The 219,838-nt window shown below is 40.5% G+C and overlaps 1 protein-coding gene across 1 annotated transcript; it reads left to right on the forward strand.

Annotated features, from left to right (window-relative positions):
- Positions 1-75,999: 75,999 nt before the first annotated feature.
- Positions 76,000-196,292, forward strand: LOC126236317 (juvenile hormone esterase-like). Its single transcript, XM_049945531.1, has 10 exons — positions 76,000-76,281; positions 132,110-132,247; positions 135,486-135,642; positions 135,885-136,070; positions 137,960-138,159; positions 139,882-140,053; positions 157,729-157,901; positions 167,624-167,774; positions 177,539-177,671; positions 195,810-196,292. Exons 1-10 carry the CDS (start codon positions 76,069-76,071, stop codon positions 195,976-195,978), a joined length of 1,692 nt encoding a protein of 563 aa, XP_049801488.1. The 5' UTR covers positions 76,000-76,068; the 3' UTR covers positions 195,979-196,292.
- The last annotated feature ends 23,546 nt before the right edge of the window (positions 196,293-219,838 follow it).

Genomic DNA, 219,838 nt, shown 5'->3' on the forward strand with positions numbered 1-219,838 from the left:
CTCGGCCACCGCAGCCGGCAGCAAAATGACATTCGTTTCTGATTGTCGTGAGACTGGCGCAAGAGATGTTCAGTACGCTGTCCACCGTTTTCTCCCACAAGTTGAAATCGAGAAGCAGCATGTTCCACAACAGATCGAAGTGTCTCAGGGGTCAAGTTCAGAATGCGTTGCTCAATGCGCGGCTTCAGTTCAGCTAAGTTTCTAGTTGGAGCACTGAAGACAACACCTTTCAGATCACGTTACAGCCAGAAGTCACACGGATTAAAAGCAGGTGATCTGGAGGGCTAGGCTGTACGGAAATGATGGCTGGTAATTCCAGCATGTCCGAAATGCCTCTGCAGCAGCTACTTTACTGACTGTGCAGTGTGAGGAGGAGCGCCATCTTGCATGAAATTGATCCTACCCTCACACCAACGCTGTCGGAGGGTTGGAATGACATTGGTGCACAAAAGACTCTCACAGCGTTTACCACTGATGTTTCAGGTAACAGGGCTCGCAGGATCATTTCCTGGAAGAAATACGGCCCTACGACAAACGATGCCGTCAACCTGCACCACACAGCCACCTTTGTAGAATGATGTGGTATCGGTTGATGTGCCTGCGAATTTTTCGTTGCCCAAACTCTGCAGTTCTGCTTAACTGACATGTCCTGGAAATTGGCTTCACCTGTCCACAGAATGTCTATGGCCATTCACTCTCCTCTTCCAAGCCAGCAGGAAAATCCAAAGCAAACGTTTCTCTTGTTGGCAGGTCAGCAGGAAGCAATTCCTGAACAGGACTTTATGCACCGTGCCCGCAGGCATGTCCAGCGTTGGAGAAATTTCCCAAGCACTGCATGTTTGCACACCCCGCTCGATCCCTCCTGCAATGGCCACATCTTCGACAGACGTCAGATAAACTGCTTTCCTCCCTCTGGACATTGCACTTGAAAAGAACTTGTCTTTTCGAATTTTGTAACTATTTTCTCTACTCACTTAACAGACATGGGATCAATGCCTTTTTTTCATACTCTTGAGTGTCCGGAACACCTGCAGGGCTACTGGTGCACAGTCACCGTTCTTGTAAAAGAGGCTTACCAGTAAACTGAGGAACATCCATGCGCCGTGTATCGGGTTGGTGTGCATATTCTGACGCTTACAGCGTCATCTATTGGTCCAGTTTTCATAAATTTGTTTTTATTCCATGACATTTTATCCTGTATCAATAATATACTGTTCAAATTTAACGTCATTCTATGCAGTAATTCTCTTTCTACAGCGTTTTCAACTGTAACTTTAGTTAAGGACACCCTGTACATCTCTCCTCACGTCAACACGCAACTTATTGCAACGGAACAAGTTCCCACATTTCCTCATCTTCTTCGAACTCCTTCGAACCCACTTCATTAACTGTAGAATCAAGTGCTATAATATGAGTACAGTCTAAAATAAAAGTGTTCAGAAGTACCTGATTTCATAATACGCCTGGAACCTTTTCATGATTTGAAGAGAGCGTTTTGAAGTTTACGTGAGTAAGTTACAAGCACTCTACATGACAACGTACCTGAAGCCCAGAACAGAAAAACTTATCCATTTTCGATTAAACTTCTTAGAAACATGAAATTCCTAAGAAACTCGTGGTAAGTTCACTTCCAACCCTTGTCAAACTAGGCCTGTAAGTAAGTTAATGGCTCTATAAGTTAATAATTAAATTGTAATAGAATAATTTCTCCACTGTAATTGTAAAAGTGATCTATAGATGAATAAAGCTACTACTACTGCTACTACTACTATACGAACCATGAGTAATCTTTTAGGAAATTAGGCCGTGAAGGATATTACTTTCATAAATGGCCAAGTCAAGAGATAATTTTTTTGAAAAGTTAATAAGTATGACCTATTTTAAGTTATTTTCCCAAATGGGTTAAATTAAAACACAATCGTAAAAATTTAGCTACTGAAAATATTGTTATCTTGTAGTTTAATGCATGTGTACTCTCCTTACTTTTGTTCCCCTGTAAAAATTAGTGGATAACTTGACCATCTTTGAAACTTGTCAGCATAATCAGTTTGACATACACTCCTGGAAATTGAAATAAGAACACCGTGAATTCATTGTCCCAGGAAGGGGAAACTTTATTGACACATTCCTGGGGTCAGATACATCACATGATCACACTGACAGAACCAAAGGCACACAGACACAGGCAACAGAGCATGCACAATGTCGGCACTAGTACAGTGTATATCCACCTTTCGCAGCAATGCAGGCTGCTATTCTCCCATGGAGACGATCGTAGAGATGCTGGATGTAGTCCTGTGGAACGGCTTGCCATGCCATTTCCACCTGGCGCCTCAGTTGGACCAGCGTTCGTGCTGGACGTGCAGACCGCGTGAGACGACGCTTCATCCAGTCCCAAACATGCTCAATGGGGGACAGATCCGGAGATCTTGCTGGCCAGGGTAGTTGACTTACACCTTCTAGAGCACGTTGGGTGGCACGGGATACATGCGGACGTGCATTGTCCTGTTGGAACAGCAAGTTCCCTTGCCGGTCTAGGAATGGTAGAACGATGGGTTCGATGACGGTTTGGATGTACCGTGCACTATTCAGTGTCCCCTCGACGATCACCAGTGGTGTACGGCCAGTGTAGGAGATCGCTCCCCACACCATGATGCCGGGTGTTGGCCCTGTGTGCCTCGGTCGTATGCAGTCCTGATTGTGGCGCTCACCTGCACGGCGCCAAACACGCATACGACCATCATTGGCACCAAGGCAGAAGCGACTCTCATCGCTGAAGACGACACGTCTCCATTCGTCCCTCCATTCACGCCTGTCGCGACACCACTGGAGGCGGGCTGCACGATGTTGGGGCGTGAGCGGAAGACGGCCTAACGGTGTGCGGGACCGTAGCCCAGCTTCATGGAGACGGTTGTGAATGGTCCTCGCCGATACCCCAGGAGCAACAGTGTCCCTAATTTGCTGGGAAGTGGCGGTGCGGTCCCCTACGGCACTGCGTAGGATCCTACGGTCTTGGCGTGCATCCGTGCGTCGCTGCGGTCCGGTCCCAGGTCGACGGGCACGTGCACCTTCCGCCGACCACTGGCGACAACATCGATGTACTGTGGAGACCTCACGCCCCACGTGTTGAGCAATTCGGCGGTACGTCCACCCGGCCTCCCGCATGCCCACTATACGCCCTCGCTCAAAGTCCGTCAACTGCACATACGGTTCACGTCCACGCTGTCGCGGCGTGCTACCAGTGTTAAAGACTGCGATGGAGCTCCGTATGCCACGGCAAACTGGCCGACACTGACGGCGGCGGTGCACAAATGCTGCGCAGCTAGCGCCATTCGACGGCCAACACCGCGGTTCCTGGTGTGTCCGCTGTGCCGTGCGTGTGATCATTGCTTGTACAGCCCTCTCGCAGTGTCCGGAGCAAGTATGGTGGGTCTGACACACCGGTGTCAATGTGTTCTTTTTTCCATTTCCAGGAGTGTATTAATATTAACACTACGATAAACAAATCAAATTATGAGATTATTGCTATTATTATTATTATTTAAGGTGGCGTCGTGCTTACGCCGTTTGATACGGCCTGCTGCGATCCCCTCTCCTGCCCCATCCTCTTCATCTCAGAGGAGCACTGGCCCCCAACGTCTTCTGTTATTTGTTGGATACATTCCAGTATTTGTCTTCTCCCACAGCTTTTGCTGCCTAAGGGTCCATGTACGACCATGGAAATTATTCCCTGCTGTCTTAACACTTGTCCTATCGTCCTCTCCCTTCCTACAGTCGACGTTTTCTATTGACTCTCTCGAGAAGTTTGTCATTGCTTCACTTAGCAGTCCGCTTAACTTTCAACATATAGTAGTAGTTTTCGCGGGAAATGCCCTCTTGGCCTGTCCTGCTCTGCTTCTTATTTTCCTTGCTTCGTCCCTCATGCGTAATTTTCCTTCCGAAGTAACAAAATTCCTTCACTACACCTACACTGTGGATCCTATCCAGTATTATGTTCCACTTCTTACGCTTAATTTCGTTGTTGAATTAGGAAGTAGATGTGAGATATGCATATAACATTGCTATACCCCGTCGTTTTCATTCTTCTGGAGGCAGTTTCTACTTTTCAGGTATGAACGCTGTCATAAATATGATGAAAATTTGTTTTTGATTACGCGTGTGCCTTCCTCCACTTGAGTCTCTGCACTACTCACATGATTATTGTGTGGGTATGTGGTTTTAACTCTTGTTATGTTTACTCTTAAAATTGTAATAGCTGTACTTTTTATGATGCAAGTCAGTAACCGTCATGTTCTGAGACGCCAAATGTTATGTCTTCGCTGCTGATGATAAATGGATGGAAGGTGGCCAAAGGATCTATAGCCGTAGGAATCTGGACAGGCAAGCTCAAGATTAGTTCAGACAAGTGCACTTTAAATAAATATATTGTACTCAACATGTGTGTGAAGAAATGCTACACTTATCACTTATAGGAATGGGTGGTGTCTGTTCGTTTGGAGATGTCCATACAGAATCCGGGGGGGGGGGGGGGGGGGGAGAAAGGAAAGGAAGTGGAAGGAACTAATGATATCTGCTGCATCAGGGCTTCATATAATAAATTTTTCTCGACTGGCAATGAATCCATAATCTTCAGTGCAGATGTATGTTTACTTTTGACCTCCGTGCAAATCTAAAATTAGAGAGCACGAAGGACATGGACGGGCGCTGCAGATATGTGGGAGTGGGGGTCAGCCAGGGAGCGTACCGAGGTAGCCCGCGCGTTTGTGATTTACACTATGTCTGAGTGGCTCAGAGGTTAACGCAACTACCTAATAAACAGGAGCTCCTGTTTTCGAGTCCCCATCCAGCACACATTTTCGCTCCTCGACACTGATTCTGCATAAAGTCCCGATGCAGCTGATATCTGTAGTTCCTTCCTTTCACCCCTTCCCCTCTTCCCTCCACTTTCAGTTTACAAAAAATTTTACACTGTTGGCTACTTGTGGCAGACGCAGCACGCTATAAGCACGGGCCTCACACGGGCGTACTTGTAACAACTGATTGTTTTCCGGTGGGCTGTCAGTAACTTGGAGTGATGTTCAGCAGCGACTGGCACTTGCACTAGCAGACCGGGGCCCAGGCCTGGAGGTCTTCTTAGTCGGCGGCCTGGACGTTCTTCATTGGTGGTGATGCTCAAAGCGCTACTCGCAGCGTCCACGGACTCTTCACGGCACCGGCTCCGGCAATATCAATAGGCTACGATACCAAAGTGCCGACTATATTTCTCTTCATTATAAATCGTACAGACGATTGTGGCAGATTAGGGATTTTGCAATTCGCTGTGTATAATTCCCGATGTTTAGTTCTTAAGTTGCTTTTCTCAGTTTCACCACCACCACCACCACCATCACCACCACTGAACTTCCCCTGGCAACTGTTTAACCCGCGTGCCACGGTGTCCCTCCTGCCCCAGGCAGTGAAAAATGTTCGTTTGTATCTCTTCTGACGAAATTGTAAGTCATTTAGTGTCGCGACAAATACAAATTTGTAGCTGCGGTTGAGGTGATTTTTTTGTTAAACCATGTGTAGTGAAATGAACACTTTTTTCTCAAACTTTACTACTTATTTCTATTAGTGAGTGGAACCAAATTGGTGGCTCAGGTTTTTCGTAAATTTATTTCCAGAAACATTTAGTGGTCTGTTCGTTATTTTGGTCCTCTACATATTCTGGAAATCACTAGATAGTACCCTGCTGATTCTGCCCCAAGCCATATGTACTCCTTCTGCTGTGTAACTGTTTTCTTTTTCGTTTCATACATTGAGAACTGTGCTGACTACAATTACTCCGCACACCCATTATTATTCACTTACGTACATGGAAGTGTCAGAAGTTCGTGTCAAGATGTTCTGAGATACGGACACCCACAATGAGTCATTTTTTTAAGAAAAAGAATTTTAGACTTCGTGATTATACATTCTCCCAATGGGAATACAAAAGAGCGCGCCCAGGGAACAAAGGCCGACATCTATCCAGGCAAGGTGGTCACGGGAGACGTCGTTTTGTCGGAACGAAGTCCGAGAACAGCCAGGAGAGACAGAAGAGGGCGCACGTCACGCTAGACTGGAGACCAAAGAACGTCCTTAAGTGGTTCAACGCTCTGGATGCGCCCTGCAGCCGACACATGACTTCCCTTCCAAGCTCCTTAGCGGCTGTTAAAAAAGTGCTATGCAGGGGATTGTTGGTCAGCGTATTTTACGGGAACAACCGCCCTCTACTGAATGATGATTCTACTCGTCACACAGCCACAGTAGTTGGTACTTCAGTACTGTGTATGTACTAGATTTTCCATGATTTTATAAGTAATAATTCTGATGGATAAACAACTAGAAATCGTAGAGACTGTAAACAGAACACGTACATGCGTTAAAATCTAAACGAGATAATTTATTTCAAAGGATTACAGTTTTACAATTATCAGTGACTAAAAACACCTTAGAAAACTGTACAAGTAAGAATATCGAATTAATATCATCAATTATTAATGAACCAGAACCTATTGAACTGGAAAGGAAATTCCCTGTCAAAAAAACACACGATAAAGCTGAGGACCTTTTCAAGACTGACTATACGTCATCTATCATTACACTTACATGCGATAGGCCAACAACAGGTTACAATGAAAATTTAAAAAAAATCATAGAAAAGAGATACCACACAATAGTACTAATACAAATCAATAAAAGGAAAAAGAAGAAGTAGCAGCAGTTACAATGATTTCACTGCTGCATTAAGTAAGGGACTCAATCCCAAATTTCCAAAATTTACACCATCAGGGGATATATGTCATGTCTGATTTCTAAAATCTATCAGAGATATGCTTCCTGAATCGTAAACAGACTACAATAAAATAAAATTTGTGATAAGGCATATGATGGGTGAGATAGCAAAGTTGAGAGTGTTAAAATTTGAGGATTGTCAAACGCACAAATGTTTTTAAAGGTCCTTTAAATAAAAGTATTGGAGTGACAGGGCTCAAAAGAAGATATATCTAGAACTTATATGTTCCAAAATTACTGGAAGGGTTACAGAAAGTTCGTTGGGCGGCGAATCACTAAGGCAAAGCATTTAAACGATACCACAACAGAGAAACATTCGTTAGAAGTGATAATCAGACTTTTACCAGGGAGGATAAGAGACAAACTTCTAGAAAGACACTGGGGTAAAATTAATAACTGATTAATAAATTCACACCACTGAGAGACAATCTGAAAGTTGACAGGGTGGTAGGAACAGCAACGACGTGTGCAGCCATTGCAACAGAGGCAACAACGGTCACTAACACAGATTAGGACAAAGATTACAGTACCGAGAATAACAGCTTATAACATCAAAATAGGACTATCGAGAGCAATATTTTTAATTTAATTACATATGATAATGGAAAAAGTTTAAGAAAAGATGTATTACAGGAAAATATACGATCCATCACAGATTTTATACACCAAACGTGTTCCAAACCTTTCCTAGACTTTCAGTAACCAGATCAAGACTGTACGAATACCAGGAGCTGCAAGTAAACCAGTACGTGAAAACTATTAATTGCATTTGCGGTAAATAAATATAAATTTAAATACCTAATGTTTGTCGTAATAGGTTCAATAGATTGATTAACAGGACACCAGGTAACGTTGGATTCTCAAAATGCTGTAGTGAAATTTCCATATGGAGTAGATGAAAAAACTGTTACCTTACGTTTTGAATCATTATCTATACAAAAATTAGATGTAATTCCTACAGCAGAAGCTGAGCTAGTGAGTGCAATCAAAGATTTCAGGATTATGGCTTACAAATAACCCAAGATGACACACGTAGTAATATTAGTATATCAAATAACGTGAACACAAAAGGAAAGGGCGAGATCGTTACATTGTTAGATAAACACAGAGATGTTTTCTCAATGAAACCTGGAATAAATTAACGAGTTTGTTTGCACTCTAAAGATTATTGACTCCTTTAACAGTTATTACAACACTCCTCAAGTAGCAGTTAAGAAAACAGATGGATCGGTTAGAGTCATACTAGATGCAATAACTATTAATAAATTATTGAACCTGAGAGAGTGAAGCTACCTATAACAGAAGAAATGTTAACGCAATTTGCAGGGACAGAATACTTCAGTATAATCGATCTTATAACAGGATACTTTCAGACAGCTCTCCATAAGGATTCCTAAGAGAAAGCAACATTTCTATTCAAGGATAGGTCATACTAGTTCCTATTATTACCTTTTGGACTATATGTTTCAGTGTTAGTGTTCATAAGAGGTTTATACAGAGGCATAGGCACTGAGTTAAGAGATAAAGTCTTAATTTGTACTGATGACATAGTAGCTGTATCTACATCATGGAGTGAACACCTTCAAACTCTGAACTTATTTTTTTAATAGACTAAATTCCCAAGGCATCACAATTAAACTATCAAAACCGCACTACGGTAGAAATGAAGTAAAGTTTTGGGACTTAGAGAAAATACAATAGGAATCAGACATGACCCCTCCCACTTCAACTAAATGCTATTAAACTTTCATCAAATAAAAATCAACTAAGTCCTATTTAGGCATCGATGGTTTTTATAGAAAATTCCTTCCAGAATCAGTGCTCAACTTTATTAAAATTATTTAAACTAAACGTACCAGGGAGCTGGTATACACATTGCAAGAAGGAATTCAACAGAATAAAGTAACAGTTAATTCAGTCACAACTACTATTTCACTTCGATTTCACCCCACCATGTCCCTTAGCTATAGATGCTCGGATGCCAAATATTTCAGGAATATGCGATGGAGGGTACAGTACAAGACTGCCCTATAGCCTTTGCAAATAGGATGCTAACAAACCTGGAGCGGAATTACAGTATAACAGAAAACTAGACCTTATCCATAGTCCAGTCATCCAAAAAATTCAATAGGGATGCAACCAACCCAGGATATTTTTAAAAGATAAAAACATACGGAAAAGTAATTAGAAGACTATTAGAATTTAGGATGTGTACAACGAATAGGAGTTAATTTACATGTTAACATTCAACATTTTACAGCAAACCAAAACTGCTAACGGCGAAACTTGGAAACTACACAAAGGAATTTTATTTCATAAGAATTGTAAACTACATAAATGTTTACTGAGCATAGCAAAGACATCACATTACTAATGTGACATGTAAATAAATGTAATGCACACTTTGGAACGAAAAATGTCTTATCCACATGAAAGAGTATTGTTATTTTAAAAACATGAATACGCGCATAAAGAAAGTGTTGCGAGACATGACAAAAAAATGAAAGTACACACTTCAAGAACGCAAACGTTAATCTAATCCATTATTTCAGAACATCTGTGAGAGTTAGTGGCAGTGGATTTTTACGATCCACTGCGTATGCCCCAAAGAGGAGTGGGATACATCCTTTTAGTTTTAGATTGTTGATCGAAGTTGTTAAAACTAAATCCTCTAAAAAGAGCAAAGACAAATACGGTGGTTGTGAAGTTGCAAGATCATTGCTTCAGTAAGGTTGGTAAACCCTTGACCGTGCTATTGGATAATGGAATGCAATTTACAGCGAAACAGTTTAAGGAGGTTTTGGTCGGGGGAGTCGTAAACCGTATTTTAATTTCAAGATATCACCAACAAAGCAATCTGGCAGCGAGAGTCATGCTTGAGTTCGAAATGTGCAGAACAAGTGAGTCAGTTTGAAAAGGTCTTGAATGAATTGCCACACACTGTTACCGAGATTTCTCCAGTGGAGGTAGCAGGGCGGCAAATAGAAAGGGAAGCAATCCTGAAGTGGATCAATTGGTCAGAAGACAATGTTGCCTCTCAACCAGTGTTAATAGATAACATTAAGGAATCATTAACCAGAGGCAGAGAAGCGAAAAAGGAGATAGGAAAAAGATACCCTTGTACAGTTCGACGTAGGGAACCTAATTATAACTAAGAGCTATAAGAGAAGTGCAGAGAGTGAAACAGTAATTAGCAAATTCTATCCATTCTACGAGGGACCGTTTCTGATAATCGAAAAGCAACACGCAAGGTTGGTGGTATTGACCGACCCAGTGAGAGGAAGGGAAAATGTAAGTATAATGTACAAAATTTTTGAGCATTCCCAACTACTTAAAATGAAAAGAACCACTAGAATCATATTTTGTCGAAATTTATTGCACAAGGCCTCTTATTTAGCACTTAGTGATGAATCACATTTTGGCCAATTATAATTAAGCAGAACTGAAGTAACGAATTCTTGATCATAGTGGAAAAGTAAGGAAGGTAGTTACTAATGACATATTGTGCTATTAGTAAGGCCATGAGGAATCTAAAAGGAATTCCTTTCTGCAGGCAACACATGTTTGATAGATACGGGCTCTATATTACATCCTAGCAAAGCTACTGCGTCCAGCCTAAAGAACGGAATTTTTCCCTACATGCGTATGAAAGGAGAGCGTGAAACGCTTTCCCTGTCACTGTAAACAACTCGCTAGCAACTCAGTTAACAGTTTTAACGAACAGTGTACAGTCTGCTGCAGTTCGTTGATTAGACGAACAATCCCGCGCCTTACGATTTTTTCCATCGGAGGTGATCATATTAAATTGCTTATTTTTGTTACTATGGATTTCAACATTTAAGTATATGATGAATGTAACTGAATTAATGTGAGCAACCAGATTTTAACTGTGTACACAGACGTTCAGTTACGTGATACATCTGTACTATCATAGATAAGATGAATCAGATTTCTTGTTGTAATTACTATACTACAACTTTAGTGTTAACAGTTGTTGGGAAAGAGTGTGTGGGTGTGAATTCCTAAGGGAGACTTACACACTACTTAAACTAACTTAACCTAACTTATGTAAGAACAACACACACACACACACACACACACACACACATGCCATCGCTGTGGCTAGACAGCTGGACAGCTCGAGAGGCAGTCACAGTTATTTATCTGTAACACTCGTACGAATGGAATGAGAGCTAGCCTTGGGGAGATGTTACGAAATAGTATGTCCCTAAATAATGAAGGTAGCTTTACAAAAGGTATGGTTCCGCTAAAAATACGAGGGATGAATGTACACTCCTGGAAATTGAAATAAGAACACCGTGAATTCATTGTCCCAGGAAGGGGAAACTTTATTGACACATTCCTGGGGTCAGATACATCACATGATCACACTGACAGAACCACAGGCACATAGACACAGGCAACAGAGCTTGCACAATGTCGGCACTAGTACAGTGTATATCCACCTTTCGCAGCAATGCAGGCTGTTATTCTCCCATGGAGACGATCGTAGAGATGCTGGATGTAGTCCTGTGGAACGGCTTGCCATGCCATTTCCACCTGGCGCCTCAGTTGGACCAGCGTTCGTGCTGGACGTGCAGACCGCGTGAGACGACGCTTCATCCAGTCCCAAACATGCTCAATGGGGGACAGATCCGGAGATCTTTCTGGCCAGGGTAGTTAACTTACACCTTCTAGAGCACGTTGGGTGGCACGGGATACATGCGGACGTGCATTGTCCTGTTGGAACAGCAAGTTCCCTTGCCGGTCTAGGAATGGTAGAACGATGGGTTCGACGACGGTTTGGATGTAACGTGCACTATTCAGTGTCCCCTCGACGATCACCAGTGGTGTACGGCCAGTGTAGGAGATCGCTCCCCACACCATGATGCCGGGTGTTGGCCCTGTGTGCCTCGGTCGTATGCAGTCCTGATTGTGGCGCTCACCTGCACGGCGCCAAACACGCATACGACCATCATTGGCACCAAGGCAGAAGCGACTCTCATCGCTGAAGACGACACGTCTCCATTCGTCCCTCCATTCACGCCTGTCGCGACACCACTGGAGGCGGGCTGCACGATGTTGGGGCGTGAGCGGAAGACGGCCTAACGGTGTGCGGGACCGTAGCCCAGCTTCATGGAGACGGTTGCGAATGGTCCTCGCCGATACCCCAGGAGCAACAGTGTCCCTAATTTGCTGGGAAGTGGCGGTGCGGTCCCCTACGGCACTGCGTAGGATCCTACGGTCTTGGCGTGCATCCGTGCGTCGCTGCGGTCCGGTCCCAGGTCGACGGGCACGTGCACCTTCCGCCGACCACTGGCGACAACATCGATGTACTGTGGAGACCTCACGCCCCACGTGTTGAGCAATTCGGCGGTACGTCCACCCGGCCTCCCGCATGCCCACTATACGCCCTCGCTCAAAGGCCGTCAAGCACATACGGTTCACGTCCACGCTGTCGCGGCATGCTACCAGTGTTAAAGACTGCGCTGGAGCTCCGTATGCCACGGCAAACTGGCTGACACTGACGGCGGCGGTGCACAAATGCTGCGCAGCTAGCGCCATTCGACGTCCAACACCGCGGTTCCTGGTGTGTCCGCTGTGCCGTGCGTGTGATCATTGCTTGTACAGCCCTCTCGCAGTGTCCGGAGCAAGTATGGTGGGTCTGACACACCGGTGTCAATGTGTTCTTTTTTCCATTTCCAGGAGTGTAAGATTGTATTGACGTCGTCAACCAGTTGCCTAAATTATAGAAATTATTATAAATTCCAGAGTATAACGTTAGTTGAAATGACTCTACAGCTATGCAGTTTTTATGAAAAAACGAACATCTATCGTCATGGTTGATTCCTAAAATACCATTGCAAATTAACTCCAACATTCTAAGTGACAGTATTACATGTTAACACAATGATCACAAACTAGCTCATGGATTTTATCTAATAGTGTGAAGTCAATCACAGATCATTTAACAACAGTAAGTAAACCTAGGGTCACTGTTACAGCGAGCTTAGAGCTCTGGGTATAAGTAGATGTAGGCGGCGAGATTTGCTGCGGAACGAATCAAAAATCAGAAAAAATCTAACTTTCACGATCCAAAACTAAACCATTTTGTGGCTGCAAAAGTGGAAGAATTAACTGTAAAATATAAAAATGCAAAAAGTTGAGGTTAGCCGTCATAAGTACCACAAAGTGAGCGTAAAAAATTTTCATTAGCATTTCCAGAACGAATTTTCACTCTATAGCGGAATTTACGGTGATTTGAAACATCTTAGAACATTAAAACTGTGTGCCGAACCGGCTCTCCAAAGAGCGCATGCTCCACTGCAGATTTAAAATTCATTCTGGAACAATTCCCTACGCTGCGGCTAGGCCATGTCTACGCAGTATCGTTTCTTCCACCAAAGACAGCCCTGCAAAGTATAGAGGAGAACTTGTGTGAAATTCGGAAAGTAGTGATAAGGTATTGGCGGAAGAAAGCTGCAAGGGCGGGCTGTCAGTCATGCTTAGATAGCCCAGCCGGCGAACACTTCCCCACGAAAGGCTAAGGTCCCGGGTACAGCTTCCGGTCCGGTACTTAGTTTTAATCCGCTCGGGAGGACTGTTACTTTTCTAAGATATAGCAGCTTATTGAAACTATCGATCTAAGAAGAAATCATCCGCCGAGAATAAGTGACGCTTGTCCATCACGAATTATGTAAAATTAAAATGTGTGTGGCATAGGGCATCTTTGGCATGTATTTTGTATTGAAATACTCGCACTGTGAAAGCAATTATGGATGTCACACATATTGAAAACGTAATCTTTTAATAGCACTGCAGTTAAATTGATGCTATGGTTAACTGAAAACATAGATGCCTAAGTCCAAAGGAAGGAATTGTCTCATTAAAACAAAATAAGACAGTAACACAAAATGATATAATATTGTATAGTAAAAGTGAAATTAACGGGTACGTCAAATATTTGAATGTGTTACGTACTAAGTCAAAGTTTATGATTGTCGTTTCAGCATTATGGTAATCTATTCGTGATATGTACGCATGGAGTGAGGTTCAGGGAGAACCTCCTGTGGAGAATCGCAAAACCAATTGCAACATTCTTGATTGTAAAGAAATCTCGCAGTCGTTCCCAACATAAATTACGGGAAAGCCTTCACCAGCTCATGGTTGAGGAAATGGGTGCCCTTGAGTGTTAGTGCTGCCTCAGTGTGGGCCAGACATAGTTGTTCTTCAATGGACCACTTTGCCTTCGTCCTTTAGATGCTCATCTCGGAGTTGGCTACATCAGGATCGACTCTGCGACGATGGACACTAAGACCAGTCTTGTTGGTTAAGCTCCGATAGCACTCTGGGCAATGTACAACAGACACTGCAGCTCGACCCGGGCTGGCAGCGTCAGATGGTGACCCAACAGCTGGTGCAACACTCCCCATGGGAGGACTGCTACCTGTTTTCTTCCTTGTGTTGGGGCCAGCTAAAACAAGGGGCAGGGAGGCGGCTACCCAATGCCCCAAAAGATTGACCCTGCTCTGTCGGTTGGGAGATGTCAAAAGAGGAATGCCAGAAATAACTTCTGTTTTACTCGATGGCTTTGCATCAGTTAATATGAACTGTGACCCCTCTGAGAAGAAATCATGAATCCAGTCGCATAACTGGATTCCATAAGCATGCAATTTAATTACAAACTGCTCGTGACGTACAGTGTCAAAAGCCTTCTGGAAATCTAGAAATGCTGAATCAATTTGAAATCCCTTGTCGATAGCGTTCAGTACTTCATGTGAGTAAAGAGCTATTTGTGTTTCGTAACAATGATATTTTCTAAATCCATGTTGACTGGGTGTCGATAGACCGTTCGTTCCAAAATAATTCATAATGCTCTAACAATATACGTTCCAAAATCTTGCTGCATGTGGACGTTAATGATTCAGGCCTGAAAACCAAAAAATTGCACATTTGCTTAAAGTTCACATGCTTCGCTTAGAGCTGAAGTCAGTTCACAAAGGACGAATGGCTGTGGAGAATGGGGTTCACAGGTTACTGTAGAGAAAAATACATGAATGCAAAAACAGCACAACAGCTGCGGGATAGATTGCAGTAGAATGGTGTTTAGACGCTGAAACAGCCGTCGAGTGTCAGGTGACAACACGGTGACCCTCTCCTACCAGAAAATGAACAGAAACTAGTGCTGGGAGAACGCTAAGTGAAGGGCAGCATAATGCTTCAGTGTGAAATGATGGCAAGGACTGTGGATCTGATTTTGCTCGGAGCAGAAGACGAGAAAAATAGGATAGTGTCTATGATGTGCCAACAGGATAAGAAAATTGATTGGGAATAAAAAGGAAAAAAAGCATGACAGAAACCGACCACAACTCCTTAAAGGTGCTAAAAACGCTGAGTGTCAGAACAAACAGTTGTGTATCTTTCTCACACAGACAGTAGGTTAACAAATCACATGCAATGAGTGTACTGTTTCCCACTAATTCTGGACTTGCCGCAGGGGCAAAGAAACTCTTACTCTTCCATATTGCAGTGGTTGTCGGTGAAAAGAAAAGATGGCGTAGGATAGAGTAGAGCATAGCACGAAAACAATTACTATAATCGGCTGCAATTTACTGTGATCACAACCCCACGACTCGTAAGCTATGGGGCTCTGGAGGAAGTCATTGGATTCACCAACAGAATAGGATGACAATCTCAGTAAAACCAGTTTGAGAAGACAGAACTCAATTGCCGGCCACGGTGGCCGAGCGGTTCTAGGCGCTTCAGTCCGGAACCGCGCGACTGCTACGGTCGCAAGTTCGAATCGTGCCTCGGGCATGGATGTGTGTGATGTCCTTAAGTTAGTTAGGTTTAAGTAGTTCTAAGTTCTAGGGGACTGATGACCTCAGCTGTTAAGTCCCATAGTGCTCAGAGCCATTTGAACCATTTTGAACAGAACTCAATTTCTTGATTTTAATCCATAAAGGTAGTTGGAATGCAGAGCGTATCAATCGGATACCAAAAGTGCAAGCTTTTTACATTGTTTAATTCCTTTGGAAGTACCGGGTCTGGGTCTACGCAGATCAACTGAAATGGCAACTAGTGCCAATGTCACATCGCCAAGCACAGCTACTCCGGTGTCATAAAAGAGTCGACTGAAGACTGGAATGGCACTCTGCTGTATACAGTGACAAGAATAGGTTCTGCCTACATGCAACTGCTGGACGTTCACATGTGCAGCATAGGCTTGTTGAGTGGCCTATTCCAGAGGGGACCCATTCCCGTCACACAGTCTCCCCCTCATCCCTCCCATCCCTGCCCACCTGGCTTCATGGTGTGGGTGCCATCAGTTACAACTGCAGAGTAAAGTAACGAGTGCCTGCCATATTCACTTGTTATACCCAAGCTACTGCCATTTCTTCAGCAGGAAGATGATACTTTTTCAGCATGATAGTGCATGTCCATATACGGCTGCTGTAACACAGCATGGTATACAACAACTGTCCTGGCCAGCAATATCACCAGATCTCTCGCCAATTGCACCTGTCTGGGACATGATGATGTGGGAACTTACTCGTTTTACAGAGCCTGCAAGAACTATTGCTCCACTACAACAAATGGTGCAAGAGGCTTGGGACAGTCTATTGCACGATCCATTTGGCGCTTTACTGGCCGTTTGTATGCGAGAAAACGCACCTGTGTTGCTGTCAGAGGGTAGCAGACTGCATGTTGACACAACTGTTAGGGTACCCTTTACAGTGTTTCATATACTCATACAGTGATGAACTGCCCGTCACATCACATGTCAATAAAAATACCTCATACTGGAGGGTGTTGTAGTTTTTTCTGGAAGCATAATTTTAAGTCTTTTGGCTAGCCCACTAACATCACCTGAGTTAATGCCTGCAGCCAGATTTTCTAATTCAAAAGGGGAGTTTATTTACCACCAGTGCACAACCTCAAAGGATGTGCCCAATCGACTCATGGATTGGACTCTTATAGCCAGATAAAATGTACAGCAAGTGTTTATCCCATTCATTGTGAGTTTGTTGGTGCATTAAAGCATCTTAGTTATGGTTTTGAGTACACACAACATCTCTTCCATTTGCCTTTTGAAAAGGAGTTGTCCTACAGTTTTTAATGTGCACCAGTTTATAGACCTGAAAGAAAAAGGAGGCATGAAATTTGTCCCTGGAACTTTAAGTGTTCCACCAGTACTTTCACATGGCAGAACCTAATTCATAACAAAAGGTTTTGCTACCGCTTCTGCTGCAATATCAGCAAACTGCGATACAATTAGGTAGTCGTCAATAATCTATAATTTATAAATACTTATTTTCTCAATGCATTTGCATAAATGGTCATAACAGGTCCAAAACTACAATTTTAAAAGGGGGGGAGACATCAGGTAGCGTTGAAAGTGAAATTCTGGCCATAGCCAGTTGTGCTCGCTGTGTACAAGGGATGCAGGCATGGTTGTAATCTTCACTATCGCAGTATCGACCTTTCTATCAGTTCTCACTGCTACTTGATTGTTTGTTGCTTCTTTCCGCTATGGCAAGGTTGAATACTGTCTGACACTGTGTGATAAAACAGACTCCAGAAATTTTAAAGGGAAGACCAATAGTCAGGAGTACAAAAAAAAAAAAAACAAAGGAAAAATTAATTAGTAACACAAATCATTATCAGAACAAAGTAAAATCATGTGCCAAGTGCTTCATAATGAATGACAAGAAAGCATACCATAACAAAGATGCAAAATGTTCACAATTTCATAAAAAGGGGTCCAAGGCAGACGTATGCCTACAAAAACAACATATGAACATCATGCATAATACACATAAGGAAGACGCTGAAAGTGCTGATAAAGAATCAGGAAGTGATATATACAAATTAATATAGAGTGGTGCAAATCAGTGCAGGTAGAAGTCACAATAAATGAGATCAGTGTGAAATTACAAGTAAATATGGGTTCTTCAAAAACTATGATCAACTGTGTAGCTCATGAATTTATTGGATCATCGCAGAATCAAACTTAATGGTATACTGTGAAGTCATAGTGAGTAACAGATTAAAATGAAAGAACTCTGTACAGTAAATGCTCAGTATGAACAAGTAGCAGTACCAACAACACTGTCTCTGACAGCTGTCAACTTCATAGGAAAATGGCTCTGAGCACTATGGGACTCAACTGCTGAGGTCATTAGTCCCCTAGAACTTAGAACTAGTTAAACCTAACTAACCTAAGGACATCACAAACATCCATGCCCGAGGCAGGATTCGAACCTGCGACCGTAGCGGTCTTGCGGTTCCAGACTGCAGCGCCTTTAACCGCACGGCCACTTCGGCCGGCCAACTTCATAGGACTTGACCTCTTTGATAAACATAGGTTTGCTCTGTGGCATGTAGCATCTTTGTAGTGTGCCATTCCACTCTGAATCCAATTGTGTTGCTGATCGCTTTGTCAGGACTATCAAAGCACAGGTGAAGGACGTTAGCTAAGAATATACAGCAGAGGAACTAACGACAATGTTTCTTACTTCATAGACAAACATTCCTCCTAAGGACACGTTACCAGTTAGAGTGCTTCATGGAAAGAAGATTAGAACTCAAGTTTCCCTAACAGCGCTTTGTAGGTATGCAGTAACTGGTTTCAGAGAACATGGAAGTAGGAAAAGGAATTTCAAATTGACAATGAGATAACAGATTCAGAATGCAGTAAGGAAAGAAAGTATATATCTGGGGACTGTGATGCGATGTACATAATAATGATGATGATGACAGTTAATGGTGCCTGCTTTAAGAATTTGGACCAGCCCAGCAACGAGAAAATAATTTCTGAGTTCGACTTGTCAACACCGGAGGAAGGAGGAGGATTTTCAGAACTGAATCTGTCAACTAGTGTTGACACTCCACCGCAAATAGAACCTATGAAGCTGGAACACAACAGTAGCAGTGTAGATGTCAGCGGGGAGAATCGACCCCCAGCAGTAGCAGCAGAAAAAGGTGATATCACCGTGAGTTACAACTCCTAGTTGTTAGGCTTCCCTCTAGGAACGCATGGTGAACGGGACGCCTACACGCCCAGGTGTAGCTACTCCGCCAGCAAATTTACAGCAGCCTGCTCCAGCGATCGCTAACACCGCATTTCGTGGTACAAATAGTGAGGAGCCTCGTGTTGCTGCGCACTAGGACGTAAGATGCACCCTACAGCTTAACTGGCAGAGTTCTTGCAGAGCGTCTTATTTTGCAAGCGACATTGCAATAATGCAGTACTATTTCGTACCATGTGACGCAGACGCAATTTTTCCAAATGAGAAAACTATTTTGACAGACATAAAGCCCATCGTTTTTGAAAGATTTGGAATAATATTTAGTAATTTACCATAACAGACACAACTAAAGTCAGTTCAGAATTGGTTCAGAATTATTGTAACGCCAAACACACCTAACAAATTTTTAAATTCCTGTTTCTTCAGTCCCATTTGGTGTTGGTTTTAGGTGCAGCTTCCTTCATTTCAAGTGCATCTTAGTAAATTTTTCGTGTATATTTCCTTGTTTTATATATTTCTTATATTTTTGTTCATATTTTAATGCGTAAGTGCTTACATTTAACACGCAAAGCTAACCAGCGACCTAACCGGGCAGCATCATCGTCTGTTTACATTCTAAGAAAAGCTAGTACTTAATGAACTCCCGGTCCATTTGTACACAGGTTGAAGGAATCCTCAGTCCGTGAATTTCATCGAAATTGTTTGAGCTGCAGCTACACACTCAAACACACACACACATTCATATCAGTCATATATCATCATGAAAATCATACAAAATGTAAACAAAATACATACCAGAAAAAACGTGCGGGCTCCAAACTCAGACTTTGCAGAGGTCCCTAAAATTCCTTAAAACGGCCCTGCCTCAATTACCACGTTTCAGACAGCAAATTGGCTAGTATTGAATCTCTGAAGCAACATTCGAGCAATCACTATTAATCAATAGAAGGTTAACATCGAACTATTTTGACGTAGAAACAATACGAGGTGTGGCTAGAAAAAAACCGGACTAGTACTGGTGAAACAATAAAACGAATGCAATAAGGCTGAAAGTCGCGTGGCCTGTCACGTGACTCTCGCTCCGCCTACTGCTCGAGTTTCATCTGCCTCCTGCACTCAGTCTGCCCGTGGCGTCTGTTTTAAGTAGTTGACGTTTTGTCTGTGCGTCGGAAAATGTTGAGTGTACAGAAAGAACAGCGTGTTAACATCAAATTTTGTTTCAAACTAGGAAAATCTGCAAGTGAAACGTTTGTAAACTTGTTCGACAAGATCGCCGTTTAACAATCAGAGCAGTGTCTGAGTTAACAGGAGTTGACAAGGAAAGTGTCGAACAAGTTTACCGATTTTTTCAATGTTTGCATCAGTTTTTGCTGACAATGGTCTGCCAGTGCAAGTGTCATCACTGGTGTCTTCGCGGCCATCTTTAAATCGTTTAAACCACTCAAACACTTGTGTTCGCGATAAACAATCATCGCCGTACACTTGTTGTAACATCACAAACGTTTCACTTGCAGATTTTCCTAGTTTGAAACAAAATTTGATGTTAACACGCTGTTCTTTCTGTACACTCAACATTTTCCGACGCACAGACAAAACGTCAACCACTTAAAACAGACGCCACGGGCAACCTGAGTGCAGGAGGCAGATGAAACTCGAGCAGTAGGCGGAGCGAGAGTCACGTGACAGGCCACGCGACTTTCAGCCTTATTGCATTCGTTTTATTGTTTCACCAGTACTAGTCCGGTTTTTTTCTAGCCACACCTCGTAATTATCACCGGAAATGTGTATTCTCTGATAACAATGGACAAGTTTGAAGCAGTAGCTCAGCACCAGTAAAAACAGCCGTTAATGTCGAACTAATTTGCTGAGGAATATCACCAGTAACAGAAAACTTCCACTAATGAACAAAATTCTAAATAGTGACGTAATGATCAAAAACAGAAGCAGAAACATTTCTCTATCGCTACAAAGTTTCAGACAGTCCCAATTTTTGTCAGCATTAAAATTAGTTGTATAGGACTGATCGACAGTAGGATTCTGTTCGCATTTCCTCAACATTCACACCATATTGTCTGTACACCTCACGTCTAATTGGAGAAAACGTGTCTACGGGGAGTTATAATCATTACATTTCATTTCAAAGGTAACGAACCAAAAGGTGTGGAGCATATACCTTGAGGGCACGCACTTAACTATCAGACACTCGCTTCAGTGGTAGTTAAATTAATAAGTGTTGCAGAAAATGTCAGTAGCCATGTGTTTTAGCTGGTAGCTGTATTCGGCGTACAGCGTTTTTTGAGCCGTGGAAGACTAAAACCTTCATTTTACAAGTTTTCTATTGCTTTTACTTTTCATAGCATCTCTCCTGTAACGTAGTGAATGAAACATGTTTATTACTGTTGATATACATTTAATTAGGAGAAGATGGATGCTAATTAACAAAGCTGATTTACGGAAGTAGAATGCTACACACAAACGACTTTCCAAAAAGGAAAAGGGCCACTCAAAAATTATGTTCTCTTATGAAACAAGCATTCTGATGATAAGAGAAAACTCAACCACGCCATATATAGTCCGGAAGAAAGTTGATCAGGTTCACAATTGGTTCAAATGATCAAAGTCTCTCATACGCAAATTACAACAAATAAAAATGACCTTATGATACCAGTAATAAAGGTCATACGCTAATAGGAAACCCTGTATGTAAAATTCTTTAGTCTACAGTAAACTGAAATGACATGAATACATAAATACTACTTCTCACTCTTTTTATTTGTAGCCAAGATTTCTAGCTTATATATGATTGCTGTCTAGAGCAACGCGCATGTCGTAAGTATACGTGTAGCATAAGCCAACAGTTGTGTAAAGTAGAAAACGGCACTTCTCGCAGTTCCCTCTTCCAAGAGCCTTAACTCTTTAATTAGCTTTGTAGCACATTTATCCCTAAATCGTATTACGGTTAATGATGAGGAAACACCTTTTACTGAATTTACAGTTACTCGCCCATAATTCCTCGAAAACAACTTTGTGAACTTGAGCTTCATGCTAAAAATTTATTTATTTCAGTCGTATTCCACGTTTCACGTCTTTAAAACGAGCGTCATCTGAAAAGCAAAATGGAAACTCTCGCACGGGGATGCCATTACTATTATGTGCATTCTTATGAACAACTACCCCTATTCACGGTTAATAGCAATTGACGCGTAATCACGTTAAAAAAATTTGCAAAAAATACGGTCATGTCGGATATCTAGCAAAATTCGTGACTAAATTTAGGCTTTATTAGTAGTAGGCCGCAGCACTTTTTGTTTTATGGATAGTGATCGACAGAAAGCGAAGTAACTTCAGGCGTGCACCAGGGAAATGTGTTCGGACCCTTGTGCTACTTGAAAATATTTGTGCAAATATCTAGTTAGATATCGATAAGATTTCAACGTTGTGTGAAGATTGGCAACTTAGTTTAAATGAACAGAAGTGTAAAATCGCGCACTTCACAAAATGCTGAAACGCAGCATTTAATGACTACAGTATCAATGACTGTCAGTTGGAAGTTAGACAATAATACAGAAGAAGCCTGGGTATACCAGTATCCGTAGATCTGGAATGGAAAGGTCTCACAGACTCAGAAGCAGGTGAAGCAGGCGACAGCCTTCAGCTGATCGGCAGGACAGATCGCAGGGGCATTCAACCTATAGAGGTGACTCGCAGAAGTACTTGCGTGGCTCGTCTTACAATACTTCTCAAGTGTGTACGGCCCAAACCACATACGACTCACCTGGGGTGCTGAATGTTTTTAAAGAAGGAAAACGCGAATGGTAATAGGCCTGTGGATCTTCGTGTTATACTTAGAAGGAGAGACAGCATTGGTCGTATTTTTTTTGTTTTATTAACCGCAAAATCGATTTTCGGTCACTTAGTGACCATCCTCAGTGCTAGAAGTTAAAAATTTTCACATAACGATCAGAGAGTATAAAACAGAAAATCACAACTATATCTGCATATGAACATAACAGTTGGTAGGAACATACCTGTAATATACAATTTAAATTGGTAGGCACTGGAGTCAACAAGCTTAGAGCGATCACATAAACTGAGGCCGCTGTTTACACGCACTTGTTCAGCAGACCTCGGTGCGACAGGGCTTGGAACGCCCTCTATGTGACATGTGTCACGTGAAGACTTAATATTACTGGTTTTGCGAGATATTAACACTAAATAACTCTTGTGCATTTGTGAATCATAAAGTAATTCAAATTTAAAATGTACGTAAAACACATAGCAGACGAAGGGGGAAGGAAACATCTAAAATACATTGGCGTATTGTTTTTAAAAAGAAAAGCTATTAAAGAACGAGGTAGAAAAAGCAAATAACCAAAACAGGAGGGATCATTTGACAGTAAAAAGCTTGAATAATAAATTACAAGAAAGTAATGCAATTGTCACAAAGGCAGACAAAGGGAATTGTGTTATTATTGTTACAAAAGAAATGTATATAGCAAAAACTTTACAATTTTTTCAAGAGAACGGTATTAGATCAATTGCGAGAGACCCAACGAATGAGATTCAAAGAAAGTTAAATGAGAAACTTAAATCACTTTCAAATGTAATAGCCCGACGTGAGATACAGTATCTCAAGGTAATGAATCCAAAAATTCCTAGGCTACGACCACAATTCAAGGTTCATAAGGAGTCTAACCCCATTAGGACTGCAGTTGATGGGAGAGGGAGCCCGTTGGTGAATGTTGCGAAAAAATGCCTAACTATTTTCAATAAGCATTATAAATTTGAGCAACAGTTCTCGATTAAAAATAGGGCACAATTAGTAGAGAAAATAAAAGATATACCTATTACAGACACTATGACGTTTCTTTCGCTAGACATTGTCAATTTATATACGAATATCCCGATTGAGGAAACAATTCAAATTATTGACGCTAATCTCAGGAACCACAGTAATATGTCCAGCGTGGAAATCAATGACTTCATAGAACTGTTATCATTCTGCTTAAAGTATAACTACTTCACATTTAATGACAAAATTTATGTCCAAAAGGACGGACTCAGCATGGCAAACTCTGTGTCAGGGATTATGGCAGACATCTTTATTAACTATCTTGAACTAAAATTACTAAAAGATTTTCCCACATTAGCTGAAAAGATCGTATACTACTATAGATATGTGGACGACACGCTATTGCTAATTAATGGCAGTCAATTTGATATTGACAAAGTCGTCAATACATTTTATGGTTTACACAACAAAATTACTTTCACAGTTGAAAAAGAACAGAATGGAGTCATTAATTTTTAGACCTAACCATTAGTAGGGAAAATGGAAAACATACATTTGACATTTACAGAAAATCAACATTCACAGATATCATCTTAGATTATGGTTCGCAACACCCTGACCAACACAAAAAAGCGTTTTTCCATTTTGCATTTCATCGTATGTTCCGATTACAATTATCTAATGAAAACCATGAGAAAGAGTTAAACATAGTCAAACAAATTGCAATAAATAATAATTACCCGTTGAAATACGTCATGGACATTTATGAGATGGTATCCAAAAAATATAGTAAAGATAATTTAAATCAGAATGAGACAAGCGAAACTAAAAATCAAAAATATATCACTTTGCCTTTCTATGGTCCCATTAGCAATAAAATTGCCAGAGTATTCAAGAAGAGGAATATTAATGTAGGTTTCTCGACGACGAACAGACTAGGCGTGCTTTTAAGGAATAACATTCATGTACGCAATGTCTTACATGAATCAGGTGTTTATAAACTTATGTGTGCCACGTGTAACGCAGGTTACATAGGGCAAACCGGAAGAAAATTAGAAACAAGGTTCCGTGAGCACGTTGCACTTGAGAGGAAAGATATTGCGGAAAAATCGAATTTCGCAGCCCATCTTGTAGCTACTGGTCATACAACTCCAGATTTGACATCGCAATTGAAGTTGTTGCACAAGGGTAAAAAAGGACGCTTTCTCGACCTTATGGAAGAGATGGAGATCTTTTGCCATCATAAATCTCCAGATATCGCGCTACTTAACGAGCAAACGATATTGAGAAGCACACATTTTTGGGAATGCTTCTCCGATTTCCCATGTAAAAAGTCAACAACTTGTTGCTAATTATCACAATTAGCAATTCGTATTCAGTTTCTTGTTATCCCTTATATACAACGCCTCAGTCATAGTTGCTACGAGAACACTTACAATGGCCGCTATTCCAACTATCCCAACACATAGACACACATGTTTCGGTTTGTTCTAATAACATCACTAATTTCGGTTTTTAAAAAGTATGCTCCCTTTTGTTCCGTAATTTTCAGAACTTATGGACGCCTACTGAACATAATTTTACTACAGTCGACATCTCTTAGGCGTTGACACAAAGTAACATGAACCGGTTATCACTTTACGTAATTATTTTTAATGTATGTTAACAATTCCTTTTCTGTTTGAATAAGTGCTGGATATCGTGCATACCCTATGTTTAATTTCTCTAAAGTACGATGTATATTTCTGATACAAGTGGCACTATTACTTGCCCTTCCTCATGATGGTTTCTCGATGTTTGATACATACTACTTGTTCGCACCTTATATTTTTAAATTTATTTCAATAACACAATTAAAATTATAGGTACTTCTTAAGTCTGCTTTTATTTCATATAGGTCCCACTGCTACTATAAGCTATGTAAAATCAAATTATTTTATTAATATTTAAAACCAGTTGCTTGGCAGTTTTATGACTGTTTTATCAATCTGTGAATCTACGTATGGGTTCTGACCCAGTGCTTATGCGGAAGCGTACAACCAGTGATGGGACGAATGATATGTACATTATCACGCCGTTAAATATGATAACAAAATTGTTACTCTACACCCTGAAACCTTTTTTGTTGTTGTAATGAATATTTTTAATGGCATTTGAGTTGTTACTTAATGGCATTTTCGTACTATTACTATTTTTTATATTTTTTATATATTTGACTTCTCAGTTTTAACGTAATATTTACGTAAGTCAAGAACGATATACTTCTAACTTCCCACGTCCAATGGTGGGTGCTATGTTTTACAGTAAGCAACCGTGTATATTTGATGTCATGTATGTATGAGTTCTGACCCAGTGCTTATGCGGAAGCCTATAACCACTGTTATAACAATGCTAGCTTGTCCAAAGGGACAAACGAGACGTACATCAGCATGTCGGTTAAATATGATAACAAAATTGTTTATCCGCACCTACAAACTTTTTTGTAATGAACATTGTGTTTCACGGCATTTTAATTATTACGTAATGGCAGTTTCGTACTATTACTGTTTTTTATATATTTGACTCCTTAGTCTTAACGTAACATTTTACGCAAATCACGAACGTTGTACTTCTAACTTCCCACGCCAGATGGTGGGTATTATGTTTTTTAAAAACCTGTGTTATACCTCATTTCATGTTATTCATATATTATTCTTTTTTATTATCTTTTTCTCTTTTGCCTGTCCTGCACTCTGACAACTTATTATCGATCTGTTTTATGTTTTATAAGTTTGTTTTTTAAAAACAATAAGCCAATGTATTTTAGATGTTTCCTTCCCCCTTCGTCTGCTATGTGTTTTACGTACATTTTAAATTTGAATTACTTTATGATTCACAAATGCACAAGAGTTATTTAGTGTTAATATCTCGCAAAACCAGTAATATTAAGTCTTCACGTGACACATGTCACATAGAGGGCGTTCCAAGCCCTGTCGCACCGAGGTCTGCTGAACAAGTGCATGTAAACAGCGGCCTCAGTTTATGTGATCGCTCTAAGCTTGTTGACTCCAGTGCCTACCAATTTAAATTGTATATTACAGGTATGTTCCTACCAACTGTTATGCTCATATGCAGATATAGTTGTGATTTTCTGTTTTATACTCTCTGATCGTTATGTGAAAATTTTTAACTTCTAGCACTGAGGATGGTCACTAAGTGACCGAAAATCGATTTTGCGGTTAATAAAACAAAAAAATACAACCAATGCTGTCTTTCCTTCTAAGTATATCCATTATCTGGTCGTGGTGCACAGGACACTCCATGGAGTCGCCAATAAATAAGATCTTCATGTTGTCACAACGAATTAACTGATCGCTAAATTTACGGGAATTCACCCAGAACCATATTTCCATTCCACTGATAATATTTTTCGGTAGTAAACCATTCACCCATCTTACGGACGATTCGGACAAACTGTCTACACCTACATCTACATCTATACTCCGCAAGCCACCTGATGCTGTTTGTTGGAGGGTACTTTTGGTACCACTAACTGACCCCTTAACACCCCCCCCCCCCACCTCCCTCCCCATCTGCTCCCGTAAACCTCTGTATTAGCTCTAATTTCTCAAAACTTCTCGTTAAGATCGTTTCGTGCGAGATGTACGAGGGTTGGAACTATATTAGTGGCAACTATTTATTTACAACTCGTACTGACCTTCAAAGTAGTCACCAGCATTGTGTACAACCCGTTGCCAGCGATGTGGAAGTCGTAGGAAACTCTTAGCAGTGCCAGTTGTGTTGACAGTTCGAACGGCGCGGTCTATTGCCGACGAATTTGTAGCAGTTCTGAAGCGAATCTGTGAAGTGTTTCCTTCGGTATGGAAAACGAGTTGAACTTACGAAGGCTTAAGTCAGGTGAGTGCTGTAAGTAGGTGGTAGCACTTAGCAGCCCTATCAGTCAAACAGATCAGTAACATCTTGCACTGTACGTGCTTAAGCATTGTCCTGCAAAATGATGGTCAGGTCCTGCAGAAAGTGTCATCACTTCTGTCTCTAGGCTGGCGTAGGTTGTGTTCCAAAAATGAACAGCATAGACAGAAGTGATGACACTTTCTGCATTTACTTACCTTCATTTTGCAGGACGAGGCTCAAGCACGTACAGTGCGAGCTGTTATTGATTTGTTTGATTGATGGGGCTGCTAAGTGCTATACCACGTACTGCACTCCCCTGACTTAAGCCCTCGTGAGTTCAACTTTATTTCTAAACTGAAGTAAACGCTTCACGACATTCGTTTCAGAACTGCTACAAATTCGTCGGGCAACAGACCGCGACGCTCGAATTGTCAACACAACTGGCACTGCTAAGAGTATTGTACGAATTCCACATAGCTGACAACAGGTTATACACAATGCTGGTGACTAAACTTTGAAACACGTATCTGTTTTGTACGAAGTGTAAGTAAATAGTTGCCGCTATTAAAGTTCCAACCCTCGTTTGTAGAAGTAAGCAGGGCAGGTTCGAGAACATTTTTCTAACCAAGCGAATTTTCATTTGGCGCACCTGCCCCCCTCCCCCCACCCCCTCCCCCTCTCTCACTGTACACTCTTACCCACATCAATTTTCGCTACTAATTGTGACAGGCACGGTATACAAATATTGCACTTGGGTGCCGCTGGTGCCACACTAAGCTTGGTGCTCCAAGCTGCCCCTACTAATTGCGATACGTCCTGTGCAGAAGCATTACAGCAGTGACGCCCGTGATGCCCTTCTAAGCTTGGCGCCCTCAACCACAGCTGATGCAGCTTTGCACTTAAACCGACCTTGGGAGTAAGTTATCCGATTCTTCCCAGAACGTACTCTCTAGAAATTTCAATAACGAACTTCTCCGTGATGAATAACGCCTCTCTTGTAGGGCCTGCCGCTGGAGTTCACTGAGCACTTCCATAACGCTCTCGCGTCGACTAAACGATCCAGTGACGAAACATTCCGCTCTTCATTGGACGTTGTCTCTCTCATCTACTAATCCAAATTCGTTATGGTCTCATACTGATGAGCAATACTCAACAATCTGTCGAACAAGTGTGTTTTTAGCCACTTCTTTCGTTGATGAATTACCTTTCCTTGAGATTCTTGCTATGAATGTCAGTCGGGCATGTGCTTTTCCTATTATTTGTTTTATGTGGTCATTCCACTTAAGATCGCACTGGGTAGTTGCTCCTACCAATCTTTTACATTTACTTACCGACGGACAAACTACCAGAATCTGCAACTGTCGGCAGTTTCATGTAGAACATTCAGCAAGTCGATAATGTCATCTGGCGTTGCAACCTCCTTGCAGACAACGGCGTCAACTGGAAACACGTTTGAGAAACTTCCGACGCTTTCTACTAGATTATTTACTTACATTGTAAACACTAGCAGTCCTATCACACTTCCTTAGGGTATTCCTGAAATTACGTTTACATCTGTCGATTTTATTCCATTAAATGCGACGTGTAGAGTTCTATCTGCAAAGAAGTCTCGAATCCCGTCGCAAATCTGGTAAGATACTCGGTAAGCTCTTATTCATTTCGGCAAACGGCTACGCGGGACAGCTTCAAATGCCTGCCCGAAGTCAAGGAGCACGGCATATACCTGAGCGCCGTTGTCTACAATGCTTTGGATATAAAGCAGCAACAGAACGAGCTGAGTTTCGAAAGACCTCTGTTCCAGGAATCCATGTCTTTTATACCGATAATTTCCATTCTCCAAAAAGTCATAATATATGAGTATAAAACATGTTCCCTGTTTCTACAACAGATTGATGTCAACGATGTAGGCCTTTAATCGTATGTATCTGCCCAGCGACACATCCTTAAAACGGGAATAGCTTGCGCTTTTTCTCCAGTCGCTAGGTACGCTTCGTTGCTTTAGCGACTAACGATAAATTGCTGCTAGAAGGCTATAACACCAACGTATATCACTCTAACGTGAAACACTCTAATGTTACCCTTTGAAACGATTTCGAAGATTGACCGCGTGTGTGTCTAATGGACAAAGGTATCGGACTATAATTTTGAATTTGGTGAAATTAACAGAAAAACCAAACAGACTTTAACCTTGGGAGTTAATGAAAGTGATAAAATCATAACAGAATGAAAAAAAATGAACGGTCGCCAGCCCAATTAGGCACATAAATTTGGAAATATATGTTTAAGAAAACTGAATATTAGTTATTGAAGTTACTTTCGTTGATATTTCCCTTTGAATAGCAAACAGGATACGAACTGACACAGTGCACTCTGAACTGTGTGTAGCAGCAGTTACCAATTACGCTCACATCAGTAAATTATATGAAGTAATTTTGCACCGAGCTCATACTAATGACAGTTACATTCAAGAGCATTACTTAATCAAATACTGAAATGTTACTGCATGACGTGCAGAACTTAATATTGACATGAGAGGCTATTATCTTGACTGACAATAAAAAACACAAATAAATATGAATAATATCATACATACACTGTTTAAAAGTCCTCTACATATATCAGTTTTCCTCAGCAACACTAATAGTTCTATTTTTTCCTAATAGGTGAAGACTGTGATAGAGACCCATAAACCAGTATAGTTTCACTAGTCAATGCTCTTTGATTATTACAGTAGAAAAGACTAATTCAAAAAGCTAATCATTCACTTCATTTGGAGTAGTTCATAATTTACTTTGCAAGACAATAAAATACAGCACTGGGCTTAGTTAACTTCAAAAAAGGAACCATTCATGATAGAAATCAAAACCTCACTATTTTTGAAAATGAGCATAACTTATTTGCCTTTTTGTCGCCTGTGAAGCAGGTATTCTGTACAATAATATTTACCCAATCTTGCACTGTAATGCTACAAAACTATATCTTGTAATAAACTAAGGAAACTTTGGCAAATACCTACCCAACTTCACTTTTGTGGTTTTAGCCTTAGCTTTTAGTACTCCATTTACATCAGACAAAAAGAATACTTTTAAACACTTGAATGCAAGAATTGTTTATTTAAATCAGGATACTCGGTTTTAGTAGCACTTAGGTCAGGACTCTGTATAGGATCGTGACCAGGATAGAAAATATGGTTCCGAACACGAATTTATGTTTTTGTGATTATTATTAAAACAACACACAAATTAGCTGGTCCATGCCCATATGCATTACTGAATGTATGAAGTTAGTGAAACAGTGGCGAAGATTGGTGGCAAGCGACGTGGTGGCCAACTGTACTTAAGGCTCCTGATGTTCGAATGCTCCATAAAATCTCTTCTTGGCGTCTGATTTTCAACATACTAGAGCCATTCCTTTATGCCGAGAATACCTAATAATAGCCAGATCCAAATCCGAGGCAAATCTTGTAATGCAACTTCCAATTTCCTCTCTAAGCCTCGTCGAAGTGTACCGTGCTACGGCTAGCCACATATTGCGTGCTGTTCACACATAGGGGCCGTTCAGATCGACCGCCAAAACCACCTTTTACATCGCGCCATGCCACTTCCGTTGCGGGGGGACTTCCTTACAGCTTTTACATGTTACAAAAAATTCATGTGTCCTAAGCATGAACCAGCTTTCAATAAATATTTTATTTTTATAAACATACACATATTATAATAATTTATCATTTTAACATATCCTTTTGCTTTTTCCATTAATTTTCTAGCCACAGATCAAGGAGTTTAAATAACACAAGATACCGACTTCATAATTGCAGATACGCAGTTACATAATATAAACCTACTTATAATCGACATAAAAGACGAAACAAGTTCTTTCGCATAATCTCTGTAGAACCGTACAGGTATCTTATCCTGTCCAGATGCCTTCCTACTACTGAGCGATTATAGTTGCTTTTCTATTATGCGAACTCTTATCTTAATATTTGCCATTTCAGTGTTCATACGATGTTTGAAAGAAGGGGCCATATTACAGTATTTCGCAGTGAAACACTTTCGGAAGAGCGAATTCAGTATCTCGGTCTTCTCTCTGTCATCTTCCGTTTTGGTGCCAGCATGGTCACTGTGTGATTGAATAGATGGTTTCGAAACGTTTACAGGTTTAACATTGAACCAAAACTGTTGTATTCTCCAACAGTTTATTGAACGTAACTTCTTCTACAATACAGTAACTGGCTGTACAATAGATGTAGACGTCCGTCGATCTAGCCGGAGATGTGGTCCCTCTCGGTCGGCTGGTACTTCGATCATCAGTGCAGTACAGTGTCTTCGGTGATATCTTCTCGGAGACTCTGCTATAGCGGTTGCCATTAGCAGCGGACGAAGACTGGTCTGCCTTCGACCGGCCGGGCCTATATAGCGAGCTGGAGCCAATAGAAACCCGGCGTAGGAATCCGTGGCCGGATATGTCGCGGCGACCTCTGCAAGGAAAGGTTCCTATTAATCGACTGGAATCTTCGGCGTGTTTACCTTATGTCTTCACCTGTTTGGCTGTTGGTTTGTTTCCCTCATAGCGTGGCTGTTATGCGGTGCTGCCTGCCATTTAGGGGAACCCGATGGCAGACAGTACAAAAACCAATTAGTTTCTACTCAGATCGACTAGCCAAATTTTACTTTCTGAGTCGTTTCTCTCCTCACTCTCGGTTTCGCATCGTTCAGCTTTTGTTTGTCTGTTAGGTTTTGACTCCTCTTAAATCTGCTATGAAGCTGTCTTTCTTTACGTTACAGTTTTCGAAAGCGGTTATGAAACTACACTCCTGGAAATGGAAAAAAGAACACATTGACACCGGTGTGTCAGACCCACCATACTTGCTCCGGACACTGCGAGAGGGCTGTACAAGCAATGATCACACGCACGGCACAGCGGACACACCAGGAACCGCGGTGTTGGCCGTCGAATGGCGCTAGCTGCGCAGCATTTGTGCACCGCCGCCGTCAGTGTCAGCCAGTTTGCCGTGGCATACGGAGCTCCATCGCAGTCTTTAACACTGGTAGCATGCCGCGACAGCGTGGACGTGAACCGTATGTGCAGTTGACGGACTTTGAGCGAGGGCGTATAGTGGGCATGCGGGAGGCCGGGTGGACGTACCGCCGAATTGTTCAACACGGGGGGCGTGAGGTCTCCACAGTACATCGATGTTGTCGCCAGTGGTCGGTGGAAGGTGCACGTGCCCGTCGACCTGGGACCGGACCGCAGCGACGCACGGATGCACGCCAAGACCGTAGGATCCTACGCAGTGCCGTAGGGGACCGCACCGCCACTTCCCAGCAAATTAGGGACACTGTTGCTCCTGGGGTATCGGCGAGGACCATTCGCAACCGTCTCCATGAAGCTGGGCTACGGTCCCGCACACCGTTAGGCCGTCTTCCGCTCACGCCCCAACATCGTGCAGCCCGCCTCCAGTGGTGTCGCGACAGGCGTGAATGGAGGGACGAATGGAGACGTGTCGTCTTCAGCGATGAGAGTCGCTTCTGCCTTGGTGCCAATGATGGTCGTATGCGTGTTTGGCGCCGTGCAGGTGAGCGCCACAATCAGGACTGCATACGACCGAGGCACACAGGGCCAACACCCGGCATCATGGTGTGGGGAGCGATCTCCTACACTGGCCGTACACCACTGGTGATCGTCGAGGGGACACTGAATAGTGCACGGTACATCCAAACCGTCATCGAACCCATCGTTCTACCATTCCTAGACCGGCAAGGGAACTTGCTGTTCCAACAGGACAATGCACGTCCGCATGTATCCCGTGCCACCCAACGTGCTCTAGAAGGTGTAAGTCAACTACCCTGGCCAGCAAGATCTCCGGATCTGTCCCCCATTGAGCACAGTGTTCTTATTTCAATTTCCAGGAGTGTATTATACGTCTTTCCCATCCCTTAAAACATACGACACGTATGTACTGAACAGTGCTTTTGAATTTTATCCCTTTATGCTCCACATCTTCGTCCTCAGCACTAAATATTTGATGTTGGCTGCACAGATACTCAGCAGTTCGTATACCGTCACTCCTGCCTAGTAAATGTGACTTATAATAACCGTAGTCATAGATGCTATCACAGTCTTATAATCGCTAATGCCCTCCGCTACATTAGCTGATTCGAAAAAGTTCAGTTTGCTGCTGGGAGGACTAAGGAGATACCCTCATAAGTTGGTTCTCTATCTATTGGAAATAATTTTCGGACAAGACGTTCAGAATAATGTCACACAAGTGTCTCTGGCACCAGTTTTGATGGCCATAAGAATTACTAATAAATATTCTGCAAATTTTCTGTGAAGCGCCCCACCACAACAGCTCCTGACAAAGGCGACCTATTAAAGCATCTGATTACCATTTTTGATCTACCTCCGATGCTTAACCTCACCCACATTAATTCACATTCGGAATCTGTGACAACCTCTCTAGATACCGAATTCTTTACTGCAATAAATGCACCGCCACCATTGGCGATTAACCTATCCTTACGATAACTGTTCCAATCAGAAATTAGGATTTAGTTTCTGTTCACTTCCGATTTCAACCAATTTTGTGTTCCTAATAATATTTCGGCATTATTAACTTTAATAAGAGACACGAATTGCGGACATTACCATAGTTTCTCCTGCAGTTTATTTATATCTTATGAATCTTTTCTGTTTCCGATCTGCGAGGTCGAGCATTCTTTGAGAATGATGTGGCTGATGTTTCTTAGATTTCGGCAGGCAGTCCATAACTCTCCCTCTTACCTAAAAACCCGCCGTGTACACGCTACACAATTCCCCATCCGATAGAGGAGGTCGAGAAAATAGCATCCGATACCGTCACAGAATTGTCTGAGCCTCTGGTTTATAACTTCCACTTTGCTCCAAACCAGAGGACCACGTTCAAACTTGGATACGATGCTATAGACAGCTTAACCTGCACTCGACGTGCGATGTCACTTGCCTTCATCAAATCAGGAATCCGCCGAAAGGAACAGAGAATGGCCTCAGAAACTAAGCGGCAGACGTTATTTGTGCCGATATGAATCACTATTTGCAGCCGGTTGCAGTCAATGCACTCGATAGCCGGCGGTAGGGCCTCCTCCACTTCACGGATTAGACGCCTCCCCCCACAGACTGACATTCTTTCCCGACCTGCATGTTGTTTCGCTGAGGAGCTCCATTGCCCGTCCAATGTTGGAGTTGCCAATGACTATCAAACCTGTCTCAGTATCTTGTCCAGATTGGGCAGTTAATGAGCAGTTGGACAAACAGGAGAGGCATCCCATGCTTGCTCAGAATTTTATCACCCTAGGTATAACTTCGTACCTGCGGCTCAAGAATAATGAGCCAGCTCTGCGGCCAGCGGCCGTTTGCCACTTCCTCTTTGCCCAGTCCGTCAGGAATGCAAAACTCAGGTATGCCCACTCGCTGAGACTTTCACAGATTTGCCGTACTGTGAAAAAATCTACGAGGCCTAGGAATAAGCAAACCCAAATCCGCTGCCGACCCTCAGCTTCCTAGTGAAGACCTAAATGAGTATTTCGCAACGCCGACATCTATACTTGACCAACAAATAAGGACACAAACCATCGAGTCTCTTAATGCGTCAGTGGTTTGTGGATACAGGAAACTTTCTCTGCAGACTGTAAGCCCTAACACGGTCAGGAAATCAATTACGCGGATCCGGGTTCCGCAGCTGCAGAACAGGATAATATTACAGTGCCAATGATCAGTTTTCTCGTCGGTCAAAGGCTGCCCATAACAACGGACATTTTTAACAATCCTTTAACCTCTTGCACCTTCCCATCCGACTGGAAGCAGGGACTCATAAAACCATTAACAAAGAACTTATCTGCCAAAGAACCCTTTGACTACAGACCCAATTGCATTCTACCAGAATGTATAGTTCATGGACAGCTCACTAATTACGTAACATCACATAAACTTTTAAATGAATACCAGTTTGGTTTCGGGCAAAATCGCAGCACAACGACTGCTCTTATAAAAGTGACTGACGATTTAAAAGGAGCCATGGACAAATAGCAGGCGACTATTATGTATTTTTTAGATTTCAGCAAAGCATTCGACACTGTGGACTTCGACATTTTACTTCCTAAACTCAAAATCCTAAACTTTTCTTCAAGTGCCGTAGGATGGTTCCACTCATACCTTACATGGCGCCAGCAATGTGTAACGATTGGGACAAAAAGGTCACAACGGAGGAATGTAGTATCGGGAGTCCCTCACGGATCAGTATTGGGCCTGCTACTGTTCTCATTACATATTAATGTCGTCTCATCTGTTCTCTCTCACTGTAAATATCACTTATACGCTGATGGTCTCCAGCTATATCTAAGTGAAAACCCAACAAACTTGTGCACAGCCATCCAGCATGTAAATACTGATTTATTTGCCTTGTCAGACTGTGTGCAGAAATTAGGATTGAAACTTGACCCACCTGAAACACCAGCAATCTGAGTCACTCATAAAAGACTCATTACTCCTCAATACAGATAATCTCTTCCTCGATTAATCCTAAACAGCATAGAAATAATCTTTACTTCTTCTGTAAAGAACTTGGGAATAAGTCTGGATCATCACCTAGACTGGACTGAAAACGTAATTGCAGTCTGTAAGAAGGTGTCAGCGTCATTTCACTTACTACAGAAATATAAAAAAAGTGTTTCTTTTCGAGCTTAAAAATAGTCACATATACTCCCTATACTCGACTATGGTAATGCTATTTATCAAGGAGTTTCATACGAAAACTCATGCAGGATGGAACTGGCATTGAAAGCTTGTGCACGATACGTTCGTGACATTCGCTTTTTCGGCCCTATCACTCCTGCCTACAAACTATTATTATGACTACGAGCCAATAAGCGTAGAGACTATCATACCCTATGGTTGCTCTACCGTCTTCTCAATCACTGCATTCCCTCTTATTTACAATCAACTTTTACTCCACTATCCGAACAGCACAGCTGGCCGGGGTGGCCAAGCGGTTAAAGGCGCTACAGTCTGGAACCGCGCGACCGCTACGGTCGCAGGTTCGAATCCTGCCTCCGGCATGGATGTGTGTGATGTCCTTAGGTTAGTTAGGTTTAAGTAGTTCTAAGTTCTAGGGGACTGATGACCTTAGAAGTTAAGTCCCATAGTGCTCAGAGCCATTTTTTGAACCGAACAGCACAGCAGAAACACCCGCTCTCGACACAGTAAAATCCTCTCTCTATCAGCATATACACTATGTGACCAAAAGCATCCGGACACCTGACTGAAAATTACTTACAAGTTCGTGGCGCCGTCCATCGCTAATGCTGGAATTCAATATGGTGTTGACCCACCCTTAGTCTTGAGGACAGCTTCCACTCTCGCAGGCATACGTTCAGTTAGGTACTGGAAGGTTTCTTGGGGAATGGCAGCCCATTCTTCATGTCGGTCGGTGAGGCCTGGCACTAAGTCGGCGTTCCAAAACATCCCAAAGGTGTTCTATGGGATTCAGGTCAGGCCTCTGTCCAGGCCAATCCATAACAGGGATGTTATTGTCGTGTAACCACTCCATCACAAGCCGTGCAGTATGAACAGATGCTCGATCGTGTTGAAAGATGCAGTCGCCATCCCCCAATTGCTCTTCAACAGTGGGAAGGCAGAAGATGCTTAAAGTATCAATGTAGGCCTGTGCTGTGATAGTGCCACGCAAAACAACAAGACGTGCAATCCACGTCCATGAAAAACACGAGCACACCATAATACCACCGCCTCCGAATTTTACTATTGGTACTACACACGTTGGCAGATGACGTTCACCGGGCATTCGCCATACCCGCACCCTGCCATCGGATGGCCACATTGTGTACCGTGATTCGTCACTCCATAATGTTCAGTCGTCCAATGTTTACGCTCCTTACACCAAGCGAGGCGTCGTTTGGCATTTACCGGCGTGATGTGTGGCTTACGAGCAGCCACTCGACCATGAAATCCAAGTTTTCTCACCTCCCGCCTAACTGTCATAGTACTTGCAGTGGATCCTGATGCACTTTTGAGTTCCTGTGTGATAATCTGGATAGATGTTTGCCTATTACACATTACGACCCTCTTCAAGTGTCGGCAGTCTCTGTCGGTCAACAGACGAGGTCGGCCTGTACGCTTTTGTACTGTACGTGTCCCTTCACGTTTCCACTTCACTCTCACATCAGCAACAGTGGACCTAGGGATGTTTAGGAGTGTGGAAATCTCACGTACGGACGTATGATACAAGTGACACCCAATCACCTGACCACGTTCGAAATCCGTGAGTGAGTGAGCACCCATTCTGCTCTATCACGATGTCTAATGTGTACTGAGGTCGCTGATAAGGTGTACCTGGCAGTAGGCGGCAGCACGATGTACCTAATATGAGAAACGTATGTTTTGGAGTTGTCCGTATACTTTTGATCACATATTGTAACACGGACATTTTCTCTAAATCATTCTCCGTATCAGGAACCCGGCTCTGGAACAATCAATCAGGGAAACCAAATCCCTTCCAAGCTTCAAAAGACAGCTAGATATCGGCCCACCTACCGCAACAGCCATTACTCTGTTTGTTTGTTGTAATTTATTGTTTCCTACCTTCTACTGTCTCTGTCATTTAAATCTTCTCGATCTATGTTCTTTTCATTCCTGATAACTCTAATGATAGACTCAAATGTACTAAATTATTTATATAACTCCTTATCCCATTCACTATAATTATTATCATTGTTATCGTTATTATTATTATTAGTGTCAACAATTACTATTATCATTAACATTACCATGACTACTATTACTGTGAATTATTTTTAAATCTTTGGTATGTGTTGTTCCTGTTCAGATGTAAGAGAGGGCCTTAAGGCCAGGCTAAGTAAATTATAAATAAATAAACTAAGCGAACCCACCACTGTCCGTCACTCACTTAAATGTAAACGGACCAGTCAGATGTGAATTGGAGATGGAACGACAACTAGGTTACTGGTGGAGTCCTTTGGTACCAAAGGTATTGCATGTTCTCTGGAGCTTTGAGCAGTGGCCAGAATCTTGTCGACTGTGGCCAACGCAGCTTTCAGCTGTTTACGGACAGCAGCCAATTCTCCTTGTGTCCGCTCACAACAAGCACAATCGCTTTCCATGCCGTATTGTGTAAAAAAAAGTAAAAAATAGAAACAAAGCAGTCAGGACTAACTGACGAAGGACAAATAGATCTTAGCACGAGGGAAAGTTACCCGACTTGGCGCTACTGAAGCTGGGAAGTACCTATACAAAATGTAAACGAGTGGAGTAATCAGACGCTGAAATCTGCTATGCAAAGTTCGCAGTTTACCAAGGGTCACAAAATCCACTAACTCTTAAAGAAGAAATAAATTGTACTAGTGAAGACAAATGTAGCAACAGTTACTTTACACTAGAAACTTAGCTCACACAAAAGATAACGCACGAAATAAATACATAAGGTCTCAATGTAAACAATCGTTAATCAGAAGAAAAGACAAATAATATTGAGTTCTTGGCAGAAACTTCTGAGAAAACCACAAATCTAAACTAAACGCTGTGTACTAACGCAAACTGCTGTCGCTGCTGGTATTGCCTGGTCTTCTCTCTTGGTTAGCTCGACCTAGATTGACTGACCAACTACTGTCTGCAAAGGTAACAAACAGCACTGCTTATGGTGCCGTGAAGCAACGCTACAAACTCAGGGCACATAAAAGCTAATACACGAAATAAACATGCACGTTCTAAATGAAAATAATCGCTAATGACTCAGATAAAAATACAAATAATATCCACTTTTTATCGGAAACTCTTAAGAAAAACTAAGCTAAGCTCAACACAGTGTACTAAAGCACTCTGCTTCGACTGCTCCTATTGTCTTGTCCACTCGTGTGGCCAGTCAGACCTATCCGACTCGGTTCGATGATGGCTGAACGAATTACAGCCAAAGTGTTAACTACAGAGAAAATATGGCTACGGCTGAATTCTAGTAATTTTATGGATGACAGAATTGTTTGACGTACAGGAGAGCGTCACCGCAATGCTGAAAAACTTAAGATGGCAGACGCGTGAAGAGAGACGCAGTTGATTCTACGAAAGTTTGACTGCAAAGATTCAAGAACCAGTATTAAGTGAAAATCTAGAAATATGCTTCAGCCCCCTTTCTTTCTGTAAAAATTCTCCGCTCCCCCAAAGACAATATTAGACTAGTTACGGCAATTAAGCAGTCATTCTTTCTACGATCCATAAACAATTGCAACGGCAAGAAATCGCAACTCGTGGTACAGTCTTAAGTACTCCTGCCACGCACTTCACAGTGCTTCGCGGAATATGTGTGTAGATGGGAAAATCTTTGTGCTTACGCAGAATGGTAGTGCGTTCTAGTGTTGTCAGCATTCATTAATGATATACTGAAAGTGTGACTGTACGACTTCCTGGCAAACATTAGAAGAGCCGTGGAGACCAAAATTTTTCGCATTTCGAGTGGAGAACACAACAACAGAACTCCTGAGAAATTTTCTTGGGTTTCTACGTACAAGGAATAGCATAAGAAGCAAGAAGAGTTACCCACTGGAAGTTCAGCAGCGCCACAGCGGCCCTCGACTGCAACGGCCGCCAATCAGCGAGGAGCGGTGACTGCTACTGGCGGACGCTGCAACGCCGGCATCCTCTGACTAAAGACCAATTCACACCGGCCGTCACGTCACGTAACGTCCCGTCCAGTCACAACATTCTGCAATTCATTTGAAATGGCGGCGTCCACACTTGGCGTCCCGTCCCGTTACGTCTGTCACGCCACGACATAGTCAAGGTTTCTCGGCAAGTAAGTTTTGACAGCTGACGTCATCCGTCCATTGTTGATCACGTGACCCCATGCTCAATTACTCCCGTTGTTCGGCTATGCGAAGATATCCATACTTCGTTTAGTTGAGGTTTTAGTGGTTAATATCAGCTCTTTTTTGATCGTTATTTGTTGTAAAACTGTTCCGTTTCTCTATTTATTTTGTTAAAATTTATAATAAATGACGAAATAGTAATTGAAGCAGGAAGGCAGCAGTCTGAATCGTGTGACGAGCGTACTAAACTGCGTGTCCTCTACTACATGTATAAAGTAGGGTTTTTATACATACCGATAGAGTATTTAATAGTTTTCAATGAAATCCGTGCCATATGGCTGCAACTTAAAGTGAGAAAAGTAGGCCTACTGTCGATAGAATCAGATTGTAGGTGGAATTTATTTGTATATTGTCAGGCATTTGTAGCGTTTCGTAAAGAAATAGTCTGAAACCTTCAGATATTGCAAGTTGCTTTTTAAATATGTGTTTGTGGCAGGTTTATTTAACCTTAAGAAGCTCTCTGGATTGCTTGTGAATCAGTTTTGCAGGCCTCAGTGGTCAGTATTTATGTGGTTTCACGAGCTAACCCCAATACAAATAAGGCACTTGAGCTATTAAAAGCCAAATACAAGAAGCAAAGAAAACCTATAAATCTTGAAGGAAAGGGTATTGTGGGAGATATGACTATTGCACAAAAATTTGCACTGGGCTAACAACGAAACTTACCCTAAACAGACCAGTTTTTCACGGGAAGTGATGGCAGCTAGCAACACTGCGTTTCTTTTAGTAATTCTGGCCGCAATTTGACGTAACAAATAAAAAAACTGGTACTTCGACTTTCTAAAACATAAAATGAAGATTCCTCTTCCTCGAGCTCCTTGTATAGCGTGTGAAATACCCTTTCTGTACCACGTGATGATATTTTTCGGATGCACATGCTTTTTTTGTTGTTTTGCACTCTTGTGTTCCTTCTCTAATACACAAGCAAGTTCCAAACCATTTAAGTTTCATTTTAGTACAAATGTGGACTCAAATACCCATGTACATAACTACCATGCTGTGTATGTGCACTTCACGCATAAAAGCTGAAAATCATCTTGCGGAAGATCGCAATTCCCACGAAAAATCAGTTGAGGATAGCCATTCAAGCTGAGATCACGTGACTTGAGCTGACTTGACGTGCCGTGACGTGACGGACAGTGTGAATACGCCTTGACGTGAAGGCGGCGTGACGTGACGGTGCCGTGACGGAAAGTGTGAACTTGCCTTAACACAGCCAACGCACAAAGCCAGGCGGACGTGTGATCTCGTTACTCACAGAAACAACAACGTTCACTGGCTGTACCTGAGGAATCAGATCTCCGAGAATGCACAGAGAGAGTCCACAATATAGGAAGGATGCAACATGTTATCTTGGATGGAGAGTCATCGATAGGAGTAGAAGTAATTATAAGTGTGCACCAGGTAAGCATGTTGGGACCATTACTTTTCATTTCCTGTATTTATGATCTGGCGGACAATACTACTAGTAATCTCAGATTTTTTGCAGACTGCTGTAATGAAGTACTATCTGAAGGAAACAGCACAAATACCCTGTCAATTTTTTTAAAGTGGTTTGAAAGAGCTGCGAAGACTAACAACTTGTTTTAAAAGTTCAGAGATTTCAGAGAACGGATCAGTTGTCTAATAAAAATACCAGGGTATAACAATTCGTGCGGCTATGCAATGTAAGGGTAAACTGAAATTTAAGGAAATCGTCTGGAAGAACCAACGTGGAACGAAGTGGCATACTGAAGTACTGAGGAATCATGAGATGCAATCTAAGTTCGCTAAAGGTGTAGATACTGTGATAAGAAATACCACAGTGGGCAGCTCAATTGGAGAGGAGTAGACATCTCTAGAAAGAGTAATAAGATAACTCCGAAGAAACCTTGTGTAACATGAGAAATGCTTCAGTTGGTCGCAGAAAGAAGGAGGTACAAAAATATCGAGGGAAATACAGGACTACACAAACATAAATCACTTAGCGAGGGAAGGCAAGGTGAAACGGCTGCAGGAAAAATGTGAAGTATTCGAAAAAGAAATGATTGTCGGAAGAACTAATTGAGCACATAGAAAACCGAGGGTGGCAACGTTATGAGTGCAATGGGAAATGCATTGTTAAAAGCAGAGAGCAGATAGTTGGAAAGAATACAGTGATGGCCTGCATGAGAGGAAGAATTGGCCGATGGCATTATAGAACGAACTGGAGTTTATTTGAAAGAAATACTGGATCCAATCTTAAAGTCAGAACTGAAAGGACCTGTGGAAGACTTCAGACCAAATAATGCAGAAGGGATAGATAGCCGTCCATCCGAAATTCTAAAATCATTGGAGGGATTGGCAACCAAACAACTATTCAGACTGGTGTACAGAATGTATGAAACTGGCTACGTTCCGTCATCCATTCAGTTCCGGAGACAGCAAGAGGAGATCAGTGGCTGAACTATCGCACAGACAGCCTAACATCGCTTGCATCAAAGTAGATGACAAGAATTATACACAGAAGAATGGAAAAGAAAATTGAGAATCTGTTGGATGACGATCGGTTTAGCTTGATGAAAGATAAAGGCTCCAGAGGGGCGGTAGTGACATTCAGCTTGATAAGGGAAGCAACACTGAAAAAAAAAAAAAAAACCAAGACATGCTCATAGGATTTGTCGATCTGCTCAAAGCGTTCAACAGTGTCAAATGGCGCAAGATGTTCGAGATTATGGGTAAAATAGGAGTAAGCTATAGCGAAAGACGCGTAATATACGTTATGTACCGGAGCCAAGAGAGAAAATGAGACTGGAAGAACAGGAACGAAACGCTCGCATTGAAAAGGGTCTGAGGCAAGTACACAGTTTTTCACCTCTACTGTTCAATCCATATATAGAGGAATCAATGCCGGAAATAAAAGAAAGATTCAATAGTGCTATTACAATTCAGGATATAAGGATATCATTGATAAGATTTGCTGATAACATTACTGTCCTGAGTAAAGGTGAAGAAGAATTACATAATTCGTTGAATGGAATGAATAGTCTAATGAGTAGAGAATATGGATTGAGAACAAAAGTCTTCAATTTTTTTATGTTAATAAATAAATTAATTTTGTGATCGGTAGATTTCGAGATGGGTAACCATGAAGCAGCGTTTCATAACCACTTCTCTATCCAGTCAATCTGAAAGCCCAGAGAATATAAACTGATTATGAACTCTGAGAGTACCCGGCAATAAAAGGAAACTGGACCTTGTGCAAGTTCAACTGATGAAACTACAGAGAATATTGGAGGGTTCACGACGTCATTTTTCCCATATCTCCTGTGTGTACATAGAGAAACAATTAAATTCCTATTCTCGTTATCCGTTGCGCTTCAGAAGTGGATCTGTTATCTATCACTTTCTTGTACCGATTGCGTTGTGTGGTAAGTACTACATCCGATCGGCATACAAGGTAATGAACATGGGGTGTTTTAGCGAGACGTAACTACGACAGACGGGTATAGAAGTTCAAAATAAATTCAAAGAGCGGAGAGTCAGCTCCCAACATGACTATGATAAATAAGTTACAAGTGCAGAGTTATAATGCTGTAAATTATAATTCAGCGTTGTGTTCGTAGATGATGGTGCAGACCAATCTAGCCCAGTGTTAAAGCAATTGTTCAATACCACGTGAGCTATGCCGCGCTTCTTTTGCAGTCTTCTTGTTGTGGATAACTCCTGTAAATTTCTTAATCAGGCCGTTTTTCTACACACTGGTGATAGAATGTATTTGTTACAAAAATGTTCCGTGACCTGATCAACTTGCCCGAGATAAATATATAGTAACCGTTGATTCTTTGGAAAAGCAAGTGGTAATACAGAGACGTATAATCTTTGCTAACAATGTAGCTATTGATGGCTGTCGCAGAAATGAAATTTGGAACAACAAGTGCCTTACGATGTGTCGGTGCTATTTATGTGTAATGTAATGCATTTTGAACAGTATATACAGTGTTGTGAACTGATTTGGAATTTCAAAAGTTCATAAATTGATTATTAATAAGCTTGATACGATAAAATTATTGGCAATCATAAGCACATTTACGAATTATTTGTGATTTGGTTTATTTATCTACTTCAGGAAGAAAGGAATATTAGTGTTTAATGTCCCGTCGACTGCTAGGTCATTAGAGACGGAGCACAAGCTCGTATTAATGAATGTTGGGAACGGAAATCCGCCACGCCTTTTTCGAAAGAACCATTCCGGCATTTACTTTAAGGGGTTTAGGGAAATCATCGATACCTTACATCTGGATCTGCGGAGGGGGCTTGAATTGTCTTTCTTATGAATGAGAGTCCAGTCTGCTAACCACTGCTCCACTTCAGTAAATATATTGTATCTACTGCAGAACCGAGCGTAAAGACGTTGATTGGTTTACTGGCTTCAGGTGGTTTATACATTATTTTTGCTGATGTGTGACACAGATAAGCTCAGATACCAATGACGGATAAGTTAAACAGTGAAGTAATAAAGTTAAAACTGCGATATTTTTTTGTTTGTACAGTCTCGTAGGTATCATCCGACAAATTTATGAATTTCTTCTCTGTAGCTAACACAAATACATTTTAAATTTTTTTTGGCACCGCCAAAGTTATTAAACAGCCACTTGTAGCTTCTAGTAAGGGCAGTTACACTTATCTGATCCCACACTAGTAATAACTATACGAATAATCAGAGTGTTATAAAATGATTTGGAAATGATGAAATCACATGGATTTAAAAAGCATGCCACTTGTAGCCACTGGCAGATCAGTCAATTTAAACAGCCACAACTGATCCAGGATCTTCCATTTTTCCCTCTTTGGCCCTCTCAATGGAGCGAATCAGTCTAAAATCGTTAACAAGGAGAATTCTAATAGTGCGTCAAAAGTAGATTGAATGACAGGAAACATATCGTTTGTTCCGTGGCTGCAGAATTTCCAGGTACGAAAGGACCGCGCTGTCCGCCAAATAAGATATACTTTGCAAGTTTAAGCATTAATTTGTTAAAAGGTGATACGAAAGATAACGACATATACCATTCACAGGGAGATAAATGTTGGCCTTGACTGTTCAACTGTATCAGGTGTACAATCAGAAACTACAGAAGAAAAGTGTAAGAAGAATGATATCTCGATGAAAACCAGGACTGGACGCTGCCGCCAGATATGTCTCTACTGCTGGCGATCTAAACGCACAGCCAGCTGCTGCTCACTCGAGCCCTCGCAACCGAGACTAAGAGTAGCGCGCGCCTGATCACCAACAGTCAGTCGGCATTGAGTGGCTGCTGTTGGGGCATTTAGTGCGAAGATGCGTTTGACACAGCTCTCCGCGTTTGTCTGTTTAGGTCTCTTCATCTCTGCGCATCTGCTGCTACGTGCACCAATTAGAAGTTGCTTACTGTGGTCAGGCCTTCGTGTTCCTCTTCAATTTTTACCCCCCACTACTATTTTCCTAAACAAATTGGTCCACAGCGCTGGCTGCAGCGGCAGTGCAACGATCTGCATCAGCACTTCGATACCATCTGGCGTATGTTTGCTGCGGCATATACCACTGACTGAGCTTCCATTCTCCGTAGCTCACAGACACCTCAGCTTGTGGTAGGTGACTGAAGACCATCCCTGTCACCTGAGTGGTATAATAAATTTTCTCAAGAGACCTCTTCAACATGTACTATCATGACGGCTTCCTGTGACAATAACTGCAGTCACAGGGTGCATTGTTCGGTGGCATGGCAGACAAACACCAAGTGTCATTTCTGTGGTAACAGTAGATACAACGTGTCATATCAGCTCCTGAGAATTCAAAGCAATTTGAGCAGCAAGCGGTACTTCTGGGAAGTTTTTGAGCTCGCTGTACGTTTTCTTCTTCCATCATCTCGACATGTCATATTTCAGCACGGCAATGTCAAAGAGCCATATTTCAGCACGACCATGTCCACTGAAGAACGATGCGTAAAGCTCACGCAAAAGAATGTGGTCCCCGGCGCACAGACGCGTTCTCCTCATAGCTTCTGGGCGAGTCCATCCGTTTTGTTCTGCAAAGGTGGTCTGTTCAGCTACATGTCGCCTGCCGTGCTGTGCACTTTGCCTGCTGCAGACGGCTGCCTGTCGACCCACGTGCTTCTCGCTTTTTCTTACCTATCTCTGTTTTACACAGCCTGGCATCACATTTTCCGTGTAGTGTAGGTGCAGGAAAGTTCGTTAATAGTAAGGCACAGGAAACTGTGTGCAACACCACAAAATTAAAGTTGTAAAAAGCAGACGAGGCAGTAAATATCACACGAAAATTGTGCTAGAGAGAACGGCGGAAATGACTGGTGTTTCCCATCATACAATAAAAAGAATACAGAGGAAATGGAAAAATGCAATTGCAGGTACCTCACGAGGCTTCATCAGGAAAGATGGAGAAGATGAAGAAAATTTTACATCTACCCAAGTTTTATTAACACATTGATAGAAGACTAACACATAATTTCCAGATGAGACATAAACAACGCCAACATTAAAGGCACTAGTTCCATTAAACTGACAAACTATGTCGTTTAAGGGAATAACTCTTTTCTTATTTCTATCCTTACTATAAAAGTTAGGCTTATGGTACAGCCGGAACATTATGACCACCTACGTACTAGACGTTATGTCCACCTTTGGCACGGATAACAGCGGTGACGCGTCGTGGCATGGACTTGCAATTCATCTGATTCTCGTAAATTTCAGGGAGAGGCGATGAGCTCTGACGTCACATTCCATAACGTCCCTGGTTCGATCAGATTCAGATGCGGCGAGTCGGGGGGCCAGCACAACTGGAACTCACCATTGTGTTCCTCGAACCACTCCATCACTCCTCTGGCCTTGTAACATGGCGAATTATCTTGATGAAATGTGCCACAGCCGTCAGGAAACATGGTCATCACGAATGGGACTACATGGTCTGCAACCAGAGTACAATACTCCTTTGCCATCGTGGTATCTTGCACGAGCCCAATTGGACCGAAGGATGCCCACGTGAATTTTGCCCAGAGCATATTGAAGCCTCCAACAGCTTGCCTCCGAGCTGCAGCACAGGTGCCGAGGATCTCTTTTTTCCCCGTCGGTGTGATGAAGAAGGATTCATCAGACCACGCAACGGTCTGCCATTGCGCCAACGTCCAGTGCCGACGGTCACGTGCCAATTTCAGTAGTAGTTGCCATGTCGTGTTAACATTGGCACCTGATGGGTCGTTGGCTGGTCGTATCGATAGCAGGCCGATGGTTATAATGTTCTGGCTGGTCGGTGTAATTTGCATTGCATCTCATTCATTAGGTGCAGAAGTTCATCAGTTAGTAGGAAGTTGCTAGCTGATCGTTTAGGTATATAAAGTACTGAATTTTCGAATAACGTGAGAAATAACCGCAAAGAGGGCAGATACATCATATACGAGGGGTGTTCAATAACAGATGCAACACTTTTATCCCTTGGCCAATTTCGGTTTATAAAAGTGCGGAATTCGTTGTTGGACATCGTGGAATATTTCCGCTTCAGCTGTCATAGATTCAAGTTCCGACAGTGGCGGCGCTGTACACAGCCCTCAGAAAGGTGACTCAAGCGAAGTTGTGTCTTAAGCAGAGAGCTGTCATTTAGTATCTTTTGGCAGAAAATCAGTTTCGTAGGTGCTTGCAGAACGTCGACGGAGACCTGGCAGTGAACAAAAGTACTATGAGTCATTGGGAGAGTCCGTCATAATCGCGACAAAGTCGCGCAATCCTGTCCGATCTTCTGCGTGCCATCCGACCACACACAGCTGTGATTACTGGAATATTGGAACGTGCGGCCACTCTCATTCGAGGTGATCGATGGATCACAATCAAACACCTTGCTGCGCAACTGGACGTCTTTGTTGGTGGTGCTGAGACATTCATCCAGCAGGCCGTTGTGGCCGAGCGGTTCTAGGCGCTTCAGTCTGGAACCGCGAAGCTGCTACGGTCGCAGGTTCCTGCTCTGGAACCGCGCTGCTGCTACGGTCGCCGGTTCCTGCCTCTGGCATGGATATGTGTGATGTCCATAGGTCAGTTAGGTTTAAGCAGTTCTAAGTTCTAGGGGACTGATGACCTCATATTTTAAGTCTCATAGTGCTGAGAGCCATTTGAACCATTTTGAACTACGCAATACTGTTTTTCAACATAACAATCCTTCAATGTGGGGCCTTAGGCCACTTCACTGGGAGGGCCTTTATACCTGCATGGTACCACTATACTGGTCGACGTCAGAGCCAATGTCTTGCTGCAGCAGTAACCTTCCGATCATCCACTTACTACTTCCCTTGTAATGTATCCTCTATTGGGCCAGAAAGATGGAAGACGGAAGGTGCGAGATTCGGATGTAGGGTAGTCGAAGAAGAACAGTCCAATGAAATTTTTGAGCTCCTTTCGGGTGCGCAGACTTGTGGGAAGTCTTGCGTTGTCTTGGAGAAGGAGATGTTCGTTTGCATTTTTGTAGCGACGATGACGCCGAACTCATTTCTTCAATTTCCTGGTGGTAGCGCAATACACTTCAGGGTTGATCGTTGCACTATTATGGAGGACAAACAGAATGACCTCATCAGAGTCCTAGAAGACCGTCGCCATGACTTTACCGGCTGACGTTGTGGCTCTGAACCTTTTCTTCGGAGGAGAGGTGGTGTGGCGCCACTCTATGGATTGCTGTTTCGTTTCCGGTTCGAACTGATAAACCCATGTTTCATCGCCTGTGACAATGTTCAACAAAAAATAGTCACGATCAGCCTCGTAGTGCGCAAGCAATTCTGCACATATGGTCCTTCGTTGCTCTTTATTGTTTTCTGTTAGGCTGCGAGGAACGTAGCAGGCACATACGTACCTTTGAGTGTCCCAACAGGTAGATGAGTGTTCAAAATGGTTCAAATGGCTCTGACCACTATGGGACTTTAACATCTGAGGTCATCAGTCCTCTAGACTTAGATCTACTTAAACCCAACTAACCTAAGGACGTCACACACATCCATGCCCGAGGCAGGATTAGAACCTGCGACCGTAGCGGTCGCGCGGTTGCAGACTGAAGCGCCTAGAACTGCTCGGCCACTCCGGCCGGCGATTTTGTAGACAAAAGAGTGAGGAATAATATGGGGTATGGGAATCATGAAAAACTAACCTGCTTGCAGAAAACAAATGTATTGCATTACATACTGAATGCTTTTCCAATGTCAGTGAAACATATATTCGTAGTTCTCACACTAGACGCAACGAATGGATCAAGGGAAAGAATAAAAGTCGCCGTTTCAAAGGACAAATTCCTAGTGTAGCACATGCAGGTGAAAAAACATACCAGGTGAATGCATAGTTATGCAGAATGTAAGAACCTTATAAGGGGCGATCAGAAAGTTACCGTTCGAAGGCCTTGGACTTACACTCTAGAATGGGTACGGCGATCAGGCAAAATGGCCGTGAGCACTGGGGCAACCATCCCACCGTCGCAGCAGGTTGAAGATATCCGTTTGGTGTAACGCAATATATTGTTATGTGAAGAAGTCCATAACTGCCTGCTGCACATCCTCGCCCGACTGGAATCGTCGAACCTTCAGGGCCTTTTCTAAGGGACCGAAGGCGCGACAATCACGTGGAGAGAGATCATTACTATAACGTAGGTGCTGGAGTGTCTCCCACTTGAGTTAGCTTTACGATATTTGCGATATTGGGACGTGTGCTATCATGAAGCAGCAGCACTCCTTGGCGCGCCATTCCATAACGGTAGTTTTCGACAGATATCATGCCCCACACACATTCTTCATTCTGTGATGGATACCTACCAGTGTTTGTTCTTCGACAACCAAGAAAAGAATAACAGCACGCTGAACTTTTTAGGACGCATTTGATAATAGTTCACGTTTCCGCATTTACCGCATGCATGTCGGAAAGACACGAATGACACACAAGCCTCTATACAGATGCTCATATGACCACCTCAGTGTCGAGCTACACGGCAGTAACGTCATCAAAAGCAAACTTTTTGGTAGCCTCTTATATTTATCTTTTGAAAATAACTAAATGGTTCCTCCTAAAGCAGAAAAATGGGATTTTGTTCCCGATGCGCTTTTAACATTCAATGGGAGATTATAAAGAAGAGATGATTTGAGTTAACTGTTTGGCCATTACTATTCAGTTCAAATGTCTGCATAAAGCGGTAATGCAGTTCGACTGAATTACTGTCTCGTTGAATCAAATGCTTGTAACAGAAATAAATACCCATGCTGTCAAGTAGCCGGCCGCTGTGGCATAGCGGTTTTAGGCGCTTCAGTCCGGAACCGCGCTGCTGCTACGCTTGCAGGTTCGAATCCTGCCTCGGGCATGGATGTATGTGATGTCCTTAGATTAGTTAGGTTTAAGTAGTTCTACGTCTAGGGGACTGATGACCTCAGATGTTAAGTCCCATAGTGCTTAGAGCCATTTGAACCACTTTGTTGTCAAGTAACTCCGTTGTTGTGCTTGACAGTGCAATTCTGAATTTTTCTATTTGTCGAATTTTTTACCGTACTGTCATAACCTATTCCTACCACGCTGTCTGCGCAGGTAAGAGGCCAACAAATTTTGTGCGCACTCTCGCATACTTGGGACACATCTGAATAAATTCCTTTGTAATATAAGGTGTGTCCCCACCCTCTCCCCTCTTTTAAACCAACCAACCATCTGAGATAGAAACTTGGAGCTAATTTCAATTTGTTTTAAGTTCCCGATTTCTGTGTTTGCTAGGCTCTGCTAGGTTCCTCGAAGAGGGCGTCATCGCCACACTGGCACCTGAGTCAAGCATTGTCATGAACACAGTCTGACTCAGCTCAGCGACGGATCGGCCGCTGGGTGGTTACGGAAATCGCCCTGCACCACGAGCCTTCAATGTCGCTTGATCTCATGACATATAACGTTTTTTGTGGGTGTTCGCTAAATACAAGTCTATGCGCGTATCCTTCAAAAAACTTTAGGCAACCTGCGACGCCGCGAAGCAACAGCAGTAAATGCAGCAACTGTAGGCTACTCGCTGAAGTAAGTGACCAATCTGAATAGTCTGCATATTTCTCGTGCGTCGAGTGAAGAGTACAAAGGTAAAGGACACCTTTGATTCTAAACTTAAATTTGTATGCACACTGCATATAAACTCACGTTTTATAGAGCTCATTGCCTTACACACAGCTGGTTTGACTCACACTTAACAAAGAGAATGAAAAGAATTATGCTAAATAACCCAGACAGTGCTAGAAAGGTAGAAAATTTTAGTGACTGGTAGAATTAAAGACGCATAGGGAGTCCCACAGGGTTCAATTTTTGGTCCATGCCTTTTCCATATATATGTTAATCACGTCCTACTTAACATTCAACTAGAAAAACCGGTACGTTTTGAGGAGGATACTAGCGCAATAATAAATCCCATTAGAGATAAAGCAACAGTAGAGTTTGTAAAGGATATTATCCAAAGAATTATTTAGTGGTTCTCTGAAAATGGACTCTTCCTAAATTTTGGAAAAACATACTACGGTATATTCAGTTCTGTACAACAAATAGTCATACCAACATGTGATGTAGCACATGCGCATGAGTCAGTAAATAGAATAGAATGTTGCAAATTTTTGGGTCTACATACTGACGACAATTTGAAACGAAAGAAGCGAATTACTAAGCTTCTCAATTGAGCTCATCTACTTTTGCTCTCCGTACAGTTGTTAATCCTGGAAACAAACTTATCAACCTCCTGGCATATTTTGCATATTTCCACTCAATAATGTCGTACGGAACTATTTTCTGGGGTAGCTCGTCGCTTAGAAAGAATGTGTTGATTGCACAAAAGCAAGCAGTAAGAATAGTATGTGGTACTCATACACAAACGTCATGTAGATGCCTCTTCAAGGAGCTAGGCATTTTAACTGCGCCGTCACAGTACATACACTCCTGGAAATGGAAAAAAGAACACATTGACACCGGTGTGTCAGACCCACCATACTTGCTCCAGACACTGCGAGAGGGCTGTACAAGCAATGATCACACGCACGGCACAGCGGACACACCAGGAACCGCGGTGTTGGCCGTCGAATGGCGCTAGCTGCGCAGCATTTGTGCACCGCCGCCGTCAGTGTCAGCCAGTTTGCCGTGGCATACGGAGCTCCATCGCAGTCTTTAACACTGGTAGCATGCCGCGACAGCGTGGACGTGAACCGTATGTGCAGTTGACGGACTTTGAGCGAGGGCGTATAGTGGGCATGCGGGAGGCCGGGTGGACGTACCGCCGAATTGCTCAACACGTGGGGCGTGAGGTCTCCACAGTACATCGATGTTGTCGCCAGTGGTCGGCGGAAGTTGCACGTGCCCGTCGACCTGGGACCGGACCGCAGCGACGCACGGATGCACGCCAAGACCGTAGGATCCTACGCAGTGCCGTAGGGGACCGCACCGCCACTTCCCAGCAAATTAGGGACACTGTTGCTCCTGGGGTATCGGCGAGGACCATTCGCAACCGTCTCCATGAAGCTGGGCTACGGTCCCGCACACCGTTAGGCCGTCTTCCGCTCACGCCCCAACATCGTGCAGCCCGCCTCCAGTGGTGTCGCGACAGGCGTGAATGGAGGGACGAATGGAGACGTGTCGTCTTCAGCGATGAGAGTCGCTTCTGCCTTGGTGCCAATGATGGTCGTATGCGTGTTTGGCGCCGTGCAGGTGAGCGCCACAATCAGGACTGCATACGACCGAGGCACACAGGGCCAACACCCGGCATCATGGTGTGGGGAGCGATCTCCTACACTGGCCGTACACCACTGGTGATCGTCGAGGGGACACTGAATAGTGCACGGTACATCCAAACCGTCATCGAATCCATCGTTCTACCATTCCTAGACCGGCAAGGGAACTTGCTGTTCCAACAGGACAATGCACGTCCGCATGTATCCCGTGCCACCCAACGTGCTCTAGAAGGTGTAAGTCAACTACCCTGGCCAGCAAGATCTCCGGATCTGTCCCCCATTGAGCATGTTTGGGACTGGATGAAGCGTCGTCTCACGCGGTCTGCACGTCCAGCACGAACGCTGGTCCAACTGAGGCACCAGGTGGAAATGGCATGGCAAGCCGTTCCACAGGACTACATCCAGCATCTCTACGATCGTCTCCATGGGAGAATAGCAGCCTGCATTGCTGCGAAAGGTGGATATACACTGTACTAGTGCCGACATTGTGCATGCTCTGTTGCCTGTGTCTATGTGCCTGTGGTTCTGTCAGTGTGATCATGTGATGTATCTGACCCCAGGAATGTGTCAATAAAGTTTCCCCTTCCTGGGACAATGAATTCACGGTGTTCTTATTTCAATTTCCAGGAGTGTATATTCGCTAAGGAAATTCCTTATAGATAATCCATCACAATTTGAGAAGAACAGTGATTTGCATAATTAGAACACTATAGGGAAAAATAACCTTTTTTACCCATTGTTGGAGCCGTAATTGGCTCATAAACGAGTTCAATATGCAGCAATAATTTTTTTCATAATTTGCCCAGTAACATGAAATGTCTGAAAGGTAGCGAAGCAAGTTTTAGATGTAATTTAAAATAATTTCTCCTGGACAACTCTTTCTATTCCATTAATGAATTTCTACGTAAAAACGGGTAGCCAGTGGAAAAAAAATTTACTGTAATTGCTTGAGCAGGACTAAAGTGTTAATGAATGTTAACATTAATCATGTACACATATCCTGTAAACTGACTCGTTCCACTGCATGATACTTGCTCTATGCAAAGCCTTGGCAGGCATCCTCAATTTGAAAATGACACCTGTCTTTTGTGGAAGACGCCTACGACCGTTTGTGTGAGCCAACATCACTACATAAAATATCTGCTTGTTGATTAACTTTAAGTTGAAAATTTGAATAACTTAATCGGAGTGGTAACCGAAATATGGCGTAGCTGTGAGAAACAAAGTTACAAATTTTCTATAACAACAACATTTATTTCCTACAATTCATGAAAATACTTCTTAATCACTCACTTTACTTAATAGTACTATTATATGGAATCATCCGTAATACAAAACCGAAATAGCAATTTTATCCAACCTGACTATCTCTCCTGACTAAGATGGCTGTAGGAGCCATCAGGCAGAGCGTCCGTTCACACAAGAGTCTCAGCAGGGTATGCCTAACCGTCTCCCCTCATCCGGGGTCCACACTCGGTGGCCGGAAGGGCTCAGAGAGTCTGCACAGCGGCTATTTGCCAACCTAACCGGACCTGCTAACGAGCGGGTAACTTACGTCTCTCTGGTCCATTGCAGTCGCACTTTACTTAATACAATGGTTGGCTAAACTGCATCTCCACATTCACAGAAACCACAGCAGACAGCCCACGCATACATCAGCAGACGACCCGCATTCACATTTGCCCCCTATACTAAGAGTGATAATATAACATAATTCCAGATAAAAATTTCCTGAGTGTCGGAAGGGCACCCAGGTGTGTTTTGAGCATGTGACGTATCAAGCCGTGTAGTGGCTCACATGGAGCCGTTACACCACGTCATTTCGATAAAAGAATCTTTCAAATGATGTACGGGACAAGTAACTAACTAAAAATTATACCCGCGTAAAATCGGATACTTCCTTCGAAAATAAACGTTTTCGTCGCATATGTAAGTTAAAATGTACCCCAGGTTCATCATTCACGTGGAGCATACAACCTTGTAGAATCGGTTAAGGCTTTGTCAACTTCTTCGTCCGGTCTTCCAGCAACAACAGTTAATGTTTTGTGGTTGCCTACAGAAACCCCGTGGAAGGAGATTCCCTGTGACAATATGCAGGCCTTTCTCTGATGCCATGTTACAGATTCGGGAGCACTGGGGCTTCCTACCACAATGACTTCTCAGGCTTAGACCTCTCTCCCAGTTTTGTAATCCTGATCATTGGTGCGTGCCTCGTCATGTCATCTGTGGTATTATGTTCATTTCGGCCACGTGTGTCTTTCTTGATGCTGCAATTTTCATAAACATTAGTGTAAATTTTTATGTTTAGGGTTTATCTTTAAAGATGAGAAAAGAAAGTGGTGTACAAATGCTACTCATCAGACTGTGTGATACTACCTATAATCCGTCTTTCGTGTGTGCGCAATAAGCTTAGCAATTCATTTGTTGCTCTTCGAGAGAAGTGGTCTGTATTCTATCACTGGATGTCAGTCCTTCCTTCCTTCGGCGTCACTAACTCAGCATGCCGGCCACGGTGGCCGTGCGGTTCTAGGCGCTGCAGTCCGGAACCGTGGGAGTGCTACGGTCGCAGGTTCGAATCCTGCCTCGTGCATGGATGTGTGTGATGTCCTTAGGTTAGTTAGGTTTAAGTAGTTCTAAGTTCTAGGGGACTGATGACCTAAGATGTTAAGTCCCATAGTGCTCAGAGCCATTTGAACCATTTGAACTAACTCAGCAATTTACATACACTCACCACTGTACTTTGCACCATGTCCACCCTCGAACACAACGCAAACATTGCGAAGTAACTGTGACGTTGTGTGTGAAGCATTAGCTCCAACCACCTAGGCGACAGGAGACTGCAGATTTCTTCAGGGTTCCAAGTCAACAATGGTACCCTTATTTTTACATGAGTCTGTAATTTTGGAAAGAAATACTAGCGCAGAAAAAGTTTGGTTGTTAGAAATTTTCTGAACATCAGTTCCAGATTGTCTTTCAGGCTGCCAGTGTTATACTACAGTCGTCATGACGTGAATTTCTGACTCTACATAAGACACATTTGTAGGGGTAGTATCTTTTCTTTCTTTTCCGACCTTTTTCTGGTTCTTTAGGGACGCATCAAGGATAAGGAAAATTAGAAAGGAAGATTCTAGTTTAAAGTTCCGTCGACGACAAGGTCATTAGGAACTGAGCAGGCAAGGAAGTCGACCGTATTGTATGATGGAACCATCCCAGCTTCATAGCTTACTTAGTAAATTCACAGAAGCTCTAAAACTGGGTGGCGGGACCGGGATTTGAATCCCAGTCCTTCCGGATGAGATTTCATTGATGAATCTCGCACTGCTCTCTGAGGGACGGGTATACTGAATTACCTCGACAGTTTTTTTTTTAATCCTTTCGCAATCGTGACTTTAGTTTTCTTGTCAACATCTAACTGGTAAGGTTTTCTGCCCTATGTTACTTAACAAACCATAGCATGGTCCGAAACTCTCCAGGACACGTGATTTCGATGTCTGCTCATTACTATGCTTTTTGGTGTAAGATATTGTATCAGTCCACCAAATAGGACGTCTAGTGTTCACCTGATAACCTGTAAAATTATCATATTTTGAATTCATCAAGTTAATAAGGTGCACAAACCACACAGAATTTGGAGACTCATTTTCTCTTTCCACTTTAAAGATGTAACACCCAGTGAGTTAGCAAACCTTTTCCGTTTCCATTAAAACATCAGTACGGGCTGCGCAAAGGTAATATGGCCCGATTCGCTTGCATTTACATAAATTTCGCTTTCAAAGATGGAAGACACACTGCACACATTCCGCTTTTGTCAAATTTAATATATTATCTTAAGCAATGTGTCTTCTGTCTCGCCGAGAGATCACCAGTAATTCACATTGCTGATGACGAAAGCCTTCTGTGGTGATATTTTAGATTTTATTGTAAAATCTACTAAAGTTTGAAACACAGGTACGTTACAATTTAACAGCCGGCCGAAGTGGCCGTGCCCGTTCTGGGCGCTGCAGTCTGGAACCGTGAGACCGCTACGGTCGCAGGTTCGAATCCTGCCTAGGGCATGGATGTGTGTGATGTCCTTAGGTTAGTTAGGTTTAACTAGTTCTAAGTTCTAGGGGACTAATGACCGCAGAAGTTGAGTCCCATAGTGCTCAGAGCCATTTGAACCATTTGAACAATTTAACAAATTTGTATCACTGCTATGTTTAAGTAATTCGTATTCCAGAATAACATTACTGTCTTCTAGCGCAATGCTGTACAAACAAAAGCAATACTATAAATTAACCTAGAGCGATCTCTTTTGGCGTCGACCTTCTCAGTATGATTCATCACACGATGCCTGATCTTTAGACTTCGCACTCATTTAATGAGGCTCAGCTTTCTGTATACTCCCTACTTATCGCAAATTTTCTGATGAAGCAATAGCCACGTGTTGTCAAGCAATTTACTAGACGCAGAAGTGATATGGTGCTGTTTGGGTCACTACAAAAGGAACTAACTTTGATGGATTGCACTGGATTGTTATCAGTTTAAGAGGACTGCACATGATATTATACTGGTATAAGCTTCTGCGTCATGTAAGACGTCCAAAGTACAAACTAGCCTTCAGCTACACGTTGAAGATATAAAGCAATAGATACGAGATTATGCAGTTGTATGTGGACTTCAATCTTGCCGTTCAGTTCCCGCGTTCTGACCTTCGGACTTCGTCTACCTCTCCTTTCGGGTCAGAGTTTTATTGCAAGGGGTTTGACATGCCAGGTGAATCTGGAATTGTACCTACAAACTAAATAAGTTCGCGTAAGTCTCTGAATTCTTCTGTGGATCCATCGCCCTGTTGTTGGTGCCCAGTAAATGTGGCGACTCCCTGTTGCGGGATGTCCCATTGCGTCCCATTGCTCTAATTTGTATGCTGATAGAGGCACAGTGATTCATCCCCACGCAACTTATTAGCCACAACACGTTTTGCAAGTTCCCAAATACATTGAATCCATTTTAACAGAATCATTTGCCGGCCTAAAGAATGTGAGTAAATAATCATTATTGTAATATTATCACTAGTCATTTGACATCAGCTGCTGACAAAGGCTTCCTCAAGAATTTTCCATGCATTACAGTCTTCAAGTATACACTTCCGGGTTGTTCATGCTTGTTCCTATTCTGACAACCATCGGTTAGGTCGTCATTTGTCTTTTCGTATATCTTGGAATTCTGCTAAGAACTTCCTCAGTTAATCTTTTGTTCGTTCAACTAGCTACATACCACCCATAACACCCTCCTTCCTCTCCGGGTGGTAGACTAATTAAAGAACTACCGTGCTGCTAAGGCATCGAATCCGATGTGAAAGTATTACCTGGAAGAAGTACTGTGCGATTTACTTCGCGAAATAACGATCAGCAAAAATAAAAAATGTACAAAATAATACGGAAACTAGCTAGCGAAATCTTGATCCGAAATGATGAATTAATTTAGATTCTGTCTGGAAATCACTGTAAATGAACGGTCGCCAGCTCACTAAGTTTGAGCGAAATCAATTAAAACTCTTGACTATGGAATTAAATGGCGTTACTATTGTAGCGTGTTGGCAAGCGTGTATAGTCGCAAAGGCACTGACTCGCGCTAATTATCAAAACACCATTGTCACTCAGAAAAATTTCAGTCATGGACAAAATCAAACCTGCACTACTTCATGAAATTAATTATTAGTTCTTTACAGTACAAGTTACGTAACAACTGAACTGCGTTTGTCATTGTAATGGTAACTGCTATTAAACTGCTTTGCAAAAGGTAAACTATTCGAAAAAAATAATTTTAGTATTTAGATTGACTGTTCTACAATAGTAATTGGTTTTTAAAATGATTACAGAGTTCGTTACTTTGACTTATTGTTACATAAATTGTTACTCACACAAAATTGTCTGAACATGAAATACAGGCTGTCCATAAAGTCCCTTTACAATTTCAAAATTTTATTACAGCAGCAGTTGTTGATATATTTTAACAAAATTTCTTTTATTGTAATCACTGTTTACTAAAGTTTTTATATGTACTAAAATTTGGTGTTTCAGGTACTCTGTTGATGGAAGGTTCTCCAAAAGAACTTATGGTTGTACGCTTACAAAGTGCAACTGTCACAGACACTTGAGCCAAATGACAAGCCAAAACTGACAGACTTTGCACTCAGCATGCCGGAACGCCTTTCGGAGCATGAAGCATTCCTCAAGCAAGTTTGTTTCAGTGACGAGGCAACTTTTCAAGTTTCTGGGACATTAAACAGACACAGTGTGTGAATCTGGGGATCTGAACACCCCCATGTGACTAGGGAGCTTTACCGGGATAGTCCAAAAGTGAATGTGTGGTGTGGAAACATGTGCAACCGAATAATTGATCCATTTTCACCAATAACTGCAGATGTTTACGTCGACCTTCTGACTGAATATGTAGCACCACAATTGATTGATTTGCAACCAACTATCATTTTCCAGCAAGATGGTGCACCACCACATTGGGGACTGCATGTTCGTCGGTTCCTCAATGAAACATTTCCAGACAGATGGATTGGGAGGGACGGTCCAATTCCTAGGCCACCGCGTCCGCCAGATATCATTCCCTTGGACTTTTTTTATGGGAGTATGTAAAAGATATCGTGTATCAAACACAGGTACGGGACATTGCTGACTTGAAGCAAAGGATTCGTAATGCCATTGCCACCATTGATGACGCTATGCTACAGCGAACATGGCCATAAATCGAGTACCGTCTTGATGTGCTTCTTGCAACTAAAGGTCTATTAAGCACTGTCAAAAAAGCTTTTATAAACACTGATTACAATAAAATAAATGTTGTTAAAATATTTCAACAACTGCCGTTGTAATAAAGTTTTGAAGTTGTAAAGCGACTTTATGGACACCCTCTATTGTTAACTATACATCTTTGTCAAGTTATTTGTCAATAATCAGCATTTAATTAGCAAATCCAAAAAATCTAACTTTTTTGTTCACTTTCATTTACATTATTAATCAGTTCGATAAACTTCACTCTTCTTGTCACTTGCTTTCAGTTCATGAATGACACTCGGATAATCACGGATATGGAAAGGGTCCTGTCAGATAGTTGTTACTGAGGATTACTCATCTTAACACACGTAAGTTGCTGAAGTATTTGTTATTGGACGATCTGCCACTAACACTGGCAAGGCTTTTGCGATTCTGAATGATAAACTGGTCGGTTCTTACTTCATAGCGGTGTGGTCGGTGCTGCGAGATCCATTATACCACGACCATGTACGGCCACAGACTCTTCCACAATTAACTTTGGACCCCTAGCACTCTTCTTAAGCACTGGTTAACCATGATGCTTTGCTTTGTCCCCATTTACTTCTGCACATTATGCCTGGCCGTACCGTAAGTGGAATCTTGCAGTGAAACAAGTCTTGCGTCCTCTAGCAGCAGAATTCCTCCTTTGCGTCCGACCCGTTTACTCGCCACTAACCGACTCTCTCCCTGCCACCTAACAGACACCTCCCGACTGCGCCGCGTCCCTGCCCCCGGCGACAGTGCAATAGTAATGACCTCTTTGGTTTACATAACTATATTCCATGCCTTGACTAGCGCGTCTACTACAGTTCTTTACATTCTCTTTCACTGGTTATTTTGCCCACGGGAAATTACTAAAACATATATACATCACAATAATATACACAACGTACTTAACACTCTTCATTTAAATGTACATAGTTAATAAAACAGCCAACGGCCTTGCTGCAGTGGTAACACCGGTTCCCGTCAGATCACAGAAGTTAAGCGCTGTCGGGCTGGGCTAGCACTTGGATGGGTGACCATCCGATCCACCGAGCTATGTTGGCAAGCGGGGTGCACTCAGTCCTTGTGAGGCAAACTGAGGAGCTACTTGATTGAGAAATAGCGGCTCCGGTCTCGGATACTGACATACGGCCGGGCGAGCGCTGTGCTGACCACATGCCCCTCCATATCCGCATCCAGTGACGCCTGAAAATGAGGATGACACGGCGGCCGGTCGGTACTTTGGGGCTTTAATGACCTGTTCGGGGGGAGTTTAATTTTAGTTTTAGTTAGTAAAACAGGGCAAAATTTATACTTGGGGACTGTGTTGTTGTGTTACACATAATTATTTCCTATTCATTGCAGTCATATACACTTCTTCCATTCCGGTCCTTTTTTTTCATTTTATTACTTCCGATTCCCTCCTCTGAAGGAAGAGGGCGGGCTGTTCGAGAACTTCTTCATGGTTTTTTCAGCCATGAGATTTACTTACTGTAAATATATAAAACTACAACCAGATACTTTTTTGAAATAAATATTTATTCCTCCCATAAATCGATTTTCGAACCTTTTCAGGCTCATCTTCAGAAAAGGTTCGAAAATTAGTTCATGGAATGAATAAATAATTATTTAAAAAAAGTGACGTTGCATTTTTAAGTATTTGCATTGAATAAACAGTCACGGGCTCTGAAACATCCGTAACGGATAGGCTTAAACATAAGATTTACATTTCTTTATTACAATTAACTTTTATTTTTCATGAAATGTAAGTTTCATCAGTTTGCCTTCTGTTACAACGAAATCACTTAAACATTAACGTTTATTCGTTTTATGCAGTTGTTTGATTTAATTATTTTTACTATTTCCAACATTGATACAATTACAATGAAATGACTTATACACTAATTGCACATATGTTTACAGCGTTTTTACAGTTGATTGTTTAACAATTGTTATGATTTTCTACACAAACAAATACTGTTATATGCTAAATTCTCTTTTATTTTTGTAGATGTTTGGTTTGGTTTGTTTCCTTGCTTTGAAACATTATATGTAACATTTCCATTTTGTTTTGCTTTGCATCTGTTTGCTGCATGCTATGATATTTGTTTCTTAGCGTAATATGTCTTAATGGGACTAATTTTGTTATGATTTTGATGTTTTTCACGTCCTTTTCTAGTTAACTGTTGTTTAAAATTTTTATAACATTTACTCTAGGGTGTATTTACTGTGATCTTTCGTCGACGTGTGGAATGTCTAAATTCATAACACTTCATAATATTTACGTATTTAACTATTGTTAAAAATCTCAACAATTTTTACTCTTCTTGTACTTATGCTACAACTCATGTTTTGTGATCTGTCAACAAGGTGTGGGGAGGTAGTTTCGTCTTGTGAGTGGGAGCATACTTACGGCGAGGTCTGAGAAGATTTATTGTTGTTTTGGGCGACTGATCTGGCTGGTACTACACATTTTTTTTTTGTAGTTTCCTTGTCGTTAAGTGTCTCGTTTTTACTTTTTAATTCCATATTCAGCATGTTGCAATGAGTGTGTTTCCCATATATTGGTCTCAAGTTTAATAGCCTAGTCTGAAGGGACACTTTCTTGTTAGGGAATGTACTTCATCGCCGGTTGTCCTATGTGACAGGATTGTAAAACGTCTCAGTAGGCCTCTGTGTTGCGAATAATTTGTTTGCTAAAGTCTCGGTCATGGCTCTCTTGGCATGACCAAGTCTTGCACTGGCCTGATAAAGGATTTGTAGGTGTGTTGCGTCGTTCTATCGTTCTATCCTTGTAATCAGCTCTGGACGTTTCTTATCATGCTTGTCTTTATGGGGTTTTTTCATTAGGAATTTTAGGTAAGTTTTCCAGCTTAGCTTTTTATCCAAGTAGATTCCTAGATATAGAGCTGTGTCGTCGAGGGTTAATGGGCTTTTCCAGGGTGAGAGTTGGATGTTGCTGTTCTCTGGTGTTACTTCATAGCCATGAGTGTCGGATCAGGACCATTTGTGTGGGAATAATGTATTTTTTATTTCATTTGGTTTCGGTTTGACTCTTCAGTTGGTTTTCTAGCTTTATCTCCTGGCCATTCTTGAATTGCTGTGGTACGCTTTCTTGACCTAATCGCCGACCTGTACTCTGGATTTTTTCCACACAGCTGTGATTTCATTATTCTTATCAGCTTCTTTGGGAATGCTTAGATTTGCCTGTTTATGTATAAGGCCATTACGCCAAATCTTGTCGAAAACTTGTTCGATATCAAAGAACATTATTAGTATGCAGCAGTTTTTGTTGAATCCGTTCGTTACGTCTGTGATCAGTTTTAGCAGTTTAGTTTTTTCAGTTTTTTAGCAGTCTAGTAATTTACTTTCACAGCTGGTAGTATGATTTTTCTTTTCTAAATCCTGCTTGTATTACTGGTGTTTTTGTCGTTCTGCTAGCTTTTACAGGCGATCTGTGGGTACCCTGTCGTACGTTTTTCCTACGACGTTCATGAGAGATACCGGTCTATTGGAATTCTGATCTGTTCTTGGTTTATCTCGTTTTGGATTCATGATGAACCTGAAACAACTCCTGGTTTCTGAGATGTTTCCAGCTTTGACACAGAAGCTGAATATTGCGAGCATGTATGGAATGATTGTTTCTGGTGGGGTCTTTGTTACATAGAAGAGTATGTATTATCCCTTGGTGCACTATTTTTTGTCATGGCAGCGTTTGTTATTTTATTTCGTTTGTTATGTCTCTACCTTATTCTGTTTTCTCTATGACTTCAGTGAGTGTCTTAGTTCTTGTTCCTATTCGACTCGGAAATTTTCTCTGAATCTTCGAGAAGGAGTGCATATTTTCTAGCGTGGGCATTTTCTAGCTTCAGCTATTTCTTTCGCGTCTGTTGGTGAATCGTTGTTGATAATTAGATTTTGTTCTGTTCTTTACTTTTGGTCCCATCAGAGTTCTAATTTTTTCCAGGTTTTGCCCCAGCCTTTATTGTTTACTTCATTGCAAGTGGCTTGCCATTTTCTTTGATTGTGTTGGAAGATAATCCTTTCAATTCTGGCATTGACCCTGTTCCACATTAATTCATGTGTGAGACTTAGTTCTCATCTCCCTGAACAATCTTTTCTTTTCTCTTATGAGGGAAGGACTTTTTGTGGGCCGGCCGCTGTGGCCGCAAGGCGCTTCAGTCGGGAACCGAGCTGCTGCTATGGCGGCAGGTTCGAATCCTGCCTCGGGCTTGGATGTGTGTGATGTCGTTAGGTTTAAGTAGTTCTAAGTCTAGGGAACTGATGACCTCAGATGTTAAGTCCCATAGTTCTTAGAGCCATTTTTGACATTTTGTGGGATGGGTGCTTCCCTGTTTCCCATTATTTTCTTGGAGATGGACTCACCTATACCTAGCTGTACTGTTGATTCGAGTTTGTTCTATTCTGTTTGAAGATCATTTTTATCTGTGATCGCGACTGAAAATGGCAGTTTTCACAAACTGTTTACTGATATTTCTTCCTAAAGGAGGTGGCGTAATGTTAAATTTGTAGCGTGTTTCATCTGATTGAAGAAGAAAAAGGAGGGTGGGTGGGTGTAGTTACATTTGTTGAGAACTTTATCGATAAGTGATCGCTAGTTATGCTATTTCCCACAACATATCCTGTGACGGTTTTGCTCAGTACTGTGTGTTCACTTAGGGTGTTGCCTTATAATCTAAATGTAGTGGCTGGCTCGGGACAAATGATATACAGAGTGTTCGGAAATTACCGTTACATGCTTCTAGAACTTCTAGAGGGGAGCGAGTTCATAATGTTTTGAATAGGAACCGATGTCCGGAAATGTACTGTTTCCGTTCTACGATGGTTTCAGTTCAGGTGTTGTAATGGTAGTTGAATTACGTAACCATTACGGCACCTCACCTCAACCTCTCGATACCAGTAATATTCTACAGTGTTTCTGTAAAATAGTTAACATATTTCTGTGACAACATTCAGATTTGATTTCATTAATGTAGAGGTACTTCGATACATCGATATGTAGTATATATTGCAATGATATTATTCTTATGTGTATTCTTTCTTTTGTCACTATGATCATTGACGTATTTGTAACTCTGATTTTTGGGCGCGTAAGCGGTTATTGGAGAGTCAAGCTTTGGTCGTCATGTTAAAAAGACGCAAATTGTAGCCAGTTTATGAAATGTGAACTTTAACAGTGAGGAAGATATTTTCAAGTATGTTTTATATTGTGAAGTGATGTTTTGGAACGAGTTACGTGATATTGCAACAAAAGTAATAAAAAAGAAGTGTAACTTAAATTCGGAGTGCTGATTACTTTTTGACATCACTATTGTCCTAACTTGCAAAAGTTTAATCTTCAAGAGTGGTTTATGAAACACATCTATAAAACTTTTGAATATCGCAGAATAACACCTAGGCCTTTTTGCATCCGAGCTTGAAATCATCACTGCCTAGATTTTCGACGATTGAGTAATGAGTTTACAACGAGACCAGCGTGGGAAACACGAAAAGATGAGTGCCCAGTTTATCCATTATTTCAAGAAATGACTTTATTAACTGTGCTCTTATGACACCTGCCACATAATATAACTTTGTTGTTGCCAGAAAATGCCATATTTAGCAGCGTGAGCAACACTACAGTCATAATTAATTTTTGCCCTTTTTTGTGGTAGGGTTGTTAGAGTGTGTAACGTGGCCACGTTTGGTGAGGAAAGTCTCAGAACTGCTTGCCCTGCCACGCAGTAGGTTATAGAGAATGTCGGACGGTCACCTGATGTCTCTTAACGTTTGCTTAGCTGCGAGACCTAGTCAATGCCTGTGCGTCTCTGATACAGTAAACAGGGTTTGGTTCAAATGGTTCAAATGGCTCTGAGCACTATGGTACTCAACTGCTGAGGTCATTAGTCCCCTAGAACTTAGAACTAGTTAAACCTAACTAACCTAAGGACATCACAAACATCCATGCCCGAGGCAGGATTCGAACCTGCGACCGTAGCGGTCTTGCGGTTCCAGACTGCAGCGCCTTTAACCGCACGGCCACTTCAGCCCAGGGTTTGGTACGCGTTTTCGGAATGCACACATAAGCTCATTGCGTATGGTGAAGCTCGACCTAACGGAAGAGCTACTAGTCGGCTGTATCAAGAAAGTTTTCCGCAACGTAGCACGCCATGGCGCAAACGTTCTGCCCAACTTACACAGTAGCTCCGAGAAACAGGTGCTCCACGGCAACGCCGCACGCCCAAATTAGAACAAAATGTTAGGTAGGAAGGTGGTAAGTTCCCATGGTACCGAACTGCTGAGGGCATCGGTCCCTAGGCTTACACACTGTTTAATCTAACTTAAACTGACTTACTCTAAGGACAACACACACACCAACGCCCGAGGGACCGAGGGAGGACTCGAATTCCCGACGGGGAGGGTGGGGAGGGGGGGGGGGAGGAGCCACGCGAACCGTTTCAAGGCGACTTAGACCGCGCGGGGTAGTACTGCATCGCGTTGAAGAGAACCCGTCAACGAGTATTCAGAAAACTGCGTGCAGTGGATGCAAGTCACAGTATCGTCTGGGATGTTCTGCGTGAGCAACAATTACATCCGTACCATTTACAAAAGGTACACGCTATGTGTCCAGCCGATTTTCCACAACGCGTTGCCTACTGCACGTGATTCCTTCACCGTTGCATCGACACACTCATGTTTCCTAGTTGAGTTGTGTTGTCACATGAATGTAAGTACACTAGGGATTGTGTTCTGAATTCGGGAAACAGTCATGTCTGGGCAGACGAAAGCTTCGTGGCTCACATGTTCAGGGATTTCAGCGCCAGTTTGTTATTAACATGTGGGCAGGTATTCTGAACGGCAATGTGACTGGGCCATACCACCTTCCACTCAAGCTAACTGGTCCTGCATACTTGATCATCCTACAAAACGTATTGGACCCGTTCATGGAAGTCAGGAAATGAGGGTTCAGTATGATGGTGCACCAACTCACTTTTCACGTGCGATTCGGGGACATCTCAACAGAGGATAAGGTGGAAGATGGATAGGCCGATGTAGTCCAACTGCGTGGCCGCCGCGAAATTTAACTCCTATGGATTACTAGTCGTGGGGTCGTGCGCAAAGTTTGATTTACGAGACTCCTACAGAGACAGAGGAAGATCTGCTGGCAGGGGTCTGGCCGCTGCTATATAAACTGAAGAGACACCCTGTATAGCTGCAGCAGTTAGCTAGCTAGAAGAGAAGTTGTCCGTTGCTGTTGTCTGGTGTGTCTCCCAACAGGTGATGTCTTGCGTTAAAATAGCGTGTTCTAAGTAATTACGTGTCGCAGGACATCAATTGGGAGCACCGAGCGAGGTGGCGCAGTGGTTAGCACAGCGGACTCGCATTCTGGAGCACGACGGTTCAAAACCGCGTTCGGCCACCCAGGTTTACGTTTTCCATGATTTCCCTAAATCGCTTCAGGCAAACGCCGGGGTGGCTCCTTTGAAGGGCACAGCAGATTTTCCTCCCAATACCTGACACAATCCGAGCTTGTACTCCAACTCTAATAACCTCAGTGTCAACGGAACATTAAATCCAATCTTCCTTCCTTCCTTCAATTGGGAGTGGTACCCTGGGGAGTTGTATAGGTACGCTACAAGTATTCTCTGCCTTCTCCTTAATGGTATTTGGGTGGATAGGATAATGCGGAGACATGGCTTAGCCACAGCATAGGGGACGTTTCTAGGATGAAATTTTCACTCTACAGCGGAGTGTGCGCTGATATGAAACTTCCTGGCTGTGGCTAAGCCATGTCTCCGCATTATCCTTTCTTCCAGGAGTGCTAGTTCTGCAAGGTTCGCAGGAGAGCTTCTGTGAAGTTTGGAAGGTAGGAGACGAGATACTGGCGGAATTAAAGTTGTGAGGACGGGGCGTGAGTCGTGCTTGGGTAGCTAAGTCGATAGAGCACTTGCCCGCGAAAGGCAAAGGTCCCGAGTTCGAGTCTCGGTCCGGCATAGAGTTTTAATCTGCCAGGAAGTTTCAACATTCCATTAGAACTACTGACAGCCTTGGGAGAGCCAATCCTGACAAAACTCTACCATCTGGTGAGCAAGATGTATGATACAGACGAAATACCCTCAGACTTCAAGAATAATGTAATAATTCCAATCCCAAGGAAATTAGGTGTTGACAGATGTGAAAGTTACCGAACTATCAGTTTCATAAGTCACGGCTGCAAAATACTAACGCGAATTCTTTACAGACGAATGGAAAAACTAGTAGAAGCCGACCTCGGGGAAGATCAGTTTGGATACCGTAGGAATATTGGAACACGTGAGGCAATACTGACCTTACGACTCACCTTAGATAAAGATTAATGAAAGGCAAACCTACGTTCCTAGCATTTGTAGACTTAGAGAAAGCTTTTGACAATGTTGACTGGAATACTCTCTTTCAAATTCTAAAAGTGGTAGGGGTAAAATACAGGGAGCGAAAGGCTATTTACAATTTGTACAGAAACCAGATGGCAGTTATAAGAGTCGAGGGGCATGATAGTTAAGCAGTGGTTGGGAAGGGAGTGAGCCAGGGTTGTAGTCTCTCCCCAATATTATTCAATCTATATATTGAGCAAGCAGTAAAGGAAACAAAAGAAAAATTCGGAGTAGGTATTAAAATCCATGGAAAAGAAAGAAAAAACTTTGAGGTTCTCCGATGACATTCTAATTCTGTCAGAGACAGCAAAGGACTTGGAAGAGCAGTTGAACGGAATGGACAGCGTCTTGAACGGAGGATATAAGATTAACATCAACAAAAGCAAAACGAGGATAATGGAATGTAGTCGAATTAAGTCGGGTGATACTGAGGGAATTAGATTAGGAAATGAGACACTTAAAGTAGTAAAGGAGTTTTGATATTTTGGGAACAAAATAACTGATGATGGTCGAAGTAGAGAGGATATAAAATGTAGACTGGCAATGGCAAGGAAAGCGTTTCTCAAGAAGAGGAATTTGTTAACATCGAGTATAGACTTAAGTGTCAGAAAGTCGTTTCTGAAAATAATTCGTATGGAGTGTAGCCACGTATGGAAGTGAAACGTGGACGGTAAATATTTTGGACAAGAAGAGAATAGAAGCTTTCGAAATGTGGTGCTACAGAAGAATGCTGAAGATTAGATGGGTAGATCACATAACTAATGAGGAGGTATTGAATAGGATTGGGGAGAAGAGGAGTTCGTGGCACCACTTGACTAGAAGAAGGGATCGGCAGGTAGGACATGTTCTGAGGCATCAAGGGATCACCATTTTAGTACTGGAGGGCAGCGTGGAGGGTAAAAATTGTGGAGGGAGACCAGGAGATGAATATACTAAGCAGATTCAGAACTGGAGGGCAGCGTGGAGGGTAAAAATTGTAGAGGGAGACCAGGAGATGAATATAATAAGCAGATTCAGAAGGATGTAGGTTGCAGTAGGTACTGGGAGATTTAGCAGCTTGCACAGGATAGAGTAGCATGCAGAGCTGCATCAAACCAGTCTCAGGACTGAAGACCACAACAACAACACGCCGGTTAGTAGTAATATGGTTTTTGAATGTAGACTCATCGGGTCGTTTCCATTTGCTGAGGTGCCAATTCAAAAACACTTCCCAGTTATGCAAACTGGCGCCATGAAGTTCTTGACGTAGTGACACGTGGTACGGACGATACTTATGACAATGCAGTATTGTGACAATACGACCAACAGATATACCGTAATCGCGGTGTAATTGCCGGGCGCTTATTCATAGGTTGCGGTGTACTGGCTCTAGTACAGCTATTTCATTAGCTTCTCCTGTAACTCTTTTGCTTTGATTCCTTTTGCCGGTCTGTAAGCGGTCCTCAGACTTAAAGGTGTTCACAGCCTTGTAAAAGTACGAACGATAGCGAGCTTTTTCTGGAAAACGCTCGGCACTCGGCATACTAGGCAACAGCAGCCTCAACACTTCCCCTACATTCTTCGTTAATCAGGATCATTTCAATTTTTTCTTCTGTGATTGCGATATTCGCCAGCCACTTGCACATTTGTTTTCCAATTCATAGGTAAGTGTGCAGGCAATAAACACCGCGCAAGTACAGTGATGTTTATAGTCGCTGTATGTTCTCCTGCACGATACATAAACACCGGTCGAATGGGGTTTCCAATTAGATGTTATGAAATTTGGCCTGTCCTACTGTGGCGTCATGGAGGTGAGGTCGCATGTGTCATTGGATATTCAAGGACCATTGAGTAACATGTCGTAAATAACGAGAGTGTACCCATTTCTAATCCTTCGATTACAGCGCCATCTGTGGCGAAATGTAGAAAATGCTTCTGACAAAACGTATATAGATTGCGCCATAGAATCGTAATCTGCAATATGGAGTTCCCACTGAAGATTTCGAAAATGCCCTCCGCCACTCAAGCACGGGATGGGGAGGCGGGTCGAGAGTGGCATCGTCTCTTCGAGACAAACAAATTGGAATTGTAACTTCTTTTGATCTGTCGTATAGTTCTCGAGATCTTTCAATGTCTTCAGTTAAAATTAACACTCTATATAGATCACTCCCGAATTAGTTCTGGAATATCATCATTTTCTTTATAAACTTACGAATTTACGTTCCGGTCTTGACCTGTATTAACTATTAAGCAAATCTTAAAATTCTAGTAAAATTATCTCTATGGCGTCTCCCATCTTAACTAATGAAATATCGTGTTTGCCCTGCATGAGTTTGTATTATGTTCTCTGTACGCGTTGTGAACAGAAAGAATATACGGGCATCCTTAGTTCATAAACGTAACTATGGGTAATGTATGTTCTGCAACGCTATGAATACCAGTGATAAACAGTTAACGTAAATGTTTTGTGAACAAGTTTTTCGATATTCTTGTAGAGGAACATGATGGCAGTGTTTTGTCACCATTTCTTGTCCTTCTTTACATGGATATTGTGAGATGAACCGCCAGACACGCGATGCACGAGCTCTGCTTTACGCTGAGGCTGTCGTACTGTCCGATCTATATTATCTGAGATACTGACAAAGTACTTCGTAACATGAAGAGAAAGAACTACTGTGGTAATTTACTCAGTAACGGTTATGTTTGCATACGTCGCGATTACGTGTTTTTCGTATCTTTCGTATGCTGTAAGATGAATGTCGGTTGTTTGGGACACGAAGCTACTAAACAAATGTGAAAAATAACGAACATTGTATGTAATTGCAGAAATTTGGTTTGAACTCAAATGAAACGAATACGTGTTTCAACAGCACTAGAATCAGAAGAAAACTTCTCAAAATAAAATTTAAGCAACGTCGTACCGAAACTGGAGGCAAAATTGTTGCTGATCGAGTTCGAGCTGCTAAAGCCACATGTCCTCGTTACACTGCATACCGAATCACCCTTTATGAGATCACGACTGTGGCTGCCAGAGGGCACATCACTTCCGACTACTTTCAGTAGCTTAATTACACAGACATCTTATGCGATAGTTAGTTATATGTTCCACAGATCATCTGAACGATTCTTTTATCCAAATGATGTGGAACGAGTCATTTACAGAATTTGTACACATGATTAGTGATGACATTAACTAACACGTTATTAATTTTAGCTTTACTCATGCAAATACAACCTTTTCTTCTGTCAGAGGTTTCTAATTAGAAATTGCCAATAGAGCAGAACGAGTTGTCCAGGAGAAGCGGCATTGAATTAGATCTAAAATTTGTTTCACTGCCTGACAGACATTTTATGTTTTCGGCAAATTATAAAAAAAATGTTGTTGCATACTGACCGTCTTTCTGAGTCACTGACATTTTTAATAATGGGTAATAAAGGTAATTTTTCCCTCCGCTGTTGTAGGTATGGACATCATTGTTCTCAAAATATGATTGATTATTTGTGACGAATTTCATTAGCGAATATATGCATTCTACCGGCGCAGCTAAAATGCCTAGCTCCTTGAAGAGATACCTACATGAAGTTCGTGGGTGAAAATCACTTGTTATTTGCATCAGTACTATCTTTCTACGTGACGAGTTACCCCAGAAAATTATTCCGTAAATCATTATTGAGTGTAAACGTGCAAAATATGTAAAAGGCTGATACGGTTCTTTCCAAGATAAGCAAATATATGAAGAGCGAAAGCAGCTGAACTTTATAGTTTGAGAAGCTCGGTAACATGCTATTTACAGTTCAAGTTTTCATCAATACTCCGTTAACCACATTTAACACCAGCTGCACTTTATGAGACAGCGTTGGCGAGAGAGTAGGTTGCAGCGTTGCCGTAGAGCGCTATCGACGCTGCTCTGATGTTATCAGCTCGAGAGACACGTTCCTGCTGGTATGACGTTGGTTAGAGCTAAAGAGGAATCAGTTTTGACCTTTACACTTGAACTCAGTAAAGAAGATTGGGTCATCGAGGAACATCGCATGGATGTTGTTGTTGTTGTGGTATTCAGTCCTGAGACTGGTTTGATGCAGCTCTCCATGCTACTCTATCCTGTGCAAGCTTCTTCATCTCCCAGTACCTACTGCAACCTACACCCTTCTGAATCTGCTTAATGTATTCATCTCTTCGTCTCCCTCTGCGATTTTTACCCTCCACACTGCGCTCCAATACTAAACTGGTGATTCCTTGATGCCTCAGAACATGTCCTATCAACCGATCCCTTCTTCTAGTCAAGTTGTGCCACAAACTTCTCTTCTCCCCAGTCCTATTCAACACTTCCTCATTAGTTATGTGATCTACCCATCTAATCTTCAGCATTCTTCTGTAGCACCACATTTCGAAAGATTCTATTCTCTTCTTGTCCAAAATATTTATCGTCCACATTTCGAAAGATTCTATTCTCTTCTTGTCCAAAATATTTATCGTCCATGTTTCACTTCCATGCATGGCTACACTACATGCAAATACTTTCAGAAACGACTTCCTGACACTTAAATCTATACTCAATGTTAACAAATTTCTCTTCGTCAGAAACGCTTTCCTTGCCATTGCAAGTCTACATTTCTCGTATATCCTCTCTACTTCGACCATCATCAGTTATTTTGCTCCCCAAATAGCAAAACTCCTTTACCACTTTAAGTGTCTCATTTCCTAATCTAATTCCCTCAGCATCACCTGACTTAATTCGACTACATTCCATTATCCTCGTTTTGCTTTTGTTGATATTCATCTAATATCCTCCTTTCAAGACACTATCCATTCCGTTCAACTGCTCTTCCAAGTCCTTTGCTGTCTCTGACAGAATTACAATGTCATCGGCGAACCTCAAAGTTTTGATTTCTTCTCCATGGATTTTAATACCTACTCCGAATTTTTCTTTTGTTTCCTTTACTGCTTCCTCAATATACAGATTGAATAACATCGGGGAGAGGCTACAACCCTGTCTCACTCCCTTCCCGACCAATGCTTCCCTTTTATGTCCCTCGACTCTTGTAACTGCCATCTGGTTTCTGTGCAAATTGTAAATAGGTTTTCGCTCCCTGTATTTTACCCCTGCTACCTTCAGAATTTGAAAGAGAGTATTCCAGTTAACATTGTCAAAAGCTTTCTCTAAGTCTACAAATGCTAGAAACGTAGGTTTGCCTTTCCTTAATCTAGCTTCTAAGATAATTCGTAGGGTCAGTATTGCCTCACGTGTTCCGATATTTCTACGGAATCCAAACTGATCTTCCCCGAGGTCGGCTTCTACTAGTTTTTCCATTCGTCTGTAAAGAATTCGCGTTAGTATTTTGCAGCCGTGACCTATTAAACTGATAGTTCGGTAATTTTCACATCTGTCAACACCTGCTTTCTTTGGGATTGGAATTATTATATTCTTCTTGAAGTCTGAGGGTATTTCGCCTGTCTCATACATCTTGCTCACCAGATGGTAGAGTTTTGTCAGGACTGGCTCTCCCAAGGCTGTCAGTATTTCTAATGGAATGTTGTCTACTCCCGGGGCTTTGTTTCGACTATCGCATGGATAGTTAAGGAAAACATGAAACTCACTGGAATTATTCCATCCGACGCAACACATCGCATAAGGGGAGGGCATAGTTCAAGGCCTGACGTGCAGGACTGGCGACTTGAGGATCTAGACGAAAATGCCATTTTGTCAACACCCGACAAGAAGAAAATGTTTTACTGCTCTCTCTGTCTCTCTCCCCCCCCCCCCCTCCCTCTCTCTCTCTCTCTCCCTCTCTCTCTCTCTCTCTCTCTGTGGGTGCGTGAGTGCGTCCGCGCGCGCGCGCGCGCGCGCGCGTGTGTGTGTGTATGTGTGTGTGTGTGTGTGTGTGTGTGTGTTTCATCTGAGATATTTTGTACAACAGTAGTGTTATTTATGTAGGGCAATAAGCAGAAGGAAGTAAAGCGGAAGAGCATGTTATCCTGTCGTTATCTCTTTCCTTTGGTAGGTAATAATAAGGTGACCATCCGTCACGTTTTTTTCGGGACAGTCCCGATTTTAGTGTGTCTGTCCCGAATGTTTTCAAAGGTAATTCGGGACACCTGTTTGTCCCGAAATTAACAATCATGACCCAATTTGTCCCGAATTAGACATTCATTTCACCTGTATCGGTATATTTTATTATTAGTTTTAGTTATGGTGGGAAATTGTTTGACAATAGAGTACGACAAATTGTCGAAACTGTTATCAAACTGTTTCTACTGCGCAAACACGTCTTGGCCGCAGCTCGAACAGCTAATGGCCAGTGAGAGGCCACGGCGACTGGAAAAAAGTCGCACTTGAACGCATTCGCGCAGTCGAAACGGTTCTAACGATAACTCGAACAGAAGAAGGAAGAAATCTGCATATTTTCTGATAGCCATGGAAGAGACAGAGGAGGTTTTATGGCAAACCTGCAGACGAAATACAAAGTAACTCGAACAGACGAACAGTAATATACGCTCTCGTTGACTTTGGCGTCGCCAACGCAGTGTATGCTGGTCTCTAGAATACTATCATTTGTCGTCTGTGTGCGCCATATTATATCAGATTAAATTTTGTGTTAGGTCGTGTTATGGTAAAAAAAAAAGTTTCCAGAACTTGGACTGCTACAGCTGGGTTACCTTGAATCAAATACCTGTATGGGATGACATTGAAAGAAATTCTTCTCTAGTTAGCGAAACCGTGCCATATGTTCAGTTTGCGGAAAATGTAATGTATGATGAGTATGTCAGTGTCAAACAGTTTGTGACCACTGAGAAAATCATTGAATGGACTGCTAACAACACTGTTCCAGGTCAAAGATGCGTTGAGATGATTTCTCATTTCAGCCAGAATCATGTGCCGTACTCAAACTAGTGGAGTTCCTTTTCTGCCTTCCTGGCACTAATGCTGCTACTGAAAGGGTATTTTCCCACATGAACAATATATGGACAAGTGACAAAACACAGTTGGCTGTAGAAACCATGAAAGCAATGTTAGTAAGTAGAATGAATAATGATGAAACTTGTGTCGAGTTTTTTTTTCATATGTTGTTGAAAAATACAGACTTGATAAAGAAAATTCACAGCACTAATAAATACAGTTGCCCTGATCACACTCATTCATCTTAGAAGGTATTAATAAAATTTAAATGTGCTTTTCTTTGTAACAAATTTAACTGAAATTTGTATTTATTACATTTAATCGAAACCTGCTTCTCATATAATAAATAAATGAATAAATATAGCCTATTTTGCAAAATTTTTAATGTGTCCCGGATTTGGGCCTAGGATATATGTTAATGTCCCGAATTTGAGTCTAGAAAATATGGTCACCTTATGTAAGCAATTACATAAATACAACAGTGTGAATTCCTGCCACTGCAGATTTGACCTTAAGCCATTGCATTAGGTCTTTTAAAATCATTAGCGCGAAAGGTGTGTGTAAAGGCATGGGACGCCGACAATGATCGGCGTCGTAGCTAAGGTGAGACGTGCAGCTGTGAGCGCCGCAGCGGCTAGTTCTAAGAAGTGCCGCTAGATGTAGCACCTTACATCGCCTGCCAATGGTGTCATCTGTGATGAAATCTTTACTTATCCTACGGCCACTCGATATATATCTGGCGTGAGAGCAGCAACGGCAGTAGGTTTGTGTGCCTGTGGTAGCGATAACGCTTAAGAGTGCGCAATAAACCAGCGTTGACCATGTGGGTGGGAAGCAAGACGCTCGGCCGAAGTGCGTGGCGTTGCACGTCGGGCGTGCGGCAGGCCAGCGCGAAGGCTGGCGCGCCGGTGACTCTGCGCATACCGCAAGGCTCTCTGCGCGGCAAGACGCAGCTGACGCCGGCCGGCAAGGTGTTCCGCAGCTTCCTGCGCATCCCCTACGCGAAGCCTCCCGTCGGGAAGCTCAGGTTCCAGGTCAGTTCCCGCTCAACACCACACTGCGGTAAACTGCTGGCTCCTCAGCTTATAAGGCGACCGTACGAACTTCCCCTCACCGATTTGACTCACATTGACAGGATGTGCAGGGCGCGACTACGACTTGAGCATATGTAAACAGTAAGATGCCACTCTCAGCCGTTTCCCAGAACATCGCTTTGGAACGCGGCTGCAAGCCCGAAATTTGTTTGAACCGCGTATTTACATATTTTGTATGGTCGGTAGTACTCGAAAAAACCGCAGCCGACCGTGTTGTTAGCTTCAGTTCACTGCCTGCAGATTTTTTTCTTCTTGTTGTCAAATAATTGTAATGCCTGTGCAAACTGTCATTACTGAATGATTCATTTATTATTTTCATAATCTTTATCCTGGGAGAAAAAAGAAAAAGAATTCGTAATGAAATTGGAAAAGAATGGCTACATAACAATCAGTACAGTCGTTTTATTTATATTATTTTATCTACATATCTACTCCGCAATCCACCATACGGTGCGTGGCGGAGGGTACCTCGCACCACAACTAGCATCTTCTCTCCCTGTTCCACTCCCAAACCGAACGAGGGAAAAATGACTGCCTATATGCCTCTGTACGAGCCCTTATCTCTCCTATATTATCTTTGTAGTCTTTCCGTGAAATATAAGTTGGCGGCAGTAAAGTTGTACTGAAGTCAGCCTCAAATGCTGGTTCTCTAAATTTCCTCAGTAGCGATTTACGAAAAGAACGCCTCCTTGCCTCCAGAGACACCCACCCGAGTTCCTGAAGCATTTCCGTAACACTCGCGTGATGATCAAACCTACCAGTAACAAATCTAGCAGCCCGCCTCTGAATTGCTTCTATGTCCTCCCGCAATCCGACCTGATAGGGATCCCAAACGCTCGAGCAGTACTCAAGAATTAGGTCGTATTATTGTTTTATAAGCGGTCTCCTTTACAGATGAACCACATCTTCCCAAAATTCTACCAATGAACCGAAGACGACTATCCGCCTTCCCCACAACTGCCATTACATGCTTGTCCCACTTCATATCGCTCTGCAATCTTACGCCCAAATATTTAAACGACGTGACTGTGTCAAGCGCTACACTACTAATGTAGTATTCAAACATTACGGGATTATTTTTCCTATTCATCTGCATTAATTGACATTTACCTATATTTAGAGTTAGCTGCCATTACATCTACATGTGTTGCAAGTATAATGTGTGACTTATGGAGCACTGCAGGAATAAGGCCGTCTCTACCCTTAAGGAAGGCTAGGCGGTCGCCTAGGACGGCAAAAGAGGGACAAAATTTATTTCGAATCAAACAGTGAAAAAATTGAGCAACTTTGAGAATAAATGGAAAAGAGAAAACTTACAATCGCGAACTGTTTCCAAAAGCATACCGAACAGTCACTTAATAAATCTTTAGTTACATTGATGAAGTGAATGCTGTAAAAGATGAGATTTATTGCCCATTCTAAAAGTATGTCTACAAAAATAGAAACGAAATAACACCTCGTTTATCCAGATGACCTTTGTTTGATGCATCGGCGTGTCTCCGATAAGGACAGCATAATATCTAAATTCAAAGAAAAATTTATTCGCACCAGAAAATATTTCCACATCTTTCGTAGTTGATTTTCTTGCAATCAAATAAAATAAGTAATTGGTGCCAAATTTGGTTGCACTGGTATATTCCGTTGAGTTCTAGTTTAAAATATTCAGCACATTCGTCCTATTTCAGTTATTTTGGTAAATTTCAAAAATTGAGGACAAAAAATAAGGAACCGAGGACATTTGTTGTCCTCCAACAGGTTTAAAGGAATTGAAGACAAGGCACGAGAACTGAGGACTGTCCCCAGAAAATGAGGACGTGTGGTCACCTTAGTTTAATGTACAAAAATGTAATAGGAGATATGCACTGTTAATCCATTGGTGGTGGCGAAATTTCCTTTTTTTGGGGGGGGGGGGGGAGAGGGGGGAGGATATCGGGTAGACCATGGCAATAAAACAGAGGGGGCGTTAATTTTCAATCCTCGCCTACGGCGTCAAAACACATTTCCACCGCTCTGATCAGGATGGTATTGATCATACACATGGGAAACAGTAATTATTGCGACTTGTAATGAACGCCAAATCTTTGCATGCGCATGGGGTTTTCAATTTGTCTATTGCAAAACAAAACTGGGTTACATTCGTAAGCGTTCATCGGTCATCACGCAGTTTCGCAGCGTAACACGCATATTTTTTGTTAGAAATACGTGGGAATGAAATAAAGTATTGGAAGCGAGGTTTAATCTATAGACCTCGCGCACATGAAACTCAGCCCTTTCTCGGGCTGCGGAATCCTTCTTTGTTACTGACCATACGAAGTATGCAAGTACGCGTAAAATGTTCAAACTCGATTTTCTCGAAAACGGTTGAGAGTTGCACCTTGCTATTTAGATATGTTAATGTACTAGTCGTCTCCTGAACAGCCTGTCAATATGAATTAAGCCGATGAGGGAAGTTCATAAGGTCCCGTTGTTGCCTTGGCATCCCACCAAGTGAACGTTATTCTTTACTGTGCCCTCACACGTCTAAATCAACGCTAGGGGCCTTCTTAATTAGTTTTTCTGTACATATTATGCCTGTGCAGATATCATGAGATCTACCGAAGTAGAAGCACACTACCACACCAGAAGTCACAATCCACAATAGGAGATGAAAGTTTCGTCTAGTGAGGATGGAGTTACAGGCAAATGATGATAGGGACGGAGAAGGAAGACGATGATTTAGCGTCCCATCGACGACGAGGCCGAAACAGGCGGGGCATTTGCCTCAATCAATTTAGCGAGACCACAGGAGAATCTAAACCGCTGATTTCTACCTCGGTTAACAAAAATACAAGTCAGTGCCTTAACTACCTGACACATACTCATATAGAAACATTGTCGATGTAGATGGTGTTTGCATGTATAGACAGCTGGAGGTATAGTGATTGCATAAAAAATTACGGTAAGTCTTATTGCAAATGTGCCTTATAGGCGTTTGATTTGGCATCACAGTCTGATGACTGATCTCGCTTCCGAGCGACTGCAAATGTTTCATAATTGGCACTTTGGACAAATGTGCTTCGATACTGGATGAATGAAGCTCTTTGCCTTACTCGCTTAGATTATCGATAGCTCTCACCGTTCCTTTGCTGACGATGCCATTTTATTGTACCGTACATCTCGAAAGTTGTTTATTCCCGCCACATATAACACTGAAAGTTCAACATTTTATATTTCTTCTGCTAACACTACCAGCAGCGACGGCCAAGGCGAGGTTTAATTCATTGCGTCACGTTGTACAGGGTATATGAAACATTCTGAGTAGATACATTACTGAGATCGAACTGCGCGTCAGTCCATTGTCAATCGCGCCCGGCCTGTGGCTTAAGTTAGACATCTGACAGATGGCCGCCTGTCATGTGAAGATCAGAGTATCACAAAGCAATGATGATGCAGATCTGATGAAAACTGATTGGAAGACAGTTCCCTTAAGCGACCAGGAATTTGTCTGTAGACAGGCTAAAAAGTAATAGTCTTACCAAAGACCCTTAAGCGAAAATGTGTCAATACGACGTGAAATATTTTACTTACTACATATTTAACTATAAATTTTATCATCTCTTGCTCAAATATACTACTTTTTACAGGCAGTTCCGACGCGGTTGTAAACATGCATCTTCAATCTAATGGCGGGATATAATGCAAAGACTGTGGCGGATCTCCTATTAATGCCGGGACGGTAATCCAGTGTGTTCGGTCAGAGGGTTAGCTGCCCTCTAAAAATACTGAGTTAATGGATCAACGACGAACTGAAACGGGTGTCTTGCGACGTCCGCCCCGAGCAGATACAACGAACGAAAACGAACAAAATGATATTTAAAAAAAAAATTCATGAAACTCTCGCATATACTGGGGCTATCCACGGCGCTGCTTATCTTCAATAAGTTTCACGATGTAAAACCCACTTCACGGAGCTCCCATATAAAAAAGGGCTTGAATTAAATCCCCCAAGAAAGATCGCTATTTCTTTTTTTAATTTATTGGCTGTCGGTATGTGCCCATACATAAATCTCAATAGTCTAATGTCAATTTCGCCGATATGAACGTAAGGACAACACAACACTCAGTCCCCGAGAGGAGAAAATCTCGGATCTGGACGCGAAATTACCATTTATTAATCAATAAGCCCTTAAATTATCAGACTCTGGCTTCGCTCAGCAAGAGAAAAGTTCTTGATGACACTGATATTTTCAGAATTAAAGAACTCCAAGGAGTGTATATAAATTCCAAGGAGTAAATCACGTAGCTCGTACTCAAAACTTTTCTTCAATATTACTTAGGAAAACTCTTCAACGTAAACTGCAGCCAAATAGATACACTAATCATACATGTTAGCCACTTCGAACTAACAATGTAAACACCAATATCTTCTGTAACACAGCTTCGATTATATTCCATATATAATACATTCAATGCGCGCAGCTTTTCCCACAGTAGCTAGTGTTAACTACTACAAGATCCATAGACTATGACAAGAACCATAGACCATATACAACATAGACCGCGCATAGACCTCTGCCGTGTTAACGCTTGAAACCAACATCTAAGTAACGTGACTCGGGGCAGAAAGTTGAGTTCCTGTCATTACACGCTGTGTGAAGTGGAGTTGACAGTTATACACTCCTGGAAATTGAAATAAGAACACCGTGAATTCATTGTCCCAGGAAGGGGAAACTTTATTGACACATTCCTGGGGTCAGATACATCACATGATCACACTGACAGAACCACAGGCACATAGACACAGGCAACAGAGAATGCACAATGTCGGCACTAGTACAGTGTATATCCACCTTTCGCAGCAATGCAGGCTGCTATTCTCCCATGGAGACGATCGTAGAGATGCTGGATGTAGTCCTGTGGAACGGCTTGCCATGCCATTTCCACCTGGCGCCTCAGTTGGACCAGCGTTCGTGCTGGACGTGCAGACCGCGTGAGACGCCGATTCATCCAGTCCCAAACATGCTCAATGGGGGACAGATCCGGAGATCTTGCTGGCCAGGGTAGTTGACTTACACCTTCTAGAGCACGTTGGATGGCACGGGATACATGCGGACGTGCATTGTCCTGTTGGAACAGCAAGTTCCCTTGCCGGTCTAGGAATGGTAGAACGATGGGTTCGATGACGGTTTGGATGTACCGTGCACTATTCAGTGTCCCCTCGACGATCACCAGTGGTGTACGGCCAGTGTAGGAGATCGCTTCCCACACCATGATGCCGGGTGTTGGCCCCGTGTGCCACGGTCGTATGCAGTCCTGATTGTGGCGCTCACCTGCACGGCGCCAAACACGCATACGACCATCATTGGCACCAAGGCAGAAGCGACTCTCATCGCTGAAGACGACACGTCTCCATTCGTCCCTCCATTCACGCCTGTCGCGACACCACTGGAGGCGGGCTGCACGATGTTGGGGCGTGAGCGGAAGACGGCCTAACGGTGTGCGGGACCGTAGCCCAGCTTCATGGAGACGGTTGCGAATGGTCCTCGCCGATACCCCAGGAGCAATAGTGTCCCTAATTTGCTGGGAAGTGGTGGTGCGGTCCCCTACGGCACTGCGTAGGATCCTACGGTCTTGGCGTGCATCCGTGCGTCGCTGCGGTCCGGTCCCAGGTCGACGGGCACGTGCACCTTCCGCCGACCACTGGCGACAACATCGATGTACTGTGGAGACCTCACGCCCCACGTGTTGAGCAATTCGGCGGTACGTCCACCCGGCCTCCCGCATGCCCACTATACGCCCTCGCTCAAAGTCCGTCAACTGCACATACGGTTCACGTCCACGCTGTCGCGGCATGCTACAGTGTTAAAGACTGCGATGGAGCTCCATATGCCACGGCAAACAGGCTGACACTGACGGCGGCGGTGCACAAATGCTGCGCAGCTAGCGCCATTCGACGGCCAACACCGCGGTTCCTGGTGTGTCCGCTGTGCTGTGCGTGTGATCATTGCTTGTACAGCCCTCTCGCAGTGTCCGGAGCAAGTATGGTGGGTCTGACACACCGGTGTCAATGTGTTCTTTTTTCCATTTCCAGGAGTGTAGTTTCTCTCATTTATAGCTGAGATCAAGCACTGATTTTTACAATTCAACGAACTGTAGTACAACTCTTACACATGTGGTAGTGCAGTTTACCTAATTTCTCCGAAAGCTCTGATAATAAAGAAAGTTGTTATCGTTTCTACATGTGGTCAAGTTGAAACGTATTGACAGTTCTTATAACAAGCGACAGAATAACTGTTTTTAGTGAATACTTTATTTTTGCACTGTGAATTTTCTTGTAGTTCCCCGCTTCCACAGGAATGGAAGACAAAATAACAATTTCGAACGCAGCATTAATTTTCTAACGATTCAACAAGAATATATGTGAAACGTTTTAGTAAGCTTTTGTAAGAAAGAAAATGCGTTTACGTGCATAATACCAGATACACAAAACAAGCACGTACCTTTTCTGACTTGCTTAAGCCAGTACACATACCGAAACGATATCAAGAAAGGAAGCGTAATACATTACAAAATGTTGATTATACTGGTGTAGTGCGCTACGTATTAACGATATGTCCTGTCAAAAGCTTAATCATTCACAAAGTTTTACATCCCAGGACCAACATCCATCCTAAATTTCAGCCTATGGAAATACCTCTGGAAGTATTGTAAAATAACTCACTTACAAAACTGAGATTTTCGAAACTTTACCTAATCTGTAGGATACAGTAAGACTTATCTGAGAACTGTTGATATCGATTTTTGTTCTTCGAAAGGTTTAGCGAGTCGTGACGCTGTGCCTTTTAACTTCCTGTTAGCTCTATGTAGCAGAGGTTTAGGAACATGGCTTTTAGGGGATACAGATCTTACGGGTCTTCCGAAGGGTCAGTTTCTTCAGTCGAGGGTGTCCTACGAGTCTCCACATGGTTTTCACATTTCAAGTATAGAACGAAATTGAATTAGCAGAGTGGCTGAATCTCCACATCAAATCCCTGTCTGTATATCTCCATAATGCTCTGATTCAGCTTTAATCGACGTTTACTATTAATATTTTAGTAGTTTTGTAGACAGTTTTTCTTTTCCTTTTTGTTTCTGTCACTGGCAGTTCTATCCGCTTTAGGAAATGCATGCTAAGTTTATAAATGTCTCGCCAACTTGTCACCTTTAGTTGCTAAGGAATTGCCTTGATTGCTGAGGGTGTCCGCGGGGTAAACTACGTTACTAGCAAGTTTTTTTACTTGTTTTGGTGCACCCATCAGCGATATAGACATCGATCGAGAACAAAAACAGTGCACACTCAAACAAAGGTAAAGACGTAATTTCAATCGGGCAATGTAGCTTTATGGTAACTTGTGCAGCCATCGATGTTACATTCCCGACACTTGAGGGAAACAAACCGTACTAAAATGACGCGTTCTGGAGAAACCTTTTATTTGGTGTATCACTTAAACTGCGCTTCTTCTTGTAATACATAAGCATGAAACCGAAAAGCAATAAACACATAAATCAACATACGGTTTCTCGGTTTGCTTCTTTTCGGCAGTCGCAACACACGGTTTGCTTCTTTTCGGCAGTCGCAACACAGGACCCGTGACGTCACGGAACATCATTATTGCGCCGCTCAAGCTCATAAACACCAATGATTGAAAGCACACGAAAAACATTAAACGTGTCAAGCTTGGCACTGAAAATACGAAAAATATTAACCATGCAGTGAACCTAACATACATCGCATTAAATATATCTCTGAAACGGGTAATTTTTAGTACGGTTAGTTGTGATAGTCGGGGAACATGACGTTGGCGGCTAAATTTGCCGCCTATAGATCTTACCGTGTTGACTTTCGGTGTTGTTGAGTAGTTAATTACGAAACAGGCCGTAATTATTTTAGGGAGCCCTGGCACCGTAGTTCTAACCGGTAAATACCTCAGCCTTCCCCAATAATGGAAACCTCGAATCGCGCCTGTTTACTGACAGATAGAAAATGAAGCCAACGCACCTCATACCAGCCCCTTATCTTATTCTCCCAGCTCCACAATCTCTGTTTACTTTGATAATATCAGCACTTCTCATGCAACGAATCAGCTGTACCCCGTCAAGACCAATGAATAAAACCCGGGATGTTACGTGTTGCCACTTTCCTCTTTCAATCACCGAAAGAAACACTGATTGGGAAACATAATCGTAGCAACGTTTCCTAAAAGAAATTCGTGACTACATTAATTTTCCGTATTTTACTTAATGGTGAACCTGAACTCCAACGACAAAAGTTCGGAGGTTTTTCGGAAATATTTTCTGAATATTTTGACATAAAGGGCCTGATATCGAAGTTGGCTCTTTACAGGGTAATAGCATTTTGTATGATTTCTTACCCCTGTTTATCTTCGTATCTGTACTGCGGTTAAAATATATGCACAAAAGTGAAAAAGTAGATGGATCTGCTATGTGTCTTGTTTGGAAACAAACTTGTTCCATTCAGTCATTGTACTTGCTGTTGACAACATTAACGCCCACTTCACTGCTCGCCCTCTACTTGCGTTTTGTACTGCTCGGTCAATCTCCGGTTGAAGAAATGCGGAATTTTTTGTGGAACATTGTGGAATATATCCGCTTCAGCCTCTATAGCTTCATGAAGTTCCGACTGGTGTCGGCGCTATAAGTAGCCTTCAAAATGATGTTTGTGGGCCGGCCGGAGTGGCGAGCGGTTCTAGGCGCTTCAGTCTGGAACCGCGCGACCGCTACGGTCGCAGGTTCGAATCCTGCATCAGGCGTGGATGTGTGTGATGTCCTTAGGTTAGTTAGGTTCAAGTAGTTCTAAGTCCTAGGGGACTGATGACCTTAGAAGTTAATTCCCATAGTGCTCAGAGCCATTTTTGAACAGTCCTCTAGCATCTGTTGATGCAATACTAGTGTTTTATGTTGTATGTTTTGATGATTGCATGTACAAGCTTTCATAATGTGGTGACGGTGTGTTCAGTAAATATCCCTGAACAATCTCCGAAATTTTGTTGGTGGATTTCTGGTTCACCCTACTTGTACCCTAATCAAAATTTTAATGGTTCCAGTCCTACCATCCAGTTCCACTGACGGGTGGAGTTTAAAATAATCAGTAAGGGAGAACGAAGAACTAGCAAAATTCTTGTTTGGCTGTAATGTCCGTATTTGCTGTTTTGGGAAATGAGGAATGAAGGAGGAAGAAAAAGGAGTGAGGGGGAGAGTGAGAATATATGTAGAGTGGCTAGTAATGTTTAACAATCTGACTTAGGAGCGAAAATAGATGTAAGGCAAATTAAGAGTTGACAATTCCGTCGATATCGAAACATTGTGGATTCAGCCCTAAAGTAGTTTCGGCTGAATTGTGATAGTGAGGGTGAGAGTAGTCAGGTGTAGATTGGCTGAAGCAATTATCTGCGCATTTATGCGAGGTGTCTAAGGAAAACCTGATTTAGTATAACCATATATGTGGTGTCTGTTATTTCGAACGTGTCCGAAAATACAAAGACCACAGACATATATATATATCAGTAAGCGGCGACGACCAAAGATCCATTGCAGTTGTAGATCAAGCCCGAAACCAAATTGTCGGGTGAGGGGTTCATGGGATGGTGAACAGTTGTGTGGAACAGACTGGGAATTTGGGTCGAATGGAAAGCATGTTCGGATGGCAAAGGCGGTAAGGCGACATTTCGCGTTGAGCGGGTTCGAGTCCCGGCCCCGCAGAAATTTTCACCCGTTGTTCAAAATGGCTCTGAGCACTATGGGACTTAACATCTGAGGTCATCAGTCCCCTAGAACTACTTAAACCTAACTAACCTAAGGACATCACACACATCCATGCCCGAGGCAGGATTCGAACTTGCGACCGTAGCAGTCACGCGGTTCCGGACTGACGCGCCCAGAACCGCACGGTCACCGCGGCCGGCTCACCCGTTGTCATTGATTCATTTCAGTGCCTGTCCGCCCCTGGTAGCTGAGTGGTCAGCGCGACGGATTGTCATACCTAACGGCCGGGATTCGATTCCCGGCTGGGTCGGAGATTTTCTCCGCTCAGGGACTGGGTGTTGTGTTGTCCTTATCATCATTTCATCCCCATCGACACGCAAGTCGCCGAGGTGGCGTCAACTCGAAAGATTTGCACCAGGCGAAAGGTGTACCCGACGGGAAGTCTCTAGCCACACGGCATTTCCATTTCAGTGCCCACATGCGGCTAATGTCATGGAAAACCTTAGGTTAGTATAAACAGACTTGTATTTGATTCCAGATTCCCCCCCCCCTCCTCCCCCCTCCCCCATACGAGTCCAGTAATTTGACCCTTACAGCACACTTCACTTCGGGCGCACCTTGCTATTACGATTTATTCCACGTTTCCTAATTTTCAGGCTTCATCATGTTTGTAAGGGGGCAGTTTTCTTTTTGTCCCCTTTGCAGTACAATTCGTCAGATAATTATGGTGATCGGCTGTAAGCCAAGTTGGTCAAGTGATTTACCTGATGCAGAAGTCAGCTGCTTTCTGCTAATTGTTGGAGACAAGACAATAACTTTTCTGACATACTGTTAAAGATTGCCATCAAATGATGATGTTTCCACGTGTAATACCAGGGACAATGATAACGTTCTGTATCATGTATGAAGTCCAATGTCCAAAAATACTTAGTTTACTAATGAAACACTTGAACAATTTATTTAAGTCATAGACACATACAGACTAACGATGTTATGCAACAATATACGGACCTTTACCTTGCGATCAATCAACACTTTTTGACCATCAGACTTCTTTCTGTTTCTTTCAAGGCATAGATTATCTATCGCAAGTGAGCCCGGAAAATCGACCACCAGCTAAATATATTCGAGAGCACCGTGTGATGAGACCTGTCTGTCCTGGTTGAGATTGTGACTCACTGTTGCAGAGTGCACCGTTTCGTTTATCTATCGATTTGTTTGTGTGCAGGTGCGGTTCACGATGAGAACGATGCACTATCTCACTTTTGGCATGGGTGGAGTAGGTTTACGGGCATAAAAATGAAGGAAGTCTCTCAGTGTTCAGCCGAGGAGTTCGACGGAAAAAAAACATAGTCGAAATAGTGAAAGCTAATTGCAACTTAATCAGGCTCTTCCCAGTTATGAGATTTTTCAGATCCTATTTACTGCAAGTGTTTCTTCGGTCATAAGCTTGGAACGTAAAACGATAGTGTTGTTGTAATTACTGACTTTCAGCTCTAAGAAAGACCTAATTCTAGTTCTATATTTTAAAAAAATATATGTACCTTACATACTGGTTTTCAAATGAAAGATACTTTCAAAGAAATTCGAATAGTGCTGGTATTCGGTTAGTCGATCTATAATAACTTATCCTTATGAAAATAGAGCTCCAACATACGTTTAACAAAAGCGTACTGGGAGTATTAGCTCGGCAGCGCGATGGAGGGGCTGAGGGGCGGGGATTTCGAGACGGGTAGCTAAGTGTACGCTTACTACTGGTCAGTCTCCATGATAAAAGAAGACTGAGGAGGAACACCACATAATTTGTGATGTGACTCTACATGTGAAGATAAACCGAAAAAATCCTCTGCACATTTCCGATCGTTACTTAGCTAGAACAGGTTGAAGGCTACACACATCCATGAATGATTGTGAAGACAAGTGTGAATATTACTTACTGAAATTTTGTGTAGGCCGTTGGTAGATAGAATAATGGTGGGACAGATGACTGAACCACCCTACAAGAGGTGTTCAAAAAGTCCCCCGCCCATCTCGATGAGCTTGCCAACGCGTTGGAGGGTTTCTTATGTTGCATATCAAATATTACCTTGGCAGTCTTTAATTTGGCCACAAGCGCTGGTGATGGGAGCGACAAGTTCTTCATGTGTATTCACCTTCGTAGCGTTTGCATCGCCCTTCAATCAACCCCATAAACAGAAGTCTAATGGGGTTAGGTTGGGTGACCCGGCCAGTTAACGGGTCCAACACAGTCAATGTACTGTTGAGGAAACGTTTTATTCAGATACCGATATACATGTCTGGCACAGTGAATCGGTGATCCATCATGTTTCAGGTACATCTGCCATCGTTGCTCTGATGTCACGTCTTCCAAAAGTGCAAGTCAGTCTTCTGTTAGGATACGTGCATATGGTGATGCTGTCACGCAGTTGGGCGGAACGCAGGCCCCATCACCAGGTCATCAATTACACCACATCAGACGATCACTGAGAACCTAACTTGGAATCTTGTTTCCCTAGTGTCGTGTGGGTTCTCCAACGCCCATGTATGAGAATTGCGAGTGTCCATGATACCAGTGAATATAAATGTAGCCCCATCTGTAAATAAAGTGTATTGCATGATGTCTCTGTCTACAGCCAACCATTCACAAATTGTTGTCTGCCTACTGAGTCACCTGGATGCAGATGTTCAAATGGCTCTGAGCACTATGGGACTTAACATCTATGGTCATCAGTCCCCTAGAACTGAGAACTACTTAAACCTAACTAACCTAAAGACATCACACAACACCCAGTCATCACGAGGCAGAGAAAATCCCTGACCCCGCCGGGAATCGAACACGGGCGTGGGAAGATGCAGATGTTGCACAGGCTACAAACGGAATGAGGACAACCCCTTGGAATGTAACATATGCTGTAATCACATTTGTGGAATATCGAGGTGATGGCTAATGCGCCATGTACCGGTGGTGGGTCTCCATTGTACTATTACAATAATGTCTACTAACTGGACGACCTCACGTTCTGGTATGTGTACACTGGGTAGTGTTCCAGATTATTATCACATTGAAAAACCCTGTGTAATACCCTGGCACATGGGGTTCGTCTGTATGACAAATGTCCCTGGTATTCTGTCACAGCTGCAGCACGGGCATTACAGTACCTGTATGCAAACATGTCTGCATGGGTGAACGTATGTGGCAAGTTGGTGTTCACGGACACAATGGACTTGCTCAAGTAAACAATATTTAAGGACGACAAGCACTTGGCCTCACAGCTGCTCACTGATCCAGGCCATGTTGCACAGTGGTTAAGCTTGCAGATGTTGCCTCGGTGCGACGTCACAGTGCTGCCATCTGTTGGAGAAACCCCACACCAACTTTCAGGATGGATCGTCGTTTGTCCTACCATTATTTTGTCCACCACATCGCCCACACAGCATTTCAGTTAGTAATATTCACACTTTTCTTCGTATTCGTTCATGGACGTGTGTAGTCTTAAACACGCTCAAGTTCTGCACCGATCGAAAATCGGACACATGTTGATAGGATGTTTTCGGTTTATTTCCACATGTAGAATCACCTCACAAATTATATTACATTCTTCCTGAATCACTCTATATGTTGCAGCTTTCTTCCTCTGTTTCGTGAGGAAGGATGTGAGCTTGATTTGAGAGGATTTCCACGCTAAAAGCGTGTGTCCAGAAGCTATAAACTTCTGTGACTACTTGCTGAGGTGTTTGCATTAGAACAAAAACTTTCACAAAGTTACTTTTGCAAATCTCTTCTGCAAGATGATTTCACAAACTTACTGCAAGTATGGTATGATTATAATTAAACAGTCATTACTTGGCACAGTGTAGATGGGAAACTATTTACTGTCTGTGTATCCTACTTTAAAGGAACGACTTTTAGACTGCGCGCTGCAGGATTTGTGTTGTTAGTTGCGTAATAAGGCGACTTGCCATTGGGCACCGGTACTGGTGTGGCGACGTAGGGCTCAAAACACGAGCATCCATGAGCATTACACTGGCAGCTGTCAACATGGGTCTGGATAAGGGAGCAGGGCTTTACTGTCTTATAAGAACAGCTATAAAGGTGCAGCTCTTCACGCGCTGGACAGCAACACGTCAGTGACGCCACATGAGAATTCCTCCAACGATTTCACACGACATTGCACTCAGTGGATGTGGCGAGGCTTTCCCAACTCTTACCAGTTGAAAAAGGAATAAGACACCGTTTATTAGAATTGATTATCATTTCACTAAGTTTTCTGAATCGAACAGAAAAAGTATTTCGAGGTCTTAAAACAATCAGTGGAAACCACATTACACTTTGATGAGACGAACAATGTACCAGCAATGAAGATCTGGTTAGCCCCACCGACACACAACGAATACTGAGAATTATGGCTCACATGAGGCATTTTGCAGTAAATAAAAGATTACTCATTTTTCAGAATTATGGCAAATTCGACGACTGACGAGGCTGGCCAGGAACATTTAATCTCTGTGTACCTTGTGCCGACCCTGATACGGTCGCAGTGAAATAGCTTTTTTGGGTTTATACAGTCCGCCTGACGCCAGGGCACAAACGCTGGCAACAAATATGTCCTAATACTGTCGCTATGAACTGAGTTTGTATGCGCCCATTTTTCGAGGGTGCAATTACTATGTCTGTGCGGAGCAAAAGTGTGATGAAATCCTTCTTGAATACGAACCACAGACTTATTAGCGTTCACTGCAGTAGTCATTGTTTGGATAGTGCACTACAGGTAGTTTAAAGAAGTTGAGATCCATTATGTGATATTTTGGTAATTGTGAAATACTTCTCGAATCTGATAACGCACTCCACAAAAAGCTGAAGTGCTACTATATGGTGTCGCTAAGACGAATGAAAATCCAACAGTTCAGCTGCTGATATCAGAGTGTGCGACACCATGAGCTGCAATGGTAAAATATTTGAAACATTTCGCGGAACATTATGATATGGTCCAGAACAGTGAGCGAATTATTGAATACACAGAACTCAGGAAGAGATGAAAGATGGTCGGCCATGCGGGGATACGCGAAGTGACTCGAGAAGTTGGATACGGTTTTTGTATGACTGTTGTTACTGAAGTGTTTGAACTACGCGAAAAATTGACCAGATTTCAACAGAATTAAAATTTGAATGCAGACGGAGTGAAACGTTCTGTAGACGTTCTAAACACAGCTCTTCCAAATTTTAGGGTTACGGAACGCCTGATACGCAGTTACAGAAAGCCATGACCGTTCTAAGACCCTAAACATGAAAAACTCAGATATCTCATGGCCTTGAAAGATACCAGTGAGGTTCAAACAAGTCTATTTCTGAATTGTCTCATGAACGTTGATTTAAGAAAGATGTGTTTCAAGCTCTTGATCTCTTGCTGAATGAGGTTGTTTTTTAGGTTCAACTATGAGGTCTAAGGCAACCATCCCCTTCTTGAAGAGATACTTATTACGTCCTCCCACACAAACCCTCCATTTACATGACGCTTAGAAGAGCTGCTTGCAGTACACACCAGCAGACTTTAACTTGTACAGTCTTTACGCAGAGCTCGAAACGCAGCGAACCATGACGACAGGTGAATGACCATGTAATGTATCCTCTATTGGAAGACAACTTATTACTGAACGTCCTCTGATAGGTCATTCAGCGTCTTTCAACGACTTAAAACTTGCCTGAGATTAACCATGACTCAGTCGAGATTTACTCATCTACTACTTCTTCGTGTCCATCAAGACGAGGCTGGGAAAATTAATATTATGTATGCCATGAAATAATTTGTTTCCCGAGCAGTGGAAACAAAGTTATTTTCAGATATTGTATGTAAAATTTTTGGAATAAAAAAAAAGAAACAAAATAAACGTTGTCTTCTCGTTCACAGAAATGAAGATTTTCTTCTTTCCGTTAAGATGCGATGCAGTGTTTCTCAAACATCAACAACGACAATAATAATAATAATAATAATAATAATAATAATACATTTATCAATGGCAAACTGTTATTGCGGTCTACAGAAAATCTGGGCTACTCCTCTGAAGTGGTCTCAGAGAGAAACAGAACCACGATGGTCAGCCAGAAAGTAATGCCTGTATTTTTTTTTTTTCTTTTAGCGAGGAAAGAAGATACCGTATACATAGGACAACAGCTGCAACAGTGTCGGTCATCATCATTTTTGTATAGACTTTTTTCACCTTGAAAAAAGTACAAGTACACCTGTGAAGTAAAAATCATGGTCCTGCTTCCCCAGTCACTGCCGCAAAAAATTCTCACTGTCTCCGGATCTTCAAATTGATATCCCGATGATCTTCTTTGAGTGGGGCGAACAAACGGAAGTTCGATGGTGCAACAGCGGATGGTTTGGTCGACACCTTGGTTGTTGTGTGACGTCAAAGCAGTCGCTAGCCGGCCACTCTGCACTGCATCAGCCACCTGTTTGCCCTTCAGGTTCTCTACAGTGACGAACCCATCATCTAACGGCGCTGACGTCCACTGTAGCATATTGTCACAATCTACTACAAAGATTCGAATTTTGCATTTTGCTTAGAAACAGTTAAGTAAAGTTGGTTTTTGATGCGCAAAGCATGACGGAAGTGCACTCTAACCAAAAAATGTGCACTGATTTTAGATCAGTCTTCACTCTGTATTGCAACTTTTCACAAATACATCAGTTCTGACAAACATCTCTTACTGCATGCTAACACTGACCTGTTTCTACCAAATCCGTCCATACTAACTCATACGTACACGCTTGGGCTCAGGTGGAGGATCATTACAAACACCAATATATTTAAAAATTTAAAGATATTTAAAGATTTTATATGAAATTAATTGCTACAAATTAATGAATAAAACAATCAATACACACGGATTAATTACACGAATTGATGAAATACTTGATCGTTCAAACGGCTCTGAGCACTATGGCACTTAACATGTGAGGTCATCAGTCCCCTAGAACTTAGAACTACTTAAACCTAACTAACCTAAGGACATCACACACATCCATGCCCGAGGCAGGATTCGAACCTGCGACCGTAGCGGTCGCGCGGTTCCAGACTGAAGCGCCAGACTGAAGCGCCTAGAGCCCCTCGGCCACCACGGCCGGCGACCCAAAATTCCCAACTTATTGTGCCGCACTATATTGATAGTGCCCCTGCCCGTTATACTCATTACTAGCGGCTTTTTACCGATTCCCGCGCCGGCCGCGGTGGTCTCGCGGTTCTAGGCGCGCAGTCCGGAGCCGCGCGACTGCTACGGTCGCAGGTTCGAATCCTGCCTCGGGCATGGGTGTGTGTGATGTCCTTAGGTTAGTTAGGTTTAAGTAGTTCTAAGTTCTAGGGGACTTATGACCTAAGATGTTGAGTCCCATAGTGCTCAGAGCCATTTGAACCATTTGAACCGATTCCCGTAAGAGTTCGGGCACTGTGCATCCGCACGGATACCGGGTATGAGTCTCGGTCGGGGCACACATTTTCAACTGTCCCCGTTGACTTATATCAACGCCTGTATGCAGCTAGGGGTATTCCTTTCATTGTAATTTGGTAAAAATTATTATTGCGGATTACTTTTGAAGCACATATTACAATTATGTATTCAGTACATTCGATTTTAATCCTTATATTTTCGCTTAAACATTATCAGAACAGCAATAAACTATGGCATATTCATAATTCAACAAGGTATGCAAACTGGCAGGAACATAAAGTTTGGTGTTTGAAGCTAAAACAAAATGTAGAAAACTCAGTTTCCTACAGGATGCGGCGCAGGAACTTCCTTATTTGAAATGCAGGGCACGAAGCGGCTGTTACTCATCGTCGCGTGGGTTTTAGTGCAATCAAAAGTGTGAGACTTTAACTTTAAAAAAAATTGTTTAGTAACGATCATGCAGTGGGCAAGAGAGGAGCGCGCGTCCGCCGTTGCGGCCTACTTTTCGAATGGATGTTCGGTCATCAAAACCCAGCGTGCATTCAGGAAACAGTTCAACATCGCACCTGCAGGTCGTGTTCCTGCTGGGAAATCAACTGTTATGTGGATAGATACCTTTATCGATACTGGAAGCGTGCAGAAAAAGAAACCAGGACCTTCGGAAACCACCAGAACGCCTGGAAACGTCGAGAGGGTAAGGATGCCGATTTTGAATTCTCTCAAGCGATCTGCACGCAAACATGCAGCTGCTCTTGCAGTTTCGTAACGCGCAGTGAGAAGAATTCTTCAAGAAGAGTTGAAATTTCATCTGTCTAAGCTGTCAGTAGTGCACACACTTCATCCACATGATTTTGTTTCACGAAAAAATACTTGTGAAACCTTGATCGATGAGCTGCCTCATGACGCCTTAGAGTTCTTCAGCGACGGGGCTCATTTTCATTTGTATGGCTGCGTGATTAAACAAAATATGCGGTATTGGAGTGGCACGAACTTCATGAGCAGCCCCTGCATGCAAAACGTGTGATTGTTTGGTGTCCACTATCTAAAGTTAGCATTATTGGCCCGTGGTTTTTCGAAGAGAACGGTAAGGTAGTGACAGTCACTTCTCAGCGTTATGTTCAGATTACTGGACAGTTTTTTTCTTCCAGAACTTGAAGAAATGGATGTCCGTGATGTCTGCTTCCAACAAGATGGCGCCGCAGCTCACACGGCACGAACATCGATGACCATGTTGCGCGAACACTTCCCCGATCGTCTCATCTCCTTGAAGGGCGATCTCCAGTGGCCAGCACGCTCGCTAGATTTAGCGCCTTGCGACTTTTCCTTATGGGGCTATCTGAAATCCTTGGTGTACAACAGTCGTCCGCAGACCCTGGCTGAGCTGCAGAACAATGTTCGTGTTGCTATGGCCAACATCAACAGAAACATGTTGGAAAAAGTGGACCGAAACTTCCGATTTCGACTCTCCAAATGCACTGAGTAGAACGGAGGCCATCTTCAAGATATCATTTTCAAAACGTAGTGGAACAAAACTTCAGATGTTACTCTTCGTAAAGGAAAAATAATTAAATTTACGTCTCTAATACTTTCCGATTTATGATTTTTTTTTTTTTTTAAATAAGGAAGTTCCTGCGCCGCATCCTGTACTTCAGGCATTGATCTCTCAATTATGTGTCCTGGCCTGCCACGTTCCTGTCCGCATACACCTTCTTCAGTCTTTTGTGGGTGCGACTGGGGACTTCACTTCATGCAGTAAGGAATTCAGTTGCAGTCCATTCTCTCAGGGTGCGTTTACAGTGACATCGACAACGATGGTCGGTACTCGCCGTAACCGGAGGTCGCCCGATGACATCGGTCGACGGCGTGGTCAAAAGTGCATCCGATCTGTTCCATCAGTTTTTGGCAGTCAAGATGGTTACGTTAAGTTCGGTTACTATCTACTCTATATATGGAGGAGGTCAGATTTTAAGCTCGTAGGATGGGATTAGTATCACGACGCATCTATGCCTGGAGACGAGTGCTGCATTGCGGCTTTTGCTATTAAAAAGACGCCGAATGCATGTGAGTGAGCTATTCATGTCTCGAAAAGAACGTGGCAGTACAGTACATTCAGCCTCAGTTATCGGAATAACCAGACAAGTTTTACGAACATATGAGGTGACGAGAGAAACGTTCTGTTACACACTCGAGGTGATTCGCAGTGACCTTTGGAAAGCAAGATTACAACTACTCTGAGTGCCATGTCGCAGTTTGTCATTAGTAAGGCTCATTTGAAAGTGTGTTAGCTGCTAACAACTCACCATTTGCATAAGGAGGGCGACAAAAAATGAATCTCCGGGAGCTGCAGAGATCAACCTTCTATGGGATGTATATATTACACTTCCCAAAATGGACATCGTGAACATTTAAGAAATTATTAGCTTACACCATGATTGCCGAATAAAAAAATGGCGCGTCACAGTGATCACAAAGGTTTGCACCATCAAGATCGAAGGCGAACTCCTTGGGAGTTGCAAAACGTGCATACATTCAGCAGGTATCTACTCTTAAAGAACGCATATAGAATCATATTGGTGTAACGAGGTGATGAAAACTGTTCGAATGCGACGGCATGCAACCGACTGCTAAACAGTCTGTCGTGGAGCTTATCGCGAAACTGGCTGTCCTATAAGGCGAAGCTGCAGATAGTGCGATGTTTTTATAGGCACGAAAAAAAAAAAAAATCCAGAGACTGAATTTGTCCAGTGGTTCCAGGTGGTATGAACTACAACGTCGCCGGCCGGTGTGGCCGTGCGGTTCTAGGCGCTTCAGTCGGGAACCGCGTGACCGCTACGGTCGCAGGTTCGAATCCTGCCTCGGGCATGGATGTGTGTGATGTCAAAAAAATGGTTCAAATGGCTCTGAGCACTATGGGAGTCAACTGCTGAGGTCATTAGTCCCCTAGAACTTAGAACTAGTTAAACCTAACTAACCTAAGGACATCACAAACATCCATGCCCGAGGCAGGATTCGAACCTGCGCCCGTAGCGGTCTTGAGGTTCCAGACTGCAGCGCCTTTAACCGCACGGCCACTTCGGCCGGCGTGTGTGATGTCCTTAGGTTAATTCGGTTTAAGTAGTTCTAAGTTCTAGGGGACTGATGACCACAGATATTAAGTCCCATAGTGCTCAGAGCCATTTGAACCATCTTTTGAACTGCAACATCACACACTTTTCAGGAAGGATAGTTTGCTCTAAAGGAGTAAGATTTTGATACGCAGACCAAAAATCAAACTAAACCAAGTTATTTTGACAAGCAGTTGGCAGTACTCATACCATAGCCGTAATTCTCTTGCGACCATTTTCCCACTCGTCTTTGCTGGACGTAAATATTTCCTAGTGCCCTTTCAGGAAAACGGTTCAAATCGTCCTGAGCTCTATGTGACTTAACTTCTGAGGTCATCAGTAGCGTAGAACTTAGAACTAATTAAACCTAACTAACCTAAGTACATCACACCCATCCATGCCCGAGGCAGGATTCGAACCTGCGACTGTAGCGGTCACGCGGTTCCAGACTGAAGCGCCTAGAACCGCACGGCCACACCGGCCGGCCCCTTTCAGGATCACACAAGGAGAACGAACTGTAGCGGGATGAGCACTTGCAACTTCTCGCAGCACCATAAATAACTTTCGACCCATTTTTACCACCCAGATTAACAAATGGTTGAAATGGCTCTGAGCACTATGGGACTTAACTTCTGAGGTCATCAGTCCCCCTAGAACTTAGAACTACTTAAACCTAACTAACCTAAGGACATCACACACATCCACGCCGCCGGCCGCGGTGGTCTAGCGGTTCTGGCGCTGCAGTCCGGAACCGTGGGACTGCTACGGTCGCAGGTTCGAATCCTGCCTCGGGCATGGGTGTGTGTGATGTCCTTAGGTTAGTTAGGTTTAAGTAGTTCTAAGTTCTAGGGGCTTATGACCTAAGATGTTGAGTCCCATAGTGCTCAGAGCCATTTGAACATCCATGCCCGAGGCAGGATTCGAACCTGCGACCGTAGCGGTCGCGCGGTTCGAGACTGTAGCGCCTAGAAAGGCTCGGCCACCCCGGCCGGCTCCCAGATTAACAGTCGGAAAAATTGTATAAGAGTGCGTTAGGGCATTGAAGTGAGGTGATCTTGATACAACTTTCTTGGTACCTCTGATTTCCAGGGTTCCTTTGATATGCATTGCCTCTCCAAATTCCGCTTGGTCGGTGTTGAAAACGAATTCCTTACTGAACGATGGGATAAGCTTGCTATTCTCGTCTACAAATTTTAGGGCCGATTCTGCAGTTTCCTATGCATCGTCATGTTGACGCTTTGTCTTACATTTCGTTATCTTACGTCTTCGAATTCTGTAGTACTATTTGAAGTTATGCATTGTAATCTATGTAACGCGTAATTTTATGTGCACGAAATGCGCAAACACCAGTTTTTGTAAAAAGTGTGCCTTATCCTCCCTTGAATATCCGCTGTTTTTCTTATGCACTACACGGTCATATTGCTGCGGACTTATTTGAAATCTGTTCTCTTTTTTTCTTTCCTATGCAGGGGATGACCTTCCATGTACCCAATTATGTTTAGTATCTGCTTTTTGGATAATGATTGTCCTTTACTACTTATCACTGGAGACAGGATTTGTGGCCCCCTGTCCGACAACGATGCTCAACCTCATGGCTCGACAACCTGCTTCAGTATCACTTTCACCTGTTAAATACTTATCGTCATCATTGTAGGGCTCACGTACATTGTCCGCACAATGAAGTGTATACGACACCAAAATTTCCACTGGCTCATCTTGCAGAAAATCTGATCTTTCATCTGCCACTTGTTTCTCGCTCTGCAAAATTCCTTGAGTTACTTTCTCATAAAAGGTCAAGCTCGCAGATGTTCTAGATATAATACAATGTTTGCTCTGTTTATCATTGTGATGGCTCTGCCGTCCGGTGTGGCCTAGCGGTTCTACGCGCTACAGTCTGGAACCGAGCGACCGCTACGGTCGCAGGTTCGAATCCTGCCTCGGGCATGGATGTGTGTGATGTCCTTAGGTTAGTTAGGTTTAATTAGTTCTAAGTTCTAGGGGGACTGATGACCTCAGAAGTTAAGTCCCATAGTGCTCAGAGCCATTTCAACCATTTGACGGCTCTGCTTTGTAAAAAGAGCACTAGCACCGTAGCATTGTTGCGAGTTACTCGTCGACTAAACAGTTAAATTACTCTCCCTAGCCTCATGCTGAGCTGACCATTGCATACCTCCAGTTCCGTCCCCTGTTGCTATTAGTACCCACTATCGTGGCTGCATGGTAGGAAACACGTGGGGCGTCGAATGCTGTAAACATCATCGGCATTTTGCGACCTTGCACTCGAGGGATTCCTTGCAAAACACTGAAAAGCGGAAATATATACCGTATACCAAATTTGCCGACCACTCCCTAAAACAGAATCACTACCCTTCTGACATAAAAACGGCAGTAAGCAGTAATAATAATTTGTAGACAGCTAAAGTCAATCAACCACAACCCAAAAAAGATGTTTTACAGCAGCTGTAAGGAAAGGATACGCCACACTTTTCATTCGAATAAATTATTTCTTCAGGAAATAATCTACGTCTGAAATTTCCGGTGAACATTTTGCCTACTTACGGTTTCCAATAAAAGTGCAATTTCAGTCCACAGGTTCCGAACTATATTCCGATTATGATATTTTCATCCTCAGGATACTGCGAACTCATTCCTTCTTTTGAAATTAGAATTGCATTAATACCTTCAGCTGCTAACGGGCGTCGACATATATCAATCGGGACAGGTGAAAATGTGTGCCCCGACCTGGACTCGGACCCGGGATCTCCTGCTTACATTGGCAGGTGCCCTATGCAACTGAGCCACCGAGAGCACAGAGGATAGCACGACTGCAGGGACTGTCTCGTTCTAGATGGCTGCAGGTCATCAATGGTGTCTGTTCTTTCGGACATGTCCGAAAGAACAGACACCATATCCATATAAGTATATCGTTACTTCTTAGACTAAACTTATCAGTTTCTTAAACACCATATTTCGTTTGTGAGAACGTCTCTCGATTTGAGAGAAGAAAACAGTGATCTGAATTTCAGCTATTATCGTTCGAAATCTGCACACTTGGCCGGTGAGATCAATTATGGTGTGATCGCGAACGTAGTCGCTTGCTGATTGCATGAGGTCGGCCGTCTTTGACCTATGTCGGTCGTCGGTGGAACCCACCGATATCAGTGCTACTGCGACCACGGGCTCATACATACGTCAATGTCGGTCAGTTTCTGGAATAATACAGTGCTGCCATCTGTTGATGTAGGACGCTGTTACTGGAGTAGGCTGTAGAAGAAAGTTTTGCGAAAGTGTGCCAAATTCTTGATCACTACATTACCAACTGAATGAAGGAGGAAGAAAAAAAAAGCCATTACTTTCTGGTTGGCCCTCGTAAAGTCTTCCCAGGTATATGATGTATTTTTACAAATTAAAGGAACGATTTTGTTTCCAAGAAGCAGGTCTTGTTAAACTGAGCCCAACTTCACGACTTTTAGTATTGGTGTAGTGTTTCTCCTAGTTGAAGAACACAGCACTGACTGCCTAACAACTTCCCACGCTATAGATGTATCTGTTTTATTTAACTTACTGATTTATTTAACCTGGCGTGATTAAGGTCATGAGGCTCTCTCTCACACTTAACGAAGCCTTCTACATACTTGACATAGCATTTACTACAGTATTCGTGTTATATACATTTAGAAAATAAAAATTACGAGAGTACAGATACAAAAAAACACACAGTTTGTACTCGTACGTGATAACTATAACAACAATTAGAAGGTAGGTTTTTAATTATGAGCATTAGCACGAGTGTACATTGAAAAAAGGTGGAGGCAGGAAGGACTCGACTAATGTCTGAAGTAGTGCCAGAGGGAACTGACACCATGGAATCCTAAGGCTGTCCATAAACCCGTAAGAGTACGAGGGGGTGGATATCTCTTCTGAACAGCACGTTACAAGGCATCCCAGATATGATCAATAATGTTCATGTCTGCGGGGTTTGGTGGCCAACATAAGTCTTTAAGCTCAGAAGAGTGATCCTGGAGCCACTCTCCAGAAATTCTGGACGTGTGGGGAGTCGTACTGTCGTGCTTTAATTGCCCAAGTCCGTCGTATGCACGATGGACACGAATGGATACAGGTGATCAGACAGGATTGTTACGTACGTGTCACTCGTCAGAGTCGTAGCTGGACGTATCAGGGGTCCCATATCACTCCAACTGCACACGCCCCACACCATTACAGAGCCCCCAACAGCTTGAAAAGTTGCCTGATGACATGCAGGGTCTATGGATTCATGAGATTGTCTCCATACCCGTACACTTGCATCCACTCAATACAATTTGAAACAAGACTCGTCCGACCAGGCAACATGTTTCCATTCATCAACAGTCCACTGTCGGTGCTGACGAGTCCAGGCGAGGCGTAAAGCTTCGTGTCGTGCAGTCATCAAGGGTACACGATGGACCTTCGGCTCCGAAAGCCCATATCGATGATGTTTCTTTGAATGGTTCACACGCTGACACTTGCTGATGGCCCAGCATTGAAATATGTAGCAATTTGAAGAAGGATTGCACTTTTGTCAGTTGAACGACGCTCTTCAGTCGTCAGTCGTCATTGGTCTCGTTCTTGCAGGATCTTTTTCTGGCCGCAACGATGTCAGAGATTTGATGTTTCACCGGATTACTGATATCACGGTCCACTAGTGAAGTGGTCGTACGGGAAAATCCCCACTTCATCGCTACCTCGGAGACGCCATCTCTGCCGGCAGGGGTGGCCGAGCGGTTCTAGGCGCTACAGCCTGGAACCGTGCTACGGTAGCAGGTTCGAATCCTGCCTCGGGCATGGATGTGAGTGATGTCCTTAGGTTAGTTACGTTTAAGTAGTTCTAAGTTCTAGGGGACTGATGACCTCAGAAGTTAAGTCCCATAGTGCTCAGAGCCTTTTGAACCATTTGAACGCTATGTCTCATCGTTCGTGCGCCGACTGTAATACCATGTTGAAACTCACTTAAATCTTTATAACCTGCCATTGTAGCAGCAGGAACCGATCTAACAACTACGCCAGACACTTGTATTACATAGTCGTTGCAGACCGCAGCACCGTATTCTGTCTGTTTACATATCTCTGCATTTGAATACACATGCCTGTACCAGTTTTTTTGGCGCTTCAGTGTAGATGCAAAACATGCAGTCAGAACCGCTAAAACCAACCCTCCGCCCGCAGCATGTTTTGGAGGCACACTATACAGTTTTGTACTAGCGTTCTTTGGAATTCTGAAGGTAGAAGTGATAAAACATAAGGAGTGAAAGATTATCTACAACTTGTGCCGAAAACATACTGCAGTTATAACAGTCGAAGGGCATGAAAGGAGAGTGGTTGTTGAGAAGGGATGGAGACGGCGTTCTACACTCGCTAACGAAGATATGAAAAAAAAATCCTGGAGAAATTTGGAAAGAGATTAAATTAAAATTTGAGTGTAATAGACAGTGTCATGTGAGGAGGTTATTAGATGAACTTCATATTTTTCGATAAGAAGAGCAATCGAATGTAGTCGAATTAAACCAGGCGATGCTGAGAAAGATACAGTACTCTGTTGGACATGTCAGATCAAGTGGTATGACAGATGTATTACATGTTAGGACCAAATAAATGATAATTAAAATGAAAAATAACTCGTGCTGGCGATTACTGCGGCTCATAGCTTCTTTTTGAAGGTAGCCCTAGAAGTTCGTTTCTCAAATCTCGTTCATAATGCTCAGGCCGAAAACTAACTGAATACTCACATGCAGTTTTCATTTTCACTTTGTTCTTGTGTTTGCATCGAACTGTCCGTTCACACTGCTAGGCTCATCTTTGGGAAAACCACGATAAATAACATTTGTTGTATTTCGAGGAATATTAATGCATTGTGCCACAGGGTAATTACAGTGACAGTTGCTCATGACTGATTGTTGTTGTTGTGGTCTTCAGTCCTGAGACTGGTTTGATGCAGCTCTCCATGCTACTCTATCCTGTGCAAGCTTCTTCATCTCCCAGTACCTACTGCAACCTACATCCTTCTGAATCTGCTTAGTGTATTCATCTCTTGGTCTCCCCCTACGATTTTTACCCTCCACGCTGCCCTCCAATACTAAATTGGTGATCCCTTGATGCCTCAGAACATGCCCTACCAACCGATCCCTTCTTCTGGTCAAGTTGTGCCACAAACTCCTCTTCTCCCCAATCATATTCAGTACCTCCTCATTAGTTATGTGATCTACCCATCTAATCTTCAGCATTCTTCTGTAGCACCACATTTCGAAAGCTTCAATTCTCTTCTTGTCCAAACTATTTACCGTCCATGTTTCACTTCCATACATGGCTACACTCCATACAAATACTTTCAGAAGTGACTTCCTGACACTTAAATCTATACTCGATGTTAACAAATTTCTCTTCTTCAGAAACGCTTTCCTTGCCATTGCCAGTCTACATTTTATATCCTCTCTACTTCGACCATCATCGGTTATTTTGATCCCCAAATAGCAAAACTCCTTTACTACTTTAAGTGTCTCATTTCCTAATCTAATACCCTCAACATCACCCGACTTAATTCGACTACATTCCATTATCCTCGTTTTGCTTTTGTTGATGTTCATCTTATATCCTCCCTTCAAGACACCATCCATTCCGTTCAACTGCTCTTCCAAGTCCTTTGCTGTCTCTGACAGAATTACAATGTCATCGGCGAACCTCAAAGTTTTTATTTCTTCTCCATGGATTTTAATACCTACTCCGAATTTTTCTTTTGTTTCCTTTACTGCTTGCTCAATATACAGATTGAATAACATCGGGGAGAGGCTACAACCCTGTCTCACTACCTTCCCAACCACAGCTTCCCTTTCATGTCCCTCGACTCTTATAACTGCCATCTGGTTTCTGTACAAATTGTAAATAGGCTTTCGCTCCCTGTATTTGACCCCTGCCACCTTTAGAATTTGAAAGAGACTATTCCAGTCAACTTTGTCAAAAGCTTTCTCTATGTCTACAAATGCTACAAACGTAGGTTTGCCTTTTCTTAATCTTTCTTCTAAGATAAGTCGTAAGGTCAGTATTGCCTCACGTGTTCCAGTATTTCTACGGAATCCAAACTGATCTTCCCCGAGGTCGGCTTCTACTAGTTTTTCCATTCGTCTGTAAAGAATTCGTGTTAGTATTTTGCAGCTGTGGCTTATTAAGCTGATAGTTCGGTAATTCTCACATCTGTCAACACCTGCTTTCTTTGGGATTGGAATTATTATATTATTCTTGAAGTCTGAGGGTATTTCGCCTTTTTCATACATCTTGCTCACCAGATGGTAGAGTTTTGTCAGGATTGGCTCTCCCAAGGCCGTCAGTAGTTCCGATGGAATGTTGTCTATTCCGGGGGCCTTGTTTCGACTCAGGTCTTTCAGTGCTCTGTCAAACTCTTCACGCAGTATCGTATCTCCCATTTCATCTTCATCTACATCCTCTTCCATTTCCATAATATTGTCCTTAAGTACATCGCCCTTGTATAGACCCTCTGTATACTCCTTCCACCTTTCTGCTTTCCCTTCTTTGCTTAGAACTGGGTTTCCATCTGAGCTCTTGATGTTCATACAAGTGGTTCTCTTATCTCCAAAAGTCTCCTTAATTTTCCTGTGGGCAGTATCTATCTTACCCCTAGTGAGATAAGCCTCTACATCCTTACATTTGTCCTCTAGCCATCCCTGCTTAGCCATTTTGCACTTCCTGTCGATCTCATTTTTGAGACGTTTGTATTCCTTTTTGCCTGCTTCATTTACTCAAAGCTACCCATTCTTCTTCTACTGTATTTCTTTCCCCCATTCCTGTCAATTGTTCCCTTATGCTCTGCCTGAAACTCTGTACAACCTCTGGTTCTTTCAGTTTATCCAGGTCCCATCTCCTTAAATTCCCAACTTTTTGCAGTTTCTTCAGTTTTAATCTACAGGTCATAACCAACAGATTGTGGTCCGAATCCACATCTGCCCCTGGAAATGTCTTACAATTTAAAACCTGGTTCCTGAATCTCTGTCTTACCATTACATAATCTATCTGATACCTTTTAGTATCTCCAGGGTTCTTCCATGTATACAACCTTCTATCATGATTCTTAAACCACGTGTTAGCTATGATTAAGTTGTGCTCTGTGCAAAATTCTACCAGGCGGCTTCCTCTTTCATTTCTTAGCCCCAATCCATATTCACCTACTACGTTTCCTTCTCTCCCTTTTCCTACACTCGAATTCCAGTCATCCATGACTATTAAATTTTCGTCTCCCTTCACTATCTGAATAATTTCTTTTATTTCATCATACATTTCTTCAATTTCTTCGTCATCTGCAGAGCTAGTTGGCATATAAACTTGTACTACTGTAGTAGGTGTGGGCTTCGTATCTATCTTGGCCACAATAATGCGTTCACTATGCTGTTTGTAGTAGCTTACCCGCATTCCTATTTTCCTATTCATTATTGAACCTACTCCTGCATTACCCCTATTTGACTTTGTGTTTATAACCCTGTAGTCACCTGACCAGAAGTCTTGTTCCTCCTGCCACCGAACTTCACTAATTCCCAATATATCTAACTTTAACCTATCCATTTCCCTTTTCAAATTTTCTAACCTACCTGCCCGATTAAGAGATCTGACATTCCACGCTCCGATCCGTAGAACGCTAGTTTTCTTTCTCCTGATAACGACATCCTCTTGAGTAGTCCCCGCCCGGAGATCCGAATGGGGGACTATTTTACCTCCGGAATATTTTACCCAAGAGGACGCCATCATCATTTAATCATACAGTAAAGCTGCATGCCCTCGGGAAAAATTACTGCCGTAGTTTCCCCTTGCTTTCAGCCGTTCGCAGTACCAGCACAGCAAGGCCGTTTTGGTTATTGTTACAATGCCAGATCAGTCAATCATCCAGACTGTTGCCCTTGCAACTACTGAAAAGGTTGCTGCCCCTCTTCAGGAACCACACGTTTGTCTGGCCTCTCAACAGATACCCCTCCGTTGTGGTTGTACCTACGGTACGGCTATCTGTATCGCTGAGGCACGCAAGCCTCCCCACCAACGGCAAGGTCCATGGTTCATGGGGGAAGCATGACTGATACGAAAAGAGTTATTTGCTTTTGATGCACAGCGCGACTCTCGTGTTGTGGCAAATACACAGCCACGAGAGTCCTGAAAGTGAGGTCAAGGCGCGTAAGTGCGTCTGGGAATTTTTTGCTCGCCAGCTGCCTGGATGGCCTACCTTTCTTTTTCTATATACCTTGCGCACTAGTTCATTGCTGGACGTCGCTCATACCCTTCCACTCCTACTTGCCCATTATCACTCACTCATTCAACCCACCTGATTGTAATTACCTCTTTGCATCGATGTGTCACTGTCTCCTGCGTCACAGTTACAGTCTCCGTTATTCCGCCCTACTACTGCTGTCTCCTCTCACTCCCACTTCCTCTCTCTCACTGCTAGTCTTATTCATTGCTTTCTACTGCTGCTATCTCTTCTCACTGTCACTATTTCTCTCTCCCTTCCTGGTTGTCATTGTCACAGACTGCGTCTCTCGTTATCACTGGCTCTCATCCACTTCCACTTTCTCCTTCTCTTTATTCGTCTTCCACTGGCAGTGTCTCCTTCAGTCTGTTCCTAGCACTCTTCTGTCGCTATCGACTATGCTCCCTCCCGCCCCCCCCCCCCTCTCTCTCTCTCTCTCTCTTACACACACACACACACACACACACACACACACACACACACACACATTGCCATTGTGTCATCTGCTCTTTCTGTTTCGCAACCATGGTCTTCTAACTTCCAGTATTTATTCCTTTTTCGTCTGTTTCCCACTGGCATAATCTCCATCTATCTCAGTATGAAAAAGAGTTAATATGATTGCATACCAAATTTTTGGGAATATTTTTAAAGTTGCTTTTCAGTCAGTGTTTGAAACATGAGCATATTCGCCTTTTTTGAGCTCCGACAGGAGCATTTTTGCGCCCGTTCCCTTATTTTCCCTGCCACAGCAGGACATGTCATTGATATGGAAAGAACTTTGTGGGTCAGTAAACCTTTGATAGTTTATTTTGTGAAATTGCAATAACGCGAAACTAATTTTACACCTCACATCGGATTTTACGTGCACAAAAATTCGCCTAAAACATGGGATATCCAGAACCCTTGGATTTTACATGCGTATTTTATGTGTACAAATGGTGTAATTTTTATCCTCTGTATCTCGGAAACGGAAAAATATACCAATAAAATTTCCACGGTTGTTTGAGATCGGGATCTTATGAATATGTCGCAAAAATTTCAACGTTGGCTGTGCTTAGCCGTATTGGAATCCGCTGCTCAGCTTCGGTGCGAAAAAATGGTAAAAAAATGAACCAACCGATTTGCTCAGTTTGCCTAATCAGACAGAAGTTTATCACATTTATACTTTAACCCTGTACTGTGGAACAGTGACGCTGAGATGATCCCTCTGTTAGGTATACAAATGGCCCCTAGCACAAGGGCTATACAAAACACTTGACCCTTCCTTTCTATCGCCAGCAGAAACCGAGATAAGAGCCTTGAAGGAATCCTTGATTTTATGCGCAGCTTTTTGGAACATATTTGTTAGAGTACGCTTGCGTACCGGTTTGAGACTGACAAGGGACTGGTTCAATACGACATGTCGAAACCAGCCCCTGAATTTCTTTCACAGGAAGAAGATAACGAAAGAAACACACTATCAAAATTTTAGCTGCTAAGAGGCACTGCAAGTATTTAAAAAAAAAAAAAAAGCTGAAAATGCCAAATTCATAGGGCGCAAGGCGACGGTACAAATGTAACCGCTGGTACCGGCGGAGGTTCGAGTCCTCCCTCGGGCATGGGTGTGTGTGTGTTTGTCCTTAGGATAATTTAGGTTAAGTAGTGTGTAAGCTTAGGTACTGATGACCTTAGCAGTTAAGTCCCATAACATTTCACACACATTTGAACAAATGTAACCCCTACTAGCGCTGTAGCAACTGCGTATGAGCAACTAGTCACCCAGCCGAGGTCGGCGGTACATTTGTAAACAGGAAACACGACATAACCCGATCGTAATTTGTTCAAAAATGGCTCAAATGCCTCTGAGCACTATGGGACTTAACTACTGAGGTCATCAGTCCCCTAGAACTTAGAACTACTTAAACCTAACTAACCTACGAACATCACACACATCCATGCCCGAGGCAGGATTCGAACCTGCGACCGTAGCGGTCGCGCGGTTCCAGACTGTAGCGCCTAGAACCGCTCGGCCACACCAACCGCCGATCGTAATTTGTAAAGGACGTCTCAGGTCACCGTTCGTTGCTAGTTTCTCTGACACTACAGTACACAGTTACTATTGTCTCGAATTAGCCACTCAAGTAACATCTATTACAAATTATCAGTTGATTTTTCCATTATTGGCAATTATTGACAATACAGATAAAGCTGAATAAATATTTATTGCACTTTAGTAAGGCATGCCTGCTAGTAGTTCCTTTATTTTTCTTCCAGTTTCACATTAATGTGGAACCCAATTAACGTTATCAATTTAGCAATGATGAAATACGAAGAACGTGATTTCCAGTCGGAATCACCTACTTCTCCTGAGGACGTACATATGTGTCATTTGTAAGTTGATTTCCTTGACATTCATTAGAATGATACCGACATTTCTTTTGAAATTGTGGATACGTTAGAAGAAACAGAAAATAACTGTGGCGATTCCATGAATTATGGTTCGGACGACGTCAGTTGTGACAGTAACAGTTCTGCAGAATACCTTACATGTCTAAAAAAAACCACGTACTGGAACAGCTTTCAGCGACAAAGAAAAGGCAATTAAATATTGGTTAAACAAAGAACGGAAAAAACGCTTGAATTTACGCAGTGTGCAAAGGCATTTTCGTTTCGTAAAATCGGAGCGTGATCTGTACAAATGGAAGAATTAATTATGTGAGGTAAGAAACATGCGCCAAACGGAAACCCGAAATCATCTGAATGAAAAACTGTTCGAAAGATTTAGAACTGCTCGTGAGAGGCTATGCACCGTTACCCATGGTGACCTAAGAGACTGGGCCCTCCGAATTGCATCTGACATGAACACTGCTAATTTGCAGGCTTCCTCGACTTGGCTACGCAGGTTTAAGAAATCGTACAGAATAGTAAGCCGCAAAATTACCAAGTAAACGTGTAGAGCAACTGCCAGTGATAGAGAATGCTATAGAGAAATTGATAGCTCAGGTAAAGACGAAACTTGCTGTTATCCCCGCAACTGCTGTTCATAACACTTATCAGTCAGGTTTCGTATAAGAACTGCGTGCACACCGCACTTTATCATTTCGGGGTGAAAAGAGATGGAGTCCATCAACAAAAAATCAATGAATGCAATGACATATTCATATGCGATAATGCCAGTGATAAGTATGAGTAGTTTACTGTTTCCGCAGCTGTATATCTATCTTCAAGAACCGCAAGGCAAATTGGGACAGAAGATAAAAAATGGACTGTTTAGTTGCAAAAATCTAATAATCGATGTATTAAACTCGGGAAACATGGGAAAGAATAATTTTCATCATTTCGTTCGAAACGTATTCCTACCAGCTGTTGAAACCAATTCACTGCTTTTGCTGGATTCTTGGTCTGGACATAACGATGCCTCTGCTTTTGTGGAAGACGACGAAAAATCTGTAGATTTAATGTGGATTCCGCCTGCGGCTGCTAGTGCTATTCAACTTCTCGATAAAGAATTTTTTCGACAGTGGAAAGTACTTTTCGCCCTATTTGTCCAAGAAATTCACAGTGCCGTAGACACTGGCGAGCAGATTGATGCCGTATTCCTGGACTTCAGGAAGGCATTTGATACGGTTCCGCACTTACGTTTAGTGAAAAAAATACGAGCTTACGGAATATCGGATCAGGTTTGTGATTGGATTCAGGATTTCCTAGAAGAAAGAACACAACATGTCATTCTTAACGGTTCAAAATCTGCAGATGTAGAGGTAATTTCGGGAGTACCGCAAGGAAGCGTGATAGGACCTTTATTGTTTACAATATACATAAATGACTTAGTTGACAACATCGGTAGCTCCGTGAGGCTATTTGCAGATGACACGGTTGTCTACAAGAAAGTAGCAACATCAGAAGACTCGTACGTACTCCAGGAAGACCTGCAGAGGATTAATGAATGGTGCGACAGCTGGCAGCTTTCCCTAAACGTAGATAAATGTAATATAATGCGCATACATAGGGGCAGAAATCCATTCCAGTACGATTATGCCATAGGTGGTAAATCATTGGAAGCGGTAACGACCGTAAAATACTTAGGAGTTACTATCCGGAGCGATCTGAAGTGGAATGATCACATAAAACAAATAGTGGGAAAAGCAGGCGCCAGGTTGAGATTCATAGGAAGAATTCTAAGAAAATGTGACTCATCGACGAAAGAAGTAGCTTACAAAACGCTTGTTCGTCCGATTCTTGAGTATTGCTCATCAGTATGGGACCCTTACCAGGTTGGATTAATAGAAGAGATAGACATGATCCAGCGAAAAGCAGCGCGATTCGTCATGGGGACATTTAGTCAGCGCGAGAGCGTTACGGAGATGCTGAACAAGCTCCAGTGGCGGACACTTCAAGAAAGGCGTTACGCAATACGGAGAGGTTTATTATCGAAATTACGAGAGAGCACATTCCGGGAAGAGATGGGCAACATATTACTACCGCCCACATATATCTCGCGTAATGATCACAACGAAAAGATCCGAGAAATTAGAGCAAATACGGAGACTTACAAGCAGTCGTTCTTCCCACGCACAATTCGTGAATGGAACAGGGAAGGGGGGATCAGATAGTGGTACAATAAGTACCCTCCGCCACACACCGTAAGGTGGCTCGCGGAGTATAGATGTAGATGTAGATGTAGAAGATAATTTCCGATACCTCTCTCTCATTTCAGGTTTATCAGCGGATCAGTATTCTTAAGCTCCATTCATTTGTGCATTACCAGTTTTCTTCGCCATACTCGAATTTCATCATGCATACCTCGTACGTAGCGCAATAAGCAGAACGATGGCCCGGACAATTCTGACTCCATCCCAGTTCTGTCTAAATAAAACTAGTGGTTACTGCGAAGAACCTCCCTGCATCAATTTTTCCTTTGTATAGTGTGCCTGGTGTAAGAAAAATGTTTGTTTTTGTCATTCTGCAGATACTTCGCATTTTTGTGGCGACTACAGGGAATAAACAAAGAACTGTCACTGATAGTCAAATGTATAACATTCAAACGTTATTAAAAGGAATGGCCTAAAAGAATTATTATAAAATGTAGTACTGCAATACACATTTCGTTTCAACAAATTAAAAGTCCTCATTGGTGGAAGGCGTCTGTCACATCAAGCACTGCCATGATTTTATTTTCTCTGCTAATCACTTTTATCAGAATTACAGGTTCGAGAATTGAACTGTCGATTTGAAATTATTCAAAAAAATGTTTGTATAGTTTAAACTAGGTGTTTACCGGAGTAAACAAGCTAACAAGCACGAGCAAAAGAGACTTCTGGTCCTGTGTACGCAGTAGGCCTATCGCTGGTCTTTCAACTGGACGCCATTGGAGCTACTTACAGGTCCCTAACCTTACCGAGTTATATAATAAGAAAATGGAGACCTGCAATTTAACGTGGAATCCGAACCACATGTCTTCCGTGGCCACTCCAACATCTGTAAGAAGTGAATGCTCTGTTAAAAATCATAGTGAAAAAATTGTTGTCTGAACGAGATTTGATCCCGCGCTTTCTGGATCACGAAGCGCTCGCTTTGTCACTAGGCCATTTTTCTTTTAGAGAGGAAAAAAAGACAAAGAATATGGCCATTAGACCTTAACACGCGTAGTGGAAACGCTAACTGTGTCACCTCTTGAGATGATGTTCGACGTCGGTAATTAGTGTTCTGTTCCTAAATTTCCCCTCAATGGTAATGAGATGCCAGGGGTAAAATGTCAGCTGACATACAAGGAAAATTTTGGACCAGTGCTAAGGAGAGGCGGAGATTCAATTCCGTGTAAAGTGCGTCTCCACGCGTGTCACACTTCCATACAAATTGACACACTTAAATTTTTCCTTCCGTGCGCCGTTTTGCATACTCCATCAAGAACAGTGCGCTCGCCATGCAAAATAATCCTCAATGAATAGCAAAGTTTCGCACTGTGGCTCTAACAAGATAGAGCTGTATCCTGTATGTCGAATATTAGCTCCAAAAACTAAAAGCTAATAACACAGCGTCATAGGCAATATTCGCTACCTCGTGTTCCCTTCCGTTCCCTCTAGTGTAAACCATTCTACCCATATACAAGCGAATGGTAATGAATTTTCTGCTAAAGCCCATTTGCACGTGTTCGCTTCCACTTTTCTCCATTGTAAACCAGACTTTAGCTGCTTAAAATTGGTGTCTGTGAACTCCGTATAATTCCGCTACACTGCGCTTCGTGAGTGATCCGCCGAGTCGCGCGCTGGGCGGGCAGGGCGGTACAAACCGCTGTTATGAGCTGTTCTTCGCGCGGCAAAAATGTGTAACTTCAACATATTTTACAAAAGACTTGCAGTGCCTCTTAGCAGCTAAAATTTTGGCAGAGCATTTCTTTCGTTGTCTTCTTCCTGTGCAAAAAATTTCAGTGTGTGTCTTATTGGATCATTCCCTTGTGAGAGCAAAAATGCGACTACACTTTCACTTTACACATCACTTTAAATCTTCACAAAGATTTTTCTCGCTAACACCCCTCCATAATGAAAGGAAAAAGTTTATTACTTACTGCGTTTTCGCTGTTCATGAAATCGAACTTCAACATCAGGCATGATGTTTTAATGTATTATTTCTTTACTGCCGACTCTATTTGCAACATAGTTTGCAGACAGTATCCACGTATACTACGCACTGTACCTACAAAATGATATCACTTTACAAAACATACCGTAGACGCATGAAAAACTAGCTTTTGCTTAAAATGGTGTGCAGAAAACTTCAACATCACGCGTGACGTTTTAATTTTTTAACTCTACCCGAATCACATTTCGTGAAGAGAATCTGAATTTGTCACTGAATGAACCTGCTGAAGTATACCATTGTATAACTTGTAGTTCATCGATGTCAGGAAATATGACGTCATAAACATTGAGATGTGGGGAAAACTACATTTAGGAACGCAAATTACGCAGACTATATTCATCCAGTGCTTCATAACGGGAGAACTTTGCGGCTTCCAACGAACTTTATGCATAATTTCAAAACTTTCCTAAAGTTTTTCTCTTATCTACTTAACCTCAGATATTTAACACATTAACTCCTTTACGAAGTAATCAGACATTTGTAGCTGTTTTATAGGCCTACATTGGGGATAGGTTTTTTAAGGAATCACAGGTTTACTAGTTTGGAAGAAGAGGAGTTCAGCTCCCTACCCAAGCAGACATATTTAAAATTTCCAAGGCTCCACTAAACCACTTAATGCGAATGCTGTGATGGTTCCTTTGTAAACATGGCAAATTTCCTTCGCTGTCATTATCCAACCCTTGTATTAGCTCATTCTGTAATGACTTTGCCATTGGTGGAGAGTTAAACCATAAACCTACTTACATACGTTTTGGTTGTGAAAAGAATACTCCTCCAGTTGTAGATGATGCAATCTTGAGGTGCTGATTCCACAATATATGGGTCAATCTTAATACTGTGGAGAGCTGGAAAGATGCTTCCAGTCACCTGGCATATAAAACAAACTGATCTAATCGTCTGATACACAATTTGTCAAAGAACAGCCATTACCGAGGCATGCACAAAGTCTTAAAATTATGGTCTTGCAATTTTGTCTTGCCCTAGCTTGTACTGATCAGACTTGTACTGGTTGATGTTGACACTGTCTGTGAACTATTACCAAAGCACGGAAATATAATTTTGTGTTGCATTCATTGCTCCCACATTTCAATTTGTGCCTCACTTCCTTCAAGGTAGTTATATTGAAATGACAATTAATATGTCTTCATCTAAATACATACTATACAAACCTCTGTGAAGTGCATGGCACATAGTACAGGATCCAAGAGAATGTCCAGAGGGTCAATAGGGAGCTAGATCAGCTGCTTGTGGCAGCTACTTTGTCAGGCATAGGTTGGTTCCTGTTGATGGTATGATATGACCTGCATCCCAGTAGGAAAGAGAAGTGTAAATTGGCTGAGATGATAGCAGAATCCTTTAAGGGGAGGGAGGTGGGAGCATTGAAACTCATGGGAGTATTTCTTTTTTGAGCTAAGATCAGTGTCCAATGATTCAACATTGAATGAAATTAAGCTTCATGAGAAGCATAGACAGGGAGATACTAGGGGTGTTAAAATATCACAACATTTTTATAAAAGTACAATGAAAAATGTTAGTATGTCTCAAGATTCTCATAAATGTACAGCGAAAAATAATGTCAATCTATTGCATAAGAATATCAGGGGATTAATAAAGCAGAGAACCTTCTTGTTTAGTTAGAAGATTTAGAAACTGAGGGTGGAATTGATGTACTATGCCCGCCTGAACATCATATAGTCACAGATATGGAAAAGGTAAATGTAGACAGACATAAGCTTTCAGCACATGTAAGTAGACACTATCGATTGAGGAGGGGTTACCATATATGTTAAAATGCCAGTGTGTGAAAAATTTAGGAACTAAAAAATTTTGCATTAGGAACATACAGAAAGAAGCTTGTGCATGTGAGGCTAAACTAAATACTAGTACTTTTATATCTGTCCCCATGTATAAGTCCCCATTGGGAAATTTTCAGCTATTTTTGAAAAACTTGGATTCTTTGTTGTCTGTCAGACAGAGGGAAGCAAATTATTGTTTGTGGGGATTTCAACGAAGATTTTGTGAAAGAGCCTCATAGAAAGCTTGACCCTGAAGTATTACTTGGTTCTTTCAGTTTGACACCAGATATTGATTTTCCTACTCTGGTGGTACAGGAAAGCAGCACACTGATAGACAACACAGGTCTGCAAAAAAATACTTTTTGAAAGTTATTTGAAATTTGATAACTGACTTTTATGTACTTTTCAGCGCTGATTTCAAAAATGCAATCCATTTTTTTCTATCAAGTCAGGTTTTCTCACAAAAAAAGGGAGTATTTTTGGGTATAATAACAAAATTTAAGCAAATTTATCAAATTTGTTCAAAAGTTATAAAATTTTATTTTATTTATAAATCATGTTCTAAACTACATGTCCAGTACACTTCCATTTCTCTCTAAGCTCATAAGTCCTTATAATAATGCTTTTGCTTCCTGTCGAAGCTTCTTTTATTGCTTTCCCTGCTGTGGACTCATTGAGGATCATCTCTTTTTATCATCCAGCAATAGTCCACTATCATGTTGACGTTCCATCTTCCTTGATATCTTCTTTCCAATTCTTTGATGTCTTGATAGAATCTATCGCCCTGCTCTTCACTTACATCATCAAGGTATGCAGGGAAGTAGTCAAGATGTGAGTGGAGAAAATGAACTTTAATGCTCATGTTACAGCCCAGCTTCTTAAAGTTGTCGAGCATGTCTGAGACAATTGTCTTGTAGTTTGGATCTCTCTTATTTCCTAGGAAACTGGTAACAACTAATTAAAAAGATGTCCATGCTGCCTTTTCTTTTGTTTCTATTTTTAACACAAACTTGGGATCTGTCACTAGTTTTCTAATGTCTGGTGAGACAAAGATTCCCTCCTTTAGCTTTGCCTCGGATAAACCAGGAAACTGTGCATAAAGATATCTGAAACACTCCCCTTCTTTTGGCAATGCCTTAACAAATTGTTTAATCACGCCCAACTTAATTTGAAGTCGTGGAAGTAACATCTGTTTGGGATCCACAAGGCTTTTCCTCTCAACATGTTTAACCCCTACGTGTAAAGTTTTTCTCAAGGGCCAAGCTTTTTATATTTAGTGTTGCTTCCTGTCTCTACTGTACAGAGAAAGCAAGGGAACTTTGTATAGCCACTTTGTTGACCAAGCAGCATTGAAATCACTTTTAAATCACCATGTAGTGTCCATTTGTGGTCTGAATAGCAGAGTTTGCTTAAAGCCAGTTCAAGGTTTTCGTAACATTCTTTTAAGTGAACTGAGTGTCCAACTGGTATAGGAACATATTTATCGCCATTGTGTAGAAGTACTGCTTTAAGGCTTCTTTTTGAAGAATCAATAAAAGGACTTCACTCATCAGGAGCATTTTCTATTCTGAAACGTGCCGTAAGTCAAGGAACATTACTGCAAAACACCAGGTCACCTACTTGAGAGAAGATACAAACTCGTGTGTGTGTGTGTGTGTGTGTGTGTGTGTGTTGGGGCTTATGGGCGCTCAACATCGAGGTCATCAGCGCCTTGACACACATTAAAAGGAAGGAATGTGGACAGACCTAATAAAACTAAAGCACACACTCAAAGAAAGCAGGAAAAGAAGGATAATGCTACATAAGAATGTAAAACCTAAGGAAAGGGGAAACATAGCAACAAGAATGTCACAGGAAATTGTGATTGGCTGGCCACTTACATAAAATATGGGCGAGCTTGTCACACAGTGAGCAAATTAAAATCCTCTCCCTAAAATCTTTGTAAAAACATTTGACATGGCACAGAACTTTAAAACTTTAGCCATATTAGTCCGAGTGTTGCCTAAAAGAGATGGCAGGTCCGCTGGCAAGTCAGCCGCGGCCCGCTGGTCAGAAAATAAAACGCAATCCAATAAAACGTGGCGCACAGTGACCTGGACGCCGCAAGCACCACACATTGGAGGGTCCTCTCGCTGGAGCAGGAAGCCATGCGTCATAGGGCTGTGGCCTATTCGAAGCCGAGTGAGGAGAACCTCGTCCCGTCGATGGGCCTGAAAGGAAGTACACCACACACGCGCTGTGGGCTTGACTATACGGAGCTTATTGTCAGTCACTTCCAGCCACTCACCCTCCCACCGACGCATGACCCGTGAGCTCAACAGCGAGGCGAGTGCGTGCAAGGGGATAGCACACTGAGATACTTGTGGATCGAGACACGCCTCCTTGGCTGCGAGATCTGCCCTTTCATTCCCAGCAATGCCGACATGCCCCGGAACCCAGCAGAAAGCTACAAGGAGGGCATCCTGGATGGTCTGGACCATTTTGTCTGCCGGATACAAACGTTGCAATGAGTGAAGGGCACTGAGTGAATCGGAACAGACAAGAAATTTAGGAGAGGAAGAATGTCTCATCTGCTCCAGTGCATGCAAGATCGCAGACAACTCCTTTTCCCTCAATCGATACCAAGAAAAGGGTGTACCTGGAGCCAACATATGTTTATATTTCAATCTAGATCCTAAAACTTCTGCCGATTCTTTAGGAAGGCCTAGGTCTATAACTAAATCGTTCATTTCAGATTATGAGAATGGAATGAGATCGGTTGTGCCAGGATCATAGCAATCTCTGTCTTCTTCACTATCACCTTGCTGAGCCAATGGCTCGTGATCATCTATATCATCCAAAGAATCTGGAGGAGAGGGTATTGCTACTTCAGGTCCATGAGGAACATGACGAATGGCTGATTGGATGTTAGGGTAAGAAATATCCTTTTTGTTTTTCAAATTGAAACCTCGTACTTTGCAAGAACAAATAAGCAGTCATCACTATGATTTTTGGGCTCCCTCCAAACTATTGGTATTCCAAAACGTAAGCTGCTTTTTAAGTTGAAAGCATTGCCTCAGTTCTTCAACACACAGTGAACATACTTTGTGTGGGGCCCAAGGCTTATCTTGAACGCCTAACTTATACCAAAATAGGCGAAATGTACTTTTTCAACAAAATCGGAAATGTTTCTTTGTTGCTTTTTAACGGTATAGTTACCACAAATGTAACAGAAGCAATCTGGCGACTTTATACATCCTCTGGTATCCATTGTCCATAAAACAACTTCACAACACAAGAAAACAGTCACTACCTTAAAGCACTAGTAACAACAACACGTGAACAGCACAGAGCGAAGAGGTACTGTGAACTAAAGGACAACAGCAGAAGCTTACTGCTTGGTGATGCCAGGGGAAGGGGCAGCGTGACAGAAAGGCACTGACATTGAAATACTGCTGGTTTCTCCTAATTCCTCTTCATTTTACATATATCTGGTATAAAAATGGCCAAATAAGTTTATGGAGATCCTAAAAACCAAAATTCAAACTCACTAGAATGCTGAAATATTGAAAAAAGCTAAAACTAGACGAGCAGTTTGTGAAATAACTGTACGTGATGGAATTTTTTCACTATTTTTCCCGAAATCAGCGTTGAAAACACTATAAAAACCACTTAATAAATCTGAAACAATTTTTATGTCGCAGAGCTGTGTAATGTGTTCATAGACCATGATACATTTAATCAAATAAAAACTTCTGTTAATAATGGTCTGTCTGATCATGACGCACAGACAGTTACAGTATATGACATAGCTCCATACAGTAATGCAAAACATTTGTTCAAAATAGTGTATTCAGTTAATGATTTAACAATTAAAAATTTTAGGGAAAGCTTACAACAGTTAGACGGAGATGAGGTGTACAGGGGATCGTATGCTAATTTAAAATTTAACCTATTTCATTCTGTATTTGTGAGTATATTTGAAAACAGTTTCCCTAATAAAACAGCGAAATATAATTGTAAGAAACCATTCACAAAGCCATGGCTTACTAAAGGGATAAAAATATCTTGTAAATAGAAAAGTGTCTTATAGCTAGAAGGAGTAATGATTAAGAAACAGTGAAACATCATAAAAACTACTGCACTGTATTAGGAAAAATTGTTAAAAATCCAGAAGTATGTTCATTATGCCTGAGATTAGCACATCTGATAATATAATTAAAACAATTCAGAATATTGTTAAAAGGGAAACAATGCAACTGAGAGCACAGGAAGATTGTATTTCTATCAAACTAAATGAAAAGATTAACAGAAGTCAGGTGTAGAAAATAATTTTAATAATCATTTTTAAGTGTTGTAGAGAAAATAGGATCCAGCTATTCATTAGAAAATGCAAGGCAGTATATGGAAGAGGCATTATCTATGCAATTTGACAAAATTGAAATTCAACCCACCTCTCATACTGTAACTAGGAAAGCAAATTCAACTCAAAAGCAAAAGCTCATATTGAATTGATGGCTCTTCCAGCAGAGTACTAAACCTTGTTCCCAACAGATAAGATTCTCAGCCACAGGAGTAATAGCTCACTGATACAGGGTATTTTTACAGATAGACTGAAATATGCTATTGTTAAACCATTGCATAAAAAAGTGGATAGGTCTGATGCTAACAACTACTGCTCAATCTCACTTCTGACAGATTTATCCAAAATCCTTGAAAAAGTAATGTATTCAATAGCAGCAAATGTATTCAAAAGTAACAAACTGTTGATTTGGTTTTCAGAAAGGCTTTTCAACAAAAAATGCTATGTATGCTTTCACTGATCAAATATTAAATGCTTTGAATAACCAAACATCACCCATTGCGATTTTTTGTGATGTCTCAAAGGCTTTTGACTGTGTGAATCATGAAATTGTTGTAGATAAGCTTAAGTATTGTGGTGTGAGTGGGACAGCGTACAAATGGTTTAATTTACATTTAACTAGAAGAATGCAGAAAGTTGAAATTAACAGTACAGAGAGTCGGAAAAAATCAGCAGAATCCTCTAACTGGGGAGGTATCAAGAGTGGTGTCCCACAGGGTTCAATCTTGGGGCCTGTATTGTTCTTAATATATATTAATGACTTGCCCCTTTATATTCAGGAAGACACAAAGCCAATTCTTTTTACTGATGATACAAGTTTAATAATCACACCTAACAAACAAGAATCAGCTGAGGAAATTGTTAATAATGTCTTTAAGAAAATTATTTAGTGGTTCTCTGCAAATGGACTCTCACTAAATTTCGAGAAAACACAGTATTTACAGTCCTGTACAGTAAATGGCATAGCACCATTGATAAATATAGACTTTGAACAAAAGTCTGCTACTAAAGCAGAATACTCAAAATTTCTGGGTATGTGCACTGATGAGAAATTGAATTGGAAGAAACACATTGATGATCTGCTGAAATGGTTAGGTTCAGCTACTTATGCTACTAGGGTTATGGCAAATTTTGGTGACAAAAATATCAGTAAATTAGCCTACTATGCATTTTTTCATCCACTGCTTTAATATGCCATCATATTTTGGGGTAATTCATCATTAAGAGAAAAAGTATTCATTGCGTGTAATCAGAATAATAGCTGGAGCCCACCAAAGATCAACTTGCCAACATTTATTTAAGGAACTTGGGATATTCACAGTACCTTCGCAATACATAGGCCTATATTCGCTTATCAAATCTGTTATTAATAACCCATCCCAATTCAAAAATAATAATGAAGTGCATAGCTAAGACACTAGAAGAAAGGATGATCCTCACAGTTCTGGGTTAAATTTGTCTATGACACAGAAAGGGTTGAATTATGCTGCCACAAAAATCTTTGGTCATTTGCCAAATAGCATTAAAAGTCTGAAAGATTGCCTACCAACATTTAAAAACAAATTAAAAAAATTTCTGAATGACAACTACTTCTACTCAATAGATAAAGTTTTAGATATGAAGTAGTAACTGTAAAAAAAAATAAAAAAAGAATCATATTGTGTTAAGAAACCTTAGGTGAAACTGACATGTTCCACATCATTAAGAAATGTCATATCCATGATTTATGGAATAAGTATTAATGTAGTGTAATGTAATAACAGCAGGATCTGCATCATATTTTAGACATCGCTGTTGCACCTATGTGAAATGTATGCACTGCATTAAGGAAGGATGCCCATTTTGTAATTATGGTGTTGTGTTTAGACCACTGGGCATTCACTATTGAGGTGTATTTAAAAAATAGCGAGTGTCTCACGACAATTCAGTGACTCCTTCTTTGTCATTTTTAGTTGAAACAGTACAATAAACTCCTTGATAATAATTATACACTGGGTGCAAAAATTAAGCACTACTGCATCTTACTCAAAGAAGAAAAGTCCATAGCGACCCAAAGGACACGTAAAACCATGGAGTGAGTGAAAGATGTGTGTCAAATGTTCATCTGAAGTCCTCAATGTTCTGCTGCCAAACATGCCTTGTGGCTAAAAATTCCAGATCATTTTGTAGCATGTCACTCATTGTAACCTGCAATTCCACCGATAAAAATTGCTAGTCGCACAGAAACTAAGTTTACATGATAATGTTGTCCAATGAACCATCGCCTTGCCCTTCCTGAAACCTTTAACAGCTAACTCACAGATACAAAACAACATATTGATGTTGGATGAAGTCCATTTTCATCTAAATGGTGGAGTAAATAAACAGAATTACAGGTACTGGGCATCACGTAATCAATCTAATCCTGGATGGCTGCGTGAGATGCCCCTGCACTGTGAACATCTGACTGTGTGTGCAGTGTGGTTTTGTCCATACATTTTTGGAAATCACCATAGCCGTGCAGTAACGGTTAGTGGCAATCACTATGTCCAAATTTGAATGACTTCCACCTTCAAAGGCTGAACAACAACAACATAGAGTTCCCCACAGGATGGGACAGGAGTTTATATGGCATGCCAGGCCACAAATGTATTGTAGCTTCAGTTTCCTGGTTGATTCATTTCCAGATTTGGAGGCATTCATTGGCCAGCACAGTCTGACTTGACTGCCGCTAACTTCTTTTTGTGGGGATAATCAAGAGTCAAGTATATACACTACACACCCTCATGCTGTGTTTGAACTCATGGGAGGGATACATACAGCTATGGAGGGGATCCCATCGAAAATACTGAATAAGGTGATGGAAGATTTCTTTCAGCGCCTGGAGGAATCCATAGAATGAGATGGCAACCATCTGTATAGTTGTTGTTGTTGTGGTCTTCAGTCCTGAGACTGGTTTGATGCAGCTCTCCATGCTACTCTATCCTGTGCAAGCTTCTTCATCTCCCAATACCTACTGCAACCTACATCCTTCTGAATCTTCTTAGTGTATTCATCTCTTGGTCTCCCTCTACGATTTTTACCCTCCACACTGCCCTCCAATACTAAATTGGTGATCCCTTTGTAGGGAAGCAGCCTACTCACGCCTTATAAAATTCACATCAGTCTTTCCATTGTGTGCCAGCCAGTCTGCTGTAACTAGCACTGACGTCATAAATGTCGTGCAATACTTTAAAAATCAAGTAAATAACCTGAAAGGTTTCTAGCATGTCAGGAGTAATACTAAATCAAAATGTGTTGAATATCAGTTCAATAACATTAACCATTTTCGAAATTTGGATGTTTTTCTGTAAAAATCATTGGCACAACAGAAAGGAGCTAGAAACTTAAAAATTTATATTTAGATTCCTTATGCATAATAATTTAGTAGAAACAGTATTCTGGATCCCACAAATTAAAATTTTAGTTGAAATTAAGTTAGAAATTAAGGAAGCAAGATAGATTAAGTAGGCGAATAAATAAAGCTAGTATGTTTAAATTTAAGTAGAAGGGAGATCCGCTGTAATCATAAAAATGTGAGAAGTTTCAACAGAATAACTATAAAACTATAGCTATAGCGTATCTCCAAAGAGCAAGTTCAGAGCTCGTCTACTGCGTGTAGTGTAATTAAATTAATTCGCTCGCCCAAAATATTTGACTTAGCCACGTCAGACTTTTATTATGATTACTTACTTGTGTGCTGATTGCACAATTAAATTGAAAGCTTCATTAGCCATCAGCAAAGGAAGTAATGATTTATTCGATAACTTAAAGTGGTGCATTACTAGCCCAACGGCTAGTCGGGAGAGCAGATTTGATCAGGCGTTCTCTTAGCGTCCGCACCGCGGCTTTATATGTAAGAACGCTGCGCGAGAAAGAGGAAGGCCCCAGTTCTCTCCAGACGCTGATTACCGCACCGCCTGTGCCGGGAGTCACGTCGCGTCGCGTCGGTATCGTTGATACAAACAGCCTCGGATGCAGTAATAAGTTACTCGGGATACGCGTAACCATGAAATCGTTTTCGAGTGAAGTGTTAATTTTGGGATGATGTTAATGATCTATCTTTAGTTTGCATATGTCGTATTTTCACGTGCCGCCGCAGGACAGACATTCTACCATTATTAGCGTGGCGTTTGATGAACATTATCACCAAATTATGGCGAGCATTCACTTAGACATTTAATTTGAACAGTTTTAGTTGCATCAGCGCATTAGACTCTGAACTGCTCTGGTAGTTGGATTGTGTGGATTCTTTTTGGTATGTGACTTTCAGAATATAGTGAACATTTTAGAGATAATGGTTTTTGATTATGAATCCCAGACAATCTCCTAATTCCTCAGAGCTATAAGCTGTAGCTATAAATGTATTTCTCAGATGAAGTGGGCACTAGGAATTCTAATTACAGGCTTCACGTTATGATAATCACTTTCTGGTTGCCAATATTGTAGTTAGAGAGCCAGTGTTGAGAACGGCGATCAGCATAAATACAAAACATTTATTCTATTATTCCACCTGCCGCCCCACACCTTGATGCCTCATAACATGTCCTACCAACCGATCCCTTCTTCTAGTCAAGTTGTGCCACAAACTCTTCTCCCCCATTCAATTCAATACCTCCTCATTAGTTATGTGATCTACCCATCTAATCGTCAGCGTTCTTCTGTAGCACCACATTTCGAAAGCTTCTATTCTCTTCTTGCCCAAACTGTTTATCATCCACGTTTCACTTCCATACATGCCATTACATTCAGAAATGACTTCCTGACACTTAAATCTATACACGATGTTAACAAATTTCTCTTATTCATAAACGCTTTCCTTGCCATTGCCAGTCTACATTTTATATCCTCTCTACTTTGATCATCATCTGTATAGTGTTATATTCAAAATAAAGTAAAGACCATATGTGATATGTAATGGCATATGTTTTTCTTTGTTTTCAATGGGTGTTTGTTTCCAAGTTCTGTCATTTTTATATCCTACTATTCATTTTTCTTGATCCTGCATTTAGCATATACTTGTGTGTGAGGGTTTCTTCCTGCTCCAGTTGTGTATGGGGGCAGGAAAAATGCTTGAATGCCTCTGGGTGTGGGGAATTAGTCTGATCTTGTTGTTATGGTCTCTGCAGGAGCAATACGTAGAGAACTGAATAATGCCTCTAATACTGATTCTTGAAATTCTGTAAGTATGCTTTCACAGCATAGTTTTAGTCTGTCTTAAAGAGTCTGTCAGTTCAATTTTTACAGTATTTGTGGGATGCTCTCCTAGGAGTCAAACAAATCTGGGGCCGTTTGAACTGCGTTTCTTTGTATACAATGAAAATCTTCTGGTGGTCCTGTTTGGTATGTCTCTCACACACTTACCAATATATGTTTTTCATTATGTGAGGTACATAGTTTTACATTTCTGAGCATTTAAAGCAAGCTGACAATCTTTGCACCACTTTTAAATATTATTCAGATCTGACTGCATATTTCTAGGGCTTTTAAGACAGCACATTATTAAAGGTAACTTTACCATCTACAAAAAGTCTGATGTTGCTTTTAACATTGTGCACCTGTCATTAATATGAAACATAAATATGTAACTACATCAAGCAAATTTAAGACAGATAACAACCCAAAATGCATATTTGCATAAGTAACGATAAAAATTGGATAATTGCAATAAGGATACAGCCAATTTCTTTTCCCATCTTTCCCCAGTCAGATTCTGTACACTGTTGCTAATGATCTCATGATAAAATTGATGTTGACCCTCAAACAGAAGTGTTCATTAATATTACATTAATGGGTATATGGTGTACTTTGTAGTCTACATTAATTTAACAATATCCATTACTTCAGTTCAGTTAGCGAATACTTGATTTATTAGTATTTTATTACTACTTCAAGTTGTTTGATTGCCACTCTTTGCTAAAAATGACATGCCACCATGCTCAGGAAATGATGTAATTTCCCATCAGTTTCATGGAGAACCTAGTTACATAGAAACCACTAAAACTACTGTATTCGTCATCATGCTCAGCAGAGCTGCCACATAGAAACCACTAAAGCGTACATCCTATCCTGAGCATAATGGCATATTGTTTGTAGCAAAAACTGTCAGTCAAACAATGTGAAGAAGTAATAAAATTCTAATAAATCAGGTATTCCTTAACTACATCTCCAACTAAATCTGTGGTGTAGTTCAGTTACATACAATAATTTCAATAAATCTGTGAGAATTCTGCAATGAATAAAAATTCTGTATCCTGAACTCCTTATGTTGTTTACGACAGATTTCATGGTGGTTCCTTACAAAAGAACATTCCATAGCTGATTTCCTTCCTGATGCTTGTCTTATCATATACTCTATCTCTAATAATCTTGTTATGGATTAGATATTATCCTCTTGTCTTAAATTTATTTATTTATTTGTTTTGATCTCTGAATCATACATTGTACAGAAATGCACATCATGATATAGGACAGGTCATTTGATTCATATGAGGCATTTATAAGAAGAGGTACATGTCTATGAATCTATGAAATGGTTACATATTTATATCAGATGTGTAATGTACTTAGGTCTTATATTTATTCTGTACCAGAATTTAGCATTTATACCAATAAAACTTACATTCAGTTATGTTACATAAGGTCAGTAGTTTGGGATCCATTATCTGATGTTTTTGTTGAGCAGCTCCTTATAGCAATTTCTTGTAGCAGGTTGTTTTCGAGGAATTCCTATATGCTGTAGAGGCAGTGTTTAATTAGGAGTGACCGTAGTTTTACTTTAAAATCCTTCACTTGTGTAATGTTCTTCACTGCTATTGGGAGAAGATTGTAGAGTTTTATTCCCATGTATTTGACACCTTTACTATATAGTTTTGTTGAATGGGGGATTACTCGTAGAGAGTTCTTTGACCTTGTATCATGTTGGTGCCAGTTTGAGTTGCTAATATTTTTCTTGGTGAAACATAGTAAGTCCAGTATGTACTGACATGGAAGGGGTAATATGTTCAGATTATGGAACAGTGGTTTACAGGATTCTTTCTGCTGCTTGAATAATATTATTGTAATTGTCTTTTATTTTTTTATTTAAACAGCCTCACTGCTTCTGCACTGTTGCCCCAAAAGATAATTCCGTAGAGTGGAAAAGAGCACAGTACATTGATGTGAGGGTGCTGGTATTAACAATATCCCTTATTTGTCTAATCATGAAACATACTTTACCCATTTGCTGCAGATTATATCAATATGACTTTACCATGTAAGTGTGTCACTAATGGTAATGCCCAAAAATTTGGTTTCTTTTACATAGTTGATTTTATCATCACTCAGTGATATATTTGGTACTGGTGGGTTTTTATTTTGGACTGTGTGGAAAGTAATACCTGCTGTCTTTTTTATATTTAGGAGTAGTCTGTTTGAATTAAGCCATGAGTTTTGTTGTGTTGTGCTCCTGTTTATGGCATCTTGAAGATGTTTATTTGAGGCAGATATCATAATTGTGGTGTCATCAGCAAAGAGGAAGGTTCTGTTATTGTGTAAATTTAAGGGGTGGTCATTTACATAAAGTAAGAATAATAAAGGTCCCAACACTGAGCCTTGGGGAACTCCATGTTCTTTGATTTGGGTAGATGACTGTACAGTATTAGCAATTCCTGGTCGATTGGTTGCATTCATTGGGACATATTGGTTTCTGTCTTTGAGGTAGCTTTTAAACCAGTCATGGCTAGTGCCCCTTATTCCATGGGAATAAATTTTTTGGAGCAGTATATTGTGATTGGCCATATAAAATGCCTTTTTTAGGTCAAGAAAAATGCCTATGGCTGGAAGTTTTTTGTCTACTAGTGTTAAGGTGTAATCTAGGAGTTGCTGTATTGCATCAGTTGTGGTTTTTCCTCCTTGGAAACTAAACTGAGCAGGTGATATGGCATTTCTTTTTTCAGAAATGAATTTAGTCTGTCTGCCATAGCGTATTCAAATATTTTGCTGAATACTGTGAGTACTGCTATTGGCCTGTAATTGCTGGTATCATCTTTACTTCCTTTTTTATGAATGGGAATGATTTTTGCGGTCTTGAGTTTATTAGGAAATATGCCATTGAGGAATGAAGAGTTTATTATGTGGGACAGTGCTTCACATATGAGGTTGCTGCAGTTATGGAGAAGAAAGCAGGGGATCTGATCTTGCCCTGCAAAGGATTTTTTTCTTACTTTTTGTATGAATAATTTTTTCTATTTCTGCCTCTGTTGTTGTTAATAAGAACAGTGTGTCGGTACAGTTGTTTGGAGATGATTATTTTTAAGGTGGTCTGTGAGACTTTCAGCATTTTTAATAAAATAAGAGTTAAATTCATCTGCTATTTCTTTTTCGTATGTGATGGATTTCCCATTTATTTTTAGGTTCATTTTGCTTGTCAGCTGTTGATTTCTGCCACTTTGTGTATTAATGATTTTCCACATACATTTACGTTTGTTAGCTGATAAGTTGAGCAGGTTATCATTTTTCAGTTTTTTGGCTGCATTAACTACACTTCTAAAGATTTTTTTTATATTTGGTAAAGTAATTCTTAAATTCTTCAGTATTGCTGAATTCAGTCTTGCTGAGGTTGAAGAGTTCTCTTTTTCTTTTTGCTGAGGTGATAATACCTGGGTTTATCCACTTGGGGGATTTACTGTTATTAGAAATATTTTTGTTTTTAAGGGGAAGTGGTAGTTGAACTACTATTTAGAAAAGTCTCAAATTTGTTATCTACATTTTGAGACTGATATATATCCTGCCAGTTTTCTGTTTGCATGTGGGACAGAAAGGTGTGGATATTTGACAGAAATTTCTAGTTTGTGTTGTAAACATTTTTGAGGGGGCTTGCTTACTGACATCTGTATAATCAGGGCATTGTAGTCAGAGAACCCTAACTTTACAGAGCATGCTGTGCATTCTGTGTCAGTAGCTACTTGGTCAAGACAAGATTCACTGTGGTTCATTATTCTGGTTGGGGATTTAACTTTTAGTTCCAGATTGTAGAGATTCATAAAGTATTTAAAGTTTACATGGTCACTATCTTCTACTAGGAAATCTATGTTAAAATCACTACAGTTTACAATTCTGTAGAATTTCCGTTTTGTTAGTTTTTCTAACACTACGGCCAAGTTCTTATAGAAACAGCTTAGGTTGCCTGAGGGTGATCTATATACTGATATTAAGTACAGTGTTCAGTGAATTCTATGCCCAATAATTCTATGTCCTTTTCAGTGCTGTGGGAGTTGCATATGTCCGGTGGTAGAGCAATAGTATTGTTTTTTACAAATATGCAGCTCCCTCCACACCTGAATTGTTTCCTTGAGAAATGATTTATCAGTTTGAACAGTGGTATCATAACACATTCAATTTCAGAACAGCTCATAAAGTGCTCAGTAATACATAGTATTTTCAGATTTGATAATTCACTGTTACTATTTATTAAAATTTCTATTTCACTCACTTTGTTTCTGAGTCCTTGTGCATTGTGGAAGTAAATTTGCTGATTGTAAGAGTCAGAAAGTATTGAACACTGTTGAGAAATTTTTTATTCTACCTTACTTGCTGCAGCTGAGTGGATGGTGGCTTTTTCGTCTTCAGTCCTGTCCATAAAAAAATTGTTGAATCTGGGATAAGGAACAACAGTTCTTCTGTTGACAACCGTTTTCTCTGTTATAGGTGTCATCTTGTTTATCACTGCTGGTGAGACTGATGGTGGGTCGACTGATTTGGTTGCTGTTGGTGTCTTTTTGTTTACTACTGGTGAAAAAACTGATTACTGCTTGACTGTTTTTGTTGCTGCAGGAGTCTCCTTATCTGCTGGAGAAGCTAATGGCTGCTTAACTGTTTCTGTTGTTTTCTTTCTTATGGTTTGTCCAGTTGCTTCTGTTATTTTTGTCTGTGTTTGTGCATCTGGTAGAGTAGTATTTGCAGCATCATTCCATTTGTATTGGAATTTATTTGATGTTGAAGGCTGCTCTTTTGCTCCTGGGAACATCAGTGGGATGGCGGGATCATTTTCTTGTTGACTGGGTTTTTCTAGCATAAGAAGAATTTTTTTACCTAGTAGAGTTTTACCACTTCTGTTTAAATGCATTCCATGTTTTCTATGGTGACTCCTTTGGAGAAAGTCCATACTGAGAAAACGTGCATTTTGGTTCATTTTGCAGATCTTATGGAACCGTCTGTTTGCCTTTCTGATTTCCAGATTCACCCATGAGGTGGGCATTAAATCATATCTGTGAGGTATTCCACTAACGACGATGATCCCCTCTCTTGTGAGATGTAAGGCTTGCTTTAGGTTGTAGGTTGCGGTTGTTAGTTTGTTTCTATAAACATATACCAATGAAGGAGTGTTGGCACACACAATGTTGTTTATTTCAATGGCAGCTAATGCCTCAGACTACAAGGAGACAAAAGTAAAAGAATATCATTCAAAGAAAAAAATCTAGATTAATAAGATTTAATTCCAAGGGCTTTGGAAAGGGAGACACTATTTATTTACCTACCTAAATAAATAAATAACAATGTTTATGCTCTAATCTTAGTCTACAGATAAAATTGTAGAAGAGTTAATCATTATTTCTAGAAAATGTACTGTTTTTAAATACAACCAGACTGTTTGACATAATACTCTACAACTCCAACTGAAATTCTCTTGATCAATTCACATTGCTCCTGTAGAGAATGAATACTTTCTCATGCTGTACATGAATTTTACACTAACTATTAAAAAACAGTTGATCTGCTGCCACATGGGACAATTTTTCTGGTTTTTGACAGTGACTATATTTGTCCCTCTAGCTTGTAGCTAAACTAACCAATAGTGGTGTCACTGTTTGCCGTGCATGCAGAAGATATTTAACAATGGCCATTTTGTGTGTTTTCATCATTGTCAAATTTCACAGGTTTACAATGATGTTTTTGAATAGGAGAGGATCTTTTGGTACTCTACAAAAGTGCCTTCCCCTTACTCTTTCATTCACACGTGGAAACTATTTACTTTACGTAATATAGCCAGGACTGGTTCGAGAATATTCCTCAATACAATTGGCCTATGATTTAGCACCCTTTCTTCCCCCTTTTCCTTTGTACACATTCACCTGTGTCAGTTTTCACTACTACTTGTGATAGACACTGGGTGTACAATCCTTGCACTTTGGTGTCCAAGGTGTTCCTTTCACATGCTAAGTGGCTGCTACTAATTATTGCAAAATGTTCTGCATACAGATCTTATTAACTGTGATATGACCTGTATAGAAAGCTTGTTTTTTAATGTTTTACATGTTGTTAAAACTCATCTAAGCATTAGGGTGATGATATCCTATGACTTCATGAGCCTGTAGTGATAGACTTGTGAAAAGTATAAGAACTGATCAGAATCTTTGAATGTAATGTAAAGTGCCTCCATTCAGTGGCATGAAGATTCCAGATTGCAGTGAGAAATGATGATGAAGAAGAGATCCAGACAAGTCTCAGTAGGTTCTGCGGAGGAAGAGAGCTCACGGATTCGTATCTTTGAACAGTTGACAGGGGAGAAGGTGTTACTCCCTGAACATGTCTTATGAATTTTACTCAATAAGCAAGACAATGTGTATATAAGAAATCATCTTACAATGCAGTTTTGGGCAAATTTGCTTTCGTAATGAACATTTCATAGTTTTCATTCAAGTCGAAAGCTTGTGAATTTGAAGTGTTAAATGTTTGTATGTACATATATTTCTAATATAAAGTTTGCATAATTTAAATAATCATTTTCTCATATTTTTATGTTTTCAATTTGTTTTAACACAGTCAGACAAGTCACACCATTTCTGTGGTTACTTTGCTATCTCTTTTCGAATTTTTTTAAAGTGTTAACATTTTCATAATTGTCATGTTTCCTGGAACTGGAGATAAAGAGTAATGTTTTTGATAGTTTTGAAGCAGTTTTGTGCTTGCAAGTGGACACAGCAATTGAATGAAAGAAAAACAGTGACAAAGCTGTCCCTATTGATAGAACATTTTTGCTGGTTTGGAGTTCATATACATTTGTTGTACTGGAAGGGTACAGTTAAAACTCAGTTTACATTCAGGCCAATAGAGACAGGGAAAATAATAGATTATAGAAGGATGGGGTAGTAGATTGATCTTGGTGTAGTTTGTGGAACTATCTCAGCATTTGACTCAAATGATCCAGGGCAACCATTGAAAATATAGATATCAGGATGAAGATTGATTTCCACTTCTTCCAAACATGTGCAGTGGCACAGCACCATTCTGCTTAGTACTGCAACCTATTGTCAGATATAGTTTTGTTTCTAAGTGGAAACTACCATTACCATACAGCATAACATTGCAGTTGTTATTCTTTCTGCCTTTTACGGTAACCATACAGACACTTGGTTGCCCTGAATCATTTGAGCCAAATACTGAAATAGTTATAGCAGTTATTTGAACTTAAGGGTTAACAGTCCACTATATTTGTAGAGGTCATGAGTCAGAGATTAAAGCTGAGTTGTGTACTCTACCCCTCCCTCACATAATTTGTTTGTTGTCTCTGTCTTCCTCAATAATTCTTTTAATAAGTTTCAAGAGGAGTAAGATTTACAATCAACTTTTTACTTATCTTCTTTTCTTGTAGTTAGCTCCAGTTCTTCATGTCTAGGGGCTGGGGTCTAGGGTCAGGGTTCCAATTGATGTAATAACTTGTGTAGAATTGCCTGGGCAGTAATTTCTGTTTTTATATTGATTTTATTCTCTCACACTTTTCTGTATCATACCGTGTTCACAATTTCCACTTCAACAAAACTGAAAATTATTTTTATAAATGAATCCAGAAATAATTTTAGTAATTAGTGTCAGATTGCATAATTAATAATAGAAATTTTAAGTGTGCCAAATATTTCATAATTTCAAATGTTTCTAAAAGAAAAGTAATTTTAACTGTACATTCAAAGCTAGCACATAACAAGTGTAACAATGAAAATAAAATAATTTCTTTTTATACATTTTAGCCTGAAATATAATACATCATGTACAAAATCATATGCAATTCTTTTAGAAAAACAGTTGTGATAATATGAACCTGTTTAAAAATTCGTAATTATTTTTGGTGTCGACTACTTCTGTTGAGGAAAAGTAATGCTAGAGGAGGGTGTCTCTTTACAGTAGGTTAATAGTTCCAATCTGTTAGAAAAGTTCATATCTGTGTGCATGTCACTGAGGGATTATGTTTGTAATGTGCACTAGGGATCATCATTATGATATAATTCTGAAACCTAAAAAAAATCTTCTAAATGAGTTATAGAGGCAAATGTTTGAGATATCTACTAATCTATTAGTGGTTCACACTCTTCTACTTTTGTTATTTGTATTAATAGTGGCTCTTTCTCTGTCTCATGTTCTCACATAACTTAATATGAAATATTTCAGCCACCAGAGCCACCTGAATCATGGAATGGTGTCAGAGATGCCACAACTTTTGGTGATGTGGCACCACAGATCAACTTACTGACTGGATCTTGCAGAGGAAATGAAGACTGTCTTTTCCTTAATGTCTACACTTCAACAGTATGTTTATAGCTAAAAAAAAATTTAAAGAAACATTAATTTCTGACTGTTACTTATTACGAATTAATTTGATATACAATCAATAGAATTGTTATCATGTATGGCTTCTACTTTTGATCTTTCATTCATTTATCTATCATATTCTGCAGAGTCCATGAGAAAGGACAACTTTCAGGAATCCAAACTGAACTAAAATATGAAATGAGAAAAGAAAAGTTGCTGTTCAAAATTACACTGTGCTGTATATTAACAGTATATCAGTATATTGCTACATAGTGCAATGTAGCTGTTACTTTGGAGAGAACAGAAAACCTGCTACTTCCTGAGCTACACTGCTAGACTACTGTTTATCTTCTACTAGTACCATATTTAAATGAATGCACAATTATTTTCCAAAGACTTACAAACAACACATTTTCTAGTTCCATTCTTTCTGAGTGCAAATTTTCACAAAATATAGGGGGTCAGGGGGCAGGAGCTCAAGGATCGACGATTCCTCTGCTAGCTATTTGACAGTGTCAAATGTGACTTCATACGCTTTCCCAGCATAATAAGTCTCGAAAGTCTTTACAAGTTTTAACACAACAACACTGATAGTGATCACAGAACAACAGTTATCTGTGTGGTGTGATAAAAGAATCCAGTTATCATTTAACATCACAGATCATAAAATCAATTCGATTCAATATTTCAACTATCGAACTGTTTGCCATCTTCAGGACAATGCTGCTTCTGCTGATGAGTCCCACTGAGAACTGATACCAGGCTGTACATCAATGTCCTATATAGACCTCCATACTGCACAAGACACATGCACCACTCATCACAGTTGCTGCCCTCCAAGACTGGACAGGTGGTGCCACCCTTAGTACACCACCAGCAGCAATGATACATCACACTCAGAGACGATTTTTTAACACTTGGACTGGTTGCACCAAAGAACATTCTGTTTGTGGGATAGTACAGGATTCCACGCCATGTTAAGAGGAAACCCATTGTCTCTATTAATTAAATTATCTGCCAACCTAATTACAATTGCCTCTTTTATAGACACTGTTCCAAAAACTGGAAGTGTAGGCAACTATCACAGGTTCATCAAATTTCATATCGTGCCCCTCATTTAAGTAATGATCTGATACTGCCAATTTTTCTGGCTGTTGTAGCCTCATATGACAGAAACATTCCACACACCTGTCATGAACTGTACAAATCAAATGGCCGATGTAAGCAGAGCATATGCCATAACTGATTAGGTCAGTCTACCCCAAGAATTTGGGCATTTGATGGCAGTTTTCAAGGAAAATTGATACTCTGAGAAGCAGATTCATTGGGTTATGAAGTTTGTATCATCACCAGAAATGCATGAAGAAGAGCATAGGTCAGTGGTCTTTATTCCTTACGCTGATGGCATGTTATTTAAGATTGGAAGGATTTTGAGGAATTCAAACATTAAGAGTGTGTTCCATCCAACTTCCAAGATTAGGTCACTACTCAGCTCTGTGAAATATGATTTGGGGCTCAGGAAGCCTGGTATTTACAAAATTCTGTGTCAATGTGGGAAGGCTTACATTGGCCATTCAATTCGCACAGTTCACGACAGGTGTGTGGAACATTGCCATCATATGAGGCTACAACAACTGGAAAAATCAATGGTAGTGGAACATTGCATACACGATGGACGTAGTATGAAATTTGACAAAACTGTGATAGTTACCTACACTTCTGGTTTTTGGAACAGTGTCCATAAAGAAGCAACTGAAATTAGTTTGGTAGCTAATTTAATTAATAAAGACAATGGGTTTCCTCTTATCAGGATGTGGAATCCTGTACTATTCTGCATCAAAACAGAATGTTCTTCAGTGTGGCCAGTCCAAGTGTTTGAAAATATCTCTGAGGGTAATATATCTGGTGTTCTACTAAGGGTGATGCCACCTGTCCAGTCTTGGAGGGCAGCAACTGTGACGGGCAGTGCATGTGCCGTGTTCTGTACAGAGACCTATATAGGATATTGATTTGCAGCCTGGCATCAGTTCTCAGCAGGACTCATGAGAAGAAGCAGTGTTCTCCTGAAGATGGCAAACAGTTGGATTGCTCAAATATTGAATCGAGTTGATTTTAGGATCTGTGATGTTAAATGTTAACTGGACTCTCTTATCACACCACACAGGTACCTGTTGTTCTGTAATCACTATCAGTTTTGTTGTATTAAATATAGTTTGAGTAATTACAAAATTTTATGTAGTTTTATGACAATTAGTTATTAATATAGCTTACAACAACTACTCAACTGTTTGTTAATGTGTAACTTGGCCTGTTATACATCCCTGAAGATTCTACTTCATGATGGGATTTACAGAATACAATTAATGTATGATAGGGAATTTAATGCTGTGATATGGGATGTAAGATACAGATCATTACTTTTCCTTCAGTTTTCCTTGGTTTCTTTACACTGTTTAAACATGCTGAAGTAATTCACATGGAATGAACACTGCTAATTTACATCCTTCTTACCCAGTGCAAGTAACAGGACATTAAACCCCAGTTTCCACTCCTTCCTTCTTTTCTGGCAACATTATTCTTTCAATATTTCACATGTTGTCAATTGCATAACCAAATGAAAGTACGTAGCACTATATATCATGAATATACAGGATGAGTAGCAGAAAGACATATTAAAAGGGTTTTTTTATCAAAATATTTCTGTCATTGTACAGAATTCACCATGCATGCTAGATGCAAAATGCAAAATCTACATGTCTTCCCACCATCAAATCTGTTGTTTTCTGCAAAATCAATTCACCTTCCTTTAGTTTTTACACGCTAATTTACTGGTTCTGACTATTACTTTTTGTTATACTTTCAACTTCTCAGTTTGAATCTAACGTCTTTTCAAGCATCTGTTGGCAGACATCATCTCTTTATTGATCTAGCACTCAACAAGACAAGAAGTTACTACTCTAGCTTTGCGGCATCTTATATAGTGTTTTAAATGTGGCAGTGGTACATCCTTAATTCTTTGATACATTCAATAATAACTTAGATTCTCCTCTTATAAACATCAGCTTTTGTAATTGTTTAATGTAATATCTACATTACCCTTAGAGACATTACAAATTGAAAGAAAATTTTTTGAGTTAAATGAAACATTTGATTCTACTTGAACCCTTTTACTTGTGCATATTTGACCTATCATTTTGTTTCTTACCTGTATGTAATATATTACTTTTCTCTTTAGACAGAAGAGAACTCAGGGGATCTGAAACCTGTCATGGTGTGGCTACATGGAGGAGGTTACATTATGGGCTCTGGAAATGCAGATTTTTATGGTCCAGAGTATCTCCTTGAACATGAAGTTGTATTGGTCACATTAAATTATCGTCTTGGTGTTCTTGGTAACTTACTATTCAGTTTCTATAACCTTAAACACTAAGTTTGCTCTTATTTACATATAATATACATCCTAGAATTTTCAGTTTTGCCATTTTGTATATTTGTTGTATAGGGAAGATGAATGTCCAATACTCCAAATGAAATACCTGCTTAACACACAATGTAATGTTAGCACAAATAAATTTTACACATTCTTCTGTTGTGGAAAACAATATGAGTGACTCTCAGAGAAATTGATTCATAGGTTTCCTTAGCACTGGTGACTCTGTTGTTCCTGGTAATATGGGACTAAAGGACCAAGTAATGGCACTACGGTGGGTCAAAGACAACATTGCACTTTTTGGAGGTAATCCAGATAATGTGACAGTGTTTGGAGGAAGTGCTGGAGGAATGTCATCTGAGTATCTTATGCTTTCACCAAAAGGCAAAGGTAAGTATTATTATTAATTTCTTCAAAATCTGAAGTGTATAATTGGTATTGTAGCTGTAATTCCATTTTCATTTTTAATCAGTCAGTCACATAACTGCTGAAATAATTTCAAGTAATTTTTCACCCTTCATTCAGTTTTTTTTTAATTCTTACATCAGACTATTTGGTCAGGATATTGCTGAAAATTAAATTAATTAAAGCTGAGGCATGCATGTAATTAATGCATTTTTGACATAATGAGAAATTTCTGCGTTAAAGGTGCTACTTCAGAACTATGAAACTAATAATAGGAATGAGGAATGATTTTTGTAGAGAAACACATAGTAGTCTCCATATCTTATTTTAGAGATAGTGTTTCATGTATTGTGTATCCGTGATCTGGCTGTGATAAAATGTACTTATTTCATATTTATTACCCATTTTACACTTCACTGTCACACAGATAGTCAGTAATAGTTTTCCTAACATTCTAATTGGCACTATGTGATGTACTGAATTTTCCATTCAGAAATATAACAAGAGTCCTCTCTCTTTTACACAGCAGCTATTTATAATTAAATTACTGATGATTATGCATTACAGTATAAATACGGGTCAATGCTGAATATTGTCTGGTATTCTCTATCAAGTTCAGATATACATCAGCTGCTTTCAGTATGGTTTTCTTGATTCAGCAATAATCATTCTCTTCTGATAGTTTGATGTCATTCAAAGTGCTGATACAGAAACATCTGTGTGGGTTGGATTACAATACACAGAGGACCAATCTGACAATATCGTTTACACCCACCTGTCACTCGCCATTTTCACAATACCCTCTGTGTTGGGATGTGGAAGAAAAAGGGGGGAGGGGGGGAAGGGGGGTGGATCCTCAGTGAACTACTGCAATGATTCCCTGCAATGAGGCCAAATACTGAACATACATCATAAAAAGGGTAGGTGGCAGGGACTGTGTTAAAGGTGGCTTCTTCATAATTCTCTTGGAAGAATTCAGCCATGGCCATTGACAGAATATCATCAGCTACCTCTACATCTACATGAATATTCTGCAATTCACACCTAATTGCCTGGAAGAGGTTTCACTGACAGTTCTACCAGACTACACTTTCTGCAACATCTCAGGAAACGTGATAAAAAATTCTACATTATATCATTACAACTTGTGAAGCATAGTCATGAGTTCGTAGTCACAGGCATTTGTAACATTCTATGTAACAGCAAAGTGGGACAGTCAGTCTGAACTAGTCCCCAGCAATGCACTGAATATCACTGCCATTTCATGTAAAGAAACTAGAAAAACTAGTGGTGACCATACAAAGCCCTATGAAAAAGCACAAGACCTTTTTAGAGAATATGTGAATTTCACCTTCTATTTGAAACTACAGGGTCTCAAACATCACAGCATCCATAAAATCAGAAAACATGAATCACTAGACACACAAGTATGTGGGGAAGTGGGTGTTTGATACAGAGAGACTACAGATGAATATGCTCAATATTTTACATCACGCTGAAAACAATGTTGCTACATGTGACATTTCAGTGTTGGCAACAATTTAATCCCTGGTTGCAGAGGTTCACTTCATAATTTATGTCTATAGATATCAGTGTTTTTCCTCATAAAGACGCTGGGGAATATCATCAGAAGCTTGGAATTTTATAGGAGTTTGATATGATAAATTCACCATACAACATCTTATACAGATAAAATCCCTAACTGAGAAAATATAAAAATCTCTTTAATACAGACATTAAGATAAAGTCACAAGAAAAAAATTTAAGATTACAGTTTGTAAGACACTAAAATAAAACAACTTAGTCATCTGTGCCCATAAACTGGTATTTTGAAAAACAATTTGAAGCTCTTCATATGTAGTAGTGCATTTCAGGTTTACTGCATCGTGCAGTATCACAAAGTGGAGTGGCCATTGCGGACACAATTTGTAACACAGATGTTCCAGAAAGGGCATTTCGTCTAACAAAGTACCTTGGCCTCTCCACAAACAAGTCAGCTGAGCTACTGGACTATATGATGAAGGTCCCTGCAAAGACTCTAACTGAAAAACAATACAAAGGATTCTCGGAAAAGGTACTTCAATAATATTACAGTGCTTGCCAAAACCAGCAGACTTTGAAAGTTCTTTAAGCTGTTTTCTGATTTACTGGTGCTTGTTTCTGTATATCAAGTGAAGGAAGTAATGAATTTATGCATAAATGTTCATTATACAGGCTTTATTTTTGAAATTGTTATAATTAATCAAAAGCAACAGTTACTGACCATTCAAAACATATATCAGGTTGTTGAATGTTGCCTCACTGACTGCATTTATGTTGTTGTTACTGACTGTTAACACTGATTATTTTTAATATATTTTCGTTAGTTTTACAGCCTCACCAAACATTTCATTGGGATCAAGTGGCAAATTCTTTGCATTGTAACAACCTGCAGGACAATGTTCACCCAGTATTGTTGCTATAGTCCTAAGAGTTTAACAGTAGTCAGGTTCTCTACTAAGGTTTATAGTTTTTTTGTCATAACTGGGTACTAATTTATATATATATGTCATTCACTTTCAGGACACTTTTTACTAGAACTTTTGTGAGTTATCACATTGTGTAGAAATTTTTGAGGTATTACATGATTCTTTTGTTTACTACTGCCTCTGCTTCATTACTGTCTGACTCATCCAGTTTATACACACACACACACACACACGCACACACATGCGCGCACGCACACACACACATATCCTAGAGTTTATGTGATCGCTCTAAACATGTGGATACCAGTGCCTACCAATTTTAATTGTATATTACAGCACTGAGGATGGTCACTAAGTGACTGAAAATCAATTTTGCTGACAATAAAACAACAAAATACGGCCAATGCTGATTTTCCTTCCAGTTCTATCCACAAAAGTTAATCCCACATAGACTTTGCCTCATTTTCTAGGATTCTTAGGAGAGGACAGATGATTCCTGTTAGCTGCATGACAAATAGTAATGTTAATTGTAAACAGTATCTTATTGTTATGGCATGGCAAAAACTGTTGCTTTGTGTTAAGTATCAACTGGATTATAGATATTAAGATATCAGTAGAAGTTAAATAGCAGCCACTCAGTGTAACTGAAGACACGGCATCATTTTTCAAACTATTTATAGCATGGTAATAATAATTGATCATAAATGCTGTTTCTAACAGCCATTTCTCCTTGTTAATGTCTATTTGACTCAATATAAATCATTGAGTTTCTTTTATAAATGAATGGGTAGTACACAATGAATGAATTATTTTGAGCATTATTTTCTTATTTTAATTACTTATAAGTCTCTAATCATATTTTGTTACAGTTATATTTATATACAGTGTTTTGCACATCTTTATTTTCCTAAAATTTGCAATAAATAGTCATAGTTCAATCACTTGTTTTTAGTGCTTCAGTGTATACATCCATACATACAATACTCAAATGACTATGTATAGCATGTGCAAATACACCTTTTGTGCCATATATTAGTTTTCTCCATTCCATTCAAATTAAGTGTGGGAATAATGACTTCTTATATTTCTTTGTGTAAGGTGTAAACTGTTATTGGTATGTCACTTCTATTGTATTTCTCTCTCTTACCATATACACATACATCATGTTTACAACACATTCAATAATGTAAAGAAACATTAATTTTCTTCATTATAAGGATGATGGATATCTTCTCATCTAATTTTGTAAAATATGAATAAGTAATATTATAAATTTGAAATGTGTTTTTAATATAAACATATGCACACAAGCTCTAACTTTATTTCAGGACAAAGCACGGATTTTATATTTTCCATTCTTGCCCACTGTGGAAGATTCAGTGCCTGAGAGTGATGCATTCATTAAGAGGCATCCACTGGAAATTCTTAAAAGTAATGACTATTTACCAGTCCCCTATCTGCTTGGCATAAATGAAAAGGAAGGCTTAATTTATTTGAAAGGTAACATTGCTGTAATTAAACTTAACTTGATTTTGATAAAATCCCTGTACTATTTTGGATGGAACTGGTAACCTGAAAGGGAAAACTATTTTTTCTGTAGACGTTGAGGAAATGTGAAGTAGTTTCATATTGTTGCTATTAAATATTTTCAACCTGTTCTTAAATTTTTGTTTTCCTTTTCACTACCAAACAGAAAACTGGATTGAAATGCTTCTGCAAACAGAGCTTTTTTTTCTAATATTCATTTTTGTACCCCCACAACTTTTATACCTTGCTGTGAATGGTTGGCTTCTTTGCTTCAGCAATATAGATCACATTGAGGTGTATGTGTAGATGTGCCAGACTAACTTATGGTTCATGAAGAGGGGCAGCAGTGTTTCCAGTAGTTGGAGGGTAAACTGTCTGGATGATTAAGTGATCTGGATTGCCATGTTGGTGATATAAACAGCTTAAAGTAAGAGGAAACTACAATGGTTATAGCTACTAAGGCCTTAAAACTGTACTGCATGGCTTAAAAGTGATACCATCTTCTTGGATAAAATATTGCAGATACAAGAAGCTCTTATATGGATCTTTGGGCAGAAAAAAACACTAGACAGTTTGGGAGGGAGGGGAGAGGGGGGGCAAATCTGGCATTTTATGGGTCAGTGTATGGAATGTTAGATCAGTTAATTGAATAGCTAGATTTAAAAAGAGAAATTGATGGGTGGAAGTTAAATATAGTGGGAATTGGTGCAGTGCAGTGGCAGGAAGAACAGAACTTCTAGCCTGGTTAGTGCAGGATTATCAACACCAAATCAAATAGGGTTAATACAGGAACAAGTCTAATGGTGAACAAGAAAATAGGAACACAGGTGAACCACCATAAACAGCATAGTGAACATACTGTATAATCATAGCCAAGATTGATACAAAGGCAACACACACCACAGTTGTACACTATATACCTGCTGGCTCCACAGATAATTGAGAGATTGAAAGAATGTGTGACAAGCCAAAGGAAACTTATTCAGATGGAAATTTAATTACAACAGGAGACTATAATTCTACAGTAGGAAAAGAAAGAGACAGAAAAATTGTAGATCATGAACTGGGTGACAGAAATGCCTGGTAAAATTCTGCACAGAGCACAATTTCATCATAGCTAACACTTGCTGTGAGAATTACAAAAGATGATTTATATGTAGAAGAGACTTAGAGATGCCAGAAGGTTTCAGATAGATTATATAGTGGCTCGACAGAGGTTTCAAAACCAAAATTTTAACTGAAAAATCTTTCTGGGAGCAGATGTGGATTCAGCTAACAGTATTTTGGTTATGAACTGCAGATTAAAACTGAACTAACTACAGAAAGATAGAAAATGGGATCCTGATGAATTGAAATAACTACTGTTCTGGGAGTTTCAAATGGACCATTAGATAATGGTTGAATAAACAGGGGAAGGAATACAATAGAAGCTGAATAAGTATGAGAGATGAGATGAATATAGGATCAAATAGGCAAAAAGACAAAGGTCCAATAGAAATTCTGGATAACAGATGAGACATTGTATTTCATTGATGAAAGACCAAAAACTAAAATGCAGCAAATGACGGAGGAAAAAGGGAATAAAGACTGACAGTAAGTGCAAAAAGGCAAAGTAGAATGGCTAGAACTCATCCAGACCATGAACATACAAGGGATGTCAACAGGATGCCATATCATCCTGTGCCTTGCAGTGTCATGGGGATGCAGGGAGGCATACAAATCTGTAGAAACATGCATGACTGTCAGAACAATAGAAGCTGCCTACAGGAATTAAATAAACCTTTGGAGAGAAATGAAGCTGCTGTAAGAATACCAAGAGCTCAGAAGGCAACCCTGAACTAAGTAAAGAAGGGGAGGCTGAAAGGTGAAAAGAATATTTAGAAGAGCTATGCGAAGAAAACAGAACTAAGACAATATGACAGACCAGGAAAAGGATGTAGATCAAATTGAGGTGGGTGATATGATATTGTGTGAAGAATTTGACAGGACACTTGAAGACATAAGTTCAAACAATGCATCTGGAGTAGGTAACATTCCCTCATGGTAACTGAGAACCTTGGGAGAACATACCATGACAAGACTTTTCCACCTATGCAAGGTGCATGACACAGCAATATATCCTGACACCTCAAATCGTATAAGACAGATGAAGGAAGGCAAACCTACATTTACAGGTTCTATTTAATCTTCTTGGGCTTTCGGCCACATCAGATGGTCAAAATCGTGAGCTTTTTACCACTTGACAATGACCAAGGAGAGCTTGGTGAAAATCTTACCCTTATGCAGGATAGGTTAAAAACCAGCCTCACTACTGTCTCCCTTTCTCAGCTGTTGACCTCTTAGCTTCAGTGTGTACAAATGGTACATAATCTTATATTCCTTCCATTTGACCCTTACTATGTTCCTAATTTTAAGTAATGTTTTCCAGTCAACATTTTTAACAGGTTTCTTCAAATATACAAGTGCTATAAATGTAGGTATGAATGCATGGTCTTGCAGTTACATGAATTAATAAAATCTTCTCAGGCTTCCAGCCATGTCAGGTGATTAAAACCCCACTTGACAATGGTTGAGGAGTGCCTGATTGAAAACTCATTGGATTTTAACCACTGGAAGTGCCTTGATGCCTCAGACAATTTTATTAATTCATATCCCTGTGAGCCCATGCATTAACACTACATTTATAGTATTTGTAGGTTTAAAGAAACCTTTTGAAGATGTTGACTGTAACACATTCTTCAAAATTATGATGGTAAGCAAGAATAAATACAAGGAGTGTAAGGTCATCTACAATTTGTAAACGCTGCAGCTATATGTCTCAACAAGGAAGGGAGATAATAGTTCAGAAGGGAGTAGGGCAGAGCTTTAATTAGATCAGTTTTCCTATTTGGGCAGTAAAATAACTGATGATGGTTGAAGTAGAGAGGATGGAAGAAGCAGACTGGCTATAGTGAGAAAAACATTTCTGAAATAGAGGAATTTGTCAACCTCTAATATAAATTTACGTGTTAGGAAGTCTTTTCTGAAGTTAATTGCCTTGTAAAAATGTGAAATATGGCCAATAAACATTTCGGACAAAAAGAGAATATAAGATCCTGGAATGTGGTGCTACAGAATAATACTGAAAGTAAGTTGTCTAGATCATATTAGTGAAACAAGTCGGAGAGAAAAGAAATTTGTGCCACTACAAGAATAAAAAAGTGATTGGTTGATAGAACACAATCTGAATCACCGAGGAAGCACACATTCGTTATGCAGAGAAATGTAGTGGGAAAATTGCAGAGAGACACCTAGGTTTGGCTACTGTAAGCAGCTTCAAACATGTACAGGCGGCCATAAATATATAGTGATGAAGAGGCTTTCACAGGCTTTAAGAGTGGAAGGATGCATCAAACTAATCTTTGAACTGAAGACCACAACAAACAACAGATGAGAGGTATTAATTCAAATTTAATTCTGTTAGGGAACATACCTTGAGTCACCAACTGATTGCAAAGATGACATGCATATACTGTCCATTTATACTATCAATTCAGCATGAGATTCTAATTGACATTTTATTGTTGCCAGAAGTCTCACTTTTTAGTTACTTGATGATATATATCAGCAGTGTAGGTATTTTTACTTTCCAAAAAATATGTAACTATCATTTATACATGCAGTGTCTGCTAGATTAACCCAGCATTTCAGTTTTTAGTTTTAGACTCCATTTTTCCTGGTACTGTTAGGAGGTAATTACAGAAATAGATAGCCAATGATTTCAATGTACCATCATTTCTGACACAGATATTATCTCAGACTCATTTATATTTAAATCATTGTTTTGATCTATTCCTTGTTTCATTATGTTCAGAGCATTTTGCTTTGTTCTTGAAGAATTTCATTGTTGCATGTAGTGCTTGTGTTTCCCATTCTGAATAACAGATTGGGGAATACCACAATTCTCAAAATAATAGTGTTTTTCTTCATTTGTTCATTTATCTATTTGTTCATTCATTCATCCTTTGACAACTGTTTAGAGTAATGTTGGACACATCAATGTATATTTACCATTTACAGTTACAGGGTAAATTACAATTTGAACACTTATATTATTTTACAATAATAAATAAGAATAAATTGTTTATTTGTCTATAATAACTTAACAGTCGTGGACATAGTCAGTTTACAAACACAAGAATGTTAAAAAAAGTTTCGAAGTAAAGGTAAATTATACCCCAGATCACGGAAGAAACAGATTGACCGTCCTTACGGCAGAACAGGCAACCGAAAAAATAGTTTTTTTGTTGGTCAACAGATGTTGCAGGTGACGCTACAATGCTAACTGACCTGTACATGTCGCGGAATTGGCAACACTGTATCTTTGGTGACGTGAATGATGCTGATTTGTGTTCGGCTAGAGCGCTGCGCGCGAAATGCATTCGTCACACTGCTGACTGCAGCTCATCATCGGCTGTGCTTTTTCCCAAGTTTTCAATCTAAGAATGTAAATTATCTCCTGTAATTCTACAAAACAAGTTTATTTCTCACTATCATATGCGAAATGAAAAGTAACACACAAACATTTCTCGCGAGTTACTGTTTAAATGCAGACTGTATTGCAGTCACATAGGTTTTACACTCGCCTTCCATGCCATTTATTTCCTCTTTGCTATACAGCTCTTCTCATACAGATTATGGTGGTAAAAAAGATCTTCACATGCAGGTTGACACTAGAAAGTTTCCAAAATCCACACTCCGTTATGATGCGAATTAATGCTGGACATATTTCAGTGACAGTCATATCAAATTTAAATTCTTTTACTTTGCATGTAACTTATCGTAAATGATATAAGAGTGGCACAAAGCGATGAATTTTGGATTGTTGTTGAAAGGGGGCTGCAAACACGGTAATATACAAGTGAAAGCGTGTTTTTGGAGCATATTTTGGCGGTGTCAACTTTGAAGAGCCACAGACAGCATAATTATGTTAAACATTTACTTTGTACAGTTTAAAGATAACCTGCAAATATTCACAACAGATGTACACTTTTATCTGCAATACAGTTATTACTGGGGATATCCGCACTCGCGCAGACCTGTTACTATAAGTAGTGTTGTTTTCGAGTGAAAGCTGTGCGAGGCTTATTAGCACACAGATAAAAAAATTAAAATAGGCAGCGTCTATAGTCTGCATGTTATGCTTGTTCTCTTCTATTCTCCTCCCTTCATTCCAGTATAAACTCTTGTTCACAAGTATAAACGAATGGCAGTGAACATTGGAGAATTATCTATGAATACTCGTTTGCTGCAGTGTAAACGAGGTTTTCCACTCGTTCACTTCATTTGCTCTAGTATATACCAGGATTTAGAGGGACCGATGACCTAGCAGTTAGATGATGGTTATTATTCATTTATTTCACTGTTGCGATTTCAGCTCTAGAGCCATTTTTAAGTACCAAGGGAAAGGTCTTGTAAGGTAATGCTTCTTAAATTGTTTGCCAAATGTTACCACTCTATGCTTTGCATTATGTTATCCATATCTTACATTGGTTTCAGTTTTACATTGCACGCAAAGATGCCTCTACAGCCAAAATTACAATAGTGAAGTGAATAAACTGTTTAAAAAAGTCCAAAATGGTTCAAATGGCTCTGAGCACTATGGGACTTAACATCGATGGTCATCAGTCCCCTAGAACTTAGAACTACTTAAACCTAACTAACCTAAGGACATCACGCAACACCCAGTCATCATGAGGCAGAGAAATAAAAAAGTCCAAATCACAGCAAAGATTTCATTTAAAAATTGTATGATACAATTCTTGAACAGGAAGGGCTGCCACGTTATATCAGAATATAAGAGCGACAAAATTTAGATAGGATTGAATGCTTAGGGCTCTTTATTAATTCTTACTCGTAACAAATTTATTGATTTACCTGAATTTCAAATCCACTCCCATAACCTTTCTTTATCTTTGATGGGAAATCTGAACATTTTTAGTTCAGGATTTGTCCGTCTACTCCTTCCACAGTTGATATACTTGCAGGCCCTCCGAATGATGACTCGATCCACTACCACTGGTATGTCAGAAACAGCTGTACTTCACAGACGCCAAATGGTGGAAAGCTGCATGCGTTCGGACAATGTTGCCACATATTTCACAGAACGGAGTGCCATCTAGTGGCTGGTGCCACAAGTAAGGGTGTGACGCTGTTGCCGCCTGGTGGCTGTTCCCTGACAAGGGTTGCCCGCTAGACCAAGCGATTGAGCAATCTATTTCTTACGTGATCTGGGATTATACACAATAACATTAAAAATCCTTGATGGAGTAGAAACATTTCAGTTAACATTTGCTTTAATTTTGTCTTAAACATGTTTCCTTTTAACAATTTTATATAATTTGGCAATCTGTTATAAAAATGTCTTTTAGCAGAAAATTTTATGTGGTACTCCTCACTTTTCTTTTATTATAATTATGGATTTCACTATAGATTACACTTTGCTCCATACGAGGGCTATCCACAAAGTACATTACGTTTTGGAATTAAAAATAAATAATGTATTGGAAAATTTTTTTATTATATACAGATGAAAGCCACACTTAAATTCTACTTTTCTACATAGTTGCCATTTAAATTAAGGCACTTATCGTAGCGATGGACGACTTTGGAAATTCCTTCGTCGTAAAATTCGGCCGCCTGCGCCTTCAACCACGTAGTTACCTCTTCCTGAAGCTGTGCGTCTTCATCAAAACGCTGCATAGCCAACCACTTCTTCATTGCTGGGAATAAGTGGAAGTCACTCAGTGCCAGGTCGGGACTCTACGGAGGAAGAGGAAACAACTCCCACTTAAGATTCGAGAACTTCACGAGTGGCATTTGCCGTGTGCGCCCGGGCGTTGTGAATCAGCAAGATCTTTGAGCCCAACTTTCCCCTGCGCTTGTTTGGTATTGCTCTTCTGAGGTTGTGCAGAGTTTGGCAATACCTTTGAGAGTTTATTGTAGTGCCTCTTTCCAGGAAATCCACAAAAATCACACCTTTTCTGTCCCAAAAGAGGTAACCATGTGGTTGAAGGCGCAGGCGGACGAATTTTACGACGAAGGAATTTCCAAGCTCGTCCATCGCTATGATAAGTGCCTTAATTTAAATGGCAACTATGTAGAAAAGTAGTATTTAAGTGTGGCTTTCATCTGTATATAATAAAAAAAATTCCAATACTTTATTTATTTTTAATTCCAAAATGTAATGTACTTTGTGGATAGCCCTCATATTTTCTTTTACAAACAGTATATTTCTGAGAACATACAATGAATTACACTGTTAGTATGTTATACTTAACGAAATATTCTCTATGGATCTGACACTAATATTAGCTATTATCCTGATTACTGTTTTCTGGGCTCTAAAAGCCCTATCCATTTATACCATTGGTGCCCTACCTCAAATCTCAAAACCATATTTCAGGTGGGAGTGTATAACTCCAAAACAGATTTCTCTTAAAACAGGTAGCGCTGTTATGGTAGAAAGGCATTTTAGCAGGTAGGTGTTACAGGAGATTTTTTTACACATGTAGTTGATGTGTGCCTTACATGTAAGATATTCATCTACTATAATACTCACGAATTTGTGTTTATCAATTGTTTCAAATGATAGCTCTTGTTCTGTATCCACTTGTCTTAATTTATAATTTTGCAGAAATTCCATCAGAATTGTCTTGTCCTTATTTAGTGCCAATTTGTTTTTGGTGAGATATTTGTTATGAGGCTAAAGTTCTCTGCATTATTTTGCACTGCTGACTGTTTTGTAGAGCCCCAACTTTATGAAGAAGCTATCATCAGCATAATTTACTAGGTTTGAATTTTGTGGAATTATTATATCATTGATGTACACAATAAACAAAAAAGGCCCAATAATGCTTCCCTGAGGGACTCCACAGTTAAGAATTTTATAATGTGTATGTCTCCAAGGTGTATAATACAGCTTTACACTTTGTCTCCTGTCAGCAATATAGGATATTAACAAATCTAATGTTACTCCTCTGACTCCATAAGTTTCTAATTTATGTAGAAGAATAGAATGATTTAGAGTGTCCAAAGCCTTGGATAGGTCTAAAAAAGGAGCCAATAACTTTGTTTCCATCATCAAGTTCATTTAGTATGACTTGCAAAAATGTAGCTACAGCTGTTATTGTATACTGGCCCTTCCTGAAACTGTGCCTACAGTTTTTTAATATATTGTACTTACAGAAAAATGATTAAAGTTGATCAAGAAGTAGCCTTTCCAACAACTTACTAAGTTTTGATGTCAATGAAATAGGCCTATAATTTTGTATAATAGAGACACACATACATATAAATATAAATAATAAATGGAAACATAGACAAAAAGAAATGTACTATTAATTATTTTACTAGATTTAGGTGTCCAATTTCACTTTCTGCTGCAATGCTTGAGTGTTGATTAAACCTAAAAACTGGCATGTGCTCTATTCACTTAACAGTGTATGTAGCACATTTCTCAGGATGCTCCCTTGTACAACAATTTCTTTCAAGCTCTTTTGGACTAATCTCAGAATATTCTTTAATGTTGTACAAACATACTGTTTTCAAATAGTCTTAGTTTTGTTTTGAAAATTGGTAGTGATTTTACATTTTATTAATTGTCTCTAGTCTGTTGTATAATAAACACACAGCCTTGGCAGTGTCTTATACCCAGTTGTAGGTGAGTCCTGTTGATATGCTCATCATCTACGAATCTCATGTTGTAATTGTGGAGTTTTCTGTTTATCATCTGTACACAATTTAATTTGAGATACATGACAGCTTCATGCTTTATTCACTTTTGAGCATCTTTTACACATTGAAAAAATGCATCTTCATGGACCAAGAAATTAAAATCATGGGGTACTAAGTGAATAATGATGGAGTCTGTCCAGATCAGAAAAAATAAGAGCCATCATAGATTTTCCAGCTCCTTGGCACATTTTTGGTGTTATAATTTTTCTCAGAATGTGCTCCTGCTACCAGTAAATTGTTCATAAAGGATTTACATACTGAATAATGCCCATTGCAAAATTTTCTGGAGAAAGATACAAAATTTTCTCGAGATGAGGTGCAAAAAAGATCTTTCCTTGTCCTCGAAGAGATGCTAACATCTTCTCCAGTCCTAGGTTGGTATGACAACGTTGCTGAGACAGAACTTCACATTGACAATGTGATTGTTATATAGGTGCAGTTCTAGTATAAATTCAGGAATGTCTTGACAAGGTGAAAGCTTATGCTTCCAGTGCACTCCCCAGATCACAGAGGAAAGACTCTACAACTGAGAAACAGTGCCTTGCAGTAGTTTGGCCATCAAGGAGTTTCTGCTGTATTTATTTTACAAACTATTCACAATTGTGATGGACCAGCTAGCTAATATATGGCAAAAGGAGCAGTGATGCTTCACAAGAAATATGTGGTATTCAAAAGTGGACACAAACAAAATGACACTAACACCCTTTCAAAGAATGCTTTAGTGAAATACAGCAGTGTGGCATAAACTCAGTCAGAGCTGCATTAAAAAGCATTGCTGCTGAACAGAGGGAAGTTCCAGCATTGCTAACAACCATATTTGCTTGAAGAATATGGAGCCAACCAAAGGAGAATTTCAATTAATAAATAGAAACTATGATCCTGTAGGGTGGAAGAGGTAGTTGGTCACCCAGTTCATACATGGCTAGCTGCCCTGAAGTGTTTCCATGATATTGCAACATCTGGCCACCTGGGATTCATGAAGATGCTATACAGAATTACGTGTAAATATCATTGGCCATTTTCCTATCAATCCATTAGACACTATGAGGGCTGCTGTAAGGTATGGCAGCAATGGAGGCACTTGCTGCAATTACCTCCAGGACATCTGGTACCAATTCCATCTGCAACAGCTATATTCCATTGAACTGAAATGGTTTCCAAAGTCAGCAAATATGAATTGATTCACAATAGTCTGCATTGGCCACCTCACCCACAACATTGTTTCAAAGTTCTGCCAACTGCTGAAGCTCCAGAAATTGTAAGGTTCCTTGTAGAAGACACCATTTTGAAGGATGGAACATCCTGTATGATGATCTGCGATTGTAGAAATGTTTTCCAATTGAGAGTAGTGTCAGAAGTAATTTCATGTTGTGACATCACATACAAGGTGACTTCTGCTTACTATCCACTGATAAATGGCCTCTCAGAATGCATTTCTAAGACAGGGGATTTGAAACATCTTTTCTGTTCCACAGTTATGAAGATGAAATAATGGTGGTACACTGTTCCCACTTCAATTGAAGGATAGTTGAGATGACCATGTGAAACACCTTATCACCAGAACTTATAAAGCAGGGCATCTGTCTCTTATATAATCCTTGGTTGCCCAGGAGAAAGACCAAGAGCACTATAATTCAAGCACCAGCCAAGATACAGTTGGGAGACTTTGTATGGATTTTTACACCTGAGCCAAAAGTGGAACCACTGGAAAATTTACTAAAGCACTACTTTGCGCCATATCAAGTCCTTCTCCTTGTCTAATGTCACACAGGAAGTTGAGGGTTGTGACCCTTCGCCAAGAAGGCAATAGCACAGAGGTATCATTTATGTTCTTCATGTGAAGCTCTACAACAGTCCTGAGGCACAGATCAATGATAGCAGATTCTCATTCAAGGAAACTGAAGACCCATTCAACAGTCATTATGCTTTGATGGAAAAGGCTACCTTTGATGTTACTCATAATGAAGAGAATATAACAACACAGCCAGACCATGAGGATCCACCACTGCTGTTGACACACTGTAGATCGACATTGTAGGCCCCATTGATAACTTCTGAAACTGCAGGTTGGTATGGTTAATGTTGCTGACTGGAATGCTATGGTTTGCTAGTTCACAGCCAACCACAAGCAATTATTTGTTGTTATTATTTATCATTTCTGGAAGTTTCTCAAAATTTCTTTTTTTTTTTGCAATGTTTGTATATACCAGAATATTCCATGTTTGTGTATATAGTAGCACCACCCATTCAGTAGTTCTGTTCTCTTCTGGCAGTATGTTAGTGTTCATAGTAATCATGCTTCCAGTGCCGAGTGGTGTTCTTCACTGATAACACTGCTTTCAGATTTGGACTTGATAGTGGTTATGACATGACTATATTTTAAGGTCAGGGTACTTATGTACTACAGAGTATAGACATTTTTTGAATGATTCTACAACTGTTCTGACAGAATTGGCTGGCAATTAAAAAATCTGATGATTAACATGAATTACTCTAGCCTGGTTACTCATGTTCAGATCATCTTGCAGTCAGATCCAATTATGACTTTGATTTTTGTCAGTGACAAAAACTTATCCCCCAATGGCATGTAACATGTTTTTCTGATAGATGTTGCATGCCTCATTAAATATTTCAGAGCTTCCTGCTTCGGATTTCATCAGCCTCTCAATTCTGAGTATAATTTGAGTGTGACAGGATTCAAATGGTTCAAATGGCTCTGAGCACTATGGGACTTAACTGCTGTGGTCATTAGTCCCCTGGAACTTAGAACTACTTAAACCTAACTAACCAAAGGACATCACACACATCCATGCCCGAAGCAGGATTCGAACCTGCGACCGCAGCGGTCGCGCGGTTCCAGACTGTAGCGCCTAGAACCGCTCGGCCACTCCGGCCAGCTGTGACAGGATTCCTGAAGTGCAGTAAATTCAGGGAATTTGTTGCAAATACTTCAGCAATTTAACATTAAAATCTTGACATTCAAAGAATGTTTCCTTTGTTCATGATGTAATTTTCCAGTCTACGCATAAGGTGGTGAGATTCATCAGAGGACATTAAACTACTGGCTAGCCTAAAAATGAAACCTTGTGTGCTCCACATGTACTCCACTACCCAAGGAACTGCTTCCTCTATGTAGTGCAACCCCAGCCCTTAAAGGGAATCCTACAATTTTCCACCATATGACATAGGTTCAGAAATCTGCAGCCAAGAACATCACAGAATTGATGAAGCCTCTTACCTGTTGTTGTCATTGCACTAAGTTTTTTTTTTTTTTTTTTTTTTTTTTTTTTTTTTTTTTTTTTTTTTTTTTGTACAGGCGAAGAGATACACATGTCTCCCTTCCCAAACACATCTGGAAAAGTACTCACACAACCAGTAATCAGAATAACATTATTGGTTTAATTTCACAGTGGCATAATGTACAGCAATATAAACATGAAAATAACAGTGCACATGACAGAGTTTGTAGCACCATCTCCAAGATGGATAACACTGTCCAGTAACTAATGGAAGCAGAATACTAACACTTTTAGGTTACATGTCCTCTACTTCACACAAGATGTTATGAATTAAAGAACCCAAGTGACAGGCATCATTGATGTCAACATGAGCCTCAACTTGAAGATGACTGTACCCTGCACCCTCAGTAAGTGCAGGTAGCACCTCCTCTGCATCTGAGATGAGGCTTCCTGGCAGACATATCTAGTGTATATAGAACTTCTGTCCATCCTTGTGAGCTAGTTCCTTAAGGGTTGCCATACTGTTAACTATCAAACCCTTTCCCTCTGTGTGCCAGCTCAAATCTTGCTGAAGGAGCAGCCATTTGCTCACTCATAGAGCAAGTGGGTGAGGCGATGCAGTCAGTCCCTGACATAAATGCTTTATAACATGCCACTCTGTTGTGGCTGCAGTTGCACTACTTTGGGTACACTAGAAGATGTCTCAGAAGCAGAGCCAATCAATGAAACAACAACACCTGAGGTGCCCCATGTGCCTGCCAATTTCTCCACTGCCACTACACTCCTATGCAATAACCTGCAGACGGCTAGCTGTAGCCAAAAACAACTTCTGTAAAGAAGGAAAGTCTTTACTTCTCATCCCACCCAATAAGTCTTCCCTAACCTGGGTTCTGCGTGACGTTTCTAAACTGAACCCCTTTCCCCTAAACCTTTCAATTGCTTTCCCTTCACTCCTCTTCCTTCCCCTTCAACTCTTCCACCAGACGAAGGAGCCATTGGCTCTGAAAGCTTGTGAAAGTTAAATCCATTTGTGTGTGTGTGTGTGTGTGTGTGTGTGTGTGTGTGTGTGTGTGTGTGTGTGTGTGTGCGTGCATGCGTGCGTGTGTGCGTGTGTGTGTGTGTTTCACTGCCACTGCTTGGTGAGTAGATTTTTTTTCTCTCTCCACTTACATTATATTATCAAAAACATATTCTGCTATTTATGAACTTCAGTCAGCTCCTCTCTTGTCAACATAATTAGGCAAATATCACTAATTACAAAAAATACAACATATAAAAATAACAATAAATAATTACATAAAAGAGTAATTATAAAATGATTCTCATGAGGACTGTATAGAAAAAACCTCTACCTGTGGTAGGAGGAACTTCTTTGTCTAAAAAGTAGAAAAATTGAAAAACATAGCACTATTCAGGGGTTGTTGTTGTTGTTGTTGTTGTTGTTGTTGTGGTCTTCAGTCGAGAGACTGATTTGTTGCAGCTCTACATGCTACTCTATCTTGCGCAAGCTTCTTCATCCCCAAGTAACTACTGCAACCTACATCCTTCTGAATCTGCTTTGTGTATTCATCTCCTGGGTATCCCTCTACGCTGGCCGCGGTGGTCTAGCGGTTCTAGGCGCTCAGTCCGGAACCGTGCGACTGCTACGGTCGCAAGTTCGAATCCTGCCTCGGGCATGGATGTGTGTGATGTCCTTAGGTTAGTTAGGTTTAAGTAGTTCTAAGTTCTAGGGGACTAATGACCTCAGAAGTTGAGTCCCATAGTGCTCAGAGCCATTTGAACCATTATCCCTCTACAATTTTTACCCTCCAATACTAAATTGGTGAGCCCTTGATGCCTCAGAACATGTCCTATCAACCAATCCATTCTTATAGGCAAGTTGTGCCACAAAATCCTCTTCTCACTAATTCTATTCACTACCTCCTCATTAGTTACGTGATCTACCCATCTAATCTACAGCATTCTTCTGTAGCACATTTCCAACGCTTCTATTCTCTTCTTGTCTAAACTATTTATCATCCATGTTTCACTTCCATACATGGCTACATTCCATAAAAATACTTTCAGAAAGGATTTCCAAACACTTAAATCTATACTCAATGTTAACAAATTTCTCTTCTTCAGAAATGCTTTCCTTGCCATTGCCAGTCTACATTTCATAACCTCTCCACTTCAACCATCATCAGTTATTTTGCTCCCCAAATAGCAAAACTCATCTACTACTTTAAATGTCTTATTTCCTAATCTAATTCCCTCAGCATCACCCAATTCTGGATCACCTGATTTAATTCAACTACATTCCATTATCCTCATTTTGCTTTTGTTGACATTCATCTTATATCCTCATCCTCCTTTCAATACACTGTCTATTCCATTCAGCTGCATTTCCAGGTCCTTTGCTGTCCCTGACAGAATAACAATGTCATTGGCAATCCTCAAAGTTTTTAGTTTTTTTATTTCTTCTCTGTGGATTTTAATTCCTACTCCAAATTTTTCTTTTGTTTTCTTTATTGCTTCTCAATATACAGATTCAATAACATCGGGGATAGGCTGCAACCCTGTCTCACTCCCTTCCCAACCACTGCTTCCCTTTCATACCCCTTGACTCTTATAACTGCCATTTGGTTTCTGTACAAACTGTAAATAGCCTTTTGCTCCCTTTACTTGACCCCTGCCACCTTCTGAATTTGAAAGAGAGTATTCCAGTCAACATTGTCAAAAGGTTTCTCTAACCCTACAAATGCTAGAAATGTAGCTTTGCCTTTCCTTAATCTATCTTCTAAGATAAGTCGTTAGGTCAGTATTGCCTCATGTGTTCCAACATTTCTATGGAATCCAAAATGATCTTCCCTGAGGTTGGCTTCTACCAATTCTTTCTTTCATCTGTAAAGAATTCATGTTAGTATTTTGCAACTGTGACCTATTAAACTTATGGTTCACTACTTTTCACACCTGTCAATACTGCTTTCATTGGGATTGGAATTATTATATTCTTCTTTAAGTCAGAGGGTATTTTGCCTGTGTCATACATCTTGCTCACCAGATGTTTGAGTCTTGCCATAGCTCTCTCAACACTATCAGTAGTTCTAATGGAATGTTGTCTTCTCCCTGGCCCTCTTTTTGACTTAGATCTTTCAGTGCTCTGTCAAATTCTTCACACATCTTGCATTTCATCTTCATCTACATCCCTCATTGTATAGACTCTCCATATACTCCTTCCAACTTCCTTCTTTCTCTTCTTTGCTCAGAACTGGCTTTCCATATGAGCTCTTGATATTCATACAGGTGTTTCTCTTTTCTCCAAATGTCTCTTTAATTTTCCTGTAGGCAGTATGTATCTTAGCCCTAGTTTTATATGCCTCTACATCCTTACATTTGTCCTCTGGCCAACCCTACTTAGCCATTTTGCACTTCAGGTCAATCTCATTTTTGAGACATTTGTATTCCTTTTTGCCTGCTTCATTTACAGCATTTTTATACTTTCTCATCAATTAAATTCACTATCTCTTCTGTTACCCACAGATTTCTACTAGCCCTCATCTTTTTACCTACTTGATCCTCTGCTGCCTTCACTATTTCATCTCTCAAAGCTACCCATTTGTCTTCTACTGTATTTCTTTCCCCTGTTCTTGTCAATCATTTCCTAATGCTCTTTCTGAAACTCTTTACAACCTCCGGTTCTTTCAGTTTATCCAGTTTCCATCTTTTTGCAGTTTCTTCAGTTTTACTCTACAGTTCATAACAATAAATTATGGTTAGAGTCCACATCTACCCCTGGAAATGTCTCACAATTTAAAAGTTTGTTCCTAAATCTCTGTCTTACCATTATATAATCAATCTGAAACCTTTCTATGTCTCCAGGCCTCTTCCACATGCACAAGCTTCTTAGATGATTCTTGAAGTAAGTGTTAACTATGATTAAGTTATGCTCTGTAGAAAATTCTACCATGCAGCTCTTCATTTTCCTACTATCAAATTCCAGTCCCCCACGACTATTAAATTTTCATCTCCCTTCATTATCTGAATAATTTCTTTTATCACACCATACATTTCTTCAATCTCTTCATCATCTGCAGAGATAGTTGGCATATAAACTTGTACTATTGTGGTAGGCATGGGCTTCATGTGTATCTTGGCTACAATAATGCATTCACTATGCTGTTCATAGTTCCTTACCCATGCTCCCATTTTTTTACTCATTATTAGGCATACATTTGATTTTGTATTTATAACCCTGTATTCACCTGACAAGAAGTCTTGTTCCTCCTGCCACCAAACTTCACTAATTCCCACTATATCTAACTTTAAACTATTCATTTCCCTTTTTAAATTTTCTAACCTACCTGCCCAATTAAGGCACCTGACACTCCATACTCCGATCCATAGAATCACAGTTTTCTTTGTCCTGATAATGACATCCTCTTGAGTAATCCCCACATGGAGATATGAATGGGGGACTATTTTACCTCTGGAATATTTTACCCAAGAGGACACCATTGTCATTCAACCATGCAGAAAAGCTGCATACCCTCGGGAAAAATTATGGCTGTAGTTTCCCCCTTGCTTTCAGCCATTCACAGTATCAGCACAGCAAGGCCATTTTGGTTAATGTAACAATCATCCAGACTGTTGCCGCTGCAACTACTGAAAAGGCTGCTGCCCCTCTTCAGGAACCACATGTTTGTCTGGCCTCTCAACAGATACCCCTCTGTTGTAGTTGGACCTTCAGTATGGCTATCTGTATCACTGAGGCACTCAAGCCTCCCCACCAAAGGCGAAGTCGATGTTTCATGGAGAGGATTTAAGGGTTAGGTGAGGGTAATTTAGGATCACAGATCAGAGGAGACAGCAGTACATGCAAGAGGAAAACAATAATTAAAACCAGTAACTCCTTTGTGTATTTTATTGCAGTTTCTCCATTATTAGTCAGTTACAGTGTCTTTCTGAGGACTGGTTGCTTAAAAGTACCTTAACAAAATTTTCAGGCACTTATGATGATATATTGTGTGTGCAACACCTATTATTTGTGAAGCTGTGCAGAATTCATCAAAATTGTATTAAATGTTGGTATTTTCTTTCCCCTTTCTCCAGTGTCGCCCCCCCCCCCCCCTCCCTTCATCTACCATATCTCTAATCTTCAAACAATGGAAAATCCAGGATGGAATGTAACAATACTGTGAAAAGGAAAGTTGCTACTCACTATATAATGGAGATGCTGAGTTGCAGATAGGCACAACAAAAAGACTGTCACAAATATAGCTTTCAGCCAGTAAGGCCTTCATCAAAATTAGATGACAAACACACACATACACATTCTCACAAATGCAACTCTCACACACGTGACTGCAGTCCCAGGCAACTGTGGTCTCAGTTGCCTAAGACTGCAGTCGTGTGTGTGCGAGTTGCATTTGCACGAGTGTGTATGTGTGTGTTTGTCATCTAAGTTTGATGAACACACATACTCTTCATTGTTGGAGCTGCAAAAACTATCCTAAATAAATATTTCGAGATCACCTTAAAAAAATCCATTTGATATAATTTCCTGAACTGTTTACATTCTACATATTTCACAAATAATAAGAGAGAAGAAATTTAGGCTAGATATTAGTATACATGCTGCTCTTTTATTTTCAGACTTATTAGCAAAAACTGAAGTACTGTCATTCCTGGATAAGAATTTCAAGTACCTTGTACCCACTGACATAGCTGACAAAATAAAGGATGTTACACCTATATCTGAAGCTATAAGAACTTTCTACTTCAAAAATGAAAGGGTATCAGAGTCCACACTTGATATATTGCTTAATGTAAGTACCATGTCTTCAGTGTACATGCATAAAGAATTTGTAATACTGCATTACTCCTCATTATTCAGCACATCAGATGAAATATCAGTGTAACTAATGTTTGTATTTGATGTCTTAGACTAGAAATTGTAGTTAAGACAGAATAATTATATAAGTACTAATAAGAAATTCAACATTGGGGCTCAAAATTTAAGTCAGAGAAGTTAGAGACAAAAATAAGATGAAAAAATTGTAGAATATAAGAATTATAACATTTATCATTGGCTGATATTAGCACATAACTTGTTTTTATTTTTTTATTTTTACAGTCTATTTAGTATGGTTTTTACTCTCCAAATCTCTGACTATATTACTTATGTAAATTATGGCAGCTAGAATGTAATTATTTTCAAAATTTCTCTGAGAATTCTTTTTCCTTTTCTTTAAACCACCCCTAAAACTCTCCTCTTGCACAGTCTATTTTTACAAGAAGATGCATAATTTTATGACACAATTAATGCAATGTTAAACTGCCTGCAGCATGTTTGTGGGGCATTTTGAACAAATATATAGTTGGTATCAGATATGCTCCAAACAATGGTCTAACTAAAGAAAGGCATGCATTTTGGTTAGTGAGACTGTACGTAATTAGCTAAGAAAGTTATGAAGAAGGAAATGGTAAGGAAGACATTACAAAAGTAATATGAAAGGTAAAGCCTTTTTTATTCCTGAATAATTTCATTTTCGCCAGTCTTATCATCTCTTCTGCCAACTAAAGAAACAGCTCTTTCTAAACATTTGTGTCATTTTTCTATGCTCGTATGTGGAAAGATAATTTTCGTCATAATTTGACAAGTCTAGACACTGTGAATGTCAAGATAGGATAACTGCAAACCAATTCTTCTGTATAAGAAAGGTTCATTTTGGTGGAATAGGGAATGAATTGAGAGAAAAGATTGCCGCATGGAGTGGCCGCACAGTCTTAGGCGCCATGTCACGGATTGCGCAGCCGCACCCGCCGGAGGTTCAAGTCCTCCCTCGTGCATGTGTGTGTGTGTGTGTGTGTGTGTTGTTTTTAGCATAAGTTAGTCTAAGTAGTGTGTAAGTCTAGGGACCAATGACCTCACCAGTTTGGTCCCTTAGGAATTCACACACATTTGAACATTGTTGGTTTGGGTTTGACAAATGCCAGGAGAACATTGTCTGTCATCATGTACAGTGCTAACAGTGAAATATGGAGGAGGTGATGTTATAGTGTGGTTAGGATGTTGTCTCCCTTTATTGTTCTTAAGGAAACACTAAATGCTGTAGGATATGAAGACATTTTACAGCATTGTGTACTGTGTCATTAGGGGAACAGTTCATAGACAATGAATGTTTGTATCAACATGACAATGCACCCTCATAAAGCAGCATCTGTGAAGCAATGGTTCATGGACAATAACATTCCTGAAATGGACTGACCTGCCCAGAGTCCCAACCTGAATTTAATGGAAGACCTTTGGGGTGAGTTAGAGCATAGACTTCACTCCCACCCCAGTATCCAACAATACTGTTTTCTCTGGTCTTGGCTCTTGAGGGAGAATGGACTGCCGTCTCCACACACATTCAGACATCTCATTGCAAGTGTCCTCAGCAGAGTTCAAGCCATCATGAAAGTGAAGGGTTGACACACCCCACATTATATCACTAATGGGTGCTGATATACTTTTCATCAGATAGTGTATCTCCACCTATCACTGATAAACATTTACAGTTTAATGTGACTGCCACCATTTATACTAATAGAGTCCTGGCTGATAAGTTACACTAATTGTAATACTTTAGTATCACACTTTATTGTATGTTTTAGTCTGTAAATCATTTTATATATAAATGGGGAGTATAATGGAGAAGAAGTCAGCACAGAAAAGTTATGTCTTATGTCTGATAATGTGATAACAAATATGGTGTAGATTAATCAATTCAAATCCATTTCAAATCCAATCAAACCTGTATGGAGACAATATTAGCGTAATATGAGATGTCATCATCATGCAACTGATTCCTTTAAAGACAATTTGCACTCAGTCACATAATTAATTTACACATATGAGTTACATACAAAAATTTAACATAAATCTTACATTGCTTGAATGTGAAAATTTTGTCTTACATACTACACTGCTTACATATAAAAATTTACACATAAATATAGCATTTGATTCACATTTTTGTTTAACTTATTAGATCAGTTAAAGTATTATGTATGAATTACTCAGTATTATAGATGGTTCTTTTTTTAGCGAAGCTCCTATTACCATTTTAAATTTGTCAACTGGCAGTGATTTTAGACTATATGGTAGTTTAAGAAGTACCATGCCAGTGTGTACAAAATTAATTTCGTTTAGTTTCATCGATGGATATTTGTCATATTTTTACATCTGAATTCACAGGCATGGACACTGACCATATTTTCTCAGTGTATATAATTATTATAGGTACAAATGAAAGTGATGAGTAGAGGACAATGAAACAACCAAATGATCCTAATAAACATAGGTCTATAAACTGAAGGTTTACTCAGTATGACATATTAAGACCAGGTACATGGGCACCTTGTAACAGAGTCCCCAATGATCCAAACTGCACATATGAATTTGAGGACAAACATATTACAAAATTATTTCGTATGGCCACCATTCGCATGGAGCCAGGCTTCAGTGTGCCTGACCATCAATACCTGTACATGTTCAAAAATCCCAGGCATGTTCTGAATGCATCCCCAGAGTTCATTGATGCCTTAAAGAGTGCTGGAGAGCACCAAAGCTTTTAAATATCCTCATTCAAAGAAATCCATTGGGTTCAAGTCTGGAGACCTGGGGTTTGATGGTATTGGTAAGGCACATCAAAGATACATGCTAAGTATTCCTACACATTTACATGATAGTGTGCACAATTTTGCATGTATCATGTACATATCCTTTGACCATAAGGAAAAAAAATCACATTTGTTCTAATGTTGATATGATTGCAACTGTGCATACATCATATCACGGAAATACATCATATCATTGAAACCACTGGTTTCTGGACCTATGTTTACTGGGATTATTTGCTTGTTTCATTGTGCTTTATGTTATAACATCAAGTTTAACAAATATATTTCAGAACGACACAACACATATAAGTCACAGAGTAAGTTGACAAGCAAGACATGTGCACATGTTAACATTTGAATGAGCACTGAGTCCCAGTCTAGCAGCCGCTGCTTGGCTGGCCGCTTAGGTGGCGCAGCTGCTGCATGGCTGGCAGACAGCGCCGCATGTAGAGGATGCGCGTAATTGCGCAGCGGCACTTTGAGTGATAGGCGAGTCACAACACTTTTACCCCCTTTGAAATTGTTGCACTGGTCCTGATGGAGGTGTCCTGGAGATGGCTAACGTCCATAGGCATTGTTTGACTCGCGGTAAAGTCTCAAGGAGGAGGCTTCCCGTACGGACGGAAGTGTCCCCGATGATAACGGGTCGAGATGACAGGAGACATAGGGGGCGAATCTGCTGGGGCCCCATGAACCAATCTGCCCGTTGCGGCAAGTCCAGTTGATATAACAGGAGACATGGGCGATGTGTCTGCGTCCGTTGGAGGAGGAGGCGAGTAGATTTGCTCTGACAGAGGATGGTCATCCGGTTCCTGCATGGCACGTCTCCTGGTGGCGTCTGTTCTTGTGCTGGCATCGCAATGACGGTGAGAGGGCTGCGTTGTGAATATTGAGAGAGAGATGCCAAGATCCCGAGCGTCAAGTAGAGCCAAAGGTGGTGTAGCGGCATTCGGAACAGGCGTTGCCAGCACACGAGGCCGAAGATGGTGCGAATGACGCACTGCAACACCCATGTCCATCTGGATTTCATACAGACGTCGGCCACGGTGTCGTAAGATGCGGCCCGGGCTCCATTTTGGCCGCCTGCCATATCCTCGTACCCAGACGAGGTCATCGGCAGTGAACCGGCCAAGTGAAGGCACCCGCGGCCGTGAGGTGGAAGGCCGCAGAAGATGAAGTAGCGTGCGGGGCTGTCGGCCATGCAAGAGCTCAGCCAGGCCGTGGTCGCCCATGGGGGTGAAACGGTAAGACGCCAGGAACCGGAGAAGCGCCTCATCAGCAGCAGAAGAAGACAGAAGTTTCCACATCTGAGCCTTAAATGTGCGGACCAGTCGTTCAGCCTCACCGTTTGATTGTGGATGGAACGGCGGGCTCGTGACATGCATAACGCTGTGACGAGCACAAAAATCCGCAAATTCGGAAGAGGCAAATTGCGGACCATTATCAGTAACAGTCAGCCAACCATTACCATGCATAAAGGAATCATTAATGTCAATGCTAAAATTAAGTCTACATCCACAGAAAACACAGGGTCCATCGACAAGTGCAGTAGAAGAAACAGTCTTCATAGTATTCTTCTTCTTGTCAGCAGCAGATGTTGAAAATTCAATATTCTCAATTGTTTTATATATTGTCTGTCTTGCACGGCGACGAAATCGACGTGGAGGCATCTTGGCAGCGTTCAATGCAGTTGCCTGTGCAGCAGCAGCAGCGCCTTCCAAAGAAAAAATGCAGGCGAGAGCACTTGTGGTTGCCGCGGTGGTAGGCGACGTGCAACGGACAATGAAAGGAAAGTTAGAGTAGGCGTCAATTACGAGGAGCCAATAAGTACCTAAAAAGGGACCCGCAAACTCAGCATGAATGTGCTCCCAGGCGAAGGCCACGGTGACAAAGATGGCTTCGGGGCAGCGGCCTGTGACGCACAAGGGCCACAGGCGGCGACCATGTGTGCTATTTCAGAGTCGATGCCAGGCCAGTACACATGACGGCATGCCAGAGATTTTGTGTGAGACACACACCCCAGTGCCCTTGGTGAAGGAGGCACAAGACCGAAGCACGCAAAGACGCAGGTACCATGACCTGCGGCAAAACATTGTCAGTGGAGAGGAGGATAACACCATCCCTAGCCGTGAGGCGGTAGCGCAAACCGTAGTAGTTCCGCAACGGATCAGAAGTCTTAGCAGACGGGCGATCTGGCCAACCCTTCTGAATACAGCGTAAAACCCGGGAGAGGGTATGGTCAGAACCCGTAGCAGCCGCCAGCCTGTCCCCAGTGATGGGGAAATGTAGGGAAATGCAGGAAGATCTGCAGCGGATAGGCAATTGGTGCAGGGAGTGGCAACTGACCCTTAACATAGACAAATGTAAAGTATTGCGAATACATAGAAAGAAGGATCCTTTATTGTATGATTATATGATAGCGAAACAAACACTGATAGCAGTTACTTCTGTAAAATATCTGGGAGTATGCATGTGGAACGATTTGAAGTGTAATGATCATATAAAATTAATTGTTGGTAAGACGGGTACCAGCTTGAGATTCATTGGGAGAGTCCTTAGAAAATGTAGTCCAACAAAGGAGGTGGTTTACAAAACACTCGTTCGACCTATACTTGAGTATTGCTCAACAGTGTGAGATCCGTACCAGATCGGGTTGACGGAGGAGATAGAGAAGATCCAAAGAAGAGCGGTGCATTTCGTCATGGGGTTATTCGCTAACCATGATAGCGTTACGGAGATGTTTAGCAAACTCAAGTGGCAGACTCTGCAAGAGAGGCACCCTGCATCGTGGTGTAGCTTGCTCACCAGGTTTCGAGTGGGTGCGTTTCTGGATGAGGTATCGAATATATTGCTTCCCCCTACTTATACCTCCCAAGGAGACCACGAATGTAAAATTAGAGAGATTCGAGCGTGCACGGAGGCTTCCCGCGAACCATATGCGACTGGAGTAGAAAAGGGAGGTAATGACAGTGGCACGTAAAGTGCCCTCTGCCACACACCGTTGGGTGGCTTGCAGAGTATAAATGTAGATGTAGATGTAGATGTAGATGGGGAACCCGTCCACAACCCGCTGCTTGGCAACATAATTGATACGAGACAAGTAAAGAGCCCAACGCTGGAGGCGGTGAGCAGCCTTGTCGGGAAGTTATGTTGATGGATAAAACAAGGAAACAAGTGGCTTGTGATCCGTAACAAGATGAAATTTTGAGCCATAGAGAAAAAAAATGGTTCAAATGGCTCTGAGCACTATGGGACTCAACATCTTAGGTCATAAGTCCCCTAGAACTTAGAACTACTTAAACCTAACCAACCTAAGGACATCACACACAACCATGCCCGAGGCAGGATTCGAACCTGCGACCGTAGCAGTCCCGCGGTTCCGGACTGCAGCGCCAGAACCGCTAGACCACCGCAGCCGGCGAGCCATAGAGAAAAACACCGAACTTTTGAAGAGCATAAATAATGGTCAAAGCTTCTTTTTCAATTTGAGAACACTTTTGTTGGGCGTCCGTGAGCGTTTTGGAGGCATAAGCAATGGATTGTTCCGAACCATCAAAAAAACGGTGCACAAGGACTGCACCGACCCCGTATTGAGAGGCGTCTGTGGCAAGAACAAGATGTTGGCCAGGTCGATAAGTAGCCAGGCACAGGGCCTGTTTCAGCATAGTCTTCAATTTCTGGAAAGCCGCATTGCATGACGCGGACCAGTGAAAAGGCACGTTTTTATGCAACAGGCGATTCAACGGCTGAGCCACCAAAGCTGCAGACAGTAAAAACTTGTGATAGTATGCTATTTTTCCCAAGAACGCCTGCAGTTCCTTAACAGATGTAGGGCGAGGAAGGGCATCGATCGCAGTGACAGTTTGCTGAAGCAGGCAAATACCATCCTGAGAGAGTTGAAACCCCAAGTACGTGATAGATGTCTGAAAAAATTGTGATTTCTGAAGATTACACTTAAGACCGGCAGTCTGTAAGACATGAAAAAGTGTGCAGAGATTTTGAAGATGTTCTTCAGTGGTGGAGCCAGTGACAACAATGTCGTCCATGTAATTGATACACCCAGAGACATGGAGCAATAATTGTTCCAAGAAACGCTGAAAGAGAGCAGGGGTGCTGGCAACCCCGAATGGCAAGCATTGTTATTGATTGAGGCCGAAAGGCGTGTTAAGGACCAGAACCTGCCAGGAAGCAGCGTCGAGAGGAAGTTGATGATAAGCTTCTGACAGGTCAATTTTAGAAAAATACTGGCCTCCATCAAGTTTAGTGAACAGTTCTTAAGGACGGGGCATAGGCTTAGTGTCGATGAGGCATTGAGCATTTACAGTGGCTTTGAAATCGCCACAGAGACGAATATCACCATTTGGCTTAGCAACAACAATGACAGGAGAGGACCACTCACTGGAAGTGACAGGAAGCAAGACCCCTGAAGTAGTGAGAAGGTCCAACTCCCGTTTTACCCGATCACGAAGGGCCACAGGAATGGGCCGAGCCCAAAAAAACTTAGGCCGAACAGTGGGTTTGAGCATGATATGAGCTTGAAAGTCGTTTGCATGGCCTAACCCAGGAGAAAAAAGGGACGAAAATGTCGTCGACAAGGAATCCAGTTGAGCATAAGGAATAGCATCAGAGACAATATTGACAGAGTCATCTATGGAGAACCCAAAAACGCGAAAGGCATCGAAACCAAAAAGATTTTCTGCGTTGCTCTGGTCGACCACAAATATGGGAAAAGTGCGAACGATGGATTTGTAAGATACCTCAGCATTAAACTGTCCCAAGAGAGAAATCTTCTGTTTATTGTACATCCGTAATTGCCGAGTGACAGGTGACAGGAGTGGAGAACCCAAGTGAAGATACGTCTGAGAATTAATTATAGTGGCAGCAGAACCGGTATCCACTTGCATGCGAACATCTTGACCAAGGATTTGGACAGTGAGGAATAACTTCCCTGAAAGGGAAGAAGTGCAATTGACAGACAACACAGAATCAGAATCAGCGTCATGTTCATGAACATCATGTATGCGGTCAGATTTGCAAATGGAAGACACATGACCTTTCTTTTTGCAATTGTGACACACAGCCCAACGTTGGGTACAATCCTCGCGTGAATGTTTCGTAAAACACCGCGGACATGAAGGAAGTTGCCGGGGATTTTGCTGCAGTTTCTTAGCAGGTTGTTTACGGCTAGGCCGAGGCTGCGTGTGGGAGCACACTGCGGCCACGTCGGCCAGCGGGGACGCACAGCACGCGTCGTCAACAGCGCACAGAGGTTGTATTTCCCCGACATCACCCCATGCCTCTATTTGCGCCCCAGCGGCACGAGAAATTTCAAAAGACTGCGCAATGGAGAGAACTTCATCTAGAGTCGGATTTGCCAACTGAAGGGCATGTTGCCGAACTTCTTTGTTGGGTGCCGACCGAATAATAGCATCCCGTACCATGGAATCGGCATAGGATTCTTTGTGAACGTCAGTAACAAATTGACACTTTTGACTGAGGCCATGAAATTCAGCAGCCCAAGCGCGATAGGATTGATGTGGCTGTTTTTGACAACGATAAAAGGCAACACGAGAGGCTACCACATGCGTTTCCTTTTGAAAATAAACAGACAGAAGTGAGCACATTTCAGCAAAGGACAAAGATGCAGGATCCTTTAAAGGAGCCAATTGCGACAACAACCGATACATTTGAGGTGAAATCCAGGAAAGGAACAGAGACTTACTTGGTTGTTCGTCCATGACATGAAATGCCAAGAAGTGCTGTCGAAGACGTTTTTCATAATCAGACCAGTCTTCCACCGTCTCGTCGTAAGGAGGGAAAGGAGGTACAGCCAACGACGAGAAACGCCCCGCATTTGACGCTGCGATGAAATCGCGAATCGCCGCTGTTACAAGCATTTGCTGTTCAAGGAGATTTTGCAATTGTTGCTCAACAGTAGCCATGGAACGCTGTGGGTCAACAGTGAAAAGGAAAAATCCACTACTTCGTCGCCAAGTGTTATAACGTCAAGTTTAACAAATATATTTCAGAACGACAAAACACATATAAGTCACAGAGTAAGTTGACAAGCAAGACATGTGCACACATTAACATTTGAATGAACACTGAGTCCCAGTCTAGCGGCCACTGCTCGACTGGCTGCTTAGGTGGCGCAGCTGCTGCATGGCTGGCAGACAGCGCCGCACGTAGAGGACGCGCGTAATTGCGCGGCGGCGCTTTGAATGAATGATCGGCGAGTCACAACACTTTACTTGCTGCTTTGCCTGTAATAGTCAAACACATTGTGTATAAGCATTCTCTTTTATGTATAGTATAACCTGGAAACAATAAGTATTTTTATACAATTAAGTATTTTTCAAGAAGTTGTGTTCAATAAACCATAACTGCATCTATCTGAGGTGTTGACGCATAAATAGGCATATAAAAAATACTCAGAACATTGCTAATCATTCATACTAATCCTTGAGAGCTAACAGAGTACACATACACCTACAAGGCCTCATTGCTCGAACTGACTACATTGTGCAGGCACTGCACCTTGATGGGCTTTGTAGTGATTATGTCTCAGTCGTCAAAGCATAAAAGACTAAACACAGTTTCACTTAATGCACATTCTACAGATACCAAAGACTTGGAAGAAGTTAAGCCATATCTGCTACCTACTGTGACTTGTTCCATAACTGATATGATTTGTAGAGACTCACCTCCAGCCATTTTCATTGTCCTAAAAGAATGAGTCCTCACACTTATTGTGTATATGCTGTAAGCAGTCTATTTGGTTTTGTAGTGTTGCCAGATAGGCATTGGGAACCTATAATTTTAATTTAGTGCATACAATTATAAACTTTAATAAATGTGGAATAATGTGACATTTCCATTGCAGCTGCTGGGTGACAAACAGTTTAATTATCCTGTTGTGAGAGCTGCAACCCTACATTCAGTGCAGAAGACATGTCCAGTTCACCTGTATCACTTTTCTGCAGATACAGGTCTCAACTATGCTAGGAAACTCTTTGGTATTCCAGATAAACGAGGTAGGGGAAATAACTTTATTTACAACCTACTGTTACACCTTATTATAATCATTTGGAGACAAAATATACTCTAAATGAGAGTTTTCTTCCTCACCTTTTACACTTCTAGAAGAAGTGAGCCAAAGAAACTGCATCTTGCGACATGATATAGCTGAAATATTTTTATCTTTCATGTATAGTACAACAACACCGGTTATTAATATTCAACAAGCATTTTCATAGTTTCACTTACATGACAACAATAATTATTTTTTCTGCATTAACACATTGATAGCAGTAGCTTCACCATCCTAATCCATACATAAAAAAACAGCTGCCATCAGCAGGAAGTACAAAGAATCAGGAGAATAAATGATAAAATCAAATTATGAAATTAAAAAACAGTTTGTTATAGGAGAAAAGTAGTTTGTATACATGAAATACAAATATAATTCTGAGTAACTGAAAATTTCTACCTGCACTTCATAAATTAAGTACAGGAAAAATTATAAATAAATGGCAGAACTGCACCAAAAATAAGCTCCCAATTATTGTAAGTTCCCAGTTTTTTTTACATTGTATTCATTTACTCCATCTTTTAGACAACTGTTGACCAACATGGTTAAGACCCTTTTTAGCAGCTACATTGAAAGGCATTAGTCTAGTTGTTCTTTTTGAATGGTAAAAAACACTCCGCTGTGGCCATAAAGTATTTGGCAACTCAAGTTTAGCTATGTATTACATTAAATTTTTATCAAATAAATAGTTGAAGCTTATAGGTCCTTGATTTTGACTTTCTCTTAGCCATTAGATGGGAAAATATTAATGATAGAGATGAAAGAAAGTTTCAGAGCAGGGTAAATATGCTGAGCACCAGTATTGTGCTTTACATAGAGCACAGTCCTCTTAGGAGAAAACTGACAAAAATTATAACAAAAGTGTGGTAGAATAATAGATAGAACAATAGCTTACTAAAGATAAAAACTGTGGAAACTATATCAATAAAAGTGAAAGAACTCTCCTGTTTAGTGTGTATGGTAAATGAAAGTCCTTGGTGAAAGACAAATACTGGAAGGACAAAAGGTAACAACTTACATACACTTGAGATGTGTAGCCATCAACAGACACGTAAACAAGACTAAGAATAACTCTAGATTTTATACTAATTCTTCTTCAGAACTACTTCAATACCAGTTCACATATACATACACATAAACCTGCACTGAAATTTGGTTCATTATAAAGGTGGAAAAGAGATAGCTGTCTTCCCTTCCTTGTGTTGGTCAGGAGAAAGGCACTGTTGTAGTTCCCGCATAGTGATTTGTGAAGATGAAATAAATCAGGATTCGAGCAGTGATTAATTACTTCGTAAAGAAAGGTATGAAAGCAAAGGACATTCATGCCAACTTCCAGGATACACTGGCGGACTCTGCTCCTTCATATTCAATTGTTGTTAAGTGGACAAAAGAATTTAAATTTGGTTGGGAGAGCTTAGATGATGATTCGTGCCGTGGTTGAGCAAGATGTGTCACTACTCCAGAAATCATTGCAAAAGTGCACAAAATGTTCATGGAGGATCACCAATTGAAAGTGCATGAAATTGCTCATGCTTGCCAAATGTCATCTGAAAGATTATATCACATTTTAATTGAAGAATTAGAAATGAAGAGATTATCTGCAAGATGGGTGCCACGACTGTTGATGCTGGATCAAAAATGCATGAGGCAATGTTTGGCCTGTTTTAGGTGAAACAAACAAGATTTTTTGCACCCACTTGTGCACTACTATACCCCAGAAACAAAACAACAGTCACAGCTGTGGAAACATGCTGACCCTCCACCACCAAAGAAAGCAAAGACAATTCCTTCGGCAAAAAAGGTCATGACATTAGTGTTCTGAGATGTGAAGGGGATTTTATTTGTAGATTATCTTCCCATTGGGCAAACAATTACTGGAAAATACTATGCTAACCTCCTGGACAAATTGCAACAAAAGATACATGAAAATAGGCCAGGTTTAGCATGGAAGAAAGTTATCTTCCATCAAGACAATGCACGCCCACACCCACGTGCTATCACCATGGCAAATTTACATGACCTAAGGTATGAATTGTTGCCACACCTGTCTTATTCACCTGATATGGATGGCTCCATCAGACTTCGATCTCTTCCCAAAACTGAAAATTTTTCTTGGTGGATGAATATTCACTTCAAATGAAGAATTGACAGGCCAGAGTTGACAACTATTTTGCAGGCCTGAAGGAAACTCATTTTTGATATGGGATCAAGGCACTGGAACATCCTTGGACCAAGTGCAGAAATCTACAAGAAGACTACATTGAAAAATAAAAAAAGTTTCAGTAGATTAGATTAGATTAGATTAAATACTTGTTCCATGGATCATGAATACGACACTTCACAATGATGTGGAATGTGTCAGGTTAATAAAAGATGTCTGTACAAGATATTACATTACACAAAATATTGCATGACACTAATGTTTAAGTTGTTGTTGTTTTTTTCCCCCTTAATTTATATCTAAAAATTCAGCCAATGTGTAGAAGGAGTTGTCATCTAGAAATGCTTTTAATTTATTTTTAAATGTTAGTTGGCTATCTGTCAGGCTTTTGATACTGTTTGGTAGGTGACCAAAGACTTTTGTGGCAGCATAATTTACCCCTTTCTGTGCCAAAGTCAGATTTAACCCTGCATAGTGAAGATAATTCTTTCTCCTGGTGTTATAGCTATGCACACTGCTATTACTTTTGAACTGGGTTGGATTATTAACAACAAATTTCATAAGTGAATATATATATATATATATATATATATATATATATATATATATATATATATATATATATATATATATATATAAGATGATGTGACTTACCGAACGAAAGCGCTGGCAGGTCGATAGATACACAAACACACACACAAAATTCAAGCTTTCGCAACAAACTGTTGCCTCATCAGAAAAGAGGGGAAGGAGAGAGAAAGACGAAAGGATGTGGGTTTTAAGGGAGAGGGTAAGGAGTCATTCCAATCCTGGGAGCGGAAAGACTTACCTTAGGGGGAAAAAAGGATCCACACATATACAGACACAAGCAGACATATTTAAATATGTCTGCTTGTGTCTGTATATGTGTGGATGGATATGTGTGTGTGTGCGCGAGTGTATACCTGTCCTTTTTTCCCCCTAAGGTAAGTCTTTCCGCTCCTGGGATTGGAATGACTCCTTACCCTCTCCCTTAAAACCCACATCCTTTCGTCTTTCCCTCTCCTTCACCTCTTTCCCGATGAGGCAACAGTTTGTTGCGAAAGCTTGAATTTTGTGTGTGTGTTTGTGTGTGTTTGTGTTTGTTTGTGTATCTATTGACCTGCCAGCGCTTTCGTTCGGTAAGTCACATCATCTTTGTTTTTAGATATATTTTTCCCACGTGGAATGTTTCCCTCTATTTTTATATATGTGAGGTTACTGTGAGGATACCTAGATCCTTAAATAGATGTCTGCTGGGTGACCGTGGGTGGGCTCCAGCAATTATTCTGATTACACGTTTTTGAGCAATGAATACTTTTGTACTCAATGATGAATTACCCCAGAATATGATGCCATACGAAAGCAGTGAATGAAAGTAGGCATAGTAAGCTAATCTGAGATTCTTATCACCAAAATTTGCAATAACCCTAATAGCATACGTAGCTGAACTCAGACGTTTCAGCAGACCATCAATGTGTTGCTTCCAGTTTAACCTCTCATCAATGGACACACCTAAAAATTTTGAAAATTCTACCTTAGCTACAGACTTCTGTTCAAAGTCTATATTTATTGATGGAGTTGTGCCATTTACTGTACGGAACTGTATATACTGTGTTTTATCAAAATTTAAAGAGAGTCCGTTTGCTGAGAACCACTTAATAATTTTGTGAAAAACATCATTTACAATTAAATCACTTAGTTCTTGGTTTTTGGATGATTTTACTATACTTGTATCATCAGCAAAAAGAACTAACTTTGCATCTTCATCAATGTGGAATGGTAAGTCATTAATGTATATCAAGAACAGTAAAGGACCTAAGACCGAACCCTGTGGGACCCCGTACTTGATAGCCCCCCCCGTTTGAGGAAACAGCTGTTGTTTTAATTACAATTTTTCTATTCCGTTCTGAGAACTTTTCAAACCACCCTCTTATGTACAAAACAGCTGAAGTATATAGTTAAGAAACCTTTAATTACTGACCTAATTTTCTAAAATTTTAAAGAAAGTAAGTGCTCTAGAACAGTCTTCTGTCATTATAATAATAATATGTATGGTAATCAGAATCTGAATACTGTCACTTATCCATTTACTAAATTTTACAAGAATTGATTAACTAATACAAGCACCTAGTATTTTCTGTGACACATGCAGCAAATTTCTCTAAGTAAATTATAGAATTTTGTTAGAGAAACTGAAATGTATGGAGTTATCGGTGGAGCTAACAAATCACTTATACTTAACAAAAAGAATAGGTGAGAATCAGTAAGTAAAGCAAAATATTCCAACTTTTTGGGTGTAGATGAAAATTTAAATTGAAAAAATGCATGTTTTACATCTTGTTAAACAACTGAGTTCAGCCACTTTCACACATAATCATTCAAAGTTTTCGAGATAAACAAATCGGTAAGTTAATATAATTTGATTACTTCTATCCAATATAGAATTATCTTCCATGGTAAGCCATCCCTAAGAAGGAAAATCTTCATTACATAAAAGCATGTGGTACTTACACCCAACTGCCTTGTTAAAAAATTAAAAAATGTTTCAAGTGTTAGCTATTCTAGAGTTCAAAGGGCATGATCTAGGAAAGCCCCCTTCCCCAAGAGTTGTTGAAGCTAAATTAAAATCAAATGGTAATTTTTGTAATCAGCACCAAAGTTATGCACACGAATTTAGAGTCTTGGTCAGTAGATTGAGTCATTTAATTCAGTATTCTGCAAGCCATCTTACTTTGTTCACTCAAGAGAATGTACTACCTGTATAGGTGACTTACGCTCTCCCTCTTGTTCAAATTGTGGGTGCCAAATATTAGCAAGGCTTCCCAATCTGCCACAGCAGCATTAGCTTTGCCTTTCCTACAGGGTACTATCTGTTTTGCACCTATTGTTGGCATTGTTACTATTGTTAGACTCCTTGACCAGAACTGAAGAGCGTATCCAAAATCTTTGGGCACCTTCACATGACGCCACCGGGAAGTGCATTTCTGGAGTGCCCAAGCCTTCACACGGTGCAGTACTGTGGAATACACAACAAAAAACTTCTGCCAGGCTATGCAGTTGTGTGTTGTCAGTTTTGCATTCCAGAAATTTTTCTACAATTAGATCTTTGATGTTGAAATGTTCTTCTCTTACTGTGTGAACTGCAACAGCAGAAAGATCTTCCTCAACACTCAGACTCATTAAGAATTGGTTGGAAAACCAATGTGGACAAAACTGCTTAACAGAGCTTGCTTTGTTGTATGTCCATAGACACGTCATTATTAACAAATAAAAAGTTGTAGATATGCCTAAACTGGTAGAAGCTGACCTTGGGGAAGATCAGTTTGGATTCCGTAGAAGTATGGGAACACGTGATGCAATAGTGACCCTATGACTTATCTTAGAAAAAGATTAAGGAAAGGCAACACTACGTTTCTAGTATTTGTAGACTTGGAGAAAACTTTTGACAATGTTGACTGGAATACTCTCTTTCAAATTCTGAAGGCGGCAGGGGTAAAATACAGGGAGCAAAAGGCTATTTACAATTTGTACAGAAACAAGATGGCAGTTATGAGAGTCGAGGGGCATGAAAGGGAAGCGGTGGTTGGGAAGGGAGTGAGACAGGGTTGTAACCTCTCCCCGATGTTATTCAATCTGTATATTGAGCAAGCAGTAAAGGAAACAAAAGAAAAATTTGGAGTAGGTATTAAAATCCATGGAGAACAAATAAAAACTTTGAGGTTCGCCGATGACATTGTAATTCTGTCAGAGACAGCAAAGGACTTGGAAGAGCAGTTGAACGGAATGGACAGTGTCTTGAAAGGAGGATATAAGATGAACATCAACAAAAGCAAAACGAGGATAATGGAATGTAGTCAAATTAAATCGGGTGATGCTGAGGGAATTAGATTAGGAAATGAGACACTTAAAGTATTAAAGCAGTTTTGCTATTTGGGGAGCAAAATAACTGATGATGGTCAAAGTAGAGAGGATATAAAATGTAGACTGGCAATGGCAAGGAAAGTGTTTCTGAAGAAGAGAAATTTGTTAACATCGAGTATAGATTTATGTGTCAGGAAGTCGTTTCTGAAAGTATTTGTATGGAGTGTAGCCATGTATGGAAGTGAAACATTGACGATAACTAGTTTGGACAAGAAGAGAATAGAAGCTTTCGAAATGTGGTGCTACAGAAGAATGCTGAAGATTAGATGGGTAGATCACGTAACTAATGAGGAGGTACTGAATAGGATTGGGGAGAAGAGGAGTTTGTGGCACAACTTGACTAGAAGAAGGGATCGGTTGGTAGGACATGTTCTGAGGCATCAGGGGATCACCAATTTAGTATTGGAGGGCAGCGTGGAGGGTAAAAATTGTAGAGGGAGACCAAGAGATGAATACACTAAGCAGATTGAGGGATGTAGGCTGCAGTAGGTACTGGGAGATGAAGAAGCTTGCACAGGATAGAGTAGCATGGAGAGCTGCATCAAACCAGTCTCAGGACTCAAGACCACAACAACAACAACAACAACAACGACAACAACAACAACAACAACAATGGCAGAAAGAGCAGAAAAGATATGTTTCCTTAAGCACAGGTAATATTTAATATAATGACAGTTGTTCTTCTGTGACATAAAGAGATTGATTGAGTAATTAGCATTCACACACTTAAATTACAATTTTGTATAAAATTAAAAAATGTGCTCATCAGATGATAATATGCATAAAGCATACCAAATATCCACTCTATGTCTAGAGAACCAAAATGAAAAATATAAAAATGATTGTTTTTGTAAAAATATCTTGTTTGCCAGATTTTAATGACTCAGTGTAAAATATATTCAAAACTATGGCTTTATGCACCTGCAAGTAAGCTTTGAGCTACTGTTAACAATGTAATATTTACTGTTTACATTGTACTTCTTTCGAGATATTAGTGTCAAACACATTGTTTTGATAACGTAATTGACATTGATATTGCATCTTTATTCCCACTATGTTTGTTTAAAAACAAGTATCATTGTGAATTATACTGAAAATAAAAATTAGAAAAAAAGTATTTGAGTATCTATTCAAGATCTCACTATATATTTGGCAAAACTGTTACTCAACAAATTAAGAGCTACAGTTTTCAAAGTATTTTGCTCTAATTTCAGTTTATTTGCTTTTAATTTGCTTATCAATTCTGTATTAACAAAAGGCTTATGAGCTTTTTATTGCTATGTGTTGACAGTTAAAAATATTTTTGCAATTGTTCGACATATTTAAGTATCAAAACAGCTTAAAACAGTAGTTTTTGAAGGTTTTTCCCTTAACTTTCAAGGGGAGGACCCATGTGACACCCTTCTCTTCTAGGAAAGTGTCCCTACCCACAAAAGTTCATTAATCCATCACTGTGCAGATGATGTAGATATCTATAATGAAGTACTATCTGAAAAAAGCTTCACAAATATCTGGGCAGTTCTTGATAATCCATTCATTCATACATCATGTTCTGTAAATCTTATCATGGAGGAAGGCCTTCAGTGATATGGGAGGAGTCAAGCTACACATTAATAGGCAGGAGCAGTCACAGCTGACTATTTCTGCAACATATACATACAACAAATTATGACTACCACTAAACTACTTGAACTGATAAGTATGGTAATTACTTCTATATTACTTGTAAGTGCATATTAAGAGAAAAACAGCTACTTTCAGAAAAGCCACAGCTCCTACTCCTATACAACTCAGCTCCTGTTTTTATCTGCTACTTCAAACAAAGCACTTTTGTAATTTTATACACACCACTATGATCTGTCTCTATACTGCTAAGTCAGCATATATCTAATTTAGAGTCACGTAAAATTTACATTCTTGCATCCAAATATTTTTTATGACCAGTCAATGATTTTTTTTTCCATTTTGATGACATGCTGAGGAATTTTGAAATAAGACCTGCTGCTTGTAGTGCAGTTTTAGGTGTTCATTAGTACTCATCCTTTGCATTAAACATGGCTTTCTATTCCTAGCTCAAAACATTTGATCCCAGATATTAGCCACACTTTTTCTCGTCTTCTATAGTAAATGTCTCTGACCCACTGTAAGGAAAACTGGGTTCATAATATTTTAAGAATATCTTTATGAAATAATTAAGTTTCATCTGCTGAGTGTCTTTGATAAACTTCTTCTCATTTTTAACCATGTAGATTCTCTCTGAATAGTGTGATTCAGCAACATTTAAAATTCTTTGAAACTTTCCTTTTCCTTTCTTGGTTAGGCTTGATGGCTGAGGATTTACATTGTACTAATTTTATAGCACATGTATCCTGCTTATCAACAAAATGATTTTTTTCTGAACATTGATAAGCCCTATGTAAACACAAATAGTTATATTGTTAGAAGGATTGTATTAATAGTCAAATGCCTATAATTGTAGTTTCAGTTCTGCTGCATTTCTTGTAAACACACACACACACACACACACACACACACACAGAGAGAGAGAGAGAGAGAGAGAGAGAGAGAGAGAGAGAGAGAGTTGGCCATAGTGGCACTGTGACACTGGCTGTTTAGAAATGATTCCCAAACAGGTCAATTGGAGGAAAGTGGCTGGGGTTGGGGGGAGGGGGGGAGCAGGAAAGAAGTATGGTGAGTGGTAGGAGTTAAGATGTGCAGGACAAGGAGAAGGTATTAGAAATAGGGTAGAGACAGGCAAGTGGATCACAGTGACAATGACAAAATGAAGACTAAATATTCACAAAACAGAGGATGTTGAGTATCTGAGAGACACTGGGTGGATGTATGGAACAAGTCTTGTAGCTGTGTCCTAAATAGGGGAATACCCTCAGGTACAGGATTTTAAGCAGTGTTAGCATAGAGATGGATCAGTATATTTTGTAGGTTGTGTGGGTGGCAGAATACTACTATGGAGGATGAAGGTAGAATATGGGGTAGAACACCCCCCCCCCCCCCCCCATTTCAGAACATGATCAGAAGTAAATAAAACTCTCACAGTCCCATTGGCCTAAAACTTCATGTGTGCTTATTCTTGGTTGCCCCCTTTCCATCATGTAGCCCATTCTTTGCTATCATTTACCACCAACAAGTTCCTCCTCTGTACTGAATTGGTTGTACACCAATATCCAAGCCCTCTTTTATGAGTATTTAATTTTCATTTTACTGCTGTTGTTGAATGACACATTTCTCCTCTCTCTGGCCTCCTCATTCCTATGCCACCTACACATACTGTCTTCCCCTGATGTCATAACACCTCCCCCCCCCCCCCCCCCCACCATGAGTTTAGCGTATGGAGTCACTAAAAAATAAGTCATGCATTACAGACAAAAATGTGTACATTTGTGAAGAGAGAGGAATCGCACATAACCTGGTTAAAGAATGTTGTTCACTTGAAAGCTCATGCAATTTTCTTTGTTGTAAATATGTTTATGGACCACACATCATTCAGCTACAGGAGAATGACTGCATTTCTTCATTTATGATCACTATTTCCTTCCTGCACTTTCTACTGTTGTAATAGGCATTCTTCTTATTCTTTGTTACAGGTGCATGTCACTCGGATGAAACTGCCTACCTCTTCAAAAACAATGCCATGCCAACAGAAGTCAAACCCCATTCTGCAGAAGAAACAGCTATAGCGAGGATGACAAAACTGTGGACAAATTTTGCTAAGACTGGGTAACAGCAAATATTCAGCATTATTCTCAGTGCTATAGTTTTATAAATGTCTGTTAAGTTGTTTTAGTATATTTATTTATTTATTTGCTATAGAACTGACATGATTAAAGCTGTTTCCAACTTCAAGTTATGAGTCAAAGGGATTTAGGAAAAAATGGCAAGGTGCAGCTTTCGGAGTGTGTGTTAATTACTGGTAGCTGTTTTCTGTCTAATGGCTGCAACATCATTCAATGATTTTTGAGTCAAGAATGTTCAAGAACTTTCTGGGAAGAGATGACAATATTCTCTGTCTCAACTTCCAATACCGTGTATGATAAATATTTTAGTTTGTAGTGGCAGGTGATGTCAATCAGTGGACAATGACAATAGTGATATGTTTCAATGTGTTTTAACTTTATGCATGTACTTCATTGTTCTATTGTTTTGGTGCTTGCTCTCAATATGTTCTGGCACTAACTTGCCATGTTTGTAATTTGAGCTTCAGTGTAAATGTATTAAGTTGTCTTGCAAGTGTGGAGCTTATTCTATCTTGCCATAAGTTTTATCCACTTAAGGCAGATAGCTAAAGTGGTGACCCTGCTGAAGAACTAGATTGATGATTAACAATACTGATGGTACTACAATCAAGTTGGAGCCACAGCACCTGCCTCAAAATGCAGCTGCACAGGACAACACAACAGAGGCAAGCTCTTCAAATGAACCTAGAGCCTCTACAGTTCACAGTAGGAACTTTGGAAATGATAAACTCCCCACCTTCTGGACAAAATCACTGCACCTATGGTTCAGGCAGGTAGAGAGCATATTTTTGAACATGGAATCCTAGCTTGACTTGACAGGTTTCATTGTGTGGTGGCATATTTGGATGAGTCGCAAATTATGCAAGCAGAGGACTTGTTAAGTTCACAGAGACATGAGATTCTAAAATTGGGGTTAATCAAAGAGTGCTTTTTAACCTCGGAGATCAGATTACATAAACTGTTACAGTAGACACTGACTGGTGACATGTAACTGAAATAAATATTGGAACAACTAAAATTCACTATAGTGGCTGGCACAAAAATAGGGCATCAAGGTCATCTCGCAGTCTTACAGCATAACCAGTTTTTTTATAGTGCTAATTTCAAATGTTCATAAAAATTTTTAAAAAATTGGGCAACTCTATTTTTAGTATAGAATATGATGGAGTACTTTCCAAAAGAAAATTCTCACTAGGTGCTAGGAAAAAAATGAAAACCAATGTTAGAAGAAATTTTGAAGGAAAATAATTTTGTACTTCAACCTGTGGTAGTAACAGAATCACTAATATAATTTGACTGAAAAAAAAATATATGAACATCCTCAAAGTTTACAGACGCATATACTGTGCCTTTTATTTTGGAAACGTAAAAGTATTCTGAGATAAAAAATAAAATGTTGTAAGTGGTGTGAGGTTGTACCGACTGTTTAGTGAAAAATGTAGTTGCTGATGAATTTTCGTTCTGCAGGACTGCAAAGAAACTTACTGTGAGAAAGTTGTTAAGAAAACTACAAAATTGTTTTTGGTAACATTTCAGACATAATTATTTTATCATATCATGTACAGAGGCAAATTACTTCCATGATATTCCGTGCGCAGCAGTGTGCGAGTCGTTGTAGGACATCGCCAAGACTTTTGTTTGGACGGCTTGCTTTAATATGACCAACAATATTCCCTACTTCCTGAAAATATTTTACTGGCTGCTAATACATATCCTTTGTCATTGCATCCATCACTCCAAACACCAGTACATGCTACACAAAAATAATTGTAGTTATTTTGAAGCCAATACTTTCACTGAAGTCAAGCAAAATATTTGTTCGAAAGGTTTTGTGAAACCTAAATTTATCTAAATTTGCTGTAAGCCTATTATTCTCAGCACACAATATGTGCTTGGTACACAAAAACCTCATTCGTATTACTGCAATGTCCCCGTCTTGTGTTACAAATTTCATCCATCATTACAGTTTCTGAATTAAAAACCAAGTGGGCAGAGAAGACAGCACATTGAAGTAACTGGCCAGAATAATCAGTTTTATCACAGAGATTACCCTGTATTTCTCTAGCCATTGGATACTGTCCTGTCATACTAAATTAATACAATTCTCCATTCTATCTTTTTTTTTTTTTTTTTTTTTTTTTTTTTTTTTTTAAATCGTCAAATATCATAGATTTCTATGGTCTTCTTGGAGATTCAGAATAGGTGCTGGGACTGTTCTGATGTTACTGCACTATTTATATATATATAGTCGATACAGATGCACCACAGTGTTTTGTCATTTTATTAACTGCATTAACCTTACTATGAAACAGCCAGTAAATCCTTCTCTGAAAAAAGAAGTTAAATTTCAAATGTACAACCAAACTGAATGCAGTAAGATTATATCCAAATGTAAAGACATTCAATACAGGTTTTTAGGAAAAATGTTGTTAATTAATGCAGAACTGACAATCTTATTTTAATTGACAGTTACTTTCGAGTAAACTAATCGTCACCACTTCTGATAAATTTATCAGACATTCACAGTACATCCTCTATAACTGAAATGAATAGACAAACATTTAAATCAAGTCATCTTTTTACATAGATGGCACCTACCTAAACTTAAGGATCTTCTGGCTCCATGTCTTCAGATCCACTTTCGCTTATTTTATCTGGGTGTATCATCACAGATTCCATTATGGTGTCTCTTAAACCCTGGTTCAAGAAATCAGTTTCTTGCAATGCTTCTGCATGTTTCACACACCTCTCCCAGTCCTACTTAGCAACATTGTCAAGAGCTTTGTGTGTTAGCTTCTCGACATCAGCAAGTTCGAAAGTAGTATTCCTTTTCACTACTTCTCACTTTTCTTGGGGCCATATCAATTCAATGGGATTATACTGGCAGAGACACAGTGGTAGATGTACCACTTGGTGTCACATTTCATTTCCCAGTTGATCTAATTTGCAAGTCTTTTTGGCACCTAAGATTTCTTCTTTAGACTGGAGTTCAGCCTTTGTTTCATTGACTGAAAATGAAACATTCTTTCTATTTAACCATTCCATAATATCTGCCTTGTGCCAATTTTAATGTGGCAGCTTTTCTGTCTGAATGGAGTGGTAGCTGGTGTTATGCATCACAATAATTGACCCTTCTTCCAGCACAGACAACAGTCGAATAAACTGATTCTTAAAAACTTCTTGATTCATTTCTGAATGGTAATAGGATTGGCAAGAACTTTTTCCACCATGAAAAACAAGTTTGGCCTCTGGTATGAAGCCTGTGGTTAATGAACCAGGGTGGGCAATGGTTAATCAGCCACCTCTACCAGTAGGCACTTTCAAACGGCCGTTTCCTTTGGAGTTGTGCCATATACAGGCTGTTACAAAAAGGTACGGCCAAACTTTCAGGAAACATTCCTTACACACAAATAAAGAAAAGATGTTTTGTGGACATGTGTCTGGAAACTCTTAATTTCCATGTTAGAACTCATTTTAGTTTCGTCAGTATGTACTGTACTTCCTCGATTCACCGCCAGTTGGCCCAATTGAAGGAAGGTAACGTTGACTTCGGTGCTTGTGTTACCATGCAACTCATTGCTCTACAGTACTAGCATCAAGCACATCAGTACGTAGCATCAACAGGTTAGTGTTCATCACGAACGTGGTTTTGCAGTCAGTGCAATGTTTACAAATGCGGAGTTGGCAGATGCCCATTTGATGTATGGATTAGCATGGGGTAATAGCCGTGGGGCGGTACGTTTGTATTGAGAGATATTCCCAGAATGAAGGTGTCCTGACAGGAAGACGTTCGAAGCAATTGATCGGTGTCTTAGGGAGCACGGAACATTCCAGCCTATGACTCGCGACTGGGGAAGACCTAGAACAATGAGGACACCTGCAATGGACGAGGCAATTCTTCGTGCAGTTGACAATAACCCTAATGTCAGCATCAGAAGTTGCTGCTGTACAAGGTAACACTGACCACGTCACTGTATGGAGAGTGCTACGGGAAAACCAGTTGTTTCCATACCATGTACAGCGTGTGCAGGCACTATCATCAGCTAATTGGCATCCACATTCTGCAAATGTTTCGTCCAACAATGTGTCAATCCTCATTTCAGTGCAAATGTTCTCTTTATGGATGAGGCTTCATTCCAACGTGATCAAATTGTAAATTTTCACAATCAACATGTGTGGGCTGACAAGAATCCGCACACAATTGTGCAATCACGTCATCAACACAGATTTTCTGTGAACGTTTGGGCAGATATTGTTGGTGATGTCTTGATTGGGCCCCGTGTTATTCCACCTACACTCAATGGAGCACGTTATCATGATTTCATATGAGATACTCTACCTGTGCTGCTAGAACATGTCCCTCTACAAGTATGACACAACGTGTGGTTCATGCACGATGGCGCTCCTGCACATTTCAGTCGAAGTGTTCATACGCTTCTCAACAACAGATTCGGTGACTGATGGATTGGTGGAGGTGGACCAATTCCATGGCCTCCATGCCCACCTGACATCAACCATCTTGACTTTCATTTATGGGGACATTTGAAAGCTCTTGTCTACGCAACCCCGGTACCAAATGTAGAGACTCTTCATGCTCGTATTGTGGATGGCTGTGATACAATACGCCATTCTCCAGGGCTGCATCAGCGCACCAGGGATTCCATGCGATGGAGGGTGGATGCATGTATCCTCGCTAACGGAGGACATTTTGAACATTTCTTGTAACAAAGTGTTTGAAGTCACGCTGGTATGTTCTGTTGCTGTGTGTTTCCATTCCATGATTAATGTGATTTGAAGAGAAGTAATAAAATGAGATCTAACATGGAAAGTAAGCGTTTCCGGACACATGTCCAGATAACATATTTTCTTTCTTTGTGTGTGAGGAATGTTTCCTGAAAGTTTGGCTGTATCTTTTTGTTACACCCTGTATACTTATTGGTGCAGTTCTGTGAAACCCAAGTTTCATCCAAGTACACTACAGGCCTGGTGTCTTCAGCATGCAAGAAGTGCACTGTATGCAAAAACTTTGCTCTTGGTGCTGCAATGTCTCTGCATTCCATTAAGAATTTCTGTCCATCATTATACTTCTTGAATCAGAAACCAAGGAAGCAGAGAAGATGAAGAAAGGAGATCTCTGAGCCTGAGTAATTAATTTTTCACAGAGGTCAGCCTGTATTACTCTCCTCTGTTGTAATATCCAAGTACAGTTCTATGCACGAGCTCTTTGTTAAAATCGTCAAAGTTGGTTGTTTTCCGTTCATGTTTGTATCCATTTCTAGGAGAATCAAAACACTCATTCATGTCTGGAGATTCTGCCAATGACACAGATTTGCTAATACAACCTACAGTTAACTTGGAGCGACCACATGCTTTAGCAGTAATTTTATGAATTTGCACACAATTTAAGTTATTCCTCACTTCTTCATTGTCAGCCAGATCAGTAAGAAACTTGAGTAGATTCAATATGATAATTTTCAATTGTTTATGAATGTCTTTCCACCCTTTACGCACACTGACCAGAGGAGTACTACAAGTAAACCGTTGCTCCTGCATTGTTGTTCACCACCGAACACACATCAAAGAAGCTTTCTAAAGACAGTAAGACACTGAGATCAGACGTGAACACTTGATATAGCACAGTAACACTGAGCTTTCAGCTGTTCTGACCTCCCGCACCGTTAACAGTACCTACATGGCAACAAAGCTGAGAGGCGGGTGAATCACAGCCTGCAGCCCCTGATGGCGGCAGGCAGCAGCTATGACCTTGAGGACTTTACTTTCGTGCCGGCCACTATAGCTAACCTGAGGCTTCCTTTCAGTTGTTATGGCTTAAGGAGCTACCACCAACGATCATCACTGTCTTAGTAGCACACACCAAATTACCTTGACAGTCTTAGCCAACAAAGCTGAAATGATGGTTGACTATACAGAGCATAAGGGTTGTAACATTGCCAAACAGACTGGCATGGCTGAAGGCCCCAAACTGACCATTGCCAGTAAAGGCAGTCAAGGCAGTCCTGACTCAGGTTGAGTGTCATCCCTGCCCATAAGTAATGTAGAACAACTGATGGAGTGTTCGAGAGAATTACAAGCCTGGTGGTACTAAAATGTGACCAAATAGCCACTCTGGAAACAAACAGAAACAGAGATTTAAAAAAAATCTATCAGTTCAAACTTCATGGTGTTCGTCGCATTGGCGTTTCAGCAGAAATGCATGCCAGTGCATCAGTCCATGTAATTTCCCAAACTAGTTTGATAACCCAAAAGGGTGTAGATGGTCAAAAAAAAAAAAGCCCTACTACTACTTTTTCTCCTGCATCTACCATACCATGGTTCCAAGTGTCACTCACTACCATATGTAGGCAATGCATAACATACCTGAGTATGTCACCCAAGAAGGTTTCTGTGGGCTCACAATTTGACGAGCATCAATGAACAGGTTGTGTACCACTGACAGGAATTGGGATGCACAGGACAGTTTTTATACCACTGGAAGGCACTGACTGTTATTCAGTTCAGAGACCTAGAAGAAGATAGTGCATAACATTTATGGAGGGATTCAAAAACTGTAGTTTCGAGGAGCTGCAGCTGGCGGATAGGAGGTAACTAAAAAAACAGTCTGGCGTTGCATACACAACTGAGAAGCAGCCTTGCTGATTACTTGTGAGGGGCAACACATCTGGAACAATGCTTTTGCTAGACATGGGTTCTGATTGCAGTGTGTTACCAGCTGTAAGTTTCACAGGCAATGTTTCCATGGTTCAGGTAACTCTAATATGGCAAATAATTCCAGAACTGAGATCATAGGAAGAAAAGTTTTGACACTCGATCTTGGGCTACAGCACACATTCACATGACCACTCCTCATGGCAAAAGTGACAGAACCAATTTTTGGAGCCAATTTTTTGCAATTCTTCTGACTGGCTCCAGACTTGTCTTCTAACTGACTCCTGGAATTGGCTTGATTGGCACAAGTTTCCAGCAGATGTGACTCAGTACTGCAAGAATTTCCAGCAAAAATCAGGAAACTGGAAACTGCTTGCAAGCATGACACTCAGCACTATGTTTGGACTTCACCTGGCCGTCCTGTAATGGCCTGCCCATGCAGGCTTACACCAAAGAGGTTCACTGCAACTAAGGATGATATAAGTGGACAGATTACTGAAGGCATCTATTCTCAGTGACATCACCTATCCACCTAGTTTAAAAAAAATAATGAAGGGTGAAAATTGGTGCATGTGTGGGGATTACAGAGTTCTAAATTCCTGTACTGTTCCTGATAAATATCTGTTACCTCAGGTGGCAGACTGCAACAGTGGCATAGCAGGAGTGAGAGTTTTCAGCATTATCGACTGCCACAAGGCATATGCACAGATTCTGGTCACAAAGGGTGACATGAAGAAGACTGCTGTCACTACTCCATTTGGTTTGTTCCATTTCAACTTTATGCCCTTTGGTCTTATAAATGCCACACAATCATGGTGAAGGTTTATTCAACAGGTTCTTAGAGGACTTCCATTCGTGTTTTGTTAGATGGATGACGTTCTTGTCTTGTATGACAATATGAAATAACATAAGGAGCACCAAAAATCCCTTTTCCAGAGGCTTAAAAACTTCAGAGCGGTAATCAACAAAGTACATTTTTAATAACGAAAGTGTAGAGATACTTGGGTTTGTCGTTTCCACAGGTGGTCTATCTCCAAACCCTGAAAGAGTACTACTCATGTGTGACTTCCTGGTTCCCAGGACTTTCAAGGAACTATAAAGATTCTTGGGAATTATTAATTTCTACTGACACCATCTTCCACTGGCAGCTGCGAAACAGGCTCCTTTGACTGCATTTCTGAAGGGAAAGTTCAGCTCAAGCAACAAGAAGGTACTGTGAAATGAGAATCTACTGGAGGTCTTTAAGGAATTTTAAGGATGCTACAGTGAAGGCCGTACTATTACACCATCCTAGTCATGGTGCTAATCAATGCCAGTCAGGAGGCAGTCAGTGCAATATTACATCAATGGCAATTAGCAACCCTTGTTGTTTTTTTCCCTGCTTTTGACAGAAGCACAGTGAAAAGACTTTGAATTACTAGCCATTCAGGCAGTGGTTAAATTCTTCAAAGTCTACCTGGAAGACAAGCACTTTACAATTTGTACAGATCATGCACCACTTACAGCATTCTTTTCCAAGACTGCAGATCTAGCATCACTCCATCAATGTTGCAATGTTGTTAACAATACTTCACAGACGTTAGACTCATAAGCAACATGAATAATGTTGTGGGTGATTATTTATCACAGCTCCGCCAGTGTCAAGGCAGTCTGCTGGGAGAAAATAGTGGGTGATCAGAAGGAACACTGAGTTAGCTCAGTTGTTGGCTAATAAGTCTCATGGTTTGGTGTTTTATGAAGTGAAGGTGAAAGAGCTGTGAGTTACCTTATGGTGTGATACATCACAGGATATATTACATCCTTGCATTCCACCATGTCACAGATAAGAACTTTTATACCCCTTTCATAATTTAGCACACCTGGAGGTCAGGGCTTCAACTACACTGCTGGAAAAATTCCTCATATGGTCCAGAATTAGAAAGGATTCCCACTACTGGACTCAATGTTGTTTACAGTGTCAGAAGAGTAAGGTTGGCAGACACTTTGAATGTGCCTAGGGGAACATTCACTGAACATACACCCTGTTTTACGCACCTGTATATTGATTTTGTGGGACCTCTTCGATATTCCTACATGTTCATTGTGGAGGATTGGTTTATCCACTGGCCAGAAGCATTCCCTATTTCCAATATTTCAGGAGACACTGTGGCTACAGCACTATTGACAGGCTGGTTTGCTTGCTGTAGTGTACTGCAAGTGAATATGTCTGACTGTGGAAGACAATTCAAGACTTATATATTTCAAAGGCTGTTACAGATATGCAGTTGTAGTCACATTCAAACAACTAGTTACCAACTAGCAAGCAGCAAGTTAGTTGAAAGATTTCGCCACTCTCTGAAGGCTGTGTTGATGGTGCATGGCTCTAAGTCAATCAAAGTTTTGGCTCTGACGTTGTTGAGCCTTCAATCATTGGTGGAGGAAGATTTAGGGTGTTCACCAGCAGAGTTGGTGTTTTGAGACCAAGTATGTCTACCCGCTGATCTACTGACCAGAAACCTTCAATCCTATCATCTGAGGAACACATGTCCAATTTTGGAAGATGATAAAACAGAGAATATCACATATCAACATGCATCCTCCACAACATCATGGCAACAAAGCAGTTTTCATACACAAAGATCTGGCCATATCAGTGCACGTCTGGCTATGGGATGATACTGTACATCCCCCTGTCCACCAACAACATACAGATCTGTTCCGAGTGCTGCACTGATTGTTGAATGGCTTCATGATGGATTGGAATGGAAAGCATAAAATGGTCTCCATAGAGCAGCTGAAACCCAATCACCTCAATGCACAGGACAGCGGGGATTTTGAGTGGGCTGCTTCAAACCACGGCCTCCAGATACAACACAGATCTCAGGCTACAGACCACACCATACCGCCTAGAGTCCCTCCACCTATTGCTTCAATGATCACACAGGCTGCAAGAACTGTTCATCACCAGTACCCTGATATACATCGGGAGCCAAATTTCCAAAAGAGGGGCCGATATAGCGGCAAGTGATATCAATCAGTGGACATAGACAACAGTAGTACGTTTATGTATGTACTTCTTTGTTCCGCTCTTCTGGTGCTCACTCTCAATATGTTTTGGTGCTAATTCACCATGTTTTTAGTTTGTGCTTTGGTGTAAATATGTTAAATTATCTTGAAAGTGTGGAGCTTATTCTTTCTTGCCATCAGTTCTATCCACTGAAGGTAGATAGATAAAAGTTGATGCAGCTAAAACTTTACATGACAAGGTCTCAATGAACTCACTACTCACTTTTCTTCAGGTTACACATTTTATAGTAATTCAGTTGCTAATTTTTATCTAAATTATTTGAATCAATAAGTAATTCAGAACTGCTAGACGATGGCATACACCTGAATAATTATACTTTAAAAAGTATCTTGCTCCAAAATTTTCTGATGTAAGATTTTCACTTGACAGGAAATTAATACCAATGTTGCAAAGAAACCTGCGTGAACTTAAATACATGAGAATAATTTCTTCTACATCAGTGTACTGAAACACTATCTTGTGACAATGACTGATGGCAGACAGAAAACATACCACTGGCAGCAAGGCAGCATGTGAACCAGGATTCAGATTATGTACAAGATAGACCCCATCCTCACAAGACACAGGATCTGAATGACCTACTCCTTCTTTCTGATCTTCTTTGACCTATTCTGCTTTCCTCCTTGAAGAAGGAACTAACAGTTCCAAAAGTTATGATAGCTGTAGAAACAACATGTCTGTTAGTACAACCAAGAATTTCCCCTACTGACAGAAAGTACTGGGCAGTCGTTATGTGTAGTCTTTTACTATATCATTGCCTTCCTCTTAATATAATTTTCTCTGCATTTCCCCATTCACTAATAAAGATATGCAACAAGTTGTAATGTTCCAAGGGATTGAAAAAGGTGTATATTATTCCCCTTTTCCATTTCCATTCACAGATAGTGCACAAGAAAAATAGCTATTGGCAAACATTTGCATGAACTCTAATTTTTCTGAATCTTTCATTGTGGTCAGTTTGCCAGATGTATGATGAAGGAAGTAGTATGTTGTTTGGCACTTCTTAGAACATATACTCTTGTAATTGTAACAGTAACCCTATTTGTGTCTCTAGTGTAGCATCTGCCACTGGAGTTTGATGTGCATCTGATAACTTTCTTACTTAAGAAACCAGTGATGAAATGCACTAATGTACTTTGGGTCTTTCCCATCACCTTTATTAATTATATCTGGCAATGTTTCAATTATTTCAGTGAATCTCAACCTGGCATTTTCTGTTCCTATGACTAGTTTTATGTGGTCATTCCATTTTATATCATACTAGATGATAACTCTCACATATTTTGTGATTTTCACTGTTTTCAGTAATTAATAGCCAAACAAGCAATCAAAGTCTTTCTACGTATTTATGTGTGATGCATTACATTTACATATGTAGAATTTTTGAGTTTGGCTTTCATTCCAAGCAAATAAGGGAACAATTGAACAGAACTAAGGATAAGGAGTAGATAACTCCTGCAATTAAAGTATCATGTGGTAGGAACAGAAAGCTCTATGTAATTCAGAGAACATGTAATTGCCATAATTTGAATTTCCATTACCACCAATATTGTTGAATCCTGTGCTCTGTCATTAAAAAACAAAACTCGTGCATTATGTCTGGTACCAAGCACCACGGGTTTCAAATCCATGCCAGACGGCATGGAACTCTCTGACCACTGGAGGTCGCTGCAGCAGTCGTGTCATAAGCTGTGGCTGTGCACGCTCCTGGCCCTGAGTCTAACATGAGGGCACCACTGTGGAGCATGTGACCTCAGTGGCCAATAGCGACACACCTTGTCGTGTATTTAGGTGGCTGCATCTCACTAATTGAGGCAGTCTAGTATTCTCATTAATTCAGTTGACGTCTCGCTTACAGACATTGTGTTTACATTGCATGTGCTTACTTCCCGTTTTATGAGCAGGCATTGTTTTGATTTTGTGAGGTTGTCTCTTGTGACCCCATTGCTTAATACTTTGTTGTTGATCTTGGTGTCTTGCTCGGTTGTCTGTCGTTGTGCTTGTCCTTCCATTCCCATTCATCCATCTTGTTTGTTCGTGGGCTGCTCCTGTCAGTCTCACCGTGTTTTCATTAGCAGCAACCCCACAACACTTCCTGTTGTGGTTACAACATTACACTTAAAATTTTTTTTAGAAACTCTAAGAACAAGATGATAACTATTGGGAATATTGTTAAACAAGAACAAACAAAACTAGTTATTCAAGTGCAATTGAGCCACCAGCAAATAGCTTTGGCAGAAACAGTAAATATTATTTGATTGAATTTAGATGTCATAAGTGTGAAAAGCAAATCTAAGTTTCTAGAAGTTTGTAGCATTTGTGGACTAGAGAAAGCTTTTGACAATGTTGGCTGGAATACCCTCTTTCAAATTCTGAAGGTGACAGGGAGCAAATACAGGAGCGAAACGCTATTTACAATTTGTACAGAAACCAGATGGCAGTTATGAGAGTCGAGGGACATGAAAGAGAAGCAATGGTTGAGAAGGAAGTGAGACATGATTGTAGCCTATCCCTGATGTTAATCAAACTATATTTTGAGCAAGCAGTAAAGGAAACGAAAGAAAAATTGAAGTAGGAATTAAAATCCATGGAGAAGTAATAAAAAATTTGAGGTTTGCTGATGACATTGTAATTCTGTCAGACAGCAAAGGACCTGAAGAAGCAGTTAAACTGAATGAACAGTGTCTTGAAAGGATGATATAAGATGAACATCAACAAAAGCAAAATGAGGATAATGGAATGTAGTCGAATTAAATCAGGTGACACTAAGGGAATTAGATTAGGAAATGAGGCACTTAAAATAGTAGATGAGTTTTGCTATTTGGGGAGCAAAATAACCGATAATGGTCAAGGTAAAGAGGATATAAAATGTAGACTGGCAATGGCAAGGAAAGCATTTCTGAAGAAGAGATATTTGTTAACATTGATCATAGATTTAAGTGGCAGAAAATCACTTCTGAAAGTATTTGTGTGGAGTGTAGCCATGTATGGAAGTGAAACATGGATGATAAATAGTTTAGACAAGAAGAGAATAGAAGCTTTCGAAATATCGTGCTACAGAAGAGTGCTGAAGATTAGATGGGTAGATCACGTAACTAATGAGGAGGTATTGAATAGAATTGGGGAGAAGAGGAATTTGTGCCGCAACTTGACTAGAAGATGGGATCAGTTGGTGGGACATGTTCTGAGGCATCAAGGAATCACCAATTTAGTACTGGAGGACAGCATGGAGGGTAAAAATCTTAGACGGAGATCAAGAGATGAATATACTAAGCAGATTCAGAAGGATGTAGGTTGTAGTAGGTACTTGGAGATGAAGAAGCTTGCACAGGATAGAGTAGCATGGAGAGCTGCATCAGTCCAGTCTCTGGACTGAAGACCACAACAACAAGTGTGAACAGCACTTAATAGAATATTATTAGTTTATTTTCAATGCAGTATTCAGATTAAAGTTCTATGATGCCTTTGTCTTGTGTTAATAAATACCGTGACTCATTCTCAGGCTCTCCTTCTTCATAGGGTCTGTGGAACTTTATAAATAAATGACTGAGTAAGTCAATGACCAGTCCATGCACCAAGCAACAATTTTTTTCAGGTCTTTCTGCTTCTCACTTAATTTTTCTTGCATTGCGACTTTCCCATATAAAAGTTCAAGTCATATTAATGTGACTACCTGTCAAGAGCCTACATAACCACCTTTTGCAGTGTGGACATGCAGGAACAGTGTCATTAAGGTTCCGGGAGGTAGTGACAGGTATGTGGAGCCATACCAACTCCAGTGCCTTGGCCATCTGCTCTAGGTTTCTTGGCTGAGAATCCATGGCACAAACAGCCTGATAGTGGAGTTCCCACAGATTTTCAATTGGATTTAAATCCAGGGAGTTTGGTGGCCAGGGAAGTATGGTTAAGTCATCCTGGTGCTCTTCAAAACATGCATGCATGGTGCTAGCTGCATGACATGTTGCATTATTCTGCTGGTAGATGCCATCGTGGTGAGGAAAATCCAAACTGCATTTAGGGTTGGACGTGGTCCCCAAGGGTAGATTCATACCTGTGTTGATCCACTGTACCTTCCAGAACAACAAGATCATTCAGTAAATGCCGTAAAAATATTCCCCAGACGTAACACATGTGGGTGTCTACTTTCAGACATTTCCTGCCATATACTCCAATTGTCATCTGTCCAGTGGAACATAAAATGAGATTCATCTGAAAAGGCTACCTGCTACCACTCAATGGACATCCAGTTGTGGTACTGGCATGCAAATTTCAGTCTCCACTGCTGATGAAAGAAGTCAGCTTAAGTGCATGAACCAGGTGCCTGCTGTGGTTGCCCATACATAGCAACTTTCACTGAATGGTCATTGAGGACACACTAGTGGAAGCCCCTTCTATCATCTGGATGGTCAGTTGCTCAACAGTTGCATGTCTATTTGCCTGTACACATCTCTACAGTAACCATTCACCCCTGTTGTCTGCAACCCACACACCAACACAGTTGTCTTTGCACTAGATTTGGATAGTGCCAATTTACCACACATGTTACACCTAAATCATGGCAGCACATGAATGTTTTACATAATTAGCCATTTCACAAATGCTTACACAGGTGGCCCAAAAGCCAATGACCATGCCATTTTGAGCATCAGAAAAATTGATCTGTTTCCACATTAGAACAATGGCTGCACTGTTTTCCATGTCCCCAGACAAAATTTACATGCCCTACACTGCTAGCTCTGCCACCAGCCATCTGTGAGTGGTTATTTCACATTGATGTCAAATATAGTTGATGATCACATTAATGTGGCTGGACTGTTTAGGTCAGTGGTAGTCAATTTGGCCCTGTTGTCCACAAGTGGGTGTTCCAGATTCAATGGTTTGCTGAGGGCAGTTGGGGGATTAAGGATATTTTCATGAGCTTTTCATAAAGTTTTGACTAAAAGTATATGGTAAGTAATCATTATTATAGGCTCTAACTTGCTGCAACTCTGCTTTACAAATTTTATAAAGTTACTCCCCTACTTTATAAATCACCGTGGACCTGGTGGGTGATTAGAATTTTTTTTTTCCTAACAGAGATTCAAAAGTGGGCAGTAGATAAAAAAGGTAGATGTAGATGAGCACCATCTGTGGACATGTGCTCTTTGCTAGTTTCTGATATTATCCACAAGATCATTTAAATACATTGCAAACAATATCTGCCATACAACATTTCCTTGAGATACCCCACAAATTTACTTTACACATGTCAGTCACACTGCTGTGCTGTTCCATCTATGTAGCCATTTTCAAGTGAGTACATTTGTCTAGTCATACATTGTTAAAAATGTATCATGTTGGCCAGACTTAAACTATCACACTTGTATGTGGTATGCTACATCACTGTTGTTCTGGATAACTTTTTATGTCATGTTTTTAGTTTTAATGTTCAGACATCCACAACATTTTTAACTGTTTGACTAGCTATCATCTTGAAAATGCCTATACACATGAAACTGGCCAGTAACAGTTGTTGCAAAATGAAAGTCTATTTTAATCCAACTTACAGCCAGTATGGCAGATTGATATCATTCAGAAAATTTGTTTTGGCTGTGGATCCAAGTACAGCTAAGAGAATTTACAGTGCTCATCTTTCTTCACAGGTTGTTGTTGTTGTTGTTGTTGTTGTTGTTGTCTTCAATCATGAGACTGGTGTGATGCAGCTCTGCATGCTACTCTATCCTATGCAAGCCTCTTCATCTCCCAGTACCTACTGCAGCCTACATCCCTCTGAATCTGCTTAGTGTATTCATCTCTTGGTCTCCCTCTACGATTTTTACCCTCCACGCTGCCCTCCAGTACTAAATTGGTGATCCCTTGATGCCTCAGAACATGTCCTACCAATCGATCCCTTCTTCTAGTCAAGTTGTGCCACAAACTCCTCCCCAATTCTATTCAATACCTCCTCATTAGTTATGTGATCTACCCATCTAATCTTCAGCATTCTTCTGTAACACCACATTTCGAAAGCTTCTATTCTCTTCTTGTCTAAACTATTTATCACCCATGTTTCACTTCGATACATGGCTAACCTCCATACAAATACTTTCAGAAACGACTTCCTGACACTTAAATCTATACTCAATGTTAACAAATTTCTCTTCTTCAGAAACGCTTTCCTTGCAATTGCCAGTCTACATTTTATACCCTCTCTACTTCCCAAATAGCAAAACTCCTTTACTACTTTAAGTGTCTCATTTCCTAATCTAATTCCCGCAGCATCACCTGACTTAATTAGACTACATTCCATTATCCTCATTTTGCTTTTGTTCATGTTCATCTTATATCCTCCTTTCAAGACACTGTCCATTCTGTTCAACTGCTCTTCCAAGTCCTTTGCTGTCTCTGACAGAATTACAATGTCATCGGTGAACCTCAAAGTTTTTATTTCTTCTCCATGGATTTTAATACCTACTCTGAACTTGTCTTTTGTTTCCTTTACTGCTTGCTCAATATACAGATTGAATAGCATCTGGGAGAGGCTACAACCCTGTCTCAGTCCCTTCCCAACCACTGCTTCCCTTTCATGTCCCTTGACTCTTATAACTGCCATCTGCTTTCTGTACAAATTGTAAATAGCCTTTTGCTCCCTGTATTTTATCCCTGCTGCCTTCAGAATTTGAAAGAGTATATTTATTTAACTATTCTGGATTTTTGCACCTTTGTTCATTATAAAGTTTATTATGAGTTATAATTTGGCCAGATTAATTTATTTATCTTGTACCAGTTGTCATTCAGATCTTTTCTCACTACATATGTTTAGAAAAAATGGTAAATATTGTTAATTGAAATGTTCTGTTGTTAGCTTCCAAGAATTTAGGGTAAGTGTGTAAAATACTACAGAAAAGATCTTGGTAACATATAAACTACTAATTAAATAGGCAACTGATGCCAGTGAGATTATACTGCTGTAGTTTACCCCCAATGACACCCCTCCCAACTACTCACACATGAGGGGGCACTGAAAAGTAATGCCTCTGAATTTTTAATTCTATTCTCAGTATCAGTTGAGATACCGCATGTCATGCATATTTCTTGGTCAACTTTCCCACATCACTGATGCTAGTGGCAACCTTCTGCCGCCAGAGGGCTCCAAACTGTAATGTGTAACATGGTGCTGTGTAACATAACTGTGTAACATAAGAAATGGCATGCTTTATGTTTATAACTGCAGAAAACTTGCCTCAAATTGAAATACATTGAAGAATGAAAGCTTGTATGGTGGTGATTGTGTCAAAATTCGTAATGTGTGATATTGGGTTATTTGTTCTTGTAATGAAGAAAATGGTGGGGCTAACCTCAATGTGTGTGACAGAGCTTGGAGTTGATGACGGTGTACAGTGACTGATGAGACTCTTTGGATTTGGATTGATGAACTCATCAGAGAGACAGCTTACAGTAAAGTGTGGCATATCACAAGAGCATGTACAGGCCATCATTGTAGAACTGTGACACAGAAAACTGTGTGCATGGTGGGTGCCTTGAATGCTCACTCTTGACATGCAACACAGGAGACTGGCGTCTGTCAACTATTTCTTTTGCATTCTGCATATGAGGGTGATGGATTACTTAACAACATTGTGACATGCGAGGAAAACTGGCTTCACAGTTTTGACCCTGAAAACGGGAGAGCATCAGTTGAGTTCTGTTACAAAGGATCACTGATATCAGACAACTTCAAGACCATGCCATCAGCAGGCAGTCATACTCAGTGTTCTGGGTTGTTAAAGTGTGATCCATTTGGAATTTGTGCCAAAGGGTATCACCATAAGCTCTGCAAGGTAGTGCAAGACCCCCAGAAAACTGAAAACACAAATTCAAATAGTTCATCCACACATGGAGCACCCTCTCCTTGAGCATGACAATCAAGGCCACACAAAGTACTGTGACATCTGCAACAATCTGACACCTTGAGTTCACTGTCATCAGTTATTCTTAATACAGTTCCAAATTGGCCCACTCCTATTTTCATCTGTTTCCAAAACTAAAAGAACACCTTTGAGGACTTCACTTTGATAGTGATGAAATGGTGAAAGCAGAGGCAGGGTTGTGACTCCATCAACAGAGTCAGACATTCTACAGTAGCAGTATTAACAAACCAGTCTCTCTTTGGGAGGAATGCCTTCATATCCAGGGTGACTAAGTTGAGAAAAAAAGTTGTAGACATGAAGAATAAAGATGTAGAATGTTAATAACGTTTGTTTTATTCAAAAAGCTGTAAGTGTTTTCATATAAAAAATTTGGAGGCTTCACTTTTCAGCACAACCTTGTATTTTATTAATTGGATTACCATGAATATGTAAAATACTTCATTTGTACATCCTTATCATAAAAATTATTCTTTGGCAGGAACCCAACTCCTGAGGATGACCCATTGCTGACTGTCAAATGGCCTTTATTTAATGCAAATAATCCAGAATACCTCAACATCAGCCATACAGGATTGGAAGTAGGAAGCAACTTATTGCAAGAACGTATGTCTCTTTGGGAAGATCTCTACAACAAGCTGAATTTGTGATAATATGTGCTTGTGACTGATATGGTAATGAAATAACTCGGTAACAATGCAAGACTGTAATATTTACTAAACAATATAAAGACATTAGTTGACCAACAAAAAGACTGAGGTATGTAAGAAGATTTGGGATCACATGAACTACTCATGATCTGAACACTTATTTATGTAAAAAGAGTCATATAAAATGACTCTTAAAAGCAGTGTAAATATGTATATTTCTTACATAGTTTGTTATGTGCAAATGTATTACTAATATATGAAAGTTTATATGTGAGGAAATTAAAAAGGTAACTGCCTCTGATTTCTTATCATAATTAAGAGTTGTCAGACATATTTTACTGGGCGAAATATGAATTGACCTCTTTCTGGTTGTAAAACAGTATGTCTTTTCACCATTTTGTCTTTTACTTCATCATTATTTTAAAAAAAATTATATTCTCAATTTTTTTTAAAATCTTCATTTTCCCAAATATATGAAAATCAGGAGGCACTATGACTAGTTTTAATTGTGTAAGAGGAACACATTTCCAAAATTGTGAAGGTCAAGTTTACCATGACAGTTATGACTGTGAATCAACTCAGTCAATATAACTTCTGGGATTAAAGTGTCGTACACTAGCAAGAGGGAGTTTACATGTTTACATAGTTCAGAAAACAAGCAGTAGTAAAGATTTGGAACTCCATTACTACAGAACTGTTGAATCACCTACTCTGTCGTTAAAAAAGCAAAACTCATGTACTCCGCTGAAAACGCCTCTAAGAATAATGCAAAAAGTACTTCAAACATTATTAAACAAGAAAGAAATGAAGCTAGTCATCCAAATAAAATGTAGCTGCCACAAAAAAGCTCTGCCAGAAATAGTGACACTTTTAAGTCATTTGCTACTAAATTCAGTGATCATTCCTCCCAGTGACCACAAACACTACACCAAGCAATAAACAACTAAATACTGGTGCATTAGATTTACTCATGGAGACACTGAATGCACCACCAACAGACACTAGTTTCAAAAATACAAACACTTAGGAGATAGCAAAATTTATTAGATCCCTAAAAAGCAATAATTCTGCTGGTTATAATGGGCTTTATAGCAGAATATTAAAATCTTGTGCTGACAGGATTCTCCTTAAACTACCTTTGTAATCAGTCAAAACTTAACAATGCTGTAGTAACACCCATACACAAAACTGGAGAGAGATAAATGATTTTCAAGTACAAACTTTTGTTACTCCTTCAAATCTTTGCAAAAGTATTTGAGAAATTGGTCCATGATAGAATATTGCCTCACAAAACAGAGCAGAACTTGTTAACCACCTCTCAGTTAGGATTTTGTAAAAGATTGTCAACACAGGAAGCAGTACAGAACACAACAGTGGCAACAGGGTTAACAAGAAAAAATATCCTATTGGTGTATTCTGTGACCTTGTCAAAGCCTTTGATTGTGTGGATCACAAAATCATACTTAGCATCATAAAATCTTATGGTATCAACATCATCCTTCTTGTGTAGCTGGGACCTTACCTTGATAACAGAAAGCACAGGGTTTCATTAATAGACTATATCTCAGGCATGAAAACTACATCAGAATAAGGGAACATAACATGTGGAGTGCCATAAGGATCAGTACTGGGCGCACTATTGTTTCTGGCATATATAAATAATCTTCCATTGACTTTAAAGGGTATTTCAAAAGCTGTAATGTTTGCTGATGACGCAAGCATACTAATCAAGAGTCTACACTCAATGCTAACAGAGACAGCTCAGATGAAAGCTGAACAGGTCTACAGATGTAATAAATAATCATTAATTATATATATATGCAGACTGAAGTGATGAATGAAAGCTTGTACCAAGGCAAGGACTAGAGCCCAGGTTTCTTGTTCATTAGGTAAATGTGCTAACTGCTACATCAAACTGACACAAAGGCTTTGCAAAACTGCATAGACTACCCTAGCTTGCCTCCCTAGCAGTCAAAATTCTCATTCATGCCTCAAGCCACTTCGTATTTCCCCTAAACTTGAACAGCATTGCAGAGGCTTACCAACTGTTTTGGAATAGTACCTCAGCCTTGAATGAAACATGGGACCCTGCTTGAAACTCGGACATAGGTGCTTCAATAAAATGAAACTATATGATTCCAGAGAACTTTTTAAGCATTATTTGAAAAGTATTCATAAGTTTCAGTTTACACACTAAAAAAAGGGGCAGGTTAAGCATAGTTCTGTCTCCACTGAGCACCTTAAATCCAGTGGCCACCATCCTTCTACACTCAGAAACTTAATGGTTTTGCACCTTGCTCTCAAAGGTAGGAGACTCTGCTTGAAGAGCTCAAAATCTTTAAACATTCACATGCTCAGAAGACCAGTTATGAAGTGAGAATATATTTTCTATGATGGCTTGTTTCACATTTTCAAACAATGTACTAGTTATTAGCTTCTTATTACCAGGGCATTGGTTGCTTGTCATGTGTGTGTGCAGTTGTATTTTATCTTTTTGGCACTGTTACCTTTTAGACATAAATTTGTCATTTAATCTATGTTTTATTGCTCTATGCATTCTACTTCATTATTCTATTCCACTGTTATTTAGCGTAAGGGTTTTCTATGTCTCTGTGCGTAGCTTTCAATCTAGCGTGTCCTGTGTTGTGTATACTCCCATATGCGCTATTATGTTTTATTTATTTCTTAGTTTATCCATTATTATTTGAATTTTACACTACTATTCTGTAAACCCAATGGGAGCACCTCGAAGTGACTGTCATTGCTGCTAACCCATATTTTTCATGAGCTCCCATGATTCATATATATGCACTACGTGAATACAGGTGGGCTCTGGGGCCCTTGTAGCATAAAACTGTTTGCAGTCTGTGCACGAGATCCTGTTCTGCACTGGTATGCCTGTCATTGCATTCATGAGGTAATATACATTTTACAGTTTCACCTCGCTCTCTACTAATGCCTGATCCCAGTGATTTTATTTCATTAATTTTTAATATATTTTTTTCCCAATAGGTTGCCTTTTAGTACATTACATGCAATACAATGCCTTCTTAATGGATGCTTTTTGGCAGAAAATGTATGATCTTTTAATGTGCTTTACATTATTGTTCAATCAGTTTTTTAAGCTTATTTTGCTTTTATAGCCAAAATTGGAGTAAGGAGAGCCAGCCAGCATGAAGCATTCAATGAACCCAAATGTTATATTCTGTCTACCAACTTGACAGAAAATTCTAAGAAGTTTTGCTCTTACGTTAAATCAGTAAATGGATAGAAACCATCTGTCCAGACACTCTGTTACCATAATTGCCCTGAAACAGAGGACAGCACAGGAAATGTTGAAATACTAAACATCTTTTAATGAAGCTTTTTCACAGAGGAAGATGACACTGTATTTAAATTGTTGCATGATAACAAAATGGCTGATATTGAAGCCCCTCTTCTAGCAGCTGTGTACCATAGGTCTCTGGAGGAGCCAGGTGACTGGAAAAAAGCAGAGGTCATTCCTGCTTTCAAGAAAGGTCATCATCGCTGTAGGCTTATATCTCTGACATTGGTGAGCTGTAGAAATTTGGAACATATTTTATGCTCACATATTATAACATATCTGGAGACCAAAAATCTCCTCTGTAGGAATCGACATGTGGTCTGAAAACAATGACAGCTTGAAAACCTGTTCACTTTTTTGTCCAGGAGATCCAGAAGGTGGTAGATATCAGCACACAGATTCTATGTTCCTTGAATTCTGTAAGGCATTTTATACAGTTCTGCATGGACACCTAATGAACTAAATATTAGTGTATGGGATATCAGGCCAACATTTTGATTAGTTTGAAGAATTTCTAACAAACAGAACTTAGCATGCTATTCTGAAGGGAGAGAAGTCATCAAATGTAAAAGTGGCATCAGGTATACACAAGGGAGTGTTATAGGTCCATTAATTTGCATAATATATATATATATATAAATGGCGTTGTAGACAACATCAGAAGTTCCATGAGGCTTTTTTCAGATGTTGCTATTGTATACAGAGAAGTCACAATGCTAGAAAATTGTTACAAAATGCACAGGATCAACACATGGTGTAGGGAGTGGTAATTGGTCCTAAACATAAACAGATGTAATGTATTGAGTATACACAGACAGAAAGAACTGTTAATGGAAGATTACATGATTGCAGAACTACCATTGGAAGCAGTTGCTTCCATAAAATATCTATAAGTATGCGTACAGATTAATTTAAAATGGAATGACCACACAAAATTAATCACTGGTAAGGCAGATGCCCAACTGACATTCAGTGGAAGAATACTCAGGAAATGTAGTCCATCAACAAAGGAGGTACACGAGGTCCTGTTCTGCATTGCTATGCCTGTCATTGCCTTCATGACGTAATACACATTTTTCGGTTTCACCTCACTCTCTACTAATTCTTGATCCCTGTGATTTTATTTCATTAATTTTTAATATATCTTATATATTTTTTCCCTATAGGTTGTCTTTTAGTACATTACATGTGGTATCGTGCCATCTTAGTGGATGCTGATCAGTATAGGATCCAAACCAAATGGATTATGTGACTTACTTAAGCATCGGAAATGACCCCAAGATCAGATATACGAGAATATCACACATGTGGAACCAACATGTCCAGTGTGTAACGTGCTGGGTGTATCAAAAAGAACCATCCAATTTGACATGTGTATATTTCTGTAACTAATAAACTTATACAATTAATTTTGTTTTTTGATGAACAGGAAACTCAAAAATGTTTTTTTCATAGGTGTTCAATATGCCCCCCCTTGAGATGCATGGCATATGTCAATGCAGTATTCAACTTGTTCCCACACTGCAATGAGCATGTCTTGAGGTACAACTTCCACAGCTCCTGTTATGTGATGTCTCACTTCATTTGTTGTTGTTGGTATTGGTTGCACATAAATAGCCTTTTATAAACCCCTGCATGAAATAATCACATACAGTCTGGTCCGGTGAACTTGGAGGCTAATAATGTAATGCTGAGTCATTTGCGATATTGTAGTGCCTGTATTATTCTAACTATGATGCAAAGTTCCTTTAGACATGCAATCATGTTGTAGGTGCATGGTTAACAACATATGGAAGTTTGGGTCTGCACAGATAGCCAAATGGTAAGGTGACCACTCATGATAAGCAGGACATCTGGGTTCCAGTCCTGGTCCAGCAAAAATTTTCATTGTCATCATTCCATTCTACAGGTGATGGTAGTCATTATTTGCAATTGCAAATCAATTTGATCTGAATCATTTGGGCCAGTGCGACTGGCCCATCGTTCAGTAATCTGTTCAATTTAAAAATACCCACACTTACAAATGCCAGTTACAACGGTACTGGGCACTACATATTGAAGTTTGAACAGTTTGGCTTGAGCCCCCATGAGCTATGGCACGAAAATATATATATTTGTTACACTCAGCATAATTGGACGGCCCATAGACATGGCTGGTCTCAATGTTTGGCTACATTTTTTGTCATAAGGTACCAGCTCACACCTGTCATATACTCAGTTTTTAAGCTGAAATAAAAAAAAAACAACGCAGGCAGGTACTGTGGTGAAATTTAAAATATTGAGTCACTCACATTGATTTATAATTTGAACAAGTAGTTTATTTCTATTTTTCAATATATTCACTAAACACTTAAAATGTAGTCTGAGGTGTTTTACGTAAGGATGGCCTTTAATAACTGATGCTGCAACACTTCGCTATAAAAGTCATATGTCACGATCACGGCACTCGACAGTCTGTTCACAGTTCACAAAATACACTGTTATCTGCTGTCCTAAACCACTATAATGCACTCAACTTGATACATTTTTGAACATCGCTACACACATACTTGTCCCCGAATGTGGCTACCAAACCACTTGCCTTATCCACCCTTGAAACAACTACCTAACTCAAAACACTGTTTGACAAAAATTATGAATCTTCTAAAACTAAACACAAAAACATATATGACACATTGAAAAATATGGAAATTTACTGGACAATAACAATTTAAAGTCCAATTTTTGTATCTGCCACTGTTTTTTCACAAATAATGTTCTTGTGGCATGATTTTGCTTTTCCTGGATTTTTTATACTAAAGGTAAATAAACAAATAAAAATACATACTTAATTACTCATCTACCTCTTTAAACTTTAGGATGCTGCCACTATTTTCAACTCTTCCAATTTATTTATTACCAAAAACACAGTTTCTCTCAGTTGAATCCCATATTTTGACCTCTCATTCAAAAATGGTACACGCTGTGCTAAATCAGCTATGATTGCTCGATGCAGCTCTACTAGATGCATCCATAGACACTGTGTTTATATTAATCAGCCAAAGCGTTGCTGAGATATTAACTTCTGAACTTTAATAAATTTACAATTTTTAAGACAACGATAACTTTTAAACTATTACATATTTTTGTGGCGCGTCTAGATAATTTACATATTTGTCTGTCCATGAGTGCCAACTCACACCTCCATGTCACTCTTAGTTTTGTTTTTATCAATTTTTCTCTAGCATATAAATTTCTACAAGCCCACAAACACAGCCACAAGCGCTGCTGCCGAGCATCCACTTGGGTTTTTCCATGGCAGCATAAACATTAGCTATTCGCAATGGCCCTGTAGCAACTGCCAGCCACTTGTTCTGCGGCAGGAATCTGCCACTCTAATCTCTCCCCACAACTTGTACACTCACAATTATCCCCACTTGCTATTCCATAAATGCAGTGAATGGAGTCGCAAGTAGTACCAAATCCAGTCTGCACCCTCAGAAATGAAATAATACACATAAGTAAACTCTACATTTGATAGAAAAAAATTGAACTGAACAAGTCCCTATATGATCTTATGCGGCAGCACTTCCTACCCTAACTTAACTAAACTTACGCTAAATACATTTATTCATCAGCGTTTCCATGATGCTGATATGACTGGCCGAAGGTTGTAAGTAACAATACATAAACAAATCAAAGGTGGATCATGAATTTTTCTTAAAGTCCTGTAAATATTGTCCTTTTTCTTTTTCTTCAATCTTTTTATTTCGATCCACTATATTTCTCAGTAGAAATTACACAGCATATACAGTAAGCGCTACACCTTTTGTTATCGTCTTTGGTGTGCCTCTGACCTGCATCAGTATTGCAGCTCAGACCTCGAGCACCATTTCTCAAGTTCTCCTGACAGTCAGTTAACCCGATTCTACAGAAACAAACAAAATTCACCCAATAAATTTCCTGTCAACAAAGGTGTCTGTATACCAAGAACTGGTCAGATGTAAACCCACCCCCTCTACTATCCAGAATTGTCATTGTTAAAGCCAAATTTCAGGGTGAAACCTGACACAAACATACAGATGCTAGTGTTACCTAGAAATACATTCTGGCTACAGACTTTTCTTTGATCGCAATGGTTTGTTCCATTCAAGAACAGAAATGTCCCAAATCATTACAACTGCAAAACATTGAGACAAGGTTTCTGTAACCTAAGTGAGATTAAGAAAATATGTGACCAGAATAGTACTCAAAAATTTATTATATGATGGGTTCCATGGTATATTCCAGCAACAACCCTGTCTCTACTTTTAACCCAAACAATAATCTAGCTGCTGATCAATGACCAATGATAATTACAGCACTGCAAAATGAATAAAATTAAATATATAAAATACCCCTTGGCACGACATAATCCACAAATCAGCCTATATTCCCCTGAAACTAAGTATTCCTAAACATGTAAACAAAAATAACAACAAATTATACATCCCTCCAAATCTAAAAATTTCTTCAATGAATAGAAGAACATATTATATGAATACCATTCAATTCCATATTCTCATCAGTCAGTCCCATGATGAACTATCTCCACTCCCAGGTACCAAAAAAATTTGGTGTGTGACCAAGTCATAATCACCACTCGTGAAAAATTTAATCAATATTCATATCATTATAAACAATACAAAAAATGCCACTCAATGTCCCTCTCTCACATTCACATCCTGTCATGTACATTTAAGTGCTGTACACTGACTACAACTGTTGTAGCCTGTATCACTAGTCATTATGAGAGAATTAGCTGTCTCAACCAGCTGTTCCACAACTCCAAATACCACTATACATAAAAACCACCAGGCCATCCAGAAAATTCTTAAAACTAAACACGATTGTAAATAGTATACAGCAACGACTCACAAAAAAAAAAAAAAAATAAATAAATAAATAAACCTTAGCTAATGCACACATGATAAACTATCCTCAACATATAAGCACCATTTAGTAAACATATGTTCTTACCATTAAAAAAAGGATTCAACCCCATTACAGTAGCTGTTAGCTGTTTGTATAGTCGCAGCTCAGTTACATTCCTGAGTCCCAATGATTTATGTGACTTAAGGTACTCCAACCTGTAAGCATTTGGGTGAGTGCAGCTTACCACAAGAAATGGGCCATGGTACAATTCAAAAAGCTTTTTGATCCCACCATCTAAATCCTTTGACCGTTCCTTTGTCTTTACTAATACTAGGTCATCCACTTTGTACTTTGTAGGCTTGTATCTTAAATCTCTCTTGTTCAGATGCATATGTTTATGTGAAAGGTGGTGGCAACTGTGAAAACAGTGAGACGGGGATGTCTTCTCCTCATGTTGTAGTGCTGCATTGTACAAGGTGCTGCTTGTGCTGCTGCCCAACGACTTGAGTCGTTTCCTTTTCTGCACTGCTTATATAGAAACAGTGTGCAGAAGCCCAGAAGACTTGATTTTAGTGCTCCGACAGCACAGCCGGAGCACTAAAATCAAGTCTTCTGGATGCCACCCAGTCATATGCGCTTCCGCTGTGCGCTGTTTCTATATAAGCAGCGCAGAAGAGGAAACAACTCCACATAGATGTGACTGGTGGAAATCTCACTGCCCCAGCTATCAGGTTGGCTGCCTTTTTATTCCGCATTACTTCATAAGGTGTGAATCCAGTGGCACTGCTTTTCACACTGTTAATGATGTCCTCAAACTTGGCCACATATTCTGCCCAGCTAGTATGTCTGTGGCTGCAGTATGTCCTGCACAATCATCCTAGCTCATGCATGTATATCTCAGCTGGATTTCCTGCTGGGTGTTAAACTGAGGTCCTTATATGTTTCACACCTCTCTGCTCCATGAACGTCTCCCATGCCTTGGAGGTGAACTGGGACCCATTGTAAGAGAGCATTGCTTTCGGCTTACCAGTTTCATTGTAGTAGGACTCTAGTTTTTTAATCAGTGTCCTTCTAGCGGCCTTTTTCATCCCATACATCTTTACTCGTTTAGAGATTACATCAACTGCCAGCAGAATGTACTTTTGACCACCCCTACTAGTTGGTAACGGGCTGAACACATTAATTGCTATGAGCTCTTTACCGTTTTTGGGCAAGATGTTTTGATTTATTGATTTATTGATCCATTTTCATCTACAGCTGCACAATGTGCAAGAGATATTTGGATTTTTTTGTTAATATTAACAGTTTTACATATAATATATCTTTGTACATAATAACACACATTAATATATCAATTAATGATGAATACTTAAATAAATGTTGTTACGCTATATACAGAGAGATAAAATACAAATGTTCTTCTGAATGAGACTACATTGGGTAAACACACCAAAATTTAGTTTTGTAGGTATTCATTTACTGTGTAAAAGCAGTGATCAACAAAGTACGACTTCAGTTTAGATTTGAAGTGGCCAATGTTTTGTATGTGTTTAATGGTATCTGGTAAGGCATTGTATAGTTTGATACTAGGATGGATAAGGCTGTTTTGAAATAACTTTATGTTGGTGCTTTGAACATGTACATCCAATTTTTGTCTTGTATCATAGCTGTGTATTGTGTGATTCTGAGTGATGAGTGGTCTTTTTGTATGTAAGTTTTGCTTTAAATACACTATATTTTCAAGTATATATATGCAAGGAAGTGGCAGGATCATCCTTTTTTGAAACAATGGCCTACATGATTTGCGATTATCTACCCCTTCCGTTACTCTTATAATTTTTTTTTTTTTTGAATTTTGAATGTTTTGATAGCATCTCCAGGATTTTCCCAGAACATAATCCCATACCGGAGGTGAGAGTGTACAACTGCATAATATACACACTGAAGGGTGCTGTAGCTGGTACAATTTTTTAATGTAAGCAGCACAAAACAAGAAGTACTTAATTTTTTGTTCATCTGATGTTCTTTCCATTTCAAGTTGTCTTGTAGATGAAGTCCAAGAAATTTGGTACAGGCTGTTTTGGCAATTGTCTGTCCGTATAGCTCTAGATTGGGTGATATCAGATTTTTTGTTTGTGCTGTGTGTATATCCATAGCTACAGTTTTTTCAGTGTTTATTATTAAGTGGTGGTGGTGGTTGTTGGGATGTTTAAGGGGGACTAAACAGCGAAGGTCATCAGTCCCCCATATTATTAAGTCATTGTCATCAAAGTAACATGTTAGCCTGTCAGTGGCTTCTTTTATTTTTTTTACAAGAGTTTCTTCTGAGTTTCCTGTAATTAGAACACTCGTATCATCAGCAAATTGAAATATTTTACTGCTGTCATTGCTTATGTTTAGGTCATTTACATAGAGTAAGAACAGAACAGGACCCATTACTGATCCTTGTGGCGCTCCATATTTAACAGTCGGTAGCTTGGAATTATATTTCCTAATGACATTGTACCTTTCTTGATCTATTTCCACATATTGTTCCCTGTTTTTAAGATAAGAGCTGAGCCAGCTGTTAGCTGTTCCCCTAATGCAAAGATTTTCTAGCTTGTGTAGCAATTTGTCATGATTTATGGTGTCAAATGCCTTTGACAAATCTAAAAATATGCCCACGGTAAGCCTTGACTGGTAATGGTGCTGTGTTTTACTCACTGGCACCTGTCACAAGCACTTAGTTGCTTTCTCGCCCAACGGTCCATGTTATTGAACACCACATATTCTTGTAGTACCCCTGTATACTTTTGTACCCCATAATGCCCATGTCTCAGATGCACATAATTAATTACTGTTTGTACATGTTCCTCAGGCCAGCACAGTCACCATTGTTCTTTGCTTTCATTCTTTCTGCATAAAAACACCCCTTTAAATATCTTGTAAAACCTCTCCATATTCTCATGGCCCTTTGTACCCAGTCTGATCTTAACTAGCTTCAAAATTGGATCCACATTCTGTATTCGCCTCATGTCCTTACATGTGCTCCTAATCTATTTTCCTCCTTCCACATCTTTCAAATACATCATCTTACATTCTGTACTCTCTTCCTCCTCTTCACTGTTCACCTCACTTCCAATTGGCAAATGTGGTGGTTGCCACAGAAATTTGAAAGACAGGGTGTTCTGTATAGACTGTAAGTTATGGTTTCATTGGGGCCACAGAAATTTCAAAGACACGGTGTTCTGTGTAGACTGTAAGTTATGGTTTCATTGGGGCGAATGTAGTGGTGAGGAAATGAGGGTAGAAAATGAGGCTCTTCCATGACAGTGTAGGTTATGTAGAAAGGACAGAAAAATCTCTGAACAGGAGGCAAAAATTTGTGCCCTTAAGGCTGAATTAGAAAATGTGAACTTGGAATTATGTAGGTTAAGGGAGGAAAAAGATACTGGGAACTGGGAAAAGGTAGCAAGCAAAGGGCGAAAAAGGGAAACACTTGAAAAAACTCCAGAAATTCAATCAGTAAATCAATTTGGGTTGCTATCTGAAGTGGAGGAAGGGCCTCATCCAGATGAAGTTGAAAGTAGGATGAAGCAGAATATTAGCTTAAAGAAAAAAGACAGGTTGGTATCAAACTAGAATAGGAAAAGAAGAATTCTGCTTATAGGCAGCAGTCATGGGAGGGGAGGGGGGAGGGGCAACATCTTCAGGAGAAATTAGGTGCTGGGTACCAGGTCACTAGTTTTGTGAAACCAAGTGCTAGTCTCAGCCAGGTGACAGAAAACTTAGGTCAGCTACGCAGGGACTTTGAGAAGGAAGATCAGGTAATTATAGTTGGGGAGCAGGAAACAGCCTGGCTGTGAATCCAAGATACAGTATTAGGAGTGACCTGGATAAAACAGGAGCAGAAACTGAGCACACAAATGTGGGGTTTGTGGAGGTCTTTCAGCGTCATGATCAGCCCTGAGTAAACACTGCTGTAAGGCATGTTAACACTGAGCTGAACAGGATGCTCTGGACACCAGCAAAATCTCACATAAGTGTTGTCCCAGTAAATGCTATTGGTAGGTGGGGATATACTACACATGACCTGCACCTGAATAGGATGGGGAAAAATAAGTTAGCTTCTCTATTAGCAGAAACTGTAAGGGGGTCCACAGTCACACAAGGGGTGATCCTTGTGGTTAATGGGTCCACGCAGACAAGTAAAAACCCTGCCAGCCAGAGTCCAGACAGATGACAATCAAGATAAATAGAACAAAAGAAACTTCATGTACAGTAAATAGGAGTAAAGCTAAGGGCAGTACCAACTTACTTCATCAAAATATCAGGGGTATAAAAAATAAAGTAGATGAGCTATTAGTGTGTTTAAATGATCTCAAGAATAAGAATGAGATTGATATACTCTGTCTGTCTGAACACCATGTAACTGTGGGCATGGATAGTGTCAGTATAAGTGGGTGTAATTTAGCATCTTACACTTGTAGATCTAGGATGGATAAAGGAGGAGTTGCCATTTTCATAAAACAAGGGTATAAATGCAAAACTGTAGAAGTAAGCAAATTTTGTGTTGATCAGAACTTTGAGGTTTGTGCATGTGAACTTCAGCTAGATAACATTGTGCTGATATTAGCAACAGTGTACAGGTCTCCACTAGGAAATTGGGAGCTATTAATAAAAAAGTTTGACTCCCAATTATGCTGTCTGTCAGACAAAAAGAAGAAGTTATTATTCTGTGGTGATTTCAATGTAAACTTTCTAAGTAATTCTGATGGGAAAAGTGAACTAGAAGTGTTATTAACAACATATAACTTAGAATCAGTGATCAATTTCCCTATATGTATAGCTCAGGACAGCAGCACACTAATAGATAATGTACTTGTACATAAAGAGGATGTAAAACAAACACATGCTTTCCCTGTGGTAAATGGATTGTCAGACCGTGATACACAACTGATTAACTTACAAAACCTAACAGGGTGTACAGTTCGGAAACCATTAAGTAAAAGTGTGAGGTCACTCAACATGTTATCTGTAGAGCACTTCAGAGAAAGCTTAAGAAATGTTAATAGGGGAGATGTATAAATTGAGCCAAATGCTAATGATAAATGCAACATATTACTTGATAAATTTATATCCCTTTTTGAACATTGTTTCCCAAAGAAAATTACTAAATGTAACACCACACACTTTTCGAAGAAACCTTGGATTACTACAGGTATTAAAGTGTCTTCAGAAAGGAAAAGAAAACTGTATGAGACAGCAAGAGCTAGTAAAGATCCAGAAGTAGTTTTACACTATAAAAATTATTGTAACATACTGAGAAACATTGTAAGGAAATCAAGAAATATGTATGTTAGAGAAGAAATTAAGAACTCCAGCAATAAAATAAAATCAATATGGAATGTTGTTAGGAGGGAGACAGGAAAAGTAACCACTGGGGTAGGGAGTATTACTATTAAACAGTACAAGACCATCCTAACCAAAAGCACACAAGTAGCTAATGTATTTAACAACCATTTCTTAAGTGTAGGAGAAAAAATTGGTGAGAACAGTTTAAAATAAAAAGCCAGCCAATACATGGAAGAGTCTGTTTTGAAAAAATTTTGTCAGATTAACTTTCACCTAACAACCTCTTGTGAAATAAGTAAAATTATTAAATATTTGAAAAATAAATGTTCTGTTGGAGTAGATGACTTCACTAATAAGATATTAAAACAATGTGGAGCAGTTACATCTGATGTTCTGAGTCACATATGTAATGCATCACTAACTCAAGGTATTTTCCCAGACAGATTAAAATATGCCATTGTCAGGCCTCTCTACAAAAAGGGGGACACCACAGATGTCAATAATTATCAGCCAGTATCCTTGCTTACAGCATTTTCAAAAATCTTCGAGAGAGTAATGTACTCAAGAGTGGTTAGCAATATCGACAATAATGGGACACTTAGTAAATCACAGTTCAGATTTCAAAAATACTGTCCCACTGAGACGGCAATGCACAATTTCACTGTCCACATAATAGTCTTTAAATAGTAAAATGTCACTAATAGGAATTTTCTGTGACTTCTCCAAAGCATATGACTGTGTGAACCATGACATTATGTTACAGAAATTAAGATTCTATGGTATAAATGGAATAACATATGAGTGGTTTAAGTCATACCTACAGAACAGGAAGCAAAAAGTTTCCTTATATGGGTCAAGTGATTTAAATAAGTTTGCCACTTCATCTAACTGGGATGAAATTACATTAGGTGTTCCACATGTTTCAATCATGGGTCCTCTTCTGTTCTTGATACATGTGAATGACCTCCCTTCCTATCTGAAACAGGAAGCTGAACTGACACTGTTTGCTGATGATACAAACAACATTATTAATCCAGTAAAAGAAATTGCAATTGAAAATGATTCAAATAAGGTCTTTGGAGAGATCATTAATTGGTTTTCTGCAAATGGGCTTGCTCTAAACTTTGAAAAAACACAGTACGTCCAATTTTCTGCTGCCAAAAGTACAGTTCCTTCAGTAAATATAACACATCAACAGAAGTCAGTAGACAGGGTAGAGCATACTATGTTGTTGGGTGTACATATAGATGAGAATCGTAATTGGAAAATTCATATTTTGGATCTTCTAAAGCGACTAGGTTCAGCAACTTTTGCAATCAGAATAATTGCCAATTTTGAGGATACAGAAATTAGTAAGCTAACATACTTTGCATACTTTCACTCTCTGATGTCATATGGAATAATATTTTGAGGTAACTCAACATTTAGACAAAAAGTGTGCACTGCTCAAAAGAAAGTAGTTAGTATGATGTGTGGGGTTCATAGTCACACATCTTGCAGGCATCTTTTTAAAAGATTGGGAATTCTTACAACAGCCTCACAGTAAATTTACTCACTAATGAAATTTGTTCTCAACAACATGAACCAGTTTAAAATCAACAGTGACATTCATGATTATCATACCAGAAAAAAGAAAGACTTACACTATCATTTACTCAACCTATCTTTGGCACAGAAAGGGGTAAAATATGCTGCTATAAAAATTTTTGACAGATTACCAGATGAAATAAAATGTCTGACAGGCAGAAGTAATAGCTTCAAATATAAATTGAAATCATATCTCCTTGACAACTCCTTCTATACCATAGATGAATTCTTGAATAGGAATAAATAAATCTACAAATATAGTACATGCATTTTGTGCCATTTAAGGGAATGGGGTAAATAATAGAAACATTAATCTTTAACGCTGTATTGTAATATACGAGGGCGGTTCAGAAAGTAACCTCCGATTGGTCACAGTGCGGGTTGTGGGGGGAGTAGCGACGCCATCTGTGCGTTCAAGCACTCAACAGGTCAGTCAGCATCAAGCCGTGGTCGAGTGAACATCGTACCTGCGCTAGTTTAGTTTTTGTGGCAGTTTGAAATGTGTGCTGCAATAGAAAACCCTGCCAAATGTGAAGTGCGTGCTGTCATAAGGTTTTTTACAGCCAAAGGATATTCTGCAGCAGCTATTCATCGTGAGCTTTGTGCCGTGTACGGACCAAGAGTTATGAGTGAAGGAGTAGTCCATGAATGGGTACGTTTATTTAAAAGTGGACGAGAAAACGTTCATGATGAAGAGAGGAGTGGTAGACCATCATTGGTGACTGACGAACTCGTTCAGACAGTTGACGCAAAAGTTCGTGAAAATCGACGTTTCTCAATGTCAGAGTTGTCTACTGGTTTTCCACAGATTTCTAAGACTCTCTTGTATGAGATAGTGACAGCAAGATTGGGTTACCATAAGTTCTGTGCACGATGGGTGCCCAAAATTCTTACCGACCACCACAAAACTCAAAGAATGGCCTCTGCATTAGACTTTCTGTCACGTTATGAGGACGAAGGAGAACCATTGTTAAATAGAATCGTGACCGGTGACGAAACCTGGATTAAGTATGTGAACACTGAGACAAAAGAACAATCAAAGATGTGGGCACATTCAAATTCGCCTACCAAACCAAGAAAAGCCTCGCAAGATTTTTCTGCCAGAAAACTGATGGCAATAGTGTTTTGGGATGCCAAAGGGGTATTGTTGGTTGAATTCATGGAACGTGGTACGACTATTAATCAAGACGTGTACTGTGAAACAATAAAAAAGTTACGACGGGCTATACAGAACAAATGCCGTGGTATGCTGACTTCCGGTATCGTTTTTTTGCACGATAACGCCCGTCCTCACTCTGCTCGCAGAACAACGGCCCTTCTTGAGTCCTTCAAGTGGGACGTTATCAACCATCCACCTTACAGCACAGACCTGGCGCCAAGTGATTATCACCTCTTCATGCATTTGAAGAAATGGCTCGGGTCACAGCGGTTTGATGACGACGAAGAGCTCAAAGATGCGGTCACAGGCTGGCTCCAGGCACAAGCGGGTGATTTTTATGCAGAAGGAATTTCAAAGCTTGTGAAGAGATACGATAAGTGCCTCAATCGCTATGGAGACTATGTAGAAAAATAGTGCAAAGATGTAGTTGTAAGATGTATATATTGAAATATTTTTATTTAACTTGGTGTATTTTTTTAAATCAACCGGAGGTTACTTTCTGAATGGCCCTCGTATATTAAAAAATCTTGTTTCATATGTGCATTGCTTCTGCACTTGACACGTTCCACATCATAACAGCTACCGTACCATGCAATTGATCAATGGAACAGAAAACCAACTAACTAACTAACTGAGAGAGCATCTGCTGCCACATTTTCAGTGCCCCTAACATACTCTATTTGGTACTGGAAACTTTGTAAGAACATTGCCCACCTAGTGAGCCTCTTATTCAATAGCCTGCAATCCTGCAAATAACTAAGGGCCTTATGGCCCATCATTACAAGGTCTCATACCCTTCTGAGTATAACCAAACTTCATTAACCCCTATGCCACTGCCAAAAATTCCTTTTCAGATATACCATAGGCCCACTCATGCTTAGTCAGCATCCTACTTGCAAACAATATACTACGATGTTCCATTTTTCCATCAACCAACTTCTTTTGAAACAAAGCAGTACCTATCCCATAGTCTGAGCTGTCAGTGGCAAGGTAATTTGGGAGTGACATATCCAGGTAATAGAGTAGACTACAGTTACTTTAACTATTCTTGATTTTACTGAAGTAAGCTGTCCACACCCATGGTGCATTTTTCTTTAAGAATTGTGATAGGCTTGGTGAATTAAGGCTTAAGCCACCAATATACTTTTGGTAGAACCCTACCATTCTGAGGTATGATTTCAATTGCTTGCAATTTCTTGATTTGGCAAAATTCGCTATTGCCTTTTATCTTTTCTTCATTGGGTACAAAACCATCTGATGACAGTACATGCCCTAAAAATTTTATTTCTGCCTTCACAAACTCATAATTTTTCAATTTCAGTCATGCCCCCATTTCTCAAAGCTGTAAACACACCTTGCAACAAACCATAATGCTCTCTCGAAGTTGATGTAGCAATCAGAAAATCGTCTTCATAAATTGTCATTCTTCTCATGAGCTCACTTCCCAGCACATAACTGACAGCTCTCACGAACACAGCTACAGATATGCATAGTCCAAAAGGGGATACTTTGTATTGATAGACCCTGCCTCCAAACAGGAAGACAGTATACTTTCTGCTTTGCACTGTTAAAGGCAACTGCCAAAACCCAGCCATCAAATCCATCGTTGTTAAGAGTTTTATATTTTTTAACCCTAAAATCAATTCATCTATGTTTTCAGGGTGGTCAGTTTCTCTTAAAATTATTTTGTTCAACCTCCTAGAATCTGGAACCAAGTGCACCGATTTGTCCTTCTTCTTGACAACTACTATTGGGTTGCAGTATTCACTTCTGCACTGTTCCACAATTCCCCATTCTAACATATGTTGTAGTTCTCCTCTAGCTGCCTCCCTCTCTGTCAGTGCTATAGGGTATGGCCTGACCTTAATGGGTTCATGTGGATTCACCGTGAGTGAAAACTCAAAACCTTCCCTGGTTTTTCAGAAAACACATCTGCTACATGGAAACTAGCCACCAGTTTTTCATCATTGAGTGCAATTTTGAATTTAACTCTTTTTCTTCCCTTACAATCTATATATGCCTCATATTTACTCAGGAAATCAATCCCCAACACCATATTCATATTTAAATTTGGGACCACCAAAAATGAATGACTAAATACTTCACCTCCAATGTTTACATCTAGAACTACCTCCTTTCTTGCTGATTTACTGAAAGTTCCTGTAGCATTTTTAATTCTCACCCCTGTGACCAGAAATTACACTGAAACTTCCTGGCAGATTAAAACTGTGTGCCCGACCGAGACTCGAACTCGGGACCTTTGCCTTTCGCGGGCAAGTGTTCTACCAACTGAGCTACCAAAGCACGATTCACGCCCGGTCTCACAGCTTTACTTCTGCCAGTATCTTGTCTCCTTCCTTCCAAACTTTACAGAAGCTCTCCTGCGAACCTTGCAGAACTAGCACTCCTGAAAGAAAGGATACTGTGGAGACATGGCTTAGCCACAGCCTTGGGGATGTTTCCAGAATGAGATTTTCACTCTGCAGCGGAGTGTGCGCTGATATGAAACTTCCTGGCAGATTAAAACTGTGTGCCCGACCGAGACTCGAACTCGGGACCTTTGCCTTTCGCGGGCAAGTGCTCTACCAACTGAGCTACCGAAGCACGACTCATGCCCAGTCTCACAGCTTTACTTCTGCCCGTATCTCGTCTCCTACCTTCCAAACTTTACAGAAGCTCTCCTGTGAACCTTGCAGAACTAGCACTCCTGAAAGAAAGGATACTGCGGAGACATGGCTTAGCCACAGCCTTGGGGATGTTTCCAGAATGAGATTTTCACTCTGCAGCGGAGTGTGCGCTGCAGAGTGAAAATCTCATTCTGGAAATTACACTGTTTCCCTGTTCTTAAGACGATCATAGAAGTTCTCTGCCACCACAGTCACAGAACTTCCAGTATCTACCAGAACAGTTTCACAGACCCCTGCTGCACCAACAGTTATTATCGGCTGCATGTTTTCAATAAAATCGTGCTTCAGTTCTGTTTCAGCCAACAAGTCCTCCTCTATCTCCTGCATGCAATCTTTAGTCATAGTGCACACCTACTCTTCACTAAAAGATTCAGTACCATTATCCTCTGAAAATATTAAATCAAATGCCTCTTTAATTCCAGAGTTTCCTACATGGAACCACTCTAGCTTTCTAGCAACTCTATATTTTTCTTCCTCCCAGGTCTCTGGTATCAACTTCCACTGTTGCTTCCTGCAACAGTGTTCTCAGTAAAGAAAAGTTGGACCATACACCCTTTCCCATGAAACTGCACAAAACACATTGAATTCTGGAGAGTCCCTCTCATGATGTACAACTTCATGTGGCTGTTGCGTACCCCATATTCTCACATTATTGTGGTTCACCTTACCATTTAAATGGATTGTTGTGTCATCACTAAACACTAAGCGTGGAAGAAAACTGTCATTTCCATCTTGCCAGGATGAAATTACATAACTCCGCACATTGTTGTTTGTCACTTTCACGAATAACTTGCAGTAGCTGTAGTAGCCAGACAGACATCGGGGGCATGTTGAGCTGTCGACCTGCACGGTGAACATATTTTTGTGGACTCCTTGTGAAACTAAGGTGGATGCATTTGATGTCTGTGTCAGACACTTGGGGATGGCCCGGTGATTTGCCTTTACACAACTAACTTGTTTCTCAGAATTGTTCATGTCAACGTGTAATGCTCTATGCTGTAGGAGGATCCACACCATACCTAGTACAAAAGTCACACTGAACAGTTATTACTGACCCACACATGCCCGCATCTCGTGGTCGTGCGGTAGCGTTCTCGCTTCCCACGCCCGGGTTCCCGGGTTCGATTCCCGGCGGGGTCAGGGATTTTCTCTGCCTCGTGATGGCTGGGTGTTGTGTGCTGTCCTTAGGTTAGTTAGGTTTAAGTAGTTCTAAGTTCTGGGGGACTTATGACCACAGCAGTTGAGACCCATAGTGCTCAGAGCCATTTGAACCATCTGAACTGACCCACATGGCGCAAAACGTAGAACACAAAACACTTTCTGTTGTCCCAACACCATTTTTACTAGAACTGAAGTGGGCACACACTGCTGCTACCTAGAGGGAACCATAAAACTCGAGAGTTTGTTCTTTCCAACAGTATGTTGTTCACGCATATATCTCAAATACATAATAGTTATGATTTTTTTAAACTGGATGATTGTTTTTGATACAGCCTGTATGATGATTCCAGTTTCTCCTGCGAACATAGTTTGAATTTTTTGGTAATGGTTTACATATTTTATCTTATTATACTGCCTGCAGGCAGCCCACCAAGGGAGGGTCTTAGTGACTTGATGTTGGAAGATGGTGTCATGGTGGAGACCCGAACTTACGACAGCTGCTTGCTATAGCAAATCACTCTGTGCTTAGCGTAGCTCCCTCTTTGTAGTAGGTGCTGGCAGACTACTGATAGCTCTGTTAAACTGTCCATTATTTATACAGGTTGGGAGCTTACTTATTGTACTGATGCACTGCTTCCAGGCATGTCCAGAACAACAAACCCATGGTCCTCTAATGTAGGAACTGCTTGATCCATCGTGCAAGTGACCCATCTAACTGCAACACTGGCAGGATTGCTGTGCTGGCGCGGCCTGCCTCACAATGCATAAACAGCCCTGTTCTGCGAGTGGACACTGACACTTTAGTGCCCACAGGCTGCTTGTAGCTCCTTCAATTGCTGTGAGTGAGCTGCAAGCTATCTGTCATTGAAGGTCACTTACAAGGAATCCTTTGAGTGTGTGGTCGCCAAGTTCAGTCTTCAATAAGGCTCATTTGAAAGTCCTATGTGAGAACTATGAAAGTAAAAAATTATTAGTGGCTAATGATCCACCGTGAGCATCAGGAGGCCGACAAAAAGTGAATGTCTGGGAGGTGCAGGTATCAACTTTCTGTGGGATATGTGTATTACTCTTTACAAAATAGACATTATCAACAGTCAAAAAATGTTAAAAACATACCATTAGCATTCGGCATGAGCACCAAATGAAAAGCAGCACACCACAATGATCACAAAGGTTCGCACCATCAAAATCTAAGGGAAACTTGTTGGGAGTTACAGTGTGGGATGTTCAGCTGGATATCCATTCTTAAAAAATGTATATAGAATCATGTTGGTGCAATGGGATAATGAGAACTGATAGAATGTGATGGCAAGCAACCCAATGTGAAACAAATCTGCCGTGGAGCTTATCGTAAAACTGGCTATCCATTAAGGCTTAGCTGTAGATAGAGCGATAATATGTTTTATTGGCACGGGAAAAACAAAACATCCAGACACTGAATTTTTCCACGAGTTCCAGATGCAACGTCACACACTTTCCTCTGAAGCAGTATTATATTTATACACAGACCAGGAATCAAGCAAAAGCAAGTTTTTTTGACCAGCTATTGGCTAAAAGCACGGCTCATACAGTAGTTGTATGGATAGGGACAAACAAAAATGGCCTGGAGAACACAGTTCCAAGGTACAAAGAAACATAGCAGAGGAAAGAAAAGTTCTTGACGACTATGAGGGTTGTTGCCGTACACCTTAGATTTGGGAGTCCCCACACAAAGTAATCGCACACCGACAGATCAGGTGACCTGGGTGGCCACCTAGGGCCGCGACTAGACTGACCTCTGCTAACAACTGTCTGGCGAGAGGAGTGTGTATGTATGCTCCAAGGTTCCGCCGGCTATATGGGCAGTTGCTCCATCCTGTTGGTCTTTCTCTCCTCCGTTAATGCTGCCACAAATGATATCAAAATTTTGGCAATGTAATGCGCCAAAGCCAGTGTCTGATGAAAGAAGATGGGACCAATAATGCGGCATGTAGACACTGCTCACCAAACTCCAGCCTCCTGATCGAGCAGTGGTGTTTTGTGGAAGTTGTGCGGAATCTCCACTGCTCAGAACCTGTGGTCCTGTGCGTTGACGTACCGTAAACCGGGGCTACTTTGCTCCTCGAGGGGATACTTTGCGCCACCTCCCAAACAACTTTTGTAACGTTCCGGTTAGCAATACATGAATCGATAATTCATCTTTGGTTCGATTTTGTGATAGCAGGAGAACGATTCGTCTTTGGTGCTTGTTCAACCACATTTAAATTCATTAATTCAAAAGTAAGTGGTGTTCAATGATGGTGCAGAGCCCACGCGAACTTCATCCAATTTCTTTTTGATCTGTGCTGCAGTCCAACCCACTAAATGAAAATGTTTAATAACAGCACGAAACTCGGTTTTCTCCATTTTCAGTCACAGTCGACGCAATGGCCGAATTCAGGCGCTGTCAATAGTGAACTGTATGCTGTGAGTTATTGACACTATTGGAATAAGCTTACCAGTCATGAAGGCGCAACAAAAACGTTCCATTCTTTCACAGAAATTTATCAGACTTACCAAACCACCCTCGTATATACTGAAGCGCACATCCTGCAAGACACATATTGTTTGAACGCAGAATACGCCTCATTCAATATGTGGCATGAAACGGTAATAATGTAGTGCACCACCAGATGCAGGCAACATTTTACTTCATAAATTGTGCCCACTAATGCTATAATTTGCGTCCATGCTAACGTAACAAGCTGCATTTACTTGTGAAATAGTTACAGCAAATTTCTTGCAGTAAGTGAAGTAAATAGGTAAATAGTGATTGATTACTATTTGTTAACATATTAAAAAGTTATATGGAGTAATATACATGAATGAGACATTATATCTGTGGCATAACTCAAAAGAATATGTATTATAACAATGTTGAGCCCTAAGACTGATTTGATGCAGCTCTCTATGTAACTCTATCCTATGCAAGTATCTTCATGTCTGAATAACAAAGGCAATGTATACCATTCTGGATCTGCTTGCTGTATTGATCTCTTGGTCACCCTGTGTGATTTTTACTCGCCACACTTCCCTTCAGTACCAAGTTAGCGATTCCCTGATGCCTCAGAATGTGTCCTATCGACCGATACCTTCTCCTAGTCAGGTTATACCACAAATTTCTTCTCCCCTCAGTTCTATTCAGTACCTCCTCATTAGTTATGTCATCTACCCATCTAATCTTCAGCATCCTTCTGTAGCAAAATTACACGAAGCGAAATGTAGTGTGAGGAGGGCTATGCGGGAGGCGTTCAACGAATTCAAAAGTAAAGTTCTATGTACTGACTTGGCGAAAATCCTAAGAAATTTTGATCTTATATCAAAGCGGTAGGTGGATAAAAACAAAATGTCCAGACACTCTGTGACCAAAATGGTACTGAAACAGAGGATGACAGACTAAGGGTCGATATACTAAATGTCTTTTTCCAAAGCTGTGTCACAGAGGAAGACTGCACTGTAGTTCCTTCTCTAGATCGTCGCACAGATGACAAAATGGTAGATATCGAAATAGATGACAGAGGGATAGAAAAACAATTAAAATCGATCAAAAGAGGAAAAGCCGCTGGACCTGATGGGATACCCGTTCGATTTTACACAGAGTACGGGAAGGAACTTGCACCCCTTTTTTCAGCGGTGTACCGTAGGTCTCTAGAAGAGCGTAGCGTTCCAAAAGCTTGGAAAAGGGCACAGGTCATC

This window comes from Schistocerca nitens, chromosome 2, assembly GCF_023898315.1.
Source record: "Schistocerca nitens isolate TAMUIC-IGC-003100 chromosome 2, iqSchNite1.1, whole genome shotgun sequence".
Taxonomy (NCBI): domain Eukaryota; kingdom Metazoa; phylum Arthropoda; class Insecta; order Orthoptera; family Acrididae; genus Schistocerca; species Schistocerca nitens.

What these genes read in the sequence shown, in the direction of transcription:
- LOC126236317 (XM_049945531.1), top strand. Translation starts at nt 76,069, where the DNA reads ATGTGGGTGGGAAGCAAGACGCTCGGCCGAAGTGCGTGGCGTTGCACG. An exon ending in GCTTTCACCAAAAGGCAAAG is followed by an intron (nt 136,071 to 137,959) that starts GTAAGTATTATT and finishes AGTGCATTTCAG; the next exon opens with GTTTACTGCATCGTGCAGTA. An exon ending in TGGTATTCCAGATAAACGAG is followed by an intron (nt 167,775 to 177,538) that starts GTAGGGGAAATA and finishes TCTTTGTTACAG; the next exon opens with GTGCATGTCACTCGGATGAA.